A 282,656-nucleotide genomic window follows, 5' to 3' on the forward strand; every position below is an offset into this window, starting at 1 on the left:
CTCGACATAGCACCTTACGTCACTCTACCCTCGGCCAAAATCAGCATTCACCCTCAAAACTCCAAACGTCGAGCCCCTGCTCCCAGGCCAAAGGTGCCAGACCCAAAACGCGTGCCTGGCCTCAAACCTCCCTTGGTGGCCCTCGCACAGCCCCATTCACATTGGGGCTGCGGGCTCGCCGAGACGAGCAAGGCCTCGACATAGCACCTTACGTCACTCTACCCTCGGCCAAAATCAGCATTCACCCTCAAAACTCCAAACGTCGAGCCCCTGCTCCCAGGCCAAAGGTGCCAGACCCAAAACGCGTGCCTGGCCTCAAACCTCCCTTGGTGGCCCTCGCACAGCCCATTCACATTGGGGCTGCGGGCTCGCCGAGACGAGCAAGGCCTCGACATAGCACCTTACGTCACTCTACCCTCGGCCAAAATCAGCATTCACCCTCAAAACTCCAAACGTCGAGCCCCTGCTCCCAGGCCAAAGGTGCCAGACCCAAAACGCGTGCCTGGCCTCAAACCTCCCTTGGTGGCCCTCGCACAGCCCCATTCACTTGGGGCTGCGGGCTCGCCGAGACGAGCAAGGCCTCGACATAGCACCTTACGTCACTCTACCCTCGGCCAAAATCAGCATTCACCCTCAAAACTCCAAACGTCGAGCCCCTGCTCCCAGGCCAAAGGTGCCAGACCCAAAACGCGTGCCTGGCCTCAAACCTCCCTTGGTGGCCCTCGCACAGCCCCATTCACATTGGGGCTGCGGGCTCGCCGAGACGAGCAAGGCCTCGACATAGCACCTTACGTCACTCTACCCTCGGCCAAAATCAGCATTCACCCTCAAAACTCCAAACGTCGAGCCCCTGCTCCCAGGCCAAAGGTGCCAGACCCAAAACGCGTGCCTGGCCTCAAACCTCCCTTGGTGGCCCTCGCACAGCCCCATTCACATTGGGGCTGCGGGCTCGCCGAGACGAGCAAGGCCTCGACATAGCACCTTACGTCACTCTACCCTCGGCCAAAATCAGCATTCACCCTCAAAACTCCAAACGTCGAGCCCCTGCTCCCAGGCCAAAGGTGCCAGACCCAAAACGCGTGCCTGGCCTCAAACCTCCCTTGGTGGCCCTCGCACAGCCCCATTCACATTGGGGCTGCGGGCTCGCCGAGACGAGCAAGGCCTCGACATAGCACCTTACGTCACTCTACCCTCGGCCAAAATCAGCATTCACCCTCAAAACTCCAAACGTCGAGCCCCTGCTCCCAGGCCAAAGGTGCCAGACCCAAAACGCGTGCCTGGCCTCAAACCTCCCTTGGTGGCCCTCGCACAGCCCCATTCACATTGGGGCTGCGGGCTCGCCGAGACGAGCAAGGCCTCGACATAGCACCTTACGTCACTCTACCCTCGGCCAAAATCAGCATTCACCCTCAAAACTCCAAACGTCGAGCCCCTGCTCCCAGGCCAAAGGTGCCAGACCCAAAACGCGTGCCTGGCCTCAAACCTCCCTTGGTGGCCCTCGCACAGCCCCATTCACATTGGGGCTGCGGGCTCGCCGAGACGAGCAAGGCCTCGACATAGCACCTTACGTCACTCTACCCTCGGCCAAAATCAGCATTCACCCTCAAAACTCCAAACGTCGAGCCCCTGCTCCCAGGCCAAAGGTGCCAGACCCAAAACGCGTGCCTGGCCTCAAACCTCCCTTGGTGGCCCTCGCACAGCCCCATTCACATTGGGGCTGCGGGCTCGCCGAGACGAGCAAGGCCTCGACATAGCACCTTACGTCACTCTACCCTCGGCCAAAATCAGCATTCACCCTCAAAACTCCAAACGTCGAGCCCCTGCTCCCAGGCCAAAGGTGCCAGACCCAAAACGCGTGCCTGGCCTCAAACCTCCCTTGGTGGCCCTCGCACAGCCCCATTCACATTGGGGCTGCGGGCTCGCCGAGACGAGCAAGGCCTCGACATAGCACCTTACGTCACTCTACCCCGGCCAAAATCAGCATTCACCCTCAAAACTCCAAACGTCGAGCCCCTGCTCCCAGGCCAAAGGTGCCAGACCCAAAACGCGTGCCTGGCCTCAAACCTCCCTTGGTGGCCCTCGCACAGCCCCATTCACATTGGGGCTGCGGGCTCGCCGAGACGAGCAAGGCCTCGACATAGCACCTTACGTCACTCTACCCTCGGCCAAAATCAGCATTCACCCTCAAAACTCCAAACGTCGAGCCCCTGCTCCCAGGCCAAAGGTGCCAGACCCAAAACGCGTGCCTGGCCTCAAACCTCCCTTGGTGGCCCTCGCACAGCCCCATTCACATTGGGGCTGCGGGCTCGCCGAGACGAGCAAGGCCTCGACATAGCACCTTACGTCACTCTACCCTCGGCCAAAATCAGCATTCACCCTCAAAACTCCAAACGTCGAGCCCCTGCTCCCAGGCCAAAGGTGCCAGACCCAAAACGCGTGCCTGGCCTCAAACCTCCCTTGGTGGCCCTCGCACAGCCCCATTCACATTGGGGCTGCGGGCTCGCCGAGACGAGCAAGGCCTCGACATAGCACCTTACGTCACTCTACCCTCGGCCAAAATCAGCATTCACCCTCAAAACTCCAAACGTCGAGCCCCTGCTCCCAGGCCAAAGGTGCCAGACCCAAAACGCGTGCCTGGCCTCAAACCTCCCTTGGTGGCCCTCGCACAGCCCCATTCACCTTGGGGCTGCGGGCTCGCCGAGACGAGCAAGGCCTCGACATAGCACCTTACGTCACTCTACCCTCGGCCAAAATCAGCATTCACCCTCAAAACTCCAAACGTCGAGCCCCTGCTCCCAGGCCAAAGGTGCCAGACCCAAAACGCGTGCCTGGCCTCAAACCTCCCTTGGTGGCCCTCGCACAGCCCCATTCACATTGGGGCTGCGGGCTCGCCGAGACGAGCAAGGCCTCGACATAGCACCTTACGTCACTCTACCCTCGGCCAAAATCAGCATTCACCCTCAAAACTCCAAACGTCGAGCCCCTGCTCCCAGGCCAAAGGTGCCAGACCCAAAACGCGTGCCTGGCCTCAAACCTCCCTTGGTGGCCCTCGCACAGCCCCATTCACATTGGGGCTGCGGGCTCGCCGAGACGAGCAAGGCCTCGACATAGCACCTTACGTCACTCTACCCTCGGCCAAAATCAGCATTCACCCTCAAAACTCCAAACGTCGAGCCCCTGCTCCCAGGCCAAAGGTGCCAGACCCAAAACGCGTGCCTGGCCTCAAACCTCCCTTGGTGGCCCTCGCACAGCCCCATTCACATTGGGGCTGCGGGCTCGCCGAGACGAGCAAGGCCTCGACATAGCACCTTACGTCACTCTACCCTCGGCCAAAATCAGCATTCACCCTCAAAACTCCAAACGTCGAGCCCCTGCTCCCAGGCCAAAGGTGCCAGACCCAAAACGCGTGCCTGCCCTCAAACCTCCCTTGGTGGCCCTCGCACAGCCCCATTCACATTGGGGCTGCGGGCTCGCCGAGACGAGCAAGGCCTCGACATAGCACCTTACGTCACTCTACCCTCGGCCAAAATCAGCATTCACCCTCAAAACTCCAAACGTCGAGCCCCTGCTCCCAGGCCAAAGGTGCCAGACCCAAAACGCGTGCCTGGCCTCAAACCTCCCTTGGTGGCCCTCGCACAGCCCCATTCACATTGGGGCTGCGGGCTCGCCGAGACGAGCAAGGCCTCGACATAGCACCTTACGTCACTCTACCCTCGGCCAAAATCAGCATTCACCCTCAAAACTCCAAACGTCGAGCCCCTGCTCCCAGGCCAAAGGTGCCAGACCCAAAACGCGTGCCTGGCCTCAAACCTCCCTTGGTGGCCCTCGCACAGCCCCATTCACATTGGGGCTGCGGGCTCGCCGAGACGAGCAAGGCCTCGACATAGCACCTTACGTCACTCTACCCTCGGCCAAAATCAGCATTCACCCTCAAAACTCCAAACGTCGAGCCCCTGCTCCCAGGCCAAAGGTGCCAGACCCAAAACGCGTGCCTGGCCTCAAACCTCCCTTGGTGGCCCTCGCACAGCCCCATTCACATTGGGGCTGCGGGCTCGCCGAGACGAGCAAGGCCTCGACATAGCACCTTACGTCACTCTACCCTCGGCCAAAATCAGCATTCACCCTCAAAACTCCAAACGTCGAGCCCCTGCTCCCAGGCCAAAGGTGCCAGACCCAAAACGCGTGCCTGGCCTCAAACCTCCCTTGGTGGCCCTCGCACAGCCCCATTCACATTGGGGCTGCGGGCTCGCCGAGACGAGCAAGGCCTCGACATAGCACCTTACGTCACTCTACCCTCGGCCAAAATCAGCATTCACCCTCAAAACTCCAAACGTCGAGCCCCTGCTCCCAGGCCAAAGGTGCCAGACCCAAAACGCGTGCCTGGCCTCAAACCTCCCTTGGTGGCCCTCGCACAGCCCCATTCACATTGGGGCTGCGGGCTCGCCGAGACGAGCAAGGCCTCGACATAGCACCTTACGTCACTCTACCCTCGGCCAAAATCAGCATTCACCCTCAAAACTCCAAACGTCGAGCCCCTGCTCCCAGGCCAAAGGTGCCAGACCCAAAACGCGTGCCTGGCCTCAAACCTCCCTTGGTGGCCCTCGCACAGCCCCATTCACATTGGGGCTGCGGGCTCGCCGAGACGAGCAAGGCCTCGACATAGCACCTTACGTCACTCTACCCTCGGCCAAAATCAGCATTCACCCTCAAAACTCCAAACGTCGAGCCCCTGCTCCCAGGCCAAAGGTGCCAGACCCAAAACGCGTGCCTGGCCTCAAACCTCCCTTGGTGGCCCTCGCACAGCCCCATTCACATTGGGGCTGCGGGCTCGCCGAGACGAGCAAGGCCTCGACATAGCACCTTACGTCACTCTACCCTCGGCCAAAATCAGCATTCACCCTCAAAACTCCAAACGTCGAGCCCCTGCTCCCAGGCCAAAGGTGCCAGACCCAAAACGCGTGCCTGGCCTCAAACCTCCCTTGGTGGCCCTCGCACAGCCCCATTCACATTGGGGCTGCGGGCTCGCCGAGACGAGCAAAGCCTCGACATAGCACCTTACGTCACTCTACCCTCGGCCAAAATCAGCATTCACCCTCAAAACTCCAAACGTCGAGCCCCTGCTCCCAGGCCAAAGGTGCCAGACCCAAAACGCGTGCCTGGCCTCAAACCTCCCTTGGTGGCCCTCGCACAGCCCCATTCACATTGGGGCTGCGGGCTCGCCGAGACGAGCAAGGCCTCGACATAGCACCTTACGTCACTCTACCCTCGGCCAAAATCAGCATTCACCCTCAAAACTCCAAACGTCGAGCCCCTGCTCCCAGGCCAAAGGTGCCAGACCCAAAACGCGTGCCTGGCCTCAAACCTCCCTTGGTGGCCCTCGCACAGCCCCATTCACCTTGGGGCTGCGGGCTCGCCGAGACGAGCAAGGCCTCGACATAGCACCTTACGTCACTCTACCCTCGGCCAAAATCAGCATTCACCCTCAAAACTCCAAACGTCGAGCCCCTGCTCCCAGGCCAAAGGTGCCAGACCCAAAACGCGTGCCTGGCCTCAAACCTCCCTTGGTGGCCCTCGCACAGCCCCATTCACATTGGGGCTGCGGGCTCGCCGAGACGAGCAAGGCCTCGACATAGCACCTTACGTCACTCTACCCTCGGCCAAAATCAGCATTCACCCTCAAAACTCCAAACGTCGAGCCCCTGCTCCCAGGCCAAAGGTGCCAGACCCAAAACGCGTGCCTGGCCTCAAACCTCCCTTGGTGGCCCTCGCACAGCCCCATTCACATTGGGGCTGCGGGCTCGCCGAGACGAGCAAGGCCTCGACATAGCACCTTACGTCACTCTACCCTCGGCCAAAATCAGCATTCACCCTCAAAACTCCAAACGTCGAGCCCCTGCTCCCAGGCCAAAGGTGCCAGACCCAAAACGCGTGCCTGGCCTCAAACCTCCCTTGGTGGCCCTCGCACAGCCCCATTCACATTGGGGCTGCGGGCTCGCCGAGACGAGCAAGGCCTCGACATAGCACCTTACGTCACTCTACCCTCGGCCAAAATCAGCATTCACCCTCAAAACTCCAAACGTCGAGCCCCTGCTCCCAGGCCAAAGGTGCCAGACCCAAAACGCGTGCCTGGCCTCAAACCTCCCTTGGTGGCCCTCGCACAGCCCCATTCACATTGGGGCTGCGGGCTCGCCGAGACGAGCAAGGCCTCGACATAGCACCTTACGTCACTCTACCCTCGGCCAAAATCAGCATTCACCCTCAAAACTCCAAACGTCGAGCCCCTGCTCCCAGGCCAAAGGTGCCAGACCCAAAACGCGTGCCTGGCCTCAAACCTCCCTTGGTGGCCCTCGCACAGCCCCATTCACATTGGGGCTGCGGGCTCGCCGAGACGAGCAAGGCCTCGACATAGCACCTTACGTCACTCTACCCTCGGCCAAAATCAGCATTCACCCTCAAAACTCCAAACGTCGAGCCCCTGCTCCCAGGCCAAAGGTGCCAGACCCAAAACGCGTGCCTGGCCTCAAACCTCCCTTGGTGGCCCTCGCACAGCCCCATTCACCTTGGGGCTGCGGGCTCGCCGAGACGAGCAAGGCCTCGACATAGCACCTTACGTCACTCTACCCTCGGCCAAAATCAGCATTCACCCTCAAAACTCCAAACGTCGAGCCCCTGCTCCCAGGCCAAAGGTGCCAGACCCAAAACGCGTGCCTGGCCTCAAACCTCCCTTGGTGGCCCTCGCACAGCCCCATTCACATTGGGGCTGCGGGCTCGCCGAGACGAGCAAGGCCTCGACATAGCACCTTACGTCACTCTACCCTCGGCCAAAATCAGCATTCACCCTCAAAACTCCAAACGTCGAGCCCCTGCTCCCAGGCCAAAGGTGCCAGACCCAAAACGCGTGCCTGGCCTCAAACCTCCCTTGGTGGCCCTCGCACAGCCCCATTCACATTGGGGCTGCGGGCTCGCCGAGACGAGCAAGGCCTCGACATAGCACCTTACGTCACTCTACCCTCGGCCAAAATCAGCATTCACCCTCAAAACTCCAAACGTCGAGCCCCTGCTCCCAGGCCAAAGGTGCCAGACCCAAAACGCGTGCCTGGCCTCAAACCTCCCTTGGTGGCCCTCGCACAGCCCCATTCACCTTGGGGCTGCGGGCTCGCCGAGACGAGCAAGGCCTCGACATAGCACCTTACGTCACTCTACCCTCGGCCAAAATCAGCATTCACCCTCAAAACTCCAAACGTCGAGCCCCTGCTCCCAGGCCAAAGGTGCCAGACCCAAAACGCGTGCCTGGCCTCAAACCTCCCTTGGTGGCCCTCGCACAGCCCCATTCACATTGGGGCTGCGGGCTCGCCGAGACGAGCAAGGCCTCGACATAGCACCTTACGTCACTCTACCCTCGGCCAAAATCAGCATTCACCCTCAAAACTCCAAACGTCGAGCCCCTGCTCCCAGGCCAAAGGTGCCAGACCCAAAACGCGTGCCTGGCCTCAAACCTCCCTTGGTGGCCCTCGCACAGCCCCATTCACATTGGGGCTGCGGGCTCGCCGAGACGAGCAAGGCCTCGACATAGCACCTTACGTCACTCTACCCTCGGCCAAAATCAGCATTCACCCTCAAAACTCCAAACGTCGAGCCCCTGCTCCCAGGCCAAAGGTGCCAGACCCAAAACGCGTGCCTGGCCTCAAACCTCCCTTGGTGGCCCTCGCACAGCCCCATTCACATTGGGGCTGCGGGCTCGCCGAGACGAGCAAGGCCTCGACATAGCACCTTACGTCACTCTACCCTCGGCCAAAATCAGCATTCACCCTCAAAACTCCAAACGTCGAGCCCCTGCTCCCAGGCCAAAGGTGCCAGACCCAAAACGCGTGCCTGGCCTCAAACCTCCCTTGGTGGCCCTCGCACAGCCCCATTCACATTGGGGCTGCGGGCTCGCCGAGACGAGCAAGGCCTCGACATAGCACCTTACGTCACTCTACCCTCGGCCAAAATCAGCATTCACCCTCAAAACTCCAAACGTCGAGCCCCTGCTCCCAGGCCAAAGGTGCCAGACCCAAAACGCGTGCCTGGCCTCAAACCTCCCTTGGTGGCCCTCGCACAGCCCCATTCACATTGGGGCTGCGGGCTCGCCGAGACGAGCAAGGCCTCGACATAGCACCTTACGTCACTCTACCCTCGGCCAAAATCAGCATTCACCCTCAAAACTCCAAACGTCGAGCCCCTGCTCCCAGGCCAAAGGTGCCAGACCCAAAACGCGTGCCTGGCCTCAAACCTCCCTTGGTGGCCCTCGCACAGCCCCATTCACATTGGGGCTGCGGGCTCGCCGAGACGAGCAAGGCCTCGACATAGCACCTTACGTCACTCTACCCTCGGCCAAAATCAGCATTCACCCTCAAAACTCCAAACGTCGAGCCCCTGCTCCCAGGCCAAAGGTGCCAGACCCAAAACGCGTGCCTGGCCTCAAACCTCCCTTGGTGGCCCTCGCACAGCCCCATTCACATTGGGGCTGCGGGCTCGCCGAGACGAGCAAGGCCTCGACATAGCACCTTACGTCACTCTACCCTCGGCCAAAATCAGCATTCACCCTCAAAACTCCAAACGTCGAGCCCCTGCTCCCAGGCCAAAGGTGCCAGACCCAAAACGCGTGCCTGGCCTCAAACCTCCCTTGGTGGCCCTCGCACAGCCCCATTCACATTGGGGCTGCGGGCTCGCCGAGACGAGCAAGGCCTCGACATAGCACCTTACGTCACTCTACCCTCGGCCAAAATCAGCATTCACCCTCAAAACTCCAAACGTCGAGCCCCTGCTCCCAGGCCAAAGGTGCCAGACCCAAAACGCGTGCCTGGCCTCAAACCTCCCTTGGTGGCCCTCGCACAGCCCCATTCACATTGGGGCTGCGGGCTCGCCGAGACGAGCAAGGCCTCGACATAGCACCTTACGTCACTCTACCCTCGGCCAAAATCAGCATTCACCCTCAAAACTCCAAACGTCGAGCCCCTGCTCCCAGGCCAAAGGTGCCAGACCCAAAACGCGTGCCTGGCCTCAAACCTCCCTTGGTGGCCCTCGCACAGCCCCATTCACATTGGGGCTGCGGGCTCGCCGAGACGAGCAAGGCCTCGACATAGCACCTTACGTCACTCTACCCTCGGCCAAAATCAGCATTCACCCTCAAAACTCCAAACGTCGAGCCCCTGCTCCCAGGCCAAAGGTGCCAGACCCAAAACGCGTGCCTGGCCTCAAACCTCCCTTGGTGGCCCTCGCACAGCCCCATTCACATTGGGGCTGCGGGCTCGCCGAGACGAGCAAGGCCTCGACATAGCACCTTACGTCACTCTACCTCGGCCAAAATCAGCATTCACCCTCAAAACTCCAAACGTCGAGCCCCTGCTCCCAGGCCAAAGGTGCCAGACCCAAAACGCGTGCCTGGCCTCAAACCTCCCTTGGTGGCCCTCGCACAGCCCCATTCACATTGGGGCTGCGGGCTCGCCGAGACGAGCAAGGCCTCGACATAGCACCTTACGTCACTCTACCCTCGGCCAAAATCAGCATTCACCCTCAAAACTCCAAACGTCGAGCCCCTGCTCCCAGGCCAAAGGTGCCAGACCCAAAACGCGTGCCTGGCCTCAAACCTCCCTTGGTGGCCCTCGCACAGCCCCATTCACATTGGGGCTGCGGGCTCGCCGAGACGAGCAAGGCCTCGACATAGCACCTTACGTCACTCTACCCTCGGCCAAAATCAGCATTCACCCTCAAAACTCCAAACGTCGAGCCCCTGCTCCCAGGCCAAAGGTGCCAGACCCAAAACGCGTGCCTGGCCTCAAACCTCCCTTGGTGGCCCTCGCACAGCCCCATTCACATTGGGGCTGCGGGCTCGCCGAGACGAGCAAGGCCTCGACATAGCACCTTACGTCACTCTACCCTCGGCCAAAATCAGCATTCACCCTCAAAACTCCAAACGTCGAGCCCCTGCTCCCAGGCCAAAGGTGCCAGACCCAAAACGCGTGCCTGGCCTCAAACCTCCCTTGGTGGCCCTCGCACAGCCCCATTCACATTGGGGCTGCGGGCTCGCCGAGACGAGCAAGGCCTCGACATAGCACCTTACGTCACTCTACCCTCGGCCAAAATCAGCATTCACCCTCAAAACTCCAAACGTCGAGCCCCTGCTCCCAGGCCAAAGGTGCCAGACCCAAAACGCGTGCCTGGCCTCAAACCTCCCTTGGTGGCCCTCGCACAGCCCCATTCACATTGGGGCTGCGGGCTCGCCGAGACGAGCAAGGCCTCGACATAGCACCTTACGTCACTCTACCCTCGGCCAAAATCAGCATTCACCCTCAAAACTCCAAACGTCGAGCCCCTGCTCCCAGGCCAAAGGTGCCAGACCCAAAACGCGTGCCTGGCCTCAAACCTCCCTTGGTGGCCCTCGCACAGCCCCATTCACATTGGGGCTGCGGGCTCGCCGAGACGAGCAAGGCCTCGACATAGCACCTTACGTCACTCTACCCTCGGCCAAAATCAGCATTCACCCTCAAAACTCCAAACGTCGAGCCCCTGCTCCCAGGCCAAAGGTGCCAGACCCAAAACGCGTGCCTGGCCTCAAACCTCCCTTGGTGGCCCTCGCACAGCCCCATTCACATTGGGGCTGCGGGCTCGCCGAGACGAGCAAGGCCTCGACATAGCACCTTACGTCACTCTACCCTCGGCCAAAATCAGCATTCACCCTCAAAACTCCAAACGTCGAGCCCCTGCTCCCAGGCCAAAGGTGCCAGACCCAAAACGCGTGCCTGGCCTCAAACCTCCCTTGGTGGCCCTCGCACAGCCCCATTCACATTGGGGCTGCGGGCTCGCCGAGACGAGCAAGGCCTCGACATAGCACCTTACGTCACTCTACCCTCGGCCAAAATCAGCATTCACCCTCAAAACTCCAAACGTCGAGCCCCTGCTCCCAGGCCAAAGGTGCCAGACCCAAAACGCGTGCCTGGCCTCAAACCTCCCTTGGTGGCCCTCGCACAGCCCCATTCACATTGGGGCTGCGGGCTCGCCGAGACGAGCAAGGCCTCGACATAGCACCTTACGTCACTCTACCCTCGGCCAAAATCAGCATTCACCCTCAAAACTCCAAACGTCGAGCCCCTGCTCCCAGGCCAAAGGTGCCAGACCCAAAACGCGTGCCTGGCCTCAAACCTCCCTTGGTGGCCCTCGCACAGCCCCATTCACATTGGGGCTGCGGGCTCGCCGAGACGAGCAAGGCCTCGACATAGCACCTTACGTCACTCTACCCTCGGCCAAAATCAGCATTCACCCTCAAAACTCCAAACGTCGAGCCCCTGCTCCCAGGCCAAAGGTGCCAGACCCAAAACGCGTGCCTGGCCTCAAACCTCCCTTGGTGGCCCTCGCACAGCCCCATTCACATTGGGGCTGCGGGCTCGCCGAGACGAGCAAGGCCTCGACATAGCACCTTACGTCACTCTACCCTCGGCCAAAATCAGCATTCACCCTCAAAACTCCAAACGTCGAGCCCCTGCTCCCAGGCCAAAGGTGCCAGACCCAAAACGCGTGCCTGGCCTCAAACCTCCCTTGGTGGCCCTCGCACAGCCCCATTCACATTGGGGCTGCGGGCTCGCCGAGACGAGCAAGGCCTCGACATAGCACCTTACGTCACTCTACCCTCGGCCAAAATCAGCATTCACCCTCAAAACTCCAAACGTCGAGCCCCTGCTCCCAGGCCAAAGGTGCCAGACCCAAAACGCGTGCCTGGCCTCAAACCTCCCTTGGTGGCCCTCGCACAGCCCCATTCACATTGGGGCTGCGGGCTCGCCGAGACGAGCAAGGCCTCGACATAGCACCTTACGTCACTCTACCCTCGGCCAAAATCAGCATTCACCCTCAAAACTCCAAACGTCGAGCCCCTGCTCCCAGGCCAAAGGTGCCAGACCCAAAACGCGTGCCTGGCCTCAAACCTCCCTTGGTGGCCCTCGCACAGCCCCATTCACATTGGGGCTGCGGGCTCGCCGAGACGAGCAAGGCCTCGACATAGCACCTTACGTCACTCTACCCTCGGCCAAAATCAGCATTCACCCTCAAAACTCCAAACGTCGAGCCCCTGCTCCCAGGCCAAAGGTGCCAGACCCAAAACGCGTGCCTGGCCTCAAACCTCCCTTGGTGGCCCTCGCACAGCCCCATTCACATTGGGGCTGCGGGCTCGCCGAGACGAGCAAGGCCTCGACATAGCACCTTACGTCACTCTACCCTCGGCCAAAATCAGCATTCACCCTCAAAACTCCAAACGTCGAGCCCCTGCTCCCAGGCCAAAGGTGCCAGACCCAAAACGCGTGCCTGGCCTCAAACCTCCCTTGGTGGCCCTCGCACAGCCCCATTCACATTGGGGCTGCGGGCTCGCCGAGACGAGCAAGGCCTCGACATAGCACCTTACGTCACTCTACCCTCGGCCAAAATCAGCATTCACCCTCAAAACTCCAAACGTCGAGCCCCTGCTCCCAGGCCAAAGGTGCCAGACCCAAAACGCGTGCCTGGCCTCAAACCTCCCTTGGTGGCCCTCGCACAGCCCCATTCACATTGGGGCTGCGGGCTCGCCGAGACGAGCAAGGCCTCGACATAGCACCTTACGTCACTCTACCCTCGGCCAAAATCAGCATTCACCCTCAAAACTCCAAACGTCGAGCCCCTGCTCCCAGGCCAAAGGTGCCAGACCCAAAACGCGTGCCTGGCCTCAAACCTCCCTTGGTGGCCCTCGCACAGCCCCATTCACATTGGGGCTGCGGGCTCGCCGAGACGAGCAAGGCCTCGACATAGCACCTTACGTCACTCTACCCTCGGCCAAAATCAGCATTCACCCTCAAAACTCCAAACGTCGAGCCCCTGCTCCCAGGCCAAAGGTGCCAGACCCAAAACGCGTGCCTGGCCTCAAACCTCCCTTGGTGGCCCTCGCACAGCCCCATTCACATTGGGGCTGCGGGCTCGCCGAGACGAGCAAGGCCTCGACATAGCACCTTACGTCACTCTACCCTCGGCCAAAATCAGCATTCACCCTCAAAACTCCAAACGTCGAGCCCCTGCTCCCAGGCCAAAGGTGCCAGACCCAAAACGCGTGCCTGGCCTCAAACCTCCCTTGGTGGCCCTCGCACAGCCCCATTCACATTGGGGCTGCGGGCTCGCCGAGACGAGCAAGGCCTCGACATAGCACCTTACGTCACTCTACCTCGGCCAAAAGCAGCATTCACCCTCAAAACTCCAAACGTCGAGCCCCTGCTCCCAGGCCAAAGGTGCCAGACCCAAAACGCGTGCCTGGCCTCAAACCTCCCTTGGTGGCCCTCGCACAGCCCCATTCACATTGGGGCTGCGGGCTCGCCGAGACGAGCAAGGCCTCGACATAGCACCTTACGTCACTCTACCCTCGGCCAAAATCAGCATTCACCCTCAAAACTCCAAACGTCGAGCCCCTGCTCCCAGGCCAAAGGTGCCAGACCCAAAACGCGTGCCTGGCCTCAAACCTCCCTTGGTGGCCCTCGCACAGCCCCATTCACATTGGGGCTGCGGGCTCGCCGAGACGAGCAAGGCCTCGACATAGCACCTTACGTCACTCTACCCTCGGCCAAAATCAGCATTCACCCTCAAAACTCCAAACGTCGAGCCCCTGCTCCCAGGCCAAAGGTGCCAGACCCAAAACGCGTGCCTGGCCTCAAACCTCCCTTGGTGGCCCTCGCACAGCCCCATTCACATTGGGGCTGCGGGCTCGCCGAGACGAGCAAGGCCTCGACATAGCACCTTACGTCACTCTACCCTCGGCCAAAATCAGCATTCACCCTCAAAACTCCAAACGTCGAGCCCCTGCTCCCAGGCCAAAGGTGCCAGACCCAAAACGCGTGCCTGGCCTCAAACCTCCCTTGGTGGCCCTCGCACAGCCCCATTCACATTGGGGCTGCGGGCTCGCCGAGACGAGCAAGGCCTCGACATAGCACCTTACGTCACTCTACCCTCGGCCAAAATCAGCATTCACCCTCAAAACTCCAAACGTCGAGCCCCTGCTCCCAGGCCAAAGGTGCCAGACCCAAAACGCGTGCCTGGCCTCAAACCTCCCTTGGTGGCCCTCGCACAGCCCCATTCACACTTGGGGCTGCGGGCTCGCCGAGACGAGCAAGGCCTCGACATAGCACCTTACGTCACTCTACCCTCGGCCAAAATCAGCATTCACCCTCAAAACTCCAAACGTCGAGCCCCTGCTCCCAGGCCAAAGGTGCCAGACCCAAAACGCGTGCCTGGCCTCAAACCTCCCTTGGTGGCCCTCGCACAGCCCCATTCACATTGGGGCTGCGGGCTCGCCGAGACGAGCAAGGCCTCGACATAGCACCTTACGTCACTCTACCCTCGGCCAAAATCAGCATTCACCCTCAAAACTCCAAACGTCGAGCCCCTGCTCCCAGGCCAAAGGTGCCAGACCCAAAACGCGTGCCTGGCCTCAAACCTCCCTTGGTGGCCCTCGCACAGCCCCATTCACATTGGGGCTGCGGGCTCGCCGAGACGAGCAAGGCCTCGACATAGCACCTTACGTCACTCTACCCTCGGCCAAAATCAGCATTCACCCTCAAAACTCCAAACGTCGAGCCCCTGCTCCCAGGCCAAAGGTGCCAGACCCAAAACGCGTGCCTGGCCTCAAACCTCCCTTGGTGGCCCTCGCACAGCCCCATTCACATTGGGGCTGCGGGCTCGCCGAGACGAGCAAGGCATCGACATAGCACCTTACGTCACTCTACTCTCGGCCAAAATCAGCATTCACCCTCAAAACTCCAAACGTCGAGCCCCTGCTCCCAGGCCAAAGGTGCCAGACCCAAAACGCGTGCCTGGCCTCAAACCTCCCTTGCTGGCCCTCGCACAGCCCCATTCACATTGGGGCTGCGGGCTCGCCGAAACGAGCAAGGCCTCGACATAGCACCTTACGTCACTCTACCCTCGGCCAAAATCAGCATTCACCCTCAAAACTCCAAACGTCGAGCCCCTGCTCCCAGGCCAAAGGTGCCAGACCCAAAACGCGTGCTGGCCTCAAACCTCCCTTGGTGGCCCTCGCACAGCCCCATTCACATTGGGGCTGCGGGCTCGCCGAGACGAGCAAGGCCTCGACATAGCACCTTACGTCACTCTACCCTCGGCCAAAATCAGCACTCACCCTCAAAACTCCAAACGTCGAGCCCCTGCTCCCAGGCCAAAGGTGCCAGACCCAAAACGCGTGCCTGGCCTCAAACCTCCCTTGGTGGCCCTCGCACAGCCCCATTCACATTGGGGCTGCGGGCTCGCCGAGACGAGCAAGGCCTCGACATAGCACCTTACGTCACTCTACCCTCGGCCAAAATCAGCACTCACCCTCAAAACTCCAAACGTCGAGCCCCTGCTCCCAGGCCAAAGGTGCCAGACCCAAAACGCGTGCCTGGCCTCAAACCTCCCTTGGTGGCCCTCGCACAGCCCCATTCACACTGGGGCTGCGGGCTCGCCGAGACGAGCAAGGCCTCGACATAGCACCTTACGTCACTCTACCCTCGGCCAAAATCAGCACTCACCCTCAAAACTCCAAACGTCGAGCCCCTGCTCCCAGGCCAAAGGTGCCAGACCCAAAACGCGTGCCTGCCCTCAAACCTCCCTTGGTGGCCCTCGCACAGCCCCATTCACATTGGGGCTGCGGGCTCGCCGAGACGAGCAAGGCCTCGACATAGCAACTTACGTCACTCTACCCTCGGCCAAAATCAGCACTCACCCTCAAAACTGCAAACGTCGAGCCCCTGCTCCCAGGCCAAAGGTGCCAGACCCAAAACGCGTGCCTGGCCTCAAACCTCCCTTGGTGGCCCTCGCACAGCCCCACTCACATTGGGGCTGCGGGCTCGCCGAGACGAGCAAGGCCTCGACATAGCACCTTACGTCACTCTACCCTCGGCCAAAATCAGCACTCACCCTCAAAACTCCAAACGTCGAGCCCCTGCTCCCAGGCCAAAGGTGCCAGACCCAAAACGCGTGCCTGGCCTCAAACCTCCCTTGGTGGCCCTCGCACAGCCCCATTCACATTGGGGCTGCGGGCTCGCCGAGCCGAGCAAGGCCTCGACATAGCACCTTACGTCACTCTACCCTCGGCCAAAATCAGCATTCACCCTCAAAACTCCAAACGTCGAGCCCCTGCTCCCAGGCCAAAGGTGCCAGACCCAAAACGCGTGCTGGCCTCAAACCTCCCTTGGTGGCCCTCGCACAGCCCCATTCACATTGGGGCTGCGGGCTCGCCGAGACGAGCAAGGCCTCGACATAGCACCTTACGTCACTCTACCCTCGGCCAAAATCAGCACTCACCCTCAAAACTCCAAACGTCGAGCCCCTGCTCCCAGGCCAAAGGTGCCAGACCCAAAACGCGTGCCTGGCCTCAAACCTCCCTTGGTGGCCCTCGCACAGCCCCATTCACATTGGGGCTGCGGGCTCGCCGAGACGAGCAAGGCCTCGACATAGCACCTTACGTCACTCTACTCTCGGCCAAAATCAGCACTCACCCTCAAAACTCCAAACGTCGAGCCCCTGCTCCCAGGCCAAAGGTGCCAGACCCAAAACGCGTGCCTGGCCTCAAACCTCCCTTGGTGGCCCTCGCACAGCCCCATTCACATTGGGGCTGCGGGCTCGCCGAGACGAGCAAGGCCTCGACATAGCACCTTACGTCACTCTACCCTCGGCCAAAATCAGCACTCACCCTCAAAACTCCAAACGTCGAGCCCCTGCTCCCAGGCCAAAGGTGCCAGACCCAAAACGCGTGCCTGGCCTCAAACCTCCCTTGGTGGCCCTCGCACAGCCCCATTCACATTGGGGCTGCGGGCTCGCCGAGACGAGCAAGGCCTCGACATAGCACCTTACGTCACTCTACCCTCGGCCAAAATCAGCACTCACCCTCAAAACTCCAAACGTCGAGCCCCTGCTCCCAGGCCAAAGGTGCCAGACCCAAAACGCGTGCCTGGCCTCAAACCTCCCTTGGTGGCCCTCGCACAGCACCATTCACATTGGGGCTGCGGGCTCGCCGAGACGAGCAAGGCCTCGACATAGCACCTTACGTCACTCTACCCTCGGCCAAAATCACCATTCACCCTCAAAACTCCAAACGTCGAGCCCCTGCTCCCAGGCCAAAGGTGCCAGACCCAAAACGCGTGCCTGGCCTCAAACCTCCCTTGGTGGCCCTCGCACAGCCCCATTCACATTGGGGCTGCGGGCTCGCCGAGACGAGCAAGGCCTCGACATAGCACCTTACGTCACTCTACTCTCGTCCAAAATCAACATTCACCCTCAAAACTCCAAACGTCGAGCCCCTGCTCCCAGGCCAAAGGTGCCAGACCCAAAACGCGTGCCTGGCCTCAAACCTCCCTTGGTGGCCCTCGCACAGCCCCATTCACATTGGGGCTGCGGGCTCGCCGAGACGAGCAAGGCCTCGACATAGCACCTTACGTCACTCTACCCTCGGCCAAAATCAGCACTCACCCTCAAAACTCCAAACGTCGAGCCCCTGCTCCCAGGCCAAAGGTGCCAGACCCAAAACGCGTGCCTGGCCTCAAACCTCCCTTGGTGGCCCTCGCACAGCCCCATTCACACTGGGGCTGCGGGCTCGCCGAGACGAGCAAGGCCTCGACATAGCACCTTACGTCACTCTACTCTCGGCCAAAATCAGCATTCACCCTCAAAACTCCAAACGTCGAGCCCCTGCTCCCAGGCCAAAGGTGCCAGACCCAAAACGCGTGCCTGGCCTCAAACCTCCCTTGGTGGCCCTCGCACAGCCCCATTCACATTGGGGCTGCGGGCTCGCCGAGACGAGCAAGGCCTCGACATAGCACCTTACGTCACTCTACCCTCGGCCAAAATCAGCATTCACCCTCAAAACTCCAAACGTCGAGCCCCTGCTCCCAGGCCAAAGGTGCCAGACCCAAAACGCGTGCCTGGCCTCAAACCTCCCTTGGTGGCCCTCGCACAGCCCCACTCACACTGGGGCTGCGGGCTCGCCGAGACGAGCAAGGCCTCGACATAGCACCTTACGTCACTCTACCCTCGGCCAAAATCAGCACTCACCCTCAAAACTCCAAACGTCGAGCCCCTGCTCCCAGGCCAAAGGTGCCAGACCCAAAACGCGTGCCTGGCCTCAAACCTCCCTTGGTGGCCCTCGCACAGCCCCATTCACATTGGGGCTGCGGGCTCGCCGAGACGAGCAAGGCCTCGACATAGCACCTTACGTCACTCTACTCTCGGCCAAAATCAGCACTCACCCTCAAAACTCCAAACGTCGAGCCCCTGCTCCCAGGCCAAAGGTGCCAGACCCAAAACGCGTGCCTGGCCTCAAACCTCCCTTGGTGGCCCTCGCACAGCCCCATTCACATTGGGGCTGCGGGCTCGCCGAGACGAGCAAGGCCTCGACATAGCACCTTACGTCACTCTACCCTCGGCCAAAATCAGCACTCACCCTCAAAACTCCAAACGTCGAGCCCCTGCTCCCAGGCCAAAGGTGCCAGACCCAAAACGCGTGCCTGGCCTCAAACCTCCCTTGGTGGCCCTCGCACAGCACCATTCACATTGGGGCTGCGGGCTCGCCGAGACGAGCAAGGCCTCGACATAGCACCTTACGTCACTCTACCCTCGGCCAAAATCAGCACTCACCCTCAAAACTCCAAACGTCGAGCCCCTGCTCCCAGGCCAAAGGTGCCAGACCCAAAACGCGTGCCTGGCCTCAAACCTCCCTTGGTGGCCCTCGCACAGCCCCATTCACACTGGGGCTGCGGGCTCGCCGAGACGAGCAAGGCCTCGACATAGCACCTTACGTCACTCTACCCTCGGCCAAAATCAGCACTCACCCTCAAAACTCCAAACGTCGAGCCCCTGCTCCCAGGCCAAAGGTGCCAGACCCAAAACGCGTGCCTGGCCTCAAACCTCCCTTGGTGGCCCTCGCACAGCCCCATTCACATTGGGGCTGCGGGCTCGCCGAGACGAGCAAGGCCTCGACATAGCACCTTACGTCACTCTACCCTCGGCCAAAATCAGCACTCACCCTCAAAACTCCAAACGTCGAGCCCCTGCTCCCAGGCCAAAGGTGCCAGACCCAAAACGCGTGCCTGGCCTCAAACCTCCCTTGGTGGCCCTCGCACAGCCCCATTCACATTGGGGCTGCGGGCTCGCCGAGACGAGCAAGGCCTCGACATAGCACCTTACGTCACTCTACCCTCGGCCAAAATCAGCACTCACCCTCAAAACTCCAAACGTCGAGCCCCTGCTCCCAGGCCAAAGGTGCCAGACCCAAAACGCGTGCCTGGCCTCAAACCTCCCTTGGTGGCCCTCGCACAGCCCCATTCACATTGGGGCTGCGGGCTCGCCGAGACGAGCAAGGCCTCGACATAGCACCTTACGTCACTCTACCCTCGGCCAAAATCAGCATTCACCCTCAAAACTCCAAACGTCGAGCCCCTGCTCCCAGGCCAAAGGTGCCAGACCCAAAACGCGTGCCTGGCCTCAAACCTCCCTTGGTGGCCCTCGCACAGCCCCATTCACATTGGGGCTGCGGGCTCGCCGAGACGAGCAAGGCCTCGACATAGCACCTTACGTCACTCTACCCTCGGCCAAAATCAGCACTCACCCTCAAAACTCCAAACGTCGAGCCCCTGCTCCCAGGCCAAAGGTGCCAGACCCAAAACGCGTGCCTGGCCTCAAACCTCCCTTGGTGGCCCTCGCACAGCCCCATTCACATTGGGGCTGCGGGCTCGCCGAGACGAGCAAGGCCTCGACATAGCACCTTACGTCACTCTACTCTCGGCCAAAATCAGCACTCACCCTCAAAACTCCAAACGTCGAGCCCCTGCTCCCAGGCCAAAGGTGCCAGACCCAAAACGCGTGCCTGGCCTCAAACCTCCCTTGGTGGCCCTCGCACAGCCCCATTCACATTGGGGCTGCGGGCTCGCCGAGACGAGCAAGGCCTCGACATAGCACCTTACGTCACTCTACCCTCGGCCAAAATCAGCACTCACCCTCAAAACTCCAAACGTCGAGCCCCTGCTCCCAGGCCAAAGGTGCCAGACCCAAAACGCGTGCCTGGCCTCAAACCTCCCTTGGTGGCCCTCGCACAGCCCCATTCACATTGGGGCTGCGGGCTCGCCGAGACGAGCAAGGCCTCGACATAGCACCTTACGTCACTCTACCCTCGGCCAAAATCAGCACTCACCCTCAAAACTCCAAACGTCGAGCCCCTGCTCCCAGGCCAAAGGTGCCAGACCCAAAACGCGTGCCTGGCCTCAAACCTCCCTTGGTGGCCCTCGCACAGCCCCATTCACATTGGGGCTGCGGGCTCGCCGAGACGAGCAAGGCCTCGACATAGCACCTTACGTCACTCTACCCTCGGCCAAAATCAGCATTCACCCTCAAAACTCCAAACGTCGAGCCCCTGCTCCCAGGCCAAAGGTGCCAGACCCAAAACGCGTGCCTGGCCTCAAACCTCCCTTGGTGGCCCTCGCACAGCCCCATTCACATTGGGGCTGCGGGCTCGCCGAGACGAGCAAGGCCTCGACATAGCACCTTACGTCACTCTACTCTCGGCCAAAATCAGCACTCACCCTCAAAACTCCAAACGTCGAGCCCCTGCTCCCAGGCCAAAGGTGCCAGACCCAAAACGCGTGCCTGGCCTCAAACCTCCCTTGGTGGCCCTCGCACAGCACCATTCACATTGGGGCTGCGGGCTCGCCGAGACGAGCAAGGCCTCGACATAGCACCTTACGTCACTCTACCCTCGGCCAAAATCAGCATTCACCCTCAAAACTCCAAACGTCGAGCCCCTGCTCCCAGGCCAAAGGTGCCAGACCCAAAACGCGTGCCTGGCCTCAAACCTCCCTTGGTGGCCCTCGCACAGCACCATTCACACTGGGGCTGCGGGCTCGCCGAGACGAGCAAGGCCTCGACATAGCACCTTACGTCACTCTACCCTCGGCCAAAATCAGCATTCACCCTCAAAACTCCAAACGTCGAGCCCCTGCTCCCAGGCCAAAGGTGCCAGACCCAAAACGCGTGCCTGGCCTCAAACCTCCCTTGGTGGCCCTCGCACAGCCCCATTCACATTGGGGCTGCGGGCTCGCCGAGACGAGCAAGGCCTCGACATAGCACCTTACGTCACTCTACCCTCGGCCAAAATCAGCATTCACCCTCAAAACTCCAAACGTCGAGCCCCTGCTCCCAGGCCAAAGGTGCCAGACCCAAAACGCGTGCCTGGCCTCAAACCTCCCTTGCTGGCCCTCGCACAGCACCACTCACACTGGGGCTGCGGGCTCGCCGAGACGAGCAAGGCCTCGACATAGCACCTTACGTCACTCTACCCTCGGCCAAAATCAGCATTCACCCTCAAAACTCCAAACGTCGAGCCCCTGCTCCCAGGCCAAAGGTGCCAGACCCAAAACGCGTGCCTGGCCTCAAACCTCCCTTGGTGGCCCTCGCACAGCACCACTCACACTGGGGCTGCGGGCTCGCCGAGACGAGCAAGGCCTCGACATAGCACCTTACGTCACTCTACCCTCGGCCAAAATCAGCATTCACCCTCAAAACTCCAAACGTCGAGCCCCTGCTCCCAGGCCAAAGGTGCCAGACCCAAAACGCGTGCCTGGCCTCAAACCTCCCTTGGTGGCCCTCGCACAGCCCCATTCACATTGGGGCTGCGGGCTCGCCGAGACGAGCAAGGCCTCGACATAGCACCTTACGTCACTCTACCCTCGGCCAAAATCAGCATTCACCCTCAAAACTCCAAACGTCGAGCCCCTGCTCCCAGGCCAAAGGTGCCAGACCCAAAACGCGTGCCTGGCCTCAAACCTCCCTTGGTGGCCCTCGCACAGCCCCATTCACATTGGGGCTGCGGGCTCGCCGAGACGAGCAAGGCCTCGACATAGCACCTTACGTCACTCTACCCTCGGCCAAAATCAGCACTCACCCTCAAAACTCCAAACGTCGAGCCCCTGCTCCCAGGCCAAAGGTGCCAGACCCAAAACGCGTGCCTGGCCTCAAACCTCCCTTGGTGGCCCTCGCACAGCCCCATTCACATTGGGGCTGCGGGCTCGCCGAGACGAGCAAGGCCTCGACATAGCACCTTACGTCACTCTACCCTCGGCCAAAATCAGCACTCACCCTCAAAACTCCAAACGTCGAGCCCCTGCTCCCAGGCCAAAGGTGCCAGACCCAAAACGCGTGCCTGGCCTCAAACCTCCCTTGGTGGCCCTCGCACAGCCCCATTCACATTGGGGCTGCGGGCTCGCCGAGACGAGCAAGGCCTCGACATAGCACCTTACGTCACTCTACCCTCGGCCAAAATCAGCACTCACCCTCAAAACTCCAAACGTCGAGCCCCTGCTCCCAGGCCAAAGGTGCCAGACCCAAAACGCGTGCCTGGCCTCAAACCTCCCTTGGTGGCCCTCGCACAGCCCCATTCACATTGGGGCTGCGGGCTCGCCGAGACGAGCAAGGCCTCGACATAGCACCTTACGTCACTCTACTCTCGGCCAAAATCAGCATTCACCCTCAAAACTCCAAACGTCGAGCCCCTGCTCCCAGGCCAAAGGTGCCAGACCCAAAACGCGTGCCTGGCCTCAAACCTCCCTTGGTGGCCCTCGCACAGCACCATTCACATTGGGGCTGCGGGCTCGCCGAGACGAGCAAGGCCTCGACATAGCACCTTACGTCACTCTACCCTCGGCCAAAATCAGCACTCACCCTCAAAACTCCAAACGTCGAGCCCCTGCTCCCAGGCCAAAGGTGCCAGACCCAAAACGCGTGCCTGGCCTCAAACCTCCCTTGGTGGCCCTCGCACAGCACCACTCACACTGGGGCTGCGGGCTCGCCGAGACGAGCAAGGCCTCGACATAGCACCTTACGTCACTCTACTCTCGGCCAAAATCAGCACTCACCCTCAAAACTCCAAACGTCGAGCCCCTGCTCCCAGGCCAAAGGTGCCAGACCCAAAACGCGTGCCTGGCCTCAAACCTCCCTTGGTGGCCCTCGCACAGCCCCATTCACATTGGGGCTGCGGGCTCGCCGAGACGAGCAAGGCCTCGACATAGCACCTTACGTCACTCTACCCTCGGCCAAAATCAGCATTCACCCTCAAAACTCCAAACGTCGAGCCCCTGCTCCCAGGCCAAAGGTGCCAGACCCAAAACGCGTGCCTGGCCTCAAACCTCCCTTGGTGGCCCTCGCACAGCCCCATTCACATTGGGGCTGCGGGCTCGCCGAGACGAGCAAGGCCTCGACATAGCACCTTACGTCACTCTACCCCCGGCCAAAATCAGCACTCACCCTCAAAACTCCAAACGTCGAGCCCCTGCTCCCAGGCCAAAGGTGCCAGACCCAAAACGCGTGCCTGGCCTCAAACCTCCCTTGGTGGCCCTCGCACAGCCCCATTCACATTGGGGCTGCGGGCTCGCCGAGACGAGCAAGGCCTCGACATAGCACCTTACGTCACTCTACTCTCGGCCAAAATCAGCATTCACCCTCAAAACTCCAAACGTCGAGCCCCTGCTCCCAGGCCAAAGGTGCCAGACCCAAAACGCGTGCCTGGCCTCAAACCTCCCTTGGTGGCCCTCGCACAGCCCCATTCACATTGGGGCTGCGGGCTCGCCGAGACGAGCAAGGCCTCGACATAGCACCTTACGTCACTCTACCCTCGGCCAAAATCAGCACTCACCCTCAAAACTCCAAACGTCGAGCCCCTGCTCCCAGGCCAAAGGTGCCAGACCCAAAACGCGTGCCTGGCCTCAAACCTCCCTTGGTGGCCCTCGCACAGCCCCATTCACATTGGGGCTGCGGGCTCGCCGAGACGAGCAAGGCCTCGACATAGCACCTTACGTCACTCTACTCTCGGCCAAAATCAGCACTCACCCTCAAAACTCCAAACGTCGAGCCCCTGCTCCCAGGCCAAAGGTGCCAGACCCAAAACGCGTGCCTGGCCTCAAACCTCCCTTGGTGGCCCTCGCACAGCCCCATTCACATTGGGGCTGCGGGCTCGCCGAGACGAGCAAGGCCTCGACATAGCACCTTACGTCACTCTACCCTCGGCCAAAATCAGCACTCACCCTCAAAACTCCAAACGTCGAGCCCCTGCTCCCAGGCCAAAGGTGCCAGACCCAAAACGCGTGCCTGGCCTCAAACCTCCCTTGGTGGCCCTCGCACAGCCCCATTCACATTGGGGCTGCGGGCTCGCCGAGACGAGCAAGGCCTCGACATAGCACCTTACGTCACTCTACCCTCGGCCAAAATCAGCACTCACCCTCAAAACTCCAAACGTCGAGCCCCTGCTCCCAGGCCAAAGGTGCCAGACCCAAAACGCGTGCCTGGCCTCAAACCTCCCTTGGTGGCCCTCGCACAGCCCCATTCACATTGGGGCTGCGGGCTCGCCGAGACGAGCAAGGCCTCGACATAGCACCTTACGTCACTCTACTCTCGGCCAAAATCAGCATTCACCCTCAAAACTCCAAACGTCGAGCCCCTGCTCCCAGGCCAAAGGTGCCAGACCCAAAACGCGTGCCTGGCCTCAAACCTCCCTTGGTGGCCCTCGCACAGCCCCATTCACATTGGGGCTGCGGGCTCGCCGAGACGAGCAAGGCCTCGACATAGCACCTTACGTCACTCTACCCTCGGCCAAAATCAGCACTCACCCTCAAAACTCCAAACGTCGAGCCCCTGCTCCCAGGCCAAAGGTGCCAGACCCAAAACGCGTGCCTGGCCTCAAACCTCCCTTGGTGGCCCTCGCACAGCACCATTCACATTGGGGCTGCGGGCTCGCCGAGACGAGCAAGGCCTCGACATAGCACCTTACGTCACTCTACCCTCGGCCAAAATCAGCATTCACCCTCAAAACTCCAAACGTCGAGCCCCTGCTCCCAGGCCAAAGGTGCCAGACCCAAAACGCGTGCCTGGCCTCAAACCTCCCTTGGTGGCCCTCGCACAGCACCACTCACACTGGGGCTGCGGGCTCGCCGAGACGAGCAAGGCCTCGACATAGCACCTTACGTCACTCTACTCTCGGCCAAAATCAGCATTCACCCTCAAAACTCCAAACGTCGAGCCCCTGCTCCCAGGCCAAAGGTGCCAGACCCAAAACGCGTGCCTGGCCTCAAACCTCCCTTGGTGGCCCTCGCACAGCCCCATTCACATTGGGGCTGCGGGCTCGCCGAGACGAGCAAGGCCTCGACATAGCACCTTACGTCACTCTACCCTCGGCCAAAATCAGCATTCACCCTCAAAACTCCAAACGTCGAGCCCCTGCTCCCAGGCCAAAGGTGCCAGACCCAAAACGCGTGCCTGGCCTCAAACCTCCCTTGCTGGCCCTCGCACAGCACCACTCACACTGGGGCTGCGGGCTCGCCGAGACGAGCAAGGCCTCGACATAGCACCTTACGTCACTCTACTCTCGGCCAAAATCAGCACTCACCCTCAAAACTCCAAACGTCGAGCCCCTGCTCCCAGGCCAAAGGTGCCAGACCCAAAACGCGTGCCTGGCCTCAAACCTCCCTTGCTGGCCCTCGCACAGCACCACTCACACTGGGGCTGCGGGCTCGCCGAGACGAGCAAGGCCTCGACATAGCACCTTACGTCACTCTACCCTCGGCCAAAATCAGCACTCACCCTCAAAACTCCAAACGTCGAGCCCCTGCTCCCAGGCCAAAGGTGCCAGACCCAAAACGCGTGCCTGGCCTCAAACCTCCCTTGGTGGCCCTCGCACAGCCCCATTCACATTGGGGCTGCGGGCTCGCCGAGACGAGCAAGGCCTCGACATAGCACCTTACGTCACTCTACCCTCGGCCAAAATCAGCATTCACCCTCAAAACTCCAAACGTCGAGCCCCTGCTCCCAGGCCAAAGGTGCCAGACCCAAAACGCGTGCCTGGCCTCAAACCTCCCTTGGTGGCCCTCGCACAGCCCCATTCACATTGGGGCTGCGGGCTCGCCGAGACGAGCAAGGCCTCGACATAGCACCTTACGTCACTCTACCCTCGGCCAAAATCAGCACTCACCCTCAAAACTCCAAACGTCGAGCCCCTGCTCCCAGGCCAAAGGTGCCAGACCCAAAACGCGTGCCTGGCCTCAAACCTCCCTTGGTGGCCCTCGCACAGCCCCATTCACATTGGGGCTGCGGGCTCGCCGAGACGAGCAAGGCCTCGACATAGCACCTTACGTCACTCTACTCTCGGCCAAAATCAGCACTCACCCTCAAAACTCCAAACGTCGAGCCCCTGCTCCCAGGCCAAAGGTGCCAGACCCAAAACGCGTGCCTGGCCTCAAACCTCCCTTGGTGGCCCTCGCACAGCCCCATTCACATTGGGGCTGCGGGCTCGCCGAGCCGAGCAAGGCCTCGACATAGCACCTTACGTCACTCTACCCTCGGCCAAAATCAGCACTCACCCTCAAAACTCCAAACGTCGAGCCCCTGCTCCCAGGCCAAAGGTGCCAGACCCAAAACGCGTGCCTGGCCTCAAACCTCCCTTGGTGGCCCTCGCACAGCCCCATTCACCTTGGGGCTGCGGGCTCGCCGAGACGAGCAAGGCCTCGACATAGCACCTTACGTCACTCTACTCTCGGCCAAAATCACCATTCACCCTCAAAACTCCAAACGTCGAGCCCCTGCTCCCAGGCCAAAGGTGCCAGACCCAAAACGCATGCCTGGCCTCAAACCTCCCTTGGTGGCCCTCGCACAGCCCCATTCACATTGGGGCTGCGGGCTCGCCGAGACGAGCAAGGCCTCGACATAGCACCTTACGTCACTCTACCCTCGGCCAAAATCAGCATTCACCCTCAAAACTCCAAACGTCGAGCCCCTGCTCCCAGGCCAAAGGTGCCAGACCCAAAACGCGTGCCTGGCCTCAAACCTCCCTTGGTGGCCCTCGCACAGCACCACTCACACTGGGGCTGCGGGCTCGCCGAGACGAGCAAGGCCTCGACATAGCACCTTACGTCACTCTACCCTCGGCCAAAATCAGCATTCACCCTCAAAACTCCAAACGTCGAGCCCCTGCTCCCAGGCCAAAGGTGCCAGACCCAAAACGCGTGCCTGGCCTCAAACCTCCCTTGGTGGCCCTCGCACAGCCCCATTCACATTGGGGCTGCGGGCTCGCCGAGACGAGCAAGGCCTCGACATAGCACCTTACGTCACTCTACCCTCGGCCAAAATCAGCATTCACCCTCAAAACTCCAAACGTCGAGCCCCTGCTCCCAGGCCAAAGGTGCCAGACCCAAAACGCGTGCCTGGCCTCAAACCTCCCTTGGTGGCCCTCGCACAGCCCCATTCACATTGGGGCTGCGGGCTCGCCGAGACGAGCAAGGCCTCGACATAGCACCTTACGTCACTCTACCCTCGGCCAAAATCACCATTCACCCTCAAAACTCCAAACGTCGAGCCCCTGCTCCCAGGCCAAAGGTGCCAGACCCAAAACGCGTGCCTGGCCTCAAACCTCCCTTGGTGGCCCTCGCACAGCACCACTCACACTGGGGCTGCGGGCTCGCCGAGACGAGCAAGGCCTCGACATAGCACCTTACGTCACTCTACTCTCGGCCAAAATCAGCACTCACCCTCAAAACTCCAAACGTCGAGCCCCTGCTCCCAGGCCAAAGGTGCCAGACCCAAAACGCGTGCCTGGCCTCAAACCTCCCTTGGTGGCCCTCGCACAGCACCACTCACACTGGGGCTGCGGGCTCGCCGAGACGAGCAAGGCCTCGACATAGCACCTTACGTCACTCTACCCTCGGCCAAAATCACCATTCACCCTCAAAACTCCAAACGTCGAGCCCCTGCTCCCAGGCCAAAGGTGCCAGACCCAAAACGCGTGCCTGGCCTCAAACCTCCCTTGGTGGCCCTCGCACAGCCCCATTCACATTGGGGCTGCGGGCTCGCCGAGACGAGCAAGGCCTCGACATAGCACCTTACGTCACTCTACCCTCGGCCAAAATCAGCACTCACCCTCAAAACTCCAAACGTCGAGCCCCTGCTCCCAGGCCAAAGGTGCCAGACCCAAAACGCGTGCCTGGCCTCAAACCTCCCTTGGTGGCCCTCGCACAGCCCCATTCACATTGGGGCTGCGGGCTCGCCGAGACGAGCAAGGCCTCGACATAGCACCTTACGTCACTCTACTCTCGGCCAAAATCAGCACTCACCCTCAAAACTCCAAACGTCGAGCCCCTGCTCCCAGGCCAAAGGTGCCAGACCCAAAACGCGTGCCTGGCCTCAAACCTCCCTTGGTGGCCCTCGCACAGCCCCATTCACATTGGGGCTGCGGGCTCGCCGAGACGAGCAAGGGCTCGACATAGCACCTTACGTCACTCTACCCTCGGCCAAAATCAGCACTCACCCTCAAAACTCCAAACGTCGAGCCCCTGCTCCCAGGCCAAAGGTGCCAGACCCAAAACGCGTGCCTGGCCTCAAACCTCCCTTGGTGGCCCTCGCACAGCCCCATTCACCTTGGGGCTGCGGGCTCGCCGAGACGAGCAAGGCCTCGACATAGCACCTTACGTCACTCTACTCTCGGCCAAAATCAGCACTCACCCTCAAAACTCCAAACGTCGAGCCCCTGCTCCCAGGCCAAAGGTGCCAGACCCAAAACGCGTGCCTGGCCTCAAACCTCCCTTGGTGGCCCTCGCACAGCCCCATTCACATTGGGGCTGCGGGCTCGCCGAGCCGAGCAAGGCCTCGACATAGCACCTTACGTCACTCTACTCTCGGCCAAAATCAGCATTCACCCTCAAAACTCCAAACGTCGAGCCCCTGCTCCCAGGCCAAAGGTGCCAGACCCAAAACGCGTGCCTGGCCTCAAACCTCCCTTGGTGGCCCTCGCACAGCCCCATTCACATTGGGGCTGCGGGCTTGCCGAGACGAGCAAGGCCTCGACATAGCACCTTACGTCACTCTACTCTCGGCCAAAATCAGCACTCACCCTCAAAACTCCAAACGTCGAGCCCCTGCTCCCAGGCCAAAGGTGCCAGACCCAAAACGCGTGCCTGCCCTCAAACCTCCCTTGGTGGCCCTCGCACAGCCCCATTCACCTTGGGGCTGCGGGCTCGCCGAGACGAGCAAGGCCTCGACATAGCACCTTACGTCACTCTACTCTCGGCCAAAATCAGCACTCACCCTCAAAACTCCAAACGTCGAGCCCCTGCTCCCAGGCCAAAGGTGCCAGACCCAAAACGCGTGCCTGGCCTCAAACCTCCCTTGGTGGCCCTCGCACAGCCCCATTCACATTGGGGCTGCGGGCTCGCCGAGACGAGCAAGGCCTCGACATAGCACCTTACGTCACTCTACCCTCGGCCAAAATCACCATTCACCCTCAAAACTCCAAACGTCGAGCCTCTGCTCCCAGGCCAAAGGTGCCAGACCCAAAACGCGTGCCTGGCCTCAAACCTCCCTTGGTGGCCCTCGCACAGCACCACTCACACTGGGGCTGCGGGCTCGCCGAGACGAGCAAGGCCTCGACATAGCACCTTACGTCACTCTACCCTCGGCCAAAATCAGCACTCACCCTCAAAACCCCAAACGTCGAGCCCCTGCTCCCAGGCCAAAGGTGCCAGACCCAAAACGCGTGCCTGGCCTCAAACCTCCCTTGGTGGCCCTCGCACAGCCCCATTCACCTTGGGGCTGCGGGCTCGCCGAGACGAGCAAGGCCTCGACATAGCACCTTACGTCACTCTACCCTCGGCCAAAATCAGCACTCACCCTCAAAACTCCAAACGTCGAGCCCCTGCTCCCAGGCCAAAGGTGCCAGACCCAAAACGCGTGCCTGGCCTCAAACCTCCCTTGGTGGCCCTCGCACAGCACCACTCACACTGGGGCTGCGGGCTCGCCGAGACGAGCAAGGCCTCGACATAGCACCTTACGTCACTCTACTCTCGGCCAAAATCAGCACTCACCCTCAAAACTCCAAACGTCGAGCCCCTGCTCCCAGGCCAAAGGTGCCAGACCCAAAACGCGTGCCTGGCCTCAAACCTCCCTTGGTGGCCCTCGCACAGCACCACTCACACTGGGGCTGCGGGCTCGCCGAGCCGAGCAAGGCCTCGACATAGCACCTTACGTCACTCTACCCTCGGCCAAAATCAGCATTCACCGTCAAAACTCCAAACGTCGAGCCCCTGCTCCCAGGCCAAAGGTGCCAGACCCAAAACGCGTGCCTGCCCTCAAACCTCCCTTGGTGGCCCTCGCACAGCCCCATTCACATTGGGGCTGCGGGCTTGCCCAGACGAGCAAGGCCTCGACATAGCACCTTACGTCACTCTACCCTCGGCCAAAATCAGCACTCACCCTCAAAACTCCAAACGTCGAGCCCCTGCTCCCAGGCCAAAGGTGCCAGACCCAAAACGCGTGCCTGGCCTCAAACCTCCCTTGCTGGCCCTCGCACAGCACCATTCACCTTGGGGCTGCGGGCTCGCCGAGACGAGCAAGGCCTCGACATAGCACCTTACGTCACTCTACCCTCGGCCAAAATCACCATTCACCCTCAAAACTCCAAACGTCGAGCCCCTGCTCCCAGGCCAAAGGTGCCAGACCCAAAACGCGTGCCTGGCCTCAAACCTCCCTTGGTGGCCCTCGCACAGCCCCATTCACCTTGGGGCTGCGGGCTCGCCGAGACGAGCAAGGCCTCGACATAGCACCTTACGTCACTCTACTCTCGGCCAAAATCAGCACTCACCCTCAAAACTCCAAACGTCGAGCCGCTGCTCCCAGGCCAAAGGTGCCAGACCCAAAACGCGTGCTTGGCCTCAAACCTCCCTTGGTGGCCCTCGCACAGCCCCATTCACATTGGGGCTGTGGGCTCGCCGAGACGAGCAAGGCCTCGACATAGCACCTTACGTCACTCTACCCTCGGCCAAAATCAGCATTCACCCTCAAAACTCCAAACGTCGAGCCCCTGCTCCCAGGCCAAAGGTGCCAGACCCAAAACGCGTGCCTGGCCTCAAACCTCCCTTGGTGGCCCTCGCACAGCCCCACTCGCACTGGGGCTGCGGGCTCGCCCAGCCGAGCAAGGGCTCAACGGAGCGCCTTACGTCACTCTCGGCCAAAATCAGCCCTCACGCTCCAAACTGCAAACGTCGAGCCCCTGCTCCCAGGCCAAAGGTGCCAGAACCAAAACGCGTGCCTGCCCTCGAACCTCCCTTGCTGGCCCTCGCACAGCCCCACTCGCACTGGGGCTGCGGGCTCGCCCAGCCGAGCAAGGGCTCAACGTAGCGCCTTACGTCACTCTCGGCCAAAACCCTAACCCTAACCCTAACCCTAACCCCTAACGCTAACCCTAACCCTAACCCCTAACCCTGAACCTCACCCTGACCCTGACCCTGACCCTAACCCTAAACCTAACCCCTAACCCTAACCCCAACCCCAACCTAACCCTAACCCCTAACCCTAACCCCTAACCCCTAACCCTAACCCCTAACCCTAACCTAATCCTAACCCCTAACCCTACCCTAGCCCTAACCCTAAACCCTAACCCCTAACCCCTGACCCTAACCCTAAGGCCCTAACCCTAACCCCTAACCCTAACCCTTACCCTAACCCTAACGACCCTAACCCTAATGACCCTAACCCTAACCTAACCCTAACCCCTAACCCTAACCTAACCCTAACCTTACCCTAACCCTAACCCCTAACCCTTACCCTAACCGTAACCCCTAACCCTAACCCCTAACCCTAACCCCAATGGCCCTAACCCTAATGGCCCTAACCCTAACCCTAACCCCTAACCCTAACCCCTAACCCTAACCCCTAACCCTAACCGTAACCCCTAACCCTAACCCAACCCTAGCCCTAACCCTAACTAACCCTAACCCTAACCCCTAACCCGTAACCCCTAACCCTAACCCCTAACCTTAATGACCCTAACCCTAACGACCCTAACGACCCCAACCCCGTAACCCTGTAACCCTCTAACCCTCAACCGTAACCCCTAACCCTTCACACCTAACCCCTAACTCTAACCCCTAACCCTGTAACCCCGTAATGGCTCCTGTAACACTAATGTCCGTAACCCTAACCCCAAAACCGTAATGGCTCCTGTAACCCTAGGCCCTGTTCCAGGCTCCTCCCCTAACCCTAGGCTCCTCCCAGGAGTACAGCTGTAACCCTAGGCTCCGCCTTGTAGCGTCGTTTTTTCAGCTAGGCCGACTTCCGGGTTTTTAGGGGGCTTCCGGTCACGGGGTGGGCTGTTTCTAGCCGGAATTGGCGGACTTCTGGTGTCCCTGGAGGACTTCCGGTGGCGGGGAATGGTTTTATTAGGGTTTTCGGGCAGTTCCGGGTTCTGGGGATAATGTTTCCCGTCGGAATTGGCGGACTTTCGGGGTCCGTTTGGAGGGCTTCCGGTCATAGAGATGAGGATTCCGCGGGAATTGGAGGACTTCCTGGTCCCTGGAGGACTTCCGGCCATAGAGTAGCCCTTCCGGTCATAGAGATGTTTAAAATGGAGGGCCTGGAGGACTGGGCAACATAGAGACTGGCGCAGGGTTGGTGGACGGGACGCATTTTCCTTCCTGTCTACCGTGGGTAGCGGTAAGTCTATGGTTGTTTTAGGTCCTGGAAGGGCGGTACAGAATAGAAATTTTATTTATGTAATTTATCTGTAATTATGTCGTGTATTTATGTATATTATGTCGTTTTTGTACTGTGTAGGTGTATGGTATTGTAACAGATGTATGTATAAATAAAAATTTAAAAAAAATAAGTCTGGTGCAGCAGTAGAAAATTTCACATGCCCTGGGAGTAGGGGGGGGGTTTAATGTTTTATTTCTAAATTTTTATTTTATTAATTAAATTTACATACTACTCCCAGGGAGGTGACATCCTCTACTGCTGCTATTATTTTTTAAACCTCTAAACAACTTACTTTTGTTTAAACAATGTTTGTTTAAACAAAATTGATGAACATAAACAGCTCAAAGACACCACAATAAACACCACCAGCGACACAGAAGCACACAGACACACACAGAGTCCAACAACGGACACACAAAATCAAGGAGGGGGGAAATTAGGACAAAACTCAAAGAGAAAGACTAACAACATCAGCAAAGGTGAAGACTGGCACAAAAACTTTACACAACAAGCAGAGCAAAAAACATTCTTATTTATTACACCTTTATTATTACTTTAAATAAAGGATGACAACAGTAGTCATTAATAAATACGGTTCCATTGTTTAACTACCACCACCACAATGGACTCACAAGCAATGACAGTGATTTACACAAGCTTCTTGACAGTCAATCTCTACTGCTTAACTTACCATTTTTCTTCTCCCAGAGTTTTCCACTTCAATGCAATTTTGATCCTCCAATTCAAATCCCCAGCCAAACACATGCAGTTTGCGGTTGTCCATATAGGTGCTCTGATTCTGTGCCTGTAAAAACAAAACACCGTAGTTTTTTAAAATTATTATTACACAAGAATCTATGATGCCCAATCCAAAAACTTCACAAACTCTTCCTTCCAAAACATCCATTACACCCTCTTCTATGCCAACCTGGTCCTCCTCAACACTGCTCAACTAGAGTAACACCCCACACCCTTTGCCTTCAAAAACACCACCACTATTACTGTGACCATCTGCTAAGTAACACACCTGCCTGCAATCACAAGCAAATGCAAAACTCCAAAAGATCACTCCTCAGGAACACCGTTCCCGGGAGACATAACAACAACACATCTCTCACCCTGCCTGGCAAAAACCCTGGCCCGAACCACACCACCATCCAAACTTTGGCCATGAACATCACCTCACAGAGCGGCCGGGACCAGGGAAAAAAAAACCTAGCCGGGGGAAAAAAGAAAAAAAAACCCGGCTGGGGTTTTTTTATTCTCATCTCATAAAGCCAACTAACTGGCTCAACCTGAAAAAAAAATACCACCACCACCACCCACCCACACAATTATGCACCACCACAACTGCAATCACACTCCACCCCTCAACCCAAACACACATCCATTCCACCCACCCGCCCCAGCAGGCCATCGCCCCCTCCCTCCAGCGCTCCTCGGGAATGCCGTTCCCGGGAGACACAATAACAACACATCTCTCGTCCTGCCTGTCAAAAACCCCGGCCCGAACTGCACTGCCATCCAAACTTTGGCGATGGACGTTGCCTCACAGAGCGGCTGGGACAAGGGAAAAAAAAAATCCAGCCAGGGGAAAAAAAATCCCCCGGCTGGGGTTTTTTTATTCTCATCTCATAAAGCAAACTAACTGGCTCAACCTGGAAAATATAAACACCCCACCCCACACAATTAGGCACCACTACAACCTCACTCTCACTCCGCCCCACACCCAAACAGACATCCATTCCACCGCCCACCCACCCCAACGGGCCCTCACCACAGTTCTTGAACCATCTGCGGCACAGCCTCACCCTGTCCCTTAAAACAGCATCACCGCTCCATCTGACTTCAAGGAGTTAGCGGTCATAGGCAGAAGTCAAGGAAGATGCCTCGCTAAGTGTGCCGCTCCTTCTTCGCCGTTACTTGGATACTCCAGAAAACCTCACTCAAGGGCGTTGTGCAGGAATCAAAATCATCCTGTGGCACCTGAAAAAACACAACAGAAGGACTCTAGGGCCTGCTGGCTGCCAACTACCCTATGCCCCCCTAACAGCCCATACGATCTCCACCCAAACAAACTGTGCTAATGCAAGACAGAGCTGTGCAATGCAATACAGAAGACAGGGTCATGGAACACAAGACAGTCTCCCTTGGCAGTCAGTACAAGTACAGAGCTGTGCAATGCAACACGGAAGACAGGATCATGGAACACAAGAGTCTCCACTGGCAGTCAGTACAAGTACAGAGCAGCGCAAAGCAATACAGAGCAGCAGGTCGTAGAACACAAGACAGTCTCCATAGGCAGTTGTGGTGGGTTGACCCCGGCTGGGGGCCAGGTGCCCACCAGAGCCACTCTATCACTCCCTTTGTTCAGTAGACAGGGGTGAAAAGGTATAACGACAAGCTTATGGGTCAAGATAAGGACAGGGAGAGATCATTCACTAATTATCATCACGAGCAAAACAGACTGAACTTAGAAAGGGAATTCATCTAATTTATTACTAAGCAAAACAGAGTAGAGGAATGAGAAATAAAATCAAGTCTTAAAACACCTCCCCCCACCCCTCCCATCTTCCCAGGCTCAACTTCACTCCTGGCTTTAACCTCCACCCCCCCTCAGCAGCACAGGTGGACGGGGAATGGGGGTTAGGGTCAGTTCATCACACATTGTTGCTGCTGCTTCTTCATCCTCAGAGGGAGGACTCCTCTCATCATTCCCCTGCTCCAGCATGGAGTCTCTCCCACGGGCTACAGTCCTTCACAAACTGCTCCCATGTGGTCTCTCCCACGGGGTGCAGACCTTCAGGAGCAAACCGCTCCAGCATGGGTCCCCCACAGGATCACAAGTCCTGCCAGCAAACCTGCTCTGGCATGGGCTCCTCTCTCCACAGGTCCTGCCAGGAGCTTGCTCCAGCGTGGGCTTCTCACGGGCCACAGCCTCCTTCAGGTGCCTCCACCTGCTCCGGCATGGGGTCCTCCATGGGCTGCAGGGGGACAGCCAGCCTCACCAAGGTCTTCACCACGGGCTGCAGGGGGATCTCTGCTCCAGCACCTGGAGCACCTCCTCCCCCTCCTTCTGCACTGACCTTGGTGTCTGCAAAGTTTCTTACATCTTCTCACTCTTCTCTCTGGCTGCAAAAGTGCGCTCTAACTGTTTTGGTTTTTTTCTTCTTAAATATGTTATCACAGAGGCGCTGATTGGCTTGGCCTTGGCCAGCAGTGGGTCCGTCTTAGAGCCGGCTGGCATTGGCTCTATCAGACACAGGGGAAGCTTCTAGCAGCTTCTCACAGAAGCCACCCCTGTAGTCCCCCCACTACCAAAACCTTGCCACACAAACCCAACCCAGCAGTCAGTACAAATACAGAGCGGCGCACCGCAAGGCAGAGCACCGCAAGGCAGAGCGGCGCACCGCAAGGCAGTCTCCACGGGCAGAGCGGCGCACCGCAAGACAGAGCGGTGTGCCGCAAGACAGAGCACAGGCCTATGTAACAGAGGACAGTCGCAATTGGCAGGCAATACAAATACAGAGCGGCACAATGCAATACCCAGCCAAACACAGGGCCACGCAAGGCAATACAGCACAAAGCGCTACAAAACGAGATGTCTCAGATGGTGGTCAAAACCAATACAAATTGCAGCAACGCAATACAACACCAGAACGACGGATATGTGTGAGAAGCTAGGCTTTAAGACACAAGCCCCTAAGCATGCAGGGATAAAACACAGTATCATACTTCAATTGAAGTGGAAGTTTCTAGAGCGCAGCTGTGAGTCCATTGCAGACCACCTCCACAAAGGTGACCTTGCAGAAACATCTGTGGTGCGAGACACGCTTTAAGCTCCGATCACAAGATAAGAAATGCCTGACGGGCTGTATTCCAAAGCGACGAGGCGTTACAGACCCCGCGGATGCTCGCCGAGGTGCATGCTGAGCGCGTGGGGCAGAACGCAGAGACCTGCCGTAAGGCACCATATGCAAGAAAAAGTACAGATAGCACAACTGACACCGCAACGCTGATAGAGGCCAGAATGTTTACATCCAGCACGATGGACCCGGGACCCCTATCTGTCCCTAGACTTGAGGCAGACTGAAGAGCCCTCTCTGCAACCCTGACTTTAAACCGCCTGCTGGCCCCACCCCAACCACCATTTTTGCCCCTTAAATTACCTTTCAGAGGGCAGGATCCAGAATCCATCCTCATGGGGAACAGGTCATCTAACAGGGACGCTCCCCCATCCGCCGGGTTCCTCTTCATCGCTCGCGAGACAGAGCGTCGCCGGTCACCAATGTGCCGCCCGGCATCGACCTCTGCTGCGACGAAGCCCTCCTTAGAAATGCCTTCCTCTCTCCCATCCCTTTTCCTCGGCCGCTCGGAGTCGGATTCTTCGGTCTGCCGTGCCGAGGCCTCGCCACCACCTGTAAAACTCAAACGACCGGATATGATTTTAGCTACATCTGTAATATGACACCTCAGAAAACTGCTACGTCAGCACACCGGTCATCGCTTGCCTCGCTTAAGTTCACTCTTGTGCAGATACCCTGTTCGCACATTGATTTCCACCTAGAAAGTACAACCAGAAAAGCATGAACAAGACGTAGGGATAAAACCTAATAAAAGAACTCAGGGCAAACATAATGCTCAGTGGAGCTGCAGGCAGCACCCAGCTTGCCACTGCAAGAGACGTCCGCTCAGAAACGTCTACGACACAACGCACACCAAACAGATCTATGCTTTAAGCTATGACTGCAAGATAATAAGGGCTTGATGAGCACAATACCAATGAGTACAGATATTCAAGACTCATGAGATCTAATAAGGTACCTCCTGATCACAAAAAGCAGCGGAGGCTGCTCAAGACCTGAGGAAGGTATGGCATTGAGCATAAGACAGACAACACAACCTACGCGACACAACTGCACGCAGGCTGGAACTGCCCTGCCCGGCACGGTCTAGCACGGTGCTGACAAGTAACCCGCTCCCTTTGCCTACCCCAAGGGGACTGCTCCCGGACAGCCCTCTCCCATATGCTAACTTTAAAAGCCATCCCCTGCAACTCCCAAACTCGTCCTGACCTACCTTGTTACAGTGCTCTGCTCCCCTCCTCTACCGCTCTTCAGTGTGCATCTAGCCTGTCCGCATCTGGAAAAAAACACACCAAGTTATTAAACAAGTCACCCAGAGGCCGACTCAGAGCCAAACAATTCCAAACTGGGCATATCGATGCACTAACCCTACACTCCTATTGCTATTCAACCTAACCCTGACTCGACACCCCCAGGCAGAGCAGCTCCACGCCCACCACACACAGAGACCAACACTACACAGAACTCTACAAATGATGTGACTCAAAGATGAGAGAAAACTCTCAGCAAGACACATGACTCCCGGACCGGAGCAGCTGCCGAACAAGGCGACCTACAGGGCGCAAAGCCCAGGTGAGGAAGCTCTATGGCAACCCCAGAAAAGAATGGACTGTAATGGCCCATTATAAGAAGTTACTGTCAAAACCGACATGATGGAAGCAGGAAGAAGCCCATCCTCAAGACCTAGGAAGGTAAAGAAGGCAGGGAAGAAGCCCCAGTCCCTGAAAAGGGATGGCCGGAGAGCAGAGCTCCCGACGCAGCCTGGTATAGTACTGCAAAAAGAAGACCCGCTGGAAACTTCTGACACGCAAGATCGATCCACGCCGTAAGCTTGCTAGGCAATAAAAAAAAGCACCCAATTGGCACTACCCCAATGAGCACGGGCATTCGAGATCCTAGGGATGGCGCCCGAGAAGCACGCCGTGCCCCTTGAGAGCAAAGAGGGCATTGAGACCCGAGGAAGGGCTAAGACACAGAAGACAAGACACGCAGACATAACGCAGGCTGGAACTGCCCTGCCCAGTCTAGCACGGTGCTGACAAGTAACCTACTCCCTTTGCCTGCCCAAATGGGACTGCTCCCAGACAGCCCTCTGCCCTCCGCTAACCATAAAACCCCTCCCCTGCAACCCCCAAACTTGCCCCCTCCTCAGCCCGCTCCCTCCCCAGCCACGGCCCCTCAACTTAGCTTTCAGAGGGCCGGGGATCTGGAACCATCCGCAATCAACAAGGCGCACACCACACATCAACTACCTGGAATGTTCCTGCAGTAGCCAGGTTCCTCTTCATCAGGTACAATAACAAACTCAGAACAAACAACCAAACAGTGCCATCAGTCAGCATCGCACCAGCCAACACCAACCTCGCCCACAACACCCCCTCTCCTCAGAAGCACCATGTCTTTCCACTCACCTGCTCGGTCCAGAGATGGACCCCGCGGCTGTTATCCCTCGTGGCACCTAAGACACCAAGAGACACAAAATTACTCCTACGTTTCTGAGAAGTCACTGCTCGCACGATAGCTCTCGCTATTCTTCCAGCTCACCTTAAATGGGCATCCGGTCCCAAACGTGGCCACACAGCACCTGCAAAACCAGAGGGAAACACTCAAACTAGGTGCTGTATAGTACTTTGCTATTAAACACTGACAAACACCTCACCTTCTCGGACCGCTCATCGGCACACGGCTTCGCCCCTCCGAGGCTCCCTGCGGCACCTGCCAAAAACAAAGCAGAAGACGCATGCTGAGAGAGTGCCCAAAACTGCAGCCTGCCCGCACCAACTCCGACCTCCCCCTCCTTTACCTCTGCCGCTCATCCTCGCCACCTCTGCCATTTACATCTTGCCATGCTGATGCTTGCGCCCCACCTGGAAAACACAAACAAAAGGATACCTTTAACTTAGCCGGCAATGCAACACTCCCACTGGGGCTGTGGGCTTTCCTAACTGCCAAAAGGGTCTGAGCATCGCCTTACCTTCCCTATCGCCCAAAATCAGCGTCAGGTTGTCAAACCGAAAACGTCCAGCCCTGGCTCCCAGGCGAAAGGTGCTAGCCCTGAAAGGGGTGCCTGGCCTGAAACCTCCCTCAGCCCCACTGACATTGGGGCTGTGGGCTCAACTAGCCTCGGAAAGAGTCCAAACATTGCCTTACTGTCCCTCTCACCAGCGTCCAGCCTCCAAACTGAAAGCGTCCGGCCCCTGCTCCCAGGCGAAAGGTGTCAGCCTCAAAAGGGCTGACAAAAGCCTCAAAAGCTCCCCCAGCAGCCCTCGCACAGCCCCGCTGACACTGGGGCTGTGGGCTGGCCTAGCCGTGCAAGGGCTCCAAATAGCGCCTCGCGTCCCTGTTGCCCAATATCAGCGTTCAGCCTCCAAACTGAAAACATCCAGCCCCTGAACTTGTATCAATGTAGATTTATGTTCTGTCTGAACTTGTGCAGTACTTATTACCTATGTATTCATCTTTTAGGCCAGAAGTTATTCTTGACCAGTTGTTAACATTCGTGTGTTCTAAGGTGCTTTTTTTTTGTGGGAGTAGGGGGAGAAGACTTTTTTCTCTTCCAAAAATTAAAAGTGATTGTGAAACGAGCCAGCTGGGTCTGAGAGCCTGGATGGAAAGTGGGGAGCACAGACATGTAAGTATTCATCCCCTGCAAATTTATCTTAGTTGTCTAAAAAGTGATTGGCAAAGATAACTTTAAAGTAGGTTTGCCCTGCCCAGATCCTGGTATTTCTTGGGGAGCTCTGACCACGTTCTCTGCAGTTACACTGCTGTTGCCTGCCTCTTTTTACCGCCAGCTCGGGAGGGCTGAGGCAGAGCATTTTTTGCTGTAATTCCTCTTCTGTCTGCAGCAGGGTCACCAGGGGTCAATGTAAGGGAGCATCTCTCTTGCCTATGGTGCACTATAGTGGAGCTGCAGCCCAGGAGATAATCGAGGTCCGTTTGTCTTTTCACCCCCCCTCCCTCCCCCCCAGCCCTACAATTCTTTGTTTGCACTAGCTTCAAATGGAGCTGATTTTTTGCTCATCAACAGCAAATAAGCAGCTCGTGACCCCAGCAGATGTTTCTGCATTTTAGGCTAATGAGAACTTATTGGATTACTGCAGTCTTCCCTGCCTTGGAGTAAATACCACTTTGTTGGAGATCCGGAAACTCATACTGAATATGATAAACAAACTGCTGGCTGGACTGTGATTGCCAGGACATGAAAAGAGTTCCACAGCGGCAGAGGATCTAACAGCTCTGAAATGCACCACTGAGCCACGCCAATTAAGAGCATTTCCAGTGATTATGTGAGCATTCCTGTTCAACTCACAGAAATGATTTCAGGTTGTTTCTTCCGCTGTGTTTGTGTGTGGTCTGTAAAGGAAGCGCAAGGATGGAGGACTGGGTTTGCAGAGTAGTCTCAAATGCCTCTGATCAGTTTCTTTTGAAAATATTTCTGTTGTAATGTATATGCAAGACCTAATGAGTTTTCTTAAATTTCATATGTTAGGGAAGCAAACACAATTTGCCTCTTAAGATGCAACTTATTTCTTGTTTATGTAGATAATGTGTGTTTGGAGATGGCCTGTAGGATATCAGAACTTAATTCCTTGTTTTAATATCTCCCGAATGTGGGGTGGGAAGTTAAACAGCTGATTGAACAGTGGAGTTTTCAGGACTACTACCTAAAAAGAAATTCTGTCTGTGGCACTTAATCCTTTCAGCAGTCAGGCTTTGTTGTGTATTTCTTCAGAAATTTTTAGACAGTATTTCAGTAAGTGAAATGGTGAACAACTACAGGAGTGCATATCAACAAGTAACTATGGGAGTACAGCACTAATCCCCAGCTAAACCAGGATGAAACTTACTAGCTTGACTGTAGAGCAAAGGTAGTACACTTGTACAACTTCAGCGTATTATGGACAGGGCAAGGATCTGTATAAGCAGTACCCAAAGATGTTGAGAGCCCTTAACTCTTTCTCGCTACCTTTTTTTGCCCTGAGAAATTTGTCTTAACCTAACTGAACAAAATCAAATTTCTCAAATTAATATGATTTGTATGATAAAAGGACACCTCTACCCATTCTTACTTAAAGATGCTCAGCTGAATTTTTAATAACTCTTAAGTGTGGATATTTCACAGCCTTTCTAGATCCCTTATTTAGGTATAACACTTCCCCCAAACACTAGACTGCACAAACTTCTATTACAGCAGTCATATGTAGAGGCTGAGTAGAAAACTGGGAAGTAATTTCTTACTAAATGTCTTAATGACAGCCACTTCTGAATAAGCACGGTGCTCTATTCCTGTTGTAAACCAGCATCTGCCCATATGAATGATTTCTTAGTACTACTTCAGTATTTTTTGTCAGGAATTAAAATGTAATACTACTCTGAAAGATCAGCCTCTCCTGTTCTGTAGATGATTAATACAGACAGAACTATTTTAATAATTATATTCTCAATATCATTATCCTGTTATTATATGCTACTCAGACTATATTCTTATTTTGAATGTGGTCTTTAGTTATCCTTTCCTTGTAATTTTGTTCTAGAGATGCTTGTATTCCCAGGAGGCAGGATCAGTCTTGTTTCTACCGCTCTGTATCTGGACTGATGTTGTAGTTTCTGTAAAAAGACATTATCCTCATTCCTGGTAAGCTTGCAATAGTATGACAAAGCCAATAGGACGCTTGTTTTGCAGTTATCGGTTTCTATATTAGGTATCTATGTTTGGCTAACAGAAAGGAGGCTGTGGCAGAACCGCAAAGGGAGAACAAAACTGGAAGTGAAAGAAATGGGTGTGGTGGCACTGGAGGTTTTTTTTTACCGTGAATATAATGCTGTAAAAATTAACTAAGACCTTATTCTTGTCTGACCCTGTGTAATGGCTGATATGAATATTTTTCCCATGGGAAGGGGGGACAAATGATTCTGGCTTCCCTAAAGCTGATGACTTGTCTGTTTGTTTTTTATTTTTCACCCACCTTCTACTGAAACCTAGTGCGTACAGGACTCAATGCAAAACTAAATAATTAGAAGCCTTGTTTTTATTGCAGCATCTTTTCTTATGCGCACAATTTATGCATGTATTCTCAAAATGTTTAAATAAGTATTATCTCCTGTACCTTTAGGTCTGATCATCTCTGTGACAAGGTAGCGATAACACTCATGCTGAGGCAGTTAACAAGGGCTAATTACTAAGGGTGTGATCACTTGATTCTTGTGAGCAGTCTTATTCATTTGAATTTTGCAATGGCGGAGGGGAAGCAAAAGGAAGCACAGCCTGAGAGTAGTAGCACTCAAGAATTAGTATTATTCAGAGCTTAGTGTTAACTCTATTTTTTGTTTGACAAATACCTGTCTGATAATTTTAACGTTGCACATAGTTTATTTACTAGGTAGGTGGGAGGGGGAATTCTTTCTTCTGCAGAGCAGCGATGAGAATGTACAAGTGGTCAGGATATAAAGTAGATCATCAGAATGAATATAGATGTATTCACACCTTCTTCTATAAGCTGCAGTCCCTCCCTCACCTTTCTGACACACTAGTATAAGCCATACCAATTCCCCGCATGCTTTCAACCTGGACAAATGCCTAAGATTCCTAAAATTTCACAAGGAGCAGAATTACATTTTTTGTAAACGAAATAAAAATCTGAACTATGCACAGTGCAAGCGGGTGGGTGAATATGGCCCGTAGATTTGACTGATGAATAGTTTTTATACATAAGCGGTTCTTACAGAACTTCCTTTAAACTCCTAACTATTACCAGATGTGGCTTGCAGGCGGCTGCTGGAATTCCAACACCTGTTGCATCACACTGAATAGGATTCATTTTGGCAGGCACAGAAAATTCCATTTCAGTAACTAAATAGTTTGAAATGATATCTAAAGCCTCCTTTTTTTTCCAGACCGAGCTGATTCTAGCCTTATTTACAGGATTGCACATACTTTCATAATTAGAAGATGGTTTGCAGTCGTTAGAGACTGTAATTGCCTGATATTTCTGATAGTCAGTAAATAGCAAATAGAAAATCTTCAGTTTGGAAGAAATCTCTCCTTTGAAGAAGTTAACAATGATTTGAAAGGGCTATGCTCCACATAATGATAATTTCGAGCTGTGATTTCTGAAATGTAGAAATATTTTTTTTGTGGTAAAAAATATTATAGCATTATGCTGAAGATGATGGAGCTGCATTTTAGAAGTGTACTCTGCTGCATTCATCAATTTATTGCTGAATCGCGTTGCTTCTTCGAAGTCCATACCCAGAGCATTTTCAAAGATAAAATGTGGATGACTACAGAACGGATGTTTAGTGGCACTTTGTGGGTTTTTTTGGTCTGTACCCTGTAGGTCTTGGGCATGAGTCGGTAAGAAACCATTTGTGGGTCTGCTCTATAAAGAGGTGGGGATTAAGTGAAGAGATAAGTATTTTTTTGAAAACATGATGCTGTTTCACCCAAAACATGCCTGATCTCTGCAGGACTGTTATCAAAATCATTGTTTTGATAGGTGAGGTATTGTACATGAGTTATAGGCTGCTGTACTATGAGAACAGCAAAGGTGCTTCATTTTTTGTTTTGCCTCCAATCAAAGGATTCCAACATGCTCTTAAGTGTTACCCTTAGGAAGGAAGCTAACATCAGTATTGCTGCTTTGCAGACAGGAGAGTACTGAGGCATGCAGGGTTCTGTGGCAATATCTGAGAAAATGATGAAGCTGAAAAAGAATTTGGAATTACCAGATTTTGCCTTATCTTTGCATGTTTTGGTTTGTCTCAAAAAAACCCCCGAACAACCAAAACACTCCCACTTTAACATACTTTCCAATGAGTTGCTTCTCATAAAGCCTAGCTGGTTTGCTTGGTTCTAGAGTTTGAATAAACTGAAGGAGAATGCAGCAGTAAGGAAGAATCCACTCTTTAAAAAATTTCCATTTCTATATAAGTTTCAGAGGCCAAGCTGTGTTATAAAACAGAGTTATTTTATTAAGAGTATCGTAAACTGAAGTGTGAACTAGGTTTGACGGAGTCGATGCAAGTTAACGTTGATCTCAACTGTGCCACAGTTGCATTTAGCTTGGAGAAAGATAAAACTAATATTCTAGTGAAACAGTTCTAGAAAAATACAGCTCTTAAAAAATCTGAATGGTGGCCATGGAAGGTTTGTGGAGAGCGTTCATGTCTTAAACAAATTAACATAATCTAACAAAATATGTTACCTATTCTTACAGATACCGCCTCACATCCTTGACCATTATAGCTAGTACAACTCCTAGTACAGGAATAGTACCATTTGAGTACGATTATACATTTCTGAGGAATGGGAGATCAGAAGAAAAACCCTATATGCTTTAAAGATGGAGAGAAAAGATGTGTTAGAAGGGCCTCTTTTTGACTTCATGCTTTTTTGCATGTCTTCAATTTTGGGCAAACAAAAGAGTCCCTTGATAGCTCTCGTAGCATTGTTTTGTCATGTGAAGATACACGAGCAATGAAGTGAGCAAGAGAGGAGCAGTTGTGCTTAAATAGCACAGCAGCAAGCAAAATGGATTCAGCTTACGGAACATTAAAAGCTGAAAACTGCTCCAAGATGTTCTACAATCCCTCCCACAGATGAGCTATAGCTAGAAAAAATGCCATTAAGAATAAATAAAAATAACCTTTCCCAAGGTGCTGAACAATCTTTAAAAACTTGTTCAGTAGTGAGAGCTTAGTTCTGATGTTCTCATTGTATTGAATAAGATTCCTTCAATTCCCCACCCTGATCTTGACAATTAGCGCAAGTCTTAAAACAGGATCTGTAGACAAACATTAGCAAAGGATTGTTGTGCAATAAGAGTGATTTATATAGATGATTTCTTTAAAACCTTCTAAACTTGCTTGGCTATGATTTTTAACTGTTGTATCCAATCCTAAAAACTGTAATGAGCCTTGCAAAAATACATAGTCCTTTTGATTTAAGTTGTCTGGTGAAAAGAATTTTCAGGTGAGAGAGACTTTTTAAAGGCCTAGCCTAGCTTAGCTCTTCTTTTTTTAAAATTTGACAAAATCTATTCCCTCGTCTAGATTTGTTCTGCCTCTCCACAAAAAGAGGACAATGCTCTTTTAAGATAGGTTTAAGTAAGAAAATGTAGCCACATCTAGCAGTGTTATCCATTACTGAACTTACCAAAAAGCTACTGAGTTTATGATTTTTTTTTAATAGAAGTCATATTAAAATTTCCATAAGTTTCAAACAAGATAAAAATTTAGGCACCATTTTGTTGACTATGGACTGATCAGCCTCTGAAGTCTTATTGCTGAATTAGTCAGGGAAACCTCACTCCTTTTCATGACTTTCTGCTTTTTGGGACTTGCAGAAAATGTGTTAGCTGGTAATGATACTACTAAAATATATGGTGACTGAAATAACTTTAAGCAGCAGAAAAATAACGTTTAAGGTTTAGCAGCTTTAGCAACTTGATTTGCTGTTTTTCTTGTCAGAAGCTAGAAGAAAGGGCCTTTGGTAAACTGTCGAGTTGATTTTTTGGATACATATCTATATTTTTGCTAAATAAAATGCTGGGCTCCATATCAGTGATTTTTAGATGAAATGGAACTGAGGTTCAAATAATAGAGCTAACCTAGGGAAAAAAATAGTTTGTTTTTTTTTTCTGTTTTCCTAGTAGTTTACCTTAAGCCAGGTGTGTAGTGCTGGGGGAAGAAATATGATTCAAACTACCTACATTGAGGATTTTCGTTTATTCCGGGGGGGGCGTTCAGCTCTGTTGAAGCACATCTGGGATCCCGGCTGGCCTAGGTTGTCTCCAGCGAGGCTTGGAGAAATCATTCCTTGGTATCTATACGCAGGATTTAATCCATCGCTGTGAGCCATGGCATTTGTTCTGTCCCCTTGAATCCCTGCTGTAGCTTTGGGTGTGCTTTTCCCCAGATTTGTGTAAGCTCTACTCTTACGCTGCACCCTCTTCTTCAGACTGGTGTAGTGAGAGCTCCCCCTTCTGTCTCAAGCCCCTGTAACCACTGGCTGGGATAGAGGGATGGAGATGGATGGAGTAGGGCCTGGGGATGGAGGAGGACAGAGCAGCATCAGTCCTGGCGCAGGATTTTGAGTTGGAAAGCAGTTCTTGGGCACTACTCAGGGGAGTGCCTCGGAGTACAAAGGCTCAGTTAAGGGGACCAGACCGTGCAGGGGGTCCCCTGGTCCAGGGTGATGGGACCTTTAGGAACGGAAGCTTCTGCAGCTCATGCGTCTGCATGAGGCAAGCTGGCACCTTCAGGGACTCGAGGAGGAAGGGAGAGAGCTCGTGCAGGTGGTCTCCCAGGGCTGGTTGGGCTCAGCAGCAGAGAGGAGCCGATGCCACGGAAGCCCCCAGGGAAGAAGGCCGGCCAGGCTAGGCTGTCAGGGTTGCAGAGAGGATGGGGAAGGTGAGGAGCGGTAGCTGGAGCCGGGAGCCCCGCACCTGGGACCGGGCGGGGGCAGGCTGCTGCCCGGGGCCGAGAGGCGGAGGTGCGGGCCCGGCCCCCTCCCCCGGTGCACGCTGTCAGGAGCAGGCGGGGAGCCGCAGACAAAGAGCCGGGGCCGGAGCCGAGCGGGCACCGGGGCCAGGAGGGGGCGGCCCGGGGGCGGGGACGCGGCGGGGGCGGCGGCCAGAGACACCGGGGAGCCGAGCCCGGGAGCGGGGCGGCGGGGGAGGTCGGGCTGCGCTCGTCGGGAACAAAAGGCTCCTCCTGCCCGCGGAGAGCGCCGTGGCCTGGGGCTCCGGAGCACCATGCCCCGCAAGGAGCCCGGCTGCGCCTGGGGGGTCCTCCTGACCCTCTGCAGCCTGAGCGCAGCCCAGCCCCGAGAGAGGCAGTAAGTACCGGGAGGAAGTCGCGCACCCTCCGGCGGGCGGGGACCCTCGCCGGCCCGCGGGCAGCCTCCCCGTAGAGGGTGGCGGGGGGACACACGAACCCCTCTGCTCTGCGAGGGGCTCCGCGGGTGGCCGCACCAGCCTCTTAACAAAGCCTCGAGGGGCTGGGGACGGGGAGGCGAGCTGCGGCAGCTCCCGAGCCGAGCAGCACGTTTGTACTCGCCGGTGCAAAAGTGCATAGCGCGGGGAAAGGAGGAAAACAAAAAGAAGAAAGCCTCCTTAGAAATACCTGCCTCTAGCTCCTCCAGCGAGCGGCTGCAAAGCTTTTATCTGCAAACAATTATTTAAGGAATCCGGGGTGTTGCAGAGGGGCTGCTGTTGCGTTTGGGATGGTCGAAGGTAATGGGTGCTCTCGAAGAGCATGTGAAACATTCTTGTGGGGAGAATCATCCGGGGAGAAACATTTCACTGCGGAGAAAGGTCTCTGGCGTTTAGAAGTTGAATCCACAGCTCGTTCCAGTGTGTTTAGGTTAACTTTGATTAAGGTTTGCTTTGTTCTTTATCCCCAGCTCATTATAGCCCGTCAACATCGTGAATAGCTGCATTAACTGAGTGCCACGGAGAACTTATTTTCACTTGCTTACTAGAAAATATTTCACGTCCTGCCAAGTTTTGGTGTAACCTGACAGAGCTGTTAGTCCAACGTGCTTAAAGGATCTGTCCGGTCACTGTCAGGTTAACTGTTTAATTGCCAGGTTAAATATTTAATATTCAAATGCCACAGAAGTGATTTAAAGAGCCGTATATCAACGGACTGGTACTTCAGAAGGAGTTGCAGCAATTTGGAACAATGTGAATACATGTGCTTCACATATGGCACTGTAGTACTGTGCTTATGTGACAGTTTCAATCTAATCATTTCATACTGGATGCAGATGGGACTGACTCTCCCTCTGCAACTAGATCAGCTATGTCTTTCTTACCAAGAATTTGCAGGCTAAGTAGTAACTTGTTATTTATTATTGTTCTGATGAATTTTCAAACCTGGCAACCATAAGGTTTTGAATCTGCAAGTACCCCATGCAATTTAAGTCGAATGCCACAGAGATCTGAACTTCCTTGGGGGGGGGTAATGGGATCTCCATGGCAATGAGGCCTGCCGAGAGAGAAACTCGGGATTGGAATTTGATAAAAGATGACTTGGGGGCTGTAAAACACCATCATCCTCATCACAAAGTGATAATTAATCATGAACAAAAGCCACCTGGCTCATGGAACTGTAGAAAGGCATGGGCTGAGAAATTGGGCATAAAAAGTCATATGAGGAATTGCCTCATTTAAAAAAAATCCTTTTGGGTAGAAAAAACCCCAGAAAGGTGTGTCATGAAGAGAATATAAATGTGTTGCTTATAGCCCAACACATCAAAGAGCTCAGAGTCTGTAATACTTTTAGCTGACAAGTTCATGGCACGGTGCCATTTGGCACAGAGGAATGGTACGGATTCCATTCAGAAACACAAGGATCGTAGTATATATGGGAGGTCGTCTGGGGTGGCTTTAAAACTGCGTGTGCGCCTGCTAAAAGAATTCCTTTTTGCTGGGGTTTTTAAACTTGCAGGATAGAATTAGTTATATATTTGGTTTGTTTATATAATATATATGTGATAAACATCAATATTAGTGTCTTGATTTAAATACTAAGGATTTGTAAGCCGCTTAGGCTCTGCTCGTTTCCATGTGCATTCTGTGTTCATTTTATGTGTGTTAGATATAGGCCTTGACTGCTGGTGGTCACAAATGTATTACAGAGGGGTCTGTTCTTTTCCTTTTGCTATACAAAAAGTGGCTTACAAATAAAGGTCATGCTCTTGTTGCTGTTCTTGACAGTCCACTTCCAATTTTGCTCCTCAGGGGCTATTTGATTGCAGCACCTTCTGTTTTCCGACCTGGTGTTGAGGAAGCTATAAGCGTAACCATCTTTAACTGTGTCAAGGAGACAACAGTCCAGATCCAGTTAGTAGTCAAAGGAGAAACTGTGTCACGAGGCCATGGAACAGTTCTGGGTAAGTTCCTGTTATTCTGAACTTGGGAGTTGGTTTATAAGTTGGGGTGCTGTGGGAGCACATCGATATCTCTTAGAGAATTGCTTTGTTAGGTGATAACAGAAGTGGAAACAAACGAATATTTAATTCATTGACTACTGCTAAACATTCTCAGTTGATTGTGCTAATGTGATGCTATGTGATCTCAAACATCCAAGGATGACAATTTTGGAACACCAAGACATACAGAGACCCTGGATAATTGATATTCAAGAGTTTTATAGTGAGTATCCTTCCTTTTGAAACCTGACTGTTTGATACTGGAGAGACGTATAAGGAATAAGTTGAAGAAAAATGTGAAATCTACATCATCATAATTTTCTACCCTTATTTTAAAATGAGTGCTGGAAATGCAATCTCCCCATCTTCAGGACTGAGTATTGCTGAGAGAGGTGGTAATATTTGTGCAGTTGAATAAGTCTTTAAAATCCAAGACAGGTACCTCCCTGTCCTGTGTGTAAAGACAAAAAGTGTTTTGATTATGTCCAACTTAATAGTAAATTAATTTGCATTACTAAAGATGAAGGCCAGTAGCACTGTTTTACCGCTGCTAGTAGTGGTGTAAGCTGTAATGTAGACAAGGCTCAGGCAATCAGGCTCTTTAGCCATCATGTTTTAACCCTTCTGTGTGTAAAAACTGGGAGTTATATAAAAGCTATTTCCTTTCTTGGAACAGATTGTGTCTGGTTTTATTCTCCCCTTGTTGTCTTTGAAATTGGCTGACAATTGCTAAGTAACTCAAAGGGAGCGATGCTCACACATGTGGACAACATACGCTAAAGAGAAATCTTAGGTATGGCTGTATCCAGCAATCAAAATACATTCTGTGAGTGTTTGTTGTGAGAATTATTCAAGTCCCCAAAGAGGCCAGGTCCTTTTTACAGCAAAATACTTCCATAAGCATGGGATGCCCTGTGCTGAAACCTCAGCCTTGGTGCTAATGTCTAACCATAGAGCACATTGCAGTTTACCTTGGGCAAAAATTGTAAATAAATGTGAACCAAGTTTATTTTGGAGAACTCTACTAGGTCCAACTTTCTCGCCCTCCAGATTGTTTTACTCAATGCAGGAGAATTACTTCAGGTGAAATCATTCTGAAGGGGCATTGCAGTTAGCAGGTCTATGATATGGCATCTAGCTTTCACTCAACTGCACATGTCTAAACCATTAGTATCTTAGCTTGAGAAGAATAACACTCTCTCTCTTTCTCTCTCTCTCATTTTAGATAAAGGAACAATTAAACTGAAGGTGAGTGTCAATTATTTTAAGATGGTTTGGGTGAAAACATGAGGGACTTACCTTCAACTGCATCAGGCATTGCTCTCTGAACAGTTGAGGCCCAAATACAGGTCACGTTCGGGTGCGTGCACTAAGGAGCAAGCAACCTTCAGAAGAGGTAGAGTGGAGAGTGAAAAGGACAAAGCTTAATCTATCACAGCTCACCTGTCAGGCCCTTACAGCACTGAAGAAAATCAAGGGCTGAATCTGTGGCTTATTGCTCAACATGAAGTTCTATGTTGTAATTATTTTATAAGAATGGCAGTATGTGTTGCTAAGTGACACGGAGCATTGGACAGACCACAGAAATCCATAGAAATGGCAGATAACTGAACATTGTGTGTCTGCTTGTTTTTCTGGTACTACTATGTTATTTTAAAAAATACAGACTTTCACCAATTTTGTCTACGTTTTAGCCTTTGACAGTAGTACTATTTTTGCCATCAGCATAGTCCATGAAATGAAGCTTACCCATACTAAAGAAATGGAGGGAATCAGAGCAACTTTTTATTTCCAAGAGGGTTTGTAGTGGAGTGAAATGGCAATGAATTTAAATGCAACTCTGGCAGAGGGTTCCAGTAGCCATTAAAAAGAAATGACACATGGTTACTTTAGTAAATCACACTTTTTAAAGCAATATCTGGCTTTATTTGAATTGCTAGGATAGTGGGGATCTGGGGCGCAGTGAAAGGCAGTCATTCTTACAGCAGAAAGGCATCCCGTGAAAGATCTCCCCAGCTTTGCGCCTTGTGTTAGTTCTCCTTCCTCATGCCAAGGATTGAGCTAAATGCTACCAGTTCAGAGTTCGCTGTTCACTGAAGGAAGTAATTTAGGTTATGCTGTGTGTAGGACTAAGTGATACCATACAGAGAAAAATGAAGCAGTTTTCATGGTTTCTGTGAGATAATTTGGCTGTGCTTTCATGCTAGTATAGGACCTTTGTCCCTCTTCCTGGTGGAGTGTGGTGTGTAAATTCAAAGCATTGTGAGTTTTCAGTCTTGCTGTTGATTAAGCACCATCAAAACATTTGGAACTGTAAGAGGTGTCTTATAATACATTCCCAAATGATACACTGGTGATTTGCTGTGGAAGATTATTACTTCAAATGTAGGCAAAATGAAGCTGGACTGAAGAACGAGTCTTAAAAGTGTTGGATCTCTTAACTTAGTCAGGAGTCGCTTTGGAGTTGTCATCTCTGATGGGAGGTAAAGGGCATAGGTGGAACAAATCATATAAATATTAAATTGTGACATGCTTCTGGGATAGCAGTAGCTAGTACCATGCAGAGCTGTAGGCTCTGGATAGTAAGCTAGATTAATCACTCTAGTGTATGACTCGGGGGGGGGGGGGAACCCTCAATTTTGCATCGCTAGCTCTTGACTGAACCTGGTCACGTCTGAATGAATCTTTTTCTCTGCAGTGCTGTAAGAAAAACAGTTTTCTTTGCAGTGGATCCAGATATTTGGGAACAGCTCTATTGTATTACTGTAGGACATCATAGATGCCTTCACTGCACCTACTGCATCACCTACATTATTGTTGGCCTATGAGTAAATTAAAGCCTTTGATTTACAGAAGTCTTAACGAGCTTGGTGATGGTCTGTCGTGACTGATTGGATCTCCTCTGCCTTGCTGGCATATCCCAGAGTTTTCTTTGCTTTCTCTGTAATTGCTGTATGGCTGATGTTGGTACTGCTGCATCATGCAGCAGTGTCTGGGAATTAGGTTCTAGAAAGGCTTTGATACTTCTGCCTCCTTTACTGGGCTAATATACAAATGCTTAAGTATCGATTCCTTTCATTTCAAGAAAATATAATATAGATCTATGTAATGGCAAACCTCAGCAGTTATATCAAATGCTATGGATTTCTTTATCCAAAGACTGTAACTTACTGTTGAATAAAATTCTGGTGTCATCACTCATTTCAGTTTTACTTATTTTTTTTCACTCTCAAATTATGACATATTATCATAATATTTCTGTATTATCAGATCTTTACTTTGTAATTTTTAATCTAATGTAATTTTTGAAGTATTTTATTTCTCTGAACAACTGGTTGAAAATGTGCAAGCATGTGTGTTTGGGCGGGGTTTTTTGTGAGGGTTTTTTCTCTGTTGGTAGAGCCGTGTCTTCCATAGCGTGGTTGATTTCCCCCTGTAACGCACCTTTAGTGGAAGCTGCACGTGTAGATCAAATATCATTCTACTTGAGCGATAAAGAAAGAGTGGAAGAGAATTTCCTGCCATGTTTTTAGCACGGCTTTGCCTCCTTTGAAGTTTATACATTGTAAGAGATCTAGTATGTTCTTCATTTTCTTTTTATTGCTAACACATAGTTACACTGAAATGCAGCAGGTGGCTGCTCTTTGCTCACTTCAGTGTCAATTATATTCCCCAGAAAGCTGAAAGGCTTTTCTGTGTCCTTCTCACCTCATGGTCTGTTTTCTAGGTGCCTTCAGGACTTCGTGGACAAGCACATCTAAAAGTCTGGGGCAACCGGCATCTAGCAGAGGAAGGCTACATTTTCCACAACTATACCACAGTAACCATTGATAGCAAAGGATCATCGGTCTTCATCCAGACTGATAAACCTGTCTATAAACCCAAGCAGAAAGGTAAAGTGACCTCAGAGAAATTGCCAGATGCTAGGGCTGCTTTCAGGCAAACTTTTTTTTTTTTTTTTTCAAGGGTAGATTCTACAATGAGATACTCTGCTCAGGGCCAGCTGTGATGACTAATAAATTTCCTCTTTTCCTTTTTTTAGTGTTGATAAACCTCTTTATGGTGACTTCTGACTTGAGACCAGTCAATGACAGGGTAAAGAAAACTGTTTTATTTCACACTGTAAAATATGATGGAATACTTGACAACCTGGATTTTATTCTAATGTACATTTACGCAGAAATAGAATTGGATTTCTTAATTTATTTAGGCATGTCTTGTGATTGCTTGTTGTTACTTACAATTTAGGTTTTTTAAGTTTGGTCACATCACTGTTGAAGGAGAACACATCATATTTGCTAGCACTAGAAAAGTGTGTAACTATGCCAAAGCAGAAGAATTTTTCAGACTTGCACTCTCTTTAGGTAATGCACAGATCTGCAAAGTATTACTTTTCTGGTTAAGTGTGTGAATGAATGTGTATTTCTCAGGCTACTCTTACCAAAGAAGAGATGTTTAAACGTTGTCACTTTGTGCATCATACCTTGCTGATGTCAACCCAGCAATTCATCACAAGAAGCAGAAAAGTAGCTTTTTTTCATAAAGCTTTTTATTCTTTTTTTTTCTTTCAGATTGAAGCTTATGTGGTGGTGAGTATCTGTCTGCCAATCATCTAGCATGTATCCTGTAGAGGCACAAGATTCTTGTAGCCTTAAGAGGAACAAGTCACATGTCTGTACCTTTTCAAGTCCATTATGGCCATTCCCAACTGCAACCTATGCCATTATCTCTATCCCTGTGTCTTTAACTGATCTTTGTGTCTTGGTTTCTTGTTGTCACCAACAAACATACTTGTTTTCTACTTCAGTTTCAGAAATCCATTCCCATTTTTCAGCCTGAGAAGAATTGGCTAGTTTCACTGGGGTTTATAAATGTAACAGTCCCACTCAATTTCTCCCTTCTTTTCAATGCAGACACACTCCTATCCTTCATCTGGCTGGGCTGATATAGCAGGGCCAATCTCATCTCTGCACCCAAACATTATGATAGTGGACAATAGAAATTCATGGCAAGGAAAGGGTGCTCCTGTCTTCTTCCTTATGAGGTGAATGAGAGGTTCCTTCTGTGTCTAGTCTTTTTTTTTTTTTTTTTTTAACCATGTGTTTTCTTTAGCAAGCAGAAGAATTCACCCTCTTCTCTTGTTTGCATTCAGTCACAGTTTTAATGCTGACAAAACCAGCGGGATTAATTTCATCTGACTTTGTCACCTAAAAATTGTCTTGCTAGTTGTACAGCTCCCTCTGAATAGAAAGAAAGCGTCTTCAGAGGCCAGTTCATCCCATCCAAAAGAGATGTTTTAAGATAGGTGGAAGATCTGCCACTTGACAGCGCTTACCTGTGTGCATTGGCTATAGAAACAGTGGCATTAAACGAGTACTGAACTTTAGAAAGCAAATACCCCCCTGGTAAAGTATCTTCAGAAAATTTTTGACAGATGTTAGTTGCATTTGAGCTGTCAGTGAAGTGTATGTATTACAAAATGAAGTTCTTTGTTGCAAACTAAGTTAATGATATTCATTTTCACTGTGATGTTTCTCATTCCTAAACCACTCTGCAGGATCCTCGGGGGTCTCGTATGATAGAGTGGAGCAATCTGAAGCCATTTTGTTGTGGTAAGTTTCAGATTATTTTTTTTCTCAGTGCATTGTTATTTGCCTTTGCTTCTACTTATATTGGATTGTGTTCGATAAGCCTTGACAAGGACTGATGAGTGACGCAGAGTTCACAAAACATTGTTTCCTTTTTCAGGTATTGTAAATATGAGTTTTCCTTTGTCTGATCAGCCAGTGTTTGGTGAATGGCTCATCTTTGCTGAAATGCAGGGGCACACATACAACAAATCCTTTGAAGTTCAGAAATATGGTGAGTTGTATCCAAATCAGCTTTGACTATAACCCAGGCATGTTTGGAAGAATGCATTTCACTTGCACTATGAAGGGTTTTTACTTGAGATGAAATAATGCATTGAAAATGTCATGAGGAAAACTTCTTTAGAGGCTGCATACTTCAGGGATATGGATACTTAAAATTTAACCAAGCCCTTTGTTCATGTCCTCCACGCTTCATAAAGTAAAGGACCTGAAATGGAGTGTCATATTGCATGATATGTTCATGTAACAAAGAATTAATTTTGCTTTGGAAAACTCTGTAACATGCTTTCACTCTGTCAGTGCTTTCCTTCCTTTCCCAGAGCCCTCCTTGGAATTCTGAATTCTTTTTTGCTACTCCCCTTTTTAATATCAAAATCCCTCTGTTTGATGGAAGATGGGCATCATTACACCCAGCACATCATCTGTGACATCTGACCTGATCACACAAGCATTTATAGACACTGACAACTGCTAACCTCTCAGCCATATTCCCGACACATTGTGGAGGAGTCAGTAACAAGTTGTCCTTTTTACCGTGTATCTAGAAGAAAAGTCTTGGGCTCAAACCCTGGAACACAGATCCCTCTGAAATGAAGTAAAAATCTAAGGGTGCGTCGCTAAGGTCATCTTGCCAAGATAGTCTTGGTGTGCTGCTTTCGTTGATTCATTCTCTGCCAAGTGCTGTCCCATCTAATGTTAGCTACGCTGCCCTCATCCGACCATAAGCAGTGATCTTGTCGGAGCTGTGTATGCTTTTGCTAGAATCTGGACAGTAAGATCTCCTTGAAAAGATGGGTATATTTCTTTTTATTGTAGTATTACCAAAGTTTGAGTTGCTGATTGACCCCCCTCGCTACATTCGTGACCTTTCGCTGTGTGAAAAAGGAACTGTCCGTGCCAGGTAGGAACATGTCCCAAATAAAGTTTCATTACTATAGATTGTAGTACAGTCACAGGATGGCGCAGTCACTGGAGCTTGGATCTCCTCTGCTGCAGACTTTTCAGATGATTTCTGGTCATCATCAGAAGCTTTCCTATGTAAGAGCCTTCATAAAACATGTTAACAATAACGATCTGGAAAACCTTCTGTTACCTTTTTTTCTGTTTTCTAGATGTGCAGGTCACATGGTACTAGCCTTGATATAACCAGGAAAACAGAAAATAGCTGAGTGTTACTCATTATCTTCTTTCCATTTCAGATATACATTTGGAAAACCAGTGATGGGAAAGTTAATTGTCAATATGACTATAAATGGCGTTGGGTACTACAGGCATGAAGTGGGCCACCCTGTCCTCAAGACCACCCAGGTGAGAGAGACCATTGAGTCAGCTGTGATAAAATGCCTGATCTGTACTCTTTGAAGTTAATATCACAGCTCCATTTTATGTTACTGATGGGACATCAGAAAAAAAATGAATAAATGTGATAATTGGGTCCAGCATAATAAAATTATTACATATTTTTATGTGATATGTTTATGATTTGGGGGGGATGAGAATCTGTTGGCATAGTATTCATCTGGCTTTAGAGCATATGGGGCTGAGGGAGAACATGAGGGTGAGGGACTGTGACAGAGCTAGTCTAGACTATGGATAAGGGAGGAAAATGAAACTCGCTTGCTTCCCTCCTTTCTTCACCCACTCCCCAATTAATTCCCTCCACATCCTTTAAAAATACTGCAAATTCCTATCACATGCCTGTGCTTTAGAGCTGGCTTCTAGACCCTTTTTGAATGTGAATGCTAACTTATCTTTCCGTTCCCTGCCATGCTTCGTAGATTGATGGCTCTGCTGTGTTCGATGTGTGTGTGAAAGACATGATGCCAGCTGATGTTCCAGAACATTTTCGAGGCACAGTCAATATCTGGGCCACAGTGATCAGCTCTGATGGGAGTAAGCAGGTTACATTTGATGACTCAACACCAGTTCAGAAACAGCTGATTGATATCAAGTACTCCAAGGATACCAGAAAACAGTTCAAACCTGGACTGCCTTACAAAGGAAAGGTAAGATTAAAAGTAGAGACACTGACATGTGGCTGATATAAAGTGATACTGACTTGATCCCAGGATGTTACACCACGTTCTGGTGGTTTTTTCCCACCTGCTGTTTCTGTCACTGACGGGAATTGCCTGTAATGTAAAACCTGTTGTTCTATAAATGAAACGCTGTGTAGGTAGAAGTCACGTACCCTGATGGAAGTCCAGCTGACAGAGTCACTATCCGAATTAAAGCTGAACTCACACCAAAGGACAACGTTTATACAAGTGAACTGGTATCGAGAAATGGCCTGGTGGAGTTTGAAATACCCTCCATCCCTACAGCTGCCCAATATGTCTGGCTGGAGGTGCGTGAAAGCTCTTTATAGGATTAGCGGGCTTTAATGTAACTAATCTTGTCAAACCTGCACTTTATAAATCAGTGCTACAAACAAGAAATCGGTGCCTTTTAGCTTCAACTTCTTGATTTAAATGCAGCAAACGCTCTCTTTCTCGCTGGCAATAGAACTGATGTTGATAACCATCATGAAAAGATGCTTCTCCAAATACAGCTTAACAAAACAGTAAGGGTCCAATACGGGGAGAGTACTGTTGCTATGTAAAGGTAACAAGAGACGAACAGCTGGAAAGTATAAGATGGGAGATGGGGATTCAGGGTGAGAAGAGAGTATGAATCAAGCTTTCCATGCGTGCGTAACATTCAGATGTAACTTTTGTTAAGACCAAAGTGACAGCGATTGATGGGAAACCATCTGGGGATCAATATCTGCCAAACTACTTGTCCATCAGTAGCTGGTACTCGCCCAGCAAGTGTCACATCCAGCTCCAGACACCAGATAAACCTTTCCAGGTATGTTGGCTTCATATTCCATCGTGGCAACAACTGCATGTCTTGGCTTAAAGTACTTCATTCTAATTAAATACTTCTAGCCATTTCTGTTTCCTGAGGTCCTGGACTCTTACTGTTTCCACTACAAAGACCAAAGTAGCTGCACTTCAGCCACCAAATAATTGTTCAATGTGGGCAGCACATGGTTCTAAGCAAAGTACATTTGATGCTTTGTGCAGCATCTTTCTCCTTTGTGTTGTGGGGACAGAGGAGAGAGGGTGGGTATAGGCACTTGACAACATACACGTTTTTCGTATTTGTATGTTCTGTGCAGCTCCAGTAACATTCAGGTATGAATTGTTTGGTGAAAATGATGTGCTTTAGTTGAAGTCAACAAATGTTGAAAGATTGGAAGTGGTGTTAGTGGGAGTACCTTAATTACTAAAGATCCAAATTAGGGCTACATAGTCTCACTAGAACTTCCAGTTTAAATCTCAGCTGGATCTGTTTAGTCTTCCAGTTGTCAAACTATGAACATAATTATCTCGTCTTTTTTTTTGTATAGCCTCTCTACAAATGTAGTCCTTACATATAAACATTGTCGTGATCTCTCCCCTAAAGGAAACGTCTGATTTAACCGTGATTCCTGTTGCATATTGTTTTACTGAGAGTTGTTTTGGGTTTGTTCTCTACCCAAGAAGATGCTCTTGAGCGTCTGCATATTGCTTTGTGAAAAAAATATGTGGGCTCTGGCATTTCTATTATGTGGGCCAAGATTTCTATTATCAGCAGATCTGTCAGGTTGGTTTCAGGCTCTTTGTATCCAAACACGAGCGGTGGGTTTTTTTATCATTACATTTCATGGAAGTTTAATGGCTAATTAATCTTTTACAAGTTTCCTGAGGTATGGCAGGGGGATTATACACTGCTAATCTGAACACATTGTTCTTATTATAACCTGATTAGAACTAATTCTTCTGTGGGAAAGCTAGGAGTTGGATGACCAGCTGATGTGGGAACTGTTTCCCTGCTTTGCCAGCTCTTACTGGGTGTTCCAATTAGCTACATTCATTTTTTAATGAATTGTTTCATCATTTGCACTGGGGAATTCTTAATACCTCAAATATTCAATGTCACGAGGCACTTCTTGGACTCTGTGGCATTCTCACTGTATTTAACCATTAGCAGCTCCTTGTATTTGAGTCCTTGCCATTTTGCTTTGTACTATATGTACATTCTGGAAAGATAACCTTGTTAGTGCTGAAAAAAGGTTTTTCAACAGACTTCATTGGGATTTAACATTGCTATTCAGCCTTAACAATCTTAGTTGGGCATTGCTATGCTTTAAATGGCAGGGAGGATCAGGAGTGGAAACATAACACAAGTGTTAGCTGCTCCTCATATCCCAGAAGTAAGTAGTTTGTGTTGCTAGGAAAGCTGTCTGCTCCACAGAAGGCTTATTGCTCAGCCAGACACGACCCAGTCCTAATCCTGTGACTGAGCGCTGACGTCTATTCTGTTGGGACTGGCGGTATTTGGGGGATTGTGCCTCCAGGGGATTCAGTACTGAGTATCTCTGGGTATAGGACTTCAGTCCACAAAAAGTGCAGGAGGTCATTGTGCTGCTCTGAAGCCTATTGCAGGCATCAGATGAGTTTACCCAGAAAAAAGCAGCTCTCTTCTCGTTTATTTGTGTGCTTGACAGCTCCTTGAGTGCCAGACTTGCAAATTAATATCAAGACTTGTGTAATTTGAAAGCATTTTCCCTCAGATCTTTTCCCAGTAATTTCATGCCACGTTGGTTATGTTTGAACTAGTATTTGTCATATGAAAGTAATCACCACATATAATCTCAGTTCAACTGCAAAGACTATCAAATGCACATCTCTTCCCAGCCCATCTCTTTCTTTTTTGGGCTGGACTACTGAAGGGATGTCTAAAATTCAACCAATTCTGACAGCTACTCTGTGCCAAAAGGCTTAACTTTCAGGATTCCAGAGATTCCTTTATTGTTTTCATTAATGCATACAACCCCCCAGTCCATTCTCCTGTTAGATTTGCAGGGAGTGAAGAGCTGAACACAGGCCTCTTTTTGTTGTGAAGAAAGTCCAGGAAAACAGTGCTAATGTAATATACTTTTCAATGCATAGATTTCTTAGGAGAGTCACATCTTTTGTGGACTGAAACCCAAGTAGATTTCTGTGCTTTATAAAATAAAAAGCATGCATCGTAACAGACCAGATCTTTTGCTTTTCTGTCCCTGGGTGCAGGTAGGAGAGGAGGCTTGGATTGCAGTGAAGTCCACGTGTCCTTGCAACTTCACTCTACATTATGAAGTGGCATCGCGAGGCAACATTGTCCTTTCAGGACTGCAGCCCAGTAATGTCACCCAGCAGAGGAGCAAAAGAGCCACCTTTCCCTTTGAGAAGAGCATTGATATCACACGCTTCCCAGAAACAGGTAGCTAGCATCAGAAATGCAAACTCGCCCCTGTTTTCAGGGTAAAAACAACCTTTCCGCAAACCTCAGTATCCTCTTTTTTGCATTTGATGTTCCTTAAAGAGCATAGAATAACTCTGTGCGAGAAAAATAGTGATATCCATTGCACACATAGGCATATATAAAAAAAAGATAAATTTCTCTGAGAGGGATAACTCTCGAAGGGTTTTCTCTAGTCTTTCTGTAGTCTTTCTCTGTTAAGAAAACTCTAGTCTTCCTTAATATGCTTGGCTTGGGATCAGCTGAGTGGTAGGGAAGCGTATGATGGGGTGGGGGAATTTACTAAAGTGGTTGAGCTTAAACTAGGAAGAGGACATTAGACAGACTGATAGCATGGATCAGGCTAAAGAAGGAGATCATACAGTTAGCATGGGGAATGCAAATGAAGCGTAGACTTCTAGTTTGTACACGGAATAACAGAAAGATACAAATCTGGTGAATTCAGGGAACAGGGGGATAAAGAATGTGGTATGCTTGGGAAGATGCATACAACAGCTGCCAAAGGAAAAGTCTGTCTATCCTAGTAACACATCTGCAATAGCAGCCAGTTTCAGATAGTTAGGGAAAAAGTAAAAGAAACTTCCCTAAATGTACCCACCCGGCTTCTGGCGATTGATGGTTTAAGAATTTGTAATAATTTTCTCCACAAGTTTGGTTTGGAGCTGTTGTATTTTCAGGTCACCCAGAGATACTGTGGTTGCCCTGTCATTGGAGGTGTTGAGGGTCAGGTTGGATGGGGCTTTGAGGAACCTGATCTCCTCAAAGATGTCCCTTGCCCACAGGAGGGAGGTTGGAACTAGGTGATCCCTAAAGGTCCCTCCCAACTCAATCATTCTATGATTCTATTTAACTGTTGCTACTGAAATGATGCTCTATAAACTGCATAAGCCATTTTCAAACCTATTTATGCTTTCTCTCTCAGCAGCATTCTGCAGCAATAGATACACTCTTTTGTTTATTGTAAATGGCTTAATAACTGAATTCTATGTTTCTTTGATTTTATGTTGGGAAAAACACGGGGTAGTCATTCTCTATCCACCTTCTCCTTACTGCTCATTATGTTCTGGGTGCTAATTGCCTGTCGGCTTAGACAAGGAAAAGAAAAAGGATAGGAAGAGATTCTGAGTTCAAGAAGAACTTGTGCAACAGGAACAAAGGAAGGATGCAAGTCCTGGGTGGAGAGTTCTGTGCCTTGCAGCATTTAGATGGGGCAGGAAGAGAGTGATTTTGATAAATAACACTGTCCTTTTTACAATTTATTTTTTAGCACCAACCAGTATGCCTGCAGCAGAGGTTGAAGTCTGCATGACATTCCTCCGGTTCTCAGTAGCTCACAACATGGCTCCCTTGGGCCGTCTTCTGGTGTATTACGTTAGGGAGAACGGAGAAGGGGTTACAGACAGCCTCCAGTTCACTGTGAAGTCCTCCTTTGAAAATCAGGTATTGGCAATGAGGAAGGGGTGATGTCTTGATACTTTTTGTAGTTTTGGCTGCTGCTGCTGAGTCGAGATGATGGGATTTAATGTTAAATTCCTAGGTTGCAGTGGCGCTCTCAGCAAACGAGACCAGACCTGGTGATGTTGTGAACATCAAGGTCAGAGCTGCAAAATCAAGCTGTGTCTGCATTGCCACTGTGGATAAGAGTGTCTACTTGCTGAAGACGGGTTTTCAGCTGACAGCCAATCAGGTAAAAGAAGCTTAAGGCACTGTTGTCTTTTTCTCAATACTGCTATCTGTGCTTTACCTTTAGTAAGTAGCCTTTATACCCAAGGACAACAGTCTCTTCCTTTTCCCCGCAGGTTTTTCAAGAGCTTGCAGAATATGATGTATCTGATGCTTTTGGAGCTCCGAAGGAAGAAGGGCACTTCTGGTGGCCAGGCATGTCCTCACGTAGACGCCGTAGATCTTCTGTCTTTCCCTGGCACTGGGACATCACCAAGGATGCTCGCTTCGCGTTTACAGTAGGAAGAATCAGCCTCACTTCTCTGTGGAGTGTCTTTTTTACTTTCATGTTTGCAGGATAATTTTCAGCTCTGTAGGCCATTATTTTTTTCACATCAGAGCTGTTTCTCCAGGGGGTAGGCTGAAAAGTAATTTCTGAGAACACAGAGTGTACACTGTTCCAGCAAAGATATTGGAGAAAAGTGCTTTGATTTTTTGACCAGTCTTGATGAGAGGGCCAGATATCCTATTGGGTGAAGGAATTCATGCTGATACTCTGGAGAATCAGCCGGGGGACCAGAAGGTTCCTCCAGGCATGAGTGAGCATGCAGATATCTTCTGCAGTTACTTTGACAGGGAAGGAAGGTGGAACATGAATCTTATAGCCTTTTTCTTTTTAGCGTATCCTTTGGAATTCCTTTAAACTTCTTTCCTTGCCCCAGTTCTGCCAGCTTCTGTGGCCATCTGTGTGAAAGCTTAGTAATGTTTTCTTTGTATCCTTGGTTAGGTTACCCTCATCCTCTGTCTCTTCATTCTTTGTCCTTTCTGCAATTTTAGCTAAATTGTTCTATTGTGTTGTCTTAGACCCCACAGGCTTCCACATACTCCCACAATGCTTCAATCTCTTAATCATAAACTCTAAATCCTCGTTGCTGTCCACTGCTGCGGGAGTCACTCTGCTGCGGGAGTCACTCTGCTGCGGGAGTCAGTCTGCTGCGGGAGTCACTCCTGCATCTCTCCCTGTGGTCTGTTGGGGGTTTTGTTCTGGTGCTTTTTTTCTTACTGAGAGGCATAAACTCTGAGGGAAAGATACATATGTTAATAGCTGGTATGTATGCATTGCTGTGTACTTGATTTGTAATAATTGGACGTGTACGTAAAGAGAACAAAGCTCATACTCCCTTTGGTGCCTGGGAACTGCTGTCTCTTATGAATAAGTGCATTTAGGGGACAGAGCTGGCAGACAGCTTTCTTAATACAGAATTCTGTATTTTTACTGTGAAGCTGTGTGGACAGTTTCCATTTTGCTTGGCGCTCCTGGTAGTGCAGAATTGGTGATGTCTGGTGTGAGCGTTGCCTGCTAACTGCAGCAGAATACACTGGAAACTTTTAGGAAGGGTAAAAAGCTGTAATGTAATATTCTAGGGGAAAAATATGTGTAATAATTTTTCACCTGTAGCTGCCTGACAGTTACACATGCCCAGTAATGTTAGATATTGGTTTAAATGCATTTTCCAAGCAAACAAGAGCTTTCTTGTAAAACCTCTGCCCATAAGGCAGTGTCTATATATTTTCACATTAACAGTAATTTTTATGTAAAGTTTTTAAAAAAAAATCTCAAGTTTCAATCAAAATTTACTCCATAAATGTTGGGAGATTCTATTCAGAGAAGTTTTTATTGGTACCTGTTTAATTCTTTTTTTTTTTTTTCTTGCCGGTTTTTGTTTTGTGGTCTTCGTTTTTATTGTCTAGGAAACTGGCTTGGTTGTAATGACTGATATAGTCAGCTTAAACCACAGACAGAATGGAGGCATGTACACAGATGAGGCTGTCCCAGCTTTTCAGCCACATACTGGGACGTTGGTGGCTACAATGCATTCTAAAATAGCACCAAGGTAATGTTTTTGTTATAACGCACATTGTCGATGATACTCTTAGCTACTTTTTTTCCCCTATATTTTCAGCTGTCTCCCACCTCCATGCCCCCAGGAAATTGTTTGGTTTAGACAAGGTGGTGGTGGGGAAACTCTCTTCTGTTGTCTGGATAGATCTAACAAAAATTATAACTCTCAAAAAAACCCCCTAATTCTCGCAAAATTCTTCAGAAGGATAATTTGAAACTCTTTGCATATCTGTTTTCTGCAAATTAGTTGCTGCTTCTCAATATTTGCAAGCTAGCCCTTGTTTTGCAGAGTTGCTCATTGCTCGTTATTTTGACCATTCAGCTGGTGGTCAAAATAAATAAAATGAGGGATTGCAGGAAGAAAAAGTTGTGAAGTGCTGTGACTATGCTGCAAACTGAGGATGTGTCTTCCCTTTGTGTTCTGAACCACCTGGTGGCCTCTCTTAGCGGAGTAAGTTTCAGAAGTTAGTTAAGGAAAAGATAATGAAGCATCGCAGGTGTAGAAAAATGGAAGAAATTATGAAAATATTAGAGATCAAGACAATTCCAAGAGAAGAAACCAGGGAATATGAAATAAAGATTGTAGTCACTACTACTAATAAGATTATGTCATGATATCATGGGAAGTCACATGCTCTATATGCTCCCTTTGATTTTGTTTGGTGAAAGAATTTGGATCGTAAAACCTTTGGGTTTTTTGATTGTATTATTTACACTCATTTTTAAGATTATCTTATTTATACTAAGTTTTTTTTAGATTCTTATTTATATCTCCAGGCTGTTTGATATGTGTAAGCACAATGGGATCATTTGGGAGGACTATGTAATTTGTCTTATGAATGATATGCCCATTGACTGTTTAATGCTTCTGTAGAAGCCAGAGTATTGGTTGGTCATGTGAGCTGTATTCAGGTTATAACACCAATTTATCAATTACTGTTAAAACCACCTTATTAAAAGAATTAATTGCCAAGGACTTATTTCTTGTTCTAGCAGAGCAGAGAAGAGAAAAAGAACCTTCTTTCCTGAAACATGGATTTGGCACTGCCTCAATGTCAGGTACTGACAGGGAATTCCCTTAAGTATATCCAGAGGGTTGTATCCTCTTCAACTGCAGAAAACAAAGCTCTTTAAAACCTACTGGAGTTATATTGGCATTCTCTGGTATTTTTTCTTCATTACTGTTGCTTTTCTTCATTACTGCTATAATCAATAATCTTCCTGTAGCATTTTATCTGGTCTTGAAGTGTATTCACTTCAGGTAGAACCTGTCAGTTGTGACCACATTGCAACCTGTGTGGAATTCACCATGGTGTCACAAGCAGAGGAGTATCTTCAGGGAACAAAAGGAAAAATGGTTTGGTTGAACACATTTCTAGATTTTACTCACTTACAGAAAGGATGGATCGACAAGTTTGTGAAGAGCAATTGAGGATATAGGTTTGCAGTGATTAGCTACTGTGAGGAACTACCTGTTGCATAAGCTTGCCTCAGAATAAATGCAAGTCAGACTGCTCTTGCAAAAAGGGACTGTAAGGTATAAAGTGATGATGCACTTCTACCTCTATGCTGAAATCTTCGTAGGAACCAGAATTCCATGTACCACTTAAGAGAGCAAAGGGTATTGGGAAATCTCGCTAGAGCTCACAGTTGAGGCAAGCCCAGCCCCTCGGAAGTGCCAGTTTCCCTTTGCAGTGGGGGATGAGTTGGGTCTGGATTTGTGTTTGGACCCTTGGGTAATCCGGAAACGTCAGCTTCAGCAAGTGCTAGTGTTTTTCTTCCTTTCCACCCCTATTCTAGCATCAATTGCTGCGTATGCTTTAGTGGGAAAATAATCCCAGATTAACATGCGTGAGGGGATGGAGGCAGAATAGCTGCTTCTGTAAATGCTGGCATAGCCTAACCTTGCACTGGTGAGTATTCTATATTGATCGCTTTTTAAATTGTACAGACCCCTTCCTTCTCTTTCATCTGATGCAAGAGCATCTCTCCCAAACCTTCATTTAGTGCCAAATAAATCAAGGTTTCCACCTGGTACAACTGGAACTAAAAAAAAAAAAAAAAAGATAACTAACCTTTCCCAGAAACAGCACATCTAGGATAATTTGAAGCAATTATCAAAAGGCTTCCCCAGGTTTGCAAGTAACCTTCATTGTCAGTAAATGAGTATAAATTAAATTTGACAGGAACTTGCAGCAAGTGTATTCAAATCTGTTCAATTGAGCACGAAATATGCTTTGTAGAAATACACAAAGAATTCCAGAAGTGCCTGTTTGGGCCTCAGCAAGCTGGGGCAGTTAATTATAAGCGGGAGAGTGTGGAATAAAAAGTTGCAGATTGCATTTTCTTCACTTCACTGGAAACAACTGAGTTGAGCATTCCTTCATTTCCACTCTCTTGAACAGGAAGAAGTTTAGGGGTTTTTTTTCTTCTACCATTTATAATTATAATATACAATCCTCAAAAAAGAAACAAAAGCCTAATGTCAACTTCCCAAAACAATTCTAAAAATTCCTAGAGCCTGGCTGGAGGGTCTAATGGCTGGAAATGTGTGTGTACTTTGGCCCCCTGCCCAGAAGAGTAAGTGCCCTCATGTGTGAAAATAATGTTAATGCTGGTTATGGGCTGAAATCCCAGTGGAAAGAACATCAGCTGCAACAAATTGTCTGATTAAACAGACTGGAATACTGCCAGTTCTGGAGCTAGGACACCCTTCTGCTTACTCTTCAGGGCTGAAGTTTATTGCAGGTACCAGCTACCTAACTCCAGTTAGGATGAAGACCTAAATATTAAGAAGCTACTGTGCTTAAAAGCAGTTAAAAGAACTTGGTGCTGTCAAGCCAAGTGCATTTCCCAGGCTCTCAGCTCTGTAGTTCGACCTGGGGAACCACAATCACTGGCCAGAGAGCTTGGAGACTGACCGAACCTAGCACGCCTATTCAAAGGCATAGTGATCTCTAGATTTTTACCAAACTGTTTTAATGCTTTTCCTACTGTAATATAAATCCACAGACCAGTGCGTGATATGCTGCTTAGTTACTGACGGTTACAATAGCTTAGGCTCATTGAAAGTTACAAACAGTTGATGAAAGTAAAGATACTTCATTGGTACCTAAAGTATGAATAAGTATGTTCAGTCAAAAAGCAGTGAAAGTGCAGTTCCTTGGTTTGTCCTGGATGTGAATCAGGAGGTATTGCAGTGTTGAAAGACAGTGTGTTATTGCTGAAGACTCGCAGAGCTTATTCTGAAGATCTTGCTTTCTTATTTTCCATGCCAACTAAGATGCACGTTGCTCAAAAGAGCTAGCAGCATGTGTATCAAGCTCTGGGGAATAAATAAGAACTTGAGAGAAAACAACCTTAGGGTGTACTCATAACTGCACCAATCATCCTGCCAGTTGAGCCATGAAATAGCTTTTGTTCTTGCTTTAGAGGAAATGTTTTCTGTTCCAGGCAAGGCCAAAGCTTCTTTGCAGGAGGGAAATAGCAAAGTCTGCAGAACGAAATTGAATTTCTATTATTATAAAGCATGGAAGAGGATACCAGGTTTATGATATCCTGTTGTGGTATGCACAGTGAAGCTAAATACTTGGAACAGAAATTTGATTTTTAATAATTAGTTTCAATCTTCATTGGAAGAAAAGGATGGTTTTGGAAATTCTCTGAGTCAGGCATTCCAAAAACCAACCAACCAAAATGTTTCTGAATCAAAATACGCTCCCCTGGACAAGCAGTTGCTGAATTCGGTGTCTGGAAAATTTCTCATTTGCCCGTATGCTCAGGCAGTGTCTGCAATGCGGCAATGTATACAGGGACGAGGGGTTCCAACAAAGACTGCTTTTATTTCACTAGCTGTTAAATTATTGCTGAACTGTTTTTATCCAAGACCTCCGTCTAGGATTCTTTCTTTTCTTTTTTTTTCTTGTCTTAGTGCAGACATTTGCCTCTAAGAAAAGTGACTATAATGAGGCTGCAAATGCCCATAAAGCTTTTAATCAAGTAAGAATTTGGATGTTAGACTGTGTTTTGCAGAACCAACTACTTGCTGTTCTGCTCCTTATAAACATGCATAGGTCTCAAGAAAACTGACAGAAAACATTGAACCTTTTATAAGCTGTTGTTCGAAGCAGACACTGATGCTCTATTGTAAGTTTGTATCTGGAGGGCATTCCCCTAAATGGTTGGTTCTGTCTGCTTTAGCTTCATTCAAAAGCATTTCATTAATCTGTTCAAGCCAAGTTATTCCCTGTTCTCTTTGGCAGTAATGTGTCGGGAGAAGCACAGCTGCATGTGGAAATACCAGACTCCATCACTACCTGGATAACTGAAGCTGTGGGGCTGTCTGAAGAGAAGGGCTTAGGCATTGCCAGTCAAACAGAACTGAAGACATTTAAACCTTTCTTCATTGATTTCACCTTGCCATACCATGTCATCCGGGGAGAACAGACCAAAATCCCGCTGACTGTCTACAATTACTTGGCTGTCTGTGTAGAGGTAACAGCCGCCTTTATTCTTGTAGCTAACTCACTAAATCATGTTTTATCATCATTTCCTAGGCGATCTACAAGTTACAGTAGCTAAAGTATAGGGATAGCGTAGTGATAAGCTCAGCATAAATGCTTGGAACAAGATAAAAATACTGCTTTTCAATATGAATAAATGTCATTGCTTTATTTAGTTTTAGCTTGAAACGACTGTAGTAGTCTGAAGTGTCTTGGAACACTTCAGAAATACGAATATTGAAAAACGTAGAGAAGACAATTAGGAAGCTTATGCTGAACCACAGAGAAGGATTTCCTTCATAATCAGACAGCTGCTGAAAGTTTTTTCAAGAAATCCTCTCTCATTGATGTTTTCTCCTCAAACCCATTACTGTCTACATCCAGTAGAATCATTCTGAACTGCGCTGAAAGTAATGCTGTTAGTCAAATGTATTACTAGAAGGTTTGAAGAATGAATAATCTGCATGCTATGGTTTTATTAAGCGTTTTGTGGCTTCAGATTTTTCACATGTATCTGTTGGTTTTGCAGCTGAAATTTGCAATAAACGACATTCAAAAATTTTCACAGGTCCACGTGAAGATTTCTGTTCCAAAAGGCATAAAGTTTGTTGGGCATCCTGGGAAACACCATCTGACAAGAAAGAAGTGCGTTGCCCCTGGGGAAGCTAAACCCACCTCTATCGTTTTGTCCTTCAATGAGCTTGGACTGAGCAACATCACTGGTAGTATAGAAATAAAAACAGCTTGCTGCCTGAAGGAGTTTTACAAGTGTTTCTTCTTATTTCTCTTTCAGAAGAAAATTCTTATTTCCCTAGTACCCCAAAGTGGAATCATTCATTCCGCTTGCTGTTTTTCAACTTCATATGGTTCTTAGAAACAGATTCTGTAGCTGTAATGCACTGAAGAGTCTGTATGAAAAAAACTTTAGGAGATTCCCTAGTCATCAGTTTTCCTGTTGTGTCATATGTGGTTGTGTAAGGTTTTTAAACCTGTTAAATATTCCCGAAGAGATCAGTGGAAATTTTTCAGTAAGAGAATAACAGCAAATTCTGTACATCTTTCAAGCAAACAATCGCAGTAAAAATTGTACAACACTGGGAACTAGGAAAGAGTTTCTCTGTTGTCCTATGACTGTCCAAATACTTAAGGAATAAAGGTAATATGAGAGCTGTAATTACAAAGCACTTGATGTATTGTTAATCAACTGTATCTAATTAGTGTAAATCTTCACTTTAACTCCTGAAGATCTTCCTATCACAAAATCTCTGCTGCTTTTCCCTTCTGTTTCTTAGCAAAAGCCTTTGCTTATGGTGGAACTAATTGCTGTCAGGATGGGATGCAGACCTTAAAGAACGTCAAGCACTCAGAGGACAATTATATGGACAAAAGGACCCCAGTGGGAGTGGATTATGTTCGCAGTAGTGTTGTTATCGAGGTAAGAAAATATGAAATTGTAATAATAATAAAAAAAATTATAAATGATTTGGCAAATCATGAAAGCTTTTAGGTAGTTAATCAAATGTGATTAAGTTTATAAGAATCTTCAAGTTGACTTATGGTATGTTTAGATGATTGGAAATAATCTAATTTAGTGGTGCGTGTACAGAAAGGGCCCATTTGGTTCTGAGTTCATGCCAGTGAATCTTCAATACTGCTCAGAAGAAAAAGGGATAGAAATTTTATCGGATATGCCTGCTGTGTTTGTCTAAAATAGGCTGTGATGTGAGATTTGCCGGTAGTGGTTAGTATATCTCTAGCTAACAGAATACAGTGTAATAACTTTTCTATAAAGGATATAAAATACTGCACAGCAACAAAATATTATTTATGCATTTTATAAGTAAAACTTAATAGCTGTTACTGCTAATCCAAGCACTGTGTTTTTATGTATGGATTTCTGTCTTTATACAGCCAGAGGGACTGTCCAGAGAATACACCTATAGTGTGTTCTTCTGCCCAAATGGTAAGTTCATGATTTGAATGAGATACTAAGTTTGTTTTAATTATAAATAGAAACATGTGACTTCATCCCATGGAGAAAAAAAAAAAAATTAAAAAAAATCTTTGTTTCCGTTTGTCTATGATTGATGAGTTATGGTGTGTAGGAGGAACTTTTGAATAAAGAGTCTTTTTTTAACTGGCTGGCTAATTACGAATTTGTTCTAAGTGCCCAGGTGATTTCTGGAAATGGCAATTAAATTCCTTTATGAAACAGTTTAAGTATTCAGCACTGTGGACAGTAACTGTGACTGTACTATATTCTCGGTTGATGTTTTAAAATTCAGTTCTGGAATCAGTTTGTCCTTTCTGCCTGAGATTTGGATAGCTCAACGTTGGCTCCAGTAGCTAAACAGAGAGCTTTTGACCACTAGATTAGAACTGAAAAACCACTTACAGACTTCATAAGAAATCTAGCTGAGCAGTTTGAATTGAAGGATCTTCTGTGTTGGAAAGGGGTGTAAATAGAAGCTGGGAAGAAACCTCCATGGACACTTTTATAGTCTGTTTAAGACAAGGTGGAAAAAAGAATGTATACTTAAGAAAGGTCTGTTTGTTTAAATTTTAGTAGATGGCTATGCGTAATTTTTGAAGTATGTGAGCTAAGCTCTAATTCTTACAACATTCCATTATTTTTCTGACTAGAGAAAATACACATTTCTACACCTAACAAATATGAGTACCAATACATGCAGAAACCTGCCCAGATGACACACTTTGACATTGCCGTGAAAGCACACAACGATGCTCACCTGGCCTTGTCCTCTGGTCCACATGACATGGCAGAGATGACTGAGATTGTTATTGGTGGACACCAAAATACTAAAACATGGATTTCCATAAGCAAAATGGGTGAGCCGGTGGCCAGCCGGGACACAGCTGGTATCCTTTCCTGGGATGAATTCCGCAGCTTCTGGATCAGCTGGAAAAATGGAATTATCCAGGTAGTGAATTTATCTATGTAATGGTCTGGAAGTCTCTTGTTTTCTTAACTAGAGTTTGAGCGCACATACAGCAGATTTTTCATTAGGCTTGTTGTAGAAGGTGAAAGCTTTTTTCTCCTGTTGCTTTTTCTATATTAAGTCTTGATCGAGCTGTTTTAATCGGAACGTATCTGCTCGCCACATTATGTTGTCAGGACCTCGGTCTTCGATGTTTTTAGTGCTAAGTGTGCTGAAAGACTTGGAGGTCAAGCCTGTGGAATTCTCATTAAACTTCCTTGAATTGTTTTGTGGGTGGGAAAGAGAAAGGTACTGGTCCATCTACAATGTTCTCTGATGCACAGATAAGTTACTAGGTCCGAGGACACCTGGCAGACTGACTTTATATGTGTGAGTTCTTGGAACTGCATGGTTTTTTGTTCCTTTCAGGTTGGCCATGGTACTCGGGTGCTAAATGAGTCTATTATTGTGGAGTGGACAGTCCCCAAACAGCTTGAGGTGAAGTACATTGGCTTTTCCACAGGCTGGGGGTCAATGGGAGAGTTTAAAATTTGGAGAAAAGAAGAGACTGATGAAAATCACAATGAAGCATTTACTCTTGGAGTTCCCCACAACATAATTCCAGGATCAGAAAGAGCTACGGCTTCAATAATAGGTATCAATTATGAGGAGGTATCACTAGGTACCAGTTATCAAATATGAAGAGATACTCCAGCTGTTACTTGCTCCTGACCAGTGGTTGAGTAATACAGACCAGATAAGATAGTCATAGGCAGTTACAAAGGTATAGGCTACTTAATTCTGGGACAAATAATTATTTTTTTTGTCACTTGTTTGAACCCTGTTTGATTTGAGAGTGACTTAAAGTTGATACCATCCAAGAGCCTTCCAGAGGCGCTGTCTGCTGTCTGTTAGAATTCATAGTATTCGTTTCATAATCATCGTAATAGCCAGTTGTGCTGTGTTCTAAACTAGTAGTCTAAACTGGGGAGTCATGGATAATCAAAAAATTTCTTTATTCCAGCATTTATATGTGAAATTTCTTTATTCTAGCAAGAGTTTGAAGGGCTAAGACCTAACATTTGATGGACTTTCAACTTATGACACAGTTTATTTAAGCTGACTATGTGTAGCTAGTAGGAGTTGGTGTAGTCAGGTGGGGTTTAATCATAGGAAATCAAAAGGAAGTAAAGTGTAATTCCTTGATACTGAACATATCACCTCTTTTTCAAACAGGAGATGTGATGGGTCCTACACTGAACAACTTGGACAATCTTTTGCGATTACCATTTGGATGTGGGGAGCAGAACATGATCCATTTTGCTCCTAATGTTTTTGTCCTGAAATATTTGCAGAAAACCAAACAACTCAGTCATGAGGTGGAGAGTGAAGCTACTGATTATCTTGTTCAAGGTAATTCATTACAGTTACAATTTATAGAAGGAGAAAAGGCTTGTAAGTTAGAAGAGTTTTACTACTATCACGTTGTACTTTCTAATCAAGAGTATCCCAAGTGATGAGGATTCATCATTTCTGGTAGGATAATCTCACAGGTTAACAGATTCTGATGTGAAAACAGATATTTTCCCTTGACACGTAGCCTGTGTTTCCCTTCAATAACTCCTAGTTTGCACGTTTATTGACTTATGGTTTTGAATCTTTTTTTTTCTTAGGCAGCTTATTTCTATGTTTAAACATTTCAGAAAGTCAAGGAAAATTAAATATAGTAACAGTCTGTATATTTAGGTTTTTTGTCTTATTCATAAATTCTTTCCAGTCCTTTAGTCACTACATGACTCTTCTCTGAACTTTCTCTTTTTTTAATAGTATTTTCGTAGTAACAAAATCCAAAGTTAGTATCCAAAGTGTTTAACTTAGAGGCATATAACAAAGGCTTTTATCTGTCCTTTCAGTGTCCTGTCCAATCTCACTAAACAGCTCAAAGCAATCTATCTCTTTATGCACTGTTTTTCTCAGCATTTGTTTGGGAAGAGCCACATGCAAAATAGTTTATAACTAAATAAAATTTTCAGGACAAGTAAGAATTCAGAGATCATTAAAAACAAGAATGACCCAAAGGGACAAAGCTGTCTTGTGTATGAGTCAGACAATAGTCATGTCATGAAATCAGAAGTGACAGGATTAGGTGGTCCTCCTCTGAAAATATAACTATAAAATGTAATATGTAATATATTTCTTGTATGCAGCAGCAAAAGCCCGGTGCTGCTTCCTTTGCCTGGCTACAGTTGTTTCACTTGTGATTTTTTTTTTGTGCTTGCTGATAGCAGTAAGACAAAGGGAATTTTTTTAATAGTCCGGGCCAGTGTTTCCTTTGCAATAGCATTTGCTTTTGTTTCTTTTTATGAATCTGCAAACCTTCCAGGTGTTTGGCTCCAAACACTGCCTGCTAATTAACCCTTACAGAAGAGATCCCCAAGAGTTTTAAACTTTTCTGTGTTTATTGGAGCCCTGCCAAGGATAAGGTTTAGATGGGAAAGTCTGTTTGCTTGCTCTGGAAGGCTTTTGTGACTTACCAAGTCAGAAAACTTTTTCCTTACTTAGTCATCCATCACGGACAGTGCCGATACCCAACAATTCCCATATATGCCCTAATTTTCAGAAGTGGCCTGAGCTAAACTAGTCAGTAATTTTTCTGCTTTCCTACAATGCAGTTCTACAAAAGCAGGTGAACAGGTGAAAACTAGAAAGGTGAACCTCTCCAGTGAGTCGAAGCATCTAGAGGAGTGTTTAGAAAACAGAAGATTTCAGAAGAGCAAGCAAGATGTAGTCTGTGCCACTATCAACCTAGCAAGCAAAAGAAGAATAAATGTAAGAGCAATGAAGCATAAGTCAACTCAAAATGAGTTGAAAAGAACAGAGAAAATTATAAGACTGATATAAAAATACGAATACTTAATTTGTCCATCTAACACACTGGAAATGAATGCTTAGGAACAATTTAAGGAGGAAGCGCTCAGTAGTGAATTGTATTTGATGCCTATGTAGAAGAAAAGCAATCTAGTTTAATGTAACACCTCTTGTTTGGAGAAAGAAAAAAAATAATAGTACTGTTACTGATGCTTTCTGCCACATACTTGGAGATATCCCACAACCCCCAGACAAAGATGTTTTTACCACAAGAGCATCATTAATCTTTAGGTCTTTGTTCCTGCCGTTTTTCAAACTGTTCTATCTCCATTCCCTATGAGCATCAGAAGGCTATAGAGCAACAGGAAAAAGTGTAGGAGTCATGGGCAGCCCTTACTCAGGGATTGTGGAGCTGCCTGTGTCTGGAGAGGACAACAAAGAAACTTCGCCTCCAGAAATGAAAAAGTAATCTATTCTCATAAAAATGTCATGCAGTGTGGAATAAAACGTCTGTTCGTGTATTGGAGAATTAAGCAGGCGCACTAAATGTCTTTGATGTGGTCTTCTGGCAGGTTTGACGTATCTCCATATCAGAAATACCCGTTCTGAAGGGTTTGATCCCAATGGGCATTTAAGAGCTTTATCAAAGTGTGTATTCTGTATTTCTCAATACAGAGGCTTAGAGTGCTTTATTAGGATGGGCAGTTCATGGTTGTAGATGGGCAGTTCAGGTTTGAGAAGCAAATTCTTTTCCTAATAGGAAGAGCATTTTTACTATCTTTATTTTCAATCTCAAAAGACATTCCAATAGAGAGTTCTTATCTTCAGCATTCAAACTATTAATACTTGTTGTCTAAAACAAGCCTTATAAGACAGCCCTAGTAGCTAGGAAGTGTTCGTATATGTTAAGATCACAGCTGTTGTTGTCATGTTACATTAAGTTGTCCCAAGCAACAACTTTGGAGAAAAGTCTGAATCCAATTGTAATAATAAAGGACAAAAATTTTCATCTCCATGATGCTTTCAGTAAAATGGAAGGAGTAGCTGTGTGTTGAAGTAAAAATCTTTCATTTAATACAGCATCTTTTCAGAGGGGTATCAAATTTTTAACATTTCTACTGGCCAAAATGCAGGAGTTGTAGTCTTACAGACGTTAGCCTGAATGGATTTCTGAATTAGCTACAGCGTACGTATGCAGAGCTGGCTCTTGTCACTCACAGCAAAATAAGAGGTTGCCTCGGGCAGCAGGATCCCTTGTGCTGGTGCCAGATGGTCTGAGTCTTCATTCACTTTAAATACTTGTTTTTCTCTGCGTGAGGATTTTGGACTCCCCAATTCTTTTGTGACTTCCAGGCTACCAGCGCCAGCTGACCTACAAGAGACAAGATGGTTCGTACAGTGCTTTTGGCGAGAGGGATTCCTCAGGGAGTATGTGGTGAGTTGCTATTTAAAACAGAGTTAGAAAATTCAGTGTTTGCTAAATGGGAAAAATACACAATTGGCAAGGAAAGAAAGGTAATTTTCCAGCTTCCATCATGGTATCGCACAAGGTGGAGAATAGAAATAATACTCAATAACTATAGACTTACAGTTTCAATGCTGCTGAGTGTTCATACTATTGCAGTTGTTTCAAGACTTGAGGGCAGTTAAGATTGATACATCTACTAATATGTCCAGGCTTTAGGCACAGAAGCTATAGTTAAGGGTCATATTTGGTCTACGGGAATTGGAGTAGCAATGTATGGAGCATTTAAGCACCTAATTCCACTAGGGAATGGGGCTTCACCTGAAGCATATACAGAGAAATTTGCTGTCCCTAGAAGTGGCAGAGGCTCCTGCCAGGTTAGGAGGAAAAAAACCCAACCATCAAAACCAACCCCAAAACACCCAAAGAAGTCTTTCTCCCAAGTGCTTTATATCCCCTCATGGATGAAATGGAGCAATATGGATTTATGCCCTGAGAACTGAAGTGCAGAACCTTTGTGTCAAACAGTATGACAGCCAGAAATGATGAGGCTGAGAAATCGGCTCATCTCGCTAATATCCCCCTTAGGAAACCACGGCCTTTACAGTTGTGCATTACATCACATTAGCCTGTTGGTTGACTGTAGTGTCTCAGATGTAGTCGATTCTTGTCTTCATTCATTTGCTTGTGCTGTCATTTGGCTTTTCCATCTGCTCTGTATTTTGCTTTAAACTGATTTTCTTCATGAACTCATCTGAGGGGAAGTACCACTTCTATGATGCTGCTGCCTCACTGTTTCTAAGATAGTAAACTTTTCTGTCTGATCTGGCATCTCCCAGTCCCTAGATGTAAAATATGGTGATACAGAATTACTTAACACTTGAAAAATCCCCTGCCAGGCAGCATGCTTTCTACCCTCCCATTCCTCAGAGGCTTGTAAAATGAATGATTCAATCTCCCAAAGCTGGCCAGAGTTCACACTTGTTGCATGTCAGAGATTTAGAATTCCAAAAACACTTCTGTCGCTTTCTTAAGTCTTAATTCTGTATAAAGTCTACCACGGCCTTGGACTTTAGCAGTGGGTCTGGATTTCTTTTTTCTTTTTCTTTTTCTCTTTCTTTTTTTTTTCTTCAATTTGGAAAATTTACTTAACTCTCTTCTTTACAAATGATTCTGTATTTATAAGGATATTGATTCTTAATTTAAAAGCTGTAATAATCTGGGTAGCAGATGAGCACCTATAAAAAGGAACTGAATTTCAGAGTGTCATAACTAAGACAAATATATCTTTCAGTTATACTTTTCAATTTAATTTGTTGAGCCTTAATCCTGCTCTTACCCAGAAGATTGGACGGTGTTCGGGTGCTTTTATGTACCATTAATTTTAACAATGTTTAGAGTTTCCCAACAGGATTTTTAAAATTTGTGCTAAGAATCTTGTTTTCCCTTTACTGATACATTATTCTGAATTTGTTTTCTCAGTAAAGATGATAAATTCGTATTTACAGGCTAACAGCTTTTGTCCTCAAGTCCTTTGCACAGTCTCGTGGATTTATTTTCATTGACCCAAAAGAACTAACAGCTGCCAAAGACTGGATCATCCAGCATCAGAAAGAAGATGGTTCTTTTCCTGCTATGGGCAGGATACTAAATAAGGACATTCAGGTAAAAACTGTACAGACTCAAAATCATGCAATAGGTGCGTTTTTTAAGTTACTATCAAAGCATGAAGTTTCCTTACACCTAATACGAATACTGCACTTGAAAGGCTAGAGTAGTATAGGAAGAACCAGGAGAATTCCAATAAAAGAAGTCTATCGGAACATATCTGTGTGCTGTCCCGTGAGAATGGAAAGCAAGATGTCAAGTCTTGCGAAACACTTCAGAGTCATGTCTTGGAGTATGAAGGTCTCTGCATTGAGTGTGTTCTCAAGCTATCGCTAGGGAAGGAAGCTACACTGTTGGGTTGGGTTCCTAAATTTCGTATGCCTTATGTGTGAAGGAAAAGAAGTTCTGGGATGCCACAGCTTCTCTTATACCATATTCTTTGTCTTCCTTCGACAGTCTTTTTATCCAGTGTCCTTTTCTCTGGTTTTCATCCAGTGGTCTTGTGTTTGTTGCCCTCCAGGGTGGAATCCACGGTAAGATCTCCCTGACAGCTTATGTGGTTGCATCTCTTCTGGAAACGGGTGTAACTTCTGAGGTAACAAAAACTTAGTTACAATAGCTTTCATGTTCTACATATTCTAAAGATTCTCCTTCTTTCTTTCTTTCTTTCTTTTTTAAACTTGATTTTACTGCTGCTCATTTTCAAAAGTTCTGTGCTTACTAGAATCATAGCATCCAGATAACAGAGGCTGTTTGAGAGCCTTCAGATTATTCTAAAGTAAGGAATCTATTTTGAAGTTATACAAGATGATCTCCCATCCTTCAACCATCAACTCGAGGATTATTCTACCGGAGGAAAACTCTTCCCTGCAACCCCATCCCTCAACCTCTCCCAGAAGTGGCTGCAAAAAATGTTTTCTACCTTGTAATTTCAAGGTGTGATTGCAGCCTATGCAGGTACTGGTAGCTTGCCTATATATACTAAAAAAAACTTAAGAAACCTCAAACAAAAAACTTTAGCTAGCTTAGTGCTAACAGCATTTTAACTAGGGCAGCATGGGCTTCGGGGATCCAGAAAACTTTTGCAGTCTGCCTTTGCTACAGTGGCCAAAATGCTACTGCTGTTAGATTACAATATGTTTGGAGAGCTGTGCTCCTGTAACATGCTGGATTCAGGACTCTGGAGAAAAATGTTTCTCTTCTTTGTAATGAGACAGAGCAGGAACACGACAGAAAATAGAATAGCTACATAGGAGCATGCAATTATGCTGCATAATTTTTGAAGTAGAAAAAAAATCACTTCTAGTACAACTGGCATTTTAGAGATTCCTTCTTAAAACTCATGTTAAAACTAGTGCTCCTCTCCTCTGTTGTATTTTTACCTACATGCGATTTCACTAGAATGGAGATGCGCAGATAATGTCATAGTTAAACATTCCCACTAACTATGACCGGGAAAGCGTCCACTTGCAGCTGCGCTGAGCAAGCCGTGAGTACAGTTCTTCGCTTGCTCTTCAACAACCAGCGGAAAGAGTGGTGGTGGGCAAGTAGGTTTGGGCAGGTAGAATTGGAAGATTAAAACAGGAGGTGTAGTGGATGTTGCAGCGTCTTGGTGATGCCTTGGTGATTTGTACACAGGCAACAGGATCACCTGCGCAGGCAAAACCCAGTGAGTTTATGGAGGCCTTGAAACAGCTAGTGCAAACAGCGGTTATCTATTCAGAAACGCTGTGATAATCTCAGCACTTCTCATGGTGTACCTGCAGAGCTTGAAGAGTGAGACCGTGCTGCTGCAAGCAGATACCCCCCTAACTCCCAGTTCTTGTTGGAGTGGAAGGCCTTCAACCTTATTAAAAAATTAGAAAATCCTCCAGTGCTCAGAGTAACTTTCTGCCTCCCTGTCAGCAGTGTCTCCCCTCTGAGAAGTGATGTGATGCTCTCTGGGCTGCTGTGTCAAGACAGCCCTAGCATTTGTATTTGCTGAAGTGCAGTTTATGTGGATCTAATGGTTTTCCTAGAGGAGATTTGCAAGTGTTACTAATGATCTTAGCTAGGAAATGAAGAAGGGGAAAGTTAGTGCCACAGGGAAATCAAAGGAAACCAAATTACATCAAGTCCAATTAAATTGTTTCTATAAATTATCAGAGCCACGTTCCTACATGGTGAGGTCATTGAGGGAGTTAATAAAACATGTTTGTTGGCTGCAGGGACCCCTGGGAACCTTGGCCTTTATTATCCTCTGGCGTCTGCTAGACGCTTCAGAGTGTCAGGAACACAATCAAACATACAGTAGAGAGCTTGCTTCTGCTCTGTTCATCTGCTGCCTTGCAGGGGCATGAAATTTCTTCAGCTTTAGGGGAGCATAAATGTGTCTCAGTGTTAGTCTAGATCATTCTTGCTATGCTATTTGCTGGTTTGGTTGTTTTTTTTTTTTTTTAAATTTGTGATGCACGGCCTTTCTTAGGGAAAGGAAAGTGTTAGTGTCATTCTGCAGAGAGCAAAATGCATCTTTCCTAGGTGTGTTCTTTGGTGTGGTTTTTTTAATGGACACAAAGTAATGAGAAATAAAGTGATTCTAACTTCTGAGGAATAGAGGTTGATAATATGTCTGGGCTCTTTCCCCTAAATACAGGAAGAAAGAACAGCTATTGACAAAGCAAAACACTTCTTAGAGTCCAACGTGTATTCAGCAGAAGACCCCTACACTACTGCCTTGATCGCATATGCCCTGACACTGCTACACAGTCCCTCTGCTGCTGTGATGCTGCGGAAAATGAACAGCATGGCTATTACACAAGGTGCTGTGCTCCTGGGTCCAATCTGGCAAGTCCCTGAACTGGCAATCCTCTTAGAGGAGCAAGCAAATAGCCCCTGCAACTTGAATAATATATTTGAGTTACTGGAGGGTATAGAGCCTGTGAGACGTCTTTGTCACATTGATGCTTGTCTAAAAGGAGGGACAGTGCAGTTCAGGGCATGAATCAGTTCTTTGAGTCGATGCAAAAGTAGAATTTGATTCCACTGTCCTTTTTTTCTAGATGGTTTTACGCACTGGAGCTTGACGGGAACGCTTGTTACTGATGAAGATACCTTCATGGGATTTAATGATGGTCTCTCTCAATCAGGTACTTCTACTGCAAAGACAGAGATAAGGGAATGGGCTGCAAGAGCAGGCCACTGACTGCATGTATCCTACTGAAATGTTTATATAATACAAGGTATTCTGAGAATGGCAGTCAGGGCAGGGTCTGGCTGAAACGAGCTCATAAGAGGCAGGTAGTGCTGTGCTGAAAGAGCTGGTTGAGAGCGAATGAGAGACAGAACTAGATGTGGTCAAGACAGGACTGTCTTTTTGGCCTCAGCTTTCTCACCATTTTTCACTCCAGTTTGATGAAGACAATGAGTGATACAGAAGAGTGAGAGCCATGTAGGAATCCATCAGGGCAGAATCATCTGAAATGGAAATCTGAGAGAAGTCAAATACATTTACTTTAGAGCTGGTTAACTTTGTATTTTTCAAATGCACCTAGGGATTATATACCCAGCTTTTATTGACAGTCACTGGCATTTCAGCTGATTTCCTAGACTTTAACTATCAAAGTCACAACAACAGTGAATGATGTTGTTTTCAAGTCAAAGCCATTGTCCTTTATAATACGATGTAGGTGCGCCAATGTTCGGGAAGGATCTAACTGGATATGGCATGAAAATCTCTAGGACAGGAATATGGCACGGGCAGCAGCAAAGTAGAACTCGAGTGGGAGAGAAATTGCTTACGGGATACAATCAAGTAGAAAGAAGATTATCTATTGTGTGAAAGAAAAAGCTTGTGTTGGAAGCAGAGATACCTTTGGAAGATGATGCATCTTGGGTGCAGACATCTTTTAACGTCATTTTTCTCCTCCTGTGTCTACTTGTACAGACTCTCTTAATTTTTTTAATTTTTCTTCAATGAATATTTATAGACCTATCTCTACACCTGCCCAGATTTTCACTTTTAGATAATGTTTTGATTATTTTTTTCCCCTCCTCTCTTTCAGTTGTTTCTGCAGAAGTGGAAATGACATCTTATGCCCTTTTGACATACACGCTCCTAGGAGACGTGGCCTCTGCGCTCCCAGTAGTAAAATGGCTTTCACAGCAGAGGAATGCACTTGGAGGATTCTCATCTACTCAGGTGGGCTGCCTCCAAAAAAGGGTAGCTTCAGTGCATGCACCATCAATTGTAGAAATCGATTGATTCAGGAATGGTCAATGCAGAGTTTCTGTCCAGACAGAAACTGTCAGTGTCCTGGTAAGAAGAAAAACTTCCCAGTGCTCTTTACTGCTTCCTTCCAAGATTGATAATTTGAAAGGAACCTAGACTTTGTCCTTAGAGATGTCTTTGACAGAAAAAGTAAACAAAACTTCTTTTGCTCTCTGAATTAATAAGGAAGATTCTGCTACCAGAAGCTGATGGCTGTAGAGCACAGTGCTTGTTTGTAAGTTTACTGTGCTCCTGTATGCTTCACTATTCTGATCTGTACCTCTTCTGATCCCTAGGACACATGTGTAGCCCTGCAGGCTCTGGCTGAATATGCTATCCTTTCTTATGTTGGAGGAGTCAACCTTACCATTTCCTTGGCTTCTACTAATCTAGACTACCAGGAGACCTTTGAGCTTAACAAGATGAATAAAAAAGTCCTCCAGACTGCAGTGGTAGGTGGTTTTGCATTTATGTAGCCAAATTTTTTAAAGCGATCCACGTGAGCTGGGTTCTGAATGACAACTCAGGTAAGTTAAGTAATGGTAAAAGCACAAGTTAAACACTGAGATCTTGGGACTTTCAGGAGTTTTACGGCTGGGTTCTGATGTGAAGGAGGCAGCTCTCGGTTAAAGGCATTTTTCATCATAACTAATGCCTGATACTTATTTTGTGCTGCTGCTTGTTTCTACCATTGTTAAATGCAGGTGGCTGAAAAGCGTAAGCCATACTCACTTCACTTCTGTGGTCTCCTTTATAACCGGAAAGATATTTTGTACACAATAAAGCTAAATTTGATATTCATTTCCATTGAGTGCCATGTCTTGTCTGTGTCTTAACTGTGGATTCTCCCCAGATCCCCAGTATTCCAACGGGGCTGTTTGTGAGTGCCAAAGGTGAAGGCTGCTGTCTGATGCAGGTAAAGTTCCTGTGGGGCTGGAGAAAGTACGTGAGCAGGTGATCTCTAAACTCACAGTCTATTTGCTACTTTTTTAATCCCAGTTTTCTGTGAGGAAGGACTTACACTTGGAGAGAAATTCAAAGTAATTATGCAATGTGGCGTTGCTTTAATTCATGATTGTACTAGGGTGAATCTGCTCTGGTACAGCTTTACCTATATATAGCTCTGTTCTAAAGCTCGTATTGCCTCTGTGCCCACCATTACCTCTCTCTGAAGAGATGTGGTGTTTACACTGGTCTTTAGGGAACTTTGGTAGATGCTATGAAACGTTGGGGTCTAATAAACTGCCCTGATTTGTTTTGGTTTTCTCCACTTTCTGCTGCAGATTGATGTCACTTACAATGTACCTGATCCTATTGCCAAACCAGCTTTCCAGCTCCTGGTTAACCTGAAGGAGCCAAAGTCAGAGCAGCATCTTCAAGCTCCAAATCTCCTGCGGTCTGTCTCTCCAGATGAGAATCGCTCTGAAGCCTTGCACAGAGAGAGGGCACTGGTGGATGATGATGACCCAGCTTCAGATCAGGACCATCGGGAATACAAAGTCATACTGGAGACGTGCACTAGGTAGGAAATGCCAGTCTGCATCGTGCCCTGCTTGTTTCCCAGAGGCCATCTAGTTTGCTGATCAGCACATCTATACTTGATACATTCATTGATACAGGAAAAATACCAAATTCTTCTTTGCTGCACTGTCCATATCTCAACTAGTGTGAGACAGAACACCTTGCATGCAGAATGCAGAATTTCAACCATAATTGTGGGTTGTAGGACAGAGTTATTGCATGGACATTCATGAGCATTGTCTGCTGGCATTAGTAATTTTAGTGCTAAGTATATGTCAAAGGTAGAGAAACAAGAACAAAATTTACAAACGGGAGCACCTTGGGTTTTTATTAAGTTTTGCTATTGCCTCTCCAAAACCTGAAAAAGACAAATTGAATGCCATTGGCTTGTATCAGTGGAAAAGAAAAAGTTCTGGATTATTTTCTAGGTCTTCAGTAACAAGCTTTCCCTAAAAGTCGTTAAGAGCTAGGTAATTTCAACTGGTTAACTCATACCCTTAAACGTGTTGATAGTTTTATAAGTATTATTGACTTGACTTTAATGTTTGAGTTGCTTATTCTTCAGTGGATACCAAAAACCTAACAGAAGATGCTTATTGCCATGGTATGAATTTTGCAGCCTACAGTAAAGCCACAAGAAACACAGATATTTGTTAATAAGCTCTCTAAAGCTTGTTGCTTATCTCCTTATTCTACATAAAGAAATTTAAAATAATTTTTAAAGATGGCATGATATAAAGCTCCAGAAGTTTCATTCCTAGATCTCAAAGCACTTTGCAAAGACATTAGCAGTTCCATCTCATTTTACAGATTGGGAAACTCAAGATATGAAGAGAAAACAGCTTGCCTCTAGACAAACAGCAGCAAGAAGAGTTTCTGATCTGTATTCAACCCATTTCATGTTTTTTTCTAAACACATCAGTACTGCTGCGTTTATCAGGAGTTGCTCATCTCTCTGCAGAATATTTTGGTTTTTAAGGAGGTTGTTGGAAAGTTGGCCCAAAAGAGGGAAAGCCACAAGAAAAGTAAATAAGGAGGGCTTATAGCATCTACTGTATCATGGAAGAAACCATTCCCAAGTATTTCCTACTATTCTGCAGATCTCTGACCGGGAGCATGGCAGGTGGTGGGGCTACAGCGTCGCTGAACTCAAACAGCAGAAGTGAACAGCTCAGATGTAATTCATGGAAATGGAAAACTTTTGCTCCGCTATCAGTTTCTGCCTCCTTCCTTCCTGCAGAGGCAAAGCCATACAGTGACTTCAGTCCTGAGAACAGCTGTAGTGACTCCAGGCAGAGATGAGATCTCGTTATCTCTGTCAACACACTTGTCCCTTGCTCGCATGGCCACGTTGCTGGCAGACATGTTGTCTCTGCCACAAGCCTGTGAAATCTCAGGCCAGGCATTGTTGGGCCTAGTTGAATTCTTCCTTCCTCCAGTGACAGCAGCCAGTGACGAGCAACTCAAACTCATCATCCAATAGTTTGCTGGGGTCGCTCTGGCTGTATATAACACAATATCACTTTCTCAACCTCTTCTCCCCCTGCCTAAGCGTTGCAGCTTCTATTGGGGAGGCAGGCTTGAAAAGTCTTGTCAGTCCCTGGAAGATGCCTGTAACTAAGGAGGCTGCCCTGCATCAACACAACCTTTCTGTTGTTATTTCTGAAACTTCTGCCCTGGGAATTGCTGGAGCAAAGATAGAAATTTGAGAGGAAGCCCAGTCCAAGGAGATTGATTGCTTGGAAAGAAAACAAAAGCAAATGAAATCTTCCCTTTCCTCCCTTTCTTCCTGTAATGATGCTCTTTTAACTCCTTCATCATCTTATTTAGGCAATGCGAATAGAGGAGTGCATCTAAGGATGACAACTGAAATATTTTAAGCTGGGAGTGTTCTTCAGAGTGTAATTGTTTTAAATGTTGTCGTGCTCAGTGAAGTCCTTGGGGCACTTTTGAGGAGTTAGGGAGAAAACTGTATGGGAAATAGAGGGCTGTGATATAACAGAGAATGGGAAAAATGCAGGAAAAGGGATACTACAGGATATTTTGGGCAGTGTGGCGCATGGAGTTAGACTGGGATTAATGAGGCTTAATGTCTCTGGGAGCCTGTCAGCCCTGAACTGTCTCACACAGAGCCAACTGGATCTGTCCCCAGACCATCCCATGCTACTGTGGGCATATGAGCTTGGGCGTGGGGTTACGTCCAGGTTGGCTCTGCAGAGCTTCAGCAAACCCACCCACCCTAGCTGGGGAGGGCTCTGTAGAGAGACCTCCAAGTAGCCCTACAGGAGCCAGTTCAGATCTGGCAAATTTGGTCCTGGAAGCTGCGTGCTGTGTTTTCTAAGTGCTGGGCATGAGCTAGCAAGCCCTCCTGGGTCCGAGCTCGTTGTCTTTGTGGTGCAACTTAAACAGCAAACAGGTACGGTGCCAAGGAGGGCTAGTTTAGAGCTGACTATATGTGAACGCAGAGAAAAGGAGCACTGTTCTGGAATTAGCAGGAGCTCTTTGTTACGACATCAAGTCCTCTGCCATGCTGCAAGAAACTGAAATCTTTTGCAACTTTCTCTCTTCCCCTCCCTATGTTTTGTTTTTGTTTGTTGGGGTTTTTTTTTTTTTTTTAATGCACAGTGCAGCAGTAACAACTCTGAATTTCACTGGGAGTTTTTTGGAGTCTCCACTGATGATATAGAAGATGATATAGGCAGTGCATTCTTTAACACTACTAACTAGAGAGTGAGTTTGCTGACTCATTAGCAAAGACATTTTTCTCAGTGTCAGTTAGATACTGGAGGGAAATGGCCATTTATGAAACCTCAGGGTTGAATGACTCGGCCTCCTCTTACACCACCATCCATTTACAGCCCTCCACTTAGGAAAGTTTCTTCAACTCCAAGGGGTTATGCCCTTTTTACTAAGTGCATTTTCTCAGAGATATTTTGAAAAATGAGGCAAGCAGCCCCACAGGAGATTACATCCTTCCTTCTTTTCTGCCTCCATTGGCCTGGACATCTCCTACATCTCTGCCCTCTGAGTTGTGCTTAATTTTTGTTGAATAAAAGCAGAAGAGAGGATTTTGTAAAGCCAAGTAGACTGTGGCTTTTAGTAAGTCCTTCAAAGAAGAGTAGATCCTTTTAATTTTTTTTCTCTTCTGAAGTTTGTTTTAGTTGTTCTCCATCCTGAGTTGTCCATATACCATTTGTTATCTTGGATCCTGAGTTTGTTTTCATTCTTTCTCTCTTTTTGTTCTCATGGGAAGATGGCTGCACTCTGGATCTTCTAACATGGCTGTCTTGGAAGTGCCATTGTTCTCAGGGTTTCGTGCAGATATTGAGAGCCTAGAGCAGGTAAGAGGCTGTAATGAGAGTGCAAGGCATGATCCTGGGCCAGGACCTGGCTCTCTAATTGGCAAGGATTCTCCTTGGGGAGCAATAGGAAGCAAATGCCATTGGATGTTAGAGCACTGTCCAAAAAGACGCAATTAAAATTGGGGGGGGGGGGGGCAGGAGACTTCACTTGTCAAAAAATATTTATCTGAAACGAGTAAACAAATGTTCTGAGCAATATTAACAAATTTACTCAAACATGGCCAAATGAAGGTTTATTACTGAGCACAGTGCACAGTAATTAAATGAGACCCATTTGGAAATGCTGAAGTGAAAATGTGCTCTAACAGGAGCTGTTTATGGCTTCTTAGTGGGCTGTGTTATCTCCAACATCTGGATTCCATTTCTTTGGAGGCTCTGTGTCTTGGAATTTTTTGCCTTGTTTTCTCCCCCCCCCCCCCCCCCCCCCCCCCCCCCCCCCCCCCCCCCCCCCCCTTCTGGGAGAACATCATGCTTATTGCAAGCCAAACTGAGGTGGACAGAATGTGCCTCTTACCCAGCCAGCCCTCTAGGGGAGGTGAACTCGAATCTTTAGCTTTGCTTTATATTTTGTGGAAGCATTACAGTGTATTCACTGGTGGGTTTTATGCTGCAAATAGTTTTTAAGGCCTATTTAACTACAGAGGTGTAAAATTTTTGCATCCTTGAGAACTGGTAAAGAGCTAAAAAGTATTTTGCTTCCAAAAGATCTCTTCTGTTAATAACTTTTTCTTCATTATACTGGGAGGGGGAGGGATTTGGGGAAAGAATTTTAAAGCAGAATCATAGTGAAGACAAAGCAGTGTAATTTTACATCCTAATTCAAGGAAAAGTGCACATTGCTTTGTCTTCCTTAGGATTTCACTTGATTTGGCTAATTTATAATATAAAAACCATTGCATTTTCTTGGAGAAAATGAGACCAGTATGTTGTTCTTCAGGGGCTTACAATCCATGTCAAAAGCTGCTGTCTCCTGGGCAGTCACTGAGGCCAGAGAAACTTGTGTATTAGTCCCTAAGGAGAGAATTGTATCCTTCAAGTACTAGAGAGCCTTGCTGGAATACTTTTGTATGGAGATATACGTTGATCAGATAAGAAATTATTCCTGTAAAGAGAAATATCAAAGTTATTTTATATCTGTTCACTAGCTGCATGTTGAGAGTTCTGCTTTCAAATGCATGCATGTAAAATGTGTCAATTTTTATTTGTCTGTTGACATTTGAGTGTGATATTCTCTCTCACCTGCAACAAATGCTGCAACAAACTGAATATGGCTATTCAGATGAGGCAAGACCACCAGTATCCCTGTGGTAAGAGAAAGGAGGAAAATTAGATGAGGGGGCCTGTAGTGCGTTTGGTTACTATTTTATCTCTTCCTGCTGAAATTGCTAGTGTGACAGTTGTTTGTACTGCTTTCAAGTAAGTTCTCTTTCATAGTAACTTATGTAAATAATGGCAGAAAAAATATGGATGGAAACCTGGCTTAGGGACCAGAGAACTCAAAATGGGACAGGAGGAGAACAACAGGTTATCTTTATGGTGTTAAACCCATGGAATGTTTTATCAGCAGAGGAAAAGGAGGAGTAAAGGGAGGGAAGGAGTTGAAACAAAGAGTGCAAAGGGGTTTTCATTACAGAAGAACAGAAAAAATGTTAGGTTAAGTAACAAATCCCTGTACTCCTTATTCTTCCTGAAACAGGCTAAGAAGAAACTACAGAAATAGGAGCTCCCATTGTCCAGGCTGCACTGAGTGAATATCTCCTTTACCGCTTTCAGCAGGGGACAGAGTTAAAGAGTTCCTAGGCTGGGAGTCCTGAGGTCCCATAAGCTCGTGTGTTCCGAGGGACTGCATAGGTTCTGTCACCAAGTCCCTGAACTCTTTTCCCTTTTTGCCAAGGCAGCTGTGCTCCAGTATGAGGCTTGTTTACATGGCCGGGCCAGACTGGTGTCCCAGATAGAGACTTGTAAACCAAACATGCTTATTTTGTGTTTAGTTACTACTAAAAGGCTGCTACATGCAGCAATCTGCTCCTGTGCTGTAGCTGATGGTCTACACTAATGTGTTCAAGGCACGTTGTACGTGCTCTAAGCAGAGGCAACACTGAAGACAATTGTGAATATATGATTAACATTAGGATATACACTCTGCAAGGAAACTCGGATTCTGGTTCCCCAATGAACTAGCTGTATAATGTTTCAAAACACTTTTGTTTGCAGTACCTCTATTCTCTCTTGTCTTCTAGTGTGTTGCCATAATCCTTGTGCTCTGTGCCACCAGCCTGCCTCCTGTATTTGGTTTCTCATGGCTTCAGAGATTCTTGTGTCACATTTGGTGCCGTCTTGCTGGTGCCTCAGCACTGCTAGTTCCTTGATCAGGTGCTGGTTGGCGCTCCTAAAGGAGAAAGAAACCCTGGGCACGTGGAAACTAGAGTAGAGAAACGGGGAGATTTACCCCCACTGCTGGGGTCAGTCTCATCCCCTGCCTCCCTTCGGCCATATCCCCGAGCCTGGCCCGGACAGCAGCACTCAGAGGTTAAGAGCAAGCTGCCCTGCTGCTGCAGGAGAGTTGCTTGCTCAAAGCTGAATGAGCTTTCCAGCACATTAGGCTTTTGCTAGCACTAAGCATGTCGGTGGTTGTGCTTTCCCTTGTGGCATCTTGTTGCCTGTCTGAATCTCATGTTCCTGCCTCTCTGGGTAGAGAAGCACTGGAGTCCCAGTGTAGCCCCATCTGTTAGGGTCTCTGGGCACAGAGCAGCAGGTGGCTTGTTTTCCTTTCTCCCCCAGTTACAGTGGGAGAAGGAACTGATTCTTAACTGGTAAGGCTGAGCTCCTGAAGCACTGAGCTAACCAGAGTTAGGTCCTTGCAAATTGCAGAAAGACATCAGGCACTTCACGCAGTGTATGCTTCTTCAGTGCTTGTCAGGTACAAAAGAGCTGGTTCAAAATGCACTGGTTTGAAAGTTCTCTGGGCAAAAGACTGCATAGTTGGTGCCTCGATTTGGAGAGAGGGTTCTGCGCTTGGGATTCAGTACTGGGCAGTCTATTCCCATAACCAGAACTGAATTGCTTGCTTTGGGCGATAGGAGACTTTGCTAAATTGGGAAGGATATTGCATCTTCAAGGGGGACTGTTCCCTTCGAAAAGCTGAATTCCATCTTTCTTACTGCAGAAACCCTTTGTATCCGTAAAAATGAAATGTAGGGACAAAGATCAAGCGTATATATAGGTAGGCAGTAAAGATGCAGATACAACCCCTGTGGTTTATTCATGGCTATCAAATGTGTATCCAAATCATGCTGACAAAAATGAAATTCTTCCACCGAGGACCCAGTACTAGTTTTGTGACATATTTTGGACACCACCTTCAGCAGAGGCAAGTCCTGTCATTCCCACTGCTGCATTTTCTCGTTACCCTAGCCATTTCCCTCCCCTCCTGGTGAGGAGGGGCAGGGCTGTAAATCAGATTTCCTTGTTTGTTGTTCGCCCTCACAAGGGAGCAGTGTGTGCAGAGCGGACCCACGTGCGGCTCCGGGGCAGCGATGGTTAATGAATGCTCTGTTGCACATTGAGGGCAGCCCCCTGGCTGTGCGGCCACAAATCCTTCTAATAATGCTGGGTGTCGACAAGGTCAGCAGGTCACTACAGGCTGGTATATATCAAGCCTCACCAGAAAAATGCAACTTTAGCTGAGCTGAGCATTTCCTGGTGGCGCCAGCCTCTCCAGGCCCTCATAAAACGACTGTCTGCAGCCATCTACTGCTGAGTAATAACAGCCACCATCAGGCCCCTAAAATTATAAGGACAAATTAAATTGGCCCTTTCCATATTGTGTGGGACTTAAACACATGTTCCTTTGCTTGTTACAGTAATAGCAGGAAGCTGTGTGCAAGGTTTTACAACTAGAAGCACTATGTTGAAGAAATTCACAGTTAAAGCTGTTGGTAGCAGGTTTGGGCAAATTTCAGTAGAAATGCTTTTTGCTTCATGTTGTTCCTTCTAATACATAATAATAATAATAATGCTTTGCTCCCCTTTCCACAGTTTTTCATTCTAAGATCTTAAAATAACTTGGACACATTAAAAAAAAAAAAAAAAAAAAAGACAAGCCAAGGAAATATTATTGCTATGTCACAACCATCATTGTCTGACAGGTTAAATAGGACAGTTTGGAGAATAGAATTAAAGTACCTGCTCTGGCCCTTACTCCACTCCCCAAACTGGGATTAAAACAGAAGACTCTTTTTTCACAGGCCATCGTTCTCCCCAGTTTCTGGATTAAATTTTTCTCACATGATAGATGTGTTCTGAATACAATTTATAAAAAAAAAAAAAAAGTAATGATTGATCGACTGATCAAGTACATACAGCATGACAGTCGTCATAACATTGAGATGTTAGTATGCCAAATATGGAAAATCATAGGAGTGATTCTTTTGGAAATTTTTAAATAAAACTTTATGGAAATAGATGATAGCATTTATATCTTCATGGCGATTCATTAGCGTTCTGTACTAGGGAGATAGTTACTGGATTCTTTGAGGTGGTGTGGTAATTCCATAAATGAGGGCTCTTGCACTTTCCTCTGAAGTAGCAGTAGCACCCCAGATGTGGGAAGCACTCTCAGGTTATGTTCTGTTACTCCTTGGATAGGCAGATTGTCCCAATAAATAAAAAGCATAAGAAGAGCTAGTCTGTGGGCCTGACGGGTACGATGCAAATTGCAAATCCCTGGGCCGCAGAGGGAGAGAAGATGAGTAGCAGAGGCCTGGCCTGACCCGCCTCGTCAAAAGGGAGGATGCCTAGGGCTCCTTCAAATGGCTGCTCTTTTCAAATGTAAGGATTAATTTTCCTGGCAGAAGAATGTTTTGGATTTTTCAGCTGATGGGAGAAGGGGACCTTTAATACCGGATCCAGCAGCATAATTCCCTGGCGATCTGAAAGAGCATAAATAAGAGATTTTTATTGAGTGTTTTGGGGTCTCTGAGGTCGTGCTTGAGCCTTGGTACTGAAAACAGTCTGGGAGATATTCGATTAGATTATGGATGATATGTCAGGCATAGTCTGAGGGAGATAAACGCACCAGGGACCAGGAAGAACACTCGGCATTGTGCATCTTGCAAGCATTCCTCATCAGGTCACAGAAAGGAACACAGATGGCTTTTTCCTCAGCTGAATGACAGCAACTGCAATCCTCTTTGCATTTCCCCCTCTCTTACTGAAACATCCTTTTCCAGCAGAAGAAATCCCTGGGGTTTAGTGTCTGACCAGTTTTCTAAGCAGTCTGAAATCTTTCTCTAATTTCAAACTGTTTTCTATAAAATGAGATGAAACTAAACCTGCTGATGTGTTTTTTTTCCCCCAGTTATTGATGAACAAGCAAATTGGATTAAAAAGATATGAAGTGGATGGAAGAAAAGTCCTTTTTTATTTTGATGAGGTAATGAGTTTGTTACTTATAACTATGTTGCTTGCCAGTGAAAGGCAAATGACCAGTGGATCAGGCACAGATAGAACATGCTGATGTTGATGGTCCCTCGCAGATGAGGATCACCATGCAGCTTTGATTGGCCGGTTGCTTGAGCCTCTTTTGAGGCAGGTAGGTGGTGTGGTTTTGGTTGGAAACCAAAGCATAATAGAAGCGGGTGATTAGCTTCAGCCCATGTAGAATTTACGGGCAGATATCATTTAGTTTTTGCCTCAAAATAATCTCACCTTCAGGTACAACTACAATTGCAAAAAGGATGGAGTAACAATGCAGTCTCATTCAGATCTCTCAGCACATACCTGAGTGGATGATGAGATCTCTCCGGGCTTGGTCATCAGCAGTCAATTATTAGCTAGTTGCATTAGCAAGCTGGCTGATGACAGGAGCGGTGGTAGGTAAGCCAGAGAATACAGCTTGAGTTTCAGGCTTGACTTTCTGACATTGTTGTATGGCAAGTATGTGCTTTAAAGGCCAGCAAAGTATCGTGTATTTTAATTCATCCTGTTTGGCTTTTACTCATTATCTTTTTCTCAGACCAGTATGCTGGACCCAGGTGTCCAGCACAGCGTGTTACGTTAGGGGCACATGCTATGTTTATTTGTCTCTGTCTTCACTTAGTGCAGTTTTTGTTACAATGAGGTTTTTTGGTTTGGTTTTTTTTTTTTTTACATAATTTCATACAGATTCCTAGCCAGTGCATGACCTGTGTAAAGTTTCAAGCTTTCAGAGAGCATATAGTTGGGAAAACAGCTCCTGTTCCTATCAAAGTGTATGATTACTATGAGCCAGGTATGTACCTGTTTTCCTTTGATTTTTGCCAGCGTTAGGTGTAAGGCTCAATTGTGATTTCTCATTCTTGCTGGCCCACAGCTTTTGAAGCAACTCGTTTCTACAACGTGAGTGAAAACAGTCCCTTGGCTCGGGAGCTCTGTGATGGGCCAACATGCAATGAGGTGGAAAGCTCAGCTAGCCAATGGGTTGGTAAGTTGCACCAAAGCCAAGCAGATTTTTTTTTTTTTTTTTTTTAAAATAGAGCCCACAGACATAGTTTCCAGGAGTTCACAGCTCAAAATTGTATTTAGAAAAATGCTGTATTTCACTATCTGTGTTAATGGAAGTTTTACAAAGGTTTGTGGGATAGCAGTATTAAACTAACGACAGCCAAACAGACCTATGTAGTCTGCTCTTCAGTCACCAAAGTGAGTATTACTTGCTTCAAAGGCAAGATTTAATATATCATTCTGGAAGAACCTGCACAAGGTGAGATGAGTTAATAAATATAAAGGTAAAAACTCTTTAAAATGCAATTTGGTTTTCTTTCTCTAAAATATCTTGCTATAGAGTTCCACAACTAACTGTAGCAAAATTGAACAATTTAATGCATCAGTGAAAGGAATAACTTTCCCCAGAAACTATATGTTCCTTTCTGTCATCTGTGTCATACAAAATAGTTGCTTTATCCTGTATCTGGAGTCTGCTGCAATATGGTTCTTTCAAAAGGATAACTTTATTCCCAGGGCTTTCTCTTCTACCGAATTTGTAAATTCCTATGAGAAGTCTTAAGGCATTCAACATGAAAACTTACATCAGAGAAACGGAAGAAAATGGCTACCCAATCTTCCCCTTGCTAAGCAAAAATATTGCTTTGGATGTTTTTGTTTGCTTTTCAGGCTTTGTTCACTCTGGGCCATGCAATAACATTTTTGGCTGCTTGGAGGATGAGTATTTTGAGCAGTGCATGTGTTCGCGAGACTGTGGCTATGATGGGGAACCTGTATGTGGATCAGATGGACAGATTTACCCGAACCATTGCCAGATGGAAGTAGCATCGTGCAGGAATAATACAAGGATAGAACAGATGCCCATGTCTCAGTGTTCTGCCTGTAGGTTTCATTCAATTCCCATTTCTGTTACAATCTTGTTGCAGAACACTATGAATCTTCATCTAAGCAAATGATTATTACATGCATGTCGTAGGGAAAAGAGGAGAATTCAAAACCTCCTATGTATTATTTTGCTACTCATACTACAGGGGATTAAATTATAAAAGCAGCTGCTTTCCTGCTTAGCTCAAAATAACTGGTTTTCTGTTGTCATGAAGATGTGTTTTACCAATCAGAATGAACTTCAGAGAAAATGAGTGATACTGTTTTATCTGAAGTGAATAATCCTTGATAAAAATTACATCCATGAAAGGTAACATTCTTTGGAGATTCTGCAAACATTTTCTAGAGATTCATTAATAAATTTTGTGACCAATGGATTTACTTTTCATTTACAGCCAAGAATTTGCCAGAAGAAAGGGAGACACAGTCTCACACAGTTGAGCAACCCAGTGTTCAACAAACTTCAGCAGGTAATACCATACTTCTGCATTTATCCAAGGTGTCCTTCTTTAGCAAGGTTAAAGCTTATCCTATCACTGTATAAAAGTATATATGGCTCTTAAGCACATTGAAATAAGAATGTTGAATTTCTTCATGTTTTCTAAAATAACATTCAGAAAAAATGAAGATGTCAAGGAAACTTAGGATGATAACTATTCAAGAAGAGACTAGCTCTTCTGGTGCCTTTCCTTTCAGGAAATCTTGTGTGATACCTGCTGTATTCAGTGCATGTGCAAGATTTATGTAATTGTTCATAGGAGTGGGCAAGTGACCCTCCTATCTTCTCAGCCTTGGTATATTTGAACAACACACACTCTGTGATCTTTTCTTCAATATTAAGCTGGAAAGATCACATTTAAATCCAGGCTGATGTAATGTGTTTCAACAAACAACTGAAGAGGACATGACAACAGACCAAACCATTGCAAGAACTAGACTCCAGGTGGATTAACTTTGTCTCTAGCAGTTCTGTGCAAAAATTGAGCTGGCAGTCTTGATTCTCTCCGAACTGCTGTTTGGAATAAAGAGCCTTAGTGAGCAAAAATGTTAAGGTCAGTAGATGGAGTAGCCAGGAATTTGGCTGCTCATTTTATTTGGTGCTTATATTCGTACACTTTTTTCCAAGACTCATGTTGAACTTGCTCATGGCTCACAATAAATCTCACCAAGAAGCAGTGGAGGGTCAATAGAATAGTTTGTTTCATGCTGTTTCTAGTAAATAAACTGGACTAGATTTTTCCTGGCTGCTTTCCACTCATTAATTTTCCCCTGGCCTCTAACTCTCCTAACAAATCGGTAAAACAAGTTAATTCTTCAAGAGAAGACTCTGTGCTTCCTCACGTCCTTCTTATGCACCAGAGTTCAGACTAGTGTGTGTCAGACTAGTGTGGCAGAGACCATCCTGTTCTTTGCTCTTCCTCTGCCCTACAGAATTTGATGGACGGTTTTCTTATTAAGGTGTAAAAGCATGGTGAATATTCTATTAGGACTATTTCTGTAGGTCATTCAGTCTTACAGTGTTTAATGTGTCTCCTGTTTTCCATCCCTTCATTTCTGGTCTTAGTGTGAATATATATATGATTGCTGTCTGGTAGAATAACTAAGATGAATGCTTGTTGTTTTTTATTCTGTGCAAATGCTATGTGCTCAGCATGGAAACTCTTTGCAATCTGAAGCCTTTAAAGCAGCATTCCCGAACTGCTCTGTAGGGCACTGCTGGTATGCAAGGCCATACTAAGTGTTTTGCTGCTGGTCTACAAAATGGGACTGCAATTACATTATTTTAAAATAAAAATTTGATAGTAAAAAATATGGTTACCTGGGAAAAAAAATTGTGGAACTTGACAGTAGTCCACAATCCCAAAATTTTCAGAACAGTGTTTCTGAAATAATCTGCATTAAAGTATCTAAGAAAAAAAACCCCATCTGGTTTCTGTTCTAAACAGACAAAAGCAGTGTTGGCTCAGTAAGCTATCAATAAGAGCAAAATTGGAAATTCTGATTATTTTTGTGTGTGGCATTTTTATACAGATGTTAGATTAACAAACCTGTATGCCACAAGGATATGTTTGCGAAAGCACAAGCATTTAGAGCTGGCTTTGTTCTAGGATCTGTGAGTGTTCAAGTTGAGAGTTTCCTGGAAGGCAGATCCTCTTCTGAACTGAGCTGTCTGAGCAGCCATGGCAGAGTGAGCATTCAGAAATAAAACTGACTAAATCCTGCATCAGGAAAAGTGCCCAGCATGTGATTTTCATTAATCCTCTGGGCTCCTCTCAGGTCAACCACACGGTGCATGAATCAAAGTTTAACAAGTGAATGAATCCCTCCTTATACACGGGTCTCATTTGGACTCCCTGGTTTGTTAGCATTGAAGCATGTGATTGGTTTAAGTCGGCTCAGGTGCTCTGGGTTTCTAGTGAAAGTTCTGATGATCCATGTTCAAATCTGTGATTTCCTAAAAGGATGCAAAGCTCCAGGAGCCAAATCGAGCTTAGGGCAGGTTGGTGCAACTGCCTCAGTGTGTTAATCTCAAGGAAATACCACTTTCTTGGAGAACCGCGTGGTGTTTATGTTGTCTGAAATCCTTCTGTACTTGCCATATGACTTGTGCAGGCTCAGCTTGGTTTGATTGATGCTTTCATTGTTAGCTCTTGTCTATGTTACCCCAGCAATGGAAACAATGAGAGCCAGCTTCCTTCCAGCAAACAGTGGGGAACTTCATAATGGGTTTGGGCTCACTCTGGCAAACACAGACATGCAGTGTGGTTCCATATAGGCCAGTGAGTTTGCTAGAATAAACAACAGCTTTTGAGTTATGCTACTGAAGGTAGGCAATTGTATATATATGGTCCTCAGAAACCAGGATGCAGCGCTGCTTGCAGCACCTAGCTATTGTCAAGGCATTTTAAAATGCCTTTCAAAAGTCTGCAGCAGATTTTGCAGCAAGTGAGGCAGAATGGCTGAGGATTGATCTTAAAACTGTAGCCTTTTTTTGTACAGATGGGTAGATCCTCTTTGCATCTTTAGACATATTCTCTTGATTGAGAGGGAAGCATGCAGGGTGACAGGACTCAGCTGAAACAACTCATGTCTGAATCCCCTTCCTCAGCTGTTCTTTCTCACAGGTGAATTACTGACACTCAGAAGGATAGAACAGGTTTCTGATGAGTAGCGTGGACCCACCTCTGCCTCTAAGTGTTGAAGGCCTCCAAGTATGTTTTCACAGCCTGTTCCAGTCGTATTTGTTTGGACTGAAAGCTCCTGAAGCAGGATTTTGATTGCTAACTGGAGTATCAGTATCTCGAGTGCCTCTCTGTCTGTGGCTTTCCTAACATCATTGGCACGCTAGGCTACAAAAATATGGGTGGATTTCAGAGCCTCAAGGATCCTCAGTAGCTCTGATACCATCTCTCTGATGAAGTGGTGCTTTGATTGCTTCCATAGATCATTAACGCTCTTCTGAAATTGCCTAAATCTTCTCTGCCAAAAATGCTAAATGTATAGCTGTTGATGTTGGAAGACAATACGTTGATATCACTGAAATGTTGTGATTCTATGTGTATTTGATGGAAAAGCAATATCCAAGTGTGGGGCGGCAGCACTCAGTGGTACCAGTGTTGTGGTGGTGTTGCACTCTGTGCTGCTCTGAGCAGGCAGCCCACCCAGCTTTGTGCTGTCTGACCCCCCAGCCTTCTCCCCACAGCTGGAGCCACATTATTTGTACAGTTCTGCTCTAGCAGTTAGAAGGGCCGGTAGCTGGAAGAAAATTCTTGGTGGAATTATGATACTTTTATTTGGTGGTGATGTTATTTTTTTTTTAAAAAATGTAGTTGCCATCACTAGCTCCTAATGGGACCATCAGAGTGAACTCTGCTTCCAGGTGGAGTCATCTCGAAACACTCCGTAGCAGGCGCATTATTCAGAGGACTGCTGTTCTTTTAGGATTTATTGAACTGGCAACGGGCCATTTTTCCTTTCACCCCACTGGTATTCAGCAAACATTGGCTTAGGCACAAACATTTGGAGATGGGGGAGTGGTTTGTATGCAACAGGAAACGTCGGCCTTTCATCTTTGCTTTGACTCCAATGCTGCATTCCTGGGAAGAGTGAGGTCTGTGATGTTAATTCCGTCCCTGGTGGACAGCAATCATCCATTCATAGAACGAGCTCGTGATCTGGCAGGTTCTCACGTGGAGAAGGCCAAGAAGAAGTGAACACAGAGACTGACTCCGCTTTGAGGCAAGTGTTCCCTTGCCTAGGGATGTGGGAGGCAACAGGGAAAAGGCTTCAGATATTTTATTTCTAGAGAACAAACATTTTCAAAGGCCTTGAAGAGTGTTCTCCTTAAATAGAGCCAGCTTTGCTGGGGGGGAGGAGGGGGAGCTTTTCCTTTTTACAACAGCTATGTTTCAGTGATTGCTTTGGTTTGGATTAGAGCAGTGTATACAGACAGCAAACAGGAAAGATGGACAGCTGAGCTGGCTCAAGGAACAGTTTAGAAAATGGGGACGTATTGATATTCCTAGAAGTTTTATCTTGTGGTCTTACCCTCTGGACAGTGAGCAATCACCCAGCACAGAGAGGCACAGCCTGTTTTGCATGGGATATGCACCATGTGAGTGACCTGCCAATGTCTTGGTATAGACCAGAGTGAATGCAAGGAGGATAAATATCTGTTTCTGCCTGTGATGTGTCTGTTCATATCTTAAATGATGGCAGTTTCTCAGTGGTATGTGACTGTGCTGAAGCACATGTATCTCAGCTATTGCTAGTTCAGGCTGAGGGAGAAGCGAATGGCTTTGATGCAGGCTCCTGGTTATTGTGCCAAAATCTGCGTTCTTGGTGGGCTGAAAAGAAATCTAGCTGCTTACGCTGATCTCTTTCACGATGTACACCAAGTAAACTGCTCCATCACAGTCTGCCCTCTAGCTTTGTAACGTTTATAAAAAGGTGCTTCAAAGAGCGCAAACGTTACACATCTTCGTATGGATCGGTCTCTCCTTAACTGAGGTACTTGGCTCGGACCTGGTCAAAGGAGAGAGATGTATTTTCAGGGTGCAGAGTAACTCACCTGTGACATCTGGCATTCCCAAAGATACCTCTTTTATCTTACTGTATACAGGTTTTAGGGTGAACTGATTCCTAACTTAAGCACCTCAGATAATTAGATACTTTAAAACGAGACTTTGAGATTTTTTTCAAATTACATGGCCCTTTTTTCTTTTTCTTTTCCTATGATTACTTACTTTTTTTTTTTTTCCAGTGCCCAGGTCTCAGACTCAGCAGCTTTTCTCCTTGCATGTGAATCTAAGCATGCACACGCAGGTCCATTGACATGTGTAGCCTGCTTTACTCACATAAGCCACTCATTTGGCCCCTGATTTGCCTCCCTGATTAAAATTCCTTTCCTCTATGTCATTCCCCTTCTCAGTGGTGCAATATGTGATGCCGAAATGCAGTTTCTTTGGCTAAAGCACAACCTGAGACACTGTGGTTTCATTTCCAGCAGAGGAAGGCCCTCCGCTACAGACAGATCTGTCATACTACTCCTACGAATATGACCCAGACCCCTATGTGTCGGAAGCTGACGTTTTTGAGATTGTGGCAGAACTGACAACAGTGAGCATGTTAAAAGAAGTGGACAAGATTCAGGAAGTAGTGACCACGGTAGAATGGTGAGCCAGAGAATCATAAATCTGGTTTGAGAGCCAACATATAATGTACTAACTCATGTTTTGGGTCAAATGTATTTAATTCCTCAAAAGGGGTATTCTTACAACTGACCTGCTAACCTCTGTAGCAAGGAATCACCAGGAACAAGATCTTGCTAGGGCAACATATAAAAGTCTTTGTGACCTGAATGTCTCCATCTCTAGCAGAATGAAAAGTGATCTTTTAAGCTTTTCTCTGCCCAGCCCCAGTGATGTTTCTCAAAGACATATAATGAGAAAGTGACTTTTCTTCATTATGTTCTCTCTTCAACAGAAATATATAATTTAAATAAACAGAAGAGGCTCAGAATCAACTCCTGTATGAGTTTATTCCTACAGATGACCTGCTGCAGAACAGAAACCGAATGATGACTACTTCCTGATGCACTCAGAACTGTAGGCTTTGCTGCCCCATGGGGGGGATCTGGAGCGCTAAGGGGGACACTCAGCATTATTTTTCTGTCAGTTTTCCTGCCTTTTGTGCATCCTCTTTGGAGTACTTCCAAGGATGGGAGACCAATATGCTGTGCCCTCTAGGTGAGAAAAATAGGGACTGGAATTCAAACCTATAGACCATTTCAAAGTGTTTTCTCTACTGTCAGGATACTGCAAATGCCATTTCCTAGCTACATTTAGAAGCTAAGTCCAGGCCTTGTGCTTAGCTGAACTGCTGTTTGAGGAAAGATGGCTGAGAAGTTTTCTCTCAAATTATAGTAATAAAAATCAGTGTGTTTTCCTAATTATGACCTAACAAGAGACTAATCATCTTCCGTAGTCCATAAGCCTACTGCACCCACACCGATGTCCCACAAAAGAAAAACTTCCCTAGTGGCTCCACGTTCAGGGATGTTGTTGGGAGGTATGTTCTACAAGAGAAAACTGAAATCCACTGTCAGGGCTGTAAGGCTTGACTTGTCCACCAGGTGACTGCAGGCTTCAGGTGGGGAGTTTGCCAGCCATAGCAGTGACAAGGACTAGGTGGGGGAGCCCTCTTCATGTTGCACTATGTGCTGATAAGGGCTGCGTGCAGCCTTCTCAGTCCCTTTCCTCCTTGTAACCCTGGCATGAAAATAAAGCTGACCCAAGGCACAGTCCTTTGAAATGCTTGCCTGACTTCACCTATTGCTTTTATTCTGCTCCCACAGGGGTCCCCATAGAGCAGTTGTTCTGGGTATGGTAATCTGTGCATCAGCCTTGGGTCTGCTGGCCAGTGTAAATCACTGGTGTCACAGAGGCTGGACTCCCTTAGACTGACCTGCTCCAAGCAATGTGGTAAAGCTAAAAACAAAAGCTTTGTGTTTCCAAAAGTGCAGGAGCCAAGATTTTTTGGTTTCCCTTCCTGCCTGGAGCACCATTGTTCTCTTTGGAGGAGTTACATGCAATTGCCTGTTGCAAAATAGTGTTAATAGTTTCATCTTCCCACTTCTATTGTTACCAGGACCCAGAATGGGGTGGAAACTCCTTCTGAGGGTGTTTATTGCGGAACAGAAACAGGAAAAATCCCAGCTCCATTCATTTTTAGGGCTTGTTTACACAGGAACCATGACAGGAATACATCCCAGTATAGACATTCCATTCCAGAATAAAGGCAATTTTATTCCAGAAAAATGTCCACATGGGGGAAAAAACAGGAGGTATCCCAGAAGCTGGACATAAGTAGTTTCTAGTCCTTTTTGTCTGGGGCCAGATATTTGCAGAATGTAGTTGACATGATGAAGGTCTGGGTCTTGAAGTTCCCAGAAATTTCAGAACTGCTTTGTGGGCAAGTTTCCAAGCCTTCCTTCGTGCCTGCTCTGAGCTCTCCTCCAGGATCTCAACATGGCTCCTGCCCATCTGTACCCACTGCTTCTCAGCAGAGGTTTTTGCCATGTCTCTTCAACGTGCATGAACAGACCACGTCCTCACTGTGTCCGCACAGCACAGCGGAAGCACTGGCGGCTGCATTCCTGCCTGGCAGGTAAATAAATGCCTTTAAACTAAATTCCATCTCCTGTAAGCAACTGGCCTGGCAGACACTGGCTATTGTGTACACACATGGGACTGAGTCAATATTTATCCCCTGGGTAAATAACAGACCTAGTGTGAGCTGTAGCAAGAGGGTTGTGTTTTGTTTTTTTTTCTTTTCTAAATATCAAAGCTGCACAATACAAATCCTGCTGTTTGCTGGTTCCAGCCTCAGCTGTTTAATGCTTTGAGTCTGGGACAATGAGACGTTTAGTCCCCCTGATAATGTCTGACTAGCTTCCCACAGAAGATGGGACCCATGTTCTGGATTCTTCAGCCTCCTGTCCTCTGTCCCTTTCTGGCTTCAGTTTCCTTGTCTCATCCATTGTATACTTCTGGATAAATATTTGAAGTCATTTTACATTGCTTGGTCCTCTCATAGATCCTTGGGCAGTCAGACAGCATCACCACTGGGGACAAAGAGATGAAGGTAGGGAGTTTCAGCAAAGTATTAAACCTGACTTTCCTCAAGCTCTGGTACATGTAATGTACTAATTCAAGATGCAGACATCTCCCCATTGCTGCCAGCTAAATAATTTCTCCTGGTGGTGCCAGCCCATCAATCACAGCCTTGTTCTGTGGGGGTCTCTGGTGCTAGTGCACTTGCCTGTTTGAGGCAGAGGAGTCTTGCTTCTGTGTGACAACCAGAAGAAAAGCCAGAGACACCTGGACCCTCAGAAGGCAAAGGCAGAGCAGCCTTAGCGTCCCTAAACAGAACAGGACAGTGCGTGTGAGGTAATGTGCCAGGGTTTCTGGAGCCTGACATCACCTTGAGTGCTTCTTCACAGCTTTGGCACTTTCAGGGAAATCAGTACCTCTGCTCTTAGCGGCTTCTGCCTCCCCCCCAGTCTTGCTGCACCAAACTAGCTCCTTTCTGTAGTTAAAACCAAGTAATTTTATTTAAGGAATTGAATAAAGGAACCTGCAATTACACAATTGTGGTTGCCTTTTCTCCCCTATCGCAGGAGTAAAGGAGGAGGTCTCTGCCCTCTTCACCACCACTGCTGTTGGTCTCTCTGTCTATAGCGTTCCCCTGTCCCAGATTTGTTGGTTCATGTTTCTTGTAATTTATTATCTAGGAAAAAAATTTTCCTAGATTGTTTTTTCCTCCATTCTACAAAATCCTACTTGGAATACAGAAACTCTTTAGGACTAGGTCCATGAGAACCACTGGACACAGCAGAGCCTTCTCGGACTCAGTGTTATCCAAAGGCTTTGGCCCAGTGCTGATTCTGAAACTTACCAGTCATAATCCATTCCTGGAGAACACAAGGACACCTCAGCACTGAAAACCCAGGCTCCAACTTTTTGAAGACCAGCCAGTCATAGTTTGGAGAAGGGATTGATTTTTTTATTTTTTTATTATTTTTTTTCCCCACCAAGGAAGAGACCAACTGGGTGGTGGGAAAGCCAGCAAGGACAGCAGACCTGCTGCAGCTTTGGACTTCGAATTCTTTTTTGGCTTAAAGATGTTTGCCTCCCTCTGTCAGAAAGATGCTTCTCCTTTCCTTTCTCTGATGGTCCCTCACTGCAAAAGAAGAGTGCCGGTGGGTTTGTAAGATACAGAGATTCCTACTTACATCAAGTTACATTACTGAATAGCTGCAGCAGTGCTAGTTATCAGTGGTTTTTTTGCTTGCAATACTTTCAATGAAATTAATATTTATATATTTGTACATTATGCAGAGTAATCATTACCATGGTATTTATTTTAAAGCAGTAGTTCCCTTGTTCTTTCTTGTCCAAGTGTTTCGGTCTTGCCTCTTTCCCTCCTCCTTAATCAGCCTCAGTAGAAAACAAATACCAGAAGAAGGTTCGGCTTGTTCGAAGAACGTCATTGAAACAAAAGCACTTGCTTTGCTGACATCAACTATTGACATTTAATGCACAATAACCTGGTTTTCATTGTTGTGAATAGATCATCTATTTAGAAAACCTCAGCTCACTTTGGGTTTTGAGGTTTGGGGTTTTTGTTTTTTGGTTTGTTTTTTTTTTTTTTTAGTACTTGCTATTTCTGCCTGAGCAGCCATAGCCCTGCCTACTCCAGGTCTCCCACAGTCAGTAGCTGGCACGTGCAGTACTGTGCCTGTAGGAGGTAAGCTCTAGTTTTTCACCCGCATTTCACCCCCACACATACATGTACATGTACATGCAAACCGTTCTATGAGCATTTTTGGTTTGTTCACACAAATCTTAGCACGTCTGAATCCAGAAAAGGGTTTGTTTTAGATTCTGATAAATATTTTATTAAAAACTGATTTTAAGACAATCTTGTCTGCCTCTCCTTATTCACATTATAGGCTGTAAGGTTGTTTGACCATAGGTTGTGGTGAGGACAGAAGTCACATCTCTACCAGTAAAATTAAAGAATTCAGGAACTCTAAGGAGGTTTGTCGCTCATTTTCTACCTTGCTGCTTACCGGGCTATGCCTTAGTTGTGGCTGAGAGAGGAGCTGGCTGCGTGTTGTCAAATTTGCAACAAGTTCCAAGAAGCAACAAGCTTGGTCACCTGTTTCATAAGAGACAGCTCTTGACTGTGTGCGATGCATACAAAGTAAGCATAGAGTTCTAGAGCAAGGGTTTTCTCAATTCCTTGTTTCATATTTCCCTTCAAAAGACAGAATAATTAAAAAAAAAAAATCCACTAATACAATCTTTGCCCCAAAGAAATTATGGATGCCCAGGGTCATATGCAAAAATAGGGATTAGTGAATGGGATGGTTACACTTGTTACCGCCACTGGGCTGACATTACTATGGTGTTGCTTAGAAATCAAGCCACGAATGTATTTGTTAGAAAAGCCAGTGCTTTACATTTTCTTGACAGAGTATTTTAGTTCAGGAGAGTACCTTTCACATAGATACCTCCTACTACTTTTGAAATGTTTAGAAACTTGGTGTTGCAAGGGCTTGTTCTTTTCCAGTTTTAGGTGAAGGGAATGTGCATTCAAGGACAGCAAGCAAGTCAGTAGCAAAAAAAGCAATAGAACACAAATAGCAATCACTCTGCAAGATGCGTTAGCAAAACTAGACCTAGGGGTGTTGGGAAGAGCATCCCTGGCAATGTATGACCAGGTGAGAAGTTGCATGCAGTGTCCCAGTAACAGATCTACGCATGTTCAGCACTCCACATCTTGCCTGGGCTCCACACCTCTCGAGGAATGCCGTGGTCCACGTTTACTCAGTTTTAGCTATACAGACTTGGGGGATCCCAGCGTTGTCTTCATCGAGTCCCAATGTATATTGTGAACCTTGGGAGCAGGGAGCTGGCGTGGAGGCTTACACCAGTGAATCTTTGGAACTTTTTTGAGGGAGTGTTTCCTTGGAGGTTTTTAGGGACGTGGTGTTTTGTTTTCTGTGACTGAAGAATCTCCTTCTCACCTTATCCCTGAAGTCTTCAGAAACGTAGTAGTAGACAAAGGGATCAGCACAGCTGTTAAAGGTACTGACGGCCAGGCTCACCATGTATGTGATATACAGGTTGCCATACAGCTTGGAGTTATAGCTGGAGTAATGAACAAGGAGGAGAACGTTGCTGGGTGTATAGAGGGCCACAAGTGTGAATAGCACAAGAGCTGTGAGCTTCATAGAGTAGGAGTACCGCTTCCCACTGTCCAGGAGGGTTCGCAATACTGAGCAGTAGCTGAACAGCATCACTACCAGAGGAGCAAGGAAAGCAGAGGCGATCAGGCAGATGAAGTAGTAGAAGTAATACCCGTCATCCTCGTGCCTGGGGAGAACATCGTGGCAGAGAGTGATGTCTGCTCCGTACAGGGGATACGACTGCTGCTGCAGAGTCAGGGGCAGGGTGAGGACGGCAGCACAGAGCCAGATGGCAGCACAGGTGCAGGCAGCAAAGGCAGGGGTGCGGAAGGAACGTGAAAAGAAAGGATGTACCACAGCCAGATACCGGTCAACGCTGATGCACGTGAGCAGCAGCACTGAGCAGTACATGTTCCCGTAGAAGAAAGCTGTGGTGAGCCGGCACAGGCCTTCCCCAAAGGGCCAGTTGTTCCCCAGGAAATAGTAGAAAATCTTGAAAGGCAGCACCAACACGAGCAGCAGATCTGCTGCAGCCAAGTTCATCAGAAAGACAGTGGAGGTCAGCTTCTCAGCCCTGGTGGCCAGGACCCACAGGGCCAACCCGTTGGAAGGCAGCCCCACCAGGAACACAAGGGTGTAGAGGCAAGGGATGATCCGCACTGTGACCACGCTGCCCAGCTGAGAGCGTGTGGCCTGGTGTATCAACAGGTACGTGATGTTGTTTATCATTGCCTTTTCCCCAGGAATGGCTCGGGGACACGGTGTGATCTCTGGTGTCGTTACCTGCTCGTTGGTGCTGTTCTGAGAGTAATCTGTCAGATAAAGGCAGCCTGTTACTTGCTGTTTGAGCAGTTACCCCTGTACTTTGCAGAGCAGACTCCATACATAACGCTTACCCCAAAGGGTTTTGCGTTTTATGTTGAGTTTCCTAGAAGTGGGAGTAGTCTGTAAAATGCCGTTGTGTGATGAGCAGGAAGAGCTGGCTAACAGAATTAGGTGAGCAGGGGTAACCATCAGCAACCTTACTGAAAATGTACACGATTCTTCTGTTGTGTGGTTTCCTACAGCTCACAAACGATTGCTGTGTTGTACAACTATCGGCAGGCCTGGGAAACCAGAGAGCAATTCCTCTGCCCAGCTCTCAAAAGAATCCTAACATCTGGGGCCACTCCAGGGTGAAGTCATGGCTGTGAGAGTCAAGCTTTTAGATAAAGATTTTGGTTTCAAGTGCTCTCGGTTTTACTTCTCTAATTTTTCTTTCTAATTTCTTCCACCCCAGTTTCATTCTCTTCCATATCACCTTCTATCGCATCCTGCTTCAGCTAGAGCATGCACGAAGCTCAATCAGAATGTGCTCCTGTGTGATAGCTTTAAAAACTGAGTTTTCAGGGATCTTATAAAGGTACCAAGTATCCAGTACTTTAAGAAGCAGCAATTTTTCACCCAAAGATACATACTCACCATCGTAGTCTGGAGAGGCCAGGCAGAGTCCCCAAAAGGCACAGCACAGCACAAGCCTGGGTGACAGCCATCCCCTCCTGAGGGTCTCCATTGTGGTGCAGGACCCAACAGTGCACCACTGTGCTCCGAGCTGTGTGGGAAAGGCAGTGTTGGTGACCCTGCTTACACATTTCCTTCTGTTAGTCCTTAACTCACGGAAGCACCAGGCTCATCCCGTGAAGGATTGGGGGGGGCAGGGGGCCTGTCACGACATGCATAAGTGTGCAGAGGCTTAGCTCCAGCGTCAGACACTGGACTGGGAGGGGCATGTGTATCCAGATCCACACTATAGCTGGGCTGTACTTCATCATCAGAGCTAGACAATGGCTTGAGTGCCTCATTTGGGCCTCCTTCCTGCTCCAGAATATTCCTGGAAATAACAAAAGTGGTCAGATTTGGTGCAGTCTGAATTTGGTTAGAGTGTAAACTGAACTTCTGACCTCCTTTGTCAAACATCCTTCCACCCAAGAGAGACCCAAGTGGCTCTTTGTGAGAGTCGAGGTCTTTCCCCACACCCTGGTTCAAAATGCTTTCTGGTAGTGCAGATTGAGAAGATACCATCCGCTCACAGAAATGTAAAGGAAGCAATCCAGAGAAACCTCCCCTCATCCCAGGGGTTACTCAGGGCTCTTGCAGCCTCTTGTTGGGGCAGTTAAGGAGTTTTAGTGTCTGCCTTGCAGTCTCCAGATCCGGCTGGGCCTTTCAGAGTTCTCTTGTTTCTTTATTTCTGCTCCTGCTTCCCAGCTAAACAGAGGACAAAGCTCCTGCACCTTCCTCCTTGGATCTCACTGCAGAGGTTGACTGAAAGTCCTGCGGGTTTGAGCTATTTGCGTTTGAAGCACTCAGCACTAGCGCCAGCCTGGAGTGCCATAACACACAAACGATACGTGGTGAAGTCTCACGGCTTGACGGAGACACTGTGCTTCTGCTGATAAACTAGCGGGAAGAGGGAGAGCAGCTCCATCCAGCAGGAAAGGGGCCTGACAAGGCTGGGCAGGAAGTCTCTGCTGTTGGGTAGATAATGGTGAACTTCAGTCACTCTTGTCGAAGAAAAGTTTTTTCAGAGATGTGCAGTTTCCACCCAGTAAATCCCCAAGAGGGCTGAGCACTCTGAGCTAATAGCTTGGAGCAGCAGCAGGCTGCTGCCACGTACCTGCTGGTTGTACGGAAAGGACAACTCACATAATGGCAGATATTACCTGAACCTCTAAGACCCTTTGCTGCTTGGCTCCCCCCACCCCCCCCCCAACTCCTGGAGAGCCTAAGGCCCTTCCATGCTCTGCCTTGCTGGGCAAGTCCCAAATCCTCTCCCATTGCTTGTGTAAGAGCCCCAGCGTGACCACTTCCCCGTGGTCATCAAGTGGGTCTGCCAGTGGGGCAGGAGGTCATGGCTTGAGAGGTTGCTGGATTTTAGGCTTTTGCTCTCCAGTCCCCTGCCTGGCTCTGCAAGGGAGTAAAGGCAGAAGCTGGAGTCCAGGCAGTAGGAACTGTAAAATTTGGTTTGGCAACCCGAGAAGCAGTTCTTTTCTTTCTCCTCGGCTTATGAATGGTCTCTTCTGTGAAGGTTGCAAATCTGAGCCTGGCTGCTATTTGATCAGATTCTTCTATTCCAAGGAGAAAATGATCCTATTTCCTTTGCTTTCACCATATTCCCACATCCTTGTGCCGAGCGTGTCGAGAGGTGGAGTTCCACTGGCAAGGACAAGGGAAGATGCAATGTTAGATGTTTTGCTTTTGTGATTCTCTCAGGATTTATGAACCATTACAGAATGACTCATGTGGCCACATATTTTCCATGCCTCAACCAGGATCCCTTCCATGCTCTGTATGCAGAAAAATTAGACATAATCAGGTTCAGATAGTGTGCAAATTGCAGCCCTGCTTCCTATGGCCAGGTCTCTGGAGCGGAGCAGAGAGAGGTTACTCATTGCTGTATCCTTCATTTTTCAGATGCTGTGTGATCTTTAGTGACTGCTTCAGATGCAGAACAGCTTGCTTGAAAATTCTGATGCCAGAGGTTTGTCACAGCTTGTTAACATCTCTTTGTGTGATCCCTGCCCTGTGGGGTAACAATTTGGTTTTAAAGTAATTCATTGTGCAATAGCTCATCTGCTGGGAGAAGGCACTCTTTTATTCCATGGCTCCAAATCCAGAAGATGATGTAATGCTGGAAAACAGGCTAGGGCTTGTATAGCTCAGAGGGAGGGTACAAACACCACCTGGCCTGTCCCATGCATCTTTCAGGCTTGGAAGAGCAAACTGTCATAGGCAAACAACGGGGCTTGCTATTTCTGCTCTGTTCCAGCAGCTCTGGAGAGTTCTTCAGCTGCAAGCCAGCAGGTGTAAGGACAGAAATCTTAGAGCCTAGTGAAATCTTAATACCTGCCCCAGGCTGAACGTGCATTTGCGATGCAGACACAAGACAGCTGACTGCGGAGGCAGCAGCTCTGCCTTAGCGCCAGCAGCATGAAGCATTTCCATGAGTGTCAGCACAACCTCACATTTTCCATGAATGCAATGCTGGCCCTGCCTTTCCCAGCCACTGGGTCCACAAGCATCTGAGCCCTCTCAGCACCACAGAAAACTTCCACTGACTATTGAAACAGAAGTGATGGTCCTTGGACGCAGGATTACACACACACACACCCCCACACACACCCAGATTTGTCTTTGCAGGTTCTGGCACATAGAAGAGGCCTTTGTGCCTTGGGCACTCTTCCCTGACTTTGCCATCACACCAGCTCCCCTTCCTCTCACTTTGTCAGGTCTCTCAGCATCACCCTGAGACTCTCCACAGCTCCAGGGAATCTCCCTCCCTGCCTCTCGTCTCTTCCACTTGTTCCACAATTCTCCTGTTCCGCTGGGATCCCACCCTTGGGATCCCTTTTCCCTTGGTTGTGCCCCACCTTTTGTGCTCGCATTCTCCTCACCACTTGTAAGCCTTATGCTGGTGTAATACTTCAGGGGAGACAGGGGTTTTTTTTTAGAACTACTCTTCTGCTTGTTCGCAGTTTTCACTTCAGAGTGCAGGAAGTCCAGAGGAAGCCGTTTTTTCAGGAGTATTAGAAGCTTGTTAGTATCACTACAACTCACTAGATGTTCTGGACTAGCTTCAGGACTAGTCCTGATCCTTTCTCAGCAAGATCGTGACACTGGGCTACCTTGCCTGATACAGACATCATCTCTTTTCAACACTGGGGCTCAGATGATTCTGTTTCGATTCTTCCTTTAGCACAGGTATGGTTTATTATTGCTGGACTTTAATTTAGTCTTTAATTTTGATGAGTGGAAGGTGGAGTGTACCTCTAGTTTCATTGAGGTTGAGTTAGTTCTAATCCAGAGGAATGGCTAAAGCTGAAGAAAAACTCAACGCATGCTTACACATGTACCTCTAGACTACATCTCACCAGTTCGCAGCCCCAACTTTCTCTCTGTGCATCACTGTGATATGGAAACATGTAAAAAAAAAAAAAAAAAGTCCTGAAATATGAAATACTGAATTCAGGTACTCCCTTTAGCAATTCTTAATTTAATTTAGAAAACCATTCATTGTTAGTCCATCCTGCAAACCTGAAGGATATTTTTAAGCTGTCTGTCATTGCCACAGCTGTCCACTTGCTGAGATCTCCAACCGCTCTTGGGTGATGTCAGATCTGGCTGTCCCTCGAGCACAAGGAATGTCCTCTTTGTGAGAAGTCCAAGATCTCTGCGAGAAGACTTGCGTAAAGCGGACTGTGTCCTCCAAGATGCCACTACCATCATTTTAATCAAATTATCCCATGCAATTTACACATCAGAGGATTGCTATTAGAACACCACTTCGGTTCCCTGTGAGCAAGTCATACGCTGCACAGAAAGCAGAGTTGCCTTTTGTTATGGCAACGGAAGTGTTGAGAGTGATGTAAAGGAAACTCCTATCAGATCTGGGTCACATCACTACAGCTTAATTTGCAAAATCTACACATTCATTTGTTATGCGGAGCTCACAGGGACCACAGTTAAACATGTTATTACCCAGGAATTTGGGGAGGTTGAGGGAAAGGCGGGTGGAGGGTTATTTTCATGGTTGCAGTTGAATTGTCTTAACCTGTAGCAGATGTGCTTACAGATTTCGGAACTGGAATCAGTCACTTTTCTTCAACGTCTGCTGAATTTAGCGTGCGAGTATGTGAGGGCCAGGCCTGGACTGTATTTTTGCACCACACCTCTCATGGCAAAGGTGCTGCTAGAAATATACCAATCTGCAAAAAGATATGCTTTGCTGGCTCTACACCATGTTTTCCTTTGAAATCTATCTCTGCACAGAGCAACCAGCAACCCACCATCTCCACGCTCTCATCCAGTTGTGGCCCTTTGCTCCAAGACGTCTTGGCAGCGCACACGTAAGTTCGGAGCCACAGGCACAATCTTCCTGCCTGGGATCTCCTACTGCACGCTGCTTGCAGGAAACTTACTTCCTTTTTTCCTTAGCTAGTGCGCTAGCCCACATACGCTTATTGTGCACTAACTTCTCGGCATGGGGAAGGTTAAAGATTTGCTGCCATCTAAATCATGGTATCCTGCAGCCTGTGCTGCAACTGCTTGAAGGGAAGTTCAACTTTTCAATTGCATTTTTCTATCATTTAAAATTCAGTTTCAGGTGCAAGACAATCAATTCTGGGGATTGTCAGAAAGTTTAAATTAATTTAAAACAAATTTAAAACACTGAGAGCTGCAGACTTTTAAAATCAATATTTTATTTTACCTGAATGTGCAAATAAATATTAAAAAAACTACATTCAAAGAGCTGGCAAAGCAAGTACAAGCCCAAAAGCAAAGATCCTTCAAAAAAAATGGAAGAACAAACTCTTGAATGAAGGTCGTGCTAGAAGATACGCAGCGGTCAAGCTTAAACTCTCAGCCATTAGCAAGCCACTCTCAATCCTGCACTGCCTGCTTATTCCATTCATGTCATGTGCTACTATCAGTTTTGAGACAATAGCACCGTAAAGGGCGAAAGTCTTAATCTGTTCAGGTTATAAATTAAGGTTTACAAAATAAGGATGCTTAAAAATACCTGAAGTACACTTAAAAATGGGGCGGTGGAACAGGACGGTGCACAGGCATGTTACCTTCCTCCACCCTGGTACACTTGGAATCAAATTCATTTGAAGCCACAAGTCGCAACCTGTTTTCTAGTAAACATTTTTCTGTATCATAAAACCATAAAATTTGGCACAGTTGTCATCTCCACTGGAAGACAGCAGAGAGCCGAATAGGACTGAGGTGTATTCTGTTGAGCTGTCTGGAAGCAAAAGGGAGATACTGAGCTACGTGGTCAGTGTCTTTTATCACTTACTGCAACAAGAGCAGGGGAAGAACCTTCAGATCATTTCAGTAACCAAAACCAAAACTTAACAGAGACCCAGACAACGAGAACATGAGTTCTTGATGAAAAGTCCTCTGCTGGTAGCGGTTGTGCAAGTGGCCATGAATGCCAGAGACTGGCCTCCCTCCTTCCCTCCTACAGATTATTTTGCAAAAAAAAAAAAAAAAAAAAGACAAAGAGTCAGTACAGTGTTCTATTAAACGTACCCCAAAGGCCAATTTTTCTACTGCCAAGTGAGACAATTGCAAAACCAAATGTTGTACAGTGGAAATAACCCAGGACAAATCCTACAGGCTGCTACTTAGGTCTGGCAGAAATTATAACCTAAAAATCAAAGCCACAAAAAAATATCAGGGTGGTGGGGTTATTCCCCCAAAAGCCAGGAAAAAGTTGGAAGCAGAGCTGAAAGGAGGCTGGACCTGCCTCGAGACATGATGTTTGTAATACACCCCATGGACAGTGTGCTGGCCCTCGGCCCCTGAAAAAACAAGAGCAAAGTGACAGTGGGCTTGCAGGACAGACACAAATTTTCTTGATTTTTCAATAGATTAAGTCACACAATTGACGTAGTGTTCTGCATGGTTCGGAGTAGGTTTTTTTGCTAGGTTTCATTTCAAAAAAGCTTAAAGTACAGACGGTTCGGTGGAAAAGCTTGTCTACGATGGTTGTGGCTGGATCTAACAGTGCCCATTACAGATTTCCATGTGTCACTTCAAATACAGCATCTGTGCTGACCCAGCAGAAACAGCGCAGTATCTGGGGCAAACCTTGGATCCAGTGCAAACACTGTGCTGCAAGAGCTCCATCTACTGATGTTATTTAAGTGGTACAACCCAGCAGAACCACGGAGTCCAGGCATGCAGAAGGAAAGCCAAGCTTCGCCTGAGAACACAGTCTCCAGAGGCTGCCAATCAACATGCAAAATACAATTTAAAAAAAAAAAAAAAAATAGGCCAGACCTCGCAATGCATATTCCACCCCACGCGCACGCTCCAAGCAGCTCCAGATCTGAGAAGGCAGAGTCTGCAGCAGGTCGTAAGTTCACAAAGCAACAACACGGGATCCGGTGCATGCCTGCAGAGGGGTAGCTGTGGGCCTAGGCTGTCTTGCGCCGCAAAAATGCTCTCTTGCCTAGCACTGCAGCTCAGGGTTTCTTCCCCTTAGTTCACACTCCAAAATACTTCGTGGATGAGGGAGAGTTTGAGCGTTTAGTACGCCGTTCACTCTTCTCTCGGTTTTGGCATTTTTCTCACCAGAGCACCAGTAACAAATACTGCATTCACTGCCTTATTAGTACGTGAAGATAATGAAGCAGCCCGTAGCAGGGCCAGCAATCTGTGCCAGGTGCTCTCAGCCCCACTGGCACTCAGATGTTACACTGAAGAGTTCTGCAGGCTCCAAGACGACATAAATTCAGGAAGATAGGCAACACGAAACCCTTCAAAGTGGAAGCAACTGCCAGCATCTGCTCAAACACCAGCCCAGCTCCATCTCCGATGAAGCCACTAGTGGTAGTTCGCCCAGAACCTGACCCCCTCACTCAGCCTTCCGGTATTGGCTGGTCAGCAGCGGCCTAAAGCTAGGAAACTACTAAAAAGTGTATGGCAATGCCGAGAGCCCTCTTCCCGTAAAGCTTTTAGAAGCCTCTTCACGATGGCTGGAGGATTACACTGCAAGGAGACAAGTCTATGCCATATGGAAAATACATCATAATCCAAAGTAAAATGCTGTTTGGATAAATATTATTAATACATACATTGCATTCCCACCAATATTCTCAGAGTAAATGTGTTTCACCAGCAATGCTCCTGCTTGTCTTGGTCCCAAGAACAAGTCTCTGCTCACGGCGAAGCTGGACGGCGACTGTACTGAACTCTGTATCTATTCACCGGGACCCCATGGACATTCACCGTCTCACAAGTTGTTTTACAGGGCACCATCTCCTCATCTTCATCTCCCATTAGCCAGTCTTGAACTACATCGACGGCCTCCATGGTCACATTCTCTTCTAGCCACCTGTTGTGCCACTCTTCAAACTGCTGGTGGTGCTTTAGCAGCACCATTGGCTGTACCTGAAAGCAGGACAGTAAAGATCACTGAGAGGTTTCTGGGGGAGAAGCCAAACCTTTGCCTCTGTGTGCATCTGAGATGTGCATGCTTTACAACACAACAGAAACAGTAAAGCAGGAAACCTCATACCTGCATTTAAAGATCTCTATTTCTTAATGTTTGCCACTCCCCCTTAAAATTTGCATGGTAAAGTAAAGGCTGCTAACCTAAACCAAAGTACAGAGCATTTACCAGCTCTCCTCCACGTTTCATCTAACACAGAGTAGTAACTTCTGGGTGTAGTTTGCAGGAATTCAGCCACAAGACTTCTTATCAGTACCTGTCTTTTGGCTCACATCCTCAACCTCTGCTACTGCCTGAGCTGCAGAGAGAGTAATAGGAGATGCACCTGCTTGGCTCGGCAGAGAGCTCCCCGCCTGTACATGTAATCCTCCGAGTTCATGATGAACATCATCTTGTGGGTGTTGAGCTTGAACCGGCAGTCCACGTTGCAGGCACTTTCCACCCCGATCAGCCTCTTCCAGGAGCTCTTCACTTCGCTACGCAGAGCTCTCACTTGCTTACATTGCCACTTGCGAAACTTTTTTAGGTTTCTAGAACAAAATGAGGCTTAGGAAGCATGTGTCACACTTGGTTACCCGTTCTCTTGAGCTAGCAGAGCAGACAGCACAAGTATGAAATTTGTATTGCCACATTTAGTTTTCAGACTTTCTCCATTCCACTGACAAATATTTAGTGAAACGGGAACAAATTAGACCGCAAATTCCTCCAGAAGGGACTGCTTAGACAGTCCCACTCCATTCTAAACACAGTTTCATAAACAAACCTCAATGCAGCGGTCACGATTTTTTTCTTCAGCATTCTTAGGCAATGCATTGGACTACAGCAGCCCCTTTGGACCTCAAAGGTGAGTGCACGTCCCTAGAGTTGCTTGTACGGCACATCACCTAAAATCACTGCCACATACGCAGAGGAAGCAGTACCAACTGCTGCAGGTATGACTCAGGAAAGGGAACATGCTTACCTTTGCAAAAAGACCGGTTTCAATAAGAAGCCATCATTCTGGTTGTTCGGAGCTCCTTCTACCCCAACATACTGCTCCATGTAGTTAGCCAGGTGCTACCCAAGAGAGATCAATTTCAAGTCAGATTTCGCTCTCATCAAGACAAACATCACTGCAAAAAAAAGTTTATTTCCAAGCTGCTTTTTCTGAAGCTGCTGGTATCTCACTCAACTCCAAGCTGATTTACGTTGAAACTCTTTTGCTAACATACCCGTTTCTGTCAGTGACCACAGCCCCACATGTAATCTTCCCACCTCCCAGGTAAACTTCTCCTCCTGGGAAAGCCTCACATTTGGGAACAAGAAAGCGGGAAAGCGTTCTTAGACATCCGCTTTGTCTGTGGTACAGCAGACCACATGGTCACTGTGATATTACCTGGACTTCCACGGGATCTTCTGTCTGGGTTTCTTCCGTATCCAGAAGCTCAATGGTCATGATAACCTGTCCTTTCCGCTGAAGAAACATTACCTGTAATAAAGTTACAGGCACAAGACATTGGCCACATGGTATCACAATAAAATGCTGTATATTCACAAGTCATTTGGACAACAAATAGGAGCTAGGAAAGGAGTAAGCAGCAGGGCTTTTCAGGGAGCCAGTATGCCACTTCACTGGCTACGCTGTGGTTTTGGTGCCTTCTCTCCGCATTGCTCAGGAGCTTCCAAACCCATTTCTCCCACATAAAGTGTCACTTTATGAAGTTCCCTGGCAGCAAGTTCTTACCTTGAAACAGTTCTCATCCGCCATACAACGTTCAGCCTTCCACTGATAGCTGGTCTCCTTTGCTGCCCGGACACATCTAGAGGATAAGTTACCTCCAGCGGCACCTCGCTTCCTTTCGTTCAAGTAGAGCTCAACAACTTTCAGGCAGATGTCATCACTCACTAGGTGGTGAAGCTTCCATTAAAAAAGGGGTGATTCAGTCAGCAAGTCTGGGCCAAGAGTTAACTAATAAAGTGCTATGAAAGGAGCACAAAACTCAGCACAGCATCACACCACAGACAAAGCAGCAAAGTTTTAACTCCAGAGACTTCACACATTTCGCTCTCTTTTTCATTACTTTGCAACAAAAGGAACAGAAGAGTGAGGGGCTGATGCGCCTTAACTGTAACAAAACTACAACTAGAAGACAGATTTGAGTAAAAAGGACTGGACTACTATTTTTTTTTTTTTGCCTTAGATGTATTTTGGGAATGGCAGAACTTTGAAAAGACTGGAACTCCAAAAATGTTGGAAAAGGCCAGAAAGAAACAAATCCCCTAAGGCGGTGCCTGTACTGAAGCTAAACTATCTCACTGAACTTCTGTTAGAGTGTTTCCCCACATACAGAACTTTTCTATGAATTTGCTTTAAGTTTAGCAAGTCCTTGCATTACGGGCTACTGTCTATAGAAGGGAGATGTGCAACCCCCAAACAAACAGCACAGCCATCAAATTAGTTACCTGGCGGACAATATTCTGCACCAGTTTGTCCATAGTAAAGCCAATATAGGCATGGATAGTGAACATCTCCCTCAGAGTGTCCTCGTACTGCGTTGGGTCAATATTTCCATCCAGCAGACTCCTCACCATATCCAGGAAGGCAGGGTAGTACTCCTCCAGTTCCACCTCACCTGGGTAAGGGAAAAGTGCAGTCACTTAGTGCACGTAAGAGGTAGAGTGAACTCAAGAGACAGAAGGGACAGCAGTGCTTAAGAACCGTGACATCCTGTACTGAGAACACGCCTGCAGACAGACAAGTCTCTGTAAGGAGACAGTTTTAGCTCACACACTTCTGTGACTGCCTTGTGCAGTTCACTATTGTGGAGCCATTTACATTTTAAATCAAAGTTACAGATTAATACAACGAGACACTTCAGAACATCTGACAACAGTGGGCTTGCATGAAGTCTCCATGACCTACGCATGAGAGTCCTCAGAAGATAAATTACAAGCTAGCTATCCTGTTAAATTAGCTGTATGCACAAATCACAAATAGAGCGGAGGTTCGTAACTCTACAGCCTTGCCTGCTAGTCTCGGATACTCAGATATACACAACTGAGCACTAGTGACCAGAGTGTTAAGAATGGACTATGCCCCGGATTATTCTTACTTGGTTGCTTCAGTCTTAGTTCCATGGCTGGATCATTGGTTTTTTCTTTTCTTCCCTCACAAAGGAGTTTCTCTCTCTCTTTTTCAGTCCGATATTCAAGAAGCTGCTTCTGAGCTTGACGATAAATCTTTAGGAGCCTTGAGCACAGAGTCTGGTGAAGGCGGAGGAAGAAATACCAATTATTATTGACAAAGAATAGACTGTAAACATCATCCAGAGTGTTGTGGGGCTCAGCAGCTGTAACATCACAGAAGGTTGTTTTTGCCTCCAAAGGACTGCTTGGAGGCCCAGGCACATGTTTTTTCCGTAGCTCAGGAGTATCCAGGTTCTGCCCCTGATGGTTTTCTCTGTCCTCATCTGTTGATTCTTCAGAAATACTGTGCTCAGGGGGCTGAGAGAAAAACAGCTCAGGTATGAAGTGATGCACTATCTGCCGGATGGTTGCTTGATCCTCCTTTTGGATAGTAGGCTGTCTTTTTACATAATAGCTGATAAGAGATGCTGCATCTTCCAAAATCTGCTTATCTTCATAGATAAAGATAAGATGAGGCTCATTTGTGGACGAACTTCTCCCCTCTGAGTGCTGCTCCTGATGCTGTAATCAAGAGACAAATAGATAAAGATCCTTCCAATCCATGCTCAAGAGCCATTCCTGCCAGAAGAAATAAGCCAGTGTTAACGCTCTGCTTGGGACAGTTGTTTTCGACTGAGAACTCTTCAGAGCACTACCACTTCAACAAGGTCCCAGGTGCTACGTAAACATCTAGATAATACTATAAATGACAGACACACGGGAAGAGTTATTTACTAGCATACGCACCTCATCATAGACACTCTCAATTTCGTTCAGCAAGCTCTTGGAGCGCAAAGCTTTGGTGTCATTTTGTTTGAAGTTGACGGCCTGGTGGTCGAGGGACTTCAGGTAGGCTTTCTCATACTGCTCCCGCCAAATTTTGTTGAAGCCCTGCTGGGCCTCCCGCCATTCCTCCTCTTTCGCTTTCAATCTGCGTAAACGTATAATCTCTCTCAGTTCAAAAAGACAACGACAGAAATACACACAAAGCATTTTAAAGGTAGCCAACTGTGATGCACCAAAAACTTTTCAGTGTTCCTGGAAGTAATAAATAAGTAAACACCACCACTGAAGAGGAGTGATCTTTTGAAACAACATCTACAGAAAACAGTTGTTTAAAAATGCTCAGGAGGAAGTCTAGAAATCCGCAATGGTTTTCAGCACCTTAACGTTCTCCCTAGAGCTCCTCTCACAGAATCTTTCAGCTTTGCAAAGAGTTTCTGGGGTTTATTTTGGGGAGTTTTATGTGTTGTTTTTTTTAAGATAACTGAAGTACTCACAACCACCTACCAGAAATACAGTGAAATATACTGGACTTAAAACTCAAAAATAGTTCACTTCCAAATCTAACCAAAAATTGTGGGTTTGCTTTAAGCACAGTCTGAGAAGTTTCAATACAGAAAGAAGTATTTTCAATAAGCAGCTGAAATATTTTTAGAAAGAAACATCTTCAATAACCTACTGAAGTATTTTTAGGTATTTCTAAGAATCTGCTAAAACATTTGTCACTTTAACAAAAAACTACTTTCTTTCCTATTTCTGTCCTGCACGAAAATCTAAGTAAGTGAAAACCGAGTCACTTACTTTTGGAAAAAAACAAGCTTTACAATCCTGTATCAGTTTCTTAAAGATCCCAGGTGAGCACAGGAGAACAGGAATTACCTCTTAAGAACAACAGGAACTGCAGTAACTGGGTTTTTCTTAAGACTTTCAATGATCTCTGGTGCTTTATCACCATAGATGCGATAGATGGCCCTGCGCTGGATCACTTCTGATGTGCCTCCCAAGCAATCATCCAGTCGAAATTTTTCCTGATCCTCTTGAGTCAGTCGTGACAGTTTTTTCTGCACGCTCTCCAGCACACGTATTGTGGCTAAATTGGTCTCCAAGACAACATCCAACTGTTAAGAGTTCACAAAAGACAGACTGTAAGAACAGGCAGAGCAGGAAAATGGAGACCAGGTTTGTGGCATGCGTTCCAGTCCCGCTGGGTGGAGCTAAGAAGCATCAGCAAGGTTTCTTACAGGAAAATAAACCTCCGCCAGTTCTCCCAAAGGTAACATGCTTTTTAGAACTGGACTCATGCCTAGAAAGAACTATTAGACTCCAAGCAAGTGGAAAACACCAAAATCTAGCTCAAACCAGTGAGCACTATGAGAACTTTCAGTAATTGGACACCAATTAATTCAGTCAAAATCCTCATAGCTAGAAGTTTTGATTTCTGAGGAGGCAGACAGGCGGAAAGGAAGCTCAGTAGCATAGGTACCTCAAACCGCTCATCTTCACAGCGGTGCAACTGCTCCTCATAAGGAGTCTTCTTGGAGCTGACAAAAGTGGAGTCCTCAGACCAGGATGGAAATGAAACCCAGGTATCATTTAACACCTGCAAGAGTGCAAAGACATGACATTGAACAGTCTTATAAACCTAGAGCTGTTCTAATGGGGTCTGATACTTCTCCCTTTTATTTTTGCACAGTTCGCCCCTGAGTTTCTATTGGAAGTTGCAGACCTACTTCACAAGTCACTGTCATGAACTGCTCCTCAGATCAGAGGTCTGTGCGGTACTGTGCCAGGGCCCTGCTCAGAAAACTCCAAAGCACCTTCACCATCATGTCACAAAGCAGAGATCACTCTGCCGTAACCAGCAACTGTAAGTAAAGGCGACAGAGTTGCCAACAACAGGGAGAGGTGGGAGCACCTATGCTGCACAAGTCTGTTCTCACTCAGAACAGGGCTTAAGACACTGGCTTACTGTCCTCTTTCAGGAGAAAAATTGTTTCTAAAGGCCATACTAGTCCACTGCTAGAAAATTAATTTTAGGCTATTTAATATTCTTTTCTGTCTATAGGATAAATTTGTGTATGCACACAGACTCAAAAGATACTCAAGTGAAAGATGCAATTCAAGATGGGTTTAGATAAAATTAGTAAAATGCATGCGGATACTCCTATTTCAATAAATTGGATGCATAACTGATGTGAGATTAAAGGTGGCTACTCAGCATTAAAGAGGGGAATCTACATGCAGAAGCTGTAGCACTAACAACTTCAACTTCTCTAAGTGCAATGTGCGTTCAGGGATTGAGTAGGTGGATCCCAAAGTACCTCCTTGCAAATGGCTGTTCTTCCACTGCACTTTGGCTGCTGATAGGTTTTGGGGAGAGCCCGGTAACTCGATCCTATGCGTTTGCAGGAAGCGTAATCAATTTCCCGACTCATTCCATCCCCAGATCGGTCACTCAGTGGAGAAGCAAATGAAAGCTCTTTCACACCAAGAAAAGACTTGAACTGTGCAAAGAGTTCTGGAAATTTCCTTCAAAAACACAAGTAAGAGTATTTTGTTATTCCACTCTGATGGTTTTAGGGTGGCTAATATGTGTCATAAAAGTGAGGGAGAAAATCTAAACTCACTTAGCATTGCAGTGAGAAATCTTTCACCAACGTTTTACCTCTGTTATCATTCTCTCTGAATTACTTTAGGTTTTTTTGACTTAAGGCAGGAAAAGGATTTCCCTTCACAGCTTCAGGAATACACCCCTTAACTGACTGAGGAGTCACTGATCCTTGCCCTCTCCTCTTGGAAGCCAAACAGCACGAGAGGCTCTCGTCAGAGCTAGAACTATTTCTCCTTCCACAGCTCTGCCCTGAGATTTCATGTTTATTCCTGTATTGTATTTTGAGAGATAGGAACAGGGAGATTGAAGAGAGATCACCCTCCAGAAATCATGAGATTCTCTGTCCCCAGTGATTTAGTAACTTACCCTAAAAACGGTGTAACGAGCTGGAGCAACTCAGAGCCAGAGACCAACTCCTGGTTGAAGAGAGCAATGCAACGGAGAAAATTTTCGTAGACTTCCTGACTCTTTAGCACTCTACGCACCTAAAGCACAGTTTGGAGAGAAATGATTGGATCGCTTCAACTCCAGTTTTATTTAGTTCATATTCTAAGTAAACTGAACCATGGGTACAGTGACAAACCTCTGCCTGCATACTAACATAAAAGAGAATATGCACAAAAATGCCCAGTTTCAAGCAATAATCTAGTAACTACAGATGGTAGCATGAGGAAACGTCACTGAAAAATAGACAAAGGCATGTCTGTAAGAGACAAGCATTCAGGAAAACATTAATTATCAGTTTCTATTCATCTTCCAAACCCACTTGTTTTCTCTTTTCTTGGTTTGTCTTTCTCTAACCCATGAAAAGTCAGGCAATTGCTAACTGCTGGCACACAGATTGCACAGAAAACGAAGTAATAACCACACCAATGGCTAAAAAATAAGTCCACAGAATGTGAGAGCAGGCCAAATACTGACCTTGTCAAAGAAGGAAAACTCTTGCAGTGTTCCGTATTTTCCCACTGTCGCTACTGACAGATCTTTGGTACCTCGCAGTTTCATTTTCTTCTGTTAAAAGAACAAGCAGTTATATTTAAAGTGTTGTGACTCAAATGCTATCAAATTCCACTTCACTGACATATAACAGCTCTCTGCAAAAGCTGAAACTCCCTATTTCCGAAACAGTGATCTACCATTGCTGTGTCAAGCCCTCCACACCAATCTCTATCAAATCACTCCCAGCTAAGAAGAAGATACAACAAAAAACAGGATCACTTCAGAAAGAATTCCAAAGAAAGATTCCTTTGTAGAAGCAATAAATTCTCCCTTTCCAGGGCCAATACTTAGTACAGAAGGTCTCGACATTTAGTATTCGAGATGTTACTGCACACATATAAACATACTTTAAAAATTCCCTTTTTCTACAGTAATTCTTATTTTTAAGATAGCTTGTAAATTTTGTTTCTCCTACCTAACACCTACATGCCTCAAAGATGTTACTCATTACAACTTTAAGCAATTATCTAAACACAACGAGTAATATCAGGTTATTCTAAGTTTTTACTTGCTAAAAGATACCTTTGCTGGGCCAGAAACAGGACGCAACAGCAGTGGTCTGGATCGCTTTTTGCTGTGTTCCATGTTCTTCTCATGCTCGGTTTTTTGGACACTGTTCACTTCACATGGTCCGTTTCCTGTGAACTGAAGTAAATAAATGATGATTTAGATGTTCTCTTCTCGACTGGCACAAATACAGAATCCTATCTATCTGAACAGGACGCAGAGCATGTAGTTAAGTCACCTGTTCTGCGAAATTTCAAATAACAAAGAGGAGCAAAGTTCATCTACTTGCTGTATGTTTTTCCATAATGTTTTGCATTCCTAAAGCTTATTTATGTATTTGACACACAAACAGAGAGTATTCAATATTCTGCCTTGTTCTAAGCACACACGTACCAAAGACCTTTTAGCCTCTGGGAGGAACTGTCCAAACTCAGAAAGCAGATCCTCCTGTCCCCTGAACAGATTTGCTACTTCAGTAAACACTTCTTCCTCTGACATGCCTCGAAAGGGTCGGCCTTTAGTGTTCAGCTGTTCTTTCTAAAAAAGATACGCACAGATGTTAAACAGAATCAAAACCATACCTCACTAGGCAAGAAAACTCATCAACTCAGCCAAAAACCTCACGCTACACGAACTTGAAATAACTATCAGAGAGCCCAAGGTTCTTACCGTGCATCTTTTCCCTGAGAATATCACTAAAGTGACTGAAGGTTGGCAAGATATGACCCCTTTACACCTCACAGCCTGGAAAGTTCTACAATTTCCACACTTTTGCCATTTCAGGTGAATATCTATGAGGTGCTTGTTGGACAAAGGCTAGTGGTTGGGAACTGTATAAGTCTGTTCAATAGGCAGACATTTCATTTGGCAACAACTACTGTGCAAACCCACAATCTCTTATGTGGAAGACTTTTTACCTGGTAAGTATGAAGAATTTCTAAAAAGGATCTGTAAATTTCTGGATGGTCAAGGAAACGTGTTTTGATCTTATTCACGTAACTGATAGCATTATTGAACTCCACAGAATCGGACTCCAAAGGAATTTGGGATTTATCTTCTTTGTATGGAAGCTGTTGCCTAAACTCCTCGGAGCAGTCACTGTGATTGTGCGAATTCTCCTGGGAGTAATGCAGCAGCAGCCCGCTGCCAGGGAGAGCGCTGGGAACAGGCTCGGAGGGCACCTAGTGGCATAAGACACACAAGACAGCGACTTGTACAGAAACATAGGTACACGTTCAACAACAATCCAGCATCAGGATGTTCAAGCTGTTTAGCTAAAAAAGATTACCACATGAAGAAGAAAGAAAGAAGATTTAATTAGCCAGTTAATTTCCCTACCTAGTCTATTAACACCATCAGTTAAAAATATCCCCTAAGTTGTATCTGGCTTACGAACAATCTAACTCGTTACCGCTTTGGACTGTCACTGCATTATCCACTACACTTTTGAGAGGGTGGACCAAACAACACGCACTGCAGTTTCTGTTACCACTGTTTCATTTCAGAGGAACTGTCAGTTTTAAGAAACACATTAAAACATCAGGCTCTTAAAGATGCTAAATTTCTAAGCAACAGAGAGATCTAAGAGAACTGAGATCTAAAAGATATTTACTGCTACTAATTAAACCACAAGTTTATCAGTATAATTCAGGTAATAGCTGTTTCAGCCTCCACGACCACACAACAACAAGAAAAAAGAAGCAGAGGCCAGTATGTATCCATCTGTATTACATCAGACATCTTTCATTGCGAGATGTTAGCAATTGCAGGGCAATACCTGAGGTGTATTTCTTGCCTATTGCCTAAACACATTTCCCAGTTTCTCAGCGGGAGACTGGAAATGCGATTCTTCCAGGATCTCTTTTTGAAATTTGTCACTACACGCACCACATGCCGAGAATAAACGTGTCAAGCCAATTACAATTTCAGTTTTCAAATGTGACTGAAGTATTTGGAGTTGAAGTGGCACTTCATGCAGGAATATCATTCTTGTGTAAGCTAAACTAACAACTGGCTTGAAAATAAATATTTAAATTTATATTATACCCATTGTCACAGACTTTGAAAACCATGTAAAAACTTTAGCAACATGCAAGACACGTAAATCTACATGGCTTAAACTGTGCAAGAGATGTGTATAGCGACATATGTAACAGAATTTATTTAGAGAATATGAGCTCTATCACCTACCTGACTATTCAAAGGTGACTGTATACTTAACTTCCCATTCTTTGGAATTTCTATCCTGTAGCCCAGAGGGAGGAAAGCATTGAATCCTACAATGAGGTCGGGATGCTCATGGAAAAGCTGTGAAACACGTCGGATTACTCCAGGTGTGTCAATGCTAAAAATCGAGAAGAGTTCGTTACTTGTACCCAAATCAGAAACAGAAGTTAAGCCTAGCAAATTACAGAGGTATGTGAAGCATCTGGCTTCTTAGAGGTGCATTTTTTTAACAAGCAAGTTTGGGAATCTCAGTCCCTAGAAATTAGCCCAAGATAATGACTGCCATCCACTACAGCCTCATACTGGGAGGCATGAGTGTGCAGGTTACCCCAAACAGGTGAGACAGCCATCACCTCTAGGGCTGGCAGACCACAGAGAGGCTCTGCACTCAAACTTCTTTGCTTATTTTCAAGATCTGCTTTTCAGAGTGGGGAGTAAAAATAGATCTGTCTTTCCCCATGGATTTTGTCTCTGGAAAATGATGGGAAGATGGAGACCCTCCACCTCCAGTGTCTAGGGATTGCACTAATGGGGGACAGGCCAGCAAGGCGGCCTGTGTGTCTGCGGAGGCGGAAAGATTGTGTGAAGGCTGGGGGACCCCACAGAGGCAGAGACACCCCTGCAAAGGCTGAGGAGTTCCCCAGGAGTTACCTCTGGCTCTTGAACTCTTTCATGATCTCCAGGAAGCCGTTGTAGGTGGCAGGGTCACTGCCAAAGCGGATCTTCACCTGGTCCAGGTAGGAGAGTGCATCTTCCACCTGTGGGGCAAGAACGTGGGTGAGGCCCAGGAAGGGGGAACAGGCCCTGGGGCACCCCACGGGCACTGAAGGAGGTGGGAACAGGCCCCGGGGGGAGCCCCACAGCACCGGGGAAGGGGGAGTGACCCAGGGAGGGGCACAGGGTACCAGCCGAGGAGGCCCTGAGGAAGGCAGGCCCTGGTGGGGAAGGTGCGCCTCACAGTGCTGCAGGAGGTTGGCAGGGCACAGAGGGGGCACGGTACTGGGGAGAGGGGAACAGGCCCCCGGGGAGGATGACCGCGGTACCGGAGAAGAACGATCGGGCTGCGTAAGAAGCGCGCGCTACAGCGGAGGGGGGAACAGGCCCGGGGGGACCTCACGGACCGGGGAAGGTGGGTGGGGATGCCCCCCGGCACCAGGGGGAGAAGGCCCCGGGGCACCCCCACGGTACCGGCGGGGGGGACAGGCGCCGAGGGCGGAGGGGGCCAAGACCCGGGGGGTCGAGGGCGGCGGGGAGCGGCCCTTCGCGGGGGAGGGGAGGGGAGGGGAGGGGAGGGGGGCAAGGAGGAAATCACAGCGGGCCTGGCCGCCGGGGCGGTCACCGCACTCACATGCACCGGCAGCTTCTCCTGCGCCGCGGCCCGGCCGCCGCCACCGCCCCACCGTGGGGCGCTGCCCCCCCGGCCGCCGCCGCCGCCCCCCGCCGCCATGTTGGGAGTCAGGCAGCAGCGCGCCCCCCGTCAGCGCGTGCGGAGCGTCTGCGTCAGCGCGCACGGCGCCGCCGGCCGGCCGGCCCGCCCGTCCGTCCGCCCGCCCGTACGCCCGCGCGCCACGGCCTGGCCCGGCCCGGCCCGGCCCGGCGCGGCGCGGCGCGGAGCGGAGCCTTCGCGGCCGCCGTCGGTGTCAGCCCGAGGCGCGCCCTGCTTCCGGCCGTTCAACCGCCATGGCGGGAGCCGCTCCCTAGGCGGCTGCTTGGCGGCTGCGGGAGCGGCGCAGCCCGGGCCCCGGCCCCCTGAGCGGCCTGAAGGAGCGGAGGGGATCACTGGGGATCCGGCGCCGGCGGGGTGAGCGCGCACCGGGCTGGTGGTGCTGGGGCTGGAGCCGGGCCCCCGAGGGGGCGGTGGCGGCCCAAGTCCCCGGTGCCTCTGTGCCGGGAACCGGTGGCCTCGCGGGAAGGGGAGCGCCGAGGAGGGGCGCGGGAAAGCCGCAGTGCCGAGTGCCCGCCGACGGCTTCTGAGCTCCGGTCGGGCTGCCATCGGTGGTCCGCACCGAGCTGTAGTGCCCGTTCTGGTGCGGCTGGATGAAATGGGGGGGTTAGGGTTGGTTTGGCTTCTTTTTTTCTTATTTAACTTTCTTACATGGTTATTACTATGGTAATAGTACTTACTACGTGACAGCAGTAGTATTGTGCCAAGGTATCAACAGACTCTGAATAACCACAGCAAGGGAGTTTTCAGCGATTTTAATATTGTAATTCTGAAACACTAAGGCAAAAAGGTAGAAAGAGAAACCCGCAGGCTCAGTCCTAGGTGTTGATGCTGGTTTATCTTATTCATCTTAGCTTTTTACACCGCTGAACGGATTTAAGAGAGCTTGCTGGTAGGAATCAGGGTCCCAGAAGAACTTCCTTGGTCGTACTGTTGCTTCCTTGAGTTTTCCCTGTCTTTCTGTCTGGATTTTACCGTACACGCTGCCACAATGTTCTGGAATGGGTTATACTGAGGAGGGGTGGTCTTGGGACAGTGAAACTTCTCATGATTTATATAACCAACTTTTGTTATTGCAACAAATCCATCTGCAGTTGGTACAGTTCCATTAGCAGTTGTATATACACACTCGACAGCCAGCAAGGCACCTGTGGAAACCAAGCTCAGAAGAAACCATTTACTGTGGAGTAGGATTGGACTTAAAATATGCCACTTTCCTCAAATGGTCCCTCGTCACCAGACGATTTGAACTCGGTAAGACTGGGTCACATGAAGAGCAAGGAGGAGAGGGAAAAAAATAATCCAAGCTGCTTGTTTCTCCTTAGAGCATTATAGATGGTTTGCATAATAGAATCTTACAGAGACTCTTCTTGCTTTGCCCTTAAACTCACTGCTGATATTTGAACCCAGAATATTTTTCTCTACGATGTGCTGGAAAACTCCCAACAGTAGTCTTGCAATTGCAGCTTCCAGTTACAGTGCTGAGACGCTACCTCTAGATTCAGTAGTCTAGCCTCTGTTCTGATACTTGCACAAACTGTTGCTGGGTGACATGTTTCCCGTCTTACAACATGAAGGATGCTACAAGCCTGTTTAATATGGGAGGGAGTACAGACTTTCTCGTTGTTGCTTGCATTTCACAATTACTCACCACTTGCAACATCCCAGACTGTAATGGACTGATCCAGCATCCCAGTGTACAAGTACTTATCATCTTTTGAGAAGCAAGCACAGCAATGCTTTTTAGGAGGGCTGTGGGCTGAAAATGGATGGTCAGGATTAGATTGTTGTGCTGGTAACTACAGGTTGAAGTGATGATGCCTTAGAGTATTCAGTGCTTAAGAACAGAGGTAACAAATAAAGATTTTTACAGGAGTGATCCTGGAAGGAGGATGGGAGGTATCACAAAATAAAGCCTCTAGCTTGTGAAGCACTGTGCAGGAAAGAGAGCCTAGTATGACTGTACAAAAGCCCATTATTCCACCTATGGAAAGGGGTAGCTCAGACACATTTGTGGTCTATTGTCAGGTGAAAGAGTAACAGCGTTGATCCAGCCTACACCGTCACTTTTTTTTCCCCCTTACTCGATTCTCCTGATCTTGCCCAATTTACCCCTTCTGTTGCTCTTGTTAACTTGTGAAGGCTCATTCTCTTCACTGATTTGTGTTATCCAGCTTACACCGGCTAAATAAGCAGTAATAAGCTGTAGAAAAATAACTCCTATGACTTACGTTTGGTGTCAGAGTGGTGTTAACAGCACTCATTCACTTAGACAGCAGTGACACTGCAATAGAGTATCTAGGTGTAAGGATGCTTTAAAGTCAGACCTAGATGCTGAGAATAGGTTGCTGCCTGTCAGTCTGAACAGCTACACACAGGATTGGGTATTTTCTTTGAGAGCTGGGAATCCTCTCAGTTGATTACTGACAGGGCAGTAATCAACTATTCATGGTCTCACCACCTTATAATAGCACATCTCATGTTCCTGCTGAGAGAACTCCAAGTCCCAGAGACACTGCAGGGAATCTTCAGATCAACTGAGTGCCCACTGCTCTCCGTGGCTGCTTTCCAAACAGATCTGCTTCTGTGACCTTCCAAAGGAAACACTTGGGCCTGAGGGCAGTCATAAAGGACTAGGCCCTGCTAGTCATGCCTTATGGGACTCTGCAATCTGCAAGGACAGCCACTCTAGAAGCCAGAGAGCCAGGGACCTAAAGGTGTAGGTGATCCTGTTGATCACTGGGCATGGATCTGCAGGGTTAATATCCAGCATAAGGACTAAATCATCGTATGCTATGGCAAGCTGCTTTCCCTGCTCCTTGATTGCCATGCTGTTGACTGCTTTCTGTGACTCTGGAAGTGGGATGCATGCTCCATCCTGCCTGGAGTTCAGTGGAAAGATGAGGACTGTTCCAGTTACAAGCCCTGCAAAAAGGAGGTGGTTTTGCTTGGCTATTTCCAGAGATCTCACTGGGGCAGAGGTGTCCAGCATATCACACACTTCACCTGTGAAACACAAGGAAATCAGCAACACTGTTCTTCCTCCAACTCCGTGCAAATGTTTTCCCTCAGATGGGGCTCATGATTGGCTTCTTTGTTTGTGAAATAATTTGCATATTATTCATATTTCCAGTTTTCCCATGTCATAATAAGCTAGACAAAAACTTTAGAGCAGAGATTAAAAAGCTCTCCAAGCCTGAAACAATTTTTCCTAAATCTCATGCTTAGAAAAAGCAGAAAGGAGCAGACCATCATATGCTTGGAAAGCTAACCCTACCTTTGCTGCCTCTTGGAGTTGGCTTGTTTCTCTCCTGCCCCATATGCAGGCTTAATTTGATGCAGTGTTTCTGAGACGCAGTTCACCTTCTGTAGCGTTCCAGATAATGACTTTATCTCTGTCTTCAGGTTGGGTAAAATAGATGTAGTTCCCCCCCATGGGACAGTTCAGCGCCGCCTGTATTTGGCACTCTAGCTTTTCTGTCTACAATCTTCATGATTGTGGCTGTGACTTCTAAAGTTCTTATTCTTTCAGCATGCTTTATGTTAAAGACTGGCCGTACCTTTGTATCTGAGAAAGAATATATATAATCATGTGCCCCTGTCCACATGAAGGTGATGAGGGCTGTTCGTTGATATGTGTATCCTGGATAATAAACCTTGCTCTGCCAGAAATCAAATTCCAGATGCGCAGACTGTGATCCATGGCAGCTGAAACAGCACAGGTTCCTTTTCCACTTTCACACACCTCACCTCAGCTATGAAATAAGAGGAGGATTTGCAAAAGGAGGGATTCTCAGTGCTTTCAGCAATTGGGAGAATGCTCGCAGCTGGGAGGTGTCTGTGTGCCTACAGTTCAAGGATCACCAAGCTGTCAGAGCTCTTTTCAGACATGAAAAGAGCTTTTCAACCATGAAAAAGTGGAGAAGTCTCACTGGAGTGCCCAGGGAGAGTGTGCGGCATCTCAAAAACTTCCATGTTCCAGACAAGCATTGAGCCATCCTGGGAACCTGCCACCAGCAGCCGGTAATCAGAACTAAGTGCCATCACTGTGACACCTGCCAGGACACACAAAGAGGAGAGGCTTCCCTTGGTACCACAGACAGAGACAAGACATTCTGAGATTGTTTCCCCATCTGGAACCCCCCTATACTGTCTGAACCCCACAGTCTGTGCTGAGAGCAAGATTAGGTTCCCTCAGACATATCTAGGTCAGTGTGTGCTTTTGTTGTCCTGACAACAAAATGACCCACTTTATCCTCATTTGTTGAAGCAATTGCGAATGGGATTGGTGCATGACTGAGCACGAAGGCAAATGGACCTTTATCCTGCCTTTGTGTAAGCTCACGGGCCAAACTGCATTTCTACAGAAATAGATGTTCTCTCCTTCTTGCTCTGTTTATTTATTATGTTTCTTGGATCTCATTCACAACAGATGGATGATTAGTTATTTTCTTGGGCTGTATCTGCCCCCAGGACTAATTCTACCTTTGAGGAATCTGGTGAGTGTTGTGTGTAGGGGTCCACCAGGTCCTGGAGAAATCCACGCAGTGGAATGAGAACAGGGTAGGGACAGACACTGCACCAGCTCAGACGCTGCTGGCACAGCTTCCCTATTACCTTTGGGTAAGAAGGCACGAAAAAAAGAAGCCTGACCAACATTTCTGTGTATATTAAACTTACTTCTAAGAAGGCAGAGACAAAACAGTATTCTAGAACTTGACTGTGGTGGGGCTGTGAGAGCTACCGTAGTTGTATTTTATGTGATGCACAGTATGAAATGAACTGAGCTGGCCTTATCTAGCCAGGAACTTCAATCATATAAGGAAGGCTATAGTGTAAAACACAGGCAAATGTAACGGTGTGGCAGAATTTTTCCCCTTGGGGAGGAGTTGGTACCTGAGGAGAAGATAGCACTGTGTACCCTCTCCTCTACCAGAACAAGGCGTTTATAAGTCTTTTGATGGATCCCAGAACAGAGCATTTTGTCACTGGTTGCAATTCCTCAGAACAGTACTTTTACTTGGAATTGAAAATTTCAGTTCTTTGCTCTGGTAAACCTTTGCATCACGCTCTGTCACTTTGAGATAGCTGTTACCTCCAGGGCTGTGTCTACTGCTGACTGCAGGCTTCAAAAGGAGAAGTGTGTCCTGCACAAGGCGTAGTTCTGGACAGCTGATGCATTTGGTATGTGTGGCAAAGTCATCAACAATGTTCTCTATTCCAGAGACAATTGGTTTACAGCTGATCCAGTTCGTATTCCCTGCAGAAAGAAATACTCCTAGAGCAGAGAACATCAGCCCTGAGCATGCACGATTATCCTGAAAAGACTGAGATAAAAAATGCTTTCTTGGGGAGGAAGGGAGTAGAAGGATTAACAGCCACTAGCACTGGAACTAGGACTCATTTGCTGAGGAAGTGGAGGGCTCCCATTGTCACAGTTCCTTATTTAGCCTCTCCAATGCTCTGTGTGGATTGGTTTTTTTTTTTAATTTGTTAGGTTTTTCTATGTATTTTCTTCTCAGCGTTTGGAGGATCTAGGTAATTTCTTTCGGCTACTAAAGGAAGTGGTGGTAATTCTAGAATAACAGTTCATAAAAGTTAGCTTATTTCTCTTTTTCAAGCTTCCTCCTCACAGGGGTTATGGGTGCTGTGCAGAAAGGTTGTGGTTCTTAGCTGTGGCTGTAGGGATGAAGCATGCCTCTGCAAAGCACAGTGTACCCCCTCTTGCCCAGTCCTTACCCAGCACATTCCATTTTATCTCCTTAATTCCTCCAGCATTAAGCAAATAAAAAGGCAATTCACTCAACTTCCTCAGATTTGCAACAGTATCAGAGAACCAGAGTGCCTGAGGGGCTACCTAGGAGTAACCAGAACAGCGGATTTGAGACATGGCTTGTGGATTAATCTGTTTGCTTTCATAACTTCAGTGCTCGATGGTATCTCATGGAATGCCGGACAGCACTTCCAGCACTTTCATTGTTTTCCTGTTAATAGAAAATGTTTTTTATGACTCTGAATTTCTCTTGCTACAATCTAAGGCAGGCTGCCTTTCTGCAGATGTGAATAATAAATTACTTCCTTCCTTGTTGCAGTAGCCTTTTGCATATGCAAAGACGGCATAACAAAGTTTGTAAAATGACTGTAGGTCTCCTTGATTGGAGATACCTGTTTAAATATATAAAAATATATATATATATGTATATATCTTTGGCATTGCTGAAAGCACTGAATAGTGTCATTTACTGTTATTTCTGTTGTCTTCTGATTTCAGACCCTGTCTAGCAGTCTGGAGACACAGAGCCCTGGTCCGGAGTTTACAGGTATGGAAATGCCTGCTGATATTCCTCAGCTTCCTGTTGGCGTTCGAAGTCCTGCTAAAGTGCGGCAGTGTATGGGGTTTCTTCTTTCCCCAGCTTCAAGTCCCTTTGAAGAAATTTGCCAGGAGAAAATGTCTCTTGATTTGGTCTTGTTTTGATAGATAATGATTCTCCACCATTTCAACAAATTGCCTGGGAAGGGCAAAAGTAATAGCTGTACTGGAACAGGGAGCTAGAGCTGGTTTTTTTCTAGAGTCTCAGCACTGACAGAGTTTAAGAAGGATGAGGAGTCTAGGTGGGATGCCCAAAAGCCCAGGATGGGAACGTCCCATACTCAGAGGTTTGGCATCTCATTCTCTGCCCACTAAGAGTACCTGTGTGCAAAGCAAAGAAGGGTGAAGCCATCTGCCGTCCCTTCTTCCAGACACTCTCCCATGTCACTGCATAGCTGTGCCCAGTGGAGAGGAGGATGGCGCAGGATAGTTTTATTTGAAGGAAGGTGGCTGTGGTGATTCTCTATAAGAACTTCATCCTTAAGGGATAAAATGTCCTTCAGCTCCATGTCTGACAGCCCATTTCTGCAAGTGAAGTGTGATATATGAAAGGAAATTATTTATCCTCCTCCTTACTGTTTACGCTGATATCCTCAGCGGGAGGGTGAGTGGTTTCTCTGGCAGTTCAAAAGTACCAGTCACCAAAAATCTCACTAGCTCACATGCACACATGGCAATCACAGCTCAGAGCTTAGACCCTGGAGATTGATTTCCTTTTCCAAGTAATCCCAGAACGTCTCCCTTCAAGACAGTATTTTAGATAGGCTGCCAGGTACAAGAAGAATGTCATGCTTGCTAAATATATGTATGAACGCATTCACAGTCTCAAAGAACTGAGAGCTTTGACTGGGTTTGGCTGTATCTAGACATATTCCCTATGAACAGCAGGAAATATGGGAGGACCGAGACTAAATCACTGCAAGCCTGTTTGGTCTGGTTTGGAGGTGATGGCAAATCAAATGCTAAACACACTTGGAGACAAATGTCCCTCAGCAGGCTGTGAATGGCAGACCTGAGCTGGGATGTCCCCAGCAAACGAATCACAACTACACTGTCTTGCCCTAAACCAGTTTGCATCTGCTCAGATAGTTTGCACATCACAGCTGTTTTTCCACAGCCTGGTGGCCCATAAAGGATGAGAGTTGTGTGGGTTTTATCATTGTTCTGCGTAATAAGGTGAGAAACATTATCTAATAAATTCTGTCTCCCACAGAAAAATCTGCAGTTCTTCAGGCCCAGAGCTGTGTGGTGGCCCAGCTCCTGCAGAAGTCACCCTGGCTCCTCGCTGATCTGTCCTCAGTATTGAAGATTCTCTAAAACCTGCAGCGACCTGCTCACAAAGTTGTTTCGGGTATTTGTTATTCTCCTTGCACTGAGGGTTCCCAAAGTCTTTTCTGTATGCCATTGTGTGTACTTTGAGGTGTTTGGGATACTGGCTTGCAATTTTTGCTTCAAGGTTGCTGAGCAGCTGTTTTGCTTCACTATCCAAATTGTCCTCTTTTTCTAACAGCTCACTGTTTGTCCCTTGCCCAATTTGTTTGTTGGAATCCTCAACCTCTCTGAGGAATATGAAAGCCCATGGATTGCCCTCCTGGGTATTGAGGAGACCTTGTTCAATCTCCCATTCAATCACTACAAAAAAACCCCAAAATAAATTAAAAAACCCTCAAAGATGTGAGCATTCAGTTTCAGAACAGAGCACAGGAAAAGCCATCCATCAACATTAATGTGACATCCCTTGGTCCTTCTGTATTTCACATGATGGTAGCAGGTCAGCATTCCCCATGTCCTCCGAGCTAGGCATGCTCCTGGATGTGGTAAAGGACACTGGGGGGAAGAAGGAGAAACATTTCTATCTGGTGTTTTACTGTTTGCTGGTCAGCACCAACCTCCCTCCTCAGGATTCAGGTTATGACAGATAGTTAGCAAGTCTCTTCCTTCCCTGCAGGTCTCCTGTTGTATACAATCTGATGTTGTCTTGAAACAAACAGCTGTCCTCCCTGACAGCTCAAACCCACAGTGTAATCCTTGAGCAGTGCCCTTCTGGTGTGTGTAAAGGAGAGAGGGAGTAGTCAAACCTTTATGGCTGGCTCTACTGGGATTTTGTCTGAGGAAGACACTGCCCGAGTGCCTACTAGTGCCATTGGCATATGTGATACAGTGCTGCTAACAGAGGTGTGAGCTTCAGGGAGCTCAGTGATGGTGAGCTTATGGGTGCAGTAATGCTGCGGTGAGGCTCTTGTGGTCTCTGCCTCTCCATTGCTGGCCTCTGGTGGAAGTGTCTCGGGAAATCAGGCACAACTTGCACAAATACTTAATTGCTTATTTATTTACTTGTGGCTTCAATTATGCCCCCTGGGACTGCATGTTTATCCTCTTTGTTCAGCAAACCCTTCTTTCTCCCTTTCTAAAACCAAAACAACCTGAGGAAGTAACCTGGCACTTCTGCAGGTGTCTCAGCCTCCTCTCCCCTTCTGCAAGGCTTAAAGTTCTGGGCGTAGGTTTCTGTTCGGAGCTGTCACCAAGGTGCTTCAAGGAAGCTGAGGTGGGCTGCTGCTGTTGGGAGCTTTCAGTGGTTAGATGGAGCAATTAGAGGGCTTTGAGTAGGGCAGAAGCATGGAACAGGTATCAGCTTGCAGGGTGATCCCTGGTGGCTGCTATGGCATTTTCATTTCTGGTTCTTTGCACGGGGAATTTGTCTTTATTCCTTGGTTACTGAGAAAACCTCCTCAATATTGAGGTATTGGGCAGGAAGCAAGCTTGGAGCAAGAGCTTGCTTTATGTGTATCTCCATCCACCTCTTATATCTGCTAGTTAATACACACAACCCGTTATCTTCTGCTCTGAAGAGACTCTGAGTTCAGGGCTGGACTATGTCTGTGTGCCTGTCAGGGCTTCTTCTGTCTTTTAGGGACTACTGGCAGTTATTGACACCTCAGCCCCATTAGCTAGCTGATTTGTGAAGCTGCTTGGGCAAGCTAATTACTTTTGAAAACCACCTTACTTGTGCAGTAGACCTTCTGAGTGTGCGTGGACTGCCCTGTATGTCTCACTCTAGCCATAGGGACTGAGTGTGCACCGCAATGAAGGTGGGACCAGCTGACAGTATCTGACAGGCTTCAGTTTCCTCCGGAGTTGTGTGTTTCTGTGATCAGGGTCTACAAGCTCAGAAATACCCCCTCTTGAGTCAATTATCTGCACAAAAATATTTTTTTTAAGATTCTTAGACTAGTCAATACGATCATAAAAACAGTGACATGGGAAAATTAAGTCAATCTATCACGTTTAATTTTTACATCAGTCTGAACACTAGTGATATGCAACTTTAATTACTGGAACTCTGCAGGAGATGCTGAGATATTCAAAATTTCTCAGTGGGGATTTCTCCTGTGAAAGACTTAGGGATTTGGACCATGGATGACCAAGTAAGTAACTTAGTCTTTCAGGACAAGGAACCTCAAGACTGTAGGTTATTTGCTGCAACATTTCAAGCCTATCTTCTACCATAAAAGATAAGGATCTCCCACATTTCAACAGCCCCTTTTATGCAAATGAATATAATTAGGACTAGTTCAGCTACCCCTGAAGTATATCCAGTGGAGTTTATCCATGGAACTTTTTTTTCCAGTTGAATATAGAAACAAAAGGATGATGTAAACCTTTGTGTCCAGGTTCTTGAAGATGATTAGCCACCTAACTCTGCATTGAAATCCATACAACTCAAGCATACAAATAGACTTTATCCAAAAGTTCTAGGAAATTGGTGCAGCAGTATTTGAGGCTAAGAGGCTTCTAAGGAGATGGAAAACCTATGAGCATTTTGGTTTGGTTTTTTTTTCCCTCCATCCCACATATTTTGATGGCCTTTGGACAAGACAGACAGGAGAGAAGTGATTTACCTCAAACGTTAGGCTGTGCTTCTGGCAGAAGGCCTGTGCTTCTGCATATGCTTTCTCCAGGAGGGTCTCTCTTTCTGTAGCCATGTCTGCACAGAAGGATATGTGCAGCACACCAGAAGAATTTGGAGCCAGGTTTTTACTTTTTTTATGTGTCATGTTAGACCTTACAGCAAAAATGCAGTTTGTGTTGCTATCATCTAATCTGTGTTGAGTTTCATATAGATGATGTGGTTAAGTCTTGTAGAACTGTGGTTTCCAGATGTCTGCAGGCTTGTGCCCATTACCAATGCGAGGGCATTTTCAGGGTTCTATACTGGCTCGTCACACTTTGTTTTCATTTGCTAATATGAAAACTCTGGATCTGGAAATTTTGAATTGCATAATTATAGAATACAGTACAGCAGCATTGATCCAGAAAAATGTGTTCCTTACATCTTACTGCGGCAAATCCTCCATCCTATTTTAAGACCACTCAGCCACGCTGTTGGCCATCTCAGCAGTGATAAATAGCCACAATAAAGCAATTCTACCCACGGGGAATCTTTTCATACAGAGTCAAGTCTGTGAAATTTTTATGGCCACTTCCCCGCTGTGCTTTTTACAAGAGATTACCGCTTTCTAGAAAAATCTTTTAAGTGACATATTCACTGAATTAAATCGAAGAATGTACTAGGTAAATTTAAGATAAATTAAGAAGACAAAGCAACTAGGAAGAAGAGTAAGTGCATATATGCACATGAACACAAGCACGAGCACTCGCTCCCTGTGCCTGCATGCATACACTCTCTCTTGTTCACTGATAGAGAGGTCTTATATTCATGGATACTTTTCACACCTGCAAAATTAAGACATGGGGAATGTAAGGAGAAAAATATCCTTTATATATGTTTTATCATATGAAATTATAATTTCTTCAGAACTGGAATATTCTCTCCCCCAAATTATGTAAACATTCATGGCACTACATACTGTGTTAAAGTAGTACAAGGGGGAATGCTAAAATTAGGACGGGGAATGGTTGTATCTGCAGCTTTCCTTGGGACTGTTCTGAGTGAAAAGTGATCACTAATGAAGTGTGTGCCAGTGTCAGGTGAGGGAAGAGTTCCCTTGGGTTAGGAATTATCATGCCTGCACTGCTGTCCAACAGGGAGCAAGCACTCTCAGCATAATACCCCTGGAATAATTCATTAGCTCTCACCAAGGTTGCAGTAGTTATGGGAAATCCTTGTATCGCTTTACACTCCAGCCGATGTGAATTCCAAACCTTACAGTGAGAGAGTGAGTTTAACTTATAACCCTGTCTTTTGGTGAAAATCCAATCACATGTCACATCCTTCAACCCAAAACTAGAAAATAGATGAGGTCTACGACAACTTGGACAGGTGGTGTAGGTACAATCTTAACACTAGCTGTATCCTTACATGCCCACTAATTTCAGATTGTCTGCAGTTCTCATACATCCCTTCCAGAAACTGCAGCCCTAACGGTTTCTGTGAATGCTGACCTATCTGCTTAGGCTGGAGACACCTCACTGTCCAAAAAGCATACTCATTGCATTAGATCCTACTGGAGGAGATGCTGTAGTATTTTCTGTCTTTGGAAGGCATTTTTTGTGGAATTGAGAGCCTGTCTGTGTTTTCTTATTTAAAAATGGAGACAGAGTGGATGATTTTCAGAAGAAGGGGAAACTGAGTTTTGTAAGTCCTGAAAATCTGAGTCATTGCTACCCACTGCCAGTTACCACTTTAGGAGCTCAGCCTGGCAGCCGTGTCCCAGTAGGCAGAGGAAGTGGGAAATATTTGGATATTGTCCAAGAAAAAAAGTTCTTCACAAATATTTCTTGCTGTTACAGTGGTGGATGGGAATCAAATGTGTGTTGCCCAGGGTTTCGAGAAAGCATCCAAACTTCGCTGTCTGGTGTGCAGGCAGGCATTGCGCTGCACTGAGCTGAATCTGGCTTCGCTGCAAATGCCATTAGTTCCTGAATTAATGCAGAATTCTGCCATCTCTGACAAGTTCTAACTGCAAATTGGGTGTGACAGAATAAAGCTGTATATAAAATACAGCAGATTATAGGCATCTTCACTTTCAACTGAAGCTGCAAGCTTACAGCTTCTCTGCCAAGCACAGTAGTCTCACCACATTGTAACACTTTGCAGACTGTAGCAGAGAGAGTGTCTGATGCATTCAGCAGCTTCAGGACTTTTCAGCTTATTTACCTGAAAAAACCTGAGCTGATGAAGATTCAGACCAGCCTGGAGGGCTGGAAAGGCAGAGGAACTATCTTCCCACAGAGAAGATCCCAGCGTGTATCTGGACTGAAGCTCATTCTGCGATCTGGACTCCCTGACTTCTGCTCGTTAGGGAGGAGATGACTAATGGCAATGAACGCCAGTCTTGAGGTGCCTCTCTCCAGAAGGCTGGCTTGCTCCTTTTTTTAAAGAAAGCCTGGGAAAATTTCAGCTACTTTAACAGGAACACTAGGAAATGGTTGACTGTCTCCACTGAGATGCAGTGAAACTTCACCGCATCCCGGAGCGATCCATCTGTATTTGAAGAGGACAGCTATCTCTATAGCAACCTGTGTTTGTCACTTGGGGAGAATCCCCAGGGTCTCTAAGGCACTAGATGTGCTGTACACCTGAGGTCCCTTTGTTCGCTGCCATTGGCTATTTTAGAAATACTCATCTGTGCATTTTGGCATCAGGTAAGCCTACAAGTACCAGTATCATTTATGGTTCAGGTACTCTCAGCCATTTAAAGTAGGTTTCTTAATACCCAAGGAGTATGCCTGTGCTCTGTCACTGTTTGCCTTTTGTCAAGCTCTGCAAGAGTCAATTTACTAAAATGCTTTTAAATTGTGCACAATAAATATTTACTGCTTTATGGCTACGTTTGGACTGGGGTAGCATCCCCAAAAAAGCAGCACATGGGAAAAGGCAGAAAGAAAAATGTAATAATTTAGAAAAAAACAGCAAGTAGGTAGAAATCAGAAAGAGAGAAGAAAAAAAAGACTTCCCAAGGGATACTACAGCTAACAGTAGAACTCCAGCGACAGCAGCTGTTTGGCTGTTGCTCCTAGTTTTGAGTTCTATAGTGCAGGACAACATCCATGACCCACCTGCTAATCCCCACACCGAGGGGCCCAGTGTGTGCTGCTGCAGTGCTCACCTGTAGTGTCGGTTGTGGAGCTCAAAGGCAGGAAACTGCAGCTGGCAACAGAGAACAAGTAGGAAAATAACGTCTTCGTCCAAATGCCCTTGGAATGCACTGGGAGAGAAGGTAACTGGTGTAAACATCTCAGCAGAGGCCCTACCATAATAGGTGTTTCCACCTTGTGTTCACAGAGCATGCTTTTCAATGTCTTTCTTCCATGCTGGTCTGTTTTTCAGTCTTCACAGCACGTTGCTATTTCAGTGTGTTTCAATATGTGTTTCTGTATTTGTTCAGAATAGCTTTTCTCATAAATCTCATCTCATGAAACAAGATTTAAGGGGCTGGTGTCTATCCTTGTCTGTACTCCCTCTGCATCCCTCTGGCAAACGGAGGAATAATTAAAGAAAAATTAGTAATCTGTATTTATGGGCTCCTTTTGCAGACAGTACTTGATTAACCTCCACAGTCATCTAGCCAAATAAGAAGAGATTAACTGCCATCCTAATCTATCATAAATCAAACAGGCAGGGAGACAAAGCATCTTACCTTAAGAGACAAAAATTACAGAGAGCCTACATTAGGGTTTAGCCTACATTAGTCTAAATCTAATTTAAGCCAACATTAGGACTCTAAAGTAATGGATTTTTAGACTGTTCAAGGCGTTGCAATCTGTGACATGCTAGATGCATCTCACATTGCATATACCTGTCATTATTACTGATTACACCAATTCTTGTCACTAACAAGTCAAAGAAAATTAGCTCACTCACTGATTCAAGCAGTTGGTTACTGTAGGACCAGAAGTCCCCAACTAGCAGATCTTTTTTTGGAAAGTCAAGATCTGCCAGCTCGATTGAGAAGCATCAGGGGCTGGGATAATTGGAAAAGCAGCAGCTTGCTTTCTGCAGGAACGCACTGTGTGTGTTTCTGGTGAGCTTTCTGTAATTTGCAGATCAAAACCAAACAAAATCAACCAACCAAATCTTTTCCAGGGATATTCTGGATTTCCTCAGGCTATGTTCAAGCCTGTAAACATATCAGACCTGTTTTCCTGCATGCCACGTCTATAGCCTACCTGTACCCTAAAGCTACGATGAAATCACTCTCTCACACTGATTCTTCCTAAAAGATTACATTTGCAAGCTCTCTAAAAAATTTCCTCCCCAAACTCTCTTTTGGAACATAAAAGAAACAGATAAGGGTCATGATAGCAAATGTTACAAATGGTACTTTTTCTAGGGATAACATGTGAAAGATGCAAATGCACAAGTGTAAAAGAGACCAGGCTCAAAGATATTCATGAAAGTTGATCGTAGCACTATCAACATCTCCTTTTTGTCAGAAATGTCATCACAGAGGTGAAGTGAGTAGCAACTGTGAGTCAGGTGGCAGCATGGGCTCTGGCATGACAGGGAACTTGTTTTCTCACCTTCTGTCTGTTCCATGAGCCATCATCCCCCAACAGCTTGCTCACAGACTGCTGCCTTTACAGACCACACGAGAGCAGGATTAAATTCTTAGCTGGGAGGTAATTTTATGGGTGTTTACCAAGTAAGAACTATACTGTTGGTGTCTGATGAAATCCAAACCCCTTTAATTGGTCTTTCCTTACAGCGGATGGGCACACAGGACAAGCCAGATCTCCTTGGGGCCAATAGCAGGAGCAGCCTAAAGAGGCAAATATCAACCCTCTGTGTGCAGTGACTGTCTCAGCTTTGGTATCAACAGTGTTATTTTCTCCACCTCTAGTAGTTTGCCTTGGCAGTGTCCTGTCTTCCTAGTAGAGATGGAAGAAGCTCATACTAAATGCAAACTATTTTTGTGAGTTTTCTAGAAAATCTTTTATAGATGTATATTCTGATTTCTCACTATTTTGGCAAAGACCTAAATATCTTGAGAGAGAAATACTTGCTGCAGCAAAAAGCTGGGTATCTAAGGTTGTAGGAAATGCCATGCTATACCGGCCTTACCTTCTGTATAATCCTCGGTCTTGTGTCTTACAGTAGCCAGTTAGGTCCTTTCAAGAATAGCACAAAAACTGTAAAGCAGACAATTATAGCTACTGTGTTATTACACCTATAAAGCTGTAATTTTTCATGCTTCCATATATCCTGTGTGCTATTTGTACTGACACTCTTAGCACTGATCTAGTGCTTTACACCTTTAAAGCACCACACAGCCACCAAATAGGCTGCAGGACAAAGCAGCAGGTATTTGGCAGCTGATCACCTGGCAAGTGTTAAAAGGAACAAGTTCTCTGTTGTTCAGGAGATGGCTAAGGTAACATCCGTCTTTATCTTCTGGGTCTTTCCGCTTTGCTGAATTATATAATTCGGTTACTCTTTGGGCAAAATGTGGAAGAATGCAGATGTTGTCATTAATAATAAAAGGAAAAGGGGAAAACAAGAACACTGGTTGCTGTAGCTGGGCGCTCTGTTGTATTGGCTCTGTCCTATCTCCCATAAGCTCTTCAGTATAGAAATTCCTTTGGCCTTTTTTTTACTTCACTTTACTGTGAAGAATTATTAATGTTTGCTATAAAATTATCCTACGGGTTTGGTTTTTTTCTACACATACAGTAAGGGCTGTAGAGAAGCTGATCCGCAATGATGAAAAAGCTGTAGATGCTGGGTTTGGCTCGCTCTGTGTAACAGAAAAGGGAAAACTCAATCAACAAGAAATGCTGAGAGCAGCAACTGAAACACTTTGCTTTTTCCATCAGGCAACCAGGGCCTCTTTGAGGATTAAACCTATTGCTAAATTTAGCTACATCTCACTGGAGTTAGTATCAGGAGTTATCAGATCAGAACATCTTTGCAGGGAATGACGTCTGTCCCGTGGAAGTCTAAGCCCTGGCATGCTTCTCTCCTACCCTGCACTGCAGCGGAGTTTGGAGCCGGGAACATTTTGCACAGCCAGTGCAGCATGGGACTCTTGAGACATTGTAAGATTTTTGAAAGCACTTGAAATACCTGCTCTCATCAGCCTGCTCTTGTTTATTGTTCCATCCAGGTCTTGAGCAAAAGGTGTTCATACCACTGAAATGGATGTCACAGGAGAGGAGAATGGTTAAACCATGTGAAATCTAGCGCTTTTTCCTGGAGGGATTTTTTTAATACGCATAAGGCTTGCACTGACCCTCTTTTCCATTGGTTGGGTCATACAGAGACTTTAAATCCCACACTCTAATGCAATTTATATTCTCAACTGCTCTGATAAATTTAGGACGACTAATAAACATTTTAAAGGGTTAGATCTGGGGGGAGACAAGCGAAACCCTTCAGAAAATAAACAGCCCTTTGCAGGTCTTCATTTAGTGAGCCAGGTAGATCAAATGCATCATGTTTTCCTCATTGCTCCCATCTCTGTGCCATGGAAGCAAGTTAACTCCATCCCTCTAGGAAATGCCCAGCTACCATTTTCATTCTGCTTGGAGCAGAGTCTTAAGGAAGAAGCGTATGTACAGGTAAATTAGGGCTTCCCAGAAGTGTAGAAGCAGCCCCATAAAACCCTGTGTCCCTGCAGCAAGGGTTAAAATATGCTGCTATTGAAAGATCCATTTTGCTTCTTGGGATGAAGTCTGGAATTGTACCAGACTACCAGCGCTGAGCCATGGAAATTCAAGACAGGTTCCACATCTCTCACTATGACAGGCTTCACCAAATGAAATTTGTGACTCTTCTTTATGGCAGTTGTCTTCTCAGTACTAATCCCGTTCCAGATATGGTACTGAAGGTGTACATAGCTGTACTTTTCACATCTCTTGGAGTATTTCTCCTATCTGTTCTTGGTTAGCAGCTATGATTTGACTTAATCCAAAAGACTTTGAAGACCAAGGACCCTGGCACTTAGAAGGCAGAGCAGCAGCTAGTAGTACCATGCTGAATAAATATTCATGCTCATTCAAAGCATTTTGATTTTTTTCCAGTTCTAAACAGAAATACTGCAACTCCGTATACCATGTTATTTCCATTTATTTATAACACGCTCAGGCAAACTTCAGTTAGAATCATGTTGTCATTAGGTCAAGGAGACTTTAAGTAGATCAAGGAGTGCGTGGCTTCCGAGACAGGCGAGAATAAAAGAAACACGCGTATTTCCTCAAGTGCCAGTGGACAATCAGAGTCACTTCACAATTTTTATTTGTTGACGGCTTTTATAAAACAAAATTCCCCTTGAATCAGCCATCCCATAAAACATATATAGTCTTGTGCATGCTAGTGATACATCAGGTTTCAGTAGACCAGTATCTGCAAAACCCGACAGCTGAGTTGTCAGGTAGAATTCCTGTTTTCTACTGAAGGGGAGGGAAACTCACAAAATTAAGGCACTGTCAAAACCCAAGCCCACAAATCATTTGACCTTTTGTACTGGCTTTCATCTGGTTGTATACAAGAATTTATTTTTTTATTATTATTTTTAATTAACCAGCAATTTCAATTTTGAACAGGGATACAAAAAAAATAAGAAAGCTTTTCTTGAATCCTCCTATTTGTATTCCCAGTTCCAAGACGACAGCAGCAAACCTTATTGCTAGGGATGGCAACATGATGCTTAACTGAAAGCCTGGTGCTGCATCCCCATGCATAACATTTTCTCCACAGTGATCCCAGCCCTTGGTGATTAAAAAATCCTCAGAACGAGTTCTGCTCTTTTCGGTGCCATACTTAAGATGACACTTTTAGAACAAAATCAGTTATAAAAACAGCTTAAAACCAGTCTAAAAGCCAGTATTCACTAAGCAGAACACAAACGAGCTGCCAGACTCCTCCCTGAGCCATGCAAGGCATTTCATATTCTTCACTCACTGGGCACAAGCTGCTTTCAGACGAGTAGTCTGGCTGCAAGGGAGCTACAAAAGATGATCAGTATCTTCAGCTGGTGTGCTTTTATCAATCCTTTAAAGTAGTTTTAATCAGCTGGTGTGAAATGCATTTCTTCAGTGTTTATATCTTAATTTAAGAATATAGATGTTCCTTCCTGCCTCCAGTGAGAGCGTTCAGGCCTTCAGCACACTGCTTTGAGCACAAACCAGCACGTAGCTGTGGGCTTAGGACCATACTTAGAAGTATCCAATTCTCTATATAAAGATGCAATGTTTTAAAAAAAGCCAGTTTCAGGTCCATGAATTAGGTGCCCTGGTAATTATAAATAAATAGTAATAAATACTTACTTACACTCACACACCCTTCTTGTATCCCACAGGATTACAAACAAACCAGAACTATGCTTCTTCCCTAGTTATATATGATCAGGTTTGAGCTGGGACACACTATTATTAACAATGTGCAGCAACGCTACACAACAGTTTAGAATAATAACAATACCAATATGTAGCACTAGGAGCATTTCACAGCTTCAGAGCTCTTGCAAACACATACTTAGTTAAGAAAGTGATAATGTTCTATCCATTAAGAATCAGAGGAAACTTAGTTGAGAGAAACAGAGTTTGGCCAGGACACCAGAGTCGATGTCCTTATTGCATATAAAATGTCACATTAATTGGAGATATGGCAGATGTGGGAGCTAGGAAAAATTAGATCAGGCTCATATGAGACCATTTAAGTTCCTTGAGTATGAAATCCAATTTCCACATTGATTGTGTCTAAACAGTTTGTTGTTTTGGTAGACATCTAAAAGGTCAATGAAAACTCAGAGGAACTTAGGAGTTGCAGAAGCACAAACCATTACGTTCATTCATAAATAAACACTGAAAGATTTTACATCATTTGAAAATGCTGCATCATAATTGCTGACAGCTTGGGAACTGGCACCCACTTATCATCCTGGCACAAAGCTACAAATCCCTGAAAATACGATCGGAATAGAGAGGCAGAGACCGAGAAGCAAGCAGCAGCAGAGAGAGCACAAATGAAATTCAGGGACCCGCCTGGCAGTGTCCTGGCTTCCACCTCTCCTCTGGAGTCTGAGAGAAAAGGAGTGGAGGATAAAGGAGGTCACAGGTGGCTTTGAGAGTCAGCTCTGGAAGAATTTTCTTGGCCTATTTACTGCGTGGTTTCTTTTTTATTCAGCTTTTTTTGCTTTCCGTTTCCTTGTGCCTTCATTTAGCTCCTCTTTTGACTTTGCAGGAGGAGGTGGAGGCTGGGAAACCTCATGGGAGGCCCCATGCTGATCATGGTGATGACTATTGTGTCCACTGGAAACAGAGCCAAAGAAAACTGGGCAGATGAAGCTTTCCACTGGAGCAAAAGGTGAGGCGTGAGAGTGAGTTGCCGTCATGAAAACCTGCCAAGCAACAGTGAATACTTAAAGATCACATACAGCAGCTATGAAATACTAACAAATGAGGAACATTCCACTTAACCCAGGTAAAAGTCCCTATTGCTATATGACTCAAGGCTATATCACAAGGATCTTCTACAATACTGCCTATATGATGGGAGAATTTAGCCTATAATTTCCTGAGCAGATCTTCCCTGGTGCGTACAGCCAATGCCTTCAGTAGTCACTTAGGAAGGTGAACACCCCCAGCTTAGGTCTGTACCCTTTCCCTGGTTCTGTAGATTTGTTAGTAGTAAACCTGATGTAAACTTACCTTGCAAACTATCATGAACATGGTGAAAAAGAAGATGAGGTTGGCTTCAGAGATAGGGAGCCAGCGAGTTTGTTGCAGAGTGAAGAGGATTGTGCCGTACAGACTAGCCTTTGTAGGGCTAGAAGAGAAAAAAAGATGTTTTCTAGGAGGTTTGCATCCAGTCCTGAATGGTTCTTTAAATTCCATTTTTGGGCTGACAGAGAATTCACAGGCTACCTACTTACAAGGACATATGAAGAATTTCGTTTGTTTCTGGCTTCCAGATCCCACGCAGCAGTTGCTCAAGGTTAGACAACAAGGCAACACCAGAACCTGTGAAATAGTAAAAGTGAAGAGCTAGAACTGCCACACCAGAAGAGAGCTCTGCTGTCTTCCCTAGGTCCCCAAGGGATAAGGATAACCTAAGGGGAACAAAAGCTTCATGACATCCTTCCCAAATTTAAAAGAAGTTAGCCTAAAACAACAGAGCAGGGCAAATGCTTTCTAGACTTTCTAGAAAGCGTTTCCTGATGCAGGAAAAGGGCATTCACCTCTGTTTACTGATGCTCAAATGCTTGCTCCAGACAGAAGCTAAAGGAAAACTGTCTGGGCTGTTTCAACACTGATAAAGCCCCCTGAAAAGATACAGCTGAAAGCAGAGTGAGTAAAACACAGGAGAAAGAATAAAGAATTTCTGAATTCTACACCCTTATTTCATAGCAACTCCAGTTCTTCATACCTCCATTAAAGTTAGATGATGACTCAGCTGACAGCCATCCCGCCAGTGTGAATAAATACCGGTGCTCTAGGGAACCCAACAGATCAAAGCCAGCTGACCACATCCACTAACCAGCCTGCAGGTCAGCGCTCAGTGACAGGGTCACCTTAAGCTTCACTCCCAGATTCTCCCATCCCTCCCTAGAGGGTGAGTGCCTCCCTGCTGCAGTCAGAGTATCCCATGTTTCACCTTTGACCCATCCAGTAGCCACCATAATGAACCACCCATGGTGGTAACGGTGATGAGCGTGGTGGACCCCAGCTGCAATTTTGCGAACTCTCACCACCTCCTTCATTGCCACAAAGATGAGCTTCATAGGCAGAAAGCTAACACACTTGTAGAAGACATTCATGGGACAAAAGAATATCAAATACCTGGAACAAAACCACAAAGAGTTTAAATACCAAATTGTCCTGATCTGGGACGCATAGAGAGGATTAAGAGTACGGTGGTGTTAGCCTGAATTCTGTCAGGGAGAAGGAAATGCTGGTTCTGTCATGCGAAAGCACGTACAACCCATACGCACCAAGGAAATTAAACTTGGAGTAACCGTGGTTAATTTGCGCGCATTTCACTAGCTCAGTGAAGAAAATGCCCCCAGATCTTCACTGTGTGCCTCTCCTCTACTATATGTGGTATCAGTGCAGCGCACGCTGCTTTGGCAGTTTGACCACAGCTCAGCTGCAGCAGCTATGAATAGAAGCACCCAGCAATTGGACTGGACCCAACCCATAGAATCAAAGCGCTGGACAACTGGTCAGAGAAACTGGAAACTAGATCTAGGAATACAAAAGACTCAAAGACTACCTCAACCCACTTCTTTCCCCAGTTAATCCAAGCAAGATAATACATCTGTGTCACACAAACAGAATACCTCCCTTCACACCAGATGGTTTCGTACACGGCCAGTGGCATCTCATGCTTAATAAATTAGGTGAAATGCAAAAGACTCACCAGACTGCTGTGGCCAGGATGACACTGGAGTTATTACTGAAGTAATCAATAGGTGATTCTCCAAGTAACAGATCAGCAAGTATGTAACTTCCAAAGCAGTGGAGCATGGCACAAAGCCAGGAGGCAAAAGGGCTCTTACGAGACATCTCCACGGCTCCTGAAAGCAAATTGTACATGAGAAGATGGATTTGGCAAATAAGCAGAAACTTCAAGACCCTCTAAGAAAGAGGCTTGCGGTGCATGTTCTCCAACAAAATAAGTCAAAAAGTGCTTGTAAAACAAAATACAAAAATGTGTATTCTGTGAAACCCGAACAAGTACCAGATACTGCCAAGAAATGACATGTCTGATAATAGCTTGCAGGCCCCCCGTTAAGGTTTCAAATGAACTGAGTCATTAGAAGTTTAGGAATTGGCTAAGAGTTTATCTCATCTCCTGTGTTTGCTGCTACTTACTGCAATCAGAAAGAACATTTTTCCCCTTGAAATCAATGTCTTTTAAGAGTCTAAAAATAAAATGCATACTAGTACCATTCTCTCCATTGCTTCAACCTAGGTGCCCTCTAGAATTCATGAACAATCTGTTCAGCTCTTTCATTCATAAGATAACCTGTAAAAATAGAACAGTAATTCTTAATCTTTATTTGAAAGAAGAGGATTTGAGGATTCTTCCTTGCTCCTGTACTAGTTTGGAAATGCCCTCTGAAAACACAACTAAATATTAAAACAGTGTTACTATTTGGTAATACGTTATGGTCTCCTCCCACAACCTTCTATTGCCTTTTTTTTTTTATTCCTCTAGCCATTTTGATCCACCTCTGTACTTCTTCAAGGAAGTCTCTCAAGAACATCACTTCTGTGAGATTGGAGCAGTTTGAGGTGATGAAACAGAGTCCTTTGTGCAGCGTTTCAGATACCAAACTCTGTTCAGTAAGGCAGCAACAGGCAGTCAGAAAAAGAGAATGCTAAAATGTTATGCAACATTACACTAACAGTGGCCTACTTTAAATAGCAGTAGGTGAATCAGTGTATGCTAAAACTATGACTACTCATATTCCTCCATCCTCAAAGACATTTGAACCAGCTGAAAATACAGTGGAAGCGAGACAGCTGCAACAGCCATGATATGCAGCTGGTTCTATAAGAACTTGAAGTTTAGCTTGAGGCTTAAATTTAGTAATGCTTGTTTTTCTTTGGCTCCACAAAGCCATGCTGTCTCCAAGGAGGAAACAGGACGTTACTGTCCTGACACTGATCTTCAGCCTAGGAGCTGTGGGATGAAGCAGTGTAGGAATCTAGTGAGAAGTACACCCCAGCCTTATCCAGTTCAAGTGGATTACTGGGCTCACATATTTATAAAAGCTATTTTCATATGGGTTGCCTGTTAACTGTTCTGTTCAGGACTTAATGCTGGAAGACAGCTGTAAGCGATCATGCCTCAAAAACCCAGCACTTCTGTTTACATGGAGTTTAAATAAACAGCGTGTAGATTGTACAGCACAGAGATCTCACAACTGGAGGATTTAAAAATCATACCCAAGTGTGGGGGGTTTTCTCCTGATTTATTCAGACAGTTATACTGAAACTGTTCAAAACAGAGCATGAAGAGTGCACATGCTATCAAAAATACATAGAGAAGATGGCGTTCGGAAAAGACCAAGGCATAGTCAGATTGCAACAGCACAGAAAGTGAAAGCTAAGATGCAGATCTATCAATCTTTACAAGATGAGCCCAGGGGAACAAACAAAGTGAGGTCAGTTAGGGTGCCTAAGAACACATACAGCATGGTCTGGAAGGTGGGAAAAACCCCAAGATTTTACTTACAGCCTTTTTGTATATAAATAGGAGGAGAGTATTGCCACAAAAATAGAAAAGCCAAGCAACTGGACAGAAATGTAACAGTCTTAGGATAACAGCAAAGAAGTGACTGAACTTAAATGCTTCAATGTGGTTGGAATCCAAACTTAAATAAAAAGCAAGATTAATGTTAAAAACCAGAGCGTCTAGTTCTTGTTTTTTCTGATTTGTATTTGGACACGTGTCAGAACCTCTGAAAAAGGAACACAGCAAGGCTCCGAGCCCCGAGTCCTGTCACACACACGGCACCACGGCCGACTGCAGCGAAAACTGCGGAGTACAGAGCGGGCAGCATTACCGGTTCACGCACAAAACCCGTCAGGTTTATGCCTCAGAAAACACGACGGGAACGTTCACATCCGCACGGCCCCGTGTCATTCACCGCTCTTAACCAGCTTTTTACCCCGCCCGGCCCGGCCCGCCCCCGGCCCTGACTGACAGGGCGATTTCCGAGGCGGCCGCCGGTTCCCCCGCCTCGCCCAGGGCCGGGCCGGACGGCCAAGGCCGCGGGGCCGCACTCACCTGGCTCGTACTTGAGGTAGAGGACGGAGACGATGAAGTAGGCTGTGTCGAAGAGCGGGAAGACGGGCAGGGCGGCGAAGGCGGCCGCCAGCTCCCCGAGCTGCAGGGCCCCCGCCACCTCCATAGCGTCGCGGTAGCGGGAAGCGCTGCCCGTCCGCCCGCCCTTCCCTCCGCCGTTCGCCCCGGCCCGCCCCCGGACCCGCCTCCGGAGGGACGTCCCGGGGCGCGGCCTCGCGTCTAACCGGGCTGTGGCGGCGGCGGCGGGAGGCGTGACCGGACAGCCCAGGCCCGTGAGGCGGTCCCTAATCCCGCCGCCGCGGCGGGACGGTGTTCGGAGGCGGAGCCCCCGTCTCGGTGCCACTCCCGGTTCCCCCCGGGCAGCGCAGGCGCCGCACCGGTGCCAGCAGCGCCCACCCCTTCCGCTTCCGCCGCCGGAGCCGTCGCCATGATCGGGGACCTGCTGCTTTGCGGGTATCGGGGACGGGGGCCGGGGTGTTGGGGGTGGCCCGGTCCGGTTCGGCCCGGCCCGGCCCGGCCGTGCCTGACGCGCTCTCTGTGTCTCTCCCTTAGGACGCTGCTGATGAACGCCGGTGCCGTGCTCAACTTCAGGCTGTGAGCGGGCGGGGAGGGAGGCGCTGGGGCGGGGTGGGGGGGAACACGACACACGCCTTCACCCTACCTGATACGGACCCCCCCTCGCTGTCCCGCAGGAGGAAGAGAGACACGGAGGGCTTCGGCGAGGAGTCGAGGGAACCCACGACCGGTAATGGAGGGGACCCGGGAGCCTCGGAGCGGGGTCTGGGTGCTGCCACAGACTGCCTCTCTGCTCAGGGTTGGCTAAATATGTACAGGAATGGGCGTTTTCTGAAGGAAATTCTTGGTTAAAGCATTTTCAAGGCGCCAAAGTACACGTCCAACCCCGGTTTGTTTGGATGTGAATTACTTTGTGGCTGGAATAACTGTTTTACTAAATTGCAACCTAAAATTTTCCTCTGTGATGTTTACATACAGGCATGACAAACCTAACTGTTGATCCCAAATTGGTGCTTTAAGAATACAAAAATGTGGTTTTCTTTCTGCATTTATAACATAGGTGCCTGTGCTACAGAGGTAATGCTCTGCTACAAACCAATTTCCATCTTGGTGTGTGTGCACCTGCATCGCTCTTTTGTATCACTGCTGGTTAAAAGTCCCAGGAAGGCTGGAAACTACAAGAGGGCTGTCCTTCCCTTTTTAATAGTGTCACCCTCTTTTATCATTAATTGCTTATTTTGCCACCTGCCTTTATAGGGATGCACTGAACATAGCATGGATCGTTTACCTAAAACTTCAACTTTCAGTTTTTTGTTGTGTGACCTTTTTGATTTTGTTTGTTTGGGGTTTTTTTCTGTTGGAGTTGCTTATGTTTTTCAGGCAGTGTTGAAAATGTGACTTGTCAGTGTATTAGTTATTTTTCACATCAAGGGCTGCTTCTCTTCATTTTCAGGTGACAATATCAGAGAGTTCTTGCTGAGTCTCAGATACTTTCGAATCTTCATTGCCTTGTGGAATGTCTTCATGATGTTCTGCATGATTGTGTAAGTAATGCTGTGCAGCATCTGGTCAGTTGTTTATAGGAAGTAATATATATTTGGATTTTTCTTGCACACATATTTCTTTTTGGATCTCTTTCTCTCCTACTCTTGTTCCATAATTCCTCTTCATTTCACTTATTTCAATCTTCAAAAAGACAGTGGTTGACCTCACAATTTTTTGCTAGTGTGGGCACCTGTAGTGCATGAAAACCTTCTCTGCCAGCATGTAAGTCATTTAGCCTTAGATACAGTGTTCCTTGTGGGTTGCTGAGATAAATCATCCTTTGGGTCAGCATTTCAGTTTTACTTTTGGAATGTGTTCCATTTTGGGGGGGTGGTGGTGGTAACGCACCAAGTAATAGAATGGAATCAGCCTTGAGAATAGTCTCTGGAAACAGCAGGTTTCAGTTCTGATAGGCAGGCTAGCAGGCTGCTGTCCTTTCACTTATGTAGCTCTATGGTCTGATGTATGGGGGAGCAAAACCAACAGCCCAGATGAGCACTGGTGGCATGAGTTGGAAGGGCATTGGTGTGACTGTTCACAGTTGTGCCTGGTTCTCATCTACTTTTTTTTTTCCTGTTGCATCCACTAGGTTATTTGGATCTTGAAAGTCATCCGCAAACATGTCTGTTAACTTAGAAGAGACTTTTGGCTGGAAACATAACTTTTCTATAAAGTAAAAGCTTATAACACTTTCAAAATACAGCCCTGGGATAGTGGCCTGTTCTTAGGTACAAATTCCTAACGTGCTCAGGGGACGGGACATGTTCATCCTCTTCAGCCAGTCGTGTAATAATATGATACATACTGCTTCGCTTGCCCCAGGGGTATTGAGCATTTAGGCCCCTGAGCCAAAATCTTCAAAGTAAAATTATTTCAACTTTACTGAAATAAAGAGAACTTCAGATTGTTTTGCTAGGCTTAGAGCGTGGTGCCCAGCACGCAGGACAGAGTTGGAGCATGACTGAAGACTACAGTCTTAAAACTCTGCGTTGTTACTCACTCCCAGCTCGTGATGTGTCTGCTAATGTCACCGTTGTCTAGGTCACTTGGAAGTTGCACTTCCTGATTCTCATTTTTATAAAGTTGAGCAAAGTATCAGTGTAACTTCTCCCTACTCCATTTAGTTTTGTTGCAGAAATAGAAAAAGATGGTTAAGAAAAATTGGATTCTCACCTTCACAGTTTTTCCAACAAAATTTCAAAGATAACATCTTTTTGTTCTAAGCAATATGTAAGGGATTTTGAATAGGAAAAATAGCAAAAATATTCTATAAGCCAATCCTAAGGAATAGTTTTGGAATAGTCTTGAATTTGGTTGAATAAAGTTGTTCTATTTAAGGATAAAATATGTATTTGATGTCGTGTTCATTCCGTTACAAGAGAAATCAATTCAGTATTGGTGTGTTTTGAGAAATTTTAACAAGTCTTGTAATTGTGTCTGGCTTTTTGTGTTATTTTTATTCATTAGCCTCTTTGACCAGCAACTTTTCCCCAGCATCACCAAGATAATTTAAGAGAGTGTGCAGTACTGGGTATCTTAAATCAAACTGTAAACTATTAGCAGAGCTTCCTCATCTTTGGTTTCTTTATCTGTCTGACTGTTGAGAAGGAGAGGCCTTATTTAAATGATTCTGAGGCTCAGGTTTTAGTAAATACTTTGAATTTTAGCTGGATGCAGTTGGGTAGTCAGGCACAAGTGTTGGGCACTCGCAGCAATTTACTCAAGTCACCCTCTTTTGCATTAACTGAAGTCATTATATTAATGAAACACCAAAGGGGAAGGATAGTTTGAGGGAAGATACCTTGCTGTAATGAACATAGGAAAATGTGTGGGGGGAAGGATCCTTCAAGCATGGTTTGTGCTGTACAGAAATACTTAAAATCCTAGGTTAAGTTTAAACATACTCCTTGTTTAACCTTTTTCTAATTCTTTTGGATGAGAAAACAAAAAAAGTAGCATGCTGCTTTGTCATGGCATCCAAACAAAATCCAGCACTTTATATAGTTCTTGGAAAACATTTTGTCTATATTCTTCATTACATGGCAAGGGAAGGCTTCGTTTAAAGGGGAGGGGTGGAAGCGGCCATCACCATCTGTGCATAACCCACTAGAGTGCCCTGGACTCAGCACTGCAGTGCTCAGGCTCGGTTTTGGACTCAGGGGTTTAATTCTTACTTGGAAAAATGGTCAATCCTGTGCATAACAGATTTTCGGAGCAACACTTTGAATACAGGAAATGGAGGATGATCAAGCTCTCCTGGTAAAGGAATAGGGATGAGTTTATCACTCTAAATAGATTACGTGGCTTAATAGCATGCTGTCACCTCAAGATTTCAATTGTTCAAAAGACTAAAAGCTGTCACTCGGCTCCTAAGCAGGTGCTTTAAAAATTATTAGTTAACTGTAAGCTGCTCTTAAATGCTTTGGAAAGTTTCAGTGCTGGGTTGATGACTTACCCAATGTGGTGCAGGATGCCTTTCACTGTAAGATTTTGTTACACAGCTGCTCTTGTACCAAGTCCGCTTTTGTATTATAAGCTTCTGAAAACCTGACTTGCTTTTTAATTGTGGTTTCTTCCAAACCAAGGAGACAAGAGAAGTGAGAAGGTTTATGTCTTTATGAAGAACTATCAGTGCAGTTTTTGTAGGGGTAGCTCTTTCTGCATGAACACCTTGAAGTTTGTAATTGCTGCCTCACCCGTTATTCTGAAAATACAAAGTTCTGCTGCTTGGCAAAAGCTTTCAGTCAGAACCATTTTTTCCAGAACACGTTGGACTTTTCACAACTAAATGGACCACGTTAGGTTCCCGCAAGCCTGAAGTAAGGCACGCACGATTGCGTTAGGTCTGTAATAGCTGAGTAGCGAGGGTTTGATTCCTCTATTTATTCACTTAAACCCTCTCTCCCCACGGGGGCTGGTCCCATCGCACGTCGGGGGCCGCCTCCCGCCCCCGGTGGCCCGCGGAAGCGCTGACAGCCGGGAGGCGCCGCCGGCTGCAGCACTCGGGGAGCCGGCGCAGGGCTGGCTTCCCACACACACCCCCTCCCCCCCGCCGGGCCGGGCCCCGCGGCGGACGCCGGGCGCTCCGCTCCCACCTCCGCCGCCCCCCCCCCCCCCCCCCCCCTCACCGCCGGCCGCCATGCTCCGCCGCGCACGTCCGTCCACCCTGCCGGCCATTGCGCAAGCGCCCCCCCCACTCTCGCCCTCTGCGCAGGCGTGCCCCCCGCAGAGCCCAGTGCGCAGGCGCTCTCCGTGCCCGCCGGTGCGTGCGGCGGGGCGTCAGGGGCGCGCCGTGCGTTACGGCGTCGGGCGTGTCCCAGGGTGCCCTGCGCGGGGCTGGCTCCTGCCCACAGTTGAGTTTGGCCCCGAGCGGAACAGTCGGGCCCGGCCCGGTGGCGCCGTTGCGGTCTCCCCCGCGCCCCGCTCTGAACGCCACTGCCCCCGCCTCGCGGGGAGCGAACATGCGACTCCGGCTCCCCGAGGAGGCCGCCGCCGGCGAGTGAGGAGCCGCCGCCCCGGCCCGGCCTGGCCCCGCCGCCTGCCCGCCCCGGCCGCAGCCGCCCCGCTTCGCCCAGGCAATGACAGCGGCTCCGGCCCCCTCCCCGCAGCAGATCAGGGACCGGCTGCTGCAGGCCATCGACCCGCAGAGCAACGTGAGTACGGCCCGCCGGGCCCCGCGGCTCCCGTGCCGGCAGCGCGGGGACGTCGGCCCCAGGGCGCTGCCGCGGCCCTCCCCCCCGCAGCCGGCCGCCCGGGGCTCCCGCCCCGCCGTCTCACGCCGCTCTCCGAGGGGCCGCCGGGGTCGCGCGTCCGCCGCCGCCTCGTCTCCTCTCCCGCCGGGACCGCGGTTGCGGCCGGGTTCCTCCCCGGGCACCGGAAGCCTCCGCTGTGGGCGGTAGCGGGGAGCTCCTCGGCCCCCTGCCCGCCCGGGGTCCCGCTGCTAGCGGTGCTTCGCCGCCCGCTCCCCCGAGCTGGGACCGCGGGGCCGACCGGGCGGTGGTACCGGAGGCCTCTCCCCTCCTCCCAGGGAGCCTCGTCCGCCCCCCGTGTCGCACCGCCTCCCGCCGCTACACGGCTTCCCCCCCGGGCCCGGCCGGCGCTGCCCGGCCATGCGGTGTGCGGCCCGGCGGCCTCCCGACGCCAGGCCGCGGCTCGGGCGCGGCCTCCAGGGTGCTCTAGGCCGGGCTCGCCGGGACCTTCCGGGGCGCCCACCTGTTCCTCGGCCCTTGTGGCCGCCTCCAGCCGGAGTCGTGGGGCCGTGGGGTATCCCGGGCTCCAGGGACACCAGGAGAGCTTCGACGGTGGCTTCGGGGCTCTGGAGCTGCTCCAGCACCGAGCAGCCGCGGTCTTCGCTTTTATCCTTTCCTGCAGCGTGCTAATGAGCTTATCTGCTTCTTCTGGGATGTAGTGTGAGCACAGAAGTCGGCGTATATTTTACCTGTAAGTGGCCTTAACGTTTTAGTGGTGGTTATCCAAAGCATCATTTACTCCTTTTAAGGTTTTTTGGCACATTAAAGCAGTTCTCCACTTAGGTGTTTATTACTGTGAGAGGACTGCAGAGCCCACAATCTGTCGGATTCTTGAATCTTAGATCAAGAGTCACCACAGCAGGACGCAAAGGTGGGTTTGTGGGGGCAGCTACAAGTGCGTCAGGCTGAACGCAGGTGTGTGTGCATGTTATTCCAGGAGGCTGGGTATGTGAAATGGTATTTTAGTTCTATTAAAGCCATACCTGCTTCTGTCTGAGTAAGTGGGTTTTTGTAATAGACCTGTATTGAAGTCTTACAGTAGCTAATAAAGTTATTGCCATTTGGAAACGTTCTGGAGTGGCCTGCCTGTGACAGGAGAACTGAAGAAAAATCACCCTGACCTTGTAGCTTCTTTAGTAATCCCCTGCGATGTGCATTTGTCATGAGCTGCAATATTACATGTTTCGAGTAACAGTAATGAATTATAATGGTAATTGTGGGCTTTTAAATGTCAAAGTTGTTTGAGTTTGCAGTACTTCAATGTGGATCTTGCTGAAATGTCAGTTAGGACACTTCATGAATTTTGTTTGCTCGGAGTTCTCTTTTCGTGGCTGCAAATTTTTCACTTTATGTTAGAGCGAGTGTCATCCTAGTTTAATAAAATTCTAAGAGATCTAGTTTATTTTAACTTCAAAACTGTCAGCAGCAACGGTTACCCAATTCTGGTGTTACTTTCTAAAATGCTGAGGCTGTGCGGAATTAAGCAGCCAGGAAATACAGTTTGTGATGAATATTTTTCCCTTTCTCCATACGTTAATGTTACATTATGCTGCGAACGTGCTTGCAGTTTGGTTTTGATGAGGAGGACCAGAAATAACCAGGCAGCTGTCTGCAAGGGGAAGTTAGAGCATCAGCCAATGGCTCTGCTGAGCTTCCAACAGGTCAGTAGCCCCATAAGCTTAGGAGTACTGTATGTTAAATTATAATTCTACATACTTGATACTTATCCAGGGCAATAATTGGTGGCAGAAAAATCAACCCATTGTTTAGAAATGCCTGTAGGCAGGGGGCTGTCTTCCATTTTAACCTTTTCTTTGAAGGAAAGCAGAGGTGGTGTAGTTGAGATTCATTGTGCAGGCTTAGATCTCAGACTTTTTTCTCCAAAGCACATAGAATATGTGGTAAATAATCGATAAAACTACCTGTCATGCCGTTTTCACAAAGGGAGGAAAAACTTACATTTTGAACATGCTTAAAAGCAGATTCTGAATTTAATCGCACTTGGGCACCAATGTAAAAGTGTAAGAAACTGTTCTGATGTTTTCCCACAGGAAGAAGTCAGTGCAGCTATGAGCCGCTGCGTTTGCGGCTACTCACAGAAAACTCTGGCTACTTTCTTTTGGCTTTTAGAATCTTCTGAGAGAAGTGGTTGCATTCAAACTTACAGTATTCATTATTGTGATTGACTTCCTTGTTTACCAAGAAAATCAAGCTTTGAGACCCGGATTTCATTCAGGCTTTTCAATATAATTGTTGGTGTGTGTATGTGCGTGTTTCTGGAGAGGGTGAAAACTGCACTAATATTGTCAGGTGTGCAAAAATGTAAGTCCAGTTTTGTGAGGTTGAGGAGGAGGATATGGTTCTTTATAGTGCTTCACTGATACGTTCTCTAATACAAGCTGTTTCTCCATTGTGGCTTTTCATTCCAGCTGTAAAGATCTTTGTGGTGTAGACAGATCTTGGTTAACTCTGAGGTCCTGTCTTAAATTTAAAAAAAGGGAGAGATAAATTTCCCTACCTATGTTGAGCTGAGCTGGTCAAACTAATCTTTTCCCCAAGGTTTCAGAACCTGTTTGTTTTGAGAAATCATCCTCTGTGCCAATTGTTCATCTTTGGTTTAACTGCTACATAGAGCCATGCTGGCTTAGGAACGATATTTTAATTGTACACATGCATTCAGCACTTGAGACCTCTTCTAGTAATTGCTGCAGAATATATTTAGAACTTAGTTCAGAATTTACATGGGTAACCTCTATTTCAAAGGAGACCTATAAGAAGAAAGCTATTTAAAAAAAAAAAAAAAAAGAAGAGACATCATCTTGGAAGCCACGCGGGATGTCTGGTATTATGTCTTCATTTATCCAGCCTTTTCCCCTCAAAAAAACATATGGGCAAACTACTTCTGCTACACGACTTAAACACTAAGTATCAACATCAATTTCCTTCCAAAGCTTGTGTGTTAGCAAGAATGTACCGAGACTTGTGTTGGAGGAAAACATGAATTTAGTGGCGTCACCCACAACGATGGGTGATATGATTTTCTTGCAGGAAAATCCTTTTCCTGGAAGAACTGTGTTTAAAAAAAAAAAAAAAGGTAACTGGAGAAGAGTGTCCGAAACTTTATTGTAGTAGTTATGTGAGGTCATACTAGGGAGATATTCCTTGGTTCTGGCAGAAGCAACGCTTTTCCCTGTGGGCTCAGTGTGCAGAGAAACCAGCTCTTTCCACCAAGCAGAACACCTTTGCCTTGTTAAATCGTGCTCTGTACTCTTCAGGGAATTTATTACCTGATGTCAGGAATAATGAGATCTGTTAGTTTTTGCTCTGTGGGAAAGCCTATAATTTCCAACTGGCTGGTAGAATTGTGCTTGCAATTAAATGGTTCCTCATCCTGAATATATAGCAATCTTTTCCTGATTTTAAATATTAGACAATAATTTAATTATTTGCCATTAATACCTCTCTGTGATGCAAATTTGGTTTGAGTAACAACACATTATATGCTCACTGTGTGGTTGGAGTTGATTGGAAATCAGGCTGCTGTTGATGCAGTATCTCGGTTGGCCTTGCTGCTCAGACCTTCAGGAGAGGTCTGTAATCTGAATTATTAATAATAAATTGGTCCATGTGTTGTAATATGTAAGGTGTGCATTGGCCTGGGGTGATCTTCCAGTTGACGCGTGAGTTGCAGTTAAAGGTGCTTCCATGGCTGTTTGCTGTATTGATTGCTTTACCAAAGTCCTAGAAACAAAAGCCTCTAACATCAGTGAGAAATATGTTTTCTAGAATTTAGTTTAAAAAGGGGGAGAAGGTGCAAGACACTGCTGTAATGAGAGAAATGTGAAAGTGGAGGAAGGCGGTGGTTCACTTTGGGAGGGTCTCGGCGATTTCTTTGGATGCATGGAAGTGTTACGTGTGGGCGAAAGTAGACTAGGCATGGCTTTTGCTTTAGCTTTAGCTTTATCCTTTTCTGTGAGGCCTTAATAAGCTTATCAGTTTTGAGGAAGCTGCAGTGTGCACAGACTGGAACCTGTTGTACCTCTCACCATTTTTGCTTATTTCCTTATTGCAGCTCGTCTTGTTTCAAGTAGTATTGCATTTTGTGCATCAGGGCAGGGAATTGGGTTTCAGGTGTGTGGTGAAACACGTGGGTGGTTGTGGCAGTTCCTAATGTGCAGGGTCTGAAGTGTCATTATCGTGTCAGCCCTGAGTTCCAGAAAAAGATTTGGGCCTGTTGCAGTAAGTCCCATTGTATTTAGGTTCTTCATAATTTTAAATAACCTTAAATGAGGATGACTGCTTTTTTTGATGCTATGTATCTTAAACAGCTGGATACGCTTGAATTCACTTGGTTGAGGGTGGTGGTATAGTTGGTTTCTTGGCCTTGCTTTGCAGCTTTCCTGTCCACCTCTTTCCAAAATAGCTTTTTTTTTTTCCCCTTGGTCGAAGTATATTCCAACAGTGCCTGTGATGCTTATGTAGATACTGACTTTAACTAGTCCAAGTTTGCACTTGTCTGGTTAGTTGCCTGGATAGCCCTGGACATACAGCCAATTACTTTCTGAGAGTATTTTTTGGGGGAGGGTTAAAAACTTTTCCATTGCACAGTACTCCTTGCAGTGGTGGGACTATTATAAAGTTTGAGGCTGCTAAGACAAAATCTGAGCAACCAACGGTAGCTGGGAGTTTGGGTTGAGGGGTCAAAGCAAGGGGAATGCCAAATTGCCTTTCTATTGTTAATTCCTTGAAACTCCACAGGCTGCAGTGATGCTGGCAGTAGTCATTTGCTCTTAAGCTGTAATTTGAGTGTTTGTTTCAGCAGCAGTGACAATTTAAATAACACCCACTTCTTATTCCTGCTACACACACCCATTTTATGTGTGCCGGTGCAACTATTTGCAGGATCATGTGGTAAACTGGACTGGGGAATTGATCAGGGTTTTAAAAAAAGACAATATGATTTTTTCCCAGGTAGCTTTTGATGTAGCTCATTTACCTGATAAAACTTCCAGTGCATCACAAATAGTACTGGCAGCAGAATTGAGTTATTAAAGTGTTTCAGTAAGTATGGAAGCTGAAAAGTGGAGTGCCAGTTGCTTCCTTGTGCTTCCCTGCTGCCTTAGCAGGCTGGCTTGGGGCCTCGTAGGAGAGAGGTGTGTGTTACCTGTAAAAGTTAACCGTATCTGCCGTGTTTTTTGAGATGAGAGTGGATACCTTATGGTCAGGTTTCATTTGTAGAGGCTTTATTGTCACTGTCGCTTGTGCATGGTTCAAGGATGTTTGGAACCATACCCGTGCTTGTTGTGATGCAGTAATGCAAGGGCTCGGCATGTGTTCCTGGGATAAATGCTGGGAAACTATGGGTATCTAGGAGCATGCTCCTGAGTAGTGAGCTTTGCAACTGAAGACTAAACCACCTTATGCTAAAGGCTGTGTGGCTAATGCTCCAAATAATCAAAAACTAAATTGACTTGTTTTAAACTTGCATTCTTACCCCAGCTGAAACTGCCAATGGAGCCACACCTGCTGGGAGAGCTGCTGTGATCCCCATCCACTTCCCCACCTCCAGCTGCACATTCCTGTTCCCTCCCTTGTGCTGACCCTGCCCTGGGCCAGCCGAGGAACTCACCTGGCCAAACCCTACCTGAAAGGGGGCTTGTCTGCAGCCTCTTCCCCTGCCCTGGCTCATCCTGGGCTCAGGGAGGTGACAGTTTTGGCACAAAGCAGTAGTTGGGGGAGCATGTGTGGCAAGGAGAGGTGACGGTGGGGTGGTGGCAGCCCCAAGCGGTACAAGCTTGAGCTGTTGCAGAGCCAGACACCACTCAGTTTGTCAGGTTGTTTCATTAAAGAGGATCAGGCTATTCAAATCCAAATTATAAAACTTTGCAGCAAGTAGCTGTCTGCACACACTATAGCGTGGACCCTTGGTGAGAAATAAACACTTCGATTGCTCAGAGGCCAGAGGGAGAACGCACTGGGAGGGAAATAACTAACACGTTTTTCTTGCTGTAACCATGAGGCAGTTTACTGAATTTACCAACTTTTTTTAGGTAGAATAAACATCAGGAATAATCCCTGACAGTCACCGTGAACCGCAGCATGGAGAGGACAGCTGATGTGTAGGATGTGCATCCTTCCAGGGGAGATGTGCTAAAACAAACTTCCCAGACAGCAAAGGACCTGAGGCTGCAGTTTCTCTGCAGTTGCTCTGACTTGGGGCAGCTGTGCTGTGTTCCTGCAGCCGCTGGTGTACCCGGGGCCCTGTGTTAAGCTATTTTGGTGCACGGTTGGCACACAGTTAACCCAAGAAAGGAGGGAGCTGTGGCAGTTGAGTACGGGGTCCCGGGAGGGCTGGAGCTGGTGTGGGGTGGGCATGGGGTGCAGCTGGATCAGCCACTGCCGCTGGGGCACTGCAGTCTGACACTGGCATGGGTGGGAGGGAAAATATTTGCTGTCAAAAGCTCCCAATCTGCGTCTTAGAAAATATGAAGGCCTTCAGCCTAGCCCGTATTTCGGAAGCCTGGATGTAGGATAGAAACACCAATTGTACAAAACCCTAACAAAATGACAAATAAGTTGAGGGTGAGCCCAGTTTAGGAGTGTGTAAGGTGTGGGTTGTTGCCTCTCTTCAGGATTTTTTGGTATGGCTGTATGACACAACAGTGCTGTCATCCTGGCACCTTTGGCTCCTGATCAAAGTGGTTTCAGAGCAGCTTAAGCTTTTTCTCCCAGTATCCTGTGAGGGGAGATCCTTTTCCAGTTTCTTCAAGGAGCTGCTGCAGTTGACAAGTGGAGTTTTCTTTTTTTCGGGAACCTCAAAAGTTTCAGGATAGGGAAGGAAGGAATCGGTTCTGCCTGCTGCAGAAAGTTGATACTAATTAAGAAGTACTTATTTTAAGGTACAGTTACTCCAATATATTAGACTTGGAGTTCCAGTTAATGTCAGTATAATTTTTATAAATAATAAAAAAAACCCCATGTCTGTTCCAGCCGATAACACTTTACTGTTATCTCGTCTCACCCATTTTGTGCTCGGTGATAACTTCAAATGAACTTTCTTCAGTCTGTGTAACACATGGTATGATGTGGCCCCGCTTACGCACTTGGTCTTTAAAGAAATATTTAAGGTAAAGGTAAGTACATCACATCCAGTTTAATGTAAATGAATACTGTTTAGTCAGTATTCTAACAGCTATATTATTCTTTCTGCAGGTAATTCATGCTTTCAGTGTTTGGAACAATATTTAAGTGCTAGCAAATTGCTTTAATTTTAGGTGCAATCTGCTAAACTTCACAGCATGTCAGCGTTTTCCGGGGCACAGCTTTCACGAGGCAGTGGTGCATACTTAAGTGTGATTGTTAATATCAAAGTATACAATTTTCAGCATGTCCAAACAGTCAGTGGTAGAAATTTCTATTGAGGAATCACTGGAAGTAAAATGTAATTAGTTCTGTTTTACTGAACGAAGTAGTTTTCTAACATAGCAGCTGGGGAGGAGATGAATCCTACGTCCAAGTCTGTAGTATTCAGCGACATACTCGACTGGGTGTATTTTGAAACTTTGTGCTGTAAAGATGATTGTGCAGAGGTGGAAGTCTTGTCTGAGAGTGACAACCAGCACTTTTGTGGAGCTGCTTTCTCACAACTGTTCTCATGCAGAATTGGCTTGCAGAGTATCCTGATTGTACTACAAATCTAAATTGATTTATTTTTTTTAAGAAGTACAGAACTTTTGAAGGCAGAGGAGCGTGGGTTTTTCGCAGGGTAGCAATGCACACTCATAACTTGTCTTTGGCAAACAAACTTCCAGCGCAGCTACAACCAGCTCTGAGTTTCTGTAACTCGAGCTGCTGCTTAAGCAGAGCTTTTTGAGCTGGGTAGCATGGTCAGTATGTAACACTCCTTCTGCTGTGTAAATTAATTGCATGACAAAGAACATGGAATTTTTATGTCTGTCTATAAGACATCATCCTGAAAGTTCCAGGAAAATATATACGTCAATATTATGGTTTGTCCTTGGAGAAACTACAGTTGATTCTTGGATAGAGTTGAGCATAGTAAGATGGAAGAGAAGATGCAAGAGGTGATGTTTCAAGTGTATTTGCAGAGGCGCTGTGGCTTGTGCACTTGTGGGGGAAGCGCACCAGTCAAGAATCTGACTGCATCATGAAAACTCACGTCTCTCGTCACGTGCGTGAGTTTCAGTCTATCAGTGTGAGCTATGGGGTTTTGACTTTGTGTAGTATTTTCTTCACTGGACTTTTTAAGCCGGGCCGCCAAGGGCCTTAAGGTCAGTGGGGCATTCTTTAGTGGAAATCATGACATTTTTTGCTACTAGATTAGAAATAACTAGTGCCAGGTTGCAGCTTCCTGAGTGTTCTGTGTTTAAATATAAATAAACTGCTGATGGGGTGCTGGGTTCTTTTGTCCTGTGTGATCATACTGGGCAATTGGCTCTGGAATGGAGCTGGTCCTAAAGTAGCGCAGCCCTCCAACTTGTAAGCTCTGAGATGAGAGGTGGTGTGGTGTGCTTACCCTCTTCTGGGGGAAGATTTTCTTCCAGCCAAAGGTAGAAAACTCATTTTGTTTCCAAGTAGCTGCTAATGATTGTGCCACTGAATGGAATGGCCGAGCATTCTCTGCTGATAATCAGCGGGGGTCATTGCTTTCCCTACAGGTTATATTCTCAGTCTTCAGAGAATGGAAGTATTTGGAAATGGGTGACTGGCAGCAACATTTTCATCTAGAATTTGGTGAGCAATAGTTCTAGGAGATGGGTACATTGATTTCAGTTTTCTTTGCATATCCATAAAACTTCTCTATGGTATGTGCTGATGGAAATTCTGTATTAGTAATTGCTGTTGAAAGGATACAGTGACTTAACTCCAAACTTAGTATTTAAAACTTTACCAATTTGTAGCGCTATTCTTCTCAGCTTTTGTGAACAAATGTGCCCTGCTCAGATTCTCAAGAGTAGTCATGCAAGCCTATTGCACTTCTATGTTATGAATTAATAAATCCCACAGTGCAATGTATTCAACAGGCTCTTACCTCAGCCTCCATTATCATTTAAGGAATCGGCTGAGAAGCCTCCCTAGCATTTTGAACAAAGTTGGGCTGCTGCATTTAAAAGTACCGTGATAGATGGTTTTATTTAAGAAAAGAGTGAAAAGTCTATATTGTGGTGATATTAGTTCAGATATGAACTGTTCCATGTTAGCAGCTCTGGGTAGATATTCCATGTGATGAGTAACCTAATATTTAATAACTTCAGAACGCTCTTGACCCTTGAAGCCATTCTCATCAAGTCCTTAAATGCCTGTTGCATAATTTTAGATCTCCACTAGATCTCTGGAGTGCATTAAGAAAAAGCAGGTGATTGCAGAATGATTCTGTCCAGGCATTGCCTTTAAGGGTCATTCTCAAAATCTAGTTTGGTGTCTGACTTTGCTTTTACCACAAGGCAGGTGGATAATAACAGTGAGTTATTGACATCAGGTGGAGAGCTGCTGTGCGGGGAGTGTGGGGCTCAGCCAGCACCTGCCTGTTGTGCATTAACTCTCAGCGTTGGCTTTTCACTTCCACAAATAACTGCAGTCACAGTACAGACTTCTGGCTGAATGAGTGGGTCTCTCCTTACCATGGAAAGCACCAAGATCATGATAAATCAAAAGACGCGCGTTGTAAGGCTGATTTTTCTGTATTATTCTGCCTGAATAATCAACAAACTCTGTGTTTCTCTCTTGTTGAGGTAGAACGAGTTGTTCCTGTGACTTTGATTGCACAGCAACCTCTAAATTTTTAAGCAATAATTTTGGACTTTGGTTCATGGCTTATAATAAATAGTAACTACCAAGATTCATCTGGTTAAAGTTTCTGTACAGGTGGTAGAGAAGGAGAAATGGTTATCATGTATACAATGAAACTGTATTGTGGTTAGATGTCCTTAAGACCAGTGTAGCGATTGGGATTTTAGGGCTTGTTAGTGATGTGTTCAGTGGGTGTTATTGATTGCACTGAAATAATCTGTAGTGATTGCTGCACCAAGGAGGACAGACAGACATGTTGCATTACTTCGTGCTCTTTGGTTGTGCAGCTCAACGCTTGACAAGTCTTGTTCTTTAAGACACACTACGTTGTTCCACTTTTAGCTGGCCTTATGATCCATGGTATTCATACAAGAAGGCAGTGGATGTGTAGGGCTGGGTCAAACCTAATAGTTTCTGTGGTTATTCTTGTTTTATCATGCTTTGTTTTGGGAGGACTGTGGTGTTCTAGAAATATGCTCAGGTGTGGGGATGTAGAGGGGTAAGTGTGAAGTGGATGAAATGGGGATATGAAGTGACTGCAGAGCCCGATGGTCCTGAGCCACCTGTGAAGGCTGGGCCAGCCATGGGCATTTCTCCTGGGATCACTACTCTGGGGGTCGTGAGCCTGCCCTGTGTGGTGGGGCAGTGATCTGCTGCTGCTGGATTTTGTAAGTCCTTTATAATACAAACTGCTTCGTATCTTTACCTGTACGTGTCTCTTGCAGAGGACAGAATTTAGAATTACTATTTTGAGTCTAGTTTGGACTAGATAGAAATGAGTGTTTCAATGTGTGTCTCCCCTTGCTGTTCAGTATCTGTTCCCAGGTGTGAATCGTAGGGGTGTATGGCTGGCAGGAAGCTACGTGGTCCATCGCCTTTGCTGAAGCAGCATCACCTAAGTGAAACAACTCCTTCCAGACTTGTCTAATCTGTTCTTAAACCTCTAGTGACTGTGGAAACTATTTGAGAGTTTGAGTGCATTGGTAGCTCTCTGGTTATTCCTAATATGTAATCAGTATTTGTCTTGTTGCAAATTAAGTCAGTGAGCATGAAAACAGTTGATCACCATTTTCTTTATTATGACTAATAATGCATAGGAAGGCTTATTTCAAGCTTTCTGTGTCTCCTCCCTATTTTTTTCAATACTGTGTGAACGGAGTACTTTTTCTTATTAACCATGTTTTCAAAACCTCTTACCACTGCTCTCCTCTGAACTCCTCTTTGTATCCGTTCTTGAACTGTGGTGCCTTGAGATGAACATGTAATTCCAGCTGACTTTGATTCCTATACCATTCCTGGTCAGTGTGGTGTTGAGTGAAAAACAAGACTAAAATTATCTTGCTTGCAGCATGCTGTGGTAGGTACCACTGAGACCGTGTTCTGCCCTGCTGTGACAATGACTGCCTGGCTTTGTGGTCCGCAGCACCCGCTCCTCTTACTCTGTTCCCTTACCTTGAATTTGTGCCACTGTTGCCAGTATAATAGTATTTCATGTAACTAACCTTCACTTCAACTGCTGGGCTTTTTAAATCAGGCTAATCAATTTATTCCCCCAAAAAGGTTTTTGACCAACTTGATAGTCTGGTGGTTTGGGGTTTTTTTGTGGGGGGTGGAAAAAGAAGTGTGTGTGGGTCATGTTGCGGTGAGTCTTTTGTGTTTCATATGCAACTGAGGGGTAGGCACTGCAGGTATGATTCTTCTGTTATACAAAACGTTTAGTGGATGTTGAAGTTGATGGACAATTATTTCTCTCTGTAGTAACAAGAATGTCTTCCAATTATTGGGTAATAAATCTGAATGGAGAAAAGTGTTATACTGTTGACTCTTTTCTATTTTCCCTAGAGATCTCTTCTTGTAGAGCGGGAAGACTTTTCTCAGTGTGCTGCTGCTATTCTGTGAACTGGTTGTGCTCCGGGTGTGTGTTTTGTCTCCATAACCTGTATTTTACTACCTCTTATATCTTACCTTCTGAATGACTCCACCGATGGATGCTCCTTTCATTCAGTGGTTTCCCCTGCCTTGCCACAGTGCAGAGTGTTTTCCTGCTGTGTCAGGGACCTCTGTCTGCTCTGGTGTGGACCACATAGAGAAGAGCTAGAGTGTTGCTGGCACTGACCAAGTACTGTGGATTGGTCTTTCGAGGCTCTTTGTAACTGCCAGGGCAAACTCTGTTTTCTGCTGGCAAACTACTCTTAATCTCTTGGTTGTTGTAGTCTCTCTACACCTTACTTATGTGTGTACGTACTGCCAAAAGGTAACAGGGCTAAACTGTTGTCTCACTCAAGTGAAATATTGCAGGTCTGCCGATTTCTTCGTAATGTGGTATTTTGTTGGAATCTGACTTTACTCTTGTTTGATGATCCTGGCTTTGTAAAGTATATATGGGAAGGTATCTGGATGATGTTGCTTTACCATTAAATAAAGCCTAAGTACAAATAAAATATATACAAATTGTTTTGACTCTTTAAATTAGACCTGGAAATTTTAAATCCAGAGGTAAGGATAAGTGCTTGCTGTGCCTAGCCACTCTTTTGGACTGTTCTTGGTAGTCAAGGAGCATTCCTTCTACCTGTTGTTTTGCAGCACAAATTTCTGATCAGTGTTCAAAGCATGGATTTCAAATGAATTTTTCTGTCACAGAAGATACTCTCAGTGGATGACTTTCAGCCCAAATCAGTGATTCCCTCATGTTTAAAGATCTGCTTTACTAAATGCTGTTAGAAAACTTGTCTCTACATTTAAGAATATCTTTTGTGTACTGGTGAATATTTGAACTCTGCTTAGCAAACTGACTTTCAAACATTTTCAATAATTATGAACAAAGTAGTGCATGGTCATCTTTTTGGTATGTCACTTCTGTGAATAGTATCTCGTGTACCCTATCTTTAGACAACATCATGTCACATTGGGGGTAGGGGAAACTGTTAATAGATCAGTTGCAAGGGAACTGAACTAAATACCAGCAGGTTGTAACCTGAATTCTAACTTTATGTGTTTGGTCTGTATCTTTGAATAAATGACATTATAGTTCACTGTTCATGATATGTATTGTTAGTGTCTGGTATCTAATGTGTCCTATATGAACTGCTAAATAAACACTATACTACTGTATGTCCATTGCCGTATTTAAATAAAGCCTACTATGAATAGCAACTTTTCTCTTCTTAATTCTTGTTCCATGTTTCAGATTATTATGCAATGAGGAGGCTTTTATACTAATGCAATTCCTGGGGGCAAAATCTGATATGGATCAGAGACCCTGGTCTGGGGTAGGAATTAGTGCTTAGACACAGGTAATAGCTATGCTGCTTTGGAGAAAATAAACGCAAGCGGATGACGTTGCTCATGGTGCTGTTGCTGTACGTTTTGAATCAGTTCTACCTTCCTGGCAATTTCAGCAGTATTGACACTGAACTTGGGATTTTCTTGAACGTTATCCTGTGCTACCTAAGGATATACATGGTCCGTAGATACATGACAGTTTTTATACTGACCCGATAAAATGCTGCTGTCCCTAGGGGCAGGGGGAAGACAATAAAAAGTGGTACAAATGCTCCTGTGAACTTGTGTATAGACTGTACTGCATTTCTTATTTTAATTGCCAACAGAAACCACCAGCTTGGCAATAGAGATCTGGATTTGTATCTGTAGGAAAGATAGAAAGATCTGTTTAGTCTTCTATGGCAAGTCCGCTTCTCTGCTTGCTTTTGTAAAATTGCTTTGATATACAGGTGGGAAAATGTTACAGAAGTACTTTCTTTGAAACTAGCAAAATACTGAGTATTTATAGCATATCCTGAGGACCTCAGTTGAAGTATGATGAGAAACACACTCTCTCAAAGCCAGAGTCTTCTGATCTAGCTATATAGAGTCTGTTTCAAAATGCTCATAATGGAGTCACGTTATTGATTATTATAACCTGTGATTTCAGGAGGATAATAGCATTACACTTTGGATTTAGAAAAGTTTCAGCAATTAGGGACTCTAGACATACTAGGCCAAGTTTAAATACCCTTTAGAAACTTTTAAAGGTACTAACGTGACCCATATGGATGAGGATGATACCATGTCAGAAGATGCCTTTTAGTGCTGTTACGTGATTTATGCAAGTGATGAAAAAGAGCCTTTCTAGCCAGAATCCAGTACGATAGGAATCCGCAGTAGCAGTTTCACTGCAATTTTTATTTTTGTAATTGTGCACCTAGCTCTCAGGTTTTCATGTTACAAGGAAATACCTACTCTTTCTTCTACTCCAGGCCTGTGTAACTGTCTCAGCAACACCATCCTTGCTAATTCAGGTCTGGTTTGTCGTGCATGCAAAGATCTTTAGAAACATCCCTGTGAAACATTTAAAAAGCACCAAAATCGCTTTATTCAAATGACTGCAATTGAATGTTTCTGTAACATTCATTTCTTAGGCAGCAGTGGAGCGAGATGCAGGTTGTCCTGTGTGTTGAGGCAGTCCTGAGGAAGAAAGAAAGGTGTTACGCTTGTGCTCATTTCGTGGTTTCTATCTGGACTGGTCTGTAGATGAAGGAGGAGAGTCAAAGTGTAACATTTGAGTATCATAGTTCAACATAAACCGCCTCCCGGCAGGGCAGGTTGCTATCCCAGCCCTTTCGCACCCCCAGCGTGTGGAAACAGTGATACCGGCTCACGTGTGGATGCTGAGTTTGCTGCTGTTCTCAAATCTGCCTGGGGAGGAGGCAGTAGAATTGGAGGTGGCAGGGAGCAGCTGTGCATTAAACTTCCTTAACTCAAACATGCTTTTTATCCTTTTAAACTGCTGTGTAACACTGACCCTGAAGTTAGTTACTGAATTGTTCTTGATTTATAAAAGCTAAAATAGGATTAAGATGGCAGTTAAAAAAAGGCAATTAAGCTGCTTGATCTTTTCCAGAGAGTTCAGAAACCCATGCTTTCGTCTGAGGCTGTAGTAAAAACATTTAGTGCTTAACTTGGAAAAGATCTCAGCTACCAGTAGTAAGCTCCAGAGCATGGCTGAATGACTTAAGGAGACTTGCATGGAATAAATAAGATTTGTTTTCTGTGACTATCATTAGCGTTGGCTGGAAAGGATTATCATAGATGACTCAAAGCAGATGTTCTCCAGTAAACTTTCGAGTGAATTAGTCTGTGTGCCAGTCAATCTTCACGACATGGGAATAGCATGGGATCACTTGAAATGCCATAGAAATTACTGTTAGCTGTTTTCTGCAAGCTCCTAAACGCGAGGTCCTGGGGCTGCTTCATGGAAGTTCTTGTAATGGGTTGCAGTGTAAGTAGACAGAAGAGAATAAAAACTAAAATGATGTGCAAGTTCCTGAGATGCTGACTTACACAATTGTACTCTTAACCAGTGTCTGAAGAGAGCAAGGTTGCCAAACTCCCTTGTCCTACTCACCTTTATGTTACCTTGTCTATCTGCTGTAGCCAGTAAGCATTTTGAATAGCAGTTTGCGTTAATAAATGATCATTTCTGGTGCTGCTCAAAGTAGGATGATGTCCTGGTAGGTTTTGTAACTGCAGTCTCGTGTGAGTTATGTGCCCATATATTAACTTTATTAAGGCAGTAACAGGTGGTTTAAGGTAAAGATACTGGTGTGCAATACTGATGTGCTGCTGTTCTCGAAATAGGTGTCTTCCTGTTGAATAGGTGATACTGGAGGCCTTTTGGGGAGGTCATCTTGTTTTCGTCCTAGTGTTTGACTAATACCACAAGAAATGTCAGTCTATGCTATTTTGAAATAGGGGAATATGATTTTTGTTATAAGCTTCTCTTTATGGCAGTTGGGATGAAGCATTCCAAGAAAACTACACAAAACTACTGGGGAAGGGTGGAGAAGTTGTTGAACCCGCCTGAACATTTTTATTTTTTTTAAAGAACCACGCTTCCCTGCAGGTCAAAAAGAAGGGAAAATGAGATAAGCTTCTTGCAGTTGATCCTGAGTGTGAGCCTTCGTGCTCCTTGCAGCGATTGCTTTGGTGCGACAGCATCTTTTCAATTGGTTACAAATGTGTGAAGAATCCGAAATGGGTGGATTGTGTTTTACCAGAAGTTGAGCGATCAGCACAGACTCAGCAGCGTAAAGCTGCTTTCGCTGTCTTAATTGGTACCATGTGTCCCTCAAAGGAGGGAATGAAGTAACAGTCAGTCGTGGTGTAGGCCTGGTCTCCTGTAGGCAATTTGGCATTTGGGGGCATCTGTCTGTGTGTATTTGGGTATAGTGAAACAAAGGCAAAGCTGGTACTGGAAACTCCCTGACCAATTTCATCTTTCTGTAGGGTATGTATATACACAAGCATATCGCTTTCCCCATCTTGACCTTTTGATAGACTAATGATCCTTTTTTTGCCATCACTTTGTCATTTAGATAATGAATATTTGGGGATTACCAGTAACTGCAAAAATAATTGTACCAATTATTGGTGTGTGCAATACACAGAGCGTTTTTGCACCCTGGTAATTCAGAGTCTAAAATATGTGTTAGGAAGGAGAGTATCATGTTTTGCAAGTCTAAAAGTGTTTGTCTGGAAACTCCCAGAATTGAGCATTAGCTATTCTAAAGTGCTCAGGTTCTAGAAACTGAAAAAAACCCTGGTGTTATGTATTACTTAAACTGTGGTGCTAAATCATCCTTCCTAGGCACTGAAGGCAGTGCAAGGATCAAAACATGGAAGAAAGTCAGTGTGCTGACGTGAAATAGCCTGTATTTTGACATATTTTAGTTCTCGCTATTGCCACTTTAAAGCTTCAGCAGAGTTTTACCAGACCTGACCAGATGGTAGGGCTTTAAATGTCTGCAGAGGCATTGTAGTTCAGTGAAGAAAAGACCATGACAAATGAATTCATCTGGGGTCTGCAGTTGGTTGTACAACCTGTAAGAGTTACAATCATTAAAAGCCTATATAGACTTCAGAAATAAGTTTGATAAAAGTAAATTTAAAAATCAGGAAAAGTGTTTAATTGCTGATGGCTTTATCCGAGTATCTCTGACATTAAGCAGTCCTGCTCTGATGGGCCAGACGTCTATGTACAAGATTTTCTGAAAGGAAGAGGCTTCAGCTCCTGATTCTCCTGTTCCATCTTCCTAGAAGGGTAGAATTGTCTTGAAAAAGCTAATTCTTACAAACTTGCAGTCTTTTAAAAATGAAGAATCTTGCAGCAGATGTGTGGCTGGGAGGGTAGGGCTACCTGATAATGCTCCTGATAAGACTTGAGGATAACGTGGGATCCCTGCAGAGGTTCTTGCTGCGAGATTTGTCTCAGATGCAGCCCATGTCCAGTTGAGTCACAAATTAAATTAAGCAATAAATGAGACTGTGATTCAAGTTTTCCCTTGCTTATCTTTTAAACCTATTTACAAAGGTGAATTAGAAATTCCAGTTTTAGGGGCTCTTAACATCAGGTGATGGAAATGCGGATCTCTCTGTCATCTCGGGTTTCTCATAGAAATTATTAAAATCACACTTGTGCTTAACACGTACAGATTGTGGCATCTGCTTTTGTGTGGAGCTTGCTCATGCGTACAGAAATGTTGCAGTGAAACCCATCAGCAAATCTGATGCGCACTTTGTTAATGTAACGTGAATTTCTGGAGTTACTCCTCACTGTCTTACATATCAGGAAATACGATTCTGGAATGATGGTGGGGTTTTTAAGGTGGCTGTTCAGCAGCAGTGGCTGTATCCCACCCATGCCTCGTCTGTCGGGTGCTGGGTGATGGTCTGATGACACCTACTGGGCACCGCTCTGCTTCAGCTCTGCTCGGAAACCTGGAGGAGTTTATTCCGGGGCTTCTGGGCTCTTGGTGTGTGGCTACAGGAAACATCAGTATTTTGAACAAAAGTCTAGAACAGTGACTTGTGTAAATCTAAAGCAGTGCCTAAAGGAATAAATGCAAGTTTTCTGATTTGACTCGTCGCTGCTCTTGGTCCACTTGGCGCTTATGTTTCCAGTTAGGCTGTAGGACGGTTAACGAATACCTTGGCGAGGGATCTCAGAACTGCGCTAGTAAGTTACACTGGGTTTATTGCTAATGTTTCCTTTAGTTTTACATAAAAGTATGTTTGTTACAGCTCCTGCAGTTCCCAACTAGGTCAGTAAAGTGTCCTTGTCCCTATTTGAACAATCAGCTCCCTAAAGCCAGACAGTGTGATAGTAATTTTGTGATTAATGCTTCCAGCAATTATAAAGTGGAAGGTCTTAAATTACATTTGATAACTAAGACCTGTACATGAAACATGAAGTGACTTTGTGTTCCTTGTTGCAGATCCATAACATGGTGGCAGTGCTGGAAGTGATCTCCAGCCTGGAGAAATATCCCATTACCAAAGAGGCACTTGAGGTATGTCACCCTCCAAACATCACTTGATTTTTGTGTGTATAAAAGCACTTTCTCTGCCTATCTAATTTCCATAAGAGTTTTTCTTGACACAATAGATTGATTGCAGAAGATTCACAATTAAGATATTACTTTGTCCCTCCCGTGCTGCTTCTAACATCTCAGTGCATACACAGGGATTCTTTCTGGGTTCAGATCAGTATTCTGTGCAGCACAGTTCCTCTTTGTGTGGGGCACTAAATTAATCATTACTTCCTACTGATTAATTCTGTTGTATTCAGCATCATCACCCTGCTTGCTGATGTACTGGTCACCTTTTTAGCTGTTTGGTGACCCAGCACCAAAGAACCTGAAGTAGAAATATAGTTTCTCTGTGTCTGTAAAATTAATCTTGAATTCAGTTCAGCAGGTTTCAATGCCTGATCTAATTGGTGAGGTTAGGTGTATTAAAAGCAGAAGTATTGGGTGGGATAGCTGCAGCCTCACTCCCCACTCAAAAACCAGAAAACAGCCCGGAGAACTTTTTATGACTAAATTATAAAACTTTTCTCAATCTTTATATTGAAATTATTGGTATTATTTGCTTTTAACTATTGCTTAACTATAACTCCAGCTGCATTTCAACATACGTATCGCAATGTGTTGCGTATTTCTCTCACAGTTCGGTCTCTGTTTCCCTTTGAAGTGCCTTTCTTAAGTAGTCTGACTTGTGGAACAATTCTTTGTTTTCAAATGTGCTTTGGGAACACTCAAACACTCCACTTCCTTCCGCTTATGAAACCACTTTGGGACACCATAGGAATGCTTGTTTAAATCGGTCTTTCATACCCTTTCAAGATACTGGGGAGTGAAGGGAGAGGAGAGATGGAGGAAGAAGGTAGGACGTAAGTCACACCCTGGCTAGTCAGGTTTGTGAAACGGAGATTGTTATTGTTAACGTATTGTAACGGGTGAAGATTCTGGAATTTTTTTCTCTTGTCCCTTTCTGCAGATCTTACACTATTGTTGTGATAAACTTGCACCTTTTCTGCCTTGGGTGCTGCATTTCCCCTTGAATCTGAGCTTGCGCCTTTACTCTCAAGATTCTTGCTGATTAAAGAATTCCTTTCTGATGTTTTTCACAGCTGATGGCTCTGGTGCTTTAGCCAGGGAATAAAGACAGGGTGACTTGAAGCCTACAGCAGGTTTCATGTTGCATGGCAGAGCACTGGACCAACTGGGCTAATCCTTTCTAAAAAGATAAAGTCAACGCTTAAATCTGTAGTGGTTTTTAACTAGGTATTTCTTCGGGTAAGCATTACAAAGCAGAAATGTACCTTAAGAATTTTGTTTAGAATGATACCTGTTTGTAAAACAACTTTTCTTTCTCCTAGGAAACGAGACTTGGAAGGCTCATCAATGAGGTGAGGAAGAAGACATCCAACGAGGAACTTGCCAAACGTGCCAAGAAATTGTTGCGGAATTGGCAAAAGTTGATAGAACCTGTAACCCAGAATGAACCAGTGCCTAGAGGGTTGCCGAATCCACCTGGATCAGCAAATGGTGGTGCTCACAACTGCAAATCAGAAGCGCAACTTCCTGCTGTGGCTGGATCAAAGCCAATCAGCGAATTGAAAAGCAGGAATGATATACAGAAACTAAATTCTCCAAAAACTGAGAAATTGGGAAATCGGAAAAGGAAAGGTGAACACAGGGACGGGCATCAGGGCCCGCCTCCCCCAAAAGTCTCCAAAGCTAGTCATGAAGTATTACAAAACTCTTCACCCCCTCCAACAAACGGAATTGGAGGTAGTCCTGAAAATTTTCCTAGTCCTGTAGACATAAATCTACACGCAGGGCCTGAAAGCAGCAGGACAGAACTCAGTGAAAATGATAAACACAATAAGATCCCAGTAAATGCTGTAAAACCTCACACCAGTTCTCCAGGACTTGTAAAACCTTCAAGCACTTCCTCATTATTAAAGACTGCAGTGCTTCAGCAGCATGATAAAGCGGAAGAAACCACAGGACCGCACCAACCTAAGAGTCCTCGCTGTTCCTCGTTTAGCCCTAGAAACATTCGGCATGATACTTTTGCTCGGCAGCATACTACGTATTCACCAAAGGATTCAATGCCTAGTCCATCTCAGAGGTCTCAGTTCTTAGATACTGCACAGGTTCCATCACCACCACCATCCTTGATGCAACCATCAACACCTCCAATGCCAGCAAAAAGACTGGAGTTCTCTCAGCAGTCGGTAACTGAGGTATCTCAGCACTGGCAGGAGCAGCAGGTACCTTCTGAAAGCCAGCACAGGCATACAGCAGGGACGCTTCAGCAGCACACATCTCCCAGCTGCAAAACCAGCTCCCACCCTGGGGAACCTCTCACACCACACATGGGCTTTTCACAGGACACTTCAAAAATGGACAGTGATGATGCTGCTTCAGGTTCCGATAGTAAAAAGAAGAAAAGGTACCGACCCAGAGACTATACAGTCAACTTGGATGGGCACGTGACAGAAGGTGGTGTGAAACCTGTGAGATTAAAAGAGAGAAAACTCACTTTTGATCCCATGACAGGACAGATAAAACCTTTAACACAGAAAGATCCTTTGCAGGTAGAAATCCCTGCACTTACTGAACAGCACAGGACAGAAACGGAAAAGCAGGAGCAAAAACCCAACCTGCAAAGCCCTTTTGAACAAACGAACTGGAAAGAATTATCCAGAAATGAAATCATTCAGTCATATTTAAACAGACAGAGTAGCTTGCTGTCTTCATCAGGAGTACAGACTCCAGGAGCTCACTACTTCATGTCTGAGTATTTAAAGCAGGAGGAAAGCACTAGAAAAGAGGCTAGAAAGACTCACGTTCTAGCTCCTAACAGCAAACCTACAGACTTGCCTGGGGTCACAAGAGAGGTCACAAGTGATGACCTCAACAGAATACGTGAACATAACTGGCCAGGCGTGAACGGTTGTTATGATACACAGGGTAACTGGTATGATTGGACACAGTGCATATCTTTAGATCCACATGGGGATGATGGTAGATTGAACATCCTGCCTTACGTCTGCCTAGACTGAGTACAGTTGTGCTAAAAATGCTTTTTTACATCTGCAGTTAGCAAAAATGGCAGACACTATGCCACTTAAAGATGGAGAAAGCCTCCTGTCCTGGACAAACAGGCCCAACGAGCAGAGGGTGTGAGGGAGCTGGTTCTCTACAGCTCTTTCCTTTCAATTCTCCTTTTGTGAAATGCTGCTACCAGTTTACTAACAATTGCAAAGGAAGGCATACGAAGGTTAATAAATTGAGTTCAAAACTCTATAGCGAGCCAGCTATAAAAAAGTGTTAGTCCCCAAGAAGTGAAGAGGATTTCCAGCACTTTCTGAATGCCGGAATCTTATTACAGGCAGGTACAGAGAAAATTGTGGAAGTTACCTTAACAAAATATGCATCTATTTATTTGACTTGATTTGGGTTTTTATTTGGCAGTGAGATATTCGAGAGACAATGTGCAAAAACTGTAGTTTTATTTGTATCACATCTCTGAACATGATTGCGTTTTTTTTAAAGTCATGTGGTACGGAGATTGGGTTTTAAACGGCAGGTGTTGCACTGCAGGCTGGGAGACCAGCTTCAGCTCAACATTCCATAGGCATCCACATATTTTAGTCTGGTTTCAGTTTAAATCCAGTCTCTGAGAAATGCTGCAAAAACTAGATGTTTAACGATATTTTTGATCCCACCACCACCAGCCAAATATTTTTCCTCCTTTTCCCTTCCTGCAAACTTCTAGGAAAAAAAAAAATCAAAAAAAAAAGAAAAAATCACCTTTTCTAGAATCTAAATGTAATGAGGGTGCTACAAGTTTGTAACTGTACTGTGAGAGGGAAAAAGGAAGCCTGTTTGTATGCTGGAAATATACTTGTTACCATTCCTTTAGATATTGTTTGCCTTATGGATATCCATCATAAACGCAATTTGCAAAAACAAAGAGCCTTAGTGAATGTACAGTAACTAGACTTCTGTGTTCTTGGGATGCAGAAGGGAGCAACTTTGCTATTTGGTCCTTTAAGTGGACACATTGTGATATAAATGTGGAAATAAAAAAAATTTGCACAAACCAGTTTGTGAATTATTTATACTTAACTCATTGTTTTTTTTAAAGTTTGCTCAATTCAGACCAGCTAAGCGATCATCAACACAGAGTCCATCGGAGCAGTGCAGTGAAGCTGAATCCCATCCGATGCTGTTGAAAGCAGCTGGCTGTTAGGGATATACAAGATGTCTTCCAAGTAGGTTGGTGGGATTCAGTTGTATAGGTTGGATTGTTTTTAACTCTGGTTATGTCCAGGGTCTGCAGACTGATAACCTGATTGCTGTTAATGTACCTCAAAGTCTAAAAAGATCATAGCTCATCTTTTTTTCCTCAGTAACTTTGTAATATATTATTCCTAATTGTTAAAATGCTTTCTGAAGCAGCCTGGTTCAGTGGAGAACTAAGAATTTCTATGAACTGTATTTGCTTTAACATTTGGGACTAGTTGTTTCCTGCAGTCCCCAGTGTTGGGCTTCTGTCCAGGGGAAGAGGGGAGGGGGCACAATACCAAAAATATTTCTAGGTTTAGTGATAACTCTGTTAACCCCTTCGTGCTGGATCGCGCTTCTGTAGAGAAAGAAGAGCCTTGGCAAGAGTTCTACCTTTGAGAGCAGAGTCGAGCTCTTACCTGATTTTTAAAGGGTGTTCCTCGCCAGATATATGTTAAGTTGGTTCATTCCCTGGAACACAACTGATAAGGTTTGGTTTATTTTTAAGTCATTCTTGTTCAAACCTACTGCTTTTGTGATCTGAGTGGTATTGAAATGTGTGGGTGTCTCGGAAATCTTAACTGATGTCTGTCTGCTGCCATTTCTGAAATCAGAGGTCTGAGAGTGAAACCAGAGGAAGTGGTTACCAAAAAATGTCTCCAAGTATATTTTCAGTTCACTTCCAGTTTGTCCTCCTGCAGTTGATGAGGTCGAGCAGCATGTCCTAGAGTTGGGGAAAGCTGCTATCTTGCCATTCAGAAATGTGGACTTCATTGTAGAGGGCTAAAAAGCTGGTCATTTTGGAAAATGCCTGGGGTTTGTTTATGTAAAAAATACTGTGCATCTTACCTTCCCCCGCCCCTTCTCCCTCTTTCCCTGAATGGTTTTACTTAGGAACAGGGTCTGTGCACTTTTGAGGCCTTTGAATATAGGGCAAATTTCAGGAAATGACAAAGTATTACATTACACTTTATAAACCCCATCTTTTTCTCCACTGCTGACGTTTCTGACGCAATCCATGGCCCTTGTGGACCACACTCAGTGAGGTGATACCCCAAGTTTGTCACCACTTTCAAATTACGTCCAGCTCTTGGTAGCAAACCAGCCGTGCTGATGCTGCCTTTGCTTGAGGGAGCGGCAGGTATTCAAGCCAGTCCTTTCCCTGTGGGTACAAAATCGCTAGAGAAATTCACTCCTGATGCAAGCTTGAAGTCTTGTTCCATACCAAGATTGTTTCTGCTGTAAGGGTCAACTCAACTGGGATGTCATCCAGGGTGAGATGAGGCTTGACAATCTTCATTTCAGCATGCTAGTATAACCAGTTCTGTGAGCTCCAACAAATGTGAATAAGTTTACAAGGTGATATTTTTTTGTCAATTTTGTAAACAAGTTCAAATGAAGTTTACCATGTGCGTATCTGCTGTGTACTCTCATTTTTGCATGAACTGTTTCTCTGCTCCCGATTTCTCCTAACTGCCTTACAAAATTTATTCTAATCCTAAAATCTTAAATTAACATACTGCCATCTCTTTCTTGTCAGTGGATGACGTGAAATGGCTCATCTGCAAGTCTTTTGAGAATTGCCATTACCTAAAGTGCCAGTTTTCTACATCATTAATGTACCTATGAAATGTCTTTTGAGGGAGTGCCTGGATGAAATAGGCTCTAGACCCTGCTCCCGCTTGACAGGCGCTCACCTATCTTTCCGTACAGCCAGCATTACCTATTCCTCGGGTTAGTTTTAAAGGTCGGGAGCAATTGTGTCTTGGCCTTTGTCTGTGACCTTTGGTTTCCTGAGGCGGTGGTAGGGGCCGCCCTGCCACTAAGGGCTGTGAAACCAGGCCAGAAGAGAGATTTTTGTGCATTTCTCGTACAGCGCAGGCTCCCTCCTGGGTTAAGTCACGGGCTTGGATGGCCGGGAGCCCAGGCTCCGGGCCTGAAGCTGAACTGCCCTCCCCGGCCCCGCGGCCCCTGAGCCGCCTGGAGGCTCCTGCTCCTACCGGGCGGCTCCTGCGGCTGCGGGAAAGCGCCGCCGGGGGCCCGGTGGTGCGGGATGGGAGGTTGCCCGGAGGGGACGCGGGGCTGGGAGCGCTGCGGGCCCGGAACGGCGAGTGGGGGCCCGGCGGGCGCCCGCCCGGGCAGAGGGAACGGCCTCAGCGGAAATGACGTCCAGGGGGCCCGGCGGCTCCTGCCGGCACCCGTAACCGCTGAGGCGGCGGCACGGCCCCGCGCCGGCCCCGCCCCAGGAAGCGACGCGTTGGCGGCGGTGACGTTTCGGCGGCGGTGACGTTTCACCGGCGGCCGGGTGGCGCAGGGAGCCATGGCGGCCCCGCTGGCGGCGGCGGGCGGCGGGGCGGCGGCAGCGGCGGCGGCGGCGGCGGGGAGGGGGGGTCGCGGGCCGGCGCTGCGTGAGGGGGCGCGGGTGTCGGCGCTGTGCCTGGCCTGGTACGGGCTGAGCGCCGGCGGGAACGTGGTGAACAAGCTGCTGCTCGGCGGCTTCCCGCGGCCCGTCACCGTCTCGCTCTTCCACATCCTGGGGCTCTGCGGGCTCCTGCCGCCGCTGCTGCGCGCCTGGCGGGTGCCGCCCGCCGGCCCGGCCCAGCTGCCGCCCCGCGCCTACCCCCGGTACATCCTGCCGCTCGCCTTCGGCAAGTACTTCGCCTCCGTCTCCGCGCACGTCTCTCTCTGGCGGGTCCCGGTCTCCTACGCGCACACAGGTGAGGGCCGGTGTGTCTGGGGAGGAGGGAGCGTGCCCGGTGGGTGCTCGTGTGGGTGCCCGGTGGGATGTGCCAGAGCCGGTTGCGCTCGTAGCGGGGCCCGGTGCAGTGACCTGAAGCCCAGCGTGTGCTTGTACGGGTGCCAGTATGATGTCCTGGGGCACAGTGTTTGCCGGTACTGGTGCCCAGTGGGGTGACCTGAAGCCCAGTGTGTGCTTGTCTGGGTCCCCAGTGTGGTGTCCCGGTCCCCAGCGCATGCTTCCACCGGTGCCTCGTGCCATGATCTAAAGCCCCATGTGTGCTTGTCTGGGTGCCCAGTGCGGAGTCTCAGAGCACCAAGAACCAGCCTGTGTTTGTACAAGTGCCCACAAAGGGACGACCCAGCGTGGGCTGAGGTTGGGCTTGGTGGGACCAGACCTGAGCCCCTCCTCTGTCCTCAGCGCTCACCTTCTGCTGCTGGTGGTCAATGCAGTTGGCCCAAGCTTCGCGTCCCCACCGACGTTTTCTTTTCGTTCTCAGTAAAAGCGACAATGCCGATATGGGTGGTTCTTCTTTCACGGATCATAATGAAGGAAAAGCAGACGACGAAGGTGCGGACAGGTTTGCTGAGGTTTCTTCTCTTGGTGGTGTTGGTGTGTGCTCTGCTGGCTGGGATCAGGAACGCTCAGGCTTTGGTTAACTGGGTGAATTTTGTGATTGAAATTAGATTATGCACATTTTACAAGTTCCTTTTCCTTTTATTGTGAATGTCAAGAAAACACGTCTAAACGTTGAGCAAGGTGATGCTCTCTGATATGCTGGAGTTGTTACAGCATTATCGAGGTCACTTAATTTCCTCAAACTACAACGTCAAAGTTGATCCCTGGTTCAGTTGCTTTATTCTTCCTTCTCCTTTCCTCCTCAAATCAGCAGTGTGTATAAACTCAGTTGAAGTGAAAATTCTTGGAAGATGTAAGCTGCTCCTCTCTCTTCCTCTTTCAGGTCTACTTGTCTCTGATCCCCATAATAACCGGTGTCCTGTTGGCCACCGTCACAGAACTTTCCTTTGACATGTGGGGACTGATCAGTGCACTTGCTGCTACTCTGTGTTTTTCACTTCAGAACATCTTCTCAAAGAAGGTAATAGTTTTGCTGTTCATTATATTGGTCAGTAGCGTCATCCTTTAGCAGGATAGTGTGTATTTTCCAGCACATATATATATATATATATATTTTTTTTTTTTAAAGTTGACTTTATAGTCAAAGGAGCCCAAAGAAACAGTTGGCTATTTTGTACGCCTCTTCTCTACAGCTCTTCCTACCCATCAAAGTTACACTGAAAATTGGGCAGAAGTCAGAGTTTATCCTGAGCCTTTTCTTTACTCCTCAGCATGGATTTTTTTTTTCTGCTGACAGTTTGATAGTGCTTAAATTTACGAGCTCATTTGAAAGCTTTTAATGTATCTTGCTGTATCAAATCTTTCTCTGTAGTGAATGAGTCAATGTCAACACGAGGCACTCCTTGAAATCTTAGAAACAAAGTTAAAACGTATGTCTTGGATCTCTTTAGCTGCAAAATGATTTCTGGTTGCAGAGCATTTTAAATGTATTACTATCCTGTTAATACTGAGAGTCACCACTCAAGAAACCATTGTTTTTCAAATGGACATCTGTTTTTCTTTGGTCATCCTTACAGGAAATTCATACTCTAACAGTATTTACTTATTTTCCTAATTTATCTGTCATCTAAAGCTGTTACTGTTACACGGCTCCTGAATCTCTGCTGATGCTGCGGGCAGTAGCTGAAGAAAGGCTGTTTAATGATGGTTTTTTGTCAGGTGTTAAGAGATTCCCGAATACATCATCTTCGGTTGCTGAACATACTTGGGTGCCATGCTGTGTTCTTCATGATCCCAACGTGGGTTTTGGTAGATCTTTCTTCCTTCTTGGTAGAGAATGACTTGGTAAGTGTTATATTTGGGAACTGCTGTTAAGAAATAAAAGAGAAAAAAAAAATCAACCGCACACCAACAAACACCACCACCCGCACCAAAAATGTGCACTTAAGTGTTTCGGTGTAGTTCCTCGTCAGCATGGAAGGAACTGTTGTGAAACGTCCGCAAATTGTTTCACAAAACAATATATAAAAAAATAAGCCTAGTGTTTATTGTGAGAATTCATGTCAGGGTTAGGAGAGGTAGCTTATGTGACAGCATAAATCTCAGGAGCTAGTAGCTGGAGACAGGAACAAATGCACCCAGAATGTGTGTTGCAAGTATGTAGAGGTGTTTTCTCAGCATTGGTAGTTGCATACTGTAACATCAGTGGGTGCTTTTTTGGAGTTAAGTTGCAGATGTTCTGTCTATCAACGGCAGGTAAGAAGTGACTCAAGTTGTATTTGTGGTTTTTTGTCTCTTATTTGAAGCCTGAGATAATTTTTTCTTTTTTTCTTGTAATGTTTGTGGTTACAACAGAGCACGATGTCTCATTGGTCCTGGACCTTGATGCTGCTTATAATCAGTGGATTCTGTAATTTTGCCCAGAATGTCATCGCCTTCAGTATTCTTAACCTGATCAGCCCACTAAGTTACTCTGTTGCAAATGCCACAAAAAGAATCATGGTCATCACAGTGTCCCTTATAATGCTTCGCAATCCGGTTACAAGCACCAATGTCCTTGGAATGATGACAGCTATCTTGGGGGTCTTCTTATATAACAAGGTAAAGGGTTGGTTGGTTGGTTTGTTTGTTTATTCAGGAAACTCACTTGAAACAGTCCAGTAGCTTTGAATTATTTTTTGTACAAGAAGTTAACAGCTAGCAGAACTAGAACTGGAAAGAGGAATGAGGTTTTTATTAGAAGCCACTAATATTTTAAGATTCTAACAGGCATAGATAGTAATGTAATTGTAAAAACTGTATGCTTTTTTCTAGGTGTATGAATATTTTAGGTGATAGCTAAGAAAAAACATTCTTTCTTTCTTTCCTAGACAAAATATGATGCAAACCAAGAAGCAAAGAAGCAGCTACTTCCAGTTACAACCGCAGACCTTGTGAATTTGGACCGGCATCGAAACACTCCTGAAAAGTCTCAGAACGGACTTACGGCATTTGCACAACATGGAGACTATCAGTATGGTCGAACCAGTATCTTAACAGACCACTTCCAGTATAATCGGCAAAACTATCCAACTACCTACAACTTAAATCGTTTTGATATATAGAATCCTGGCAAACAGGTGTAGACTGTGATATGAAAGTGTCCCCAACATTATCAGAAACTTTTAGTACATCCGTGAATGTAAAGCCATTTTATTGTACAGGTTTTGCAGAAGGGAAGATGCATGTGTAGTGAAAGCGGTACAGACCTTCGACTTCTGCTGAGCAGACCTTTAAATGGGAAACAGCTAGATCTGACACTGGAACTAAATGCACGGTGTTGTTCTTGTACAGAGATTCTGGTGAAATGCACGTACAAAACTTCAGAGTAAAACATCTGCCGTCACTGCTCCTTTTCAGAGTCTGTCAACTGGTTATTCTTTTGGCAGCTAAATTCTGGCCAGTATTTTGTTTCCACGCTGGTAACGTCACCTTTAATTTGTTCTCTGATATGTTTAATGATACTTAGGTGAAACTTTCAGAAAGAAGGGAAACTAAGGTGTACTTCTGGTTATCAGGATTTGTCTGTTTGAGGAGGATTGACTGACATACATCTGTTGCAGATAGGTAGACCTGAATTCATCTTGAGCAACTACGAAACTTCATGTGGGTATTAATTACTTTTGTGCCTATGCCTTCGGTTTTTGATGACAAACCAGAAGTGTTTCTGAAAGAGTAGACAGTAGAAAGATTGAGCTCTTCAAGAAGCATACTTCAGGCATAGAGAAAGAGAATTCTCTAAAATCACTGTTGTCCCAGTCACTGTAGATAACGAACAAACAGAGCTTAAGATCATAAATGTTTTCTGAATAACGTAGACCTGTAACTTCAGACATTGCTCTTCCTTGGCAATACAGAAAACACCTTCACAAATAAAGTGTTTGGAATAATATCATTTATTTTTCTACTTGCTTCACACCTGTTCTTACAAACTCTTTTGTTGGTTTAGAAATTGAAAGGTTTAAGGTGTTTTCTGCTCAGTTTTATGCATGAATTATGTTCTCTTATGAGATTCATATATTATGAATGCATTAATTTGAATAACCATAATTCTTAATTGTTTCTTAAGTCTATCTTTTTAGCCCCTAATTGTTTAAGTTTCTTCATTACTGCTGTTGGACTTGCCATGTGCATTTAGCCTGACTTCTACTTTCCACTGAATGAAGTTAAATTTTGCATTCCGTTCTGCTCCTGCAACTCCCCTCGCTCAAATAGTAAATGGTTAAGAAAAGATTATTTGAATCGGCAGTAAATAGATAATTTATGGTTAAGAAAAGAACTGATTCAGTTAGTATAAATGAACATACTAAATTCTAGACAAGTTGATTGTTATGCATCAGATGCTGTGTTTGTGCACAAAAGGAATGAAACCAGCTGAGCTTGGGTTTCACCGGATCAGATTGTTACTGTTGTTATCTTAGCAAAAGAAGATTTTAGAGGCCTTCTCTCCTTAACAGGAGAGCTGTTGTACAGTGAGATTTTTGATAGCATAAATATTATGTTTTTACTAGAGAGGTATTAGATACCAGTGACAAAACTTAGGGTGTGGTACAGAACACTCCACTTATTTATTGCTTTAAAAATGACCATTTCTGTGATGCAAGATGATAATTTGGCTCCTTTTGGGATAATAAAGAATTTATTTTTAAGTGCAAAGTCAACCTTATTCTTTTGGCTGACTGGGGAGGTAGTTATGTATTCTGCCTTCCACCATAAAGTCCAAATGAGGAAATGGTCTTTCTGAAACTTCAGAGATGGGTTAAATATGCTGCTGTTTGTGAGCAGAACTTCCTTGACTTGGAATTGAATCTGTTCGTGCTAGCTTAGAACTTGGGCTTTTAGTTTAGAAAATCTAAATAAATTATTCCCTAAACCTGGTTAACAAGAGCAAGATAATGAGGAAAAGCATTCTTTCAGATAAAATGGCTTTTGCCTGTTCCAGTATTAATTTTTGTATAATTATTTCTTTTTAATATGGGAAAGTGCAAAACGTGTCTTTCTAAGGCTCACTTCCCAATATTTGAGTGCTTTTACATACATGTAAAAAGGATTGTGTGGACTCTGGATTTGGATTAGGTTCTGGCTCTGCAAAAGACTAATTTGAGGATGAGGCATTTAGGCTGAGATTTTTCAGAGGGGCTGAAGTTCTCCAGCTGCTTTCAAAGGGAGCTAGCTGTAAATCAGTAGACTCCTGCAAATGCTTCATTGTGTTCTTTGTGCCTCAGTTTCCCATCTGGAAAATTAGGATGATTCTTCCCTACTTCATAGGGGGGTGAAACACCAGAAAAAAAAAGTAGCAGTGGGGGCCCAGGGATATAGAGGCACACATGAGTTCATCTGTACATCTTCTGGTGTGCCTACCACTGTAACATCTTCATACAACTTGAACTGTTTCTCAGAACAAAGCTCCGCGTACTTTATTCACAGATCAGAGACTTTATTAAATATATTTAGATGGTTTCCTTTTAAATGACATAACCAGATCTTTTTCTTTGCAAGAGAAAGCTTGCACTGCACGCTTACTGTGGCAGGTCTTTAGCTCAGCTTTTTCTGTCAAGAGTATGGGAGCAGGTGAGGGCTTTCTGTTGAAAACACCTTGTCCCAAGTTGTGGTCTGGGCTTGTGGCCTCACTGTGTCTGCAAAACAAAACTGCTGTAATTGCAGAGCAAAAAGGGACTGACCTGAAAGGAGGATATCATTCGTTTAGGGCCCAGAGAATGAACCTCTGGGCTTCTTCCCTGGAGACTGCCTGACAATGTTCATGCTCTTCTAGTTCAGCTCTGTGGTCAACGGGGATAATTTTGTATGGTAGAATGTATAATTAAAACGGTTAAGTGAATTGGTTACAAGAGGTGGTTTTGCTGAGTACCTGAATCCAAGTCCGTAAGCAATATTGCCCACATTCAGGTAAAGGAGTTTCTGATACTGTTGTAATATATATTTTAATCTTGGACCGCTGTGAGATTTTGTTTGGCAAGGTGAAACATTTGTTTTAACATGGTTTGTAAATTAATGACGTATTTAACTATGTACATAGGTCTGTAGAAAGTATGGAAACACTGGAATAAAAAGGGCATATCTAGACAATCGTGTATAATGACCCTGTTATTAAATCCCAGTGAAGGGGTTTGGGTTGGGTTTTTGACTTCCAGGAAGCTTTGGGAGTTCCATACATCAGTAGTAACGGCCACGTGTGAGAAATTGGATTAATGTTTTGCTGTATGGGTGTGATACCTTACTGGATCATTACGTAGGCTGAAACTACGGTGATTTGAATGCCATAACTATCGTGTTAGGAGACTAGTCGCTGGTATCATTAGAAATGGTTTGATTTCCATTGTGTGTTTCTAACATACATGTAAATACATCGCAAAATTGGGAAATACTTCCCAAAACAGTCCTGGATAGTTCTAGAAGTAGCAGTGTGAAGGAAACCAATCTCTCCCCACTGCACGTGGGTTTTCTGTTGATTGCTCCGTAGAGTATTTGGTGCTCTTTGAAGATCTCTTGAAAATATTTCCCTTGCAGATTCAATTTTAGTACCCAGTAGTGATTAGAGCATCTTTACCATCTGGTAAAGCGCTTGTGTTTTTTAAATACTTGAATGCTAAATAAAATTGAGGCAATACTTAGGCTTTATAGGTGTACAGTCATTTGTAAAACTAGTGTTGGTAATTTGGGGTCCACTCATGATGATTCCTGAACCTCAAGACCTTTTCTTTCTCGCATGTGTTCAAACCTGCATTTTGCTGATGTAGCATATTGCAGCAGCAGAAACTTCTGCCATGTAGCTATTTGTGAAAAAAGGTGCAATATAAATAAAGGGAAAGTTTTGTTTTTCTAAGGCTTCCATTTCTGAACCATGTTGTAAGCTGTTTAAAATAATTCTGTGATACCTTTGTGGTGATGGTACAGGCTGGTAAAATAAATTTGTTAGTCCTGAGATGACAGGTGTATGATACGATCACGTTATGCAGATATACAAGCGCAAATATGCAGGTGGCAGTCACCACCCATCTTTTTTTTTTTTTTATGTTGGTGCTCTATAGATTGATGTAAATATGGGTGGTTTTACCAAAACGAAAAAAAAAAAACCCAAAACCGTGCTCCTTACTGTATGAAATTTGGCACTTAAGCAAATGAACACTTTTGTATTGTTTTGTATTGTTCTTACTTCAACTCTGTCATTCTGTGAAGTTCTGGATGTTACTCAGCTGGATTGCTTGCGCCGCGCCACGCCAGCCTGTCGATACTGCTACTGAAGCTGGGACCTGGTGTGGGGTGATGGGAAGAAACCCCTTTGGTGACTTCCAGGTATGGGGACTCTTTCCTCTCTAAACTAAATCAGGTGTTTGGATGGTTTTTGGCAGACACCTCTGTCGGGTAATTTTTGGGGCATTTTGTGGATAAACCATTGCTACGTGCTGAGGAATGGTGACTGTGTCAGCTCTAATGTGCGATGCAGTAATGTTTGTGTTGGGAGGGAAGGCAGAAGCAGGAATTTCGAGAAGATTAAATACAAGCAAAAATTTGAACTTAATCTGGTGTTCTCGAATCTGTGTTGATTTCCAGGACTCCAGTGATGTAGAATCATGGTCAGCATCTGTATTTGATTATTTTGTTCTTCATTTGTTACTTGGATACATGGAAACATCCGTCTGAGTTTTTATATTCTGCAGATAATACAGTGGGGTCTTCATGGTATGTCTTGTTACGAATAAAAAGTTCTGCCTTTTTTTGAGGATGTCTGTGAGTGTTATCTGTGTGACTGGAAATCCTGTAGAGTGTAATTCAGTGCCTGAAACTCAAGATAGTGATTACAGCTCCAGACGAGCATTAGGATACTCCAGTTTGCTTTTGGCCTCACGTGATTCCCAGACAATCACTTCTACTTGTGATTCAGTTTTCCCGAAATATTAAAGGACATCAAAACTATTTGGGCCCCACATTGAGTTTCGATGACTAGTTCTCCTATAAATGGTCTTCATGCGTGGCATGGTTTTGTGGGGTTTGTACCTCTTGCCTCTGATGTGAAGCTGATCCGATCAGTCCCTTGCTTTTGAAGGACTGTTTTCCTGAATCCAGCAGGTATGTAAATGTGGTGTATTTTTAATCCTGTTTTTGAAAGATAACGGAGTACTGGATGTAAAGGAAAGTTAAGTTAAGAACCAGAAACGTAGCTGAAGTGCCACTGCAACGGATCATCCCCCCAAACGTGAAACACATGTTAAATGACTTGCTTTCTTTTAATGCTATTAATTCCTGGCAACTGAATTGCAGCTTGGATGCGGTGTTTTAAAAGTAGATGATCAGCGTGCTTCTGGTGCGGGAGCGATGCAGCAGCTCCGCAGGTGCTCAGGGAGAGGACGAAGTCTCTCACACGCTGCAGCCCAGAAGCGGCAGCTTCTTCAGCGGCCAGCCAACGCGAAGTGCCTGCGAGCATCGGCTGCGCCGGGGAAGGGCGAGTTAGGGGCCGAGATGACTCCGGCACCCCTGACGGGAGCGGGTTGGGCCGGGCCCGGTCGCTGTTGCCCGGCCGCTGCTCCCCGCCGGGCCCGGGCCCGTCTCTCCCCTCACGGCGCCTCCTCCCGCCGGCTGGAAGGGGGGAAAGAAAGGCCGCACGTGCCCTGCGCCGCGCGCCGTCTCCGGAGCGACGGGAGCCGTAAAGCGCGGCTGCGCGTGCCGCCTGGCGTTTCACGGCACTTCCGGCCAGTGCGGCCTAGCGGCGGTGGCGGCGCCCCGTTGTCCCGCAGCCATGGAGATGCCGCTGCCGCCCGACGGTGAGCGCGGCCCGGGCCCGGGCGGGAAGGGAAGGGAGGGGAGGGGAGGACGTGGGGGGAGAGCGGGGCGGCGGCAGCGGCCGGGGGGAGCTGACGGCATTGCCTCCCTACAGACCAGGAGCTGCGGAATGTCATCGACAAGCTGGCGCAGTTCGTGGCGCGGAACGGGCCCGAGTTCGAGAAGATGACGATGGAGAAGCAGAAGGAGAACCCCAAATTTTCCTTCCTCTTCGGGGGAGACTTCTACGGCTACTACAAGTACAAGCTGGCCCTGGAGCAGCAGCAGCGTGAGTGGGGCCCGCGGCTTGTGCAGGATCGCGGCTCGGGGCCGGCGCAGGGCCGTGGCGGGCTCTGCTCCCCTCCCCCGCGGCCACTGGTTCTCGGCCCCGGCTGGCGGAGCCGCTTTTCTTCCTCCTGGCCTCGCTCTACCCCGCCAGCACTGGTTTGCAGCCTCTTCCTGTCCTCTCAGCTCCAGGTAGTCGGCCGAGCGCTGGCCGCGGCTCTTCACGTCCCCCGTTTGTGGGTTGCGCCGCAGGTACCGGCAGTGCGGGGGACGGAGCTTAGCGCCTGGAGGGTCCCCAAGAATAGGGTGGTCCGGCGCAGCAGGTCCAGGGGCAGGGCTGGTGTTGGAGTCATTCCTGTCGAAGTGCACGAGGAGTTGCTGGCACTCCTCTTCTGCATCATCCACCCTAGCCTGCATGATTTTCATTTTGTGTTAAGCAGTGACGTAAAGAGCGAGGGTCTGTTTTGAACCAGCGTGGTTTTCACGTGTGGGCTAGTGGTAGTGGATTTCTTTGAGGCTTACTTTAAAAGTTTACTTTGTTTGATAGTGTTGTGCAAGCAAAGTCAAGATATCGAGGCTACCACACAGATCCAGCCACTGCCACAACCATCTCTCCCACCGGCTGCACCTATCCCAGCTCCTCAGGGCACTCCTTCCGTGGAGGAACTTATCCAGCAGAGTCAGTGGAACCTGCAGCAGCAGGAGCAGCATCTCCTTGCTATGAGACAGGTACTCACCTGGTTTATCCGAGACTGCCAGTGGCTGTAAAAATTAGGAGTGTATTAGGAATGGATGTATCTGATGTGCTAGCAAGATTGATCTTGGATTAAAACAGTTTATTATATGAAACACCTTGTTGGTTTGCAGAGTGGAATAAATTGTGACTGGTTTAACCTTTGTTTAATGCTACAGGTTGCTGGAAACTGCAAGACATTTGAGCTTGGAGTATTCTAAGGTGGATTCCAATTAGGGGTGGAAGGGAACTGCACGTTTTGAACTAGTTGTTTTTCGCAGGTGACGTTTTGCTGTTAAAGCTACTGGGAAACAAACTGGAGGAATGCAGTATACCTAGATTACGTTCTATACATTTAGGAGCTTCCTGCAATTATTTTTGTTTCACGTTGGAGAGATTTTAGAGGTGGAAATGAACTAGACTCTTCCTGAAGAATGAAGAGAGTCTTTTCTCCTCAAAAGGAAATAACCGAAACATTTATATTTGGTTACATTGCTTGTGAAAGGTTTTGGTCTTCAAGATAGCTACTTACGCCTAAGAGGACGGGGATACAGCAGCTTAGTTCTTTAGAAGAATAATGGCTGTAATATAATTCTTTCTTTTTCTTCTTTTTTTTTCCAGGAACAAGTCACATCAGCAGTAGCCCTTGCAATTGAGCAACAAATGCAGAAAGTTTTGGAGGAAACCCAGTTAGATATGAATGAATTTGACAACTTGTTGCAGCCAATAATTGACACTTGTACGAAAGATGCAATCTCAGTAAGTGATGTAAATCTGAATGGTTATTTGGTGGTGGTGTGGATTAAGTACAATTTGAATTTTGAGATTGTGTAGTAAGCAGCAGCTTTATTGTTGTGTGGTAGGTAAGATCATAGCTATTACTTTAAAACTTCCTTTTTGCAGTTATTTCAGGGTTCTAGGAAGTCCATATGATGCGAACACATTCGACTAACTTAAAATATTTTCAATTTGCTTTTCTAAGGCTGGCAAAAACTGGATGTTTAGTAATGCAAAATCTCCTGCACACTGTGAGCTGATGGCTGGGCACCTGCGCAATCGTATAACAGCAGAAGGGGCTCACTTTGAGCTTCGGTTACATCTAATCTATTTAATCAATGATGTATTGCATCACTGGTAAGAATTAAATTGGAGTTCTCAGTTTGATGATTAATTTGGTGAGGTGTCTCTCCATTAGGCACGTTGTTAGTTTGACTAGTCACTTTTTAATGTATTCATTATTTTTAGCAGCTGTTTTAAGATGTCCATGGTTGGCACAAAGATCTAGTGCTTTAATAATCAAATTCAGGTTTTACCTATTTTGTGTATTTGTTTTCCAGACAAAACTTTAGAATACAAATGTAAAGGAGGGAACTCTCTATTTTATGAACCCACTACTTTTAGTATAGCAGAAGTCGGGATGAATTGAATGTTACAATGCTCTTAGTCTTACAGTGAAAGGCAGTGACTCTTTTCTTCCTATTCCTTTTTTTTGAAGCCAGCGGAAGCAAGCACGAGATCTTCTGGCAGCTTTACAGAAGGTGGTCGTGCCTATTTATTGTACCAGTTTTCTAGCAGTGGAGGAGGATAAGCAACAGAAAATTGCCAGAGTGAGTATCTTGTTTTGGTTTAACTGTATGCTTTGCTTCATTAGGTCTGCACTAGGCAAATTCACAAATAGGAGGATGGAAGAGGACCACTGAGAATTTTCTACTGTGATTGTCTTCATAAAGTCTGTTACTGGATGTGCTTTTTAATTCATGTTTAAACTAGAACTTAAAAGTACCTAGGCTTCCTTTAAAAGTTACCGTAATGATGAATGCGTCTGAATCTTCAGTGGCTCAAAGACGAGTGCCGAAATTCTAGGTCTTTTAACAAAGCTAAAGACATAAAAATGCTGTGCCTCAATTTGTCTTTTATTGTTCATCACTTCTAAAAACCTTTCACTCTTGAATTTATGCAGCTTCTTCAACTATGGGAGAAAAATGGGTACTTTGATGAGTCAATTATTCAGCAGTTACAGAGCCCGGCTCTTGGACTTGGCCAGTATCAGGTTAGTCACAAAAGAGAAGTAACACTTTTCTTATTAATGTCAGTATTTTGAAAACAAATTTAAGAAATGTTTTCCTTTTTTGAAAGGTAAATATTAATCTCCCCTCCTTCCCTCACCCCCCTTGAAGTTGTTTACAAGGGATTACAAAAATAATGTAAATCATAACCTTGTTATTTCAAACATTCAATAATCCGGCTGCTGATACGACCCCGGAAAGTCTGTTTGCATTTGTAACTACCAGAGTCATGTACATATTTGACAGTGTGTTCTTTTTTTATGGAAATAAATGTTTGGTAAAAAGGAAACTAAAGAAACCATAGCTTTAAGTTATACACACTAAGCATAAAAATTGTTGTGGCAGCAGGAACTATTCATTTTTAGCATTAATAATGAATGCTGTTGATTTTAGCTGTATTTGAAAGCTGAGCATTAATATAGACAGTGGATTCTAGCCCACAGAGAGGATTTTGGCACAGAGCTTCATAGTGTTTCTAGGTTCTTCTGCCAGCAGGTTATCCTGCATTCTCTTGCCATTCTTGGGAGGGTGTGGAGAGCAATATAGGAGATTCTGAATGAGTAGATAGGATAACTGTTCTAGGTGTAGTGTTAACTTGTTCTTCTCAATTTATCTCATTTTATCAGGCAAATTTGATCACTGAATATGCAACGGTAGTACAGCCTGTACAAGTAGCCTTTCAACAGCAGATACAGAACCTGAAAACTCAACATGAAGAGTTTGTAAACAGTTTAACACAGCAGCAGCAGCAACAAATACAAATACCGCCACTGGAGAACGAGGTGAAATCAACCCCCCCGCCTCAAGCCACCACAGCAGCGCCAGCCTCAGCTCCACCATCTGCTCCAGTTGCACAAGCAGGTACTAACCTGTTCTGAAGACCTGTGCAGAAACCAGTGGGTGGCAACATCGTGAGATTTTAATTATTTTCCTCCTTTTTTAGTAGTGAGCTGCTGTGTTGTGCTGGTTTGGTTCAGGCAAAAGCCTGAAAACATTTGGAGGCTTGCAGCTGGCATAGTCTGATGCTGGAATATAAAAAGAACCAAAGATGCGAGTGTTAAACTGAGATCAGAAATCTTCTCTCCCAGCAGCAGATTTCTGCAGAATGTTTACACATCCAGCAAAATTCAGATGGAGCCTGTTGTAGGTCTGCTGGTGTTTTATAACTATGTGTGACCTGGGTGCTTATAATAGTCTCCAATTTGTTTCAGATGATGGTAAATCGCAGCTGCCTCTATCTGGTTCTACGGAGTATGACACAGCAGGGTCTGGAGTGCAGGATCCTGCCTCTGGTGGACCACGTGGTCCAGGATCTCATGATCAGATTCCTCCAAATAAACCACCTTGGTTTGACCAACCTCACCCTGTTGCACCCTGGGGTCAACAACAGGTAAGAAATGTAGTTCTGAGACATGATGGAGAGCAAGATGGAGGTTCAAAAGGACCATCTTGGTTGTGGAAGTGTGGTGAAAAAGCCGTGAAAGTTGTAAATCCAGATTCAAATACCAAGCTTTCTCATTCTGAGCCCACTTAAAGGCAAAGTATAAATTGTGTTTCAGTCTGTCAGCCATCATGCTTTCCCTGTGAATACACAAAACAAGAAGTATTGTCTTGAGTACAGAGCTGTTTGGTTCAGTAGCAGTTTGGTCTTTTCCCCATACTTTCTCTGAAGCTGCAGTATTCGGTAGGTTCTTTTGCTTGTGCATGTTGCCAGTCGGCTGTATTTGCTTTAAAAGGTCGAGGTTTTATTGCGTTCTTTATTTTTGTAGCTTAATGACCAGGCTTCTTTTCTTCACCACTAGGGACCACCTCATTGTCCTCCATGGAATAACAACCATGAAGGAATGTGGAATGAACAGAGAGATCAAGGCTGGAACAATCAGCGAGAGACACCTTGGAACAACCAGCCCGATCCTTCTTGGAACAACCAGTTTGAAGCACCGTGGAACAACCAGCATGAACAACCTCCATGGGGTGGGGGTCAAAGGGAACCTCCATTTCGAATGCAGCGGCCACCTCACTTCAGAGGCCCATTTCCTCCACATCAGCAACATCCCCAATTCAACCAGCCCCCGCATCCGCATAATTTCAACCGCTTTCCACCTCGCTTCATGCAGGATGATTTTCCACCTCGCCATCCCTTTGAAAGACCTCCTTATCCTCATCGTTTTGATTACCCCCAGGGGGATTTTCCTCAAGGTAAAGTGTGTACCAGGCCAGGTTTTCTTATGTTGCGATGCTGATTGCCATTACGAAATTATTCAGTGCTTTGGGGTGACAGCTTATTCTTGGTGGACTGTTGTGGTTTTCCTGAGAAATGTTGAGTTTGGGGGTTTGGGAAGCTACTTCTAACAACTTGGTAGGAAATACTTGCAGAGTTGGAGACTTCCTTGCTTTTTGAGTCTTCCTTCCCTACTGGATGCAGATGACTTGAGTTTGGATTACGATTTCTGGTTAGCATCTCTACAGGCACTCCTTTTGTAACTATTTCACTTTAAAAATAGTAAGCTCAAAGGTGAGGAGCAGCATTTGCTTGTAAATTCGATCTCCTGCACATTAGGCCATAGATAAGGGCTCTTCAGCTGTGTCCTCCATTAGATGTAGGAAGTTTGAGGAAGAAAGCATTTGTTCTTGTGCATACATTTATCCATGCCCTTCTTTTCTTTTTATTTTTACTGAAAAACTCTAATTAATCTGCCTTAATGTTGTGTGGCTTGGTAGTGTCTGGTGAAATGATCCTTGCCTCCAGTTCTCCCCTCTCGTTTGATTTGCTTTCTGGCTGGATGGAACACAGGGATGTCCGAGAGTGTAGTCTGTGTCTCATGTTTGGCTGCAGGCTCCCTCGTGAAGTCCAGCATAGTTCTGTCCCTGTGTAGTTTCTGTTTCACGTGCAGAAGTTATGACTATTCTGGAATGATCCTTATCAATGTAAAGTCTAAAGATCACTGTGGTTCTGTATGACAAGCCACTTAGAAGAGCAATTACATTTCTATGTAGGAGTTGCTATTTTAAACTTAAAAGATTCTCAATTCCCCAAGTCCAGAAAACATTGAAAACCACTGAATTAGAGCTTATATATTTAGGATTGTGATTAACTTCTCCAGTAGAGATTCTTCTCTCCCTTCTTCTTCTCTCCCTTCTTCTTCTCTCCCTTCTTCTTCTCTCCCTTCTTCTTCTCTCCCTTCTTCTTCTCTCCCTTCTTCTTCTCTCCCTTCTTCTTCTCTCCCTTCTTCTTCTCTCCCTTCTTCTTCTCTCCCTTCTTCTTCTCTCCCTTCTTCTTCTCTCCCTTCTTCTTCTCTCCCTTCTTTCCCTTTGGGTTTTTTGTTTGGTTGTTTTTTTTAAGAGTTCTGGTAGTGAGTAGGGAGAACAGCTTTTCTTGTCCTGGGGGAATTAAGGTTTAAGCTCAGAAAAAGGTGCTCTGTTTTGGATTGTAGTGGTGATCCAAAACACCTGTTGCTTCATGTAAAGTTGTTGGAGGAGGGGATGTACTAAAGCAGATGGCTAAAATTAGGAAAGCAGTGAAGCAGGGACAATGCAGACTGTGCTCAAGTTCTGATGAAGATGAGTCAAATAGTACTGGTTGAAGATTGGGAAGTGGCTATAATGGCTTTTCCTGGAAAAACTGTTGGTCCTGCTGCAGAAGATGTTGACTTTCAGTCTTGCGGTTTTTTTCTATATAGTGCAATGAGTTCAGCAGGGCATCCTGGCATTCATGGCACATGGTTCGTCCATCAGTGATTGGATGGATGTCAGTCGCTTCTCTATTTTAACAGGATATTATCTCTGCCTCTTCTCGAAATGCCTCTTTAAACAAAGTATTTTCTTGTCACATACTCATGTGAGTTAATTCCTGCCATCTTTATTTCTTTGTATATGTTGATTTGGCATAGAGACAGAACTAATTCCAGGTCCGTGCTAAGCCATGATTGTGTATTTAGGCTTCAGAAGTGGATCACACCGGTAGCTGCCTTGCTGCATCTGAAACCTTTTGTTCTTGAGCATACGTATCTTTCTTGTGGTACTTTTTGACCACAGTACGTCCCAAAACAAGCAATGGCTTAGGGTTAAATCATCCTGTTGTCTTGAGAGCGGTTGCTATGGCCAGGGAGGGAGATGCAGTGCAAGATATTTGTGATTGTGGGCCTGTAGCCAGCCTCTGGTTCTTCAATTCTGTTGCTTTTCTGGATCTGCAAAGCTCTAGGTGCCAAGACTGGTTTTTGGGAGAAACACACTAATTAAAGTACATCTCTCTGATTGCTTTCCTTTCTCTATAGCTAAATATAAATGTTTTAACCTTTCCACTCTGCAGAAATGGGACCTCCTCATCACCATCCTGGTCACAGATTGCCTCATCCTGGAATCAGCGAGCATCCTCCCTGGGGAGGGCCACAGCATCCTGATTTCGGGCCTCCCCCGCATGGATTTAATGGGCAGCCTCCTCATATGCGGCGCCAAGGCCCCCCTCACATGAACCATGATGATCCCAGTCTGGTGCCAAATGTTCCCTACTTTGATCTTCCTGCTGGACTGATGGCTCCGCTTGTAAAAGTAAGTGCTTGCAGTGGGCCCTGATGAGTAGGATTAAAAGATCAAAATCTTGTGGTGAATATTAGGGACAGTTTAACATGGACGTTTATAATTTCAAATCTTTCTGTCTGGCAACCATTGGCCGAAGTTGTTGTAGGGTATACAAGGGCAGGAGCGGGGGGAGAAGGTGGTGAAAATGGTAACATTTGCAAGTGGTGTATCCCAGTGAAAGCCATTTGAGCTCATATATACGAAAGACTAATTTACTCTTGAAAATCATACCCCTGTATTTAGAAAACAGAAATCCCCAGTGATTTTCAGATGGGCAGAGGGACCTTGCAGTTCTGATGTGGCCACTGTGTACTAGTTTTTGGTATTCAGAGTTCTTTCTTACAAAGATGTCTTGCAATGCTAATGTTACATATACGAACAAAGAATGACAGAGAACAGGAAATGTATCTGTATCAGCATCTTCGGGGATATATACATTTACGCATTCTGTGTTTGAGGCGAACACACAAGTCTCTTCCATCTCTAACTTTGTGTCACTCTCAGCGTACACCAGCTCTTGCAAGGCTTCCATCCCGCCACTGTTATCACAAAGGTGGATAGATGAGATCTGCATCTTATCTGCCTGGCGATCCAGTTAATACTGCACCATGTGTAGTGCTGGCTTTTCTCATAGAACTCAAAATGGTAGTGATAGCATGAGAAAGCACTGGGTCTTCTGCAGAATCCTTGTTTCTGGACCATTTTTTCTTATCCAATAGTGAAATGTGAGGTCCCTACACAGTTAAATCTGTATTTATCTCTTCAGGTAGCCACCCCATGACACATGACAAGAATGTAATTTGTTTTGTTTCCGGCAGCTTGAAGATCATGAGTATAAACCTTTAGATCCTAAAGATATACGTCTTCCACCCCCAATGCCCCCCAGTGAGAGACTACTGGCTGCGGTTGAGGCATTTTATAGTCCACCATCTCATGACAGGCCTAGAAACAGGTAAGAGTAGGTGTAGCTAACAATATGGTAAGGAAAATGCCCTAAGAAGCTGTCTCAAACCACGAAGTGCCTCTCTCTTCCTTCGCCTGTGTCTTGGTTCTTCTAATGCTGAAATGAGTGCTCTTGTTGTATTTTTAAACTGCACACACTGCTTGATCTTACACTGAGATCTGTGAGACCGTTTTGCCCAGGCCTTTTGTTCCCTACAAAATCTAGCGGAAATCCTGAACGTCTCTATTGCTCAAAGCGGAATTTTACAGATGTTGGTTCTATGTGTGGTTCATTTATTGCAGTGAAGGCTGGGAGCAGAATGGACTGTATGAATTCTTCAGAGCTAAAATGAGAGCGAGGCGGAGAAAAGGTCAGGAGAAGAGAAATAGGTGAGAGATCCTGTCTGCTGATTTTTGATGCATGCTGTTTGTTTGGAAGGTGCTATGAATAACTTGGGCTAAATGCAGAGGGAAAGTCTGTTCAGCAACATGCTGATGGAATAACTGAGTTTTAACTTGCTGGAATTTCCAGAAAATAGTTTTTGCCACACTCAGTTTTTCACTGAATTAGCTGTAGAAGTACAGTGCTTGCATGTAATTTGAATTTGATCAGAAGTATAGTTGCATTTGTTGTGCTTCCCCCAGGAGTTTCACTGGAGTTTCTCTGCTTTTATCTGCGCAGTGGGCCTTCTCGGTCTCGCAGTCGGTCTAAAAGCCGAGGTCGCTCATCCTCCCGGTCCAATTCACGATCTTCAAAATCCTCTGGCTCCTATTCGAGGTCACGATCTCGCTCTTGCTCTCGATCACGCTCCTATTCACGCTCTCAGTCCAGGTAGAGTGCGACGGGCTGAATCGTGGGAACTGGGGGAAACGTGGGAAAAACCCAGCCCTCAGGGCTGAGCAAGGAGCCCTGGATGTTGCTCTGGTAACTTGTGCGTCTGATCTGGTGTGCTCTTCAGGAGCCGGAGCAGGTCCCGCTCTTCTCATAGCCGCTCACGATCACGGTCACGATCAAGATCGAAATCATACTCGCCAGGAAGGCGACGCCGATCCCGGTCTCGCAGCCCCACTCCTCCGTAAGCTTTTGTTTGTTTATTCCTCTTTTTACCTGGGTGATTTGGAAAAGTACTAAAGAAGGGTGCTTTCTTATAAGCTGGGCATATTAAGCATTTCAACAAATAGTAGAAAAGATTTACAAACAATTTATACGCTATATGTGCTTATAGAGAGAATATTACTCTGTTGTGGTAGCTTTTTGTTATAACAAAACACTGTGCAACTATGAAGGCCTCGTATGCCTTCCTAGGAAGCAAGAGGAATCCTCCGTGTACAGTCTGTGTTAGGAAGACCATAGTGTTTGATTGCCCTTGTACTGAGAAGCAGTTGGGGTGTTTCTGGCACCTTTATAACGCCGTAATCTAATAGCTTAATAAAACAATAGTTTAATAGAGTGGATGGGATTATATCGGATGTTAATGTTTAACAGAATATAAATGACTTTGCGTCAGAACAGTATCAGTTTGTTAATTTGTTCTTTTTATTTCCTTAGTTCTTCTGCTGGTTTGGGCTCCAGTTCTGGGCCTCCTATACCAGAATCAAGGCTTGGAGAAGAAAATAAAGGCCATCAAATGCTAGTGAAAATGGGTAAGATGCTGTTCTGGAGTCTTGCACAAGGTGGGAAACAAAATCAGGCACCCAGCTCTCAGACACAGTTAATTAATGCATGTTCATAAGTAATTATCCCTTGGTATTCCAAGGTCAGTGTAAGAATGGTCAGAGATATAAGTGTATAGGACATGGAGCAGTGGTGGTAGTCGCCTTTCTGAGAAGGATGTGGAAGGCAGGAACGTGAGTTTGGCATCAAATAGAACTCGCGGTCCCAAGGCCTTTGGTGTAGGTCAGCAGCGTTCACTGGACAGGTTGGGTTTGCGCTGGCTTTCCCCTTGTGCTCTGAAAAGTTTTTAGGGGTTGTGCTGATGTTTGTCAGCTCCCAGAATCTGCAGATTAATGCTTTTGAAATAAATGGGACGGTTCACGTGTTGTTTCGGGCTGTCTGTTAATATCCTGCTGTATCAAATTGACATTTTGGAAACAACCAAAGAAAGCTTCAATGTCTATCTGTCTTCAGAATTCTAGTAATTCTAGTTACAGGGTGGGAATGTTGTGTCCTTCCTGCAGGATGGAGTGGGTCTGGTGGACTGGGAGCCAAGGAACAAGGGATCCAGGATCCAATTAAAGGAGGCGATATCCGAGACAAATGGGATCAATATAAAGGAGTGGGAGTTGCATTAGATGACCCTTATGAAAACTACCGAAGAAATAAAAGTTACTCATTTATTGCACGCATGAAGGCCAGAGATGAATGTAAGTGAATGTTTCTCAGCAATTTAAAAAACCGTGCAGGCTCGATAGCGATTTTGTCCTGTTTACTGTAGACTGTAAACCCATATCAAAAGACTGGTAACTGTTAATTCTTTCTAATACAATGGATACAGTAAACTAACAGGTAAGTAGACACATACTCTCATTAACCTGGCATATTTTCCTTTTCAGGGGTTGTGTTGTATTCTAATTTCTGAAACAGTAATTAATTAGCCTGTTCTGTGTAAGCCACTTCCTGGCTGCAATACCCAGAGCCTACATCTTTGAATGTTACCCTTCAAAAAATAGGAGTGATCCCAACGGTAGCGGAGGGAGCCATACCACAGGAGGGATGGGTGCCAGAGCAGGGAGGGCTTTGTGTTGAAGTTAGACCACGCATACTGTTTAGTCCAGCCTAACTCTGAGTTTCCTACAACTAGTACTGTGTTCTGCTAAAGCCAGAACTGGTAATAAATGCACTGTAGTGCAGGAAGGGTTCAGAAAAAGTGGAGGTGCTTCTTAAGAGAGGAAGACAATTACCCAAATGATAGATTTCTTGCAGAGAGTCTGTGTTGTGTAGAACAACTACACTTGCCAATGACTAAAAGGAGAGAGAAAAAAAAAAAAAAGGCATGCTAAGTGAAAAGTCACTTCTGCCTCTGGCTGCAGTAGATCTGTGTAATAAAAGGGTTCAAATACAGCCCAAAAGGATAAAAAAAAATCCTGACTGATAGAGCCCTCATTCCACGAAACACTTCAGACAGCTCAGGTAACTGCAGAATGTGTAAGAACTCTTTTCCCTATTGTTTCAGTGAAGCGTGAAACGCAAGACCCTCCACCACCCGAATAAGACTCTCTGAAGAAAGATGTCTTGCATCTTCTACAAAACATTAAACTTGTATAAATCCGGATTAAAGTCTGGAGGAAGTGACAAGTGAATTACTTTTAAAACTATGGTGAAAAATGGAAAGCTATGACATGTACTTCAACACTTGTCGGTTTAGTGTTTAAAAAAGGCCAGTCGTAACTATGACATGTCTAGCAAGTTTAAGAATTTCCATTTATTTTGAAAAATTTTTTAATCAGTTACCCATTTGATACTAGAATTAAACCCCAGTCAAGCTACCCCTGGTGCAGGATTGTGATTCATTCATTCCTGTGGAATACAGACGTTATCTGATACGGTTATATGTCTCTAGTTCCATAATGTATGTTTATTTCTCTCAAAAGGTTAATTCTATTTGAAGTGGAGGGGTGCTGCCTTGGGATCAAGTCAGACTGATGCTGAGCAGTGTATCCTAATGTCTAAATGGGGAATGAAGCATCTAGTTCCAGTACAGGTGACCTATGAGCACTGTGCAAGCTTATTAGAACCTACCCTACAACTTAACACCCCTACACACCAGCTGCTGCAGTCCCAACTCTGGTCAGAACACGAGGGTTAACCGTTGTAGCTTTTCAAGCACTCTAAGGGATGTTCAATGCTTTGTAATGGAAGACATTCTTTAAGCTTTTTATATTTTTGTATATACCCTTTAATAAAAGCTAATTAGTTGAATAGAAGAGAATCCATTTTCTCTGCTCTGCAAGTTTCTAACAGTGAAATGTTCTTGGAAACTTCCTTTAATCTAAATGAGAAGAAAAAAACCCAAAACCTTTTGTAACCGTTTCCAGAGACCACCAGCTAAAGGTGTTAGGCCCTTACACTGCACTTCCACTCCCGAGGTCTGTGTGGTGGTAACCTCTGCCAGAGTCAGTCATTTGTACAGCAGAAACCCTCTTAAAACCATTCAGTTCATATGGTGAAATACCAGTTTGTTCTAGATCTACTGTAGTTGTGGAACTGTAACTGTCTGTGAATCAGCATACGACACCTGTATGTTATCAACTTGTGAATTTTATTGTTTTGCCTTCCAATAAACACTTTTTTTTAAATAAAAATAAAACAGTGGCTCATTATTTCAGAGTAAATGGATTCCAGTGCATTGGCTATAAGCCTTCCTTGTATCGAATGTATCTTAACTTTGCGTGTGTTTGGTTCTGTACTAATCTGAGAAGGTTATTTCTACATGAACACTGTTTAAATATGGCACTAAAGTCAGGATATGGTATTGTTCTACTGTGATCATATTCCTTGGGTGCTGTAGTGTAGATTTCTACCATGATCAGATGTGATCACAGATCTCACAAGCTACAAGAGAAGCATGTTGATCCTTTAAGAGAAGTCTTGTCTTGGTTTCTTTTTTGCTGAACGCTGACATAGTCTGGCTGAAGGTTCCTGCCCATCTCTGTATCATGTACATTAGTGTAAAATAAATTATGTACAATAAGATACAAAGTTAGTACAAATCCTTCTGATACATAGTTTATAACTTTTTGTCTGTGCAGGTTGGAAGGGTTTCTTGTTCCGGCTTGAGATCTGTAAATGTAAATTTTACTTAAAAACTTCCAGGAGTCAAAGCATTTTTTCCTCCTGTGCTTTCCGAATTTCTTCACGTGCTTGCTCAAGGGTTAGAGGTGGGGATTTGTGATTCTTGATGTACTGCAAAAAAAAGTTCATATACAAATCTCCTTATTATGTAGATAAACACTTTCTAGTATTTAATAAACAATACATCTTCATGTAAAGATACCTGCAATTTCCTATACTGGCAACAGAAAGTAACACTTCTGCTGTAGCATTAGGAAGAGCCTTGCGTGTTCGAGGACAGCTACGTGCCACAGCAGGACGCTTATTCTTTCAAAACTATGGCCTCCAGTAAGACTTTGGTCTTTTTTTACTGCATAGACTCCTGACTTGCTCTTTGTAGGGGCACAAGCATTATAATAGTGTCTTCTATGAAGTAATTTCTTCAATGATAAGATGAACTTTGAGTAATAGGCAAAGAAAATGTTTGCTGCAAATACTAGAAGTGCTTGGAAAGGAATACACACTTATTTTACTTAGGCTGCTATCTGTCAGAAATACCTCTTTAGCCTCTTCCAGGGTATGGTAGTGGAACTTCTCATTCTCCAGGGACTCCACAAGGGACAGGTGAAGGTAGTGAATGTTTTCTACAAACTGCTGAGTCAACAGCAAGTGCTGTTTCAACATGGCATTTAAAACCAGAGCGGATGGGCTGTATGCCGTCAAGGCTGCAAGCAATGGAGGGTGGATAGATTGCAGTCAGATATTAAAGACTGAACAATCCAAGCAGGGGTTAGATGCATAAAATACAGTAAAACAATAGTAAGAAATGTTTTTTTCAGTACCTTCTACTGCATCCGTGCTGATGATGTGACTGGCAACAGGAACTGGATCAATGTAACTGTTCCCTACAGCTGGGTCGAGTACCGCAGTGGTGTTTGCTGTGTACAGGGTAAAATCAGAATTATGGGGCTTGGAGGGTGGAAAGGTTTAGTGCTACAACTCGGTTCCTCTTCAGCAGTCTCTTGGGACATTGGTGGCCCTAGAACCGCTGCGGAGCCTAACAGGGAATTCTGTCAGCAAAAAAAAAAAAAAAAGCTAAAATAGTTCCATGACCACTGCAGTTTCTTTACTCTTACATTCACAACACGTGCCATTGTGGAAGGCATCTTTTCTAACCCTAGCCAGGATGGAAATAAAGGCTTCAGACTAGCTACTGTTTTCAAGCACACCTGAGTTTCTATTTTCTCCTCCTTGAAAGTGGCAAGAAGTGGCTCTTGCCATGTTTTCATTTAAGTAAAGAGCAGTAGGGAAGGAGCCAGCCCTCAGAAACAAAGGTCACGTCTGTCTTTTCTAAATGGGGCCATAGTGCTTTCCCAAAAAATAAATACAATGCAAAAATGAACTCTGTGATGGGTGATCCCCTTAGCAACAACACAATAGTATTGTTTGCAATAGTAAAGCTACAATAAAAATGTTGAATTCCATTTGAGAATATTACTCAGGCTTTTGCAAGCTCTGTCACTAACGCTAGCTCATCCATCCAGAGTTCCTGTTGGGTTGTTTGGTGGTTTATTTTAGCAAAAAACAGGTTCCAAGTTCTTATTCTGTTGTCCAACCCAATCTTTTTTTACAGATAGCAGATGAAAGTGTTGGGCTTTAGAAAGTTTTTAATTGAATGTCAGCTAGGGAAAGCTAGTACTGAAGCTAAGGACTCTATCAGTGCTGACTAGCCAAGCCTATGAAATATAGAAATTGCTGGAATCGGGCAATATCTCGTGAACTTACTCTTTGACCAGCAGTAGGTGAATGGAGGATCCACTGTCTGAGCTGCAGTTTCTTTGACAGTTACTCTGTGGACCTGGTCATGCCTCTCTCTGGCGCGTAAAGGTGACAATGCTGAAGATGGGTGTTTTCCAGAATATGTGCAGCTCTCAGAACATTCCTCTGACATTTTTGATACAGATTCCCTGTCTGTTGTAGACAGAAACCTTTCAAAGTCTTCAGAATATTCTGAATTAACAGTTCTCTCAGCATCATCAAGGTAATCCTGTTTGTGTCTAGGAAAATCTGCAGAAACTCCACTTAAATGCTCAGAGATTTCAGCTTCACTCACAGTTTTTTCAATATCCCCTTCAGAAACATCATTCACACCAGTTACTGCACCAGTAAGAGAAGCTTGGTCCTTTTCTACCAGGGACTTATCTTTTTTTGGATTTCTGTTTGATTCTTGAGTAATTTGAATGTCTGTCCCCTGTAAAACAAAACAGAATCAACAAAATACAAACTAGAATACGCCTCCATTATTCTTTGCCTGTTCTGCTGCATATCACTGAGTCAGCTGCTATTTTATTAGGAAATACACTTTTCTGTGTCACCTTGCAAACTGTGCAGTGCTGTTACATTTAGTAAGGAAAGGCAGACGCTTCAGAAAAGAATTTGGTCAGGTTTCAATAAACTGTAAAATTCTGATCTAACCCTTATAGCTAGTGAGACATGTCCACCTCAGCTAATCCATGGAAGTATTCATTTTAGAATATCCACCTTTCACCAAACAAAGTGCAGAATGGAAATACGTGCTAGTAGGGAATTTCTACTTACTTTCTGCTTTAATTCTGCTGTCTCACTGCTGATATTTGGTGCCAAATCATCAAGGCTCAAGATATTCAGTCTGAAGTCTGCAATCAAATGACATATCGTCATGAGAATTTGCATGAAAATTGCAGCACACTTTCCCTTAAGTGAGAAAAGTGGTAAAATATAAATCAGTACTACATTCCTAGTTTAAACTGTAATGCTAAAAAGTAATAGCAATCGCGCTCAACCTTTAACTTAGCAGCAGCTCTTTCTAAAGTGTCCTCCTTTGCCTGTCAGTGGATCTGCTAACTCAAGTTGAAGACACCCTCGATGCCCCTCATTTACACTTGTTCTCACTCAGACCCACTGATACATGAAAACTATTGTAAATCTTGTAATCATTTTGACAACATAATTAAGGACCCAGGGAAGCATCGTCAAACTGAACCCATTAAATCAAAAGCCAAGAAAAATGCAAATATATTACACTAGAAAAAAAGAAAGAGATCAACATAATTCCTTTGATAAAGCCTTGGTTTATGTAAAATTACACCGCTGAATCCTTTCAAAGTATTTGCCCATGTTTATTAGGAAATTTATCAGTAGATTATCAGTAGAATTGATGCCAACTCTACTGAGACAATATTTAGAAAACTTACCATCTGAGCTGCTGTGTGTTGAATCTTCTGCATCAGCTGCTTTTGAAAATAATTCATCTAGTGATTTGATTTCACTGCTGTCGCTTTCAAGTGATACTTGGCTTTGTTTGATGTTGCCTGTTTGAGGCAGAGTAATCTTTACGGTATTGTCTTTCAGGGAAAAAGACAGCAATTGAGAGTTCATATTACGTTGTACCGACAGGTTTCTGCTGGCTGGTGAAGGTGTTGATGAAGTAACTCTACCACAAATGTTTTTCTCTGAGTCTTTGCTACGAAAAGATGTTTTAGATACCTCTGTCAGTGAAATTTCCTTATGAGGTGGAGGAGGTATTCCTGATGAAACTCGAGTCTTACTCTTTTGAAGAACATGAAAAAGAGATTTATATGTTACTTCACTTATTGTGTGTAGATTGCTAAAAAGGAAAATAAATGGGTAAAAAAGAGTAATTTTAAAGTGTGAATTGAAGCTAAATTATATAATAAGCAAGCCACAAATGCAAAAATAAAATTTACTTTCTGGTGTTATCTAAATAAAGTGACCTACCAATTAAAACAATTTCACAAAATACATAATCCAGCAAAGTCTGTACCTTTCTGCCCCATTTAGAATCACTTACAACAATCCTCTGATTCTCATGTCTGCTGGAAAACTCCAAAGAGCCCTCCATCAATTCTCTCCTTTCTTCTTCATCACTATCCAAACCGAGCTGCTGTTTAACCATAACATTCATTTTAGGGCTTTGGACACTTTTCTCTTCCTTAGAGCAGGCAGTAGTGAGGGCTATAATTCCCCTGGCAGTAGCATACTTCTTCAGATATTTCTTGCCCCTTGCACTGTGTTCATGACTGGAAGCAGATGAGAAGGATCCTTCATCCAAAGGCTTCTGGCCCAAGTCAGTGTTTTGCAATTCCATCTGCTTTTTTCGATTCATGATTTTGCTTTCTAGTTGTGCCACTTTCCTCAGAGCTGAGCTCGACCGTGCGTGGGAAGCGCTACCTGAAGTGCTCTTTGCTACGTGTCTGCTCACTGTCTGCACAGCACTTCCTGATGTCTGGCACGGCTGGCTTCCATGTACGTTTTCGTTGCGCACCTTTAGGAATCTGCTGCAGCAGCTCGGAGCTCTTCCAGTTTTCTCCAACTTTGTGTCAACCACAGAAAGGTCACTACAGGAGTGAGGAAGGATGCTGCGCCCGGCTGTGATGGTTCTCCAACGGGGAGCATCGCCGCGTCCCTGCCGAGAAGAGGATGCAAAGCGCCCTCAGAGGCGTAGGCTAGCGGCCCGGTTCAGCTCCCAGGTCCCCGGACTGAGCACACACTCCCGCTCCCCAAGGCCCTGCCCTCGTCCCGGCCTGTGCCGGGCCACCTCCTCCCACCCTCCGGTGTGGGCGGTCCCCACACGCGGCTGAAACACCGGCCCAGGGCACTCGGCTGCCCAGGTACAGACCGAGCGCGGCTGGCGCGGAGGCAGAGCGGCGGCCGGGACGACAGCTGGCGCCTCACCTCTCCTCCGCCCGTGGGCGCTCTCTGCGCCCGAGTGATCGCGGCCATCCGGGACGGAGCGCCCTGAGGCGGCGGCGGCTCTCCCAGGCCGGGACCAGAGCGGTCGGCGCCGGACCGTGTCCCGGAGACCGTGACTCCCCAACACCCCGCTCCCTCATTGGCTCCGCGCAGAGTTCCCCTCGCGCGTCGGCCAATCCCAAGAAAGCATACTGCCGCCGGCCCGCGAGAGCGCCGACTACAAGCCCCAGCATGCATTTCGCCGCTTGGGCACGTGCCAGCATGCTCCTCCCTCGGGGGCGTTAAGCCAATCTGATCCCGTACAAGTTGAGAAAGCGCAGCCAATCAGGGCCCATTGTGGAAGGGTGAGGCCCTGAAGGCGCGAGGCTGAGGGCTGATGTTAGTTGGAGGTGTGAGGGCGGTGGTCATGGCGGCTGTGGGCGGGCCGAGAGGGCGCGGTGGGAGAGTCCCGGCCGTCGCCGCCCTGAGGCTGGCCCTGCTCCTCGGGGCCGCGCTGGGCTCTGCCCGGGCCACGGTGTATTACCAGGAGCAGTTTCTGGATGGAGGTTGGGCGAGGGTAGGGGGGTAAAAGGGGGGGGGGCAGTTGCCGGTAACGGCTGTGAGTCTGTGAGCTGTTGGGGTGGGAGCCCCCCTCACTGTACCGTGCTTACTGACCCCGCTCTTGTGTTGTTGCTGGTGCTGGCCGTGTGGGACAGCCAACTGGCAGAAGAGGTGGATGAATTCTGAGTACAAGGCAGATTTTGGGAAGTTTAAACTCACTGCAGGCAAGTTTTATGGAGATCCAGTGCGAGATAAAGGTATGTGGGTTTCATTATAAATATGCTATGGAAACCATCTTGAGAGTTGAGGATTTGCCTTTATAGATATGCCATGCATGGCAATGAAAGTATTTTTTCCTTTTCAAATGGAGAAAAATGTAAGTTTGGATATTCTACTAATATCTTTACAGGTCTACAAACTACTGAAAATTCTAAATTTTATGCTATCTCCTCACGATTTAAACCATTCAGTAACAAAGGGAAGACGTTGGTCATTCAGTATACCGTGAAACATGAGCAAAGGATAGATTGTGGTGGGGGATATGTTAAGATTTTTTCCTCAAACTTGGATCAGAAGAAACTAAGTGGAGATTCACATTATTATATCATGTTTGGTGAGTTTATAGCTATTTCTGCATTGCTAAAATACTGTCATTGCTGTTGTGCAACTTTTCAAGGATGACTGTAGAAATGGTAGAAAAAACATAAAGGAAGGCTGCCTTAAGGAAAAAAAAAAAGATGTTGTGTCTGTAAGGAGTTAGCTCTTCCATGCTTGAGAGATCTCTAAATATGTATTAACAAAATACATATTTATGCTAACATTCTGAGCTGATTTGAAGGACATAACTGAAAATTATTAGAGTGAGCTTAGAATAAAAGTAGTTGTTCAGCAGGATTATTTTTTTAAGACCTTTAACTGAAACAACATACTGTAGGCCATTATCTGCCCTTATAAACTTGTATGTTGTTCCCAGTGACTTAGTGGAACTTGTATATTTATATGTCAAAGTGAAATTTGTCATTAGTTATCTAATATAATTACATAGTTATTCAGCTTGTGCCATAGATAACTTTTATTTTGCCTGGATTTTTGTTTTCTGGGTTTAGTTCTGTAACAGAGCTAACGGAATGGGATACATCAAAATACGTGGTATGGGAAAGATGCCTAGCAGTATTAGAAGGAAAAGGTAATCAATCTGTATTTTTCTGCAAAGAAGTTAAGGATACAAAGCACATCATCTCTTTGTAGGGCCAGATATTTGTGGATCTGAGACAAAGAAAGTCCATGTTATTTTAAATTACAAGAATAAACCCCATCCAATCAAGAAACCAATCAGATGCAAGGTAAATACACATTTCAAAGATACATAAACTTTAAAATAAACAAGTTATAGGGATATTAGAAGGAAAACAAACAAAAAACCCCAAACAACTATTGCAAACTTCTGTCACCTTTGAGAAGTTCTATTTTTCATCATATCTTAAAAGTCATATTAATTCTGGGACCTCAGATATTTCTTAGTTTATGGTATGTTTGCACTTTAATGATTATATTCACAACACTTGATACTCATACAGGGCAGAACAAGGTCACAAGGGTGCAGTATGCTAGTAAGACATGTATGTCTTTGTGTTTCTTAATTGTAACTTTAATTCCACAATTTCTAGTGAGAGAGTGCTTTCTTGTGATGTAAATGTAAGACTCTGGCTATTTTTTCAATATTTTTGCTTTTAACCTATGTGTAAGCATTCTTATGTGCCTTTGCCGTAGCTATTTGGGTTACAAATAACTTGTATTTGACATTAAATAAAATCATTACTATATCTGATACTGTTTTCAATCTTGACACATCCTTTTGCCAATGAGATACAGACTGTGTTTTCTTGCAACCATTCAGTTTTGTTTAGAGATCTAGGTGGGAGGACTGAAAAATATGTGAAAAATGTCATTAATTACATTTTTTCCCCCTCTAGGAGACTTTGGGAATTATTTTTTTTTCTTACTACTGCCTATGAAAAAAATCCATTAGAAATTAGTATTATAATTCTGGTGCGAGGCATTTCCTAAGAGCTATATTTAAGGTTCTTAGAAAATTTTCCTTGCTTTCCTTAAAACCCAGGTTGATGGATATACACATCTATACACTTTGATTATAAGGCCAGATCAGACTTATGAAGTAAAAATTGATAATGAAATGGTTGAATCTGGCAACTTAGAAGATGATTTAGATTTTTTGCCACCACGGAAAATTAATGACCCAACAGTGAGGAAACCCACTGACTGGGATGATCGAATCCAAATTGATGATCCAAATGACATCAAACCTGAGGTAATTTGCTCTCCTTATTCTGCATTACTGGATTATTTCATTTCTACTGAATACACATTGGATATAGTTGAATTGTGAACTAGTTTTGCTTTTCAATCTTCCTGTGTCCTTTTTTTAAAGGATTGGGATGAACCTGAATACATTATGGACACTAGTGCTGAGAAACCTGAAGATTGGGATGATGCTGTGAATGGAGAATGGCATTATCCTATGGTCAAGAATCCTCTATACAGAGTATAAATTATCTCCTAATCCTAGTTATGGATAACACTTTAAGCAACTTTTCTTTGCCTGACTGTATTCAGAACATACGATTTATCCTAGGGGGAATGGAAACCAAGGCAGATTGATAACCCAAATTATAGAGGAGTTTGGCCTCATCCACAGATCGACAATCCAAATTACTCGCCAGACTTCAGTATCTACAGCTATGAAAATATTAGTGTCATTGGACTAGATATCTGGCAGGTGAGATGCCTTTACTGGGAAATAAAGAACTTTTTTCTCTCACTGAGTATATAGCAACCTGTCTACCCTTTGCATATAAACATTATCTATGGGTTTGGGATGTTAGGGACCTATGTCTTTAACTTGCTCTTATTAAATATATGTACAAAATGGAAAAATCTGTAACACACAGTGATCTCCTGTTGCAGTTATTGTTTGGATAATAATCATCTACGGTAAGTACGGCCTAAACTTGTGTGAGTTTTGTAAAGTATGACTTACTCCACCTGACCTGAGGTGTGCTACTGAGGCTTCAAGCAGCTCAGTTACTCCTGACCTACCCAAAGATTAATGAGGAGGACACTGCTCTCTGGGGTGCCTCTGAGATCATCCTCTGTCTCAGGTTTCTCAACTAGCCAGCGATGAGACTTAAAACTTCTGGAAGAGCAGTGCCTAAAGTTAAAACAAGTTCTTGAAAACAGTTGTCCAAAAAGAGAGAATTCTTCATCAAATTCTGCAAAAATCTACAGGGTTCTTAACATGATTACTCTATATTGAATATATAATACAAACATATTGTTAAAAAAAAGAGATGAAAACTTGTAAGAAAGCAAAGAGGCATCCTCATTATTTTCCCTATTCCTTTGAAGGTGAGAGCTGGCACAATTTTTGACAACTTCTTGATAACAGATGATGAGGTTTATGCAGAAGACTTTGGAGATGAAACATGGGGAGAGACAAAGGTAACACGAAATCTTGTGTCTGTTTTGGTTATTACCCCATTTTAAAAATCCCCTGTCTAATCTGATCAAGAACCTATTGGTGCACAAAAATGAAATCTTAATATTAGGGTCCTGAAAAGGAAATGAACATAAAGCAGACTGAGGAAGAGCAGGAGAGAGAAAGGCTTACAGAAGAAAAATACTTTGAGCAACGTTTTAAAAAAAAGCTAGAGAGAAAAAAAGAATCTGGAAAAGATAGAGCAGTGCGAAATACTATCAAGAAGGAAGAGTTTTAATTGTTACTTGAAAGAAGTTCAAGTTTTTTTCACTTAATTCACTTCATGATTTTTTTCACTTGAGGATTTTGATATTTTGTTAACAGCTTGTTGAAGTCTACAGCAATAGAGTTGTATTAAAACAGGGTTTTTTAAAATTCAGCTTTGAATTTTGTGACCAGTTTCAGTTATTTTTAATAAAAATACCATAACATAGTTAAATTCTCTATAGAAAACATTAATTTTATTAACTGTATCTTAACACTGCTAAAATGTATGAAAACCACCTGTAATAAAGCACTAGGTTTTGGAACTGTTTTACCCTTTTATGGTTTAATATTAAATGTAAAATTCATGCTCATTTTTTGTTGAGGAAATATCGTAATAAGCTTTTTATGATATTTCATTAAAGGGTGCAGCATGTCAAATATGTGAAATGTTTCACCACATACTTCAAATGAAGGAGATTAGCAAAGCTTATCTTCTGTAGTAATTGCGCCCGTCAGATTTTCCTGGATTATCACAGTCGCGTAGCTGCTGCGAACGCACTGTGGCTATTCGTGGCTTTTCTGCCATTGCTTCTCTGCTGGCGGAATGTTCTAGCTCTGTCTCCATGGGGAACCTGAGTGCCAGTAGTCTGTCCATCCACAAATCTGTCCTTAGAGGTTTAAATGTCTTCAGACAATTTTTTTCCCCTTCAAAAATCTGAAATGAATACATACAGTGCCTGAAAGCTGTCTTAAAATACTATTTTTCTGATAGGTTGGTGGTGGGGGAGGAATTTGAAAGTGAACGATGTGCTTATCTTTGTCTGACCTGTCTTGTAACTCTTCTCTTGTAACTTCAGTCACTTCCTTCATCCCTTTGTGCGTCCTTCTGCTCTGCTGCATTTCCTTCCCTTCCCCAAGAAGTAATGCTATAAATTTAGCAAAAACTGAAGCCAGACTTCCAGAGCCAATCGTTTTGCATTTACCTCTAGGCTAGGCCTAGCCTGGCTGAGGTGGTTTTGTGTGGTGAGGAGATAGGGAGTGGGAGGATCTGTAGGAGCCCTGGGTGCAGCCAGCCCAGTTTCTAGGCTGGAGCAATGGAGGTCAAATTCTTTTGCTTCTGCTTGTCCCCTGTAAAACAATTCCAATGACACTATGGGGTGAAGAACTTAAAGCTATTGAAATACACTGTAATGACAGTTGCCCTTTACTTTTTTTCCTAAATGCATTGCTGTTGATTTAGCTTTTATATGACCACAATGATTCAGCCTTGTTCAGGTTGCTGTTTGGTATTTATACATTCCAGGCTAGGCTTTGTCAACTTTATTATTTAATGTTGAATATTTGATCATAAACCAGAGGAAGCTTAATTTGGTGAAGTCTGTTTTGAGAAGGTTTAGTTTAATGAAGTAAAATAACTAGGTTTGTCCAGAAGAAAGTTGGATGCAGATCAACCAGCTAAAAGGTCAGTCGGTGCCTTCACTCAGTTACCTGGAAGAACATTCCACCGGACAGCTGCAGTCTTCCCTAGACCTACTTTGTCCGTAGCGTAGGTAGGTTGCTGCCAGCTTTGCTTGAGGCAGCTGGAGGAGAGCCTTGTCTGGCAGCAGAGAGCCTGCAGGAAGCAGGGGCTGAGCTGCAGCAGGACGGGACGGCGAGCGCAGCCCCGGCTCGCTGGGGTGGGGAACAGCTGCCGGGCACAGATAAGCCGTGGCCGCTTTGTTCCCGGGTCAAGCGTGTCTTCTGAGCCGCCTGACCAAGTCGCGGGGGGCGGCGGCCTAGCAGGCCCCGGCCCCCGCCTGCCGAGGCCAGACTCAGCGGGGCCGCGCGGTGCCAGGCGCAGCCGAGCCGTCCCCCGGCCTCCCGCCGCCGCTCGCCCCGCCTTCCCCCCGCCCCGGCCGCTGCCCGAATCAGTGGGAGGAAGATGGCGGCGCTCATCCCCCCCAGCCAGCAGGTAACCGGCCCGGCCCGACTCTGCCGGGGAGCAGCTGAGGGGAGACGCGACCCTCTGGCCCCGGCAGTTGAGCGCCGATCGGGGAGGGGGGAGCGGGCCCTCCCCGGTGCGGGTTCCCCCTCCGGCAGGCGGGTGCATCCGGGGCCGGGTCGGCGCTGGGGCATAGGCCCTGCCTCTCCCCGCGGCCGGGGGGTGGCTCGGCCCGCGGGGGGAGAGGGTGGGTGCGCGGCGGGGAGCAGGCCTCGGGCGGGGCCGAGGGGAGCGAGCAGCCCCCGGCTGTCCCCCGCCGTTGGGCCGGGGCTGAGCCTCCCGGGGGCAGGCGCTGGCCGGTTCTGTGGGGGCACAATAGGCGCTGGCGCCCTCCCCTTATGGAGGCCCCGAGCTGCCCCCCTGGGGAAGGGGCAGGGCAGCACTGAGGCTTTCCGAACGCTTCTCCTCCCTGAGCTGCAGCTCCTGGCTTTGAGCTACGGGGATTAGTGCGGTCCGGTGGTCTGAAGTCCAGGGCTGGGCTGCAGGAGGGATGGGGCTCGCTCTCTGCTCGGGAGCCCGACTCCGGGCATGTCACCCTGTTTTCCTGTTTGTAACACGGGGTTAATGCCGCCTTCAGCTGTTGGGGTGTCGTGACTGTGCTTAATATTTGGGAGCTGCATGAGTAGCGTAGCCATAGGCGCGGGTACACCAATAAAGGACTCGGTGTGTAGGAATGAACAGGAGGTTTTTACCCATCAGCAGGAGAATGAGCCTTCTTCAGGGGCGTGGAGGACCCTGAACCTTGGAGCTTGTCTCACACAAGGGGAGGGTGGCATGTCTCTGGGAAGAGGCTCTGTTTCGAGCTCAGGTTTAGTGTTTGGGATCCTTGGGTAGATTATTGTTGTTACAGGTTTTTTGATTGATTACTCACCCAGATAATTTAAACCCGAACAGCATGATCACTGTTTATTCTTTCCCATACTCCTATGAAGATGGTCAGCTTACTTACTTCCTTGAAAACAAAAGAAAAGCAATACCACCACCACCACTCCCTAGTGCCTTGAAATTAAAGTGATTTTCTACACTGTGGCTAGGCCAGTCAGGAATTCAGAACAACTGCTATTGGTAGTTCAAATTTTTTTAAAATATATCGATTTCCTTTTAATAATGGACTTTTATTTGCGATACTCTGAAAATTTATTTTTCAATGGAGTTATGTGATGCTTGGGTAATACGTAATTTGCTGTGCCTATTTTTAAGAGGCCACAGTACTTTTTAACTTCTGATAGCAGTAGGAGTCCTGATTAATGTCTGTTTAATTAAATGAACATGTTCAGAAACATCTGAAAACATCCATGCCCATACAAACTGTTATCAAGTTTTCAAGTGAAGTGATGTGGTGCAAAATATATATATATATAAAAAAAAATAAACTCTGGACTTGAAAGAGTTTGTTGTTGTGGAACTTCTACAGTACATTGATAAAAATGTATCAAATATTTGTTATACTAGGAATCCTACTTCTGTAGTGGTGGTTAAATTCTAATTGATATTTGAGAGACTGGCATCAACGGTATTTTATATCACATTATGTTGAGAGAAAAAGGGCCACGTTCTGTGAACAGATCAGTTATTTTGACATATTTTTCAGCTAATTCAATGGAAGCGTTCTAGTTTTAAAACTTCTTTTTCTATATTGAACTGTCAAGAGTAATCTAGCTGTAATCAGGGCAGTAAATAGAATTTCCCTGGAAATTAATAAACTTCCTCTTTTAATAGCCTCAATTTCATGATTACTATAGAGATATGTGCTAGTTATAAGAAATGCCAGAAATGGTCTTTAAAGGAATAGGAGAGGTTACATGTGCTGTAATGTTGAAGCATGGTCACTCAGAAAGAGATAAAATAAGAATATTGGTATCAACATGTTAGGAGCTATAAACAATATGGATAATTCGAGCATGTGAAAGTGTTTAATCATATTCTCATAAGTTTTATCATGGTTCTATTGTTCTATGTAGTGATTTTTTATGATGTTTTTATGAAAGAGAATTTAGATGTCTAACTTACAGTATGCAAACTATTTAACAGGTTTCAGCTGTCTTTGTTTCAACTGGCTATGCATAAAACCAGTTGAAGAACAAGCATGTAAAATCAGTTCTTGGAGTTAAACAACAGCTGAAACTGGATTTGATTTATCTTTGATAACTTTCTTTTCTCGAATATTTGATCACCTTATCAGTGGTCTTTCCACTGTGCCAGGCATGTTCAACCTGCAGCCTCTGGAGGTTATGGAGAGTTACCTTAGAGATATTGGGACAGCACAGATCATTTTGTAGCTCAGTCTTCTGAGACGACTCAGGATACTTGGCAAGTAGAGTAAGGGCAAAGGTAATCTTTCTGGGGCAGCAGCAGCCTTCTTTTGGCTCTCATCTTTGTGGGATGCCTTGTTTTTTTCCCCTTTCATAGTACCTATTTTCATCCATCATATGATGTGACAAGAGTGGCTGAAAGAAAATTGTGAAACAGGAGTACACTGAGGAGAATAATTCACCTGATCCAAAGTTCTTTGTGGCCCTGAGATGACCTCAGGAAAGAGGGCTGCTAGGAAATGGCTTTATTAATTGTTCTGGTGGCAGCAGCTTATGCCTGCCTTTTTTCCAGACCTGTGTTAAGGGACATGGAGACGTATCCATGTACATGTGCGGCGTACCACAGATGCAGCGTACCAGATCCGCTATGAGAGTGCAAGTTCAAGACTTGAACTTCGAATTTGTACAGGAAATCAACTTAGAGATCAAACAACAAGGCACCAGGGTTCCGAAGTGTCTGTTTGGGAGACAATGTTGGTTATAGATGATGTTTTGGGGAATATGAAGTAGGCATAGAAAACAGAGGGCTGTTAAACTGTAAGCAAACTGAACCACTGTATAACAGGTTATATCCTTTGACCACTCATCAACTGCAAACTCTTCAAAATGTTTTTTTCTGAATTCCAGCATTGACACTGTGTTGCGTAGGTTCTTCATCAGATGCCATCAGGTTACCGAATTCTCTTGAATGATAGTGAGGTAGTCACATGTGGTGACAGCTAGATAGGCAGCTATGCTATTTTTATAACTTGAGCCCATTTTGTCTGGTCTGCTTCATCACAGAGATGCAGTCATTTAGGTAAACTGGTCAGAGAGGCTTAGTCTTTTTAAAATTCTGCAAGTAGAGAATCGAGTGATGAAGTGCTTTCCAGCAGCACTTGGATGCATATGTGCTGTAGAAGAAGCTTCACAGCATTTAAGCAAATCACCCTGGATTCCTGCCACCTCTGTCAGGTAAGTCAGCTGTATGTCATGGCTGACAATATCAAATGAGGATGACAAGAATGTCTGGTGATGGGATGAGATCACTCAGTACTGCTGCTGGAGTGGTTTACTCTGTATCTTGGTATGAATCCAGTCTCTACATGCTCTAGGATACTCCCCAAATTAGAGGAGCTTGTAGCTGGTCTTTGGCTAACTTCTCTGTGCCTTCTGGTAAATGAGATAAATAGTTTGGTGATAGTTGGCTAAAACATACTAGATTTTATTCAGAGTTGGACAGACCATTTCCTACTTCCACCTTTTCTCTGAATGATGTGTTTCCTACTTTGGACAGAAATGCAGTGCTTATCTCTGCTGATCGTTTACAAGCCAGCAAAAAGCTGAGTCAGATTTATGAGTTATGGTTGCAGCCACCTTCTTCTAAACCTCCTGTCTAGCTTCTGGAAGAGCAAGAGCTTCTAGTGGGTAGTGGTGTTGGAGAATGCAGTGGCTTATTTTGTTGATGGATATAAGTGAAGTACACTTTAAGATGCTTAGGAAACTCTTCTGAAAATACGTGATCTTTCTCACCAAGTAGAACTAATGATCTTCAAAGAGTCAATATTTGCTTGTGTTTAGTTAATAGGGTTTAGTTATTTTGGATAGCTCCTTAAATTAAGATTTGGCATGTTTATTGTAAATTTACAGGAAGATTCTCTTTGTGTCAAATAAAATTTCATACTCTCCATTGGTCTTTTCTTTCATCATATTTCTGTCTCCCTTCCCCTGAGCGTAGGCAGAACATCTGGAAATCCATGTGGATGACAAGGAGGTTACATACCAGTGATCAGAGTTAGCGTGAAATAATCATTTCGTCAGGTGTCTGACTTATGTCCTGTAGGTGGAGAGCGGTTGTCCCAAGCAGCCTTTGGGAGATTTCGACATCTCTGTGCCTCTCTCGGTCATTAAACTGTGTTTATTGGGTTCTTTTGTTGCTTGTTTTTTAAGGCCTTTGACTGTTCTGAGGGGTGATGTGTTTGAGACTGGATTGTAACGTTTTTTCTCTTGGCTTTGAGGCTGGAGAATGGTGTGGACGTGTAACCTGCACATGGCTAGAAGTTGTGTGGCAATTGTAGGACACAAGTGAGAAGATGGGTGTTGGGGCTTCTGCCTCTTTTGGTATTTCAGTTCCAAGTTGCTTGGAACATCAGCAAGAGGGAAGAGGAATCTGCTTGCTTAGTACACCGAAAAGGCAGGGCCTACCTTTGTGTCTGCTGCTTTGGTGTAATGCGGTGATAACACCAAGTTGAAATCTTCAAACAACATTGTCAGGGAATTGTGACATTTGTTAATTAACCATTCATTCTGTCTTTTGCTTACTCTGTTTCAGTTTAAGATCCTAGTCCTGAAAATGCATAAACATGGGTATGTTTTGATACCAGGGCTCTGTCTCTGTGTGTGTATATAATTGTTTGATGAAAATAGTTCGTATGTATATATACAGTGCAGGAGGTAGTTAAGTCAGCATTATGTTGAAAACTCTGCCTTTTGATATCAGTAGTTCTCAAACTGTGTGATCTGAAATACTTTGGCAAGTAGTTCAAAGCTGTTCTACAAAACCTTATTACCATATAGTGTTGTTAACTAACTGTGCGAGTATAAGTGCAACTGCTAGCGATTAAGAAGTTTTAAGAGGTGACGGTAGTCTGTTAGCTGCAACTTTTGGGGGATTACTGTTATCCACACTTAGATATCAAGTATCCAGTTTGGAACACAGCAAATTAACATACCGTTTTCTATTTTTAATAGAAGTAATACCAGAAGTACTATATGCTTCTTCTTCTGTCAGTCCCTAAAGGTGGGCTATCCGTGATTGCAGTTCATTCTTTGTTTTCTTAATGTCTGTCTTGTTTTTCAGTTTTCTACTGGGAATCCATTATATGAAACTTATTACAAACAGGTAGGTTCTTAAAAAAGAATTTAAAAATAAAGTGCAATTTCCTCTTCTCCAAGATTTCTGTCTTTCCTTTCCCTGTTGCAGTGCTAAACATCTGTAAATTCTCTCTGCTGAGCAGTAATGCACACTTGTATAACTCCTTTTGACCTAGAGACAAGAGATGTTTCATTTCTTATCTCTTCTTTCATGACAGACAGGCTTCAGCTGAATGTGAATTTTTATCTTTCAGGTAGATCCAACATATACGGGGAGAGTTGGGGCAAGTGAAGCTGCGCTGTTTCTTAAAAAATCTGGTCTCTCTGATATTATCCTTGGAAAAGTAAGTTGAAGGAATTAGATAATGAAGTAATTATCTGTATACTTGCTTAAGTGCAGCTTGAGCTGAAGGAGTTTGCAAAAAAGGTATTTGATGGAATGCAAATCAGATCTTTTGAACATTAGGTTAACCACAGATTGGTAATAGCTCCAAGGTATTGTTCTGACTTTCATAGGAATCTGAAAGGAAAAAATTGTCTTTCATGTAACATTTTTGTTGTTAACTTGAGAATTAAATAACATTCTATGTCATAACTTCAAAGCTGCGATGAACAGTTCAAGAAGGCATACAGTGTGAACTGTTGAGCTAAGTTTTATTTTAAAATCACAATGGCTTTTATTTTGTATCTCCACAGATATGGGATTTGGCTGACCCAGAGGGTAAAGGATACTTGGATAAACAGGTAAATAAAATGTGCCTGTAGACCTGTCATGTTACCTTCCACAGATTAGCCTTGTTTCAAGAAAACCCTGATATCCATAGGAGTTATCCTTAGTTGTTTGAGTTTTCTAAAGTTTTCATTTACAAGATGAGGTTTTTTCCTAGCACTGCTTGTACCCAAGTATATTACTCAGTGAGGCTGCTGGAGAAGTTTGGATCTATTATTCTGTCCCTCTTTTGTTTTGTAAATAATCATTGTGCATGATACATAGATACGTAGTCATTGAGTCTTCAACAAATACAAACTATGATTTTAAGATTTATTTTAGAAGTCTTTCTTGCATGAAAAAATATAACTAGCATTACTGAAAATGGCTTGCAATATCAAATACCAAGTTACTTGTAGATATGGAGAAATTTTTTTTAAACATTGGGATAGTTGTGACTATGCAGTTAACTGAATGGGGGTGTGTATGAGGAATACAGTGAAACTGTCCAGGCAGCCAGGCATCAGGTTAGGAAAGCCAAAGCCCTGACAGAATTAAATCTGGCCAGGGATGTTAAGGATAACAAGAAAAGCTTCGATAGGTGTTAGTGATAAAAGGAGGACGAGGGAAAATGTGGGTCCCCTCTGGAATGAAATGGGCGACCTGTTTACCCAGGATATGGAGAAGGCTGAGGTACTCAATGATTTCTTTGCCTCAGTCTTCACTGGCAAGTGCTTGAGCCACACTGCCCAGGTCACAGAAGGCAAAGGCAGGGACTGGGAGAATGCAGAACCACCCGCTGTAGGAGAAGATCAGGTTCAAGAATATCTAAGGAACCTGAAGGTGCACAAGTCCATGGGACCTGATGAGATTCATCCGTGGTTCTTGAGGGAACTGGCAGATGAAGATATTTGAGAAGTCCTGGCAGTCCAGAGAAGTTCCCACCGACTGGAAAAGGGGAAACAACCCCTATTTTTAAGAAGGGAAAAAAGGAAGACCCGGGGAACTACAGGCTGGTCAGTCACCTCCATGCCTGGCAAGATCATGGAGCAGATCCTCCTGGAGACTATGCTCAGGCATATGGAAAATAAGGAGGTGATTGATGACAGCCAACACGGCTTCGCTAAGGGCAAATCATGCTTGACAAATTTGATGGCCTTCTATGATGGGGTTACAGCACTGGTGGACAAGGGAAGAGCAACTGACATCATCTACCTGGACTTGTGCAAGGCATTTGACACTGTCCTGCAGGACATCCTTGTCTCTAAATTGGAGAGACGTGGATTTGATGGATGGACCACTCAGTGGATAAGAAATTGGTTGGATGTTTGCACTCAGAGTTGGGGTCAACGGCTCAATGTCCAAGTGGAGAACAGTGACGAGTGGTGTTCCTCAGGGGTCAGTACTGGGACCAGCACTGTTTAACATCTTTGTTGGTGACATGGACAGTGGGATCGAGTGCACCCTTAGCAAGTTTGCCAATGACACCAAGCTGTGTGGTGTGGTCGACACGCTGGAGGGAAGGGAAGCCATCCAGAGGGACCTTGACAGGCTTGAGAGGTGGGCCTGTGCAAACTGCATGAAGTTCAACAAGGCCAAGTGCAAGGTCCTGCACGTGGGTCGGTGCAATCCCAAGCACAACTATAGTCTGGGCGGGGAATGGATTGAAAGCAGCCCTGAGGAGAAAAACTTGGGGGTATTGATTGATGAGAAGCTCAACGTGAGCCAGCAGTGTGCGCTTGCAGCCCAGAAAGCCAACCGTGTCCTGGGCTGCATCAAAAGAATTGTGACCAGCAGGTCGAGGGAGGTGATTCTGCCCCTCTACTCCGCTCTTGTGAGACCCCACCTGGAGTACTGCGTCCAGCTCTGGGGACCCCAGTACAGGAGAGACATGGAGCTGTTGGAGAGAGTCCAGAGGAGGGCCATGAAGCTGATCAGAGGGATGGAGCACCTCTCCTATGAGGACAGGTTGAGGGAGTTGGAATTGTTCAGCCTGGAGAAAAGGCGGCTCCGGGGAGATCTAATTGTGGCCTTCCAGTACCTAAAGGCAACCTACAGGAAAGCTGGAGAGGGACTGTTTATCAGGGAGTGTGGTGACAGGACAAGGGGTAATGGGTTTAAGCTGAAGGAGGGTCGATTTAGATTAGATGGTAGAAAGAAATTCTTTACTGTGAGGGTGGTGAGGCACTGGCACAGGTTGCCCAGAGAGGCTGTGGAGGCCCCATCCCTGGCAGTGTTCAAGGCTGGGTTGGATGAGGCTTTGGGCTACCTGGTCTAGTGGAGGGTGTCCCTGCCTGTGGCAGGGGGGTTGGAACTAGATGATCTTTGAGGTCCTTTCCAACCCAAACCATTCTATGATTCTATGATGATTCTATATATCTGTTTCCATTCTTTACTGAGTTGCACTTGTGCAGTGTTAGTAAAAATTATAAATGGGTTATTGGAGACTGATTTAGACTGGTTGCTTTTTTTAATAGAAAACACTATTGTTTGTAGGGTTTCTATGTCGCATTGCGCCTTGTAGCATGTGCACAGAATGGCCATGATGTTAACCTGAGCAGTCTGAACTTGACTGTGCCACCTCCCAAATTTGTAAGTAATATATACCTAAATGTATGTATGTGTTATATGAGAACTAAGGCTTCAGACGGAATGCTGGAATAATCTTCTGTTTCATAAACGTCATGGTTCTGAGACTTGGACTGCTCTCAAACTGTTCCTTAAGACAACTGCAGTCATGGCTGCCATGGTCCTGTCTTCCTGAGTAATATTCCTCCTTCCTGGACTGCAAAACCGATGCAAATTTAACTACGGTCAGATTGTTCAGGAAGCTGATGTGGCTAAACTCTAAATTTATGAAAAAGGAAAAGGAAAAAAAAGAGATTATTTTTGGGTTAGGTCAACAGGAGTGAATAGTAAAGGGCATGACTGCAGCTTTGCCTGCAGTAGCTGCTGTGCAAGCTCCTTTAGCTTGTCTTAGTTCCGTGTTTGGGTACCTGATGGCCTTATTGAGTGCTGTAATAGTATCAAATCAGTATGACTTTTTTTTTTTTATTTGGGCACATGTGCAGCCTTTTTTATTTTTTTCAGTGCAGTTAAGCTTCATGACTATAACTATCTCTTAAGGCAATTAGTAAGGATTAGAGACTGAAGTGTATTTTTTATATATACATATAAATAAAAAATTCTTTAATTTTTAGCATGACACTAGCAGTCCTTTGCTGATCACACCACCTTCAACAGAGACCCACTGGGCTGTTAGGGTAAGTGTGAAAGACAATGCATTCCATCCATTCTTTAAAAGCAAATATTTTCCTTGTCTGCAGTTTTCCCAGTGAGATAATTTTGTATCAAATATAGTTCCCATTTCAGAAGTCCTTCCTTTCTGATGACAGACTTTTGCACAATAGAGAATATTGAGCTGTAGTTTTATATTTGAAATAATTATTAAACAAGCCTTTGACAACCCCTGGTGTGATGTTTTTAAGACACAATGAATTTTAATCTTCTGCCTGGATTTCTTCCAGAATCCTAATAGGAGGCACTGTCATGTTTGTGTAAAGGAACCCCACTGAGAACAGCAAAGCATTTCACCAAATCCATCCTGAAATATTAATTTAAAGCCTCAGTTCATATGTTCTAATTAGTATTCAGTGAAACACACAATATATATCATTTGAAAAAAAGTAACTTTTGATACATACATGGGAATATTTGTATTTAGTTAATTTTCAAATGCAAACATTTTCCAAAAGGTAGAAATTTAATAAAATAACTTCTAATGCTGATTTTTTTTTTGTGCTTGCTTGTTGTACTTTAAAGTGGGAAGCAAATCATTTGGGAAGAATAGTTTTTAGTTCTACAGAGTTTGTCAAAGTTTGTTTAAAACCTGGTTAGAATGCATTGTCCTTTTAGAACACTACAGAAACACATCTTGTATGCTGCATGTTCAAATCTCTTAGCTATGATAACCTTGGCTTTGAAATTAAGCTCCTACATCTAGCTCCATGGGGTTTACATTTAAGTACAGCATGGTGGCACTTGCAAGAAAGCTTGGAAATTTAGAATGAATACATTACTGACCAATCTTAATTTCTTGCAAGATCTCATTTTCAACACTCACACAGGCACACTTTTTTACTTATTCAGGCTATTTCTTACCAACTAGGTGGAAGAAAAAGCAAAGTTTGATGGTATTTTTGAAAGCCTTTTGCCAGTAAATGGTTTACTTTCAGGAGACAAAGTAAAACCAGTACTGATGAATTCAAAGCTACCTCTTGATATCCTAGGAAGGGTAAGTACACTGTTTAGATTTAGCTATTCTCTATTTAGCTTCTCATAGTTGCAATGTTAAATATTTAAATGTAACTTATCAACATAGGTCAGGGTTTGGCTGAGATTTTACATCGAGTGCCTACTATAAAGCAAGAACATTATTAAGTGGCTCTGAAGTCTTCCACTTAGAAATAAGAATAATAGTAGTAATTTGAGCCCTAGAGTAGATTGGCTTAATTATCTCTGTATTCATTTTAAGAGCTGGAAATTTTCATTTTGGTTGTCTAAAAACAAGAAAGATTTCTCCTAAACCATAATTGCTTTTATAACATTATATTCCACTGTTTTGCCATTTTTCCAAATACAAGTTATTAGACATACTATTAAATTTATCCAGTGTTTGTACAAGAGAATGCTTTAAAACAGTTTATTGTAGCTGTCAAATTGTCAAGTTTTGTTTTTGTTTTTTTTTCCTGAGATTTGAGTTGAGTGCATCCATTGCATATTTGCAAGGGAAGCAAACCTTAAAGTATTTTTCTGCTTCCATTTAAAATCTGTGTTCTTTAATGTTTTGCATATTGATATGACTGAGAATGAATACATTCCATGTAAGAGCTGTATCTGCTTTTATATACTTTCATTTCTTCAGGAAGAACTGCCTCTTTCTCTGTATTATCTACAAAATCTAAGTATGACTTGTTTTAATTCTGTAATTGAATATTGTGAAGTACTCAGTCTTGAAAGGTTTTGTGTTTTACATTGTTATTGTCACGGTGGAAATTCAGGAAAGTTTTTCCTATTCCAGAAGAGTTTGCAGACAAGATAGGGGACTGAGGAAATGAGCAAAGGACTAACCACCTAGTTTCAATTTGTACCGGAGTCCAGTGATAAAGCTGGGAGTAGAGTTCGGATGATTGATTGAGCCTCAGTCTTAGCATTCTGTCCACTCTACCAGACTGTCTCCAAGTCATAGTCATGATTAAACAGTGCTAGCTGATGGCTGAGTATCCTAAATCTCCTGCAAGTTTCATTGACTGTACTTGACCTAATAATGAACTAAAGTTAATAGATGCTTAAATTCTCTCCTATAGAAAATTCTGAGGGATGGACATATTTTCTTGACTAAAAATGAAAACTAGAAATTTAGGAATGGAGTGCAAATTAGAAATGTATTGACTTTTCTAAAATATTTTAACTTTCTTATAAGACAAATTTGGACAATCTGCTAGCCCACATGCTCTGGACAATTCTGATAGCCACCTCTGGATGTTTCTAGTCAGCTTGATGGCTCCTTAAGAAAGACACAGAAAGATGAAAAACCTGCCTGTGTTGCATCCAGAATTTGTTAGAGCCAGTGTTGATTCACATTGCCAGAAAACTAATCCAGTCTGTTTCAACAGAAAACGTATAGCTAGGTCTGATATAACTAATATGATCTTCACAAAATTCAGTTAGGAGTCTTTAGAGAGCATGCTTAATATAATGGTGATGAACATCAAAAGCATCAACTTGTTCTCTAAATCGTTGTTTTTATCATAATTGCTGTAGGTCTGGGATCTCAGTGATATTGATAAAGATGGTCACCTGGACAAGGATGAATTTGCTGTGGTAGGTTGCTTTAAGTTCTCTATTCACAGTGTGTCTGCTAAAGCAAATCGCTCAGTTTTTTCTCAAGAGCTTTGCAGCTTTCTCTGCCACAGTTGACTGTTCTAATCTAAATTGTTCACATGGAGCTATTAAATGATCTTTCTCAAATCCATCTTCTGACTCTTGCCTGTGTCATCAAGATTAAACTTTTTTGGAATTACATTCAAAATGATCTGCTCTGGTTTACATCTCTAATCTTACTGTCTTTGTTTTACTGATATATAAACGACTGATACTGGAAAATCTTGTTGCTTTTTCTTCTAATTGTTAATGGTATCTGACCTTTTTGCCTTTGCAGGCAATGCATTTGGTTTATAGAGCTCTTGAGAAAGAGCCAGTTCCTTCACTATTACCCCCTTCTCTCATACCACCTTCTAAAAGAAAGAAGACACCTGTCTTTCCTGGTGCAGTTCCTGTTCTCCCTGCAAGTCCTCCACCAAAAGACAGCCTCCGTTCTACCCCATCGCATGGTAGTGTCAACAGTCTGAACAGCACAGGGAGTTTGTCTCCCAAGCACAGCATCAAACAAGCACAGGTACAAATCTTTTTTTCTTTTTTTGTATCAGTAAACTGCAGGAAAAAATAAAACTGCTTTTTGATTTCTGCCTCATGTGAGCACTTTCCTGAAAATGTGTTTGTTCTTGGGTGATTTGGGTGGAGGGAATGAAATGAGAATGGTAAGACTTGGAAGAAGAGCAGGTGAATTTTAGTCAGAGTGACCATGAGGTAGCAAATCTTACAGCAAATTTTCACTTTTCATATAAAGTGAAACCATAGAAAGGTTTTATTCATGTATCTGCTTTAATACCAAAGAAATCATTAATCAACCTTCTAAAGCTCCTGTGTTATAAGCATGAAGACTTAGTATGCCTAGTTGGGTCCATATCTCCAAAGAATGCTTTTCAACTGATGAATAGCTGTTTATCAGTATTTATAATTCAGATAAAAAGTATTAATCTAAAACATTCATGGGAAAAGGGGAAATACCTATTTATCAATGAGATTTGATTGTGCAAGATGTTCAGCACATCCAACTCTGAATAATGTCGCCTGTACTCATTGTGTTGATAAAGACTGTTTATCTTCTTTTGAAATATAAAACTTTGTTTTACAGCCCTCTGTGAATTGGGTAGTACCAATGTCTGAAAAAGTGCGATACGATGAAATTTTCTTAAAAACAGACACAGACATGGATGGTTTTGTGAGTGGCCAAGAAGTAAAGGACATATTTATGCATTCAGGTCTGTCTCAGAATCTCCTAGCACATATATGGTAAGAATTCCTTAGTAGCTGTATTTTTGTAACTTGCTGATCTGGAAAGTCAGATTATCCAGCCAGAATAGTGATCCTAACATAAAAAACCAAACCAAACCAAAACAAACCCTTGACCTCTTTTACTTGTCCTGTTGCCATACTTCGATTGTGGGCTATAAGGGAGAAAGAAATACTCACTTTGCTTTTCTGGGAGTGAGGCATAGGTCAGTCTGTGAATTGTGATTGTTCTTTGAAGTTCTAGTGCTCTAAATATTTTCTCAGAGTAACGCTGTTCTATTCAGTTAAATACATCTAATAAAATACTGCTCTGTTTATGGAACTCTTTCACTAGAATAAGCAAGCTCTGAAGAGGCTGAATCAAAAGAAAATTACGTGTGTATGTCATATTTCAGGCTGCTTGGTAGTGGAGAAATAAGCTTTTCTTGTTTATAAGTATGATCTATTTCTTACCAGGGCCTTGGCAGACACAAGACAGATGGGAAAGCTAAGCAAAGATCAGTTTGCACTAGCAATGTATCTCATTCAACAGAAGGTCAGTAAAGGGATTGATCCTCCACAAGTGTTGTCCCCAGATATGATCCCTCCCACAGAGAGGAACACTCCCATACAGGTAAGTTACTGATTATTTGTAGGTAATACTGAACTGATGTGCTCTGAAAGTAGTGGGCTTTGAGTATTAATTTTGCAAATTTTTTCTTGTAATATTATGGTAAAGAATTGCCAAATTATTTTTTTTAATCTCTTCTTACAAAATTCTTTAATATTTGAAAATATACATAATTTTTTAACAAAACGTGAAGAAAAAATGCGGTAGAATATTGCATAAATAAAGGAATAATAACACTGAGAAAAGTCTAGTATGAAAAATACTCCTTTATCATACAGAAGGTTCTATTTAACTTCAGGGAACTGTTAAAAGCAACTATTAAAAGCTGGTTTAGTAGCCTGTACCTGACTGTGATCAGTACCAAATTCCTCCCGTGAAAATGTACAATTTTTTAATGGCTAAAGGAAGAGTGATGACTTCCTAGTTTCTAGGAGTCGGTGGTGGATTCCTCCCTTGTTAGTGTGACAGTCCATAGTCCTGTATTCATCACTGTTAATACCATTTTACTGGAGTGCCTGATCTTTTGCCGAACGCTGCTTTGTTCCTTTCCTCAATAGTGTGTTAATTTCTGAAACTTAAACGCATAAGTACTTCTATCATGCCAATACATTTGTCTTTTCTGTAAATTATACAGTATTTTCCTTTCCTTTTTTGACTTTCACTAACCAGAAAGCTTTTGAGCTTCTCAGTGTATTTTAATTGCTGCTATTGCTCTGGTCCTTTTAAGGTTTTTCCTATATCCTTTTTCTATAGACTCTGTCAGGTTACTTGACCCCTGTAGGAACTGAGATCTCAGCACTAACAGAAATGCGTCGTGTGAGTAATTGTAACGTCCAAAAGAATGCAAATTTGCTTATGTATGCTACTTGTAACTTTAAAAAAGTTTTTATTTCTACACCTCCTCCTGTCTCTTTGCTCTTGTGTTCAGTGACACTTGCTCTTGGCATGATGATAATGTCACAGTAGCATGAAGTTACCAGCATTGGCTGTTGACCTGGTGATATCGCTTCCTTCAATGATTTGGGATGCATTAGTCTGTCAAGAAATTCTTTGACAGGCAACTCAATGTTGGCATGTTAAAGTTACGTACTAATTCCCTGAAGCTGTGGGCAATAAATATACTTTGGTGCGAGAGCTTTAAGCTTCCGATTGTTTTCCATTCATTGTATTTATTTTTTTTTTTCCATCTACTGTGGTTTTAGGTGAATAGAACATGAAATAAACTGTATGCTACTGTGAACATACCAGATTAGTTTTCTGTTCATGTGGAACAATGAACTGTGTTATCCTAACCAATGCAGCAGCTCATTTTCACTTATTTCATAATCATATCGGGTAACACCGTATTATGATCCTGTACAGCGTACAGGGGTCTCAGCAAATCTGTATGTGGTCTGAAAATAAGTGATATCGGAAGCTTTTGATTTGCTGGCTTGAAAAATTATCCCGGGTTGTTGTTGTTATTTATGATTAATTAATGGCATATTAGCAAAAGACATGCTCAAAAAATGTCACATTTTACTATGCTATCTGTTTGCAGTTTGTTGGTTGGGTTCTTCAGTTTTTTTAATATTGAATAAAGCCAAACTTTCTGTGGTTACTACAGCAATCTCAAAGTGAGCAAAGCAGGCAAACTGTACTTTCTTCTTTTTAAAATGCTATTTAAAAATGGTAGGTCTCCCAATTTGTCATACTAGCAGTGGGTTCAGTGTTGCAGTTTTTGCTCAGTTGCAATGATTTTTTTTTTTTCAAAGAACTAGCAATCCTTTTTATAATAATGACAAATTTTGTACCAAATGCTGAGATCCTTTCTTAATAACTTATAATGACAATTTTCTTATCTAAAAGGGATACCCTCTGCATCTTCCCTGTTCTACACCTGAATGGCTGTAGAAATGATCTGCAGGAAATTGGTATAATTGCAGAAATTGGCATTAATTTGTAGCGGGGCTCAAGAAGACTGAAGTTACAATCTGATTTCGTTAAGTTCCCTGGAAGCTTTGCTGTCGACTATAGCGGAGCTGGGTTTTGAATTTTAATTTTACCGTTGCCTGCAGTTTATTTGTTGACATTGTGCATGTCCTTTAACAGCTGTGTATTTTGACTATCCCATCTGTTAAATGGGCACAGAGAAAATTCTGCTGTCTCACAGATAGAATTGTGTGGCGTGCTCAGTGGTTGTTGCATAATAATTTGATGCCTCCCATAGACTTTTGGAAATGCATGTAATGAGGATTGTGTCCCACCTTTGTCCTCGGTCTTTGTAAAGGAAGATCTTCTGTTACAACTTGGCATTTTAATAGACGATTTCATTCTTAACAGGATAGTTCAAGTTCCGTTGGATCAGGAGAATTTACAGGGGTGAAGGAACTGGATGATATTAGTCAAGAAATTGCACAGCTGCAGAGGTAATAATTGTGAACTATTAACAAAATCCTGGAGTAGGAGAATCAATTAAGTATATAGTAGTGCTGCATCCGTTACTTTTGTTTTCTTTTAGTCAGTTTATCGTTACTTGTCACTGAAGTTGGTGGCCAATCTCCCACTGATACCCTACAGTTAGCGAATTATGGATTCTACCAGGTGACTTCAGAAGATTGATTATGGCACAGATAGTATTTTTCAAAGAATAATTGATATGTATACACCTTTACTCCTTTAAAGAATATATCAGAATATGGGCTGGCATTTTTGGCTATGTGGTGTTTCCAGATTAATATTTAATTGATTTTTGTGTGTCTGCATGTGTGTGTTGTATTATTTAACTAATCATGAATACATGTGCTTGTTTATCTTGCAGAGAAAAATACTCACTAGAGCAGGACATTAGGGAAAAGGAAGAATCAATCAGACAGAAAACCAATGAAGTTCAGGTAAAAACTCTATTTATCATTATTAGTTTTCATTTTAATCTAGAATAATTTACGGGGAATTAAGCATTCTTTCTTCTATCTTTCCTTTTGTTACTTCTGGGCAAGTGTTTCCTCCTTTCACAGGATTTTCCTCTAACTTACGGAAAGATCTTTGTTTTTCGTGTTCTCCATCAGAAATGTTTTCTTCTGATGCTGGTTAAGATAAATAGAAGATGATACATGAACAGTTTGAAATGTCTTTTTTGTTAGTGCTTGACTAATACTGTAATTAAGGAAATCATTGTTCAAAGAGTATTGGTTTTGATAATTAGGATAGCTCAATTACACGTGCTCTGTGTCACAGTCTCTTTCCATCTTGCGGGCACTGATTTGTTTCCTGATGTCTCATACAAGAACAAAACATACGCATGCGAGGAATAGCCTATATGACATAGAAAATCATCTGGATTTAGCTAGCCTGTTTGTCTGTGGTTGATCATTCCTATAAGATAACAGCTAAATGTAAGTTACAAACTGTGGAATTTTTCTCAGGAGCTGCAAAATGATTTAGATAGGGAGACAAGTAACTTGCAAGAGCTAGAAGCTCAGAAACAAGATGCCCAAGACCGCCTGGATGAAATGGACCAGCAGAAAGCCAAACTGAAAGATATGCTGAATGATGTAAGGCAGAAATGCCAGGAAGAAACACAGGTGGTGAGTATACGTTAATTCTGGGCATGCTCGAGAGTATTGTGTCTTTTGTTGAAGGAAATTCTATTTATTTAATGAATAAGTTTGCTTTGTTTATTCATTTTTACCATAAATAGCAATTTCCACACAAATACATAGGTCCAATGAAGAATTTTGCTAACCTAAATGCCTTTCATAATGGTCATAAGTGGAGGGTTGAACCAGATAATCTCCAGAGGTCCCTTTCTACATAAATTGTTATTGTTCTGTGAATATATGAAACATTTATTCAACCTAATAGGGTAATTGATTGAGAAGCATTATTCCTGACCCAGGAGACAGTCCATGGGCAGTGGTGCATGTTTTGATCACTGCAAACCTCGTCAGTATTCTGAGTTAAAAGTGAGTTTTCAGGGGGATACAATTGCCAGTGTAGTTAGGACGTTATCTTAATGTAGAAACTTAGTGTATAAGGTCATGTAAGAAAGTGTATAAGGAGAGTCATATGCAACTGTGTAATTTTAACTCTTACCAGAGTTAAAAAATCAACTTCATGATACTTGATAAATGTTTGAATGGAAAAGGAGCCAAGTTCTGAAAACTACAAGGTAACCATCTAAGAAATACCTTTTAATTACCTTTCTAATTAGTGTGGTATTTCTGTCATTTAAAATATTAATATTTCTTTGGTTTATTGAATGTGCTTTTATCAAGGATTTTGTGTAACATAATAAGAAGCGTGCAGTTCTTCATACTAAGTTTTTGTTACTTTCCTTAGCAGTCAATAGGTTGCTTTACAACTTTCTATTATTTATTATACATTCATAATTTATTAAGTTACATTTATTTCAAATTCCACTCTGATTTTTTTTAACATTTTGTTTCAGATCTCATCACTAAAAATGCAGATTCAATCTCAGGAATCAGATTTAAAATCACAGGAAGATGACCTTAATAGAGCAAAAGCAGAGCTGAATCGCCTCCAGCAAGAAGAGACTCAGCTAGAGCAGAGTATCCAGGCTGGAAAAGTGCAGCTTGAAACAATAATCAAATCTCTAAAATCAACACAGGAAGAAATAAACCAGGTATTCACTGTAGTTTATACAACTTCTTTTTTGCTTCTTGAAAGACTGAATGTTGAACATCACCTAGAAAGATGAGAAGGAAGAGGAAAAAAAATACTGGTTCATGAAATAACCTTCTTGATTGGTGCTTAGTAGGTTAATTCCCAGCTTGAGTCAGGAAGATTTCAACTCTGGTGGGGGGGAAAATGCAACTCTGTGGCAACCATGTTTAACGAGAATGCGAGAATGACAGTGTTACTGAATGCGTAACATACTAAAGCGTTCTTCACTGCTTAGGCAAGAAGTAAACTTTCTCAACTTCAAGAGAGTCATCAAGAAGTCAATAAGAGTGTAGAAGAATATAACGAAGCTCTCAATGGGATTCACGGTGGTAGTCTGACAAATTTAGCAGACATAAGTGAAGGCCTTGGGCAGACAGAAAGAAGCAATTATGGAGCTATGGTAAGAAAAAAAAATTACTGTTCTTTAGTGTATTTTACAATAATTAGGTTTGTAACTTGCACCTAATCTGAAATTGTTATGTTTGTTTAGTTGGCTTTTGGTTTGTTAGCAAATACTGTGATCCCTGCAAGGTGGCAATCTTCAGTGCAAGGCAAAGGTTTTAATGCTCGTCGAAACACAGATTTTTAAGCTTTGGGTTAGATCTTGTGTTAGGATTTTGTGCCTGTGTAACCCTAAGGGAATGGATATGTAAGCAAACTGTAATTATGTAAACAAAAAGAAAAGGTCATGTGGCCCCTTGATTTCTAACCTGGCACATCTTAAGCCTCAGGAAATAGGTAAGACTTTATTTTCAATTCAACTGGTTTGGTTTCTTGCAAGTTCTCCATTTTACCAAGGTGAAACCTTCTCTTGCCATAAACTTCCCTTTGATGTACTACTTCCTTATTTCCAAAAGAACCTATACAAATTTCTCCTTTACAATAAGCTATGTTTATTATGTATTTCAGTAAAAAACATGTTCCCTTCCCAAAATACATAGATAGTTCTCTTCTGCTGAAACAATTCCAGCATTATTTAACTAATTTATTATGTTTTCTTTTAATCAGTGTTTTTCCCAATGCATAAGATCCCTCAGGTTCTTAAAGATTTTTCCTGTCAATTTCTTTTGGGTATCGTTGATTTGGATATTTAATAAATCACAAGATTTTTCATTTTTAAGCCTATTTCTTCGTTTTAAATACAGAAGTTGCATACTTGCTTGATTCTACTTGCACGTCTACTTGGTGCTTCCTCATTATGGTAACATACTTTCCAGAACCTTTGTAAGCACAGTCTTTACTGTAGGTTTAGTATGAAGTTAAATATATATCGTGTATAGCATATCAGTAAATATTCAGCAGACATGCTGCCTTTATGCCCTGCTTTACACTTTCTCTGTAAAAACCGAAATGCTCGAAAGAAGAAAATTGTAGATTAAAAACAACAATATATTGAGAGACATGGCCTGAAAACACTTTAGTGTTTAGTTTCTGTGCTTGCATGGCCTGCATAAACTTTATGTTTAACTTCTACTGGAAACTGCCAGATATTTCTCTTCTTTCCAAAACCTGAGAATCACTTACTGGAAAAAAACTCCACTATATGTTCATAGCAAATTTTTTAAACCATCGTGTCCATTTCATATTTCTTAATTCTTCCTCTTCCTCCTCTCCCCACCTCCCTCCCTGCTGTTCTGAGAAGTATTAATTAATGACTTCTTTGTTTGCATCTTGTAAAGGGATGAAAGAAATCCCGTATCTTCCTACTGTTGGAGGCAGTGTAAGTGGGTAGTTGTTATTAGATATTTCTGATGTTAGAGTTGAATGGCCTTGTCTGTCAATGGAGCTCTGTGTACAGGTGCTGTTTGCGAATATGGCAACTGTGGCAGGGACTGGTTTCATCAAAGAGACCCAAACCAGACAAAAGACAGGAGTATGAGACACCAACAAATGTGATGATGTTGTTTCATAATTTCAGTTTGCTACTTGTTCACTCAGGGGTTTTTTTGTAACTTGGCAAAGCTATACGTTGGCCTCCGCTGATAAAGCTATCATCAAAGTGTTGGGGTGACACTCTTCCTGCCGTGTAGTGCTTTGTAATGTGAAATCAGTGCTTGGAGCTAGCTTTAAGCTCAAGAATGAGCCAACAAGAAGCAATCTTGAGTGTAACTACTCAGTAGTAATTTCTTGTATTTGTAGTCCACAAATGATTTGTGGATCCTTTTCTTTTAAATAACTGTCTTACCTGAAGCTGAGCTGTAAAATAACTGGGAGAGAAGAATGTTGGGATAGCATGGTGGTTGAGAGTTTTGTTTGGTTTTGTTATTTAAGTATTTGAGAAGTGAATATATTAATATGAGAAACAGTTTAAACTTTTACTGTTATCTGTATAGACTTTTGATGTTCTGTGTAGCCTCAGGCTACATATTTCTTTCTACTTCTGCTTAGAAGCCACTTATTCGGAAAGTTCTTTAGGAAGAAATTTTTAAGATCATCAGAAACCAAGATACCATAGAATTTCTGCTAAACGGGTAACTAAGCATTTTAATCGTGGTAAGTTGCTGTAATGTTTCTCCTCTTAATTTTTAGGATGATCCATTTAAGAATAAAGCCTTGATGTTTAACAATAATACACAAGAATTGCATACGGACCCATTCCAGTCAGAAGATCCTTTCAAATCTGATCCATTTAAGGGAGCAGACCCTTTCAAAGGCAGTAAGTGAGCAACAGCTTACCTGAGACCTTGAAGACCAATTGTTGAGTAAATGATATTTCACAAAACTTTTATCATCTTGCTAAATAGTGGATAAAACAAATGATCTTTCTATTCTGCATAGGTGACCCATTCCAGCATGATCCTTTTGCAGAACAACCACCTGCTCCAGCAGGTAATAGCCCTTTTGATGACAGGGCAGATATGATATAAACAATTTGTAGCCAGACACAAAGATTTCCAAGGTTTCCCTGGCTTCAGATTTTTTGATTTGCATGTGGGAACTTAGAAACCTGTCAGGGTGTGCATTCAGGATCAAGATGTTAATAGCATGCGTGTAACTCTTTATTAACTCCATAACCTTAATATAAACATGTACTTGTCCAACCTTAGTAAATACCTGGAAGTTTTTTATCAGATATACCAAATCACTTTTTGCTTTTATAAGAAAAATTACATCAGTGAGTGTGATGTCAAATATAGAATGGTTCATTATGGACACACTAGGTGCTACATTCTATTTACCTTTTCATACTCCTTCTAGATCCATTTGGAGGTGATCCATTTAAGGAAAGTGACCCATTTCGTAGTTCTGCCCCTGAAGATTTCTTCAAGAAACAGGTGAAGAGTGACCCATTTACCTCAGATCCATTCACAAAACCCCCCACTTTACCCTCAAAGGTCAGTAATTTTTAAATCTACACATAACAGATTTTTTTTACTATTTACAAGCTTATTGTCTGAAAGCTAAAAGGAACAAAATATCACTAAATACTTTTCTCCTAACCGATGAAATATGATTCATTTTCTTCTTAAAATTATGGATTGTTAAGGCAATCAGCATTTTGTTCTTTCCAGTTCCATGATAATGATGTGTATTCAACCTGAAGATGCAGTTAGGTGGATTTTATTTTTTTTTCTCTGTTGGGACTTGCAACCCACCGGCACCTGCTCATTCGCACCATTACCTCCATTCCATCGATGTTTCTATTTGTGCAGTCACATAGTGAATCGGATCGAGGAACTGATCTGGCTAAAGGATTACTGAGCCACCAACAGACAATAGAGCCAACACTGTGGAAGGACTGCACAGAACACGTTTGTCAAATGTATAGTCACAGTTCTTAAGCTGTCCTTACGTGTATGTGTGTGGTTGTTTTGGGGGTGGGTATGGATTTTTTGTTTTGTTTTTTTAATTAATCCTTTCCCTCACCCTTATGGCATTCATTGACTATTGCCACCCAAGTGTTAGAACAGTATCCCAGTAGCAGTCAGTGGGAGGTTAGTTTGTCTTGCGATACACGTTTGTACTTAGATAACAGCAGACTTTTCAAAGTGAAGAGCAACTGCAAACACCATCTGTTTACAAAGAAGCGATATACAGAGTCTCTGAATTAATAATAATGTAAATGCCTGACCTGAATATTCAGTCTCTGTTGATTAAAGACTGAACGCTTCTGGGTGTCATTTCTTATTTTGCCCTGGTAACTAATACTGCTTGTATTTCAGTGTGATACACTTATCACTTGAATGTGTTTCACTTGTAGGTACTTGATGTTTTGTTCAAGGCTATCGATAGCAAAATGCACTAATAATGCAAATTTCATATAATCAGTCAATTTTATCCTACTATATGTCCACTGAACAGAGCGGTCTGAAATTGGAAATAATTTGTCTTAAAGCAAGAGATTTTGATATGCATAAATGCACAGTACAGCAGAACAATAATTATCTACATCTGTTCTTATTTAGCCTGACCCTTTTGAAAGCAGTGATCCTTTTACGTCTTCCAGTATCTCTTCAAAGGGTCCAGGTAAGATGAAAAAATTTTCTCATGAAGATGAATAAGGAGGTGTATCTTTATGAAAGAAGAATCAAATGTAAAAGTTGAGAATAAAGTGTCTTGTGAACTGTTGGCAAATATCATTGTGGTCCTAGTTTGGATTGTGAAGGTTAAATCTTCACATACACTATATACTTCACTTTTTTCTTTTCTCCTCCCCCCCGATGTCCTCCAAACAACTGGTAGAAAATCTATTGTTTTATGGAATCCTCTTCTAACATCTCATGCCAGATCAAAATACAAGTGTTTTTTAATCACTTGCCTAGTTTTGTACTTCATTGGCACCCAGCTTTCTTCATATTCTTAAGTATTATTTTAAATAACTTTTTTTCCCCCCATATCTATTTCAGATCCATTTGGAACATTGGATCCATTTGGAAGCAGTGCTTTCAGTAGTGGTGAGGGATTTGCAGACTTCAGTCAGATGTCAAAGGTAAAGGTTACAAGGAAACCAACTGTTCTTTTGAAAATGTATGTACAGACACTTTTTTTAAAGGTGTGATATGATTGTAACTTTTCAGCTGACAGCCCACTTTTGTTAGTTTTTTTTCCGATCAACCTCACCAGTAACTTAGCAAAGCATTTTCCATCCATCTCAGATATGGCAAAGTCTTTGGTGGTAGATTCAGCAGGGATAAATCAACTTTTCACAAACAGTTTCAAATACCAGAGGAGCAAAAGAAATAATTTCTAGTTTTTACTTGTAAGAAAATGTAGTTGTTCCAGGTATTAATGTATTTCAGTGTCCAACCTTCCTCTAAGTCCTGAAGTCTGCTTCTTGGATACTTCCAACTCTCATAGTATCCTGACTTGTTCTTAAGCTTCTCCATGAGTACAGGGAACTAGAGGAAGGTGGAAAACATGGTGTGCTGACATTTCATAGCTCTTAACAGAATTGCTGTTTACTTGGTTTCTTGGTATAAACTGAATATATAGGGTATTTCAGACAGAACTAAGTCCTTACCTCATCACCTGGACCAGTCATAGTCTGCTGTTATCTTGGAGTTTGGAATTTACAGTTGACGTGAGCCACCCAACTTTTTGCACTTAACCCTTGAACATTGTAGAGTAAACGTTAACTAGAAAATAGATTATCAGACGACTTTGACTAATTAAACTTCTTGAGGGGGGGTTTCTAACTTTTCTTACTGGTTTTTTGTGGGGATTTTAGCTCTCCACTAGGTGGCAACAGTCTTTACAAATATTGCCGTGTTTGGCTTGAGAGAGAACTTGCAGTGAAGGTCCGACTGCGAGCTTTAGCTTTGCCTACAAAATCCCTCTGTCTTCATTTCAGGATGATAAATTTCCCTACATGGCATAATTTTTGTGTCTTTTTTAATCAATAGGAGAGTCCTTCACAAGAGCCAGATGAATATAGGAAATAGTAAAAAAACATGGTTTTGGAATTTTCCCTGAGCTTTTACACAAAACAAAACAAACAAACAAACAAAAAACACAAATACCTGTTTGTAACTTAAGAAAAGCTTGGGAAAAAGCTATCCATTCTGCATTCCACCATGTTTTTCCAGTTTCTATCATGGTTCTGTTTATTAGAGTGAAGGTCGGACTGTAGTGTGACTGTTCATTGCCAAATAGTAAAAAGTAGAGTTTTACTTCCTTTTATGTTTCTCATCAGCTTTTTGCTAGAACTAAATGTTCTAGAAGTACTTAAGTGATTAAGATCATAAGTACTTTTGAATGTTAATGAAATCCTAGCACCTCTGTCAGTGGGCGTTAGCCTCTTACACCATTGACATAATTTGGTAAATCTGTCCTCATTTTTTTTAAGTTAATGCTTTTACTTGAGTTAACTTGTAGCTTTCATGAAACAACAGATACTCTACAATGAGCTTACATTCTTTTTGTCTTTTTTTTCCTCATGTAGTCAGTAGCTTCAGACCCCTTCGCCTCCTCTTTTGGAGGGATGGGATTCTCAGATGACCCTTTCAAAAGCAAATCAGACACACCAGCGTTACCACCGAAGAAAAATGTCCCTCCACGGCCAAAGCCACCCAGTGGTAAGGAGGTTTTTTTTTTTAATAGCCAGTTGCCCCAATTTTCTGTATATTATTGGACATAGAAGACTGTCAACTTGTCCTTATCTCATTATCTTATACTTCAACCATGGAAGAAGGTATGAGATTAGCAGTAAATTGACAGAAATTGTCAGTAAACCAGACCAGTACTCTTCAGACTGGAAAACAGATGATTAGGGAGTGGTAGGACAGATCTGTAAAATCACTTGTGGCAGGGAAAAATGGGGGAAAAAAATTCTGTCTTTTCCAAGCAGGCAACAAATGAGATTAGTAAATGCTAACTTTAGGATTTTTTTTTTACTTTTTTTTTTTTTTTTTTTTTTGGCCAGAGAATATAGTGAATGCAAAAACATATAAATGGGCTTAAAAAAACAACTAGATAAATCTTAGAAGAAAAATCCAACAAGGGCAACAGGGTCTACCAAAAGCCAAAATACTCTCTCTGGCTCTTGTATTGCTGAATGTTTGTAAGGTAGTCTTGAAGCATGGCTGGATCTTTACCTTGTTTTGATGTTCTTCCTGAAGTATCTGCCACTAAATACTAACAAGAACAGGGTACAGGGCTAGATGGACCTGTCCTGATCTGATCATTCTTGCATTCACGCATTGCTGCATTAATTAAATATAAACTACTTTCTGAATGTACAGCTTGTTCCTTCTTCAAGTCCATTATGTATGGAAATTCTTAGAAATGTATGAATCTTCTGAATTGAAAATAAGATCTCTTTTAATGGAGATTCAACTTCTATTTGTTCGCCCTCCCTAGAGTTGATTTTCAAAATATTCAGATACCAGTGAAACTGTTTTAAGAACTGAAGCCATGTAGAGCTGTTAGTTTCAAGTCTCCTTTTAGCAACAGTGGTATAATTCAGTTAATACTAGTAGTGAACATTTAGTTGGCTCAAAAAAAAAAAAAAAGCTGGATTCTGCTTACGAATAGGCACATAATTTTGCACTAAACATGTGGATCAACATCTCATATTCTCGTGTATCTACTGACACTGTTAAGAAGCATAATACAAAGAAAACAGATCTATTATTAATATCTCCTTGTCTAAATATGTGGATTGTCTACCTTTGTGCTGTTGCATTTTGGAGCAAAGCATGCACCCTGCACCCATCCTGTTTATAACAGGTATTGTTGATCTGGCTGGTTTTGCAAACCAGTTATGCTAAAACTAGCTCCTTGTGTAATAAGTGATTTCTATTACTAGGGTATACTGAAGATGTCATTAACTATCCCATAGATTGATCCAAGGTTTGGAAAATATTATCTAATAGAGTAGACTTATGAGCAGGCCATTGCTGCAGCATTTGTTCCTATTACTGTGATTCTGTTGCTCAAGAGATGATGATGCATACTAAAACCCTGAAACCAAATTAGGAGGTTCTGTGTAGGTGAGTATTGATGAAAATTTGTCAGGATTGTGGAAAAGTTCTTGAAGCGGTCTGTTCCATCCATGCTTTGTGTAAATATTTTCTGCTATTGGGGTACTAGAGAGCCTTTAGTAATTAAAAAAACCCATGATATGTAATGTTGAAAAATATCAACTAATAGGACACAAATGAATAAAAGTAGAAATAGAAAAGCTGGAGGTAATCTTATTTGCCATTGTGAGTGATGTTATTTTTCTCTCCTTATTCGGTTTTCAAGGAAAGTATGTAAGTGGCCATCTTTTTCTTTTTAAGAAATGTCTACATAAAATAATCTAGTGTTTAAAGGGCCTATATAAAGTTGAATGAGTCAAAAAAATACTAAATACACCTATATTACCTCTTTCATGTGGTTTCTTTCTATTTCTTGTTTGAAACGTGATTCTTCCTAGCAAATACAGTATAAAAGTAAGCAGCAAAGATGAGAAATACATGCCATAGGATTGACTCACCTATATGGGTTTGTTTGGGTTTTTTTGATTTATGTCTCTTCATTCCCTCTTTTGTACATACTGAGGAATTTTGGAGAACATTTAGCTTTAATAATTCGTTTTGATTTTAGACATGTGCACTCAGCCTCTAATCAGTCTTTTAAAAAATTTGTTTAAATGTGTACCTTCCCCTCTTCTTGGGAGACACAATATTTGTAAGGTTCCACTGCTCTACCAAAAGCAAATGTTGTTATGATAAAATAGACTAAGGAGGAAACAAAGCAGGGGGTTTTTTTTAAAGCAAATGAGCCTCATGTGCTTATGCAGTTATACTCCTCCCTTCCTTCCACAACTAAAGCAATCTTCAGTGGTTACTTAAAGCATGAGAAATTATATAGTAATATACTGCGATTCTAGCAAGAGATACAGGCGTACAAGTGTGTGTTAGAAATGGGAACGCTGCTCAGAAAACAAACAACAGACAAGAAACTTCCGTTGTTTCTTACCTTTCTCATTGGTCTATTTAATTAAAAAACAAGTAGGTGATAAAGATCTTGCTGAAGGATGAATAAATGCTAGTTATTACCAGACAAATCTATAGTTTGCCTTTCTGTTCCCAGTTCATACTCTTTTTAGTAAAACTGTTCTTTCTGTTGGGAGGGATTTTTAATATTGACAAGGACTTGTGTGGTTTGTTTGCATTTTGTTAGGCAGGTGCAGTGAAGATCTAATATAAAGCTTGACTTGTCCTCTACTTGACACTCTACAGTCAAGTAGAAAATAGTAGTAAATATTTTTGCAGGGCATTGAAAGCTATCTGATTTCCCAAGTAGTTGTTGATAGGGGAAACTAGCAAAATCCACCAGGGATTGTTCCCGGTTCAGGGCTTTTCTATATGCAAAGGTTTTTAGGGGTTATGTGACATGCAAGCATTGTGTGATGGATCCATTGAGGTATTGCAGGGTGTCCTGGACAATCATGGCGTGGCCAAAGCATGCCATAGTTCCCTTCTTGCCCACCTTGTCTAGGTTTTGTCCAGATGAATGTGGAATTGGGCATCAGGTCTCACTTCTTGACAAAGACAAAGGCAGAGCAAACCTTTGGAACTGAGCACAAGACCAGGGAAGCACTTCTGACATATCCTCTGTTTGCCATTTAGTGAAGGTCAGATCAAAAGGCCTTCAGATGCACCTGGAAAAAAACCTGGAAAAGAAACGTGTAGTTCACATTAGCTGCTCTCATATAAAGGCTCTGGAAGACAGTTTTCATACCATGCTTAAGGGAGCTTCTCTGCTACTGCCGGCTTTGTCGGTACCAGGGTTGCAGTGGGTAATCATCATCTGGCCTTATAAATCCTGACCTGTTTGCTGGCTGCTTGTAAAGTGAAGATTGGTTGGTTGTTTTGGTTTGTTGGTTGGTTTTCAGTGGTGTTTGGTTTGGGTTTTTTTTCCCAAAGCTTGGACATTGAGAAGCAGCTATGATCTGCTGACTGTATTGGCAGATACTTCAGTTCAAAGCTGCCTGTGGTTGTTACTATCTGGCAAGGATAGGCGCTTACTGTGTGGCGTGGATTAGACACCCTTGAGATCTGTATCTTTCCCTTCTCGAAAACTAAGGTTAAGAGAGGGGGTGACAATCATGAGATTATTTCCTTAAAGTTGTATCTTAGGCTGAATCTCAGGCTTATGCTTGTTCTGTTCTTCATAAATTATTTTTCTTCTTTCTCCTTTTTGAACCAGTGTCTTGTAAGATCTTTTAGATGTTACAGAGTCTTAAACTGATCTCTGCTTGGTCCAAGAGAAATTTCATGTTTGTTTTTCTGATCCAATGCTTTGTTTTGTTTTTTTCAATATCACTATTTAAAGGCAAAATGCAGAATCTTTAAAGAGAATTGGAGGAAGGCTAATAAATCAGTGAATAAAATAGAGAATGACAAGAAGAAGGTGTTTCAGAAGAAGCAAGCCTGGATACCAGTGTACATCAAAGGTCCAACATATCTGTTACATGCCAAGATTTGAAAAATCAGCCTCTCTGTCCCTTACCTGATTTAAGATTCTCTTTTTAGGTTGAGGAAGATCAGCTAAGAAAAAGCTCTTTAGCTCTTCTGACTAGACTGCTGTAATAAAAATCCCCAAGGGAGTATGTGCGTGTTCTTTCTCTTCATGAAGTTCCTAATGGACATTAGGTTTCGTACAGCTCTCCTGGGATTTGGTTGAAGTAATTTGATGTTCACTAGGCGGTACTGGAGAACTTGAAGCTTTCTTTGGAAAGAAGTGGAAGGTTTTCTATATTTATTGATGCTATATCTTGAATAACGCTCAGAAAGCACCACAAAATAATCCAGATATAAACAAGCCTGTGCTTTGCATAATGGGCTGTGATAAACAGAAAACAAGACAGTATTAATTACTTATATTAACAAAATTAATAGTAGTGTATATTGACATACTAAAGCAAAGGTGCCCTGTTACAGGGATCTGAATTCCAGTGCAAATTATTTTCTCAAGTGGTCCTAAAACATAGCTAAGTTCTGTAGATGTGTAAGTACATCTTATTTTCTGTTATAGAGGATTACCTGTAGTGTTTAGCACTACTGAACTTCTGGTTGCTTTATATTTCTTATAGTAGTTCTTGGATTTTGTAGGACTTTTGTGTAGTTAAGAATAAAAAAGTCTGAAAGAGCTGATCCACTGAAACCTGTCAGTTAGAATGGTTCTTGTAGGTTCTCACAGATCAATAATTATGTTTTCTGCCATGAGCTGCAGATTGAAATCAGTCAGAGTTCACCGCTAACTAGTTTCTAGGTAAAAGTTGTTGATTACAAAAAGAGAGAAACAGATTTTTTTCCTCTTTTTTCTTTTTTTTTCTTTTTTTTTCTTTTTTTTTTTAAAGTACAGGAAGTTGCTGTGTGGGTGTCAGTGATTGGGTTATAAGTAAAATTCAATGCTCTAGTGCTTTGATCGTGGGACCTACAGCTTTTGCCCCACCCTTACCACTTCCTTTAAATGCAGCACCATGCATTCCACATTGCGGTTATAACAGTACTGTTAACCAGTGATATTAGTGGAAGAACCTTCACCACTAACCAGTGTGTAACCTTCAACCTCTTCTAAATTTTTATTGCTTGCTTATAGTGGTTTTGACCTTTTTAACCTTGAAAGAATATAAAAGTCCTAAAAACGCAGGAAGAAAACGTACTTTCCAGTTGCAGTGTGCTTTCTTCTTGCAATGATTGTTTAATAAAACCAATTATTTTTATCACTAGCTTTTTTTTAGCCTGTGTAAATGTTATAATTTTTCTTAAATATATTGTATGTTAGTGACTAATAGAGGTGGTGAGTATTGTATTGTATTAATAGTGAATTTCTTCGATGCTAATGTGCTTTTAAAAATTCAGTTTTTCTTTGGGATGCCAATACATAAATAGCAGAAACATATCACGTAACTTGGAATTCAAAGGACTACATATTGAATTCATCCTGTCTAAGAAAGAAATGAGTGGTTTTATTTAGCTGCTATTTGAAATACAGGTAGTAAAATAAATTATATTGGGAAATACAATTAAACTAAAAGAGGGTAGATTTAGATTAGATGTTAGAAAGAAATTCTTTACCATGAGGGCGGTGAGGCCCTGGCACAGGGTGCCCAGAGAAGCTGTGGCTGCCCCTGGCTCCCTGGCAGTGTTCAAGGCCAGGTTGGATGGGGCTTTGGGCAACCTGGGCTAGTGGAGGGTGTCCCTGCCCGTGGCAGGGGGGTGGGACTGGATGGGCTGTGAGGTCCCTTCCAACCCAAACCAGTCTGGGATTCTGGGATTCTATAAATTACTATTCCAGACTGCACACAGTGAGTTTGTCAAAGAACTTCGGCTTTGTGGTTTTTTATCCATTTATTCTCTGTAGCTCTGATGTATGATGGCAACTGAATTTATAAATTGGCATTTCAGAGGTTAGTGGTTAACACCTCTGTCTTCGAGTTAAGGACTTCGATTCTGTTCTCACGTTGTTTTTATGACTGGTAGTGGTTTTAAATGTCAAAATATTGGAAAAAGTCTTGAGAAGACAGAACAGGGGCCTAACCAGCCTGCCCTTGAATTAGGAAGTATGATTCTAATCCCTCAGAGGTGCCTGGCTTGTGGAGGCCCAGAAAACCTCAGTGTGAGCACAAAGGTTTACACAGTCTTTAATATACGTGACTAGAAATTATTACCAAATAACACTAATGATGTTATTGATAATAAATTTAACCAGCCAAGGTGTTAGGGTTCAGTGCTTTTACCAAATCACAAATTACCAAACTGCTAGATATATTTTGCTGTCCCACCAAATGAAGTCAGAAAAGGCCCCTGCTGACTTAAGCAAACTCTGACTGAGTCCTACTTTTTTCATCTTGCCAGTTGACAGATAAAGAGAAGTTTTATGTGAACCTGTTGGTGGCTTAAAAAAAATGAAAAGGGGTCAGGGCTTTAAGATCTATTAAAAATCTATTAAGATCTTCTGGATCTTAATAGTTTATTGAGCTAATCTGAAAGCTCTTTTAGCTGAGATGCATGTTGTAATCCATCATTTACAGAAATAATAATTCCTAGTTTTGGGCCAGGATGCTTTGCCCTTTTCTCGCAAGTGTGGTTGCTGGAGAAGGTTATTGTCAGCCCCAGAGAAGCTAGAAATGCAAGCAAAATTATCAGCCAACTCATAGAGCAGCTTTCCATTCTGTTCATATGGTGCATGGACCTTGGAAGGTCAATTTAAGATAGATTTGCCCACTAAGTGCTCATGATTAAGAATCTGTACTGAAAGAAAATATTCAGAAGGCAATTTTACTTTAGAGCTTTACTGAGCAGATACCCAGATGGGGTATGCACACATGTTCCAGGCTTACCTGGACCAGGATTGTCTAACTGGAAGCTTTTGAGCTAGATTCACTCTCTGGGATGTCTTTTGCACCCCTTGAGCCATTTTATATGCCTCTTACAACTACTGCACATAATCAGATGCTTAGTGCTGTCAGCCAGCACTATGTTGCACGAGTCAGAAGGGCAGTGCAAGCAGCTCACGGAAAGGCGATGTTTGTACAGCCCTGTTCTGCTGCTGTCTTCCTTTGTATTTGATGCTTCCTCCTCCTTTATGTCAACGATAAATATAGTTCTTTTTCATATGTGTTACTTCTCTAAATATAAGGCATTTTATGGTTTGACTGTTTTTACCATTTTAGACCTATTTTTCATCTATAAAGCAGTACAAGAGCACTATCAGTTCACATTGACCTCATATTGACAGCTTTCAGTGAGAAACGAGCATAGATCTTTGCTCCTTTTTGAGTTGGACATATAAATGTGTTTCAGTAGTGTTTGTTTGCCTATGCTGTGTCTTCAATGTCTCAATTAGATGAAAATTAAGACTTCACAGTTTGTTCAGTATCTTGCTTGAAAAAAACATGCAAACCAAAGCCTGAATGCTTTGTTGTGTGCATTTACTGATTTCCTTTCTTGAAAGAAAATGATGTCTTATGAATCCTTAGTGTTTAAACACATCACGTTTTTGTGGCCATTCTTTTTGACCTGCACCATGTATAATATCCCCAGGATGTGAATTTGCATAGAAATTTGCTCTGTGTGTTTAGTGAGATAATGTTAAGAAGAAATAAGCCATGTTAGGTATAATAGAATGTAATCAGGAGTTAGGAACAAAAGAAAGAATTGTGTTAATCTGAAAAAAAATGTAAAATAATTCCCTTGCATTTATTTGCACGGGCATATTCAAGTTGTGGGGATCAATCATTTGGTCTAGAGGACAGTATAGAGTTCTGTTCTTTACTCATTGTGTGATCAAAGGACTACAGGAGTGTTATGTTTTTCTGAGTGGTACCACACACCTGTTTCCGTAGAGCTGCTTGAGTACCCGAGGTTATTCACAAGTAGCACAGTGCCTGTTTACCTTTATTATATTTTTTTCCTCATCTGCAGCCGAGAGTGAAAAATTCAGCTTCAAAGTTTGTGACCGACAGGAAAACTTTTTTTTTTTTCATGCCTTCTAGAAGACCTGACAGTTGCATTAGAACTCAGGCATCCCTTGTTGTGTAGGATAAATGACTCATGGGTGGAGCACCTGCCCAGCCACAAACTAAAAATTCCATTCACGCTTTGATTCTGTTGTTTATGCTGATCTCTCGCAATAAAGATATTTCAGTACCAATTGTTGAAAGAGGTTAATCAGAATCCGTTTCAGAACAGATTGTTAGGCTGAATCTGTAACGATTTCTCTAACCTCACCTTTCAAGAAGTTCATAGTTTTGAGAATATTTCTCTTAAGCTAAAGTTTTCAGAGTTACGGGCTAGCTCAAGTTGCAAATTTTGCAAATATTAAGCAAAAACAGTTTCGAGGGTTTTTTGCATAGGAAAAATTCTTCCTTCTGATACTCAAAATATATATTGTGATTTTTGTGCAAAGAACTTTATCACCAAACAGTTGAATTTGAAATACAGTGCAGAAATAGCCCCTGTTGAGGACAAATACTTTTCAGTATTCTGTAGAAAATTGGTTTTAATTTAACTAACCTTCAAGCACATTTTGAAAACCAGTAAATTTTTTTCTCTAAGTTCCTAAAGTTCACAGTTTATGAAAGTCTTATTCTCCATCAGTGGAAGAGCTGGATAATTTAACAGCATGGTGAAAAACATGCTGAGTAAGTTAGGAATGATACATAAATTTGGTAAAGTGCTGAGAGAAGGATGTACTGGGAGGCACCTTACATGCTGCACAGTCTCCGAGGTTTTCTAGAGTAACACTTCCTCTGGCGTATAAAAGATGTGAGAGGTAGGAACCCTGGTATTATATGTTCAAGTATAATCGCAGGTATGGGCTTGCCTCACACTATCACTACTTATCACTATCCTACCTAGCACAATTCTGACTTGTTAAAGCATATTTTTCACCTTAGAAAGTTTCCTGGAAAGGAGCACTTGTTTAGTGAAAGTTTAAAGTCATGTCATCTCACCTCTGCCCTGTTTGCCTGTGAGCATGCATAATCCACATGAAAACACGTTGCTTCTCATAATTCCATAAGATACTCTTCTAAGCAGAAAGTTAGAACTCGTTGAAACATAGAATATAGAGAAAACTATAAATGTTCCACTTCATTGTTTCATTATCAATATCTTGTAATTCAGTAAGACATATTCTGTAAGTGGATCCTAACAGTGAGATTATATTTGCCTTGAACTATAGATCTCAACCCTGAAGTTTGCTGTGGGGTATGAAATTAGATAAACCCTTGGTATGGGTGGAGTTCACTATAAGTTAACAGCATTTGCTGTGGTAAACCATTTTGTTCATCATCTCTTTTTGCTGAAGTGAGTCCTCGGTGTGGTTTGGGTGCACCACTTGGGTAACTGCTGAAACTGCTGTGGTTTCAGAATAGGACCTGTTTTGCTTTTTTCTGAACTTTTTTCCCCTGAAACTATTAGCAGAAAAATCAAATAAGTAAGGGTTGCAACTGTTTGCTTGCACTTTTGTACTGCCATGCCTCAAAAATGATGAGCAGTATCATGTTAAAATGTAGTATTTTTTAATCTCCAGTGAATATAAGTTTAATGCAATCTCAGTTACTACTGAGAGTATGTTTTGCAATATTATGATTTTACCAATGTCCTTCAGTTCAGTTGGTGACTTTTCAGTGTGGTTTGGGTATTTTTGCTTTGCATTATAGAAATACTGTACCCACGTTCTTGAGATGCTAAACACGGGAATACAAAAACCTTCATGTACTTCAATATGCACTTACTGCACTGGGAGATTCACACTTGGTGTAAGCCAGCAAGGATGTCAGAAAGATAATTCTGTGGCGTTATTACTAATTGGTGGCCAATAAATGAGTAAATTTCAACATTTAACTGAACCAAACAAACTTCTGCCAGGCCTCAAAACCATGTTTGCTGAGTGTGGCAGGATAAAACAAACTATAAGCAACGTACAAAGTGTAGGAAAGAGGGCTCGTTGAGGACTCTGTTGTGAGTGCCAGGATTGGTTCTGCCCTTAAAATTGCTCTGCAAAAAATAAACCTGATTTTGTAAGGGTTTCCCTCTTTCGCTTTTTCTTCAAATTAACAAAATTAAAGCCCTCTTCTATTCTTTAACTGAAAAAAATCTGAGGAAAATGGCACTCAGTAAAATAAAAATTTGCAATATTATTAGCAGTAACTCCAGTATTCATGGTGGCATTTCCTCTACAGCAAAGTTATTCTTTGTGATCTGTTGTGAAGATGAAGCATGAGAAACCCTGACGCTCTTTGTGTATGTTCTGAAACCACTAGGGGCTTCTTGCAAAAATTAAACAGGCCACCTAGTAAAAAAACAGGTTTGCTGAGCAAATACGTTGCAAACCCTGTGCTTGTATTAACAGTCACCAATTCCACAAAGAGGTGTCGGCAACAGAAGATTTAACCTAAGAAAAGGGCAGCTTAAAATAGATCATTTTTGCCTCTATCAATCAAAATTGGTTTGTGGTAGTATAGGGTGAAGGATACTCAGGGGGAATTTGCTTGCTAGTAACTGGCAATAAAGGAAGGAGGTAATAAAATGCAGAGGGCTTATGTTTTGCCTTGACCTTAAATTAGAAATGAAGATACTTTATTCTCTTTATAATTTAAAATAAGTTGCTCTTTTATCTGGAGAATTATATACAAAATGCTGAGTTACTAATCTCTTACCAGGTTTACATAGTTCCCTAACACTGCATAGCTGTGACTGAAGGTGGGATCTCCTAAAGGCCATGGCAATGAGCGGGGCATAAATGCAGCAGTCCGTTTCAGAGAAGAAACCATGGCCTCTGTTGATAGGAAAGGCAGTTTGAAACTGGGGTGCAGGAGGGTCCATGCTTGTGGGGAGAGCAAATGCCGCTGGTATGTCCTGTGTATTTTGTTACTTCCTTCCATGAAGGACAAATCACTAGTCTGATCTGCCTGTCTTTAGAAGTCTCACATGTGGTTGATGATAGTATGGGGATCCGTATGTCCTCACCACATCTGTTAAGCAGGATTGAGCACGTACTAAACCATGAAAAACAGTACTGGAGTGAACTTTGAGATCTCATTTGTCCTCCAGCTTCGAGGCAGGTAAACCAGTGTGATTTCTAGAAACCCTTTCTCACACCTCACAGACATGATGATGGAATGCAGCAAGTTCCCTAGGCAGTCTTGGGTATCCTTAAGTTTTAAAAATGTTACAGATTGTCTAATTTAAAATCTCTCTCGCTAAAATCTAAATCCATTAGCCTTTTTTGTGATGGAAGACTTGCCTACAGGTTCCCCTATGATCAGGTTCCCCTTGAACACACTTCAAGACTAAACAAATCCAGTTATATCTCCTGCTGCATGTGTCTTGTTTTCTACGCCTCTTTCTGTCTGCTTGTTCAGCTGTGCACTTTATTGCTTCACATTTTCCCTGAGGCACAGTGCCTTCCGAGCAGTCACTGCATTGCATCTGAGACCCAAGTATGATGTGAACACTGAGCTAAGAGTCTGCATGGTTCCTTCAGCTCCCCTGTAAATCTGTGCCTGGCTGAGTTTGAGGACTGTATGTCCCTGCAGCCCGTACAATCATTAAGGAGATGCCATCGGCATGGTGTGGAGCCCCTGACGGCACAGGGCTGTACATCTGGCAGGCTGAGCACAGGGGAGATGGCTGAGCTGTGATTTAATGGCAGGTAAAAACAGGCTGCTCGATGGGTTATTTATTTAGTGCAAGTTTGCTGATCTTTATTTCTCTTTGACAAATGAGGATTTCCACAGATTTGAGCAAATATTATGAAGTTCATGAGCCACTACCAAAGTACCTTCTTAAAAGCTGTCAGGCTATGTCTTAGATGTGCCAAGTACATACTCTGAAATTTGGGGGTTTGACTCCATTTCTCTGTGCTTTTCTAGTATGCGCATCCTGATGTGAATGAATTATAAGATTCCTATTAAATTATAGTTCAAAGAATGGGACGTTTCAAAAATGATGGCTTTATTAATGCCAATAATGGATGTAATTCAGGTCATTATGCAGGAGGTTGTAAATATTTGTTTCTTTTTTTAAAAAATGACATTTATCTGTTTAGTTATTTGACCTAACAAAATAGGACTTTTTGCAGGGGGAATTAAAAAATAAGCATTGAAGTTCTAATTGCAACAGATAAAATACACAACCATTATTTACGAGCATACTCAATAGCTCTTGTGATTTTATTTGCTATTGGGGTGGAATATAAGAAAAGGCAGTCACCTACAAAAGGTAGGTTGCCCAGCAATCACTGCAGAACAAGGTGATTCCTTAATCAGTCTCTTTTCCCTTGTACACGTGGTGGTAGAAGGATAAACCAGTTCCAGGAAAAAAACAGAATGCATTCATTCTGTAAAATCACAGATAAGTTACTATTTAATTCTATTTAACATGGTTAATTATTTATTTTTAGTGAGAGAGAGATATATATTTGTAAATATTTTGTCTTTTATATAATCCCAAACTTAAACTTGAAATATGTCTAATCCTGGAAAATGAACTAAAGTCGTACTTGTTGAATTCTTCTGGCCAAATGTCTTTATATTGAGTTTTATCATTTAAAATCTTGATGGTATTAATATTGCAGTATGTGTAAGTAAGATAATAAATCCATTTACATAAAACAACTGTTTGAGATGATTTGCATTGAGCAATGAGTACCATTCTATTTGGTTAAATTTTAAACCACCCCAGGAAGAATGGATGATGCTAAAGTGTATCAGCACAATTTCCTATTTAAAGGGTTTGCATTGTCCATGGTAAGTAACTTCTCTTTTTCTCCTTTTGTTTGTTTGTTTTGTTGTTTTGTTTTTTTTTTTTTCCTAAACTTTCCAGGTAAAAGTACTCCTGTAAGCCACCTTGGGTCTTCAGATTTTCCCAAGCCCCATGATCCATTCCAGCCATTTGGGGCTGACAGCAGTGACCCGTTTCAAAGTAAAAAGGGGTTTGGGGACCCATTTAGTGGAAAAGATCCATTTGCTCCCTCCTCTTCAAGTAAAACTTCTAAAGACTCTTCCTTGGGGTTTGCAGACTTCAGCTCTGTAAGTTAAGTTCATTGTCTCTGAGCAAACCACTTTCTGCTCTGCTTGCAGCAATCTGTTGGGTTTTTGTTTTAACTGCAAACCTACTGTTCACTGGCTTCTGTCTCTTAGTACCTTCATGCTGTCCTCATTGTTTTTGTATTAATATTTCTGTAATAAAAAGGCATTATTTCAATAAAAAGTTTCATACTAAATTTTAAAGGGTTTACTTGCATTTAAATTATTTTAGTACAGTGTGCCTTTACTCACAAATTCTTTGTAGCAGAATCTGTGTATTGTTTTTGTTGCATGGAGGCTATTTTGTAAACTGATTTTTCTGGAGCCAATGATGTAAAGATTCACAAACAATTGTTGAAAACATTTATATAGCAATTTCACCATATCCTGATAAGCAAATCCTTAAAGGGAAAGATTCCATAAAGTATTTGTAATTGCTTGTGAAAAAAGTTCTGACAATCCTGTCACAATGCTTGCTGTATACAATGGAATATGATCATAAAGATACATATACAAGACAGAGATTGAGAATTTAGCTGTTGAATTTTGTTCCAATTACTGATATTGTAGAAAAACCCTTGTTAGACAAAGAAAACAAAGTTGTTTTGTAGAACCAATATACAAACGTCCATATTGCACTCCAAAAGACAGCATCAGAAGGTTTGAAAGCAAAGCCAAGTACCCATTCATTAAAAAATACCAGGGTTTCTAAGAGCCTGGCTTTGTTTTTAGTGCTGGCAGGTACATTATTGAATTGGAAATCATTGTAAATGTAGTAGTAGTAGTGTGGTTCTTAGTGCTTCCATGAGTAGAAAGAAATCTGTTCCATCCACAGCCTCAGGCTTCTTCCTCCTTTCATGTGTTTTTGTTCTGTCACATTGCCATGCAGTAAAATTGCCAACTCGATCCGTTACTTAACTCTGATGGACACAGTTCAGTGTTCAACAAGTGGAGGTCTTTAAGCTGAATCTTTCAGGTTGCTTATTTTTAATGTTTTTTTCCCCTAGTTATTAGTTAATAGTAAATGTGTATCACTTTCCTATTTGATATTGTTAGTTGAGGTCATCTGTGCATACTTTTAGCTGGCCTCAGTGCTTTAATTTATCTGGGATACTGAAGATGTCAAAGTTCAAGATATTATGTATGCTTTACCACAGTTAGTACTAGCCTGTTGAATTTGCACAGTTAAATTCTGTGATTGTATACAAAATGGTGACATTCTTAATAAAAATAAGACGCAAAACTTGCTTTATCTGAAATTTCTTGAACAACATTTAATTTCTTCCTTGAATGAAAGACAAATAATGGAATGGAATGACTGTTGCCCAGCTATTGTCGTCTTTCTTACAGACCGCATTTCTTAAGTTAAAAGCGTGGCTTACACTGAGTGATTGTATCAAATGATTAACCAAAATCTCTGACCCCCATCCCAGTGGGTGCTCTAGTGTTAAATTTGCTGTCCCATCAAGTTTTTAGGAGATGAGATTAACTTTAGAAGACAAGGAAATAGTAGGAAAAATGAGATCTTGAGCAGTAGCCACTTATAATTACTGTTAAGTGGCACTTCATCCAATGAAATTAATTTTTTAATTGGTTTTGTGAATTGCTTTCTACTTCTGTAAGGAAAAAAAAAAAAGGGTTAACTGAATTTGACTGAAAAGAGAGAGACTTGATACCTGCTCTTTTCAGTTTGTTGGTTTAGGGTTTTTTTGCTTGCCTATAACACAATTATGTTGCTACACTTGATAATTCCTAATCCTTCTGTATGAAGTCTTAAGTGTACTAGTTACCTTATAATCAGTAAGAATATTGTGCTTGTCTTTGCCTAATGTTTGGGAAACTTTGTTCATAATGGAAATTAAAAGCAATTTTACTTACAGAAGGTTTTTTTCACACACAGTTTGAGTTTATGGAATCTGAGAACAGAATCATAGGTTTGCATAATGGAATAACCTGGTTTTTTATTGGAATTATTTACTGTTGCAAAGAAGTAACATGAGGACCTTCACTAGATTTTAGTAGCACTCTAGAAAATTTGTCTTTTTTCTTTTTTTTTTGAGACACTGGTAAATTCATGCGCGCAGAGTTTATGTATATTGTCATTGCATTCTTAACTTTTCCGTTGGCATTAAATATGACTCTTTGGAAGAAAACAAAGTCTTTTGGTAGCTCATGTTTCAGATATTTCTAAGTTCCAGCTTCAGTTTACGGAACAACAAGAAAAGCAAGCTTTCTGCCAACAGAAAGTGTTTAAATTTCCAAGAAACAGAGCACTTAGAACTAAAGTTTTTCTCTTAATATAAGCTGGTAATTTAGTAAACGCAAGTCAGCGCAGCTTTTTGTGTCTGTGATTCGTTTCACTGCACTCTGCTGTTTTCCTCATTTATGCCTTGGGTCTAACTGTACTTCTGAAAAAGAAAGAAAAAAAAATGAAATGACGGATATGTGATACATATTTATAGACTTCTTGAAACCTGGACATATGCCAAAAAAATTGTTATTGTATTAAATGAGTTGTAATTCTGTTACATTACCTTTTTATAGGCAATCTGTGCAAGAATCAGTGGCATTAATGAACTGTTGTGTACTTCCCTATCTAATGGTCAGAGTTATGCTCCCGAAAATTTTACTGTATGCTAACCATTTGTAATAAGGCACATCCTGATTTGTTTCCAATGAATCGCTTGCCTATTTTTCTTTTTCTTTTTCTTTTTTTTTTTTTTTTAAACTCAGCACTTTTAACCACAGAAATATATCTTGTGTACCGTAAACAAGTCATAATTGGGACTCTCATAAGCTTTGGAAGACTTATCCTAAGATGTAAGCCATATAAGAGCAAATGTTTTCTCAACAATAAAAAAAAAAAAAAAGACACCCCAGAGGGTTTGACCAAAGCTTATTGTATTTCTGAAAATAGTAACTGTTATTCTGCATCCCAGCTATGTGATCTTTTGAATTCTTGGAATAAGTGGAGAAGTCCTACTTCCATTTGAGTCCGTCTTTACTGTATCTTGAAAAAAATTATCTATTTAAAATCTTAGCTTTTAAATCTTGCCTGTCAGCTGACATTATTTAAACAAGTAATAATAATAGATTGTCTTCATTTTAAAAGTAAAAAATCATAAAATTTGTGGCACTTTTATTGTATTTCAATAACATTGAATACAAAGATCCTCATCTAAATTTTGATAGCAATGAAAGCAGAGGTATTGTTTAAAGAAAACTAATTTTAAAATACCTTTTTTTTATATCATCTGAAAAATCATATTGAGAGAAATAAAATGAGGAATTGTGAGCATTCAGAAGCACATAGATAAAGCATAATTGAACTAAATTATGAGTAAATGAGAATTGGGTTGAAAGAAATTCAAATAGATGTGTTTATTTAAAAAATATGAATTCTAGATACAATGCAAAGTGGCAAAGGCAAGGTGGGGGCAGCCAGGCCTAGGTCTGGCACATAAAGTCGCATTTAATACTCAGTTCAGTATTTCAAGCTTGTCTGGGAAGGCGTAGCCGTAGCAGCTAGTATGATGGCATATTTTGCTGAGTTCAGAGTTACTCTGTTGTGGACCACAGTATACATTCGGCTGAAACTGAAACTATAAATTCCATGTAGTTTTCTCTTCCCCAGAAAAACCCAAATAATATGTTTTCCTGAACATTCAAAAAAAGAGAGTACAAAGCAAATTTTAGAAGTGGGCTATAATGTGAACATTTGCATGCAGCTGTGCAAACGCTTCTGTTAACATCATCCTCTTCAGCAAATGCTAAAATTAAACAGTAACAGATTATATTTTAGCTTTAAATTGTTACGATTTCAATAAAATATTTTAACGTTTTGTGCAAAAAGCTCAAACAAGCAGACTCTTGCATACTTCAGTGGTAAATACTGGAATATAATTTTGGAATAGTTTTGCTGCAGTGTACTTAAATGTGTTTTGGGAAGCTCAAACAGGCTTTAGAAGCCGAATGTTCTAATGCATTATATTTCCATAGTATTTTCTGCTGAAGTAAATTGGATTCTCTTACATTATTTCTTACTGGAAAAACTCTGCATATATTTTTGTGAACAGTAACAGAAGCGCTTTTTGGAACTTTTGATTTGGTGATGAAACTTCCCACAAATCAGCATTCTCCAGAGTTGTTATTAAAACCCCTCACCCTTAGCAAGGAATACTACAAGAAAACTCTCTGTGATGGAGTTGCACAAGAGTAAATAACTCTTGGTTTTTAGCAGCTATTTACTGTTCTTAAAAATGGATGTAGGTTGCTATGCTCCCAAACCACTAACTTGCTTTTTTTTGTATTTGTGGAGTTTTTGTTTGGCTCCAGTCCTCTGGCTATTTTCATACAAAACTGAGCCATGGATGCAGGGACGTGCAGCCCAGATGGGTTAGTTTCCTGGTGGGAGGAGGAAGAAATTAAGGAAATAAATTAAAGGATGAAGTGAGGAAATCAGTGAGTGAATTTTTATCTTAATCCAGAAGAACTACCCTAAGACAGCTTGGTATACTTGATTCATATATTTAACGAGGCTGATTCATTGTATTTTTCACATAATTTCTTCTGGCTTTTTGGTAAATGTATTAATTCCTTTTCCATTTTCATTTTTTAGTTTGGAAATGAAGAACAGCAGCTGGCATGGGCAAAGCGTGAGAGTGAAAAAGCAGAGCAAGAAAGACTAGCTCGATTGCGGAGACAAGAACAAGAAGACCTTGAGTTGGCTATTGCACTCAGTAAGGCTGATATGCCAGACTCTTAAACAGAGGTTCTTTGGCTCCACCCTGTCCAAGTGAAACCTTTAAACATGGCTTTTATAAAAATACTAAATTCTTGGTTTATATTGTGAAAATAATTTTAGTCACCTTCAACTCTAAACGAGACTGGCTGGTTACGTTAAACTAGGCTCTGTGTGGCTTTTCAAGTGCGTAATATGCAGGAAATACTGTATAAGCTGTATTATATGTTCTAGATAAAATTCACTGCTTTTAAGAAATTTAACGTGTGATCCTAAGGTACTGAAAGCAAAGTTTCTTTATCTGGAAGACAATGTTGCATATAGTAAACGGCAACTTGTGAATTTGGCTTTTTATTACCTGAATTCCACTGGGTTTTTGAGGCTGCAGTATGAATTTCAAAGAAAATGTCATAAAAAAGAGAATATTTCTAGAATTAGCTTTCACTTGTTACATTTATTTAATAATTCATGGTAGGCTAATCATATGTCATCTGTATCATCTACATCAAAATCTTCAGCATAAATTCATTATTAGATGGTCCCTTTTCATCCAGGAGATGTGGCTTTTACAAAAGAATCTGGCAATTTTTATATGATGAATACAAACACAGTGAACTTTATAAAATATTATTACTTTGAAGCCTCTATGAATTAATAGTTCTTCTAATTTAAACATTTGTTTGCATTGAGTTTTAATAATTGTATGTGGTGTTGTAAAAGAGGGAGTTAATTCAGTTGTAGTAAATTGGACAAATAATTTGGCAATTAAATCATTAGGTAAAATCTTGCTTTATCTCATAAACAAATATGATTGCAGGATTGTGATACAAGTTTGAGTGCTGCTTTCATGCAAAATCAAGCAATGGAAAGCTCACTAAGCTTGAGCAGCGTTCATCCCTACAACTCCTCTTACCCTCTTTTGCTCCAACCTCCCCACCATAGACCATTTATTCGTGTGACCCAGTTGACTGTGTACCTCTGTTTCTTTAATTCCACCTATCTTATATTATGGGGTTACAGATCAAACCTAATTTAGCTGAAATAAGGCCAAGTTGAAACATTTTATTTGCCAAATACGTGTTCATGCGTAAGTCATAGAAGTACTGGTAGACTGGATTGGCTCTAAAATACGGCTTGCAGTAGTGAGTCCAAGTAGGAACAGATTTTATATATACGTGTAGAACTCCGTGCTTTGACCTGCTATGGATAACACACGACGTGTTTTACATGTAATATATAAAATAAGTCCTTATGATAAGTCTGTGAATTATTTGCTTACTCAAAATGCCTTTTCTGCTTACAGGAATTCTAAAACTTCAGTTGTCTTTGCCTTGGATTTTATGTCTAAATAGAGTAGGCATCTAGCACAAAATTTTTTAAATGCCCTTAATGTCTATCTGCTTTCCTATCCTTGGTTCTGTGAGAATACAAAGCTTAACATTCTGTGTTTTTACTGATGCAGCCCTTATCTTATACCATGTTCTCTATTTTTTTTAAATGTGGTATTCTCTCATCATCTTTAATGCATTTATGTTTTTATGTCCTTGCTTCCTTCTCTTTATTTTTCATAATACAATGATAGTGCCTGTTCACTGAATGTAAACAATCTTTCCCCATTCTGTTGTAATTGCCTTATTCTGGAAGCTTTCCTTCCACAGAGACAAGAATCAGATTGGATCATTTTCTTCATCTTAGTAGTTTTCAGCTCTGAAATGCAGCTGAGACGTGGCATTTGTTGTCTCAGGCCTTCTGAGTAGGTATACGGGTGAGTGCATGTCTGCATGTGTGCACACACACGTGCGCACATCCATCCATTTACAGATGCAGCGCTACTGTACGGCAAACCTCAACCCCCTTATCTCAAAATGCAGTTTTAGGAGTCACAGTTCCCCGTTTGCTGTGTGGCCTCTGTACTACAAAAAATGTGACTCTCTAATTCCCCTCAGAAGGGGAGAAGATGCATGCTAGTATCAAGAACAACCATGTAATGATCTTTAATATCATCTTTTAATGACCCCTTGTGAATGCAATAGGCGATATTTCTAATTTTACAGAATCTGATTTGAAATCCCTTCCCATTGTCATAATTTTTCTCTAAAATACATACCAAAATGTCAACATATTCTATTTTTTTGTTGGTGTACAGGACTTGAAGTCTCTGAAAGCAAACTTGGGTCTGTCTGTAGCTAACCTGAGAGAAAACTTTTGCTATGAAAGAGCAAATTTCAAAATTGAATGGCTGGAGGATTCTCAGTGAAGTTAAACAAATTGTATCCATGTGTAAGATTCTCCTTTTTATTTTCATTTGAGCCTGAGTCTTTGTGGTGTCTCTTCTACAATAAACCCCCATTCATATGTAATGCCATTTTAGAAAGGAAAACCACTTTTGGACTACTGCTTGGATGATGTCACTCCAGTGGGACGGGGTGGATGAGCTAAATAGCTTGATTCATTTTCTGAGTTATGTACCATAACAAGACTTTCTGCTACTTTGCCAGTGCTCTAAAATACTGTAATTTATAATGCTTCTAAGGCAATGAGTCAGTGTTTTCAAGATGTCCAGCGGGAAGCCAGAAATGTGAATTAATCTAGCATTCCATATAGCGTTACAACTAATTACTCATTTTCCTATTATTGACTCATTCTTCATATTTGCTTGGACAGTAACAGAAGATCAAGCAAATGAGCAAGGACAGAACGTGTCCTCTATGCACAGTGTATTAGATTTAGTAACCTTAGGTTTACTGAAACACTCTTGATACAAAATTTTAGATACTGCAGTAGAAGAAAACTTAGCTGTGATTTCTCCCCATTGTATTTAAATCCAGTTTTCCGTATAAAAAGGAAAATTACCCATGTTCTTCCCTTACGCTTGTAACTCAGTGGTTTGTAGAATACCCGCACTTCTTCTTCTAAGACAGAAGTTTTATTGCAAGACATTGATCTTCTTCTTCCTCCAGAACAGTGAAATTTAAAGCACAAATAGGCCTATCACTATTTGGGCAGTGAAAATATGTACAATGCGAGATATATAAAATGTGAGTATGCACAATGCATATATGGTGTACATTATGAGATCCATATTATTTGTGTCTATGTGTGTGTATATATATATATAGTGTATTGTATAATGTAATAATAGTGTGTGTATATACTATATATGTCCACATACTATGTCTAGTATATAGTTACTTGTGCTGTACATAAAATGTGTATATACAATGAGTATGTAGAATATGCATATATATTCTATATATTAAAGCTTGTGTGTATGTATTCTCTAAACAGATGGATGCAGAAATGGAATTTTTACAGAAATGCAGATTAGATCATGGCTCTTAGAATTTCAAAGTTCTGGTGAAAGAAAAAAAAAAGGAGAAATTACTACTTCTAATAAATTTGTTTTAAGATTACTTTCATTGGCATGAAAAACTGTGTTTGCTAGCTGTGCCAAGTGTAAGAGAGAACCATGGCAGAAAGTAGGTATCATCTGCACTGGATGTGATTTCACATTCTTTTAAGTTTTTAATGTGTCTTTTTGAAACACAGGCTCAATTTCTGATCTTCTTGCATGTGGTGGTCATGTCATCATTTCTTTTTTCTCTGGGCTGAGGCAATGATTTTTCTCCTACATTTGCTTGTAGTTTCACTTCTTTTTTTTTTCCCTCTTTTTTAAACAATTATTTTTAAGGAGCTATTCCCATACACACATACACCCCAAACAGTCGCACGCTAAGGTGGAAAACATGTTTTTCTTGCTTCATTCCAGTTATATAGGTTGCACATAATTGTCATCTGGATTTCAGCTCTGTTTTTCCTCCATTTCCACCTAAGCTTTTACTTCAGGAGGAATGACTATCCATTGCATTCTTGGCTTTGAGGAAAGAATGGAGGTGATTCTGCTTTCTACTCGGATAAATTATTAGACTCTGTGGTACGTTGAGCAATCACAAAGAGTTTAGTAGGCTTTTATAGTGGCACATGTGTGTTTTATATGGAGTATCGTCACTGCTGGAATGACTCATGGAAAACCGTGAATTGCACACAGCACCGAGGCACAACAGTTAAAACAGGAAAGACAGACAATTATTCACGTTGAACCTACGCATGCAAACTTTGCATGTAGGACATAGGTATTGAATTACCCACATTATCCTTTATAGACCAGTATGTTCACATTTGCCTCAAGTGGTTTCCCTAAGTTATATTCAAATAGTCTTGTCGTAAAACATACCAGTCATTCTGCAATAAAAACAGATGCTCATAAAAGTAGTACTTTTACAATAATGCTGTATGAAATATTTTTATATTGGCAAATTTTTCCTTATGAAATCTCTGCCCTATCAGGATCATCAGTCCTTACTGTATTTTGTTTCATGTAATGTGCTCTCAACATGTAGGAGATTCCAAGCTGTGTCTGACTGTGTAACCTCTTTTTTTTTTTTTTTTTAAATCTTTTTTAATTCCTGTCTGTGAAATCTGTGGTCAGAAATTTTGTAGAAATTATTTTGTCATCTTATGCTCAAAGATAATGCACTTTTCTTGGATTCTTCTTATAATCCTTTTGGGGTTACTATTTCTTCGTTAGTGTTTCTCCATTGAGAAGAGTATTTATTCTGTAGAACCGAAGCCCAAGGAATTTTGGTCCAAGTAGAATTGTTGCTTTCCCTCGTGTAAGAGTTTGATTTCTCCCTTCTTCTGCGTTTTATTCCTCCCTCTCAGGAATTTCATTTCTGTTTAATCTTCATTTAGAGTTGGAACTCTGTTAAAGTGAATTGATCTGTGCTAATAATGATCTCATTCAAATACCTTCCTACGCCAGTGGAACAGCTAAGGTTTTGTTGTGTGTCAACCATTGCATCTCTCTGTAGACTTCACAACAAACATCTTTTCTTAGAAAGGAATTTTGCTTGGAGTATGGTGGAATCATAGAAGATTTATTTTTAGAGTAAATATATTAACTATTATTCATTGACACCCCTGTTTTATCAGTTGATATACTGCTCTTTTTACTTGGAAAGTTTTATAAATAAAGGCTAATTTGTTATAAAATGGGATTTTCATTTTTCCAACTTCTGCCTTCCCCTTTAAGTTTAACTTTAAAAGGAAAACTCCTAGTGACTATGGTTCCTTCTGCTGTTGCCATTAGAGAGTACTCTTCTGGTGTCCCTTTTAATATGACGTTCTTTAGTCTGACCTAGAAAAGGTGGAAACACAAAGTGGAGACTGCAATGTTGACCTAAATTTGACTAATATGTCCAAATATGTACATTACTGTAGTTATATTTATCTTTCAAATATCATAACAAAATCAAAGGTATTTTAATTTTAACCCATCTCACGTGTTTATTGTTTAATAAGAGAAATGTTATTGTTTAATATAATAAATGAAAAGTTACTTTTTGGAGCTCTGAGACTGAAGCAATCTTTCTTTACATTTTTTTGTCCACGATTTCACAAGCTTTTGTGTCAAATTTGTGAATCTTGCTTTGAACAACTGCTTGATTCTCTGCATTGAGGTATTTTTTTTTTTCTTTTGGCTGGTGCTCTCTGCACCCTGTTTTCCCTTCTGTCCTTCCCTTTCTTCCGTGTCCCAGCCACATTTGGTCTGTACAGACCAGTCAGAAAATCCAGTGCCGCACCCTTTCCAAAACAATTTGTGTGCCGCAATGCTAAACATCCAGGCAATTTATACTGGGAGGGGTTAGAGAGATCACCAGAGACAAACCCTTTCTGCTTGTTGGAAAAACACACCTCACTATCATACTATTTGACATCATTCACTTTGACTCGTTATTCTCCCATCTGTTTGTTTTATTTACTCTGCTTCCGCACACATTGGCATGGTTAACAACAGATTGCCAAGGCAGGTTTCTCTTGAAATTAGTCTCCAGCAAAATTTTTAGTACATTGACGTTTTGAAGCCAAGATTTGACTCGGTGCGTCAAAGACAGGCACAACTTCCTACCCGAGCTCTCATCGCAGCTCCGTGTTTTGCTCCCACTCAAGTGTTTGAAGTCTGACAATGTACTTGTCCGAACACTTTCCCAAATACCTGCCCCATCTCCGTTGTCCATGCCTAATCCAAGAGAACTCCCTGTACCAGGCATCGTATAGAGGCCAGGAGGCTCGTCACTGGGAAGGGAAGAAAAGTGTAGGCATCGTGTTCAAGGGGAAACTCGAACACAAAGGAACTCTAAGCTATGAGCTTAGCTGTTAAACCTCAAAAACAAATGCAGTATTTGTTGACCGTACCTAAATACCACCAGAGACCAGCTCGCATTGTGAATGTTTCAGCTCTCAGAGCCCTTGCTGCTGTCCCTACCACTGAAATTGCAGTCATATTTTTCTCAGGGAGGTGCTGCCAGGAGAAAATTGCTGAATCTCCTGTCTGCTCTACGTGACTATCAATTTAGTCACTCTGGACATCTTTCACCTCCTGTCTGGTTAGCATTTTTTTAATGTAATGACCGCAATTAAAACTTTATTGGTGCTGGTACAGCATCTCTTACAAATGCTATAGCCTTCCCTATTGATAATTTCTCATAACACTCCTTGCCAGCTGCAAACATAACCGTTTTCTGCTGTTTAACTTCCCATACATGGCCTCAATCCCAGCTTTTCAGAAGGGAACTGTACAGAAGAACAAAGCCCTGTGCTTTCTCTGCCCATCCCTTGCACCCACAGGAAGGGAACCCAGGCATCCTATATCCCTTGTTTTGTAAGGGCTCGCAATATAAAATCATTAATAAATCAAAACTCACTTACACTGTCATCGTCCGTGGGCCATTAAAAAAGTGGTTGTTGGGATTTGAGGATTTTTTTGTGCATTTGTTTTGTGTTTAAGCCTCAGGCTCAGTAGCTTCTCGCCTAATATATTAAATGTCACAGGGAATGACCAATGTGATATTCCAGATGTTTCCTGATGACATAATGATAGGTCAGAACTCCAGGAATGCTCTGAGCTGTAAGAAGTGCGAGAAACCAAAGCAGAAGTGATTTAAAGGGATACCGTATCTAATTATAAACCTGTAACAGGTAAGTTCATCTGCAATTTCTGTGTTGCTGAATTTATGCCTGCTACAAAGGGCAGAACACTTGTGATTTGCTAAAAGGAATTATAATTGAAGCAGGTAAATAAGCAGGTAACTAACTATGGATACAGAGTAAATGAAAACTTTGTTTCTCCTGCTCTCCTTGTGCTTGGAAAGGTGGTTTTGGTAAGGTTAATACGTTATCATTATATAAAGCAGTGCATATGACTCATTTTTTGCGTCTACATAAAATATTATAAGATCAAATAATTGTGGCTGAAAAGTCAGACCTCAAAAGATTAAATCAAACATATTTTCTGCCTAACAAGTTTAGGATAAATCCTTGCCGCCTCTGTGCTTTTCAAGTTTAAAGACTATTTCATGGCAGAGGCTATTCCCAATCTCAGCCTAAGTGATGGGGAATTGGGTTGTTTGGGATCAAATAGTACGCAGCTTTAAGGAGTCTCTGGGAACCAATCAGTTGAGCCAGTTACCTCCAGGGCCTGTGAATTCTGTATGGCTACATGCTTTAGGTTACTGGCATTTGCCTTGTAAATCTGTTCCTTCTCCTCCAAACCGATGGGAAGCGTGTTTCTGAATGGAGGTGTGCCTAAGCCTGGGACTTCAGGCGTGGCAGAGAGGGGCTGCTGCGGTCCTGGCCAGTCCAGGGAGCTACAACCGCTCTGCTCTTGGCACACGGGATGAGACCTGGCCAGGTGGGACCTGCTACGGACCCAGCTGAGAGCGGCTGCTTCAAGGACATGCAGGAATTTAAAGGTTTATAGATGTCACCAGGTACGTTCGGATGTTAGCAGGGGGGGGAATAGCTTTCGCCATATTAAATTACATGGGGTTTGGATTGAATTTTCCTCTTTCTGTTTCCCCCCAACACTGCTAGTTACCATAGCGATGGCTACATGACTTTGTTGTAGTTGTTTTATTTAAATATAGCAAAAGAAATTGCTAGAGCTTGGGATTCTGGCTTCAAAAACTCAATTTAAGAAAAGCCTAACAGCTACTCTCTGTTATAGGCGCACAAAATAACTTTAGAAACCACAGAGCTTCTACTACAGAAAACCACAGAACCGCACAATCCTATAATTTGAAGAATGGACAAACTTTTTTTGGCACTTCTTGTGGATGGAGGACCAAAGTTTGGAGCAAGTCAATGTTTTCAGGCAGTTTGTAAACGGCTGCGAGTAACCAAGGACTCGCACAGGCTGAAATCCCCCATCCCTGCACGAGGTGAGCTACGTCCAAAACAAAAGTTTAAACTCCCTCAGCCGTGATCATCTGCAAAACCGCAAGTCTAAAATGAACTTCCAGAAAAGCCAGAGGGTTTCTAGTCCAGCCTTCTACTTTAGGGTTGAAAAAAAAAAAAAATCGATTTGAAAGCGCCCTGCCCGCTTGCTCGCAGAGTGCTGGTGTGGTGCTGGGCTGCGTCGCAGCGGTGCTGCGTCTCCCTCGAGAGCTGGAAGGCAGCTGAGCGATTGCAACGGCCGCTCAGGGTGGCAGGACGCGGTTCTGTTCCTGGTGCTGTTTCAGCAGCAACAGACTCTGCGTTACGGTATTTTCTGAAGATGAGTTCCCATGTAGTACAGGTTTAACTGACTCTTCTGAAGTCAGCAGGTGAGAGAAAAACCGTTTTCAGCGTAGCGAAACACAACACTCTGAAACCCGGAGTGGAATTAACTGACTTTAAACAGTAACTCCTCTGGATGGTGTCTCGAGTTCAGAAATATTTGCTAAAACTTTCACTAGGAACATTGCACAGGATTTACTCGTTTCTGTACTTAACATGCTCTATCTAATCTGACAATCTATCTTGCAAGTATAGTGAGCCCATCGCTGTGGTATCTTATAAGAATATGTGTGAAAATCTTGTTTACAACGGACTCTACATTTCCTCCTATCGGGTTTAACTACAACTTCTTTTTTTTTTTTTTTCTCTCTTTCCCTAGTGTGTCAAAATCAAATCCAGGATAGCCGCAGATGGAAAGGGAAGGTCTTCGCTGCATGCTCCCTGGGAGGCATCTGGGATTCTGGGTCTTTCAAATTAATTAGAACAAAATTACTTAAAAGATGATGACCTGATGGTCTATTATTAGAAGATGTTGCAGAGCATTAGTGATTTCCTGCTGGCCAGGGGAGGCTTGGTAGATTGGTGGACTCACATTGACACATCTTTGGACCTACTAATTTAAGGCAATTTAAAAAAGAAGAAAAAAAGAGTTGACAATTACTCATAATAGAATGTGAGAAGAATGAGATCAGCATCTCTTTCTGCTACAAGATTATCTCGAGAGTCAAGAACCTGCAGTTTCCTGTAAAGACCACACAGAAATTATCATATATGCCCTCCCTTAAACAATTAAAGTTGGTCGTGACCATTTATCAGTGTTTTGTGCCCCCCATTCCTCCCAATTTCAGACACCTGCATTTATATATTTTTATATGGGTTTTTTTCTATATTTCTTCATGAAGATGGCTTTGTCCTATTTTCACTTGAGTCGCAACAAATCTAAAAGCTCAGAGAACACAACCTGCTCATCTTTACATAGTGAACAATGCATAGCAGAGCACGTCTCCACCGTTCATCATGATTCAAGAGTTGTTTGGTAATACAGTATTGTGCAGATAAGTGTCTTATCTGAAGACCTTCTAGTGAACAGGAGCAGAGGTTACAGCTAGGCTGGAGCAAAGGGAAGCTCAGACGTTCCCATGCAGAGGTACTGGAGGAGGAGCACCCATGTCATTGTGGTGGGTGCTAGAGAGGAGCAGCACAAGTGGTTTGGTTTTTTTTTTTAAGGGTTGGTGAATGCAGTAATGTTTATCTCTGCCTGCAGGCACTGTGCGGCGTTCGCGCTTTGTGCTGCTTCGCTGGCTAAAGCTTGTCGTTTGGGAGGATGGAAAAGTGGCCAGACCGAAGGCCACCTAACCCAGTATCCTGCCTCTTAATAGAGGTCACAAGAAATGGCTGGGGACAAGCAGAGCTAGGTAAGCATATCGTGATGCTTCCAAGCATGTCATGCTGCTTCCAAGCTCTGTCCCCTGCTGCTGGAAAACTCTGTCTGGGGACCTTCCTGAGCCAGACGTGGGGCTGTACCCACCGCAGTGAGGCACAAAACCTCTGTGTCTTTTTGAATTATGTTACAAAAGGGGGACTAGTTTAAGATTGTACTGTATCACTGAAACCTGGGAATGACTAAAAACATTGTCAGTTCTTCAGAAAGAGCAAGGGAAAGCCAGGTGACTATGGAAAGGCAAGGGTAAGAAATAATCTCAAAACCTGTGTTATAAACACCAAAGGACCTGCTGAAATATGAAAATCTTCGGCTATGGGGAAAGAGAAGGAAATACCTAGAACTGTTGCAACAATGAATGTGTTAATTTTAGAACATCTTTAAGTCATCCTCACTTTCTGGAATTAGATTGTGCAATTTTTTTCTAGCAAATAAATGAGTTTTGTTTTTAATGAAGAAATGTTAAATCTCCCCTATATTTCACTTTGAAAGAGCTATAAAAGTGAAATGTGGAACTCGTTCTTCCATGTCAATGATTAGAAGCCCAAAATACATCTGTTCCACATGAACAACTGCAGACTTTGCTTTCACAGAAGAATAGCTATATTTGTACTTACTTTAAATGTATTCCTGTTGATTTCATTCTTGTGTATTCTAACTCGTAAAGTCAGAAAAATGTCACAACCTTGATTAAAATCAAGTTCCAAGTATCCAGATGTTAAAGAAAAATGCTCCAATATGAAGCTGACTCTGCACACTTAATTAACAGTGATTTTTGTCCTACAAGTGTCAAGGATCACCACTAAACCGTAGCTGTAAAAATGGAGGATCCTCTTCAGAGTTTCAGGGTAACTGCATATTGCATAGATACTACTTGGACTTACGATCTCATTTACAGCTGTGGAAGAGCTTTTTGGGGGGCTCCAGTTGACTTGCCACAGTATCCACTTTATTTCAAATTAGTTTTCAGAATCTGGATTCCTGCCTAACTTATTTTCCTCCAAAATAGTAAATATCTTTCTTAACTCCCAGAATCTAGGTGAGATTCAAAATTACGAAGTGAATTTAAGTTTTTGGGAATGAGTTATGAAGGTATTTGAACCTGTGTTGTGAATTTATGTTTAAATTCCACTACTGTTCTATTGGAATTCTGCACTGAGCTCTTGAGAGCAAGGATAATTTATGTACAAGAATGCCTTAAAATAAGCCTCCGTAATTACAAAAATGCAGTGTTTAAATTTATAGTAAAAACCCACACACTGCTGGCAAAACTATAACTGCATCTGGAAAACATTAAGGATGCTATTAAAATAGTCTAGCATAAACTAGAAATGAGACTGAAATTACAGTGTTGCTTACTTAACCATTTTTAGGAAGTGTATTTTGAATGCGATCTACTTTCCTATTTTTTTTTTTTTTTTGATAAAACACCACATTGTATCTTGTTTACCACCAAGGATGAATTACGGACTCTGTTATCTATTTAGCTCAGATTTTAAGCATCTTCTTACAGCCATTGATAATTTAAAACATAACCAGGTGGCTGTTGGCCCAGCCATCAGGGGGAAAAGTAACATGGAGATCTCAAAGGAGAATAAAAATCACAGCAATTAGAAACTTATTTTATTAAAAAGATGAAATGTTTTCAAACATTGAAAAATTACGTTTAAAAAAAAAAACAGAAATAGGCAAAATACCCATTTGTCTTCTATTTACATATACAATATTTCTCATTGTATAAAATTATTTACAATATATAAAAAAATTTACAGTAAAATAGGTTATTTTCTTACAAGACATCAAGCCCTGTACTTCTAGTGTAGATCATGGCAAACAAGAATATTATTGCACCTGTGAAAAAACAGTCTAACAATAGGAGTGTTCTCTTAGCCATGCCTTCAACTGAGATCTAAAATAACATCGTTAGCTACAGTAACATTCATTTAATCTCTTCTAGGGTCAACTTCAGGCAGTTTCCATACAAACATTGTCTTGTAAAGCTTAGGACTGGGCAGTTGGAATCAGAAAAAAAAAACATATTTACAGCTTCTTCTGTACAATCTGTATGGAGTCTTACAGAGTTTACCCTTCACAGAAGCTGCATAAATAACCCCTATTCTCCTGACCGGGACAGGCAGGTTCACTAACAGAGTCACTCAAATTCTTTGCAGGAGATGACTGGCTAAGTCTCCTTGTGTCAAATCCTCCTCCACTTCCATCGCTAGAGCGTTGGTGCCTCCCTACGTAGTACCAGCTACAAGTTTTTAACGCTTCTGCACCTGAGCAGTTAAATAATGTCCACTGTTCGCAGGTCGAGAGTCTCTAGGGCTACATGTGCCGTTTCATGTGCAAAGCCAGGTGGTCTGACCTGGAGAACGCCCTGTCGCAGAGGTGGCACTGGAAGGGCCGGTGGCCGGTGTGCTTGCGATAGTGACGGGTGAGTTCGTCGGAGCGAGCGAACTTCCAGCCGCAGCCTTCCCAGTTGCAGTGGTAGGGCTTTTCACCTGTTGGAGAAATCACAGAGAGCGTGACTCAGCGCGGCACTCCCACGTACAGGCAGCATCACATGCTGGGCAACATTCTGAGTTTATCTCAGTGTATCCTTTTATTTGCTACCCAGCCCTTCCACAGTAAGATCCAAGTGCTTTTCAAGCCAAACGAGCCTGCTCTAGCAATTCCTTTACTAACCTATACCTGCAGTGAAAAATCTTTTGAGAAAGGGCATTGGAAGCCCTTAGAAAAGCTTTGACCTACGTACACGTAGGAACTCCTGGAGTTTAAGAGACTATAGGGTTAAAGCTCAGGCTGCAAACTGTTTTATACAGGCGGCTATTGCAACCGGCAAGCGGCGTATCTCCAGATGAAGGCAACCAGCCCTATTTACCTGTGTGCGTCCTGAGGTGGGCCTTCAGGTGCGAACTCTTGGTGTAGGTCTTCCCGCAACCTGCGTAGGTGCACGTGTGAGTGGCTGTCCTCTTCCGCGGCCAGGACCGACGTCCTCTTTTTGGTTTGGAGTCCAGCAGCTCCAGAGGGGAGGAAGGAGGGGTGAGCATGCCTCTGGGAGCGGAGGGCTGTAAAGGCAGGCTGTCCTCAAACAGGCCAAACTGAGAGGTGTTCTGGTACTGGAGATGGGTCTGCGGGTGGTGGAATCCGGAGGCTGGGTGGTAGCTTTGCTGGAAGGACACAGATGAAGGGCACATCATCTGCGTGTGGCAGTCATTCACCATGAGATCGTCGGGGCTCAGTGGAGGCGTCTCTGCCCCAGGGATCTGGGGGGAGCTGGCCACCCGCGGCTGCTCGTAGGCCATCATACAGGTCGCGTTGCCCTCCTGTTTGATCTTCGGGCAAGCCTGGGGCACCAGACCCAGGACTGGTCCATAATTGTCCATGTCGGGCTCAGGCTTAATGTTCTCAATGAACTGCGGGCCCCCAAAGCTGGGTGTCACAAAGAACCGCCCGTGGACATTGCCAGGAGGGCAGTAGTTGGAGTCCATCTCGGAGCGGATCACCTCCGGCACGATGCCAGCGTTGTAGGGCGGGGGGCTGCCCTGCTCCAGGGCACTGTAGCATCCCGGGGACGGGTTTGTCTGATAAAAGCTGCCGCTTTCCCCTTGGGCAGGGGGATAGTCCCCACCGGCTGAGCCCTGGCCATAGCCGTCGCTGCCCATGGAAAGGATAAAATCCAGCACGTTGTTGAGGTCTTCATCCTCTTTGCGCGGGGAGAGGCCACCCCAGGTGCCAGCGGGGGTCTTGGCCTCCTGGTCACACTTCCACCTCTGGGAGAGAAAGAAAAGGGAGAAGGTTAGAGGTGGCGTTTGTGGGAGGGAGGGAGGATTTAGGGAGAAGCGGGGCCGCGGCACCGCTGCCCACCCGTGCGATGAGCCGCGCCGGCCTCAACGCGGCGGCGGGAGGGGGACGAGACTCACTTCGTGGAGGGTTTTCTCGCGGCAGGGGCTGGCGAAGGTGGCGAAGGAGGGCAGGATGGTGTCGCTCAGCGCCATGGTGCGGCCGGGCGGGACGGCGAACGGCGCGGCGCGGCGAGCCGCCTTCCCCACCTTATAACGCGGGCGCGGGCGCCCTCAAGCCAATTGCAGGGAGCGGAGGAAACGCGTCCCGGACGGGGCGGGCGGGAGGCAGCGGCTCGGGCGCAGCCTAAATTTAGCCCCGGTATAAAAGGACGCGGCGGCAGCGGCAGTCCGAGCCCGAGCGGGGCGGAGCGTGCCCGGGCCCGGCACGGCCGCGGGCCCACTCGCCGCCTTCCCCTCAGCACGGGGCTCGCCGCCGCGCCGAGGGGCGGCTGTGGAGCGGCGACCCCCGCCTCGGGCCGCTGCCTGCGGACGCTGAGGGGACATTGAAGGGGCCCTGCCCCGGGTGCGCCGAGAAGCGCGTGTAAACTGAGGGACACTGAGGAGTCTCTGCCTTTCCCTGGGGATGCTGAGGGGCCACGGAGGGGGTCCCAGCCCTGGGGACGCTGAGGGACCCTCGCTGACAGGAGGGGACCTTGTGCTGAGAGACACCGTGAGGGACCTGCCCTGGGATGGGGGACACTGAGGGGTCCCTGCCCTGGAAACGCCAAGGGACTGTCCCTGACACGAGGGGACACTTGGTGGGGCCAAGCTCCAACAGACTACGGGGGACACTGAGGCGTCCCTGCCCCACGGACAGTGAGGAAGACACCATGAATGAAGGTTTTGACCCCACACATAGTGACTGCCCCACGACCTGGTGCCATCCCTGGCACACGTGGGACCGGACCCAGAAAACGAGGGTGGGGGCAGGAGGTGTAGCGAGCACAGCAAGGGAGGCAGATGCTTTGCTCTGCTTGGGTAAGCACACTGGTGAGCTGGTGACAGAGGCTTCCAGCTCTGGTCACCCTCAGGTCTCGGGGACCCATCTCAGTACTGATGGAAAGGTGGTTAATGCCACTCTTGTACGGTCTCCCTGCGAGGAAAATGCTGGAGACTTGCGTTTAATGGATGTCCAGTTCTCTAGCAGAGTTTCCATTTGGTGCACAAAGATTGCCAAAATCAATGTTTCCCTATGACATTATGAGAGAAATAATGCAAGTAGCTTCTGTGATCTCCTCTGGTCGTAGCCAATTTATGGTCCTGGGCTGGATTTTTCAGAAGGGAGGACTGTTCTCCTCCCTTACCTTGGCCTCTAGCTCAGATGCCCAGTCTGAAGGAGCTATTCTCCAACAGTTTTTGACAACGTGCCCCAGACTTGCGTTTTTCGAGGATCATGGCTGCTTGGCAGTCATCCAAGAGCAAAAGTGGCAATTCTTAATGGAGGAAAAATAATGATCTATCACAGGACAGGATGATTCTTTGAGAGCCTGGTCAGAGAAAGAGCTATGCTTTCCCCTTACCTCCTCTGTATTTCCTTTGCAATGACTTCTAAAAGGATTTCTAAGTGAGCTGGAGATCGGAAGAGTGTAGGAGAGCAACTCTCACTTTTATGCGCTGCGTGCCCCACGAGGGGAGAGTGTGATGGCCCTCCATGGGCTCTGGTTCTCAGAAGCATTTTGAGCATGTTCGCCAGAGCCCATCCCAGGCTTGTGGCTGTATGCAGCCATCTCAGGAAAGCGCGGTTGCTAGGGTGAGTAAATGATCTTTTTAATAGCTACACATGTTTTAAAATAATGAATATCTCCTGTTTAACTTTCTATACTTTTTATTCTAAAAGTTCACAGGATGGCCAGGAGGAGCAGCCAAACTTCTGTGACTGGAGCAGAATCAATACACTGAATGCATGGTAACGAAGTACACAAAGATGTATGACTCATAGCTATGTAATGTCACACTTGTGTAATCTTTCAATGTAAACTCTTTTCCTCTAATAAAATGTTAGTAAGTGTACAATACGTATATATGGTGCTGTGAGTCAGCCAAGAAAATATACTCTGATGAATTCAGAATGAATGTGAATGTTCCCTTGATAACACACCCCAAATGTCTGTGTCAGTTTATGTGCTTGTGATTTCAGCAACAGCTATAACAAAATATTTTGTTTCTAGGATATACAACTCTACGTGTATGTTTCACTGAGAAGCTCCAGTCGGATGCTGTCTTCCAGTAGGCACTGGAAGGACCTTTGTTTATAGCACAGCACCGACTCTGTCACCCAACTCTCTGTTTTCTTTGTATAAAGGAAACGTTTAGGGGGTAGCGAGGATGAAAGCCAAGCGCACAAAATAAGAAATTCACTACCTTTGGTTTCTTTTTGTTTTCAAGTAAAGCAGTGAAGCTAAAAAACTATAGCTATACTAAACCTGGTGAGACAAAAGTGAGAATTGATTTATGTTGTGAGTCACTAGTTCTGTACACATGGAGTACAACTTCGTCATGACCTTCCACTTGGTCTGTGATCGTCGTGCTGACATTTTCTGGCTCTTTGTTGTATGCAATGCTTATTTTAAATATCTAAACCCAGGACCCTGGCACCGATCTCACTTATGGCAGCGCAGATCAGGAATGATGCCACTGGTGTATAAATGCGAAGAATGTGAGATTAGAAAGTATTTGTTAATCTGCTGTGGGTAGAAGAGAGCTAATGATGTGTGATTTGTCTTCCAGCCAAAGTAAACACAGGCTCAGCCATTTTTCTATGGCAAAGTTGGTTTTTCTAGGTGTTGCTGCTGATCTCTGTTGTTGCTTTTACATGAAGAGAAACTTTTCAAGAGATTGCAATCAAGATTCCACATGTTAATAGAAGAATCAAAGCTGGGGCTGTGTGATGAACTGCACCCCTGATGAAACACTACAGCTGGATGGGTTGGTGAGAATCCCCAGTCACCTGGCTGCTAGAGCACTCTGAGTCATTACAGAACTCAAACAAACAAACAAAAAGCTCCTTTCTCATGGGACCGTTCTCAGAAGGTCCTGACTGCACCCAGAGACAAATGTAATAATAGCAGAGTAAACGAGATGAGAATGAGACCTCTTAGCATCACTGTTCAAAATCACAATACTAGTGACACTGTGGTCAATCACTTCATATTTAAATGAGATGAGCAGAGTATTATCATAGGATTGCCCTGCCTGCATCTCAAATCGCCAGAGTTCTGTTGACTTTTTTTTTTTTTTTTTTGCCAGTTTAAGCTGTGGATTCTGAGTTAATGCTCCTTCCAGTGTGCTCTCAAGGAAGTTGACAAAATGATGTAAACAACCACATAAAATGAAATATACGGTTATTTTTTGGAGAGGCATTTCTTAATTCGAGCAGAGTGATTTAATCCTATAGGCCTTTTATTTGATTAAAGTAACAGCGTGAATTAGTTTGCTAAAGGAGCCTTTTTAACCAGACCTTTCATGACTGGACTCGGTTGCCATTCAGGGACTTAAAGACAAAGGTGAACCATCTCTTTGCTAAGCTGAAGGGACTCATCAAGTTTTTAGTATGACATATTTTCCTTTAATATTTTTTTTTTGTGATTCTCTGCTGAACTATGTGCATCTTTTCAAAATCTTTCTTGAGGTTTGAGCACTGGAAATGTGGAGCAGCAGACAAATACGAGTCACCCCTCTTTAGCCAAGGACTGCGCTTGTGCATGTTCAGTCACGGCATCGCACTAGAAGCTCGCACACGAGTTAACTGTTTGGCAAAGCCTTCCTCTCCCCCAGCCCTTCCATCACATCTCAGCTTCCCGGTCAAGGCCACCGCCGCCATGTCTGCACTCAGTGCTGGCTCGAGGCTTTTCAGCTAGATTTAATTTATAGCAATGGTGAAAGTGGAACGCATGGGGCATGGGGGGAGAGTGAAAGGTGGAACAGAGCCCTGGAGGACATGGTGGGTGCGTGGATGGGCCACCATGCAGGGCTGGGAAGCATCATGAGATGCTTGGAACAACTGGGAGGAATCCAGCTTATTTAGGGCTGCACAGATGGAAAGTAGAGACTGCAAAAGATACCTCGGAAAGAGGCATCTGACAATCGTCATCTCCAGCAGAGCAATTTTGCTGCCTCCGTTTTTCTACCTGTTGGCCTAGGTAGGAACCTATTTTTATCTGTGCCAAAAAAGCAGAGCTGCTTGCATTTTTCGTTCCTAGAAGTATGGTCTTAAGCTTGTCTTTTTGGCCATGCATGGTGTTTGTTTCTGCCTGGATAGTGAAGCAGTTATGATAATTATTCAACAATGGCATGTTCTTTAAATTATGTTGCACTTCCTTGATCTTTGTGATCTAGGACTTTATCAGTAACAGTTTCTGTTTTCTTCCAGTCATTGTTAACAACATTGAATGGTAAGTGATGATAAAAAAAGATCAAGAACTAATAAACCTGCTTGATTAAAATTTAAATTAGATTTCAAGATGCATTGGCTTGTGTTTGGACCAATTTGCATGTGCACACCATCTTGATTTGTCATGCTCTTGTTTCTTATTGTGAAAATCACACTGTACCAAGGCAAATCCTTAAAGCGATTTGCCTGTTACCTCAGCACTGCTGCCTTATTTAAACCACTGTTAAAAGCCATTGTCATTAACCAAACCATCTCTATTTATAATTCTTTTTATGTATCAAGTCCTTCCAGTCTTTTGCCCAGGTTTATGTAACACTGACAGGCATAGCTGGGTCATTCTGTTTACCCTGTTCAAATACCGACATAATATTAGCATTCTTCAAGTCACCTGGGGCTTCCCTGCTGTTCTCAAATTGATTGATAATAAACATTAACCATCTGAATATGTCCTTAGTTGGTTCTTCTGAAACACTCACTTACAAATTACCCAGACCTGGCAACTTCATATTGTTTGAGTCGTAGTTGTTTTAACATCCTCCTTGGTTACTGGAATGGAAAGTATTTCAACATCATTATTGTCTGATCTGAACACAGCATCTGGCTTTTTCCCCAAAGAGAGAACAGAAATATTTTTTAGCACTTCTGCTTTTTCAGCATGATTATTGACAGTTCTATCATTTCCATTCATTGTGATGGCAATCTTAATTCGCTTTAGTGAAAACCTTATTAACTCAGTTTGCAAAGATTAGCAAATGTCAGGTGTTGATACTTTCCACCACTGCACACTTTAGCTAGGCAGACTTCCATCGATGCGAAGGAAAAATAAGCTTCAATTCCATTTAAATAAATAAGTCAACTTATACAAAGAAATCCTTTCTCAGAAATATGCAATACTGTTCCCGTCATTAAAGTATGTTCATGGTTCGGTAAACGATGCAAAAAACCAGCTGTTTAATTAATTTAATCTAGGTAATTATGTATTGTTACTTGAGTTTGCTGTGTGAAGAACGATGGTGTTCAGCTGTAAATGATTTTTTGTCATTTTTGATTTGGGGACTCTTCAAATCTAAACAATTTATGCCAGTTTTTTAATTATCAGCTTTGATTAGGTATGTAGTTGTGCTTCTGCCAGCTTTTACTGATGCGTGTGTTGAATGCACACATGTTGTATTGCAGATGTCCCTTTCAGCCATCAATTAAAAACACATTTAAGAGATCTTTTATTTTTTTTTTTTACAGAACTGTGAAATGATACCACAGTTTCAAAAACTCTGCCAGCGTGTTTAATCGTATCGGTGAAACTGCTTAAAATATCAGTCACTGCTTATGACAAGCAGATTTCAGTTGTTGCCAAATACTTTTTATTGCAGAATCAAATACCTAGTGAAGAAAGGGCAATAAGGGTGTGGAATAATAGGAGCATAGGGCAGAAGGTATCTATGTGCTTTCATTCAGAAAAATTACTGTTACTATTTACAAACATGTAATAGCCTCCACGAAGTCAGGAGCCCAAGATGAAACTCATTTAATTCTGGAATAGAATGGGTGTTAACACTGAGATTTCATACTAGTCACATCTTTCCTGCTCTGCATTTGAGGAGAGAGCTTACATAATTGGTTGGAGATGACAGAAGAAAAAGGAAAATGATGTCTTATCTCTTATGTCCACTTGGGACAATTAGTAATGGTGTAAGACGACGAAGTTAACTGGGTTTAGAAGTGAGAACTGCATTTGGGGGTTAATTAATGCAGGAAAAAAATCTGTTTGAGAGAACTTCAAAGAACTAATCAGATGCACTTTTCTCTCTTTTTAATTTGTGAGATCTGTTGCAGTCTGAGTCAGCACGGCAGATGCAGATGGCCTTCTGAGCAGAGTTCTCGTCACTTTGAAGTTCACAGGTTTTAAGTGGGGGAGGGGGAGAGAAGACTGGATGAAGCTTAAAACCAACCACGAGCAGACAATTCCTTAGAAGTCAGGAAGGCTTTGGGTTTTTTCCCCTCATCGACATGCAGAACATCTTTATAGGTTATGGTTTTATCTGATAAGTGGAGGATTATTCACCAAATATACAAAATAGGAATTCATATAGGGTGTAGGGTGGAAAGCCTTGTTTAACGTGATGAACATGTGGGGTTTAGTTCTCATTTATAATACCTTCTTTGTACTGCACCTGTATTATTTATTAGTCATATGTCCTGCAGTTGAGTAATGGGAAATACTGGAGCAAGCATTTCATTAACTGTGACACTGTTAATTGGTATTGCTTGCTGCCTGGAATTACTTTCCCTGTTTGAATACATGGAAGTATGAATCAGAGCTTAGTGACTTAGCCAGTGAGAGGAAGACAGGCATCTTTGCATGATAGGCTGTATGTATAGAGCAGCTGATCTCATTTGTCTTCCTGGACTGTGAAGTCCTTTTCAGACTTAGATCACTGAAGTATTCATAATGGTATATATTTTTTTCCATGATCACAATTAGTTATATCATTATGATTAAGCTTTTAAATTTCAGTGGGATATTTTGGGACAGACTTTTTTCCAGACGCTTATGTCCATTGTTGTGACCTTTTTTTTTTTTTTTTTTTTTTTTTTTGCCTTGAGCTATTAATGCCTACCTTTTAGGATATTTATATATTTAAATTCCTGGATACATCTGAGCTTAGGAACAGTGCTTTGTGTCTTGTAGAAAATGCTTTCTATTCAGAAACAAAACTTCAGCTTATTTTTTCATGCACCTGAAGATTTACTCCAAATGGTTCAGCCTTCAAGGAATGTCACACATTGCTGACAATATGATCTAGGGTGGAATTAAGTGCCAGTCGTCAGGGTTGATACTGATCAAAATTATTAATACTCGGTGCTATGGTATATACAGCAATTATAGTTTAAGAAAATAATGCTGTTGAAATCCCTTGAACGGTTACAGCTATTCTTGAGCAATAAAATGCTTTTCAAGGGACAGCCTAATACAATGCAACTTTGTAGAATGAGTTGTGAAATTTTCTTTTCATTTGCCACATAAAGTGCCAAATAAATGTTTGCAATAAAAATACAAGCCTGGGAAGAATGTGTTTTGCCAATTACAGCATAATGTGGGCTACAAAGAAGTGTTCAGAATGGAGTTCGGTATGGAAGTTAGTGTCAGGTTACAGCAGGGAAAAGGGTGCCTTAATTTGCCAAATAACCAGTGTGCTTTTTATCCCACATTTGCAAGGAAAATCACTGCCTCTGAAAGAAAAGAGATGAGTCTAATTCTATGCAAAATTAATTGAGCCAGGAGAAGCAGGCAGTCGTCTGCTTGGTGAGAAACCAACGCATGGGGACTGCAAAGCACTGATTGAAGGTGGCCAATCCCTTCAGCTGGTGGTTGCCACATTTAGCTCCTCCAGTTGGCCAACGCCAGGCGAGGGGGGGCACAGGGTGGGATTAAAGCTGCTCTAGCAGAAGCGGTACAAGCCACATTGGGCCCGGTGGTAGCAATTTAGGGGGCCCTTTCTCCTGTTGCTCAAGAGCTCGCATGATTCACCCTGTTCCCTTTTTTAAAGTTTCATATCACAGAAAACCGAGTTATTTTTCAACATAACTTTTACTTCAGCCTAAAGTTAGATACCGAAACACTGTCCGTAGCTACAGCTTAGCTCAGCCTGACGACGCTCTTGAAATAAAGCCTAGGATCCTGCTTGCTGAAAACACTCAAAATAAGAGCTATCCTGTGCTCGACTTCTTCGCGGACTTGTTTTCTCTCTTCTTCTGCTTAAAAACCACCTGCTCCGATGAGATGGCAGAGCGTCTCATTCACATGAAATCAGCGCGAAGCAGCCAGCCAAGAGGCAGCGGCGTGTATGAGCAAGAGGGGATCCTTTGCAGCCTTTATATACCAGAGTTATTTTTAACCACAGCCTCCATGCTTATTACAGTGTTTCCTCTCTCAGACGCTCAGGAAGCCCACTTGGCTCTGTTTCCTGCTAACATGCGGCCCTGGCTCGCAAAATCTCTGAGAACAACAGGCCTGAGACTGCTCGGCTCCATTAAAAAAACTGGCAACTTTTCAAGCCCTGACAGAAAACCTTTGAAAGCTCTGGATTTCCTCCAGCTAACGTATGAGGCTCCTACATCAGTGACAAATTAGACTGAAACAGCACAAAATGCTCCTATGTAAATAGCCTTTTTCTGTGTTCACCCTTTTAATAGTTCAAACATTATTTATAGTTATTTTGCTGGATGGAAAAATATTTTTATATTTTTCCAAAGATGGGTTGTAGTGAAATGTTTTCCTTGTTTGTTTGGTTTTGGGTTTTTTGTGTGTGTGTGTGGTTTTTTTTTTTTCTTTTTTCCTTCGAGATTTTTTGTGACAGTTTTCTTAAGCTCCAGGAGCAACCTTTCCTTCCTGGAAACCAGGACAAAATGGCTGTTGTGAGTTCTTCAGTAAAAGGCCTGTATCCAGTGCTGAGCACAAGTCTCTAAACGCTGCCATTCCTCAACTATTAAATAATAGTTATAACAGGCACAACTGACTTGTGATTTCCTGAGAGACAACAGAAGAGGTCAGTTGCACTTTATCGGTGCCTTTACCCATGCGTTTTATGCATAACATTAGTCCTTTGTAAATTTTTTTCTTATTGACTTTGCACTGCAATTCCAAAGGGACTCCTGCTTCCAAAACTGCTTTCAAGTATTGGAATAGATGTGACCTTCAGTGCTGAGCATGCTATTTTCTTCTGAGTTGACATTTTAAAATATGCTAAGAAATCTTACGGTGAAGTGACTTCTCATGTCTGTCAGTAATAATGACTTGGAATCATAAATGATAACTCCAGAACATGAACTTAAGTGATTTTCTGATTTTATAGGAGTATTTCTGGTAGTATCATCTTTGTCTGGGTCAGTGTGACATTAAGGGTTATTTATCACCCTGGGCATGAACAAGACCCATCCAAAACATCTACCTGGCCTCTCTAGTTCCAGTATTTCTCTCAGACACTGGAGGGACGAACGTGGTCATTGCCAGGAGCAGGTTCACTGGATCAGGATGATTTCCCTGACCTGCCCTTCTTCTCACTAGCTGGACAGTAAGGTGTGTGTATTCTCCCTCCCAATTTTAATCATCCACAGCTTGAGCGTGTAGGCTGAGGAGTTGTAAGGCTCTGTTTGTACTTAAAGGAGAGAGTGATGGAGAATTCATCCCACCCTGGGATGGTACGGCCAGTTCTCACACAGCTTAATTGCAGTTAATACTATTCCAGCTCTACAGATTTGTGGAATTTCTTCCTATTTTCTTTTTCCGACTTAAAAGACCCTCTTCAGTCCTTCAGTCTCTTCAGTTGCACCCTGAACCACTAGGTCATGCCTTATGGAAAGAAAAACATTAATTACTCTGGTTTTAAGGTTGACCATCTTTGTTGGTTTTGTATGACAGCAAGATTTTTACCCTCTGCCTTTCCCTTGGAGCCTGGCTATTGTGTGAGAGCATCTCCAATGGGAAAGGTGATCCATAGCATAAAATGAACAGAGTAAAATTAATGTCTGTTTTACTGGTCTCAGCAATGCTGCTCAAGCAGCTATTCTTTGCTACTCCAGTGACAACAAAATACTGAACTGGGAGCTGGGTGTATCAAGCATGATCTTGAATGAGTAACTACCACCATCTCGCAGATGACCCTTATTCTGATTGAAATCGTTTTACGCCCAAAGTTATCTACATTTCACATAGATGTGGTTAACTTTTGCAGTTGAAAATTACTCTTATGAGAAAAGAAAAATGTAAACAGTTTCTAGATGTGAGAGGGCTGAATCTCATGTTTTGTAGTTTTTAGCAACTCATTCTGCTGTTCATTTGTTGCTTGTTTGGGACTTTTATCTTGTATCAAACCCAACAACTGGACTTTGGCTGTGCTTTTGAATGAACCCTGGCAAGCAAGATTCAGAGTATCGTTTTGGCAAGCAATCCTTACTTTGCAAATGTAAGTTTTGTAGTTACAATCATAGCTCATAGCATTTGCCCATGTAGTTTATGGAACAAGTGGTATGCAATAGCAGATTCACGTTTATTTTCAGGCAGGAAACCAAGAGTGCAAAAATGCATCATGAACTGAAGGGTCAGGGTGAAGGCTTTTTAAAAAAGAATCAAGGTGGTTGAATTGCATTTATCACGCGCAGTCGAGCGGTCTAAAATTGACTTGTTTTGATGCTATTTGGAGCTCACTGTAATGAAAAACTGACTATGTGCAGATTGACTTTCTGCGTCACAACTCATCTTGGGATAGTAATACCAACAAGGACAATTAGTCTAACTGTCGTTCACAATTGCTGTTTGTTTGTACTTGGTGGTTTATGGTAGAAACTGCAGGACAGCCTTCCATTCGAGCTCTTGCCAGTGGTCTCAGTAATTGCCCACTAGTCACTGAAGGACAGACTCACCAAGGACTTTCAAAGCTAACTTACCCTCCTTCAAATATAACTGAAATTTATAGCTAGCAGCTTCTAAAATAACTCACATCACTGCCACCTCCAAAAACAGCTCTGGGACCATGTGGCCTTGTGGTTATGGCTCTGGGGTTGTGGTGATGAAGTCAGAGATTCAAATCCAGTTGTAGGGAGATAAAAAGCTTCAAAGAAAGTGAAACTGTTTTTGCCTTGATTATGTGGAAATAATAACACCTCATTTTTACTTACACCTGAAAAACAAAATTCATAGCTAAAAATAAGGTAGGGTGCAGAATACCGTGTCACCTCAGGAGATGCACTGTGGATAAAAGCGCGTGGCTGCTATGAAGACAGCTCATGAACTGACATGTCAGAGGAGTTTGCTTCTCTTGGTACATAATATCAAGGTGTAGGGTGATAAAAGTCAGGGTCTGAAGCCTCCACAGGTAACACAATCAGAGACTAACGAGGTCCACTGTACCTTTTGGCTGACCAGCTGTGGGCTTGGGGTTTGAGATGGGAAAGGACTTTGTTTTCTTGCTTGCTCAGAGCTGCCCAGAGGTTTCTCTAAGCTCATAAGGGCCATTTGCTGTGCACGGAGGGAGTTGCGTAAGAATCCCACGGATGCTGTGCTGGAAATTGTTATTATTGTACAATAATTAGTAAATGTAAATAGAATTGTACATTATACGGGCTCAGGGTGGACAAGGACACTGCAGTGTCTGTGACTTGTCTCACATTTTGGGGTCCTTCTGCTACGGGGGGTCCTGTAGGTTTTAATGAGTTGTCAGGCAAAGCAGACCTGCTTCAGGTGGAGGACTTAAGAGGCTGTGAGCTGGCCAATGTCCTGGGACACACACGGACACGGACACACACACGACACACGAGATATATATTCAAGTGCCTCAGGCCAATGAGGAATGTAATCCTGGGCTAAATTTAATTAAATTGCTGAGTTATTTGACACAAGGAAGCACACAGGTCTTTTCAGCTGGAAAGCTCTGACTTTCCCCCTCAATATGCAGAATTATCATGAAGCCATTGCTATCCTGCTGAGTTATTCCTATAGCCAGTTGACATGTTTCTGGGGGCCTTGCTAAGAAAGCCTTGAGGGAGTCTCCTTCAAAACCTGGGCCAGCTCTGACATTGGCTTTAGGAGGCACCTCCCCACCTCCCCCCAAAAAACCCACTGCAAAACCCCAGCCTTGTGATGTTAACTTTCAGGTTTTTGTATCTCTCACTGATACTGGACTAAATGCCCACTGTTTACACATAGTATGAGAGGATTTTTAACTTTTAAACTGAGAGTAAAAGTCAAGTTAAAGTCTCACTTTGTACATAGGATGTAAATGTGAAGGCTTATCTCAGGGCATAAATGTCTACAGACTCTCTGCTACAGATCATAACGAGAAGAGTCCATGGTGCTATTAATCCTAAGAATAGCTATTATTGGGT

At 44.3% G+C, this 282,656-nt stretch overlaps 13 protein-coding genes across 35 annotated transcripts; 7 read left to right on the top strand and 6 right to left on the bottom strand.

Annotated features, from left to right (window-relative positions):
- Positions 1-47,117: 47,117 nt before the first annotated feature.
- CPAMD8 (C3 and PZP like alpha-2-macroglobulin domain containing 8) lies at positions 47,118-103,956 on the top strand. Of its 6 annotated transcripts, XR_008574301.1 has the most exons (44): positions 47,118-47,295; positions 49,205-49,356; positions 50,621-50,643; positions 53,123-53,288; positions 53,438-53,490; positions 53,967-53,984; positions 54,953-55,007; positions 55,144-55,257; positions 56,082-56,166; positions 56,465-56,573; positions 57,044-57,271; positions 57,442-57,612; positions 57,987-58,115; positions 60,365-60,554; positions 61,861-62,033; positions 62,131-62,280; positions 62,393-62,554; positions 64,008-64,150; positions 65,152-65,217; positions 68,421-68,652; positions 69,229-69,382; positions 69,953-70,095; positions 70,572-70,623; positions 71,304-71,602; positions 72,029-72,254; positions 72,836-73,012; positions 75,821-75,902; positions 77,441-77,597; positions 78,061-78,135; positions 80,173-80,338; positions 80,579-80,665; positions 81,581-81,717; positions 82,083-82,238; positions 82,640-82,702; positions 83,070-83,308; positions 86,561-86,648; positions 92,029-92,103; positions 92,835-92,940; positions 93,022-93,132; positions 93,822-94,034; positions 94,433-94,507; positions 99,544-99,712; positions 100,023-101,178; positions 103,543-103,955. XR_008574301.1 is itself a non-coding variant. In XM_054805739.1 (43 exons), coding segments are annotated over exons 1-43 (5,550 nt in total). In that variant the 5' UTR covers positions 47,118-47,212; the 3' UTR covers positions 100,024-103,956. The 6 variants fall into 6 exon arrangements, 5 of the variants coding, with proteins under 5 accessions (XP_054661714.1, XP_054661712.1, XP_054661713.1 ...); XM_054805739.1 differs by having other exon boundaries at positions 99,547-99,712; positions 100,023-103,956; XM_054805737.1 differs by having other exon boundaries at positions 100,023-103,955.
- A 481-nt stretch (positions 103,957-104,437) lies between these two features.
- On the bottom strand, positions 104,438-106,877 carry F2RL3 (F2R like thrombin or trypsin receptor 3). The gene is made up of 2 exons (XM_054805744.1): positions 106,756-106,877; positions 104,438-106,106 (listed from the first exon to the last, which is right to left on the bottom strand). The coding sequence occupies exons 1-2, from the start codon at positions 106,844-106,846 to the stop codon at positions 105,031-105,033; spliced, it is 1,167 nt and encodes a 388-aa protein (XP_054661719.1). The 5' UTR covers positions 106,847-106,877; the 3' UTR covers positions 104,438-105,030.
- A 4,633-nt stretch (positions 106,878-111,510) lies between these two features.
- SIN3B (SIN3 transcription regulator family member B) lies at positions 111,511-126,195 on the bottom strand. Its single transcript, XM_054805743.1, has 19 exons — positions 125,935-126,195; positions 125,238-125,344; positions 124,551-124,704; positions 123,278-123,541; positions 122,754-122,897; positions 122,376-122,498; positions 121,776-121,865; positions 121,221-121,339; positions 120,565-120,772; positions 119,727-119,843; positions 119,123-119,361; positions 118,208-118,391; positions 117,388-117,982; positions 116,738-116,907; positions 116,019-116,192; positions 115,671-115,763; positions 115,257-115,351; positions 114,621-114,825; positions 111,511-114,234 (listed from the first exon to the last, which is right to left on the bottom strand). The coding sequence occupies exons 1-19, from the start codon at positions 126,031-126,033 to the stop codon at positions 114,004-114,006; spliced, it is 3,411 nt and encodes a 1,136-aa protein (XP_054661718.1). The 5' UTR covers positions 126,034-126,195; the 3' UTR covers positions 111,511-114,003.
- Positions 126,196-127,673: 1,478 nt separating this feature from the next.
- Positions 127,674-135,462, bottom strand: NWD1 (NACHT and WD repeat domain containing 1). Its single transcript, XM_054805536.1, is given in 17 exon segments — positions 127,674-127,769; positions 128,489-128,607; positions 128,610-128,672; positions 128,675-128,743; positions 128,746-129,108; positions 129,637-129,762; positions 129,765-129,785; positions 129,963-130,085; positions 130,516-130,560; positions 130,563-130,712; positions 131,126-131,290; positions 131,770-131,887; positions 132,455-132,539; positions 132,722-132,925; positions 133,269-133,600; positions 133,731-134,032; positions 135,405-135,462. Coding segments are annotated over 17 exon segments (2,439 nt in total).
- A 7,949-nt stretch (positions 135,463-143,411) lies between these two features.
- On the bottom strand, positions 143,412-150,422 carry TMEM38A (transmembrane protein 38A). 2 transcript variants are annotated; one of them, XM_054805747.1, is made up of 7 exons: positions 150,102-150,240; positions 148,253-148,331; positions 147,723-147,879; positions 146,958-147,142; positions 146,236-146,323; positions 146,012-146,129; positions 143,412-145,701 (listed from the first exon to the last, which is right to left on the bottom strand). In XM_054805747.1, exons 3-7 carry the CDS (start codon positions 147,866-147,868, stop codon positions 145,480-145,482), a joined length of 759 nt encoding a protein of 252 aa, XP_054661722.1. In that variant the 5' UTR covers positions 147,869-147,879; positions 148,253-148,331; positions 150,102-150,240; the 3' UTR covers positions 143,412-145,479. The 2 variants fall into 2 exon arrangements, with proteins under 2 accessions (XP_054661722.1, XP_054661720.1); XM_054805745.1 differs by lacking the exon at positions 148,253-148,331 and having other exon boundaries at positions 150,102-150,422.
- Positions 150,423-150,439: 17 nt separating this feature from the next.
- Positions 150,440-153,024, top strand: SMIM7 (small integral membrane protein 7). Its single transcript, XM_054805748.1, has 5 exons — positions 150,440-150,572; positions 150,672-150,713; positions 150,812-150,864; positions 151,588-151,678; positions 152,269-153,024. Exons 1-5 carry the CDS (start codon positions 150,547-150,549, stop codon positions 152,282-152,284), a joined length of 228 nt encoding a protein of 75 aa, XP_054661723.1. The 5' UTR covers positions 150,440-150,546; the 3' UTR covers positions 152,285-153,024.
- Positions 153,025-154,892: 1,868 nt separating this feature from the next.
- MED26 (mediator complex subunit 26) lies at positions 154,893-177,693 on the top strand. Of its 6 annotated transcripts, XM_054805348.1 has the most exons (5): positions 155,364-156,119; positions 156,212-156,299; positions 156,996-157,089; positions 173,512-173,586; positions 174,957-177,693. In XM_054805348.1, the coding sequence occupies exons 3-5, from the start codon at positions 157,006-157,008 to the stop codon at positions 176,649-176,651; spliced, it is 1,854 nt and encodes a 617-aa protein (XP_054661323.1). In that variant the 5' UTR covers positions 155,364-156,119; positions 156,212-156,299; positions 156,996-157,005; the 3' UTR covers positions 176,652-177,693. The 6 variants fall into 6 exon arrangements, with proteins under 6 accessions (XP_054661324.1, XP_054661323.1, XP_054661322.1 ...); XM_054805347.1 differs by having other exon boundaries at positions 156,200-157,089; XM_054805346.1 differs by having other exon boundaries at positions 156,212-157,089.
- Positions 177,694-180,166: 2,473 nt separating this feature from the next.
- On the top strand, positions 180,167-187,571 carry SLC35E1 (solute carrier family 35 member E1). The gene is made up of 6 exons (XM_054805652.1): positions 180,167-180,596; positions 181,116-181,186; positions 181,578-181,715; positions 182,414-182,539; positions 183,050-183,295; positions 183,565-187,571. The coding sequence occupies exons 1-6, from the start codon at positions 180,200-180,202 to the stop codon at positions 183,796-183,798; spliced, it is 1,212 nt and encodes a 403-aa protein (XP_054661627.1). The 5' UTR covers positions 180,167-180,199; the 3' UTR covers positions 183,799-187,571.
- Positions 187,572-189,410: 1,839 nt separating this feature from the next.
- CHERP (calcium homeostasis endoplasmic reticulum protein) lies at positions 189,411-202,422 on the top strand. Of its 2 annotated transcripts, none has more exons than XM_054805533.1 (18): positions 189,411-189,513; positions 189,627-189,800; positions 190,344-190,525; positions 191,151-191,288; positions 191,512-191,663; positions 192,025-192,136; positions 192,490-192,579; positions 193,222-193,456; positions 193,807-193,985; positions 194,398-194,794; positions 196,905-197,143; positions 197,992-198,125; positions 198,419-198,505; positions 198,798-198,947; positions 199,075-199,191; positions 199,665-199,759; positions 200,294-200,479; positions 201,289-202,422. In XM_054805533.1, the coding sequence occupies exons 1-18, from the start codon at positions 189,489-189,491 to the stop codon at positions 201,324-201,326; spliced, it is 2,730 nt and encodes a 909-aa protein (XP_054661508.1). In that variant the 5' UTR covers positions 189,411-189,488; the 3' UTR covers positions 201,327-202,422. The 2 variants fall into 2 exon arrangements, with proteins under 2 accessions (XP_054661508.1, XP_054661509.1); XM_054805534.1 differs by having other exon boundaries at positions 201,707-202,422.
- On the bottom strand, positions 202,356-207,875 carry C28H19orf44 (chromosome 28 C19orf44 homolog). Its single transcript, XM_054805949.1, has 8 exons — positions 207,621-207,875; positions 206,737-207,351; positions 206,120-206,474; positions 205,485-205,561; positions 204,672-205,137; positions 203,729-203,824; positions 203,445-203,611; positions 202,356-203,018 (listed from the first exon to the last, which is right to left on the bottom strand). Exons 1-8 carry the CDS (start codon positions 207,873-207,875, stop codon positions 202,932-202,934), a joined length of 2,118 nt encoding a protein of 705 aa, XP_054661924.1. The 3' UTR covers positions 202,356-202,931.
- A 169-nt stretch (positions 207,876-208,044) lies between these two features.
- CALR3 (calreticulin 3) lies at positions 208,045-212,124 on the top strand. The gene is made up of 9 exons (XM_054805951.1): positions 208,045-208,183; positions 208,334-208,435; positions 208,588-208,791; positions 209,427-209,521; positions 210,298-210,507; positions 210,628-210,741; positions 210,832-210,975; positions 211,605-211,697; positions 211,805-212,124. Exons 1-9 carry the CDS (start codon positions 208,045-208,047, stop codon positions 211,970-211,972), a joined length of 1,269 nt encoding a protein of 422 aa, XP_054661926.1. The 3' UTR covers positions 211,973-212,124.
- A 1,549-nt stretch (positions 212,125-213,673) lies between these two features.
- On the top strand, positions 213,674-259,899 carry EPS15L1 (epidermal growth factor receptor pathway substrate 15 like 1). Of its 11 annotated transcripts, none has more exons than XM_054805311.1 (25): positions 213,674-213,892; positions 219,074-219,115; positions 219,342-219,431; positions 219,784-219,831; positions 222,293-222,388; positions 222,997-223,059; positions 223,965-224,090; positions 225,620-225,679; positions 226,017-226,253; positions 226,833-226,990; positions 227,447-227,603; positions 228,354-228,416; positions 229,923-230,008; positions 230,401-230,473; positions 231,005-231,166; positions 232,030-232,227; positions 232,504-232,668; positions 234,798-234,924; positions 235,047-235,097; positions 235,467-235,543; positions 236,675-236,735; positions 237,116-237,198; positions 238,651-238,783; positions 251,537-251,742; positions 256,358-259,899. In XM_054805311.1, the coding sequence occupies exons 1-25, from the start codon at positions 213,863-213,865 to the stop codon at positions 256,502-256,504; spliced, it is 2,739 nt and encodes a 912-aa protein (XP_054661286.1). In that variant the 5' UTR covers positions 213,674-213,862; the 3' UTR covers positions 256,505-259,899. The 11 variants fall into 11 exon arrangements, with proteins under 11 accessions (XP_054661286.1, XP_054661285.1, XP_054661291.1 ...); XM_054805309.1 differs by having other exon boundaries at positions 213,675-213,892; positions 235,467-235,603; XM_054805310.1 differs by lacking the exon at positions 235,047-235,097 and having other exon boundaries at positions 235,467-235,603.
- Positions 259,900-268,138: 8,239 nt separating this feature from the next.
- Positions 268,139-270,577, bottom strand: KLF2 (KLF transcription factor 2). The gene is made up of 3 exons (XM_054805801.1): positions 270,464-270,577; positions 269,422-270,313; positions 268,139-269,041 (listed from the first exon to the last, which is right to left on the bottom strand). Exons 1-3 carry the CDS (start codon positions 270,536-270,538, stop codon positions 268,866-268,868), a joined length of 1,143 nt encoding a protein of 380 aa, XP_054661776.1. The 5' UTR covers positions 270,539-270,577; the 3' UTR covers positions 268,139-268,865.
- Positions 270,578-282,656: the final 12,079 nt, after the last annotated feature.

Source organism: Grus americana, chromosome 28 (assembly GCF_028858705.1).
Source record: "Grus americana isolate bGruAme1 chromosome 28, bGruAme1.mat, whole genome shotgun sequence".
NCBI lineage: Eukaryota > Metazoa > Chordata > Aves > Gruiformes > Gruidae > Grus > Grus americana.

Bases quoted from the DNA above. Each gene is read 5' to 3' on its own strand.
- CPAMD8 (XM_054805737.1), top strand. From the start codon at position 47,213: ATGCCCCGCAAGGAGCCCGGCTGCGCCTGGGGGGTCCTCCTGACCCTC. The intron at 57,272-57,441 runs GTAAGATTAAAA...AACGCTGTGTAG, and splicing joins GACTGCCTTACAAAGGAAAG to GTAGAAGTCACGTACCCTGA. The intron at 92,104-92,834 runs GTAATGAGTTTG...AATTTCATACAG, and splicing joins TCCTTTTTTATTTTGATGAG to ATTCCTAGCCAGTGCATGAC.
- F2RL3 (XM_054805744.1), bottom strand. From the start codon at position 106,846: ATGGAGACCCTCAGGAGGGGATGGCTGTCACCCAGGCTTGTGCTGTGC. The intron at 106,107-106,755 runs GTGAGTATGTAT...TTTATCTGACAG, and splicing joins GGCCTCTCCAGACTACGATG to ATTACTCTCAGAACAGCACC.
- SIN3B (XM_054805743.1), bottom strand. From the start codon at position 126,033: ATGGCGGCGGGGGGCGGCGGCGGCGGCCGGGGGGGCAGCGCCCCACGG. The intron at 116,908-117,387 runs GTAAGAATAATC...TCCCTTACCCAG, and splicing joins ACTAAGACTGAAGCAACCAA to GTGAGGTGGAACTGGAGGAG. The intron at 115,352-115,670 runs GTAATATCACAG...TCTCTTGGGTAG, and splicing joins AAGATCCCGTGGAAGTCCAG to CACCTGGCTAACTACATGGA.
- TMEM38A (XM_054805745.1), bottom strand. From the start codon at position 150,225: ATGGAGGTGGCGGGGGCCCTGCAGCTCGGGGAGCTGGCGGCCGCCTTC. The intron at 147,880-150,101 runs GTGAGTGCGGCC...ATTTGCTTTCAG, and splicing joins CTACCTCAAGTACGAGCCAG to GAGCCGTGGAGATGTCTCGT. The intron at 146,324-146,957 runs GTGAAACATGGG...ACTATTTCACAG, and splicing joins GGCTACTGGATGGGTCAAAG to GTTCTGGTGTTGCCTTGTTG.
- SMIM7 (XM_054805748.1), top strand. From the start codon at position 150,547: ATGATCGGGGACCTGCTGCTTTGCGG. The intron at 150,714-150,811 runs GTGAGCGGGCGG...GCTGTCCCGCAG, and splicing joins GCCGTGCTCAACTTCAGGCT to GAGGAAGAGAGACACGGAGG. The intron at 150,865-151,587 runs GTAATGGAGGGG...CTTCATTTTCAG, and splicing joins GTCGAGGGAACCCACGACCG to GTGACAATATCAGAGAGTTC.
- MED26 (XM_054805347.1), top strand. From the start codon at position 156,889: ATGCTGAGGCTGTGCGGAATTAAGCAGCCAGGAAATACAGTTTGTGAT. The intron at 157,090-173,511 runs GTCAGTAGCCCC...TCCTTGTTGCAG, and splicing joins CTCTGCTGAGCTTCCAACAG to ATCCATAACATGGTGGCAGT. The intron at 173,587-174,956 runs GTATGTCACCCT...TCTTTCTCCTAG, and splicing joins TTACCAAAGAGGCACTTGAG to GAAACGAGACTTGGAAGGCT.
- SLC35E1 (XM_054805652.1), top strand. From the start codon at position 180,200: ATGGCGGCCCCGCTGGCGGCGGCGGGCGGCGGGGCGGCGGCAGCGGCG. The intron at 182,540-183,049 runs GTAAGTGTTATA...TGGTTACAACAG, and splicing joins TCTTGGTAGAGAATGACTTG to AGCACGATGTCTCATTGGTC. The intron at 183,296-183,564 runs GTAAAGGGTTGG...TTTCTTTCCTAG, and splicing joins GGGTCTTCTTATATAACAAG to ACAAAATATGATGCAAACCA.
- CHERP (XM_054805533.1), top strand. From the start codon at position 189,489: ATGGAGATGCCGCTGCCGCCCGACG. The intron at 190,526-191,150 runs GTACTCACCTGG...TTTTTTTTCCAG, and splicing joins ATCTCCTTGCTATGAGACAG to GAACAAGTCACATCAGCAGT. The intron at 192,137-192,489 runs GTGAGTATCTTG...GAATTTATGCAG, and splicing joins AGCAACAGAAAATTGCCAGA to CTTCTTCAACTATGGGAGAA.
- C28H19orf44 (XM_054805949.1), bottom strand. From the start codon at position 207,875: ATGCATGCTGGGGCTTGTAGTCGGCGCTCTCGCGGGCCGGCGGCAGTA. The intron at 203,825-204,671 runs GTAAGTTCACGA...CCCTGTACACAG, and splicing joins CACCTACTGCTGGTCAAAGA to CAAACACCACTGCGGTACTC. The intron at 203,019-203,444 runs GTATTTCTGACA...TTTTTTTTGCAG, and splicing joins CCCTGGAAGAGGCTAAAGAG to TACATCAAGAATCACAAATC.
- CALR3 (XM_054805951.1), top strand. From the start codon at position 208,045: ATGGCGGCTGTGGGCGGGCCGAGAGGGCGCGGTGGGAGAGTCCCGGCC. The intron at 208,184-208,333 runs GTTGGGCGAGGG...CGTGTGGGACAG, and splicing joins GGAGCAGTTTCTGGATGGAG to CCAACTGGCAGAAGAGGTGG. The intron at 208,436-208,587 runs GTATGTGGGTTT...ATATCTTTACAG, and splicing joins AGATCCAGTGCGAGATAAAG to GTCTACAAACTACTGAAAAT.
- EPS15L1 (XM_054805309.1), top strand. From the start codon at position 213,863: ATGGCGGCGCTCATCCCCCCCAGCCAGCAG. The intron at 226,254-226,832 runs GTACAAATCTTT...TTTGTTTTACAG, and splicing joins ACAGCATCAAACAAGCACAG to CCCTCTGTGAATTGGGTAGT. The intron at 227,604-228,353 runs GTAAGTTACTGA...CTTTTTCTATAG, and splicing joins AGAGGAACACTCCCATACAG to ACTCTGTCAGGTTACTTGAC.
- KLF2 (XM_054805801.1), bottom strand. From the start codon at position 270,538: ATGGCGCTGAGCGACACCATCCTGCCCTCCTTCGCCACCTTCGCCAGC. The intron at 270,314-270,463 runs GTGAGTCTCGTC...TTTCTCTCCCAG, and splicing joins GCGAGAAAACCCTCCACGAA to AGGTGGAAGTGTGACCAGGA. The intron at 269,042-269,421 runs GTAAATAGGGCT...TTTCTCCAACAG, and splicing joins CCACCTCAGGACGCACACAG to GTGAAAAGCCCTACCACTGC.